Genomic DNA, 227,964 nt, shown 5'->3' with positions numbered 1-227,964 from the left:
AGTTTCAATAGTCACTAGCATAGCTGGCCTGGTTCATAATATGTCTGAACTAACCATTCAGTTTCATTATGTCTGGATATGCCTATACCGTATCTATACCACATAAAACAGCAACATTAATTTTTTAGAAGCAGAAAGTGCCACAGCTTATCATTAAAATTGAACTGGTTTAGCTTGTTAGCTAACCAGGACTTCCTTCCATCCCTCACAAAGAACACTCATGAATGAATGAACTTCATTAGATTCAAAGAATTGAATAAAGACTAATCATCCACCTCCAGCCACTTGGAATTCCTTGTTCTCCTGCTATAAGACTCATAACAATAAATAACAGCAATTTGGCTTGTGCATTGTTCCTTGGAAATGAATTCATGGGGCTTGAATTTTTTTGGTTTTGATTTAACCATGTTTTACACCCACATTATAGTGACATAAATGACTGTGGTAGGAAATATTCACATGTTTTTGCTTTCAGAGCTGCAAACTTTTATAATAAACTTTAAGAATGTAAATATTGTCACTAAAGATTATGCATTGATTGCAATATTTATTTGACCCGGGCCTTTAAAATCACTACACTGTAAAATTGCATTCATACAATATGTCAGTAACTTGTAAGTACTGGGATTTTTACTCACATTCATGAGCACTCAGTACTTTACTAACCAATTTATCTAATTACTCTTGTGGTTACATCATCTTTGTCTGTCCTGTTCAAAGCTTTGAACAAGGCTCCCTGGATCTTCTCTCTTTCTCCAAAATAATAGATCAAACATTCAGTTAAAAACCTGCAAATAAGAAAAATACACATTAATCCTGTTTGCAGTGAAATTAATAGTAATCTCTCAGAATCACAGAATGGCCAGGGTTGGAAGGGACTCAAGGATCATAAATCTCCAACCTCCCCGCCCCAGGCAAGGCCACCATCCTCCCCATTTAATACTAGACCAGGCTGTCCAGGGTCCCATCCAAATCTGGCCTTGAACACCTCCAGGGTCGGGGCAAATCTCAGTGGTAATAGAAATTTTCATGGCCAGCATGTTACTGTTCTTTGTTTCTAGAATCAGCCTTGTCTTCATATGAAAAAAACACATCTGTCCAAGTGATCTTCCACTTCAGGAACTTATGGTTGGCTGTCATCCTTTAAACTCTGGAATTCCGTATACAGCTGAAGAACCTGATCACGTAATCACAGAATGGCTGAGATTGGAAGGGACCTCAGGGAGCCATTTGGTCCAACCCCTGTCACAACAAGAGCAGTTTGACTGCATGCCAGAGCTCCCCTGCCAAGGGCTTTCATTGAACAGACTGGCAAAACACCTCTCTGTCAGAGCCCACCAGGATTTTCATTGGACATTTTCAGCAGTGCCTGTCTGCCAGTGTTCCCCCTTGCTCAGACTTTCACTGCACATATTCATGAACATTTAAAAAGATGATGTATTGAAACAACGAACATCATAAGTTTGGGACTGCTTCTGATAAATGCTGCAATAGTGCTAGCATATGATAATGGTGCCAGTTCAGTACATGCTGTCCCAGGTGCTCTTCACCAAGAGGTGAGGCTCAGTGCTTAGCAAGAAAGAGTCCCTGTCTTGGTGGAAGAAGAGGAATGCAGTTTCCCATCTCTTATCTCCCATATCTCTTCTCTCCTTCAATCTCTTTTCCTTTCCCTTCCCCATTTCCACCCCCACTGAGATAAACTTTACCTTATATCCTAACCCCTTATCTTGGGGTGATGTTTGGCATGATTTGAGGTGAGAGTTGAGCACTATAGTTATGTATGTTCAGCACGTACTCCTGAGAGCTCATTAACATACTGAGGGGTGTTAACTTTAATATTAATGTCATGGTTAATGAAGCAAAAGGTCTCACTTAAGGCATTGTGGGTCTCAGGATTCTGTGCTGAAACATTATCTGCTTATTCCCACAGCCTTAAACCAAAACAGGACCATCCTGCTGCCACAAGACTTCCTCCTTCAGCTGCTCTTTGTGATGACCTTGCAGATCCCTATCCCCAAGGTTTAAACAAGAGATAAGCAGGCAGTGTGATTTTAAAGACTTATGTGAAAATCCCGCACCCCTACCCCAGCAGGGACACCCAGAACAGGGGTGCCCAGCACTGTGCCCAGGTGGCTTCTGAATATTTCCAGTGAGGAGACCCACAGCCTCTGGGCAGCCTGTGCCAGTGCTCAGCCACCCAGTGCAGAAGTGCAGCCTGGTGCTCAGTGGCACCTCTGTTCCACTTTGTGACCATGGCTTCTTGCCCTGTCACTGGGCACCACTGAAAAGAGCTCCTTTGCACCTTATTTTCTGGTATTTGTAAACACTGATGAGATTCCCAAGCCTCCTCTTCTCCAGGCTGAACTGGCTCAGCTCTCTCAGCCTTCCTCACAGGAGAGGTGCTCCAGTCTGTAACCCATCTTGGTGTCTCTGTATGCCCATATCTCTCCTGTGATGGGAGCCCAGAACTGGATGCAGCACTCCAGGGGAGACCTCAGTGGGGCTGGCTGAGGGGGAAGGTTCACCTCCTGGTCCTTCTGGCAACACTCTGCCTCATGCAGCCGAGGATACTGATAGTGTGAAATGTGTGCCTTCATATTACATACAGCCTGGTAAAGATCTGTTCTGCAGCTTGATGGAAAGCTGGACATGATAGAAAAGAGTGACTCAAGACAATACTATGTAACTTACGTTCTCTAACTTTCCAATTGCTGTCTAAATTATTGGAAATTACTTTTTCCTCATTCCAGGTTTCTGTTCTATTGCACTTTAAGGTTCATGTTAGATCTGTGTCCAATACTTATATGCTGCAGACTATCCTGAAATCTTTGTTTTTGATTTTTTTTCCACTTTTGTTAGTTGGTTTGTGTCTTTGCTGAATCAGAGTCCTTTTCACAAAGTACCTGTCTGATTTTTCCCACAGAAAGAATAAAAGAAAAAAAAAAAACAGCATCATCCCTGTTATGCTTTGTATCATACTAAGCCTTAAATTAATATTTTATATGCTTAGAATGCTGTCAGTTCATCTCCCTCTTGTGCTTAGAAACAGTTACCTTGCGTGCTGCCAGTCTACAGAGCTTGTAGTATTTCATGTTAATGTATTCTTATGAAGAAATTGTGATGATAAGGAGGCTCTTGTTGAGGGACTGGGACCTTCAGATAAAAGGGCTGTTTACCAGTCATGGTTTCAAACAGCAGTGCCATGAGAATACATTAATCCGCTGGAGGTCCCAAACTGAAAGAAGGAATAATTTTTCCTGGCATCTGGCGGAAGACTGTTATGATCTGATGACCAATTAGCAAACTGCTAATTGGAGAGAGCTAATAAACTGTAGAACGGACATGGGAAGTTGGCTCTCTCTAGCAATTTAAATGACCACTGTGATTTTCTCGTATTTTATTTGTAAGACTCATCAAGCAGCAACAGGAAAAACATGCAGGTGAACATTAACAGGACATTAAGCTGGGATGCCAAGGTCAGCTAAAAATAAATGTGTTTCTTATCTTTTTGGCCGCAAAGCATACTGTGAACTAAAAGTGACAAGAGACCGCAGCAAGCACAAAATGACTTCTTCACTCAGTACAAGAGGGACACAATGCACACTCTCTGGGATAGTGCTTCAATGCTAGCGTCAGTGTAACACTCACAGAATTCAGTTGTTACAGATAAAAAGATGTGCACTTGGATCTTGCTAAGCTTCTAATCTCAGCTTTGAATAAATCTAATAGGTATCAGTTAAATCCTGACTAGAGTAACTCATTAATTGCATAGGTACATTTTCCCCAGCTGGAAGTTATGTAGATACGTACTAGAACAAAGGGTCTAGAGGGGAGAAGGAGACATGTACGTAATGCCACTTGACTAAAGAAAGGGTCATACTATACCATCTGCTATGCAATACCTCCACTGGCTGCAGCATTTGGTGATGCTGTAACTCTATACAGAAAAAAGAACAAACCTTTACCTGGTGGCCCTGTCATCAGTTCTGTTTCTATTTGAGTCCATTGCTGATAAATCAATGATCACAGTATAGATTACCTGTCCATTTGGTTGTTTTCAGGTCTACTTCATACATAGGCTACCACTTCGCATCTTCTGCTGCTTGTATTTCCTACAGTAACAGCCCTTTTTGCCCTCGTCTAAAATTTGAGACAAATTCTTCTGCCACAAAAGCTGTCCAGTGTGACTGTTCCAGCAGATGTATTTGCAGATTTAAATTTTCTTGTCCTGGCACTGAATTACTCCCTGCTCGATCCTTTCCTCCTCAAACTTATAAAAAGTAACCATCTGTAAGTGTGTGTCATCCAAAATAACCTTCTTTTCTGAGCTTACCCCAGAGGACTACTAGAAGGTTGTGCAAGTCTCCATCTAGTTCACATGTGCTGAAACACAGCTGAGAGTATCTTTTTGCATTGCTTGAAATAGCTATACAGAAATTGAGAAAACCATGTGAATACAGGGATTTAAACTGCTGTACAGTCCCTCGTATTGAGGAGATAAATGGAAAATGAAGAGCTAGACTGATAACTGTGTGGGCTCCAGAGTAATAGCCAGGTGCACATGTCATAATTCATCTACTGTTGTAAAATAGATGGGATGGATAGTAAGTAAGCAAAACTTAACTTAAATTTATCCCCTTGGCTATGCAGATAAGACCAGACTTAGAGGATTTCGAGAACATTTCCTAATATGACTTTTTCAGGACAAGATCACAAGGTATTTAAGTGTGAGACGTGTCCTCTTCTATCCCATTTTCACACATCAATAGCTTTATGTAACTTTTAATCTTTCATATCTCTGCAAAGACATGGTATAGCTTTCCACCATAGCCTAGCAAGCTTACCCTTCATCATCAGGGCCAAACTTGTGTTCCTGAAATTATGTTTAAACATCTACTGCAGACAAAGAAATGGATATCAGTTGCATATGAAGGTTTATGTTAGCTTTGAATGAGCTATCCTGGGTTCAATAGCAGCAGTCTCTGGCTGCTGTGGGCTATATTACTGAATTAAAGAGTAAGTAAGATAGAAAATTAGATGCTACACTGCTGAAGAAACCAAGATAACTAGTTAAAGTTCGCTTAAATTTGTTAACACAGGCTGCAGTTACAGAGGATCAGAAGAGCTGATTTCTCAACTGTACACTGAAATGCAATCAAGCCATGCCCAACCTTCCCCAGCGCCTGGTTTGGATGTGTGGAAGGAGTATCATAAAAACAATCTCTGCTTTCACTGAATTTGTTAGAAAATGCATGAATAGTAATTACTTGTATATCAAATTTTACGGCTTCAGAATAATTTACTAGCAAGTAATCTCATCTGTAGTGATCCATTAGCAACAGGATGAGAGGGAATGGCTTTAAGTTGCACAAGGGGAGGTTCAGGCTGGATATGGGGAAAAATTTCTCCAAAAGAGTGGTCAGGCACTGGAATAGGCTGTGCAGGGAGGTGGTAAAGCTACTGTCCCTGGAGACGTCCAAGAAACATTTAGATATGGTACTAAGGAACATGGTTTAACAGGGAATTTTGTTGGTAGGTGGACAGTTGGACTAGATGATCTTCGATGTCTTTTCCACGCTGAAAAAGTCATTCTGTGATTCTATGATTCTATTCTACGATTCTAAGGAGAACCAAGCAGGTTCCAGAACAAGATGAGGCAGGAAAGCAGCTGTGCCATGCTCTGGTCTGGGCAATCATCCAAAGAACTGCAGGATCAGAGTAGGGACCTCGTGCACAACTGCCCTGCACTTTAGATAGGACTCAAGACATTTTGGATTATAATAGACTAATAATGAGTTTGTTTGATACTGCATGCATAAAAAACAATTTTCTCCTAGTTTAACCACACTGCTTAATCATGCCTCCCCAGCAGACAGTAAATCAGATATTTCAGACGCTTTCCCTGCTTTTCTTCAAGTAGCATATAATTAATTTGCTCAGTTAACTAACTCAGGCACTCAGCAGTTTTTTATTCAAACATTATTTAATTAAGTAGGAAAATCATCCTTTTGTATACCCAAAGATACTGAATGTAAATAGAAATACGTATCAAATTGCATTCTCCTGCATGAACACTGAGCAGCTTGCAATGGAGTCATTTTAAAATGCCAAAAATGCTAGCACCAGAACATTTGCAAATGTCAGAAATTTAATTTAGGTTCTTAAAGTTTTAACTCTGAATAAGTTACACATTTTGTAACTTGCTTTACCTCTCCCTAATTGATGATCTTAAGCTTTTCTTTTTTTTTTTTTTTTTTTTTTTTTTTTTTCCTGAAGGGGAAAATTATGTGTTTGTACTGAGTTCAAGCAATGTAATACTGCAAATTAATTAAAATATCTAAGTGAAGCATGTCAAAAGCTACTCTAATTACTACGTTACTCCTAATCTTTTTCATAGGATTTACTAATTTTTTCTTATTTGATAAGGAAATAAGGTTCATATGAAGGGTTAGTTCCCATCCGATAATTTTTTAATTCATTTTCCAGTTTCACATTGATCTGGCAGAAGGTTAGAAGTCTCAAAGTTACTACAGAGAAACTAAGGATAGACACTAATAATGTTTCTTTTCATGGGAAAGAAAGAACACAGGAGCCTATTTGACAGGAGTTGTTTCATCCTCACCAGTGAGTGAAACCCATTCTGCTGCTATGAACCAGGCAACTAGTTGAAAAAGAGCAACTAGGGGAAAAAGGTTGTGTCTAGAAGGATGTACAAATGAGCTTAGAGTACTGCGAGACGGGGAACTGAAATATAGCTGAGGGTCTTGGAAGGAAGTGCAGGACATGAGGAAGAAGACCTCATGTCTTTGATAGGAGAATGCTTTGATAGTATAATAGTACGAAGATGTAGGGGATATAGGATATCAATTAATCAAAAATCAACTTTCATTAATTTTACTGCTTATAAAACAAGGTAGTGACTTGATAGGTCAGAGTCTTCCTGGCACTTTTTAATAGAATCTGTCTGCACCTGAATTGCCAAATCTTTTGAAACTTCAGACAGGGATTCATAAGTTTTGTCTTAAAAATGTACCTGCTGACTCAGCATTTAGAATTAGACAAGATTGGTATAAATGATTGTGTAATTTGTACACTTGAAATTTCTGTATTTTTTTAAATTTGAGAAAATAGCTTTTTCGCAATTCAGAGTTCTGGCTTTCCAAATTTGATAAGCTGAGTAATCAGAAAGAATTTGGTTCAGTTGTCATCGCATTTATTTTCAGCTTAGGAACATACAATTTATAAATAGCAATAGTTTTAAAATGTGTATTGAGCTTTACACTTTGATTCTGATTCAGGGATGTAAGAGAAATTGTGGTAATGATTGTAAAAAAATACTTTCTCATTTGCACTGTTCTGTTCTTTTCAGTTAATTTTTTGTGCACTAGTTGACCTGCACTCTTCCTAATGCCTAAATTCTCTTCACATTTTTACCAGTGTGTTTGAAATATACCTGAATTAAAATAAAACTGCCTCTCTTGTGAATATTTTTAGTTCTTAAAGTAAAACAGTCTCCAGTCAGTTATGTGATCTGTCTAGTTTCACCGTAGAGATTCTGAATTTGGTATCTTTTTTTTAAAGCAAACCATTGTTCTGTTAGTCTGAGCTGCAACTTGGCTTAAGGCACATTGTTTCAATTGCAATTTGTTGAGTGTGTACTTGGCAAGTCTGGCTGGGACAGACTGTGTATTTTTGCTCATAAGCCATTACTGAGCATGTTGGTAATTTGGAACCCAAATCACATGGCATACCCTTGTCACATCAGTAGTTTTTGGGCCTAAACAAAGGATAGTCTACTCATAGAAGAGTACGTTGTGCATGGGAGTTACTGTAGAAATTAGCCACCTATGGCTGCTGTGTGATATTGCAGCTCAGTGGTGAGCCACAATGTGCTGTGAAGATCGTTTCCTTCGTATGGGTATCACAGCTTTGAAGGAATAGGGCTTTTTTTTTTCACTCTGCTCTGGAGAAACTTTTTCACATTTCTTCAATTTGTAAAGGGCAGGTCCAGATCTGTAAGGAGGAGTGTGAGACAAACAGCTACTGATTAATGCTGATAATGTTTTGTGTCTAATGAATTTTATGGATTACAGTGAATAAAAAGCTAATTTATCTCTTTAAGCATATATTGATATAAACATGATCGTTTTCTGCACGAGGTAACTTGGGTTAATGGAGTGTTGTTTCATTGTGTTCTGTCTGTATCAACAATGTCATTGAATGGCCGGAACTTGCCATTGCTTACAAATGGGTGAGCATCAATAAGCACTTCAACAAACAGATATTTCTTAAGCTGTCAAACTTAAGGCCCGAATAACATAAGGAGGGCAGTCAGACCTGCCAAGTGGAAACAATGAACACTTATTCTAAAAAATGTAGAATGGGTTACAAATCAAACAAAACTTAAAAGTTCAGTTGAACTGCAACTCGGCTGTAGTTTATGAAAATGTTACTAAAGAAAAGACAGAAGGCAGCACCAGTGCCTGATACCAACTGCCTGCTTTTCTGCTTTTCTCTCTATTCCCTTCCTGCTTCTTTCATGTATAGCACAATGCACTACAGGCACACAATGGGAAAGGCCCACAGGGTTCCTTGAACTGATGCAGTTAAAGTTCTTCATGTTCTACTGCCAATTCCAGCACACACAGGAGACTAAAGAGAGACCAGAAGAAATTTTAATGTCTCAGCAAGAAGCTGAAGCAGCAGCAGACTAAGAAGCAGGTGTCCCCGATTCCATACAGAAGCACGAACACGTACAGCCAACATCACCATGATCTAGGCTCTTCCCTTTAGCTTCCACCTATAAGAAAGTCTGTTGAAATTCTTGGGTCTGAACACACTGAACGCCTGAATTTGAAAAGATAATGCTGTTTCCTTACTGAAATTTCTCCCATATTGTACTGTCCATTCTTGCAAACTGCTTTTTCTGTTGTCTCTTCTCCTGCAGTAAATTAGAATTCCCTACTGAACTGATTGTTGTCATGAGTGCTGCACAGTGCCTTTTGGTACTCTGTGGCAGTGTGTATATTGAAGCTAGGAAGCATAATGCCCTGGCCCTCCAACCTGGAGCCTCAGACTACAGTCAGAAGCCAGTCATTTTCTGTGTGTTTGTGGAAGAAATAGACCCCCAGCCTCCCAAACAGTATTTAGACATCAATCACAACTTTACCATGGTAGATTTTTCACTCTGACTCACACACACAGGTGGCAGGCAATCACTGATAAACAAAATCATAAAAACAGAAAGAACAATAAAATATATTTTTCTGTTAATTCATATTTTACTTCTAAGAAAGATGTCTTACCCCAGGAGAAAACAATATGAATGTCAGTGAAACAGCTACCAGAGAAGAGAAAATAAGAGAGCTGAGTTTACTGGTCGAGGCTGTCTGTCTCTCCTGGCATTCCATCAAACATATGCATATTTTGGAAACCCCTGAATGATGAAAACTGTGTCTTTTCAGTGTTGGAACAGGAGTTTCTTTCCAAGAATACAGTGGTGCTTTTTAGAAGACCAGTGACTGAGCAGTATGTGCGTCAATGGAAGTTCTTTTCAGAACAAACCTTACCCTACCAGCGTAGGCCGCTATTGACTAACATTACTGGCTGACTAAAATTCTTGTTGCATGACAAGTACAGACATTACTGGCTGACTAAAATTCTTGTTGCATGACAAGTACAGATAAATTGCTTTAGTAAGCGCTTTCTGAATGGTGTCTGTGAAGCAGTCTCCTCCCTCAGCACGAATTAAGAGGAGGAGGAAAAAGAACTGTCAGGGCTTCAGCACTGAGGCCTTGCTTGGCTGACTTATCCCAGATGAAGCTGGGACTGGCCAACGGGACTTCAGCCAAAAATGCTACTGCTCTCCTTTTCTCCACCATTTTTCCTATTCCACTCCAACACACAGTTTCCACAGAAACAGCGTAGCACAGACGGTACAGTTCAAGTGCCTTTCTGCAGAGGTAAATGTTGTTTAACTGAAGTGTGAATAAAGTATTGGCTAGTTCACATCTTATTCTGGTGAAAAGCTTTATTAGAGTTTAAATTCAGAGATTATCTGGCCAAGAATGAACATATTTGAAATTCCTCTTCCTCTCTCAACATTTTAAACCTTATGTAGTAATGCAGGGACTACATGACTGTCTGGCAGCAGAAATACTTAAAGTAATATTCTAATTCATCACTTAGGGCTTTTTCAGTATTTTTCCCCCATCATCAACACTGGCAAATGTCTGACAGAAGAAGGTGAAGGTGGCTGCACTTAGAATGCACTACACGTTCCCATTGGAACACCAAGCAGGTACCTGAGCAACGTGGTTCACTGAAAGGCTAACTCCAATTTTGCCACTGAGTGTTTCAGACAGCCACCTGACCTTCCAACTGCGTGTAAATAATTTCCCCACCAGAAAAATGTTGTCCTGCCAGTCATTAAGCCCTGTGATTAAAAGTTGGCAAGTATCTCTCATTCCTTACAACAGGCACACTTTGCTGGTTTATTTTCAGGCTTCTGGCCCTCATTCTCAGCTGCATGGGAGAGCTTATTTGCATGCTGACAGTGGTGATGTGCTGGCCCAAACAAACTGCTACGAGACGGCACTGTGGTGCAATACGCTCTTATCACCATACTTGAAATCATGAATGTTTACTGTATTTCTAGGCAGCAGATAGAAGTTCATTGTCCTCTTTTTGTCAAGTAGCCAGGAGGAAATGGAGATTACTTTTGCCAGTGCTAACAAGTTTGGACAAATCTGTAGGAGAAAGAAGGATCAACAGTATCTCCTGAGAGCAGAAAAGAAGGTGCTGATAGACAGGTAAAGGACTACGTGTATTTTGGGTCATATTGTCCTCAAACTACGTGAAGAATTAGGCATGTGAAGAGGGAATGCCAAGATGTCGCCACAGCCTAAAAGAGCAAAACACAGAGCGTTGGACAGTGAGATTTTAATGTAATTCACTGCTATGATTAAAAGCATATTATGGGTATTGCCACAGTCCATTTCAGCTTTGTATCTATCAACGTTTGATATTTATGCTGTGACTTCTAAAGCATTTTTAATGGCTAGATCCAGTTGTGCAAAGGACAGCAGGCATTTTGCTGGTAGCTTATTAGGGTACAACATTTCACACCAATACCAGTGATCAAAAATAATCAAAGAAATTTTATGGAAAACCAGGTATGACAGCAGATACGGTCAGAGCTGGAAGGCACATGCCAAGCAGCAGCACAGCTCGTTTTCTCTCTCCATTTCTGCAGTGTTCTGCTTCCCCCCCTGCCCATGAGCTGTGCTGCAGGAGGTGGTCCCACCCAGCACCATGCATGTACACCTGCTGCTCAGTGGCCTTAGGAGAGCAGAGAGCAGCTGGCCCCACTAGCAGTAATAGTTCAGGCTCTGTATGCAGACTGCCTTGGTTGTTTTATTCTTCCCATCCACAATGTTCTAGCATAAGTATACAGAAAGATCTTCCAAACCCTGGAGGTGAAAGGCTTCCTGAGATAATTATGGGTGCAGGCAGAAATGTGAAATTATTCCCCCAGCTCAGATTCCTTGCAACACTTGCTCTTAACTGTCCTTGCAAAAATCAAGTGCTGCCACATGAAGATAGAGACACTGGACCTGTGGTCAGTAACATCCTGTTTTGTGTGCAGTGTTGCCAAGCTTCAGGCATCTAACAAACTTCTAACAAACTTCTAACAGAGAAACAAGAGGTATAAATGAATTTCAGTTACCCCACAAATTCAGTCATTAAAGTTTTACCTAACATTCTGGACACATATATTCCTAACCTAAAATTACACAGTTCCTGACTGTTTATAGCTGTTTATATGCATATATATATATATATATATATATATATATATATATTTTTTTTTTTTAAGAGAAATTTGGTCAGAACAGTCTTCTCTGCCTAAAATTCTGATAGTATATCTACAAAATATGTTTCTCTACCTTTCTCCTGTTGCAGACTAATTAATCAAAGGAACTGGAGAGATCAATTTGAAAAATCAACACCTTTTCATTTTTAAAATAGAATGGGGGGAGGAAAAAAAATAAGAATCAACTTAAAGGCAATGGCCTTTGAGTTAATGGTCCTTAAAAGATTCCATAAATTTCAATAACTTTTTTGGTCTTTATTTTGGAAGTCTGTATGATTCATTTTTGACTGCTCTCATCATACTTCAAAGAACTTCCTAATTGAAATTGTTTACCTTGAGCATTAAGTTCTCCATCTCCCTCCGTAACAGATATTTTTCATAATGCTTTACTTCTAGATTTTACTTGCTAATGAATCATCACCTCCATTTTTCATTTCACACAAGACTTCAAAAATAGGCATTGGAAATGCAAACAACCTACATATGAAAAAATACATTAGGCTTTTAATAGTTCTTTCATCCTAATTCTCTGAGGTGCTACTAGTGACACAGGTAAAAATCAGACAAGTTAAGTGCAGCTGCTGCAAAGGGTGTAAAATTACAACTTATCGGCCTGATTGTCTGTGCCCCTGGGGGGTTAAAGCTGAAGAGTGAGTACTGATATTGATGCTCTCCTTTATTATTTTTTTCCACAGAGTGGAATACACCTTTGGGTTTTTGAGGATCTTGCTTGGAAGAGACTGATTTGACATGCTCTTGACATGAATTCTCTTCCTACCCAGATTTACACTCCCACCTGCCAACGCATGCTGTCCTGATTTCCCTTCCTGGTGAGCCTGAGCACATGAAGCCATCATAAGCTTAAACTTATTACAGGCCAGAACTGCAGTGACCATGACTGGTCTTTTTTTTCCAACAACAACATAAAACTACTTACTTTAAGTTGCATTAAATAACCAATAGTCACATTTTAACCGAGATTAAAATAAAATTTTAAGAATACCACCTGAATGATATATTAAGGCCATTCATGACAGAGTATTTTTAGTTGTTAAACTAACCTGAGGAGGAAAAAAAAAAAATCAAGTTAGAGTTGCAGTCATATTTTCTTATACCTTTGTATGTAAAAAGGAGCATTTGTCTAAGGGAAAGAGAAAGTGGTGATGAACACACTCTGTTCTTTGCCTGCCTGCACTCAGAAATATCATCACAGAACATGACCAAATATGCCACTTTGAAGACATGATGTTCTCTACTGGTCATAATGCCCTGTTTTATCTCAGAAACAGAACTGGAGATTCCCTCCTTCCTACCCCCAAGCTGTAGAAAGGTCAGTCTCAAGGATTTTGCCTGTACAGTCTTCAACACAGGCAATTAGTTCTTGAAGTTGGAGACTGCCTACTGGTTTTAAGAAAGTTGTAATGAAATTTGCTGAATATACTGGAAAACTTGAGAAATGCATAGAAATGATAGTATTTGCTATTTACCTTGAGGTAGCACCTGCAGGTCCTTCAAAATGCTGGTTCTTCCCTGTGCAAGGCACTTCATACCACTCCAAATTCTATTCATCTTAAGCTAATGGTAGTGGATGGAAGATCAACATATTCAACAGGGAGAGCTAGCAGTAGGGTAATTATCATACCAAGCAGAGGTTGTAACATATGAGCTGCTTAATTACTGACAGGGATTTTGTAGACTAACGTACTTACTGTAGGAATCTGGGGGAGGAAAAAATGTTTTAGGGAACCTCTTGTGCAACATAAAAGAAACAAGAAGTTACAGCAGAAAAAAAAAGTTGGACTGATGTGTGGGAGAAGTCTTGCTGAAGGATTGCCCAGACAGATATTTTCAGGCAGATAATATCATGTCTGCCTCGGATGGGTGAAGGTATGACCTTGCACAGCAGCTATAGCAGTAATTGGTAGGAGGACAGCACTATTAAAATGACACAAAGCTCTTTTTTGCATTTCTTCTACTGCCAAGACAGCCTGGGAATTGGGAAACTGCAGTCACAGCTCTGGAATCCTCAGTGATGCTCCACAGTTGTCAGAAGCACCAAACTCTTCCATGTCTGTCAGTGGGTCCTGTCCACCGCTGAGCCATCTGCAGAGGCTCACAAAACCAATTTCCCTCTCCTGGTTTCTATTAGGTTGATGAAATTCCAAGTGTGAAGTTCCAGTTCATAACAGACTTTGCTAAAAGGTCTGTCGCCCTCTGTTTTACAGCTCCTCTTCAGATACTGAAAGGCCACTCTCAGATCTCCCTATAGTCTTCTCTTCCCCAGACACAACAGCCTCAGCTCTGTGAGCCTGTCCTCATAGCAGAGGTGTTCCACCCCTTGGATCTTTTTTGTGGCCCTGCTCTGGATGCTCTCCAACAGGTCCACGTCTCTCCTGTGCAAAGGATACCACATCTGGATGCAGTGCTCCAGGTGAGATCTCACAGTGCAGAGCAGAGGGGCAGGATAACAGATGACTACAGAATGAGAAGAAGCTAAGAGGTGGCATTAATAGCCTGGCAAAGAATGAGATTGGTCACCGTTATGATGCACAGTGAAGGGTCTGAAAAGGAAAGACAAATTATATGTGTTGAAGTTAACGATGATTTTTCACTATGGCCCGAAACAGAAAGGTGAACGCAGACATTCCGACAAGGTCGGAGAACGCAGCGCAGACACAGCCCGCTTTGATAAAGGCCCCACGCTTTGCACGGCGCAGGCTCCGAAATGGCGCTTCCCGCACCGCCTGTCCCGGGACTGAGCGCGGCCAGCAGCAGAGCTCGGGGGCAGCGCCTCGCTGTGCTGACTCACTGCCTGCAGCGGCCGGGGCAAAATTAATCTGCTTCTGCAGAGCTGTTGTACTTTAGAGGAATTTATAATAAATTCCCGCCTGCTTCCCCTGGATGCTTGAAAGCAGTCTTTTCGCTTCCAAAAGGACCTTCAGCGGGCCGGAGGCGCAGTACAGACTCTCACGGGCACCACCGCTGCCGTCGGCTCGCTGGGAACTGGAATCCACAGCGACCGGGCTGCCCAAAGGCGCCCCGCAGCGCCGCCACGGCAGGAGCGGGTGCTCAACTCACCTCGCAGCGCGGGCGGTGCTGGGGCCGGCCGGCCGCCTCCCTCCTACTCCCGCCCTCGCACACGCGGAGCGGAGCCGGGGCGGGCCCACGCGGCTCGCTCCCCGTGCCTCCTCCCTCTTTCCCCGCTGCGCCCGGCCCGGCCTCCCGCTCCCGCGTGCGGTAAGTAGCGCCGTGTGCCTGGCGGCGGGCGGAGCTCTACCCTTCTTCGGCGCCGCCGCCCCGCTCCAAGGTGCCACGGGCCGCGGCCCTGCTCTCTCGCCCGAGCGGCACCGCCGCTCCGGGCAGCCGCCTGCCGCTTCCGTACCCGGCGCTGCCGCGCGCTCCCAGGCCGTCTCCCCGGCCTCGAGCCCTGTGGGGCTCGGCCCCGCTGTGCCGGGTGTGCCCGCGGGCCGCGCCGAGCCTCCTCGCCGGTGGGGGAATGGCGGCCGTCTGGTACCGGCGGGACGTTGGCCGCCGCCGAAGCGCCCCGCGTGACGGGCTGCGCTGTGAGCGACCGCTCCGGGGAGAGAGGCAGTGCTATGGGTGTAGCGGGAGATCCGTCTCTATCCCTGCTGAAACTGCTGCTCGGCCGCGCCGGGTGCGGAATCTGGCTTTTATGGAAACACCTGCTCACAAGGGAAGGGGCTGAGGCGGCCGCACGGGAAGTCGGGAAGAGGCCAGACCTTTCCTGCCCAGCCCCTGCGGGCATTGCACATCCCTTTCAGTCACGGCCCTCAGAGCGCGGCCTTGGCTGCCGTCGCGGCGGGACTGTGAGACTGTTGTGAGCACGGGCAGTGTCCTGCAGCGCTGCGACGTCCGTGGCCAACGCTGAGTTCTTGTAACCATTTGCTGTCATTTATTAGCTATTTTACAAACATCAGATTTACCATTACCTCCTTGGCAGGCATTTCAGGGGTTTTCAGTCTGCCTGCTTTGATTTTGTTCGCCATGCAGAAGGTCTCAGGAGCCATCTAGAAGCCTTGTCCCCACTGGTGCTTTACAGTCAGGGCTCTGTATATTTAAGAAGATATGGGAAGAATATGGAAATGCTGGTGAATTTCTTCTCTTGGATACAATTACCTTACTTTTAAAGGAGGATTTTATTTGAGGACAAACTGAAATTCAAGCTTCCTGCTTGAAGGTACGTTGCTTTGCGGATAGTTTTACTTTCTTCTGTGTGTTTTGTCACTCTTTGAATCACTTAGTTTATAAGTCTCTGTTTTCTTTTCATCCGTTCTTTTCTTTAGCTTCTTTTTTCAGTCCTTCATTTGAAGCAAAGCATTGTAGGTGTCCATAGGACAAGCATTTTCTATTTACCCTACATTTATGTCAGCTATAGAGTGAGAAGTCCCAACGAGGAGATGAACTGTGGCTAGCAGTAGCAATCAATTAACAACTCAGCACAGGGTGATTAATGACTTAGTCACGAGCCCTCCTTTAAAAACATCATATTCTTCAAAATTAAAAAAAATTTCTTTCCAGTGTTTGGAGAAATAACACAGGACGATGTGCCTTGCTGCCTTGTGGGCCCCTTCACAGGCTGTGGGCCCCTCAAGGTGTCCCTGCTCTGGAATGGTGTGCCTTCTTCCAGGAGTGCATCTTCAGCCGTCCCCAGCAGTGTCTCCTTCACATCCCTCCCCATATCCTCATACACCTCCTCTTGTACTTCTATCTGTGCTCTCTTTCTTCAATATGTATCAGCACTTCTGCAGAGGGGAGTTTTGGTATGTGGTGGGTTTCATCCATTGTGGAAATAGCTGGAAGCAACTATAACAGCCACAGGGCAGTTGATGATATCCTTGCAACATTAATTTTTTTTGTCTGTTTGCTTGTTGGTTTGCTTTGGTAGGTTGTCTTTTGTTTGTTTTTGTTTCTTCCTCCCCACAAACCTTCTCAGAAAATTTTCTTCTGTTTTTCAGGCTTGATGTTTGGGTTCTGCTGACAGAGAGGTGGTGGCTGAAGTTGCCAGTGAAGATTCTGCTCCACCAGTGTGAGTAGTCATACTGTGTTCTCATAGATCGTTTCACTTGCTTGTTTTTTGTTTGTCCCACTCATTCAAGGATTTTGTCATCATTTCCGTGCTACCTTTTGGTCTGAATTATTGCCATCTTGAGCTCTGTATGGAATTGTGTGTGTTACAGCAGATGACTGTAGAAAAGGGGAAGATCAGGTTTTAGGCTTAGAAAAATCAGACCATCCTCTCCCAGTCCTTGCAAGGGGAATCAAGCCATCCTCTTTCAAACCTTGCAAGATGAAGTCTTGGTAGAGTGAGAAGTATTTGAGAGTAGTACTTTAGCAGAAGACTTGGGAACGGAAAGCTTGATAGGCACTAAGTTACCGTTGACAGCAGAGCCTACATGGACAGGGCTGGCTGCAGCTGTGATGGCAAAACTGATGGTGGTAAAGGGATTGTGTAGTGTTCTTCTACAGCCTAATGTGCATGCTGCCTTTGGGTGGATATTAAGTGCCTTTAACAACTCCTTTCTTTCCAAGTCATGTTGTTTCAGCTGTAAAAAACCTTTACTTGGTGTTTTACTTTAAAAAAAAAAAAAAAAAAAAAGGCAGAAAATTTATGGTTTTCTTGAACTGTTGCAGGGTGCACAGTCTTTGGAGTGGTGAAAAGGCCATGTATTGATACTGCTTCTAAGCAAACAAGGAAGTAAGCCATTCTTGCTTCTCAGGGCTTTCTATCCTACACTGTGCCTTAAACATGGAAACTGTAGAAATGAATAACATATCCTTGAAACGTCCTCATTCTGAGGGTGATGCGGCTAATGTGGATGAAATTAAAAGACAGAAGATCTCAGAGAACTCTAAGGCAGGAAGCAACTCTGAGCAAAGTGTTCAGACTGTAATAGAACAACCTGACAAATGTATGCTTGACGACACGAAGAATGAAATAATTCCCAATGAGGAAGGTGAGGAGCAGGAAGATGAAGAACTAGAGGACAGTGATGAAGATGGAGATCCAGAGAGCTTTGCAGACATGATGAAGCATGGACTAACAGAAAGCGACGTTGGCATAACTAAATTTGTTAGCTGTCACAAAGGATTTTCTGGAATCTTAAAGGAGAGGTAATTCTTTGTCTTGTTACGTATGTTAATTCCCCATGTTAACAGCTCTTCTCTGTTTTCCTTTTCTAACGCACAGGATGCAACCAGATTATGTGCTGCCATTTGGGAGCTTCATCACTTTTTTTTGCTGATGCTGAGATTGAAAGAAATGTTTAATTTGGCATTTTTTTTGATTGGTTTTGGTTTATGTTTTTCTTTCCTGTCAAATGAGGGGGAAACTCAGTGTGGATGGAGGTAGATGATTATGCTGATCTTTGCCATTTATCTTACTCTGTGGCAGCAGCATGCAGCATAAAGCTTAATGTGATACAGCTACCTTTCATACCGCTCTTAGTGCTGATATGAGATGCGATACTGATACTGAAGCCATCCCTCTCCAGTTCTCTCCTGCTTTTTCCTGACTTTTGTGCTGCAGTAGTTACACAGGTGTATTGGCAGATTGTTCAGTAGGCTTTAAAATATATTCTGGTCAGTTGTAATGTCATTTACAAAACATAAAAGGAAACTTTATAACATGGGGTATGGATCTTACATTGTATACTTAATAATATGTTTGAATACTAGTAGCTTTTTTCCCTATAAAAAATCTAGTTTTTAAATTAAACACCTTTGAGTAAAACTCTGAGTGCAAACGTAAGAACTCTGAAATGAAAATCATTGTTCTCCTACCTTAGCAAGGCAGTTTTGTTTTTCACCAAGTCCTTGTTTTTAAGTACTAGCTTTGTGGTGTCTTAATTATTAGCAGGTAACTACGGCACCTGCTTGGGTATCTACAAACATCTTTGTTTAATTATCTTAGACTTTTTTGCTTTCTTTTGAACATACAGATCATTTTATATAATAAAATATGTAATATGATATAAAATGAAATGTACTTGTGATGTATTTAATCTTTCCATGCGGCACTCAACAGCTAACATAAGCCTTCTTTGGTGAGCACAGTCTGTGCTGAAATGCCTTTTGGGAAATTTGCCAGTTTTCAGACTGAAGTGGCCAGAGGTGGCTGTGTGGTAGAAATGTTTGTGGACTGACAGTTTCACTTTGAAGTCAGTTTATAACACCTATAATTAACTTAATCCCAGCAATTTTATGGTAACCATCACTAGCATGTCTAGACAGCTGCAGATAATGAGGGAGGGTACAGAACACTCTTAAGCAAGGAATTCTGCCAGTAACACTTATGGCTAATAGCATGGCACATGTAGAAACATAGGCTGGAGGGTGCTGTAGAAACATTCCCATGATGAAGTATTTTATTAATCTTTTAGCGTTTGTGCGTTTATAAACTGAGGATATTTTTTTTTCTTTAGAAGTGGTTGCTACTTAAAAAGAATGTAGCAAGTGCAACATGAACTGTCTCAACTCCCTTAAAGTTAGGATGTTTCATTGTTGGGCACAGTGACTCAATCCAAAACACTGTGCTCAATGTTTTTGTTGCTGTGACAGAGGATGCAGAGCAGCTTATTTTGGAAGGTGTTTTCTGCAGCTGAACGTATGAAACAGAGCTTTATTTGTCCCTCTTTCCTTGAAGAATGGCTAATGTGTTTCGTCCTGCAGTTGTTGGGAGCTACAGTTAACACGTGTGTTGAAGTTGTAGCAAGGTAATGGTGTCTTAATTATTAGCAGGTAACTATGGCACCTGCTTGGGTATCTGCAAACATCTTAGTTTAATTACCTTGCACTTTTTTGCTTTCTTTTCTTAGTATATTTTGAGGGGTGGAAATAGGCACAGTTTTATCATAGCTGAAGTTTCTTTTGTGCTCCCTTGAATGGCTTCTACAGACAAATATTTTCTTAGGAAGCACTCTGTGATGCGGGATTTCTTTTTTTAACTACAATTTTTGTGTGCTTTTTTTCCCATCAGGTACTCGGACTTCGTTGTTCACGAAATAGGCAAAGATGGACGTGTGAGCCATTTGGATGACTTCACTGTCCCAGTGGACGATGAGGTAAATTTTGAGGTAAAGGTTTGGTAGCAGCTGAATGAGCAAAAACATGAAGAAAATGAAAACTGTTTTATGTGGGTTATTGGTTGTTTGTTTTTCCCCCTTAAATATGTGTCAGGATCCATCAGAAGAAACATTCACTGTTTTGTCAGATGAAGACAAGAAGCGTTTAGAGGAGCTCCAGCTTCTTAAGAACAAGGAAACTAGTGTGGCCATAGAGGTAAAATGAATAAATAGTATGAAATTTGTGGGGAGGGAATAAGAGTGAGTGGTAATTATGAGCTTTCTAATGCATGTCAGGTATGAGAGCAACTTGTATGTGACGTTGCAGCAGCTAATGCTGAAATGTTGCTAAGTTAGGATGCAATTGTGTAAGGCATTACAAACACTTAAATTTGTGCACAGGAGTAGTTACTTAGATTTCAATGGGACGCCTGAACTCAAACACATCTTAATTTCTGCGGTGTTAAAATTTTCTTGCAATGTTTTGGTTCTCTGTCTAGTTGTGTTTTATAAGATACTTATTTAAGAAGTATTAAATAAACATCCATCCTGATAAAAAGATCATTTCAAAGGTGAGTATTAAGTAACTTAATAGAAAAGAGGCTAAAAATGGTCTTCTGTAACAAGAAATACAAACAATGTACAAAATAAAACAAAGCTTCATATTTCTGAATAGTCCAGTATTCCATATTTTTGAAGAACAGCTGTTGCATTTGTATTAGATGGTAGAATAGGATTAGGTCTGATAATTTCAAAGAAACATTAATATATTAAATAATCATAGAATGGTTTGGGTTGGAAGGGACCTATAAGATGACCTAGTTCGAGCCTCGATGCTGTAGAGAGGGATGCCTCCCTCTAGACCAGGTTGCTCACAGCCCCATCCAGCCTGGCCTTGGACATCTCCAGGGCAGGAGCATCTGCAGCCTCACTGGGTGGCCTGTTCCAGTGTCTCACACTCTCACCGTGAAGAATTTCTTCCTAATATCTAGTCTAATTTTGCCCTCTTCTAGATTAAAGCCATTTCCTCTTGTCCTGTTGCTACATGCCCTTATGAAAAGTCCCTTCCCAGCTTCCCTGTAGGCCCCCTTCAGGTGCTGGAAGGCCGCTGTAAGGTCTTTTTGGAGCCTTCTTTTCTCCAGGCTAGGGAATCTTAGGCTAGATAATTTCCAAGTTATCTTACCTTTTTTTTTTTTTTTTTTTTTTTTTTTTTTCCCCTTCTTTTTCATATAGAAAACCTTAGTTTTGCCTTAGTTGTTGCTAGAAGAGGAAATTTTATTAAATACAGAATTAGGGAATTTGTCTTGAGAATTTTTGGTTTTCTGGGATTTGTAGCATTTATTATTTTTAAAACTAATGACCAGGCCAGATTTCTTAAAGTATACCCATTCAGTACTTCGGTGTGATTCAGTAATTGTTTGGGTTTTTTTTAAGCATGCAAAACTTTAACTCTTGGGGAGTCCTTTTCCTTTTGTGTTATTTGATTTTGTTTGTGCTCACCTGTGTTTCAACACAGGTCATTGAAGACACTAAAGAAAAAAGAACAGTTATCCACCAAGCTGTTAAGTCCTTGTTTCCTGGGCTGGAGACTAAAACAGAAGATCGTGATGGAAAAAAATACATTATTGCCTATCATGCTGCTGGGAAAAAAGCATTGGCAAGTGAGTTTCAGTATCACAGCAGTTGGGTGAAGTAAATGCTAAAATTAATCTGAAAATTAAAAAAAATTTAAAAATTGTATCATTAGAAGGTAGTTCACATGGAACGTACGTCCTCATGCAGTCTGGCTTGCTGTTTTTTTGCAGCAATACTGTGCATCTAAAATAACTAGAAACACAAAGAGTATCTACCGTTTATTTTTTTTTACTCATTTTTCTTTCCAAATCGTTAATCGAGTATAATTATATTAGAAGCAAGAGGATCTTTTGCTATTACAATGGAAAAAGGCAAAATAGGGGCTTTGTTCTGTGTGTTGTTTGAAGCGGACTTCATGAACCTGCCTGAAATGTACGTGTGCCTTGTGGTTGTAGCTGAAATGCACCGCTGTAATCCTGCCTGTCTTGAAAATTCATGATGAAATTCTTGATGACTTGATTAGAGGTATTTTGTTTTCTCAGAGTTACTGTTCATATAGACATAAATTATGAGTATTTACTGTGGCCTTTAAGTTAATTTCAGTTATAAGGCTACTTCTGCTTTCAAGGCTAATTTTATTTTCAGAGGATTGTCCATACATATTATAGTCACTATTTTGGAGCAATAGAAGTAATGAAAGATTTTCAAAAGGCTGTATTATCCACTTCAGTCTTACCAAATCTTGTTTTATTTATGGGAGATAAATTCATATGTCCTACCTTTATTTGTTTTTTTAATGTTACTACTTCTTTGCTTCTCCTGTAAGTTGAGAGAATTGTCTAAATGCCATTTTTGACACTTCATTATTATTCAGATACTTAACTATTATTAAGATTCGATTTAAACTGCTTGATTACTATTTCATTTCAAACTTTTACAAGTGATACAATCTGTAAACCCAGCCCTTTCATTTTAAAGATGAAGGAGGTGGAGAAAGCAAAAGACAAGGAAATAGGATAATTTAAAATTTGAAATAAGACCATCTCCACATTCAATTTAGTTATTACTTCTAAGGCTTTTATTAAGGAATAAAACAGGAATTTTATTAAGAAATATAACAGGAATGTTGTACATTTATTGGCACAAATTATAACATGTTGCATATCTTGTTGAATCACTTAGAAAACGTGTATTTGCATGCACTGTGCATGGATATGTATACTTACCAACACAGAATTCTCCTCAACCAGTTTTATTCTCTGTCAGTTTGTAATGTTTTTACCTTCACCTTTCCCTTCTGCTTGCATATTTTCTTTAACCATTGTTACAGTTGAGTTTGTTTATTCAGCCAGTCTGATTTGACAAATACTGTATAGAAGAATTCAAGTATTTGGAATACACTGAAGAGAACTTAGCGGTGTATCTGTAGGATTAAAATGTGATCTGGAGCACCATCTTGTGAGGCAGAGGAGCATCATCTATTTAAACTTGGCCTTTTAAGTTGTGATGCTGCAGCCACCTGTGCAAGTTGGTGGAGATGAGTGCAGTTTTGGTGGGCGTGTGTAAGTGCTAATGAATGCGAGTTCCGGCTGCCAGTTGCTTTTAGTCAGGATTGTGTCTTCCATGCTTATGTAGCCACCAACACTTCTCAGTCCTGTGTGGGCTCCCCAGGCAAGAAACTTCAGAAATGTGCAGTAATTAGCTGAGAGGTATCTGATTATTTTTGTTCATAGTGTAAGCAGATAGCAAAAATGGCTTCCTAAAATCTTAGAAGATACTCTGTGTCTATAGTAAGTTCACACCCCAGATACTTTAGGTTGTCAGTAAATTGCTGTTTCATCATTGTCCACAAACAAAGTTTGTTGTGTCTCTGATTGAAGCTTTCCATATGTTCACCGTTTGCCTCTGCACGATTCCATTGCATAACTGTCGAAATTGCTGTCATCCACCACCTAACTGTTGGATGCTCTAAAGCATAAACAATCCCATAACCATAAACCTGCATGTTCACCTTTAAAAACCCTTTGACAGTCTAAAAATTAAATGCTACTCTTTTGTGCTCTTTATGCTATGCATTGGGACAGAGGTCAGAACTGCAACAGGTAAGAGATGTTGACATTTCATGCTAACAAAATGAAATGCCAACCATTATGACCTCCTAAATTGTGATAAGACTGGCCAAACTAGTTACAGTTCTAAAACAAAACTAAGTTAAGCCCCAAACAATCTACACACAAGTAGTGTTTAAAATTACCGAAAGCAGGCAAGAATTGGGCTTGTGCTACAGCTTTTTTTGCTAGTGCAGGATAGTCAGTAACCGTTCAGTGCAGAAAAGGTGTCTGCCAATGAGAAGTGATGTTGAATGATCAGGGTTGATGATGAAATCTATTGTAAATTTCCCTTTGATTTCATTAAGCCTAAATTTTACCCTTCAGCCTTCTATTTCAGAACGCAATTTCCAGATTTATACAACTTCATGTATCATACATTCTGATCTTTACAAACTGCTTCTAGCCTTTAAGTTGCAGAAAAAGATTTGGAAGAAGGCTTAGAAATATTATTTTACCGTGAGATATGTAATGTGACTCTGGAAAATAGCAATCAGGAATGCAGGCTGCCCCCCCAGCCCCATCTACCTGATTGAATACCCTGACATACTGAGTGAGGAATGGTTGAACATTCGGATTATAGCTGCAGCCTTCCAGTGCTCAGCGTGATGGGCAGTGTGGGGACAGGCACACTGTGGCTGTCGTGCCCAGAGCTGGGGAGTCTCTTGGTGCGTTGCGTTGAGAGCTGATAATTTAGTTCTGAGAGGGGTTCCTTTCTTGGAGGGTGTGACAATGACTGTGTGCAAGATGGATTGGTTAAATAAGAACTGTTTTGGATGGAGAAGACTTTCCTTGTGAATTGCTGTTTTCCTCTCTTCTGTTTTATTAATGATTTCTTGATGGAGGTATCTTGCTCTTCAAGCTCAGTGCAAGATTTTGCTGAAGAAGACAAGAAGAGCTGTCCTTTAATGAAAAGTTTAATGAAGCTTAAGCATATTTACTGTCTGCATATAAATAATAATAATAAATAATACTGTAGTCTTCTTACAAACAGTGCTCCAGTGGTCCTCACCTGTTAGTTAGAGCAGACACTAGTTGAAATTCAGAGTGGTTTTTACTTTACTAGCTGAAAGTCAGTGTAATGACAAAGGTTTTGAAGAGCTTAATCAAATCAGATGGCAGTCAAGTGACATGGGGATCTTTTTTAGCCAGCTTTGTGACAACTCACCATTTTGTACACACTGAGTGTATTTTTCAGTGTGCTTTGTGGCTGTCAATATTTAATTTTATATTTTTTTTCTAAAGCAGATGGAAATAATCACAACTGACTATTGTGTATTTGTTTTAAATGAAGCTTCAATGGCAACCATATTCACTGAAACAATTAAAAAGAGACACTTTTAACATTCTAACCTTTTGTTTTTAAAGATCCAAGAAAACACTCTTGGCCAAAATCCAGGGGAAGCTACTGCCATTTTGTACTGTACAAGGAGAACAAGGATACTATGGATGCCATTAATGTCCTATCAAAATTTTTAAGGTAAGGCTGTTGTTTCTGTCAACTTGACTAGTATACAGATTTCCCTCTGCCTGTTTCATGTTAATGTGATGCCTCAGGGTAATGTAAGAGCAACACAAGTGGTTACTGTTGCCTAATCTTTAGCCAAGTTTTTTTTCTTAAAAAAAAAAAAAAAAAAAAAAGTTGTTTTTTAGGATATCAAATATAAAACTTTGAGTCTCAGAAGGAGAGAGCCAAGTGATTTCAAGTAATTTAAAAGACTGTATCCTGTTATTTCATTGGCAGAAGTCTGTAATTCAAGTGGGCTGATTGGAGAAAGGTGAGGCAGCCCATAGCCTCAATGAAAATAACATAAATGAAAAGCTATTTGTTTCAAGTGTGTGCATATGTATGACAGTATGTTGTGATACATACTGTTGTGGTGATATGTTAATTTGTTCCTAAACACTGGCTGATAATCTGTAGTTCTGTGTGTTAATTTCTCCGGGCAAACACAGTCTGAGTTCCTTTCACCCCATCAGGTGCAGCAACAAAAGGATTTGTGAAAGGCGTGATGTGAATTTAATCAATTACAGATAAAAGATTATCTTTAAATTGGGTCAATTCAGTGATCTATTGCCTGCTTTTCCACTTCTCTTCATTGTTTCTGTCCCACAGTAAATATCTGTGCTTCTAACTCTATCGCACGCCATATTAGTGTTTCTGTACGAGAAGAGACTGCTGGGGGTGTAGTTTGATGGAAATAGGTATATAGTGGCAATCTTGATACCATCTGGTGTCCGTTGAAGGAATAACTGGAAACACAGGAAAAGAAATTTTCTTCTTGAGGATAGAAATGGAACAAACTTTAAATTAACTTCCCATATTCTCACATAATATGCAGGCATGTTATTCAAGCAGACACGCTATTTGAAGTTTAAGGGAGAAATGAAGGTCTTGTGAATTGTGGTGGGGTTTGTTTTTTTTTTTTGTTTTTTTAGTGATTACTGCACCTTTGTGAACTGAGTGCATTTGTGTAAGGAAGTATTTGAAGGCTTTTTAGTTTGAAAGCATAGCTGTGCTAGAAGTGAATTGCTCCGGAAGGTTTCCTTGTGTTTTACATGTTTAGAGATAGCTTAGATAATGCTACACACATTCAGGAGTGTCAAATTGCATTTTCTTTCCCAGAACTAGGCTGCATCAACATATGTATATGTGTATGTTCTGCTTTTAATGTAAAATTCATATTTTTCATATAAAATCACTAGGTAATTATGCTGAAAATTATGTCAAATCTGTCTCTGCTTTCGTAGTTTTAATCTATTTCATTATTGTCTTTAAGAGTGAAGCCAAACATATTTTCTTACATGGGAACTAAAGATAAAAGGGCTATAACAGTTCAAGAAATTGCTGTTCTTAGGTAAGTAAAAATACACTGGAGTGTTTGCATTCCTACCACGGATACTTACTACCTTGCTATAATGCTCACTCAGTAGGCATGTTGTGAGTGGCAGATTCATGTCCTGATCTTGCTGAGTACCAGAGCCACACATTAATAAAAATACTGTAATCCCTCTTTTTATTCTATTGTGATTGCTGATATTTTCCATCAGTAGTGTCTTGAGTCAGAGGGTAGGCACATGTGAATGCGTGTATCTGGATGAAGCAGTGGCCCAACTTGCCTCTATGTGCTCCCACACTACATGGCCCTCTGCAGCACAGCAAAGCAGAATGACACGATGGAAATCCTGTTTCATTTCCATCCTGGCCTTTGTTTCCCCTTCCTTTGGTTGGAATCCTGTTTCCTTTCTCACTGAACTTTCTGAACAGCTCCAGAGAAGGCTAACCACTGCCTTTCCCATCTCTGAGTAGCCAGAAGGGTAAGAAAAAGACAAGAAATTTTTCCTGCTTTAATCTGCTCCCATAATAAAATTTATCGTGGCATGATCTAAGATAAATACATGGTTTGTAGGCACTTGAAATTAGTGCTACATCAGTAACTAAGATGCCTCACAGCCATGGATTACAGTATCTGTTTAGCCTCTGTAGTATTCTGCCCCTGTTGCTTTTTTCAGTTCTTTGAAAACCGTTCTCCTCAAGTGGAGCAATTCTGAGGTCTAAAAGCCAGGAACTTGATAAAGTCCTTCTTAAAAGGAAGGCATTCACTGCTTAATTGTTGGTAGTTTTTCTCCCAGTGTTTTGCATGTATAAAGGGAATTATTAATTTGTGAATCAGGTAAGAAGCCCCAGATTTTAATTTCTGATTACAAGTTTATCAATTGATGGGTAATTAACTGAACTTGTGGTTTAGCCATCTTGAGTGTTGTTCAGTTTTTTTTCTAACACTGTATCCAATAGCTCAGCCTGTTGTAAGCATTGACAGCCTACTAGGGAGGAACCTGCTGATTCTGGTAGTGTTCAGTCGCATTCAGTACCAGACTCTCCTGTAGAGCACTGAAGAGAGGTGGAGTAGGGAAGGAGAGCATACTGACCATCAGCCCACTCTGAGCCGAGTACACTGTCCAGACTGTTTGATAAACTTCTCTGTTTTGGTGTAAGTTTTAGTAGAAGTGTCAAAGAGCCAGCTCTGTGATGCAAAAAACAGGACGTATTTCTCAAAATGCTGGTGAGAAAACTCTGTGACAGGTTTGACTTCATGCTCCTTCATTTCCACTAAGCTTACACAGTATCCAATTACTGAAGTGTTTAAGATCATGCTGTCCTGAGTACACTCACAAGTGTGAAGAAGAGTTACACCTGTGGCGTAGGGTATGCTATACTTTAGTGTTACAACTTTGATTTCTTGAGTGCATACACTAACATAAACACGAAGACAGCATGAATGGTTTTGTCGCAGTGAATGTTTTGTTGTGAATAACCAGGTCTTTGGAATTTTCTTAGATGTTACACAAAAATACTTTTAATAGAAGAGCAGAAGAGCAGAAGAGTGGTGAAACACAACTCGCTGCTTTTGTTTCGAAATGATGGCATTTTTATATTTATTTAACTTACCTGCTTTTCTAAACAGAGGATGGTCACTGTTGGTCTGTTTCTTTTTTTTAGAATCACTGCACAAAGACTTGCTCATTTGAATAAATGCTTGATGAACTTTAAATTAGGAAATTTCAGTTATAAGAATCATCCACTGAAATTAGGAGAACTGCAAGGGAACCATTTCACTGTTGTTCTCAGGTAATTTTTTTCCCCTCAAACAGGACAGGGACATCAGTCATCTGGTTTTACAGCAGAGAAGAAAGGTCCCATTGGGATGGAAGTTATTGAATCTGATGAGTGTTGGATAATGTTAATGTTGAGCTTTATTATTTTGGGGACCTTAAAACACTGTAAGCCCTTCGAAAAGGTTAAGAAAAGTTATAGGCAGGTTTTTTTTGTTTGTTTGTTTAATGCTAGAAATATAACAGGAACTGATGACCAGATAGAGCAAGCAATGAACTCTCTCAGGGAAATTGGATTCATTAACTACTATGGAATGCAAAGATTTGGAACCACAGCTGTTCCTACATATCAGATTGGCAGGTATGTGTTGCTTTCATCCTTTTTTTTTTTTTTTTTTTTTTTTTTTTTTCCCCCCTCTTAATCTCTGTAACTTTTAATTTATTTATTTCTTGGAAGGCTTTTCTATCCTATTGCATGTGCTAGTTTTAATTTTAGGTTCATGAAGGAACTTGTTTTGAACTTGCTTCAGCAGGTGTCCTGCATAATGCCAATATTGCATAAACACAGTACTTACTTTGTTTAAATTTACTAAATTTTAAAATGTATTTAGTAAATTCTTATACACTTTCCTGTTTGGATCTTAGAGCTATTCTACAGAACAACTGGAATGAAGTAATGGATTTGATACTAAAACCACGACCAGGAGGTAAGGACTGAGAAACACATGTTCTTCTCCCTCCTCCCCAGAGAATTACTGAGGAGTAACCACTTCTAGATTCTGATTCTTTTCATTTGAAAGGGCACTGGGGAGACAACTTTGCACAGCTTCTGAAATTTAAACGTCAGCCCATTTAGCAAGTGAGATGGAGTTCTCAGCCTGTTTCTTTTGGCTTACTGTGCAGTGCAGTGCATGTGAAAAGGGATCTGAATACTAATACACAATCTGTTTGGACTGCACTTGGAGCACTCCAATCTCCACTCCAATCTCAGACATTCTGCGATTCTGCAGTTACCGTGACTGAAATGCTACTTTTTCAACTCTTTTAATAAAAGAATAGATGGATTTTTGTGTGTGGCTAAATTATTTTTATTTTGCATCCTTGTTCTAGCTGAGAAGGGATACTTAGTAAAATGCAGAGAAGAATGGGCAAAGACAAAAGATCCAGCAGCAGCTCTCAAAAAACTACCTGTAAAAAGGTGCGTGGAAGGACAGCTTCTACGTGGACTGTTAAAGTATGGAATGAAGAACATAATCTCTGCATTTGGCATAGTGAGTGTAAAAGTGCTGTGGGGCATTTACTGGAATAAACGTATTCTTTTTATGGTATCAGTGAATTTGAAATACACTCATCAGGCTTCTGTTAGTCTAAACTCGTGTAAAATTTTTGCTTTTATCCTACCTTTTTTGCTTGAACTACTGCTGCATAGTAATGTGCGACATCAGTAATTAGTGTATGCATAATGAGCTCTCCCATTTATACCACAGTCTCGTTAAGTTGGAAGCCATACAGTTATATTTAGTAGCTGTGTATAGTATGGATCTGAGAATGGTGCAGAAGAGTTTTTCCTGTTGGTTTAAAAGCATAAATCAAACTGACAGTGTGCTAACGAGGCAGCACTGTATAGATGTGGTGGATTCACAGTCACTGTTAAGTACTGTAACTAAGATGAAGTCTTCGGAGAAAATATCTCATAACCAGCAAATTATTGGGCCCAGCATAGGAGCTGAGAATTAATTTTTTGTTTATGATGAGGATAATTAGGCTAACACTGTGCTTTAACATCTGCAAAGTTTACTTAAGCATTTCAGGAGCTTGAATATGAATTCAGTGTTTTATAACAGCTTCGTTTCTTTGAGCTGTTCAATTAAAAAAAAAAAAAAAAAGGTAGTGTCTCATTTTTAATTTTAACAATTTTTGTGTGTGGATTCCCAATGGACAAAAGCATTACTTCTTTACATACCCTTTTTCCAAATCGCAGATAGACTTTTTTAAAAACTTGTATACCAATAAATTATTTTGCTAGGTCTGCTGCTGGAGAAGGTAATGCTTCAGACATAGGCATTTTGGGCTATGATTGAGAGAAAGTCCTAAAAGTACATATTTCTAATTTTTCACTTTTTTTTAATCTCCAGATACCAAGGAATAATCGTTTAATGTATATTCATAGCTACCAAAGTTATGTGTGGAACAATATGGTGAGCAAGAGAATAGAAGAATATGGGCTTAAAGCTGTACCAGGAGATCTCACACTTAAAGGAGGTAAAGGAGGATGTTGTGAATGCTTTAGTCACAGGAAATTACATTGGAATTTACAATGGTAAACGTGTTCAAGCCTGGACTCCTCAGTATAAGAACGATGAGGAACTGTTGGAGCAGGTCCAGAGGAGGGCCACAGAGCTGCTTGAAGGGCTGCAACACTTCTCCAATGAAGAAGGGTTGGGGAAATTGAGCTTGTGTAGCTTGGAGAAGGCTGTGGGAAGACCTCACTGCAGCCTTCCAGTACTTGAAAGGTGCTTAAAAGCAGAAGGGGGGTGTATAATCAATGGATATCAAGATGTTACAATCACATAAACAAGAGAGTTAGGCAAAGTGGACTATGATAACAAAAGAGAATAAATGGAAGGCTTACCCTTATGCTGGGCTCACCACAAAACACCAGAAGGAGGGATCTCCAGACAAGATCCTTCCCCACTGGTAGCCAGCTTTTAAATAGGTCAAGGAGCACAGGTGAATTAAATAGGTCTTCTGGCAGCACAGGTGAATTGCCTTCAGCTGTGCTCCTCTGGCTGACTCATGGCTCACCACAGGTGATCAATCAGAGGCTCAGGCCGTGACTCAGTAATTCCCATACACGGGGACGGACTTTTTACATAGTCTGATAGCAATAGGACAAGGGGGAATGGCTTTAAACCAAAAGATGGTAGATCTAGGTTAGATGTTAGGGAGAAATTTTTTACTCAGAGGGTAGTGAGGTGCTAGAACAGGTTGCCCAGTGAGACTCTGGATGCCCCATCTCAAGGCATTCAGGATCTGGCTGGATGAGATCCTGAGCAGCCTGACCTACTGCTTGGCAACCCTGCTCATGGCAAGGAGGTTAGAACTAGGTGGCCTTTAAGGTCCCCTCCAACCCAAGTCATTCTATGACAGCATCTAGTAAAGCAGAGACTCAGTCAAAGCTTTGTTTACTTGGATTTTTCACTGGCATTTTGATGCAGTGAGAGCATACGTAGTATTTCTCCTTCACGTAAGCCAGATGTCTGGCTAGGAGACATCGCCTAGCAGTCTTTGTTATTCAGCTTTAAATGTCCTTGGAAACTGGGCTGTGATTCTTCTTATAACAGCCTTGAAAACTTTTTTCTTGGAAATGTTGTCTATTAAGTGGAGATTAAAACACAGTGGTTACCCTCCCCAAAGTAGGCTTGTTTCAATCAAATGATTCATCGTAAATTTGGCTAATGTAGCTGTAACTAGAATCTCTTCTCCTTTTCTGTCCTGATTGTAGCCACAGCTGTACACATTGAAGAAGGAGATGTTCATAACTACACTATTCATGATGTAGTGATGCCGTTACCTGGATTTGATGTTATTTATCCAAAGCATAAAAGTAAGTCTGCTAACTTACACAACAAATGTGAAACTATATATATGCTTTAAGATAGCTCTTAAAAGGAAGATGAGATCTATGCAGCCTTCCTGACTGTCAAAAATTGACTGTTTCAGAGCTGTTCTCTAGTAGTAGATATGCTACTGTCAGCCTCTCCCACTTTGGTAATAGCTTACATGGTAATTTGTTTCATTTAATATAAATCTTTTTCATATTTCAGTTTAATAAATAGCTTTTCCTGAAGATTTCTACTGAGGCAAAATGATTTATTGTGGCACAAGGAAAAAAAAAGTAGTGAAAAGCTCATTAAGGAGTATATGCATTTGGTTTTTTAAAATTAGGAAACAAGCCAAACTTACAGAATATGTAACTCAAAAACTCAAAATTGGGAAGAAAAGAAACAGATATTGTTTAATTAAATGTTAACATGTTTTCATCTTTCATATCTTGTATAGAAAGTGTGTTATATCAAAATTGTTTTTAATTGAATAAATTCAGCAATCCATTTGGAAAACTGTGTTGCTGTTACTAAGAGGTAGTCGAAGAATCATTTCTGTGATTGATTTCTATGATCTCAGAGGCCATCTGGCATTCAGGCCAACTTCTTCAGGGCTTTGACCTGTCAGGGCTGAATTTTCCAAGGGCAGATAGTGTCTCAGGTCTCTGAATCTTCTCTAAGCTAAAGAAGACCTGTTCTTTCAGATTCTCCATACAAGATATGTGCTGCAGCTCTTGGCCATTGGAGTATCTCTTAGACTCATTCTAGTTCATTAGAACCTACTTTGTACTCATACCTGCAACTGGACACACTGTTCCAAGTAAAACTTAATAAAAGCCCAGTAAGGGGCACTAACTGTTTTTCTTGCTGTAGCTACAGGCTACATTTCTGTTGACACAGTCTAGCATGCCATTAGATTTTTTTGCTGCTGGTTTCCTTTCCACTGGGACTTCCAAATAACTGTCAATTAAAGTTGCTGTCTAGCCTTTCATCATCACAAGGAGTTAAGTGTTCCTAGATGCTCTCATGGGGTGCACTGAAAAGAGCGTGGCCAACAGGTGGAGGAAGGTGATCCTCCCCCTCTGATCTGCCCTGGTGAGGCCACAGCTGGAGTAGTTTCCTGCTCTGGGCTACACAGTTGAAAAAAGACAGGAATCTCCTAGAAGGAGTTCAGCATACAACCACAAAGATGATTAAGGGCCTGAAGCATCTCCTGTATGAGGAAGGGCTGAGTAACCTGGGTCAGTCTAAGGAGAGGACTGAGGGGAGATCTGGTTAATGTTTATAGATATCTAAAAGGAGGTGAGAGGCAAACGCATGAGGCCAGGCTCTTCTCGGTGGAGTGCTGTGACAGGACAGGAGCAATGGCCTAAAACTTGGAGCACAGGAAGTTCCATAGAAACACGCAGAAGAACATAGAGTGACAGAGCACTGGGACAGGCTGCCCAGAGAGGTGTGAAGACTCCTTCTATGGAGATATTCAAGACCTGTCTGGATGCTGACCCAAGTGAACTACTGGTAGGGTACCTGCTTTAGCAGGAAGGTTGGACTTGGTGATCTTTTGAGGTCTCTTCTAACCCCTACAATTCTATGATTTGTGATACAAGGACATTTCCTTAACAAACTTCATAAGTTCCTCTTGGCTCAATCATCTGGCCTCTGCCTGGGTCCTTCTGAGTGGCAGTCCTGGCCTTGAGTGTGCTGACTGCTCCCTTAGCTTGATCTTGTCCACAGACATGGCGGGGATGAATTCCAGCTCCTTCTTCCTACAAGAAGGCTAACTTATTGATTCAGATTTCTCTGGTTATGCTGGTAATTGTGCTGTAAACAAGAGTATTGCAGCTGCAATGGATTCTTACGTTTCCACTGCCACCCCATCTTTCCCAGGTGTATATACACACACCATTATGAGGGGATATGAGATTATAGTAGTTACTCATTGCTTTGGCAGTGTCAGAGCTACTTAATGGTGCCTTTTGCTAAGTTCTTCCGATGGCTTTCCTAACTCTTTTCAGTCTGTGCTTTTTCAAAGACAGAACAAGCAGTAGTTTGGCCTTTCTTTTTAAAACTTCGTATATCTGAGATCAGTTTTCTGAAGTGTAGATAATTGGAAACTGTGTATGAGATGCTAGTGAAATGTCAGTAAATTATTTTCTGTGTTTTGTTTTCAGCTTCAATTTTTATTTGTTAAGAAAGATTGTTTTTTGGTTATTTGCCTCTGTTAATCAGTTTGTATAAGAAAAGAGTTAATAAAGTTTTTACTAAATAAGTTTACATTTTTGTCTAACTTTTAACCCATATACACTGACAACTATTAAAATGCGCATAAAGGAAGGAGTGCTCTATGAAAATGGCCCATTTCAATCAGCCACTCTACAATCTCTGATTAAATATCTTCTCTTCCAGTTGGAGAAGCCTACAAGGAAATGCTAGTAGCTGACAATCTTGACATCAACAACATGAGGCATAAAATCAGAGACTATTCACTTTCTGGGGCGTACAGAAAGATTATCATTCGACCTCAGAATGTCAGTTGGTAAGTAGGAGGACAAAGGAGCTTGGATGTGAATAGAGTAATATGTGGGCTGACTAAGAACCATTAGATTGACCTACAGCATACACATGCAGAACAAAATATAGGTAGGGAGAAATCTTTGTGCATTTTTTTTTTCCACTTTTTCACACAGTTGAAGTTGAATCATAGTGTTATTTCTTCACTGCTCCTCTGGTTTTGTAATGTCTTAGTGTCAAGACATCTGTCTAGTTGCTACCTTCCTTTGCAAGGGCTTGCCTAAACACTCCATAATTACTCAGGTTGATGGTGAAAGCATGATAGATAATATTCAAAACAGTTATTTTTTGTAATCCTGAGATGAGAAAGTTGGTCTCCAATTAACGGTGTCAATCAGAAAGATTTCTATCATGTAAATGTACAAGATCACTGCTATTAGTGGCACCGCCTGGCTGTCACATAGCAACTGAATAAATACCTTGTAAACAGGTGACTGTACAAATGTACAAAGAAACTTATCACTATTACATTGGAAAAAAAAATAGAAGGTTTGAAAGGGAAACAAAATTCAAATATTTGAATTTTACTTTAATTATTACTGATATTTAAAGCTTACCTTTTTCCTAGTTACTTTTTCAGCCTAGTCAGTGCATATTGAATAGTCTTTATTATATGAATACATTGAAAATGCTTAAGAACCTGTTCCAAAGGTTTAGAGAGGTTTCTTCAAAATGAAAAGAAAAAAAGCCTTCGAGTATTCTCAGAGTTGACAACATTCTTCCCATAATTTCATAAACTACTTCTTGTAGAGCTGGAAATCCTGATATTCCATGGGAGGAAAGAGATGAATTATGCAAATAAATGTATCGCTAGTTCATTATTTTATAATCCATGTGTAAACAGAGGCAAGTTTTGTACCGAAAGCTTTACCAGTTACTGCAAGATAAACAGCATCTTACCTAATTTAATAGACAGTAATTCCATCTCAATTGTATTATTGTAACTGCTGAATTAGAATAATAATAATAAATCCTATGTATGTTACGTAGGGAAGTTGTTGCATATGATGATCCTAGAATCCCATTATTTACTACGGATTTGGATAAGCTGGAAGGAAAACCTTTACCAGTTCTTCCTACAGGTAAATTGGTGTATTTGCTGATCTTTGCAAAACTGAAGGTTGATCTGACTGTTGTTTTAAACTGCTACCTGTTGAAAGCTCTTTAAAAGAGCATCACTGAACAAGACTGCTGAACAGTGGTACTGAAAATATCGAAATGAGGTGTGTAAGTAAGGACCTTTATTTCTCAAGAGTGTGAGCAATTGTTCCAGCAATCTGTATCGGTTGCTGCATGTTCTCACAGACATCTGTACAATCAAATAAACATCCCACAATAAATCTCTACGGAATGTGTAAAGAAAAATTGGAAGTGAGCTTTTTGCTATGTTTGAGTGTTTATCTGTGCTGAGCATAACAGACCACTCAGATACTTAACAGAATTCAATGTAAATCTTCCAAGTAACTTTGGTCACAAAGTCTTTCAACAGTAGTTTCCAGACCAAAAAAGAACAGTGGATAGGAATTCAGTCTGACAAAACTATCCATCTAGTTTTTGATGAACACTTAGAATATCACTTCCTGCTGAAAGAAAATGTTAAGTACAAGATGGTTTACAAAATTCTGCTTTACACTATGGACTGTAGACTGGGGTGTGCTGGTAAAGGCCGTAGTATGGGATCAGGGATGGTGGTGGAAAACTTTAGTCCAGTTTGGATGGCCCTCAGAATAAACATTACTTACGTTCTTTATTTTTGTTTTCTCCCTCCTCTGATAGATGGTAAATTCCGGGCACTGAAGATGGAGTTCTCCCTTCCTCCTTCCACTTATGCTACTATGGCAATTCGAGAAGTTTTGAAAATGGACACAAGCATAAAAAACCAAACGCAGCTGAATACCACCTGGTTCCGCTGAGCGAACTGCTGGCACGGCCTAGATTTTAACATGCACAACGTTTTTTCTTACTTACGTTCTGTACAAATCTTTAAAGGGTGACAGTAAGAGATTTGTATTTTTTTAAGTTTTTATTAGTGCATTTAAATTAAGTAGTTATTAGCAAGATGCTGGTTGTAATGTAATACAAGCCTTAGTGATTGGTGCTTTTTAATGAATGGACCATGAGGTTGCTTGAGCTGTGTTGCCGCATCTCTGAGAAGCAGGCTTATAGCTTCTGGCCTGGACAGATGTTCATCTTGCTCTTCTTCAGTGAGCAGTGGATGTTTTGATCAATTCAGCACACCTTGAAGTCTCTGTATTAAGTTACAGATTTAGGAGAATTAGAGCTGAATGAAGGTACTGATGGCTGTTTGCTTCCACGAAGCTGCTGCAGTCAGCCAGGCTGTGGCTACGTGCTGTCACAAGGCACAGCTGTTTTATTTAGCCAAGGTCTTCTGGGGAAAACGAGTGTAGTTTCAGCTTTGCCACTACCTGGGCCAAGAAAAGGTGCTGGGAATACGTTAACCAACAAGAACGGTGTGTCAGGCCGTAGCGCCTCGCTCTGTCCCGGGCTGAGCCAGGCTGCTGCTGGGAGGCAGAACGAGGCTGTTCTGCAGCGGCAGCTACGCTGCGTTGTCAGCGATTCTAAACCAAATCGGGAATTCGTGCTGCGTGTGTGAATAAAATCTCATGAACGGAAGGTGGTCCCGGCTCCATGCGCTCTGAGGACGGGGGTATGGGTCCGGCCCGACACCGCGGCTGCCGCCTCCTCAACCGGCGGGGCAGCTTCACGGCGGGAGCGCCACCACCTTCCGCACAGCTGCCCGGGACGGAGGCCGCCACAAAAGCCGGTCGCGCCGCCACCTCAGGACGGCGCCTGAGGAACAGCGCGGTGCCGCCCTCCGGAGGTAGCGGGGAGGGGAGAGGAGGGGGCGGGCGCGACCGTGGCCGTGCGGGTGGCCGGGGAGGAGGCAGGTGCGCATGCGCCTCTGGCGCCGCCCGGGCTGTACTGCGCGCGCCTCCGCCGCTGCGGCCTTGGGCCGCGCTGTGCTGACGCGGCGGGGGCGGCGCGGGGGAGCGCGGTGCTGCCGAGCCGGGCCGAGCCGGGCCGAGCCGGGGGGCAGGGCGGGAGGACACGGTGCTGGCGGAACTGCGCGCTGTCCTGTCCTGTCCCGCCCCGCCCCGCCTCACTGAAGCCGGTATTGCTATTAAAGGCCGCGTTTAACGTTCAGGTTGTGTTTCCCGCAGCTCTGTGTCCTCGGTGGGTCAGTAGTTGGTAGTGCTGCCTTAGTGGTGACCAAGTAAAAATTACGTAAATAACGTTGCAGAGAAAGAAGGCATGGCAGCCGTTAACGTGATGAAAAAAGAAGTCTTCAGAGATCCAGATCGCTGCGATATCCCGTATTACGTTTCGGAATTTGTGGAAAGAGAAGTTGGGAATGACTATGATTCTCTGAAGAAGCTGGGCAGCCTCATTGAAAAGCTGTCTGAAAACAAAAAGCAGTTGGAAGAACAGGTGAGTATCTTTACTTCTTCTCCGTGCGGTGTTCCTGTGTGAGCCTTAATGCTTGTCTGTAAACGCAGGTGCTTACAGTTTCATCCGAAGTTCCTAAAAGAATTCAGAATGCCTTAAAGAATGCAGAGGACTCTAAAAAAAGTCTGAATCGGCTTTTAGAGGAAGAAACTCTCCTGTCTGATTCCATCAGCAGCCACTTAGAGAAAGCTGAGCCGTGGATGGAGGATCTCGGTGTGCTGATCAGCCAGGTAGAGGAGATTGAGCGTCACCTGTCCTATCTTAAATGGATTTCCCGAATAGAAGAGCTCAGGTAAAGCTGATACACTTACAGAGAATTCTTACTAGTGATATCACACAGCTTTTTCAAAGATTCAGTGGTAAATAAACAAATTTAAGAAATAATGAGGACAGCAAGTTGTCATCTGATCATGTAAACTGATAACGTGTTCTCCAGTGAGAGCTGGAAATTACTGCTCTGGTTTGAGGAAGAGCGCAGTAACTCGCTATGGTGCTATGTGCATCAAACTTTTTCACCCATTGTAAACTACAGTGAAAGAACTAAAATACACTTGAATATCTTGAGCAGAAGTGTTACACTTCGGGCTTTGTAATTCTGAGTTTTCATTCTGGTACACTGATTCTATCTTAAAGGGAATGAGCAGTGCCATCTTAGTTCATGCGATTTGTAGCTTCTTTTGGTGGAAAGTTTTGTGTAATGCTCATAAAGAATGTCAGAAATTGAAATTTGAAATTTGGATCAAATCTTGTATAGAGAGACTTAAGTTATGAAACAACTTGTTCTAAGCTACAAAAATGTGACAGGTCGGCTGCGGTCTGAAACTTGTTTCCCGTTTTCCTCCTGGGAGGCAAGAGAAAAGACAGTTCTTTGATCAAGTTACTTAAAGAGCAGTGCTTCAAGGAACTTTGGGCCTCGTTTGTTTCCTTCAGCAGTTCTGCCTGCAGGTCTCTGTGACAGACTCTCAGCCACTTAAGGAATTTCACACAAAGAGCTTTGTACAGGAATCCTTGCTGAGTACTACATGTATGTGATGGGGTGGTAACCTAGTTTGTCTCATTAAAATATTTTACATTGAGCAAGTTTTGTGTCAACTTCTCAGTATGCAGTTGATTCTTTTGTGTTGTCTTTAGTGAATTTTTGTTTCAGCTCTTCTTATATTTTATAGTGATAACATTCAGCAGTACCTGATGACCAACAATGTTCCAGAGGCAGCCAGTACTCTAGCATCTATGGCAGAACTGGATATTAAACTTCAGGAGTCATCTTGTTCTCATCTTCTTTCGTTTGTGAGATCCACTGTTAAATTTTGGCATAAAATTCTTAAGGACAAGTTGTCAAGGTACGGGATGCCTCATCACTCCCTCATCTCATGTTGTGCTGTAGCTTTGTGGTAAAGTGTGTGTTTTGTGTTGCAGTGACTTTGAAGAAGTGCTGACCCAGCTTCGTTGGCCATTTGTGGGGCCGCCGCAGTCTCAAGCATTTGGCCTTACTGCACCAGCCAATGCTTCTGATGTTTACAACAATTTAGAGATGTTGTTCTGTCAGCTTCTGAAATTGCAAACATCGTATCCTTTAAAAATTAATGTATTGTCAGGGTAATAAATGTCAAAGGTGCACATTCTCGTGGAAAGCAGTAAAACTGTTCTCGCTAAAGAAAAAAAGACAATTTGAATTTGTTACTTTTGTTAACATTAGAATGTAGTTTTTCATATAGGAGATAATAAGTGAACAGAGCTAGAATTCAAAAAAGTGTTAATCACTTTAATATGTCCCATCCCAGAACGGAGAGAGAGTTGAAAATATATGTGTGTGTCACAAGGGAATTATAAAAAACAGAACAATTTTCATTGAGTAGCAGTAGGATCTCCTTCTGTGATTGAGTGATAGGACAAGGGAATTGCCTCCAGTTGTGCCAGGGGAGATTCGAATTGGATATTAGGAACAACTTCTCTGAAAGAGTGGTCAGGCACTGGAATGGGCTGTCCAGGGAGGTGGTGGAGTCACCATCCCTGGAGATGTTCAAGAAACATTTAGATGTTGTACTAAAAAAAATATTGGTAGGTGGATGGTTGGACTGAATGATCTTGGAAATCTTTTAACCTTCGTGAGTCTCTTCTCTGACTCTGATCTGCCTTTGAGGGGTAAATCAGAAGATGCTGCTCATCCCCTTCCTTTCGTTTGAGGGTAAAATCAAGCAGAAATAAAACTCAAGGTTTTTTTGTTTGGCTGTTTTGTTTTTTTCCCCTCCGAGGTGGTTTGAACAAACAAAACCCCAGCACAGTACTGGAATAGGAATGAATGTGGTCATTTTACGGAGCCTGGTGCTGGGAACAATTCTGGTCAGTTACATTAGGCCACTTAAATCACTTGCTTCAAGGAGGGAAATCACATATTGCATGTATTATTTTCATGAATCTTTGATGCTCCTGTAAAAAACATGAATACACGTGTCTCTTGGATACAGGTTTGGGAATGATGATGGGATTTTGTTTCATGATACTGATTTCCTAAATCATAATGACTTTGGTGACTTGTACTGTCATAGAATAAATAATTCTTAGCAGCCAGAGTTATGTTAAATAGTTTATAAAACTGAAACTTTTGAGTATTGTACAAATTTGAGGAATTTTATAGTTTGTGTAATGCTGCCAATGAGGTACAATACAGTCAATGAGGTAGAGCTAAAACATTGTTTGTTTTTGTGAACAGTTTAAGTCATGCTTTTGGAGCAACTCAATGCTTGTATTTTCCTTAACTGTCAAACTTAGAGATGAACTGTTAACCAAACCTAAACAACTGCCAGAAAAGTACGCCTTACCCCCATCGCCGCCTGTTATCCTTCCAATACAGATCATGCTCAATCCTCTTCAGAAAAGATTCCGGTATCATTTCACTGGAAATAAACCAACCAATGTTTTAAGCAAGGTATGGAAGAAAACAGGTTAATTTTATTGCTACTATTTTTAGCAGCATTAAATTATATAGCTTCAACGCTTTTGTTCTGGAAATTCAGTTTCTTAAAATATGTGGTACTTGCATCTACTGTAGTGTGGATAGGTGAGTGCTGGGAGACCTTTGGGAGGATTAACATCTTTTCTGGGCTAGGCAGTATTTTTCTCTTGCCTAAATCTTTTTGAAATAATTACTGCAACCTTTGATTCACTTGCATTATTTCAGAAGCATGGATTAATTTCATTTTCATCCTTGCAAATCATTTTGCAATGTTGAAAATTGCTTGAACTCAAAGATTGTTTAAGGCTGTGGCTTTGTGTTGTGCTCAGTTACATTCATGTAACTGTAAATACTGGATTCAGCTGCTGGGATATAATGGGTATAATTTTGTTTGACTTATGTCCAGATTGCTTGTTGGAAAATTGACTTGCTTTTTGTATGAGTTATCTACAAAAGCTGAGTCTTTTCATCCAAGAAATGTCATTTAAGCAGATTTCTTACAAGCAAAGCATTAGCACTGCTGTAATGCTTCTGCAGCAGGGTTTCAGAACCATTTTGTAAGAGTTTAGGTGTACAAGTCTGTGTGTTTGTGTTGACAGTCTTGGGCAAATCTAAGCGTGTTTGCACTCTGACAGTTGCTACTACAGAGCATTTTGTATAATGTTGTGTATATTAGTGAGCTTATTCATTTTATTTTATTTTTCAAATAAGCCTGAGTGGTATTTAACACAAGTGCTAATGTGGATTGGAAATCACGCAAAGTTCCTTGATGACAAAATCCAGCCAATACTGGACAAGGCGGGATCGGCAGTGAATGCTGGGGTAAGCGCTTCAGTGGTGCTGTGTGTGTAGAAACTCCTGCACAGTCAGCTCGTGCAGGCACTCGTCTGCTGATTTTACTTAGTGTGCAGCGAGACTTAACACAGTCCAGTAACAGTTTGAAAAGTCAAATACATTTGCACATGTTTATACATACCTCTCTCTGATATTTTATTCACTTCCTTTTTCTTTTAAAAGCTTGAATTCTCTCGTGCTCTTGTAATGCTGATTTTGGAGAAGCTGGCTGCTGATATTCCATTCCTGTTATATGATGACACTCTGTTCTGTCACCTTGTGGATGAGGTACTTCTGTTTGAGAGAGAGCTATACAGTGTTCATGGTTATCTCAGCAGCTTTCCCAGTTGCATGCATATTCTCTCAGAAGAGTCCTGCTTCCAGAGATGGCTAACAGTGGAAAAGAAATGTAAGACTTAAAAGGAATTTTGTTGGTCTGTGTATGTCTTCATTCTGATTGGGCAATATATACTTCTCCAGTAGGATCAGCCACTTGAATGGGGCTACTACAAAAGACACATTCTTGAGGTCAGCAGTGAGTAGAATGCCCAGGGGTCAATACTGGGCTCAGTCCTGTTTAACGTTTTCTGTGTTGATCTGGGTGGTGAGGTAGAGTGTACCCCAGGTAAATTTGCAGGTGACAGAACTAGGGGAAGAGGCTGATACACCAGAGGGCTGCACTGCTATCCAGAGGGCTCTAGACAGGCTGGAGAGGTGGGCTGGCAGGAACCTTGTGAAGACCAACATGATGAAGTGCAAAATCCTGCATATGGTAAGAAACAGCTGCCAGCACAAGGACATAGTGGGGGCCATCCTGCTGGAAAGCTGCTCTGCAGAAAGGGGTGTAGAAGTTGTGATGGACACTAAGTTGAACATGAGCCAATAGTTGTGCTCTTGCTGTCCTGAAGGCTAACATGGACATAGTGGAAAGAGTCCAGCATAGGGCCACCAAGATGCTGAATGGACGAGTGCCTCCATTGTGAGGATAGGCTGAGAGCTGGGGCTGTTCAGCCTGGAGAACGGTGGGCTCCAGGAGATCTCATCTGTGTGCCTTTCCCCTCTACTCTGCCCTTGTGTGCCCCATGCGGAGTACTGCTCCCAGGCCTGGGGCCCCCAGCACAAGAATGGTGTGGAGCTGTTGAAGCAGAACCAGAGGGCCATGAAGATGGCCAGAGGGCTGTGACACCTCTCGTATGAGAAGAGAATGAGGCAGCTGGAATTTGTCAGCCTGGAGAAGAGAAGGCTCTGGGAAGACCTGTTGTGGCCTTCTGGTGGTTAAAGGGAGCTTATTAACAGAAGAGACACAGACTTTGTTAGTTTGCTGATAGTGGTACAACAAAGAGGAACGGTTTTATACTAAAAAACAGGAAATTTAGATTAAATGTTAAAAGAAATTCGTTACTGATGAGGCCCTGGCACAGCTGCTATAGAGCTGTGGGTGCCCCATCCCTGCAGGCGCTCAGGGCTGGGTTGGATGAGGCCCTGGGCAGCCTGAGCTGGTGGGGGGCAGCCAGCCCAGGGCAGGGGTTGGGGCTGGTGGGCTTTAAGATGCGTTCCAACACAAGCCATTCAGTGATTCTATGATTCTGTACCTGAAGGGAAGGTGCTCAGAGGACAGAGCCAGACTCTTAGTGATGTTCAGTGCCAGGACAAGAGGCAGTGGGCACAAACTGGAAGACAGGAGGTTCCATCTGAGCATCAGGAAGAACTTCTGTGATGTGTGGGTGGCTGAGCACTGGCACAGGCTGCGGAGTCTCCTCCTTGGAGATCTTCAGAAGCTGCCTGGACGTGGCCTTGGTCACCCTGTTACATAGGTGCCCCTCCTTAAGCAGGAGTTGGGCCATACAGACCGAGGTCCCTGCCAACCCCAACCATTCTGTGATACTTCAGTATTCTGTGGTGGTTTTGACTAAAAATTGGTTTGGCTGCAGTAGTGCTCCTGAAGTTTATAAGACTAAGCTGTATGGGATCTAGTATGTTTATTTTTAGACAGTATTACATATGTATTTGTGCAAAGACAGCCTTGAAATTGAAATGAAGGGAAGGTATTAATTTTTGAGGAAATGGAGAGGAAGTATACTGGAAAGGAGCCAATCAACTATTTAAAACAAAAACCACAGTTAACCCTGATGTTGTTACATCTGTGTCTGCAATACTGTTATTGGAGCTGCTTCTATATAAAACCAGTCGTCAGGAATTTTTCTGTACATGAAAAGATAGAATTCAACTTACTGGAGATAAACATTTTTATATTGATGATTTTTTGGGTTTTAGATAATTGAGGTTTTTTTTTAAAATTATTAAGTACTAACAACATTTACAATTCTTTTGCATCTCAGTTGCTCTTCAGAAAATGGACTCCATGCTTTCATCAGAGGCTGCGTGGGTATCGCAGTACAAAGATATCAGTGATGTGGATGAAATGAAAGTGCCAGACTGTGCGGAAACTTTTATGACTCTGTTGTTAGTTATAACAGGTAACTGCTAACCTATGGACATTCCTCTTGTTTATAACGAGTAACAGAAAAATGGCAGCTAATAGATTCCTTTATTGAAGGTTAATTGTGTCAACAACAATCACCAAATAAAATTGTTGCAAAGTTGTGATATTTAACTTAGTAAAAAATGTTCCTGTTCATCTTGTGTTTTGGACACAAATTTCAGGGCAAATAATCTTGAGCCATTGAGATATTTAGAAAGTAACGCTTAAAAAATACTGAAACTCGTTAATAGTAGAGATACTAAGATTGATCAGAGGGCTGGAGCACCTCTCCTATGAGGAAAGGTTGAGAGAACTGGGCTTGTTTAGCTTGGAAGACAAAAGGCTCCCAGGAGACCTCATTGCAGCCTTGCAGTACTTGAAGGGAGCACATAAACAGGAGGGGGAAGGACTGTTCATGAGGGTGGATAGTGATAGGACAAGGGGGGTGGTTTTAAACTGAGATGGGAGGTTTAGTGAGATATCAGGAGGAAGTTTTTCATGCACAGAGTGACGGCGCGCTGGCACGGGTTGCCCAGGGAGGTTGTGGTGTGTGCTCCTTGATGCTGTTGTGAGTCAGGTGTTTTGAAGTGCTGTATGATGCCATTACAGTAGTGAGGATAAACTGCCAGTAATGTCTCTTGTTCAAAACTTTTCAGTGTTGGAAAATATAAAACATATGAATTCCCAGACAGGTATAAGAATCTTCCAACGGCTTCCAGAAAACTGCAGTTCCTGGGGCTACAGAAGGAGTTGGTTGATGATTTTAGGATACGATTAACTCAAGTAATGAAGGAAGAGAGTAGAGATTCTTTAGGCTTCCGATACTGTGCGATCCTCAATGCTGTTAACTACATAGCAACTGTGCTGGCAGACTGGGCTGACAATGTAGTAAGTAATTATTTAAAATGTTAAGTAGTTTTGTTTGTGTCATAATAAAACATTTTATTTTCAGCATTATTTAAATGTATTCAGAACAATTAATTATGGAAAAATATAACTAGATATGAATTCAGGTTGAATAGAAAGGATACTGGTAGATTACTGTCTGATGTTTAAGCTTTATTAACAGTAAAGTTGGTAGAGATATGCAGAGAGAACCTGAGGAATGGAATGGTTTGAGCAGCCAAAAAGGTTGTCGCTTTATGTGCTCCACATTGTAAAAGCAAGCAAGTTGATTTTGGAGATCTGAGCCAGTGTGTTGCTGGTTGAAGTGCATGGAGAGCAGTAGCATGCACACGTTTCTTGAGCTCCTGTGCTAAGTTAGCTTAAATGGATTTGGTTTGGGTACCTGCGTTACAGCTCAGACCAGGTGTGCAGAAACACCACTCATTGATAACTGGTTATGGATGTGGGTTATTTTGCTACACAACAGCCTGCTGACGACTCAGCTGTTCTGTGAGTGCTGCGGTACGAGGTCATACAACTGCCACGTGTAGAAGATGTGCAATAGGCACGGTGTGTGGGACGGGCAGCCACCAGGTTCTTTTTACCTTCACAGGGAACTGTGGCTCTAGGAAATCATGATTTGAGGGGGGAGCAGCCTTCGTGTCACATAGCTGCATCTGCACAAACATCTTGATGTTCTTAGAGGCAACGTGGAGATCATTACTGCTGTCATGTTAAACTCAATCCATTCCCTTGCTGTTGTCAGACCAGCAAACTTATGATTTAATGAGACGTTAATTCTGAAACAAGTTCTAAATTCTAGTTTATTGTTGCAGATGGGATGGGGCGAGGGCAAGTGATTTTGACTGTTTTAAAGTGTTCTGCTGTCTCAAAGCAGCTACTTAGTATTTCTTTGAATCTGTTCCTTTGATCTGTCTGCTGTTGTATTTGAAACCCATATCGGTTACGCTCTTAGGATTGAAACACAGTGCTTTGTTTTTACAAACATGGGGACCATGTGGAAATTGTTTTTATAATCTTAAAATTGTAAGATTTTCATAGTGTCAGAAGAGTGTTTTCTGCTAAAGTACAGAAGAGAAGTTCAAATAATAAGATTATTTTTGGTAGTACTTATATCTGATTGCCTTTCTCTAGTTCTTCTTGCAGCTACAGCAGGCTGAACTGGAGGTTTGTGCAGAAAGCGATGCTGTCAGCCAGCTGCAGCTGGGGCAGCTGGCTTCAATGGAGAGTTCTGTCTTTGATGAAATGATCAACCTCCTGGAACGCCTGAAACACGATATGTTGAGTCGCCAAGTGTACCACGTCTTCAGGGAGGTCACAGATGCTGCAAAGCTGTACAAAAAAGAGAGGTGATTCTATCTGCTCATTCTCTTCTCACATCGCAGTAGTTTCTTTCTGGTAAAAACACTGGGGCAAATAAAGGCAAGAAAAGAAAAATAAGAAATTCAGCTTTCTGAATAGGAAGGGCTCAGAGTAGTAAGCATTTGAAGAGTTTTTTTACACTTTCCTCAAGCCTACTTATTGTTATGTTTTCTAAAGCACTTCTGCAGTAAGTGGGCACGTTACCTTAAAAAAACAAGGAAGAATTCTGGGTAAATACAGTTTAGATGAGAATTGTTCTCCTCGAAGTAGTATTAAAAGTGGCATGTAGTGACCAGTTCTGTCTTCACAGAATCACAAGGGTTCTTGGCTGGTTGATGATGAGATCCTAAAATACTTCATTAAACAAATACAACAGCTCAGCGATTACTTTTAGCTTTGAAGTGGAAAGGGAGAAAACTGTGCACCATTGAGAACAGCTAAGATTTGTTTAAGTGATATTTTAACTTCAGCTTTGTAATACGAATAATTTCACTGTGATGACGTCAGTGGTGATTTCTTTCAGGTGGTTATCTTTACCATCTCAGGCAGAGCAGGCAGTAATGTCTTTGTCAAGCACAGCTTGCCCAATGTTGTTGACTCTACGAGACCGCTTGCTACAACTGGAACAGCAGCTCTGTCACTCTCTGTTTAAAATATTCTGGCAAATGCTCGCAGAGAAAGTGGACACTTACATATATCAGGAGGTGGGTGTGCACAAAATACACGTGGCACAGCGTAAGGGTTGGGGGCTGGCCTAAACAGAAGATGCACCCCTTTCTGTTGGCAGATAATTATGGCAAATCATTTCAATGAAGGAGGAGCAGCACAGCTTCAGTTTGACATGACCAGAAACCTTTTTCCTTTGTTTTCACACTACTGTAAGAGGCCGGAAAACTACTTCAAGCAGTAAGTAGGAAGTCTCATCAGTCAGTATTTCAGAAAAGAGTGTCCAGATGCATGTGTTTCACATATCAGGAATCTTTTCTTAGTTTGAGAGGGGAAGAAAGACTTAAAATATGTGGATCACCAGGGACCTCTTGGGGAGGCACAGTCTTGACATTTATAATAGCAAATACTTAGCAAAAATAAATATGCTATTTCATAGAATGAATCATAGAATCATAGAGTGGCCTGAGTTGAAACAGACCACAATGCTCATCCAGTTTCAACCCCCTGCTGTGTGCAGGATCGCCAACCACCAGACCAGGCTGCCCAGAGCCACATCCAGCCTGGCCTTGAATGCCTCCAGCAATGGGGCATCCACAGCCTCCTTGGGCAGCCTGTTCCAGTGCGTCACCACCCTCCATGTGAAAAACCTCCTCCTAATATCTCACCTAAATCTCCTCTGTCTCAGTTTAAAACCATTCCCCCTTGTTCTGTCATAATCCACCCTCATGTTTGTCATGCTATAAGCAGTAGTTTCCAGTTCAGTACTTCTGAGCCTTTTCAGAAGTCAGTGGGAACTTTTTTTTTCTTAGTTGCTGGGCATACAAAGTTGAGTATCCCATGGTTGCTTCTTTTATTAATCCATATGTACCTTTTTTCCCCTCATGTAGCATCAAAGAGGCCTGCATTATCCTGAATCTGAATATTGGTTCTGCCTTGCTTCTGAAGGAAGTACTGCAGTCAGCCTCAGAAAGCGAAGCGCCATTGCAGCCAAACCAGCCATCAGCAACAGCAGCGTTAAATGAACTGGGAGTTTACAAATTAGCACAACAGGATGTTGAGATTCTTCTCAATTTGAGAGCTATTTGGCCAAGTACGGGCAAATAAAGACTTTTTTCAGAAGTGGTTAAAACTTAATCTAGATCACTTGTTTAAAAAAAATAAGCAGAAAGCTGTGTCATTGGTTTGATATAACCTTACTTTTTATTCAGTTTATACAGTTCCAAAAAAACAAAACCTTTAAGATGCTGTGGTGCTGACTTCTAACTGCACAGATCTTTCTTTTTCAGCGCTACTTTGTCTTGACATTTAGAAGCTCACAGGTTCTTCATTACTAATGAATGTGTTACTTGTTTTCGGATGGCCTGCCTTGTTGCTTTGGCATGCTGTCACACTGGTATAATGAATTCAGAGCTGGTGCATGTATGCACGTGCAGCTATGTGCAGTATGGACAGCTGGCATGCTCTCACCTAAGTGCAGATGTTTTCCACTTCTCAATCCCTGGTGTAATGGGTGTTCTGTATTAAAATGTGCACAGCGAATCTCAGCATGGAATGAAGGAATGTATCATTTTTATTTATCAATACTATTTCAAAATTCCATTTTTTTTCTTTTTTTTTCTTTTTTTTTTTTTGCTGTCCCAAAGTGGCCTCTGTTTTCTGAGTAGGACTTCCTTTATTCATGAGCTTACTTAAAAGCTGTGATCGTTGGCAATGCTGTATTTCTCCAAACATGAACATTTTGAAGTTGCTGAAGCTGATGATGTTTTTCGTACCAGCACTGTGAGGCCACAGTTGAAGGAGGAACTGCCAAAACACTTATTTTTGATTTGTAAACAGGGTTTCTACTTATTCAGGCAATCTTATTATCTTAATTAATGCATTTCTAGTGCCTGGTAAGCACAAACATGTTTTTGTCATTTGTTCTCTCAGCCGACAGCTAAAATGGATGGGGGAAAAATAAATGCACTGCTTAAACTTGTCTTGACCCACCAGTAACTGGATGGAGCAAAATACCTATTTCTAATATACAGGGCAGACCACTCTTAAATCACTCCACAGTCCAGCCTTCCAGCAACGTTTTCATCCTAGGACAGAAGAGAACATCCGCTTAGGTAAGTGAGGACAACTGCTTTGTTTTCTTGCAGTGGCTGTAAGTTACCAAACAACGTCCCTCGAAGCACGCCGTGACCATCAGCAATGAACGCAAGCTGGAGCTCGCTTCATTGCTGCGTGGCTGCCCCTGCCGCGTTACAACGGTCAGCTTTGCTTGAGCGCGCTGTTTCTATAGCAGCGATTTGCCCCCTGTGGCGCCGGGCAGCCTGCTCTGGTACCGGAGCTGGAGCCTGTGCCGGGCGGTTGGAACTCAGGAGCCACTCTATGCTGCTACGATCTGCAGGGTTGCCCGGTGCTGCCCGGTTTGTGGGGGGAAATGGGGTAGAGCTGCTTTGCAGGGATCCCGAAAGCTCAGCAGCCCGTCCATGCTACAGATCGACCTTCCTAGGTCTTGCATTGCGAGGGGTAACCTTCAAGGAAATTCCTGCAGGACCCCTGCGGCGGCACTTACTTACATTTCTTCCTTGAACGTGGCCATCCCGATCTCCTCCTCATCCCCGACGCGCAGCTCTGCGGTGCTCAGCCCCAGCGTCGTAAGAGCTGAAGGAAAGGGAAGGGGTTCCCGAGCAAGTCTTCGGCAGACTGATTTAAGGCAGAACGCGACCGGGATATCGTTAAAAAAGCGATCGTGTTAAACGTCGCGAAGCGCCGGCCACGTCGGCACAAACGCCGATGCCGTCACGGTGTAAGCAGGCAGACCTGAAACGTTTTTAGCAAACGCGGGGCCGCGGAACCGACCTGCTCGGCACTGCCTGCCCGTGACGAAGCCGCGCCCCGCGGCGTCCAGCATCCTGAACACGGTCTCCACATCCGCCTCGTCCAGCACGGACGGCATCGCCGCCTCGCCGCGCCGCGCCGCTCGCACCGCTTCCAGCGCCTGGAGCAGGAACTGCCGCGGCCGCTCTGCAACGGAGCGAGGCCTGGGCTGCCGCGGGCCCCCCGCGCCCCTTCTCCTGCCCCTCCCGCGCCCGCCCCGAGGGTCTCCTTCCCAGCCCCGACGGAACCCCTCTCCTTCCGGAGCGCGGCGATAAACCCGCCGACACCCCGTTTCCCCTCAGCCCGGACCCCCGGAGGGCCGCACCGGGCCGGTGGTACAGCAGCAGCGCGGCGAGGCGGTGCAGCAGCGCGGGCAGCCCGTGCCGCTCCAGGTACTCGCGGCTCTGCCGCTCGCCCGCCGCCATGGCGCGTTGCTAGGAGCCCGCGCCGCCACGCCGCCGCGGCGCCGCCCCTCACGGCCGTCGCAGACCTCGGAGGTGGCCGAGGAGGGCGGGCGAAGCGAGGCGGACCTCGGGGCCGGGAGGGGGCGGAGAGTCAGCGCTCGGGGCAGGGAAACGGCGTGTGGTGCGGCACGGCTCCGCTTCAGCGGGCAGCAGCAGAAACCAGCACGAAACACACGTCGAAAAGCTGACACCTGCAGTGTGCGCGCACAGCAACCGCAGGCTTCAGTCAGCGTGCTTCTGAGAGGTACGGTTCCAAGAATCACCAAGCAAAGCAAACCTCCATAGGAACATACATACATACATACATACATATATATATATATATAAAGTCATTTCTTTGTTAAGAAGGCACCATTTATTTCCTTGAAAAACGTTCTGCTAACACATGGTGTAGGGCACTTGTCCTCGGTCCACAGCACAGCACCAGCACGTGCTGCACCAGGTGAGCTCTGAGCTCTGCGATGCTCACCGAGAGGAACTGCGCTTCTGCTGATGAAGAAAAATGGGATTTGACAACGCATCTGAAAGACCTCTGGTTTCATCACAGTAATGCTGCTGCTAATTAAGTTTTAATCACAACCGCAAGGATCATTTCTATTTTTGTGTGGTTGTTTATTTACAATTGAATTTTGCTAAAAGACTTTTACTTACTAGCTGCTGTGGCAGGAGATGAGCCTCTTGTAGAATACAGCTTATAACTTCAGCCTCCTCTTTCTGCCTCATTGCACTGGACTGCATAGACTACCAACAGTCCTGAAGAGTGACAGGAGGAGGAGCAGGGCCTGCAGGCAGCCGTGCTGCCAGCTGTAGTCAGTCTTCTACCCTCTGAGTTGGAAAAATGCCCATCTGCCCCTTCTCCCCTGCCAGTCAAATACTGATGCAGCTGGCAGCACGTTATGTGTTGTTTAGAATTCTTCCTTCTGTGGAGAGCTGCTCACAGATCTTTATGCTCCTGCAGGTCAGCCCTTCCCACTAAAAAAGGCACCCCTCTGCCCACCCAAAAAAAGGAGAATCCAGCTCATGTAATTTGTGATGCGTTACGAAATGAGAACAGGAGAGCATGCATGCCATCTACTGTGCGTTCTGCAGCTGAAAGTGAAACCAGGGCCTGCTACTGAGTTACCAGCTGCAGCTGCCCTCAGCCTAGGAGATTAAGTTTTAAAAGAGGCCTGCACTCGTTTGGAGTCACACCTTTCAGGAGGTTCTCATGGAGAAAAACAGCAGAAAAAATTGCATGAAATAAACACTGTGTTCAAAAGCTTGAATGTGCTGCATGAATCGCCTCCAAACATTTCTGGAGCCAGTAATTGGCGTGGCTTCCAATTGTCAGTCCTGACAGATTTGGATGAGTAAAACAGATACTGGTTGCAGACAGCAATGACTTTCTTCTAAAAAAAGTTATTTCCCTGGTAAAAACAGAAGCCTAAGAACTGGAGTGCAATAAATAAAATAAGTTCTGGTGTGATTTGCTTACCTCTGAAACTGGTGGCATTTAGAGCGTGTTAGATAAAAGGAGAATACTGTTGCAAGCAAAATACTTGTTGCATAACCCAAAAGGGTGTGGGAAACCAAACAGAGAACAGCTTGTAAACCAGGACAGCAAAGCTGCAAGCACTAATAAATGACTCAGTCATATTTGGAAAATAAATGTAGGGCCCTTGACCTCTGCTGGCTGTGACAGATGATGGCAAGCAACCAGTAACTCGTGGCTGCAATCATCTGTTTTCTTGGTTGTAGCCTTGATTCCTAATGCCTGTAAGAAATACCATCTCACAAACACAGTGTCTCTTCAGCTGTCTTCAGGCATACATGGAGATCACTCTGTCAGATGAAACTTCAACACGCACTGTGACCAAATGATGTTTGGTTTCTCTACAGCGTACTGAAAAGGTGAAACTCAACACTAAAAAGAAACATCAAAATATAAGCAGCCCAAACGTACTGTGCGGTAAAGAGGAAGTTCAGGATTAGCTTCTGCCACAGGCATCAAGAACAAGCAAGGCATTACACACAACGCTCTTCAGCTGGAAGGTAAAGTCTTCTTCCTACTTTTGTTTCCTGTAAGCCAGGGCAGCTTGCCATCTCTTCTGCCTGTTCTAAATGTATGCAAACACAACCCCAGCTTGTAGTTCGATTTCTTGCTTTCAAGACCATGCTGCAATGATGTCTCTTTCCTGCAGTATCTGCAAAATTGTTGTTCCTAAGAGGAGAAACATGAAGGGTACGCGTTCCTCAGACCTGCAGAAGAAGTTTGCCAAGAGGAAAACCAGCAATGCTGACAAGGCACCGAACAGCGTAAGTCTCATTTGTAACTGGAGCAGGCTTTCACACAGAACAAGGGTCGTAGCACTTAGAGACAGAAGTTGCGTTTTTAGAATTAACAACAGTAAAAAAGACTGGTTACATATTTGCACTGCTCACTAAGTCAGAATTCCCAAATCCAGCAGCTCTGCTGAGGTTGATTCTTACACCGACAAGAAGAAAACACATTCAGCTAAGCAGAGGAACTGAAACACGACTGATCAGTATAAAACCCTCAGTCGCTGAGGATACATCTGATGTGTAAGCACAGGAATATTTTAGACACGAGTGCCAAAAATAATTCCAGATCAGTTCAGCCCTGCAGAGGGAGCTGGGCAGATCCCCGGCACAACCTCTCAGTGCCGGCCATCCAACTGTGCTCTGTACGTCAGCCCCAGGGAAGAGAAGGGGCAGCCCTGCAACACACACCGCTCCTGCTCTGCAAAGACAAATAATGACAGAACTCACCTGTTTCTTACAAACATATAAATTATTTTATTTACAAAGCCATGTTACAAAAAAAAAAAAAATAATAATAATAATAAAGCAAAAAAACAAAAATACAATCGCTCACTAGAGAATATCTCCAGGCCCGGTGTTGAACCATGGCAGTATCAATCAGATACATGTTTGTTCTGGTTTTCCTTTTTTAAACTGTAAGCCATAGAATTTACTATTTACACCTACTTTAGACATTTATTCCGCTTACAATTATCACAAGCATGGAATGGATTCTATCTGATACTGCTAATACATAAAGGTGCAGGACAAAGAATGAAAATACTTAGTGTTACAAAATATGGATTGTAGAAAAGAAATTGGCTGTACAAGTATGGCATTTCTTTCTTAGAATGATTGGACATGCTTTCTTCAAAAGTCTTCTGGAAAAGGTTCTAAAATCTGTAGTAGGAAAGCACAATATAGCAGGTGCAAATTCATTTCTGTGCAACAACAGTTATTTAATATACCCCATGACTGACCAGCTATGCAAAACCCACAGAGTTTTGTTAAAGTGCCATGGGTCGACAGCATAACAAAATATAAGGTGTAAATAGAAAAATTTCTTTTTTTCTTCTTTTTTTTAAAACAATAGTTCACTGAGAATCAGCAATAATAGAATATGCTGTATAAACTATTCTCTACAAAGGTCGATCAGCACTATTTACAATTGTTACATCGATACAAAAGAAGGCATACAAGTTATCCAAGTCGCTTTTTATGGCTGACGGGCCTATGCATTGCGTATGTCAACAACCAAAGCTTCTGAGCCTCTATTGCTGGAAACAAACCACGAGATTTTCAGGCAAAGGGTAACGAAAAAGAACTACCGAGTGAATGCTACACTAATAATGCATTATAGGCTGGTCCAGTTTATATCCATTTTATTCAAACGTTTGCTTCCATTTCACTTCTCAGGCTGAAATTTTCAATACTCGTAATTAAATAATGATTATTGACGATGAAAGACTGTGGGCTTTTACTTGGTGCTTCACTTCCCCCAGTGTTGCCAGGTGTAAGCCGGATGAAACGGAACAAGTCAGCAGCATTCAAAGGACAGGCTCCACATTGCAGCTTTCCAATCCCAAGAGGCGTGGAAAGAGCTGCAGCTTCCGAGCACCAGCACGGCGCTCCTCCGCCCCTGCTGAGCGCTGCTCCTCAGAAGCCACCTCTGCACCTCACCACCGCTCTCTTCCCTCAACAACCAGAAACAGCCGCTCGTTGATTACAGAGGATGGTTTGTTACTGAGACTGATAAACTCCTGCGGTTTTATAACTCAAAATAAATTAAAAAAAAAAATAATCAACATAGTACTGCTCCTAAAACTGAACGAGACAAAAATTGTGCAAAAATAACAAAGATATGTACACATTTTTCAGTCTGAAGAAATGTACAATAAAAACATAATTCAAAGAACATTTTAAAAATATAAACATTGCTTAAACTTTCCTAAGTTTCATACTGTTTCTGAAACTATACGGTCAGTTAGCTCTGAAGTATAGCAAAACATAAATTATTACAAAATTAACACTATAAAAATTTATTTTAAGAATATTTCTAAACTTTTTTTTTCAAAGGGTCTAGCCTTGCTTATAATTGCTTAAACATTTTTAGTCTTAAAATTTACCTTAAGCCTTCTTTTTTTAAAAAAGAAAGTAGTAATAATCTCCCTATTTGCAGTCTCTCGCCTTTCCCCAAGATGTAAATAAACCAGCATATAAGTGCACTTTTAACACTGTAGAAATAAAAATCAACTCCTCCGTACTATTGTTCCAGTACCTAGCATTGGCTTCCTGATTATAAAATCTGTGTTTTATTAAAAAATTATTCAGTAATCCTATAAGAAACACTGTCAGTGCAATTCTATGAACGCAAGCCAATCTGCTCAACGCCTGTCCTCGCACACTCAAGCTGTTTACTGAGGTTATCAAGTTCTGTTATCTTAAGGGTCTAGAATTCCTCCCAGGGGATTTCGTGTGTCGAACCTTTGATAACATCCATTACAGTTTGGTGCAGAAATCCTCTGCGCTCCGATCGATCCCGGAAGATGCCGAACACTCAGAGTTCCCACTGAAAGCACTAAATGCTGTAGGTAGAGAGCACCAGGCAGGGTTAATCCCTAAGGCTGCAGTGCCCCAGCTGTTTGCGAGTCACGAAGAAATGCACTCAATATTTATCCGCGGGACAAGCTGAAATACAGAATTACTGTAATTTTTACTCTATGAAACAATTTGGAGATCCTTTAAACAAATTCAAATCGCGGTCTTTTTGATTTGCTTTGTTTTTGGAATGTCCACCGTATTCTGGTAAGGAAACAAAGGGAGCATTGCAACGCTAACAGCTTGAAAAGGCATGAAACATAACCAAGCAGAACGCACAGATCAGTGGCAAATACAAAGTGAAAAACTGAACAAATCACCATTACAGTTTTCTGCAAATTTGATTCTCTTTAAAACCACAAATTCATAAAAGGTTAAATCCATCTGCAGGTCATAGAAAAGAAAAACCCTGTGGAGTAGGGCTGCTGAGAGCTAGAGATTATAGGCTGGTTCCTGTTCCGTGTTATGGAAGAGTCCTTATTCTACCAGTCCGGTTTGATGTCTTCTAGAAGAGAAACCAAGTTCAGATTCAGAAAACATCTTTCGGTACATAATGCTTCAACAACATCTGCATCCGAGAGAACTCAGACCAGGAACTTATTTCACGTCCACCCCAATTTACTGACTACATTACAGACTTCTAAGAACTGCTTTGAGTAAACTGGGTATTTGCTTTTGAGACTATCTGATTTTAGAAAGCTTTAGTGAATCTTACGTTCATTAACTCAGTGTATCAGTAGAAATAAGAGCAGCAATCAGACAGTAACTTTGAAGAATCATTCTTTCTGCACAGCACATTTTCATGCCTTAGGAAGCCCCATCCAGCACACACTGGCACCTTCCCTTCATAGAAAGAGGTAGGTACTCAGTACTCATAAACCACTGCATACTGAGATCTATGATCTACTTAAAAGCACTATGAAGAAAAAAACATCGATTAGTTACAGACCTAGAAGGACAAAATCCAGACAAAACAAGTCTTAAACATACATATAGTATCTACAGGCACAAAGAATTTGATTGTAAAACTATAACTCCATTCACATTTACTAAAAATGATGAAGATTTTGTAAGGAAAAGTAGTGCTTTCTATTACAGCAACAACAGCTGGAAAACCAGGCGCACCTTTATGTACACAAGCTCCTGTTCAGTTCTCAACTAGATGCAAGAAAGTTCCAAGTAAACACAAATTGGGAACAACCCGTGTGAGCTGAACTCACTGAGTTTAACACAGTGGAGACAGCAAGCAGGCCCAGGCATGGAGTGCCACCGGTCCCACACAGCAGCACTGAGAACACCACGCCACTTCTGCCTGCTTCCCAGGTCTGCACTCAGGAATACATGCCTGTTTTTTTCCAGCTGTAAAACTCCGTGCAGTAACTGACGTTCTCTCTGCCTACTGACATTGCATCACTTGGACTCTGATTATCGTGGTTACATCAGCACTAGTATTAAAAGCAAAAGAGCTCAGGCTCTCTCTCAGGCCCCAACGGTACACTGACTGCCAAAGAATACATTTGCAGATCCACTTATGTTACCTAATTAATAACACTTTTTATAAAGAAGTAGTACAGCTCAGCTTCAGACTAGAATTTTATTTAGAGGCTATTCCTTCACCAGACTGGAGAACCAAAGCTGTCAGCAAAGCAGCTCTGATGCGGCAGTGGGAAGCAACCATGGCTCCAAGCACTAACATCCTGTGTCAGAGTTAACACAGAAAAAAAACCCCAAACAGGAACAATACGTTTCATAAAGCTTAACAGATCTTCATTTTCCTTTGTGTTTGTATTCTGAACTCCGTGCACAGCTACTAAGCTGCCAGAAATGTATTTTTAACACCAGTCTGCAGAGCTTAGAACAAGCAAACACTTCTATTTTTGATAAAGTCATGGAAACAGGCAGCTGAAAAGCTTACCGGTAGCCTCTGTTTGTATATAGCTGCCACAAAATTAATGTGTTGCCCAGTAAGGTTTTCCTTGCGGGATCCAGGCAACAGATCCCAGCACCGTCACCTGGGCAGTGTGCATTTTGTACTCATGCAGGAGCACAGGGCTAAAACAAAACCAGTTCTACACTTCAGCTGAGCTTTATCCCACGTTTGTCACCGGTAGCTGGATGAAAGTGTCTCACACAGCAGCTTGCCAGTCCCTACGAGTGCTGTGGTACGAAGATATCTTCCACTTAACTTCCCTTCAGTGCAGTGCTGTCACACGTACACTCCTTTGCATTCAGTACCAAGGGTGCAAGGGGTGGAACTGCTTTACCTTTTGACAGTTCATCGTGACTCAGAACATGTTTTAGTGGTGAGACTGCTGTGGGTTGTCACCACCACAATAATTACTTTTCTTGTGCTGCACCTGCAGAGCAGAAACTAAGCAGCATAACCATCTGGAACTACTATGCTGTGGTGTACTCAGAATGCACATGGGATTCTAAAATGCTGACTGGTCAAACAGAGAAATGAGCTGGCATTTCTGTTTACCTGTGGTTACATCTTGCTGAGGTGGAAACCTTTTCCAAAATGAGGATCCTGATAATTCTTGATAGATGACTCAATTTGGAGAGCCAAACACAAAAGAGCTGACCTTCAGAATTTACTACAATTACCTGACCAGCAGTCTGTGCGATAAACAGGCCTGGTGGGAGCACTAAGGATTTCTCAAGTCTGAGAAGAATGCAGGCTACACTTTCAGATTAGTTTCTGTGAACGGTCAAGTCCTCTGCTTTCCCCATCCTGTTTCTGCCTTCCCTTTGCTGATTTTCATTTCTGCCTCTTTTTAAACACTGTCCTTTCTGTGCCAGCCTGGGACTCTGTTGTGCCATCCAACCCAGCAGGGGAAGCGGGATGGAAAACACACGCTAGCTTAGCTGGATCCTGCAGAGACACGTTGCTGCTGCTGCTGCTTTTTTTATCACCAAAGCAACAGCTAGTGGGCATCGGATAAGCCAATGTGAAGCGTATTATAGGTGGTGGAAAACAAGCAAAGAACTTGTTATTCATAAATCTTAGAGGGAAAAATAGCTGGAAAAACACTAAGCGAGAGGAAAAAAACCTAATATTAGTTCACTGAAAGAAAGCTTCTGTAAATAATTGCATTTATAAAGAAAACGTATTTTAAGGCTTTGCAACAGAAAATATTTAATCACCACTTACAAACTATTTAAGTGCACTTTTAAAAAAACAACTTACTTGTCTGTTGTGTACTGGGTTTGATGTACTCGAAGGACTGGATTGTGACAAAGCTACACTGCTATTTTTTCCAATCTGAAAGACATTAATTGAGCAGCATTGAGAGACATGTTTGTCAGTTGAATGCAGACGCTGGTAATGGCTTTCCTTTTCCTGAGCAAAGTGGCACTAATTGATTTGCATTTGGAACACAGGTATTTTGCTATTACAAAAAAACCCAAAACTTCTTCAGAGTCAAAATTATCTCTTAGAGCCATAAACTCTGAAGGCACGTCAGTACTACCAGAGATTACAAAACAACATTAAGAAATGCTTTCTGGTGGAATTCAGGTTGTAAAATCCCACCTCTGTGGCCAGGAGCACTGGTTTGTGTGCTCATCACACTCGCTTTGTCAGCAGGCCAGCAAATGACAGCACAGTGAGCCTCCTCCCACAGCCCCTGCCCTCTCCTTGGGGCACATGGCTTTAGAGCAGCTGGCTGAGCACCACGGCACACCCTGTCTTACTGCATCTTCTTCCACGTGGCCTTTGTTTAGCATTGCTCAAAGAAGCACATATTAACCAGCAGAATCAAACTTCAGAGGTTTGAACATGCAATTGTCCCACATTACTGGATCACAGAATTTGGGAATAAGTGCACATTATTAGTACGTGTACATACATTTTAGAAGTGCTTAAATAAAATACTGCAACATTCCGTCTGTGTACTTAAATCCTTGAAAGATTACAGCACTCTGGAGCAGTTTGTTTTAGAACTTTTTGTAGCAACCTATAAACACATGGTGGATATTTCTGTTGCTGCACAAGAGGGAAGAGAGCTACTGAATCAAAGGGGTTATGAGACCGACCAAAAGTGACCAGGGACACCTGCTCACAATGGGCAAGTGACCAGATATGAGCAGTTATTAACATCAGTGATGGACCTGAACTAATGGCAACTTTAATCACCTGACAATGAGGTAACAAAGATCCATCATCTGAACGCAGTGAGAAATGCAGCTGCAAGTTTCTCACTGAATAGACAGGACTCAGGCAGTGGCCAGCAGAGTTTTCATCAACATCAGTTTTCTCCTTCCCTTCTGCAGCATCATTTGTTATTTCTCATTTCATACATACACTGAAGAGCAGCCTGCAGCTCCCTGTACACACCTTTACCACCTCACAACGACTGCTCAGCAGAGTTTTCTCTGTTCACTTCCTACCCAGAAGAAATGGGCAGTGCTTTTGCATACAGCTGACTCCTATAGCACTTCCAAGCAATGGCACAAAGACTGAAGGGGCAGCCCCTGCCTGCCCACCCAGCTCCCCCTCAGCCAGTTCTGAATGTCACAGCTCTTCTTCTCTAGATAGCAGTGCATTACATTCAGCTTTTCTTCAGTATGCAAATCTTGAACAGATACACAGCCCTGTAAAATCTTTCCTAGCTGTTCCAAACACTATGGCAAACTCCCAGACCTTTCCTCCCTATAACCACCATGACAATATTCATAAAATCCTTGCCCAAAACAGAGCAAATAACATAGAATGGAACCAGAGAATGGCCTGGGTTGAGAAGAAGCACAATGCTCATCCAGTTTCAACCCCCTGCTATGTGCAGGTCGCCAACCACCAGGCCAGGCTGCCCAGAGCCACATCCAGCCTGGCCTCGAATGCCTCCAGGGATGGGGCATCCACAACCCTGGGCAAACCGTTCCTGTGTGAAAAACTTCCTCCTAATATCTCACCTAAATCTCCCCTGTCTCAGTTTAAGACCATCCCCTTGTCCTATCACTGTCCACCCTGGTGAACAGCCACTGCCCCTCCTGTTTATGTGCTCCCTTCAAGTACTGGAAAGCCGCAATGAGGTCTCCTGGGAGCCTTCTGTTTTCCAAACTGAACAGGCCCAGTTCCCTCAACCTTTCCTCACAGGAGAGGTGCTCCATTTTTTCAACGAGAAAAGCACTCACTGAGAAACAGGCTTGCAGAGGTCTTGGAATCACGTGGAGTACACAGCCCACCTCCCCAGAGCTGCCCACTGCGCTGCCCCGATGAAGGGCTGAGTGCTGCCGGCTGCTGCTGGGCTGCGCTGCTCAGCAGAAGGGCTGCGAGAGGGCTGAGCTGCCGCAGGCCGCTGTGAGGAGAGCAAAGACGGCGCCAGCTGTGCCGGGGCTCGGTGCTGCACACACCAGAGGCCACAGCTCTCATCCCTTCTTTCTTTTAAAAATAAACTCTACTACAAAGCTAAGCACTTAGCATTTTCAGTTACTACCCATCAAGGAGACCTGGGTCAAATTAGAAAAAAAGAAGTCCAGGGCTTATCAGCAGTCACTTGAGTTTCTTCCTGCATTCGTATTTCTTTAATTTAATTTTCCTTATTACATCAAGTTTTTTATTATTACTTATTACATAAGTAATGCCATATTTTTTGTGGAATTCTTACTGCAATTGCACTTCTAGCGCACGGCAAGCCAAAACAACACAGCTTAAAGCTGACTACAAGTGCTACATCCTCTAGAGTTTTAGTATTCCCACACACGGGACATAATATTCTAAGACCCACGTACTTAAGGGGGTGCAAATTTCATTTGTTTATGGCACAAACAAACAGCAGGAATTCAGCATCCTTGACACAAAGCTGTGAGCCAGACACCTGAAACTGTCAGCTTCACCTCACTGCTGTACCAGACAGCCAGTGCAGCTCCAAGGACAGCTACGTGAGCAGCAACGGATGACTTCTACATGTACACACATATATGCATACATACACCTATATGTCTACTGTTCATCATCTCACACATCTCACATTTTCCTTAAGGGAAAACTATAGAGTGAATTAGCAACATATTAACAAAGGCCTCTGACTGATCCTTGATGGTTTTTTATTGCCATTACAGTGTGAGTTGCTGAAATATATCCCACACTGGCACAGGAATGTCCTATAGGCACACATCCAATCACTAAGAGACTCAGAATGTGAACATAAGACCTCCTTACACACACATGTATCGCACAAGCCTACATGCATCACACGTATTTGTAAGACTTCTCCAGACTACAACAGCTACAGATACTTTACGCAATGTGAAAAGACGATGCAATCCATTTTCTCCTGCCAGTATTTGCACCAAAGTAACAGCCTGTACTTACTTTTTCTTCCCATTTGAGATATTGTATCTCAGGGTAAGTTCCACGTTTTAGGCACACACGTATTTCAAACATCAGATGTGTGACTGAACAACGAATTTACAGCATTCTCCAACAATTTCAGTGACTTAAAGATTAATTCTGATTGCAAGACACATTTAAAATGATAAAGGGCTTTATAAAAGGATTTAAGCGGAAAGACAATACTGTAGTCTGTTTTTAAATGCCACTTCAATAATCTCAGCTGCACCTCTACTGGAAGCAGGAAGGAGAAAACAGACATCTTAAGCCATCCTGAGGCCTTCGTTCTGCCTGTTACACTGCATTTAGCATTTCTTCATTCCCTCCTTCCTCTCCCACTGCTGCCTGCTGTCACCCATGGACTGCCTTGCCCTGGACACTACCCTCTCCATTTCTTAATTCCACTTCATGCACAACATCCTTGCGAAAGAAGAGTTTCACAATAGCTGAGAAACAAACCAACCTGTCCTAAGCTACTTTCTCTGGGTTTTCTGACATTGTTCTCTGTGCTTCTGACACCCAGAGGCCAGTGCAAGCTTTGTTTTCTGTGCACAGCATTGCACTGGACACAGTGGCAGAATTAACCAGAAGATCATACTAAAGATAGCACTGGCAGCTTTTTCAGCAAAATTTAACATGTACTGTTGTGCATACACAGAATCACTGAAAGAAAAGCCAAAGTTCTACTGCTAGTGATGAGGAAGGAACCTTATCTGCTGCAGCAACTTCGATATTCTGAAGGTGTTCACACTAAAAGATAAGCAAGTGTCAATTAAAGGTGATCTGGTCAAGATCTTAATTTCTTGATTCTCCTGGTTTCAAACGGGAAACAGCATCTGAAGTCACGTGTCCCAGGCCTCCCCCACAGGAAAAGGCACAACGTAAGCACTCTGCATAAATGGAATGAGGTTTAACATTAACATTAAACAACGAATCAGCAACAAATACGGGAAAAAAAGAAATGCTGACTCTTATCTCCCAGCTTTAATGACATACAATTTATTTCAGAGAGATGAGAATTAAGATTGGAAATTGATTTCTAAAAATTACTGATCCGTTCTTGACATTTAGTTTCACTTTCAAATTTACAAATGACTATTTTATTAATTGAATAAAAATTCTCATTAAAATATTTCAGCAGAGTAAAAAACCTCTTTCCTCCCTCCTCTGCCCCCCTCGGCATGTCCCTATGATTTGTACAAAATAAATACAAATACATTTCTGTATGAACACAGAAAATCAGCTGTTTGATGAAAAACAACCCAAAGCAAACACTGCATTTTCTTGTTCATAATGCAAGAACTACTTCGAGTAAGTCAAACATGACCTGCAAAAAAATAACCAGAAGGGTCCCTTACCTGCCGAGAGATGGAGCTGCTTGTTGGATCTGGCACCGCAGAAATAAGGTTGGCAGTGCTCTTTCTATGAACACTATTCATACCAGGCATTTTAGTGATTTTACAGGCTTTGCTACTAGAACTAGAGTTTTTACGTTTTTTTCCTTCTGATTTGTCGAAAGAAAGGGGTAGAGAAGACACTGCATTATGTGCTCCCAGGGAGTGGTCCCCTGAATGGTGCACAAGAGAAGGTACAGACAGATTAGAAGAGTCAATACTGCTTACTACCATGCTCATGTGTTTCACTGAGTCTGTTGAACTACTTGATAATGAAGTCCGTCCTGAGGGCTCCAATTTGGCACTGAGTGGGCTTGTTCCATTGTTTGTATTGTGCACAGACATACTGTTATAGGAAGATGTGGCCTGATAGGAGTTCAAAGTCGAACTGGTGTTCAGGACACAGTTCTTTTTGTGGGACCCTGAAAATGAAGACGAGGAAGATGTCTGCAAAGATAACGAGGATGATGATGACTGCGGCTTTTTCTTTTTGTTACTTGAAGACTCGTCGCTACGAGATGACAAGTCTTTCACTTTTGAGGATTTGCTGGTTTTTGTTTTGGATGGCTTGTGGGATGGGGAAGGGATGACTGCTGGCACTGGTGACACAGCTGATGGCGCCTTGAAGGTCGAGTCCATGATGCTTAGGCTTGCAGCCACATGAGGAAAAGCTGTAGTGTGTGACATAATGGAATTTGTATCCGATGTCGTCACAAAGGCTGCATTTGATAACATGGCTGATGTCATTATGTAAGAAGAAGTGATTCTTGAGCTGATAGGTGTTGACGGAATATATACTGCACTGGGGTTGCTGAAAGGTTGTAAGACGGACGCTGGAAAGGGAGTGGAGACGTGTGCTGCTGGAGAAGGCATTGGGCTGTCTGCCGCAGGAGGGATTTTCCTACACGGGAAAGAATAAAAGAGATTTAGATGCATTAAAAACTTCCATGTGAACAATACGGATAAGAGAAGATTCCTGGAAAAGGCCAACTTATTAAAAAAAGAAAAGAAAAGGCAGATCTGATTCATTGTAGTTTTGCTTCCTATTCTGCCAACCAGACATATTTTAATATGCACAACTTGAAACAAGTTGCACATTCTATAGCAGCTTACTTTCACTCCTGATTTTTTTCTTTATAAACTTCAAAAGCCTGTCACAAAGCTCGTGTGTTTTGATGTTCTAAGAATTATAGAATAAGAAAATGCATGTTCAGATGAGGGACACTCTTTCCATGAAGGCACTGGAGATGTAACAGAAGTTTAGGTGAAGATCTATGCAGTGCAATGTTTTGTGCATGGAACATCACCACTGAACTGTGCAGTTCCACTATTAAACCAGAGCTGAGCTTCTGCACACATGTCCCACGTAGCAATTACATATATGGTGTTACAATTAACCACCTTCTTACAAATTTTATCTCATTTTTTTATTCTACTTTACAAAAAAAAAAAAAAAAAGAAGGGCAGAGCAAGGGCAAGGGGTCTGAAATGTCTGACGGTGGAGTCTACAAACATACTAAACAATATGCTTCATTCACTGCATGAGTTTTGCCTGAAAGTTCAAGCTGTAGAAGAGTTTCAGAATTAGCCTGAGCACAGGTCAGACCTGTGAGGGCAGTAAATGAGTCAGTTTTGGGGACTGTGAATTACTTATCACCAAGCTTAAAGAGGAAAAGGAGGTAACGGGTCAATGGCTCATCCTTGCCTCAACGCAGTACCATTCTCAAGAGCTCATGTGGACAGGATTAACTAGTTAAGTCATTCATTTCATTGATACTGAAAGACTGACAGAACCTGAAACAACACTTGATAAACTGTATGACTAGCTGAATACTGAGAATAAAATTTAATGATATTACCTGTGAAATCAGTAGAATGTACTTAAGTTCCTTTCTATTCCACCACCAACAGTACATCATCTTTATCCAGTCCAATGTTAACAAAAAACAGTCTTCCATAATGTCTCTTGGAAAATTATCATGTGAGTTTTTCCTCATTATTTGGACTATTAATCCTATTCCTCTTTGTTAAGAACCCACAGAGCACCATAATTCTGCCCTTGTTAATCCCCAGTACTGACATCTCTTCAGTTTGTAAAGACTCACGCCTGCCCTCAGCTAAGTACAATAAAACAGCACAGGGTATGGTTTATGACAAAATTAATCCTCTGCTGTTTTACCATAAATCAAATCCTAATTAACCAGCTTCTCTCCTGGTATTCTTCCTGTAGAGACTCTCAAACAGAGCCCTGCTCATGACAGAAATGAGTAAGGGTTTGCACACGGACTGTGCTCTCAGAAATAAGCAAAGTCCTACTGCCTGTGACTTCCTATGGGGCTATGAACAAAGCAATTATCAGGCCCGTTCCTCAGTCTACTATTAAAGGAAAGCCAGTAACTCTTACCCGCCTTTGTAAAATACACTGAGAACTAGTTGTAAAAAGCACTCTGTAGATGTTGTTATTGTTCTCAAAATATGGCCTTGTGCCCCTTTTACCATTTGGCTCAGCTGGATGAGCCACAGCTAGGGCTGGACTAGCTCCACTACAACATAACAGCTTCATGCACAGCTCTGCTTGGGGAAGACAGGAAAGGATCAGTCCAAAGGACGGAGGACAACAGTGGGATACAAAAAGGATTAAGTGGTCAGGTTCCTGTGTTACAAAGACAACTAAGTATGGATGGAATCCATTCAAATATTAGAGGCTGCATTAAGAGCTAGAATTTGGGAAGACATTTACAATTGGATTTAGTGGGAGCAGGACAAGACCTGTTTATTTCTTGTATCACACAACTACTGCAGAAGTTATTTGAGCTTTTCATGAAAGGAATGATACTTGGTGTTACTTCCTCAGATGCCTGAATGTCTTTTCGCCTGACATACAAAGCCAACAGATAACAAGTTCTACTTCTCCTATTTATAGAAACAAAATTAGTTTTATTTGTAGGAGGTGGCAGACAGTGGTTAACAGCCAAAATTGCTAAGTAGAAGAAAGGAACCCATTCTGGACCAAGTGTGATCTGTCTCTAAACAGATGCAAGTGGCCCTTCTATGGCAAATCCACCCATTTCCAAATGATGTCTCCAAGTACAGCAGCACTGTTATCACCCAGTTACCAGGTCAGTTAGACAAGCCGTGGTTCAATACTTCAATAATTTATATAAATAAAAATCAGACCTTGTTTATGTAATGGCTGGCATCCAATGAATATAATACAGTCCTGATAATAAACAGCGACGACATGAAACACTGCACTTCAGAGCAATTGCACGGAAAGAAGAGTGCATATTCCATTGCAGAATTAAAAAAAAATAATAATAATCACATCTGCAGATCCCACGAGCCTTTTCAAAATATATATTAAAAAAAAATCTTTGTGTAGTGCAGTCTGTTTTCATGTTTCCATGTAACCTAAGCATACAGTGATTGCAACCTGCATACATCACACAGAGGTGCTTCAATGCGGAGTCAAAAACAGAAAATTAAGACCTCTAATGCTGGTGAGTCTTGAAGGCACTGTGGACTAAAAATGTCCACATTCCTTTACACATTAGCAAATATGAGGATTGCTCTGAAAGTAACGCCTTCTATTTTATTATGTTGGCCCATGACATCAGAGGCAGATGTTGGTGGTATGGCAGTAGAGGCTGAACCTTCCCACCAATATCCCATTACATTTTGTTGCCATGTGACAGATGGCAGCAGAGAGGCAGTCTGACAGAATGGGGTCTGACATGGAAGTGAGGATGAAGTAAAGGTGTGTCACATGGAAAAAATGGCACCCATTGACATTCACTGACACTTGTTGAATGCTGATGGAGACCAACCAGTGGATATGAGCACAGTGAGGCATTGAGTAGTGCGTTTCAGCAGAGGCAACAGTGATGTGAAAGACAAGCTCCATTTCAGATGGTTGGTGCACAGCTGTCACACCATGAAATGAAGAGTGTCTCAATCAGCTCATCCACGCAACTTGGCAAATGGTGGTGACTATGAAAAACAGTGCTTTATAGCCGAGAATTTGCTCTACCAAATGGTATTCCTGTGCTTTTGGTATGTTGTAGTTTCCATGGAAATAAACAGGAGGCATTACTTTAAGAGCAACCTATGTATATACTGAATTTCTTACCACACAACACAAGCCTCACTGAGAAAAGTCTGAATGGTGATAAGGCTGTGTGACACAAATATAAAAGTCCAGGCCAAATCCAACCTGCGTTATAAAACTGCATGATATCATGACATACCTCCAAGCCCAGAGAACACCAAGCTCTCATGCACTTAAATGTTAGCAGAGCTACTGAATTATTCCCCCATCCCAAGACTGGAGGGACTACAGAAAAGTTCTAAATCTGGCAGAACCACACATCAGAATAGGTGATTGCACTCTTGTGCTGCATATTCCTCAGTGGAAAAGAAATCTTGTATTTGTATTACAGGCATGACTTAACACAAAGGTAATGTCAAAAACAAATCCCATGGAGCGTTTCATTTAGTAGTTATACAGAATTAAAGATGTTGAGCTATGCCCACGTGTAAAACTCCCACTTACTTCCACATCTGTGAATTCAAGTGTTTTTCTACCATGGAGTTGAGTGCGAATCGAAAATGGTCCCATCTTCTGTCAAAGACATAGTACCCTCTTCCCATTAAGCGACTACCATACGAACAGAACTGAAAGAAAAGATCGTTCAATGTTACTAAAAAAGTTTCTATGCTATAAAAGAACGACCATTTATCGATCCTGCAACATCTTTGCAATTTGTATAGCAAAATAGCTTTAAAGGGATATTTCTCTCTATTGCAGCATAAATACTTTTTTCATGATGTATGAAATACACACGTAACATTTCTGCCTAAAGTATACTTTGTATTCTGCTAACAATTCAGTTTACTGTCGGGTACCTACCTATGTGTCACAGGGAAGGAATACAAAAGCCAAGCTACTATTAAAGAAGCAGTTCTGGCTAATAACACTGAGGTCAGACAAAATTTCTCCTTTTCCCTAAGGAATACAGACAATGTCACAGTTATCACACTTTATTCTGCATAAGGAAAACACATAAATGAAGTCTTCACTGATTTTACTCCTTGGCTTGATCTTTGTGAGAAAGAGCTGCTCAGGTGTTGGTGAGTTCTCCCATTGTTTCTTCCCATTGTTTGTACAGCGTAAACAAATTCATACTACAAATTCAGTGACACGAGGTTCTCTGACTTACAATAAAGTTTGCTAGTAGCATGGGAGAAAGACAAAAACAGCTGCCAGAGGAACACATTCTCAAGCCACTGCCAGAGCAGATGGGCTATGCTGTGCTCTACTTTCCATTTTTAGATGAATGAAGCAATAGCTCCTATGTCCACATACACTCACATAAATGATATTTAATTACTGCTTCATAGCATGCTACAAAGATCAACAAGTACCATAATAGCTCTTCACTGCCATATGATTTTTAGAGCTATAACCAATTGCAAGGTAGTTTCATAAGAGCTATGTATGACAACAAATTGTCTGTTCACGTCACATTTAAAACACTGCAACTGTACAGTTCAGCAGAACTACACTTCTCAGACTACTGAGAAGAAAACTAGAAGGAGAACTTTACTTTCTATTCCTTATCCCATCCCACACCCCGGCAATGTTTAACTATCATATGCAATGACCAGTCTTCTCCTACCTGCTCCCATTCAAACCATAGTTTTCTGCCAAATGTAATACAGACTCAGAATAGTTTCCCATTCCTTACATTTTTACCAAAGCACGTTTCTTTCCTCCCCTCTTTAATTTCTTAAGAGTAACAGCAAGGCATGCCAGCGAGAGAGACATACCCCAAGAGGTCTGGGATGGTGTCCAGAAAAATGACAGTCTAATTTCTCAGATTCTTCAGCTCCATCCACTTCTCCTTCATCACTGGACAATCTACTAGTTAAATCTCCTCCCATGGAAGGCAGTGGCAGTTCTGGTACATACCCACTGTGGTTTGAAGAACTGTTGCTGTTTATGCTATTGGCAGATGATGGTCTAGAAAGAGAAGATACATTTAAATTACCAGCATTCAACAGCCCTGCAAAGGTACCTGCCTGAGTCAAGCCTTGAAGTAAATTATGCCATAAACGATCATGGAAAGAAGGACAGTAAAGGATAAAGAACAGCTGACATTTGGTCTTGCAAGAATATAACAGTTATCACCAAGTTGACATTAACAGAAGTATCTTTGTATTGCCTGAAATGTTAAATCCACCAAAAAGTTCAGTTTAAGATCTCAACAGATGCAAAATATATTACATGTGCAAACAAAACTAGATATGTAAAATCTTCCCACAAAGCGCCATTACTCCACTACTTTGTTAATCCCAAGTGTCCAGCTATCACATTTATTTCTTACTGAAACGTGCATACTAAATACAACAAGAGTCTTTAGTTTACTCCCTCCACAGTCAGTTCAGTATGCACAGTCACTGGGAGGACTCTGCAGAACATAGGGATGGCTGGACAAAATACCTGTGCTGAGCAAAACCAGAAAACGAAAAACAAGCTCTCCAAAACCAGCCTTCCTCATCCAGTGAATTTGGGCTATCAGCCACTAAAGCTGTAGATAGTGCCCTCTCCTGAACTGAGCTGGGATTGTTAAAAAACGTCCACCAGCTGAAAATCACTGCTGCAGCTGCTGGCTGGTGCATGGGATAGATTGTGTGAGTGCTCCTCAGCCTTGAGGAAGAGGTGGCCCGGTCAGGAGAAGTCACTTTCAGGGCAACCAGCAAACATTGCTTGGGGGAGCAGGCAGCAGCCACATAACCTCTGCCAGCAGAGCTGTAGGCTGTATGCTGACTCACAGCAGGGAGCAAGGCTTTCCTCTGGCACGGCTGCTTGTAAAAACAGGAAAGATGACAGAACAGAGACACTGCAGGAGAAACAGAAGTATAAATCGTACCACCATGACATATGACTGCTAAAATCCTTCTCCTTGCATACGACTATCTTTTCTTTGTAATTTCTTCTGCTGCCACTGAACCACATTTCAGTTTTGTTTTTTTGACTCTAACACCTACTAAAACTAACGCCTGCCTGTCCCTCTATGCTCCTCTGCACGTAAGCACTGTGTAAGGTCAGCCTTCTAATAGAAATTACACAGAATTCTCATCAACTTTCCTATTCTTTCATTCATCCACAGCCCTGTGAGATTCACCTCTGCCACTGAGTGAATAACATTTCACTGTGACTTGATGAACGCACAACAAAAAATGGAAATAGCTGTCTGTAGAACTGGAGATAAGACTCTGAAAGAGGGACTTCATTTGGATGACCAAACATGAGTACCTAATTCTGACCAAGACTTCTGCAAAGACATGACATATGAAACAATGCCAACAAGAACAAAACCAACCAGCCTAACTCTATCCACTCCAGAAAAAATCAGGAGTACCTAAAAACCCTCTCCAAAAGCAAAAAGCCATACAAAACAAATGGGAAGTTTCCCAGAGGGTAGAATAGAATTCAGTAGCTACAATACTTCATAGTGGCTCTTCTAAAGGTACGTTTTTGGAAGTTTATGTTGTCTTTCTGATTTTGTCCTAAGAAAAATTGCCACAGCGGTGAAAGACACACCATGGGCGGACTCGGATGGGTTTAAGCTGCTTACACTGTCATCTACACAGAAGCACACCTTTCTTCAAGACATTCCACTGATGTAGTTGGTGACATTTCTGCATAAAACATTCCTATACAACTGTACAGAATTTTGCCAGCAGTATATCTCAATTCATATAAGCAACTTTCACTTCCAAATGTGTCAGAATGATTCAGTTATAACCTTCCTCGTTACTACCACCCATCTTAGCCAAAAAATGCTGTTAGTCTGAGCTTCAGAGCAGAAGACAGATACCACTCCTTACCCCAGTCCCAACCAGATCACAGACTACCATGGATGGGTTTACATTAATGTAAGAATATTCTACTTTATACTGCTAAGAGAAATCCTCATATGAAGGTATGTTTTATCATGCAATAGCCCAAACACTAAATGTTTATAAAATAAGCTGTATAAAGAACTAGCACCTTTCTTACAGCAATTCCAGAATGCAACACTTCACGCTGGAGAACTGCTTACCTTGGAAGTACAGAATTTGGTGGTCTAGATTTTGCAGGAGATGTTACTTTAGATTCTTGTCCAGAGTTCACTGAAGATCCTGACAGAGAGTCTTGTGCTGGTGTGGGCTGGCTCTGATAGCTTTCCCTTGCCGATGGTGGATGCTCTTTGTCTTTTGCAACTTCTTTTTCCCTGGATCGAGCTTTGTGTTCAGCTAGAAGGATGTCAAACTGTTTTTTACGGCCTGGAACTGCTCGTCGATGATTAAGTGAATGAGTCTAAAAATAGGGTGGTTAAAAAGCATTTGTGTGTGCATGACATTGTTTATGAGTCCTCTATACTTCCGATACACCACAACTCTAAAAGATAAAAATCTACTTCAAGCAACTTCAGCCACAGTTATGGAAATAAAACTGCTACTCCATATTATATTTGATAATTTATGAAATCATTTCTTAAGAAATTACTTTTGCAAGAATTTTCATAACAGAATCCATTGACTTACCTTTTCCAAGACAGAAAGTGTAATTCCAATAACTTTAAAATATTAAGAAGTAACGCCATTGCGGCTCTTAACTTACAAAGAAAAACTGATTTCAGTGGATTGAAAAATGTGAATACATTTTAAGCAAATGTAACCGATCACCTCTACCTTGAGGCACCAGCTATACATACAAATGGTCATTATAAACATCTTACGTTGGTGCTACTTTTTAACAAGACCCATCATTGTCAGTAGAGCAGCCTCCAAATAATTTCTTACATGAAAATCATGTTAAATTTTTACTCAAGTGACTATACTTCAGCATTTTTGCATATATGAGTTGAAAAGGGAGCACTAAAAATAACTTCTGTGCTTCTACGTGAAACATTAATGCTTTCTGCATAACAAAATGACAAGAAAAAAACATCTCTCCAGAAATATCAGCAGAATAATGCAGATGGCTCTGATTCAAAGAAACAGAATTACTCAAAAGAATTACCTGAAGACAGCGTCTGAATACCATACCCATTGTCTGTAAGACAGGAGCAGGTATGACCTCTCAAACTACTGTGGTAGGATTTAAACTATAACAAAGCATCTGATATTTTATCTTCTAAGAAAAATACCTTGCAGGTGAGCGATCTTGTGCAAGGTTTCTTTGTTTCAGGATCCAGTACTCCACAGTGTTTATTTGGGTCAAATTCTCTTTCTGTTTGATGAAGGTGGAGGAAAAAGGAGAAAAAGTAGATTATTTCAGGAATTTTAGCCAGAGCACCATATTTGCCTAACAATACTTAATGCAGCCAAGCTCAGCCTGAAGCGCTGTTCCCAACCCCAGTGCTCCACAATGGTGCCATGTGCATCACACTCAGCCACTTGTGCATTTTTTTCTGTTCGTATGTGCTTCAAACTATTTAGTCACAGACTTCGTAGGAGTAAGTCTGCTTACTTATGGAGTTGCACTCAACAGAGTGGTCTACACACACACTCAGCCATGTCCCAAGAAGTTCACAGAATCATAGAATCAGAGAATGGTTTGGGTTGGAAAGGACCCAGTAAGTTTGCAGATGACACCAAGCTGGGAGGTGGTGCTGATCTGCCTGAGGGTAGGGCGGCCCTTCAGAGGGATTTAGACAGGATGGATCACTGGGCTGAGGTGAATGGGATGAGGTTCAACAAGGCCAAGTGTCGGGTCCTGCACTTTGGCCACAACAACCCCATGCAGCGTTACAGGCTTGGGGATGAGTGGTTGGATGAGTGTGAAGAAGAGAAGGACCTGGGGGTGTTGGTTGATGCTCAGCTGAACATGAGCCGACAGTGTGCCCAGGTGACCAAGAGGGCCAACAGCATCCTGGCCTGCATTAGAAATAGTGTGGCCAGCAGGAGCAGGGAGGTGATCATCCCCCTCTACTCAGCACTGGTGAGGCCGCACCTCGAGTGCTGTGTTCAGTTTTGGGCTCCTCACTACAGGAAAGACATTGAGGCCCTGGATGTGTCCAGAGAAGGGCAACGAAACTGGTGAGGGGTCTGGAGCACAAGTCTTATGAGGAGCAGCTGAGGGAGCTGGGATTGTTCAGTATGCAGAAAAGGAGGCTCAGGGGAGACCTCATTGCTCTCTACAACCTCCCAAAGGGAGGCTGCGGTGAAGAGAGATTTGGCCTCTTCTCCCAGGCAACGAGCAGGACACGGGGTAATGGCTGCAAGTTGTAGTAGAGGAGGTTTAGATTAGACATAAGAAAGAACTATTTCTCTCAGAGAGTGGTCAGGCACTGGAATGGCTGCCCAGGGAGGTGGTGGACTCGCCGTCCCTGGCAGTGTTCAAGAGGCGCCTGGATGAGGAGCTGCGAGATGTGGTTTAGTGCTTGTGGTGGCAATGGTGATGAGGAGACGATTGGACTGGATGATCTTGTAGGTCGTTTCCAACCTTGTGATTCTATGATTCTATGACCTTTAAGATAATCAAGTTCTAACCCCCTGCTACAGGCAGGGGCACCTCCCATTTCACTCTCTAACACTGACTGTTTCTGAAGCCATGAAACGCATTTGCAAACCCACCCTCTGAATTTGACTACGGAGCACACTTAATACACATACAGACTAAATAGCACAGTGTGTTATACAACCTTACTGTGAACTCCGAAACTCTGAAAAACAAGCAGTCTTGTTTAAAACATAAACACAAGATTACTAGTGACATGCTAAAAACGGAATTTATCTAAATCTGTCTCATCTTCAGGAAGTATAACAAAAAGAGTATGTTAATTCTTGTTTCCTTAAGTCATGGAGGCACAGAATTTAAAGTTTGCAGAGATCATGAAAAAAAAGTCTCATTTGAGTTCTACTTATGATTAACATTAGAAGTGTATTTAATATTTAATGTGCTATATTTGCATATTCCATTGTCGTTAATATTTCAGTATTTGTATATCACAGATAGCATCACCCCCTTTAAGTTGTATTAATATAATTCTAGGTTTTGCACTACAGAGCTGTAACAAAACCACGGACGTAGAGTTATTACTTATGCAAAAAAAATCTACCATCATCTTTACGCATGTAGACATGGTATGTTTAATTGGCAGGCTGGTTTGCATCTGCTTGATCATGGAATATAACCATTTGCCAAGGTGTTCTTTCACCATATAGCTGTGTTACATTTGGATAAAAATAAACATCTTGTACTTAAATACAACAACTGATGTAAGGACCTAAACATTCATTATAAACAAACAAACAACGACAACAAAAAATCAGAGCTAGGATGAAGACAGTAATTCACAGCTACAGTACAATGCTAGGACATCACAGCCAACGCAACAGGAAAAACTGCAGGCCAAGGAGCCTCATACATAAACTGTTGCCTTCTAGATAAGAAAATTATTAGTTGTATGTGATCTGCTACATGGACTTAAACACGATCACGTTCAATTCACAGCGATGTTATTGGCCTACTGGCAGAGACATATATCAAAAAGTGAGCTTGGGAAGAATAGTCGGCACTACTTCTTGGTAGAATCTACCAAGGGTCTGATATCTGTCACACATAGTTATAGTTTCTGTGGCTTTTACACCAGCTCAGCAGAAATAATAGAAAGATCTGTGTATGACCAAACATAAAAAAAACCCACATTTTTTCTTACTTTTAGTGGATGAAAACAGATGTTCATGAGCTAAAAGAGATAATCATTACTGTTTTTTTATTACAACCTCACAAAGGGAAGAAGAGTCAAACTCCTGTTTGAGACATAACAGATAGAGACTCACAGAATGGTTTGGGTTGGAGGAGACCTTAAACCCCACCCATCCCCAACCCCTGCTGTGGGCTGGCTGCCCCCCACATCAGGCTACACAGGGCCTCATCCAACCTGTGCCAGGGCCTCACTGCCCTCTGAATAAAGAATGTCTTCCTAACATTTAACCTCAATTTCACATCTTTTAGTTTAAATCTGTTACCCCTTGGACCTATCACTACATGACCTTGCAGAAAGGTCCCCCTCCAGCATTCTCATAGGCCTCCCCTAGGTAGTGCAAGGATATTTTTAGTTTCAGCTGGGCAGCTGTATTTTTAACTTCATCCCAAAGAGAACAGGAACTGAACATATGTAAAAAAAAACACCAAAAAACCAACATTTTTTTTCCAGTTTGCTACTAAAGAACAGTGATCCACTTATGCCCGGAAGCTACAGACTCTTTTTGGGGGCCAGGGAGCTGCTTTCCTCTCTCTCACCAAAGACAATGCTTCCAAAAAGGAGCAGGGGCATTCCTCACCTAAATAACCAGCAGGTCTCAGCAAAGATTAAAAAAAAAACACCCAAATAACAAACCAACCATCACCAACAAAAAAACCAACAACCAGAAAACCTCTTCAGCCGCAGCCAGGGAAAGGGAAATGGCACGAGAGAAAATGGAGGCTATTGAAAGGAAAGAGAACAGATGTAAGCCAGTCAGACCTTCACAAATTAACAGCTGTACACTTGAACAGTGAAGGACGGAGCAAAACCTAAATCCCCAGCCAGCTCCTCATTCTTTTAATGTAAAATGGATGAAATTTATAGTAAAGCAAAAATAATCATCTCCTTGACCTTCCAAGATCTTTTTCTCAGCCTCTGCACAGTTCGGTATAATAATGGAGCGGAATCCATCATAATGACACGCAATCTACAGGCAATTAATTTACAGTGCTCACAGAACTTCTGTTATTTGCATCATCACTAATTTATTGCCTTGCTGCATGTGAGGCAGCGCAAGCAAGATTTAATGGATTCCAAATCTGTTAATGAGAGAGGAGTTTATAAACAGTATCAATTTAATTTTTTTTTTTTAATCTTATGAAAAGAAACTGAGGCCCATCAGAATGCTCAAGTGGTCCTGTGCAGAGTCCCAGTCTGACTGGAAATTTCCAGCACTGAAACTTTCTCTATCATGCAGAAATCAGAGAGTGATAAGCCCAGAGACAGACTAATGACAGTTACCTCCAAGGAGGCTGAAGGAATCACCTCCAAGCAAGCTGAAGGAGGGCCCTTCAGAACAGAAATGGTTCTCCTTTATGAGCATATTGCAGCAAGCACTTGTAGAACAAAGGTACAGTGTATCCTACAGTGTGCTGCAGTGGCACATGGAGACATGAGGAGCATCAATATCGCTTTCAACTGCCCACGTGAGAAACCCTAATTGATTAGCTAAATTAAGCTTATGGAATATTAAAGGAAATAACGGGTAAAAAGAAATCAATATTTTAAGTTAACTGCAAAATACATTACATGGAGTTTTTATTGGAATAACAAATTGGATCTTCGCAAGTGAAACGTGGTATAAAAGCCTAACCAGTTCCTTTTTCTTCGTATTTTTTAGTTTTAGGAATGCTATCATGAACAACTGCTCTGTTTTCTTATATGCCACCTTTAACTAGTTAAGAAAGCAATCAGTGTTGGATCCCTGAAAGCGATGGCATCCTTCCACACCACACACAGCCCTAGCAAATACTTCTCTCTGCTCTGGATCCGAGCCATGGTAGCAGTACCACGGAGCTCACTGCCAAATTTGAGAAAATGAAGGAAAAAAAAAAAAAAAAAGTAGAAGTGATATTCAGTCAAAAATAGGACACACTTATTAACTGGAAATTAAAGCATTTATCTTGCACACTTATACTTGCTTCATAACCAGTGCACATTTAGAAATCATTTGAACTAACTCTGTCATCGGACGATCTAATGCGGCTCATGCTGCCATTAGCCAAATTAGCCTTTCAGTACACACAGGCAGCTCCTGCCCAAATCACAAAGTATTGCCAGCAGATGAATAGACTCTGTGCAGCTCTTAAAGCAGTAAACTTGGGTCAGATACTTTTGCTTAAAAAACAACAACAACTACAACAAAACAACAAAACCCAAAATCATAGAAGCATCAAAACACTTTTTTTTCCTCTTTTGATTCAAAACAAAAACATGTTTTCAGCTTCTGAGGCCCAAGAATGGCCACAGGTCACCACTGGGGAGCTCCATGGAAAAACACCTTCCTCCAAAGTATGGCAACCTTTCTGATCGCCCCTCAGCCCTCCCACATGGGGCTGTTCTGCATGTGGTGACAATTTGCACAGGGCCCAGTGTCCTCAATGCTGCACTGCTCAAGGCCACCCGAGCAATTTCCACACTAATGCCAGACCCTCAGCCCCACCACCTGTCCCTCCTGAAAAAAAACAGAGGCCCCCACACTCCCACCTTCTTGCTCCTCTCATATGTAAACTGCAGAGGAAGGAGAGGAGGCAAATTATGACTTTCCTAACTCCCCCAAAGGAGTTAGTATCTCCAGTATCTTCCTAGAATTTTCTAGTATTTGTTAAAGAACATTATGACTTGGTGGATAACTCCATGTCCTAAAGTTCAAGCTGCACAACTTGGTCATGACTGTACTGAAGTCACTCAGCCTGTAATATTGTTTTTTGTTGTAAATAAACTGATATTACACAACAGACTGAAGAAGCCTTCTATCTTTCTGCTTTAATGATTTTACTTCCTTAAAATTTTACATGTGACTTTACTTGACCAGCTGGCCAACTGAGAAATGCATGAAGCACTCTACATTCAAACTAAATGGAATGAGTATTTTGAAAACAGCTTTCACATGCTACAAGTTTGAAAGCTTTCCTTTTCTCACGTGTAAACTGGCATCTTCCAGCAGAAAGATCAGAACAAAAACAGGCCACAGCATTTTAGTAGCATATTATTTCTGAGCTATAGGAATATTAGTAAAGAAAAGTGGACTATATCAAAAGGTAAACTATGACATTACTCACCTGAAAGTCTTTTGTAAGGCTTGTTACTGCTTTTAGTGCCATTTTGGTGTTTCTTGTCTATTGATGGAGCTATAATTCCTTTGCCGTTCAGAATCTTTTCTGGTGACGGCGGCACTGACTTGGTTGTCAAACCAGATTTAACCAAGGTTGGAGCAGGTATGGTGGATGACGAGGCTGAGGAGGAGGTGATGGTGGTAGTGGTTGCAGAATTCATTTTAACATTGGCACCATCTGCCTTCACTAGATTAGGAATTTTCTCTAGACTGACTACTGGAACAGGAACACTGAAAAAACAAAGAAAAATGTTCATGTTGCATTTCTTCATTCTTCACAGCACACTTCATTAGCTCCTTTCCATAGATAAAAAGAATTTGATGCAAGTGAAACAGCACTTTCAGACCAAAACGGAATACTTAATATCATTACTCACTACTTTTGTTCACTTAAACCTTTACAGAGCAGCCATTTGTAAAACCTGGCAATGGAAATAATTATGCAAAGTTGTTTGTTGTTCTTTTTTTTTTTTTTAAAGACATTTCCCCACTACTCATAAACAAAGTGCCAATAACACACATTCCTTTAAGGATATACTCTTATGCCATTAACACTAGCAGGTCGAGGATACGTTCACCACGATAATGAAGTAATGTGCTAACAATGTTAACAGTTTAAAATAAAAGCAATTCTTTTGCTCAGAATGGCACACAGAAACAAGGAGAAAAGAGGTTTTGAGCATGGAAATCTTCATAGCAATCCCTTAAAAAGTAACGTAATCCTCAATGAAGTGAACATTACCAAAATGTATTTTTAATAAAATCTGTGAACTTATGAATACCTTTGCCTCACTTAACTACTGCAGCAGCACACTTGTGACACTAACAGAAGTTAAGTTCTCAGTATGGTAGCAAATTTGCAGCTGGAATTACAGAAAACTTCTATACTCGTATCTTAAGTGCAGAAGCAAGCTGGTCAGAACACAGAGCTGACCACAGAAAGATGTAAGGTGCTGGTCAGCATGAAGACAACTGAACTTACTGATAAAATGAGCACTGCAGAAGGACTTTGCTTTGCTTTTAAACAGATGACAAATACATTTGTTCAAAATAGGAGAATTTGTCTTTTCTTCTCTAGATCTAGTAGTTTTACTATATAGAAAGTATACATAAACTGGGGCTAAACATATCTTTGCAACCAGCTTATAATACTTATCTTAATTCAAATGCTGATAACACAGTGAAAAGATCAAGCAGATCCATTATTCAAGTAATGCAAAGGAAGTTTTGTATGTTTTGCAGTGCACAGAACTTAGAGCAGGTCCTACAACACACGTGGGCTGATCAGTAAAAGCGAGCCAAGCCTAAGGGAGCAATGCTTTGCTTTACTTTTGTTACAAACCAGCAAGTCAACCTTGAGAACAAACGCAATTCCTTCTGCATTTCACTGCAACATATGGAAGAAAAAACAATATTTTGATATTTTAAGACAGACATTCTGTATGACTCCATACAGCCTGCAGTAAATTATTTTAGATTTTGGAAGATACAAATGATAATTACTCTCTCTTTCTTAAAGTAAACGGGCAACACAACATTAAAGAACTCCATTTCACGTCAGCACAAGTAAAGTTGAATCAATAACTGAACTGGAAACTGGAAGCTGCTTAGGACACAGCAACTGTGATTGAGTCTACCAGTGACTAAAAAGGTAAATAAATCACAAATGCTCAGATTTACACTTCATGGCTCAAGAGAGTTCCTTTTCCAAATCAGGTTTCTTTGACTGAAAAGTGAGGATATTTCAAAAACTTAATTTGTTACCATATTTAAAAAATATTTTTTGCATACGGAGTTTGTTCAGAGTTAGTAAAGATAACGGCTGCAAGGAACAGTCAGAAAAGGAAAATACAACAAAAAGAGAGGAAGGGCACATGGCAATCCATAAAAATGAGAGAAATGAAGGTATGGAAGACTGCCAAAGATGTGCGAAAAAGATCTATATTAATCTGTATTCAGTTGTGTTTCTTTCCCTTTTGCAAGAGAAATTCTAACAACAGTAGCAGTACTAAAAGTTATCAGCAATGTGAAAAATCACAAAAATGTTCTCTGTTTCTCCTGTTCTAAGAAGGAATTATGATAATGCACTTCACTTGGATAAAGGTGTCTTTTGATACAATAACTGTACAGCGCTGGCTGAAAATATCTGAAAAAAAAAACCTGGACAATGTGGCCATGAGTTCCCAAACTGCAGAGGAGAGATCTTCTGGTGTCTGCACATTTATTTCTAACGCAACACTGGAATATTTGGCAACCTGGAGAAGATAGCAGAGCGCTGCTGTTGCGTTTGCGCTGAAAACCTACGCGAGAATATCTCGGAAATAATCATGGAAGAAGTAATAAAAATAAACTGATAAATGTTCATGTGGTTCTACTGAAAAGCAAATCTTAGCAAAAGGATTCTGCTTGCACTTTTTGATGAGGTTACCAGTGAAGCTGACAAAGATCACCGGGAAATTGTTCCAATTCTCAGAAAATACAAATAAAAACACTTGAAAAGCAAATGTTAAACAACTGAAAATTAACTTTTGGGGACTTCGGTCTGCTTGTGTCTGCTTGTGGGATGTTCAGCCACCATCACCCAATCTGAAAACCTCAATGGCTTTTAGAAATGAACACCAGATTACTGTTGGTAACATTTGCCAATGGCATCAGGATTAAGGGAAATGCGAGTAATGAAGAGACAAAAGGCAGTTATAGAAAGTAGCACTGATTGTTTGGTAACATGCATACAATCAAAGAAATATATGCCATCAACTGTAAAGTTGCACACAAAAAAACAGGGCAAACACTGGACAAAACTATTTAGTGGTCATGGTGAATAACAATATGAGCTTTTATTGGATTTTGTGCTTATATTGAAAGAAATGGATATAGCAAGTAAGATTAAGAAGCAGATTTGCTTTTCACGTACCCTTTGTTACACTGATACTGGAATGTGATTACCAGTTTGGCTGACCAGTAGTCAAAACTGACATCCATGAATTAGAAAGGAACCAGAAAAAGGCTACAGATCTATCTGAGGCCTACAGAAAGCACTTCATCATGGCAGGCTTCAAAAGCTCTTTTTTAGATAACTGATTTCCTTCGGGATTAAATAAAAGCCTCTTCAGCAGAGCCTATGACAAACCCCTCAAACAACGACGTATTTCCTTCCTCAGTAATCTATGATAATTTCTTTCAGTTCAAAGCCATTGCTTGTCATGTCATTCCTAAGCAAGAAAAAGAGCTACAGTATGCCACAGTACCTGCGTCTCCCTGTTACCTACGTTTTCACTTCTTCAGGCTCTATTACATATTTTTTCCTTGTTCTAGCATAATTTCGCTGGAATGGAGGAGTCATTTATTACTATAATCATTCTAAAATCTCATCACCTCTTCAACTCATTTTTAAAAATTCTTAAGAAAATTCATAAGCATTAAAAACTGTAAAACATTGTTCTAGCCTGCAATCTGGAAGTGCTTCTAAGATGTAACAAATCTGTGGCCCAAATTAACTCTTCTGAATTTTGCTGCATTAGGAATATCCTTAAATCTTGACAAGCTTCACTTTCTCAGCTTTTGTATGAATAATGGTATTTCCTAAACAGAAAGAAAGACTAAGAGATGATTTAAAAGATCCTCATAAATGAGGCTACAAATTGTAAATGATTACCCACAGGTATACCTCTATGATCCTATTACAAAAAGACTGAGCTTGATGAAAACCATGAAATTTCCATCTCATTTTCTTCATTTTCTGAATTTCTGGCATGCAGCAGCTAGACCTTCTGGAGGGAGGTCAAGGAGACTTACTTTGGTTTACAATGACAGAATTACTGAGGTTAGAAAAGATCTTCAGGATCATCTAGGCCTTCATTCCAGTTCTACAGTGCTTCGGGACCATGGTGTGAAGAAGTGGATGCCCTGTAGCATCAGGGCACCCAGATCCTGCAGGGAGTGCAGAAAGCAAAGCTGTGCCCTTCAGGCATGCAGGTTGGAGCCAGCTCCAGCCAGAGCAGCCAGAGCCCATGGGCCCCTGGGCAGCAGCCCAGGGAGAAAGGAACAGGCTGCAGAGACAAGCGGCACCAGAATGCCTTTTACAAATGGTACCTGGGCTGTTCTTATTAATGATGAACTCTTATTCAATATCATTACTAACAATTGTCTTATTCTTTACCTTTTCCTATTTTCTACTGTCTTGCTGTATCTCTTACAACCTCAAATGCAAGCTGCAGAAACACTGGTTTACGCCTGCCTTGTGCACACTGCAGTCATGTTCCAGCACTGCTCTAGCCTCTGAGCACAGCTGGATTAACAGTAACAATGCTAGAGAGACACAGGAAGAAACAGCTGAGAGGTATTTCCAGGTAATGTATTCACAATATTCTTCCATACTCCAGCTAGGGAAGGATTAAGACAGCAGAGACAAAACAAAAGCAATTCCAGATCTCGTTTAGCTGAACATTCTGATCACGCTTTTTAAAGCATTAGCTGAGGAGCCATCTGAAGCACTGCAGTACATCTCAGGACAAGAAGGATGCAAAGAAGAGAACAAGCTGCCAGGGCAAGGTTTATGATGATGAGTCAAGCAAATCAATAGTGAATTAAACACCAGAAGAGCTGGGTCTACATGCAGGCAGGTGTGACAACAGATGTACTGGGCCATGGTGTCGCAGAGGCCATTGCTGCTAATCATAATAATTATAGCTGCTATATCACTACTAATCCTGGCACCTAAAATATAAGGCATGCTGAGTAAAATGCTAAAGAATCAGGTAAGTGCAACAAAGGTTACTCTAGTTCTGGAAAGCAATTTTTACAAGCAATACAAGCAAGCAATGTCAGCTCGCTATGAACTGTGACACTTATCAGACTAATTTCATTCTCTAAAAAGCCATGTCAAAAGCCAGGCACTACATTTTGAAGGACAATTTCATCCACCTCCAATTCAGACTGCTAGTGATTTGTTACATTAAGATTACAGTATCTTTAAGCAGTATATACTTCATTTTCCCCACCGGTAAACAGAACCACAGCATTACCTCCTCACAGAGCTGCAAGAATTCTGTAATTTATGACTAGATCTAAAGACAAATTAATTGCCAAATAATTAATAAACCATTACAACAGTTTTAAACAACTCAATCTACATTCTTAATCATCCATAAATGTTTGGGATTTTCCTAATAATGGGAAAATGCCTGGTGAAAACACGTAGTTATTTTGTTCCGTTTTGGCTTTTACTGACTGATAGAATGCCATCTGTTGCCAAAACAGAAGATACTTGCTTGCAGCTTCACTTAGATGCTGAAATAGATATGGAAGTTGTTGTCTGGAGCTGGAAAACAGATTCACAGTCGACAGCATTAATGCTCTGAAGAGCTTCCTGAATTTCTTTTAATTAGTTTAAAAAATATGCTCTTGTATAAATATCCTCTCTTCGACATTCACAATGAAAGGTCATTATTCAAGCAAGAATATTTTTTAATAGTAAGTGAAGCCCTTACATGTTAACTAAAATAGCTCAGCCCTCATCTGTGCGAGTAACCAAAACATCCATAATCTCTATTTTCAGATTAAATGAAATAGCTGTCTGCAATGTGCATCATATGTACAGGAATGGTGGGTTCAGATTTAAAAGAAAATGAGATTTATTCCAGTGCAAGGTAAATTCAGTGGCTAGGCAGACTGTGCTGTCTTTGAAATTATACTGAAGGGTGTATATTTACAGCAGAAAAACACGAGCTATTATTTTAACTTAATATGAGTTTATACTTGGTCTCATTGGTGAATGGTTTGCATGAAATTATTTACTGCTTTCAGGCAGTCTAAAATCATGATCCTTGGATGCTAGACACTGCATATAAAAAGCAAGGATATTTACTCAATTAGATAAAACCTGATGAAAAGAAAAAGGAAGTCTGATTATCTCAAGTTCACAGACACAGAACCGAAGCTGAGGAGATGAAGCTGTTACAGCAGCCTATGCAGAAACGGGAACCAAACCCAAATCTCCTAAGTCACCAATTTAGTGACTGAATCACAAAGCATCTTTTCTGTAGGGAAGTAAAGAATTACTCGTTTATTAAGGAATAAAACAATGACCCAGTTCTGCTCTCCTTTACATTTTTGCAACTCTGCTGCAACCATCACCGTCACAGGAGGACGAGGCAGGCTGTCTCCAAGCCTGTAAGTGGGTATCTATCATTGCAGTACATGACGCAAAACTTCCACAAAATACTGATTTTTGCAGCTGGAATTTTCTTTGTCTTATAAAGCAGCACATGCTATCAGAATACAGAAGGAGCTCCAACAGCAGCTGCTGTTGAAGATAAATGACTAGAAGCAGCAAGTTTTCATGAACACAAGCTAAGTCAATATTAAGAACTCTACAAAAAGTACGTGGCTGATTAAAAGCATCAGTTTTAAGGGCTGACATTGTAAAGATAGGTGGACCTTGAAGATAACAAACTGGCCTGATCCCTTTGCTACATGCATCTCAGACAAGCCAAAATTTGAGGGACCATGAGAAGAGTAAATCAGCTCATTTTTCCTTTTCAAATATACGCATACATACCTATGTCACCCTTATGTATGTGTACACATATATACACACATGTATACAGATATAAATATATACATAAAAAACAAAACAATATTTAAAAAACATCTTATATACCTCCCCTAGGAAATATAGGGGCTTAAATGGTAAGCTTTAGAAGAGACAACAGATTTTTGGTTTTTTGTGATCATGAACTACGCATAGGTACTTATTTCTGAACACCAACAGCTCAGGTAACTGTTCTTCTGGTACTTACCATGGTTTATCCCTCGAAACTTTTGAAGGAAAGACTGTGTGCTGTTTGCTACTGGAGGTAAGTAGATTGTCTTTGGGCGTTTTGAATGGCTTTGAGTTGCTGCTGACAGGGTTATGGCCGCTGATACAGGATTTCGGTTTCATCTGCACTAGGGATGTCCTGGAATTGCAAGCTGGAGAAGCTGGAGAAGGGGAAGGTTTGCACATTGAACCGTGTCTTCGTTCTGTAATGGAAAAATAATGAACTTTAGAGCATTTCATAGGCTAAAAGAAAAACTAAAGGTCAGGGAAGAGGAAATTTTTCCTCTGTTATAGTTGAAAAGGGTGGACGTCACAGGGAGTGGCGTGGTCTAGAGCAGGCATGGGTTGACAGTTGGACCACATGATCCTAGTGGTCTTTCCAACCTTAACAGTTCTGATTCCAAACAGGATGGTAACAGACCAAGAACTTCGCCAACACAGAGCAAACTGTCCAGCTCTAAAGCTTCCTGCACTGAAAGCAGCTGGCTGGGTGCTGATCTCTGGGCCTGCCCAGCATCACCCCGTCAGCCAGGAGCGGCATAAGGCGGCAATGGCAGCCTGCTGCTCCAAGGACAGGTGCTATATCCACATCACAAACTGCATGCTCCCTGATTTGACATTTTAAGGAGAACTACGAAAAATTTTCCCACAGAGAATCAAAACACGGCAATTTGTCTGGCATCTCTGTGGGTAAAAACATGCTGGGAGAATAGGGATTCATCCATGACTGATTTGTAATAGGTGAATACCTAAAGAATGAAGAGAAATGCTTAAAATACATATGAAGAATATTTTCAACTGTTCTTTTTACATCTCTAGTGACTAAATAAAGGTGTTTTCCATTAAAGACTAGGCACTTCCATACCACTGTACCCAAGCTTCAACTACAATTGCAGAAATTCAATCAAGGTTCTCCCATAATTGAAGACCCAAACATTCTTACTCATTTTTAACACAAAAAGCAGCTCCTTTCACCCCCAAAGGCTGGTTCTCACCCTGCCATAGGCCTCAGCACACAGACTCTACCTCCAGAAGTCTTTTGCTGGATGCAATTAATATACACTCATTTTACGACTCATTTGTGTAATGCCCACGGAAGCTATGCATTTGCCTCTGAAATGTGGAGTTTAATTCATTGAATGTTTGTTTAGTTAAGTAATAGCTATTGTTTTAACAATTACTAACCTTCCCAGCAACTATTTAATCAACTGAAACTAGCTTAATAAAAATGTGTGATTTTACCATTAATTACTTGAGGGCTGATGAAAAAGCAACTGCTCCTTAACCAATAAAACCAAGCCACGTTTAAAGTGAAACTTGGAACAAACATGCTTCTCACATACAAATCATGCAAATTCAGGATAAACCACTCAGATCTTTGCCTTTGGTCCTGGTGTTCTCCAGATCGACTCTCCTCTGGTAAACCATATGTTTGATGCTGTCCCCAAGAATATATTTGGAAGTGAAGTGCACTACTGCATTATTAAAATTAATCTTCTGGAAACACAGACGTTCAAGACACAGGCCATCTAAGACTATATTTTAAAGTCATCTAAGTATCACATGCCATAGAAGGGTATTTTTTAAGATTCACCTTACACTGGATTTTTGATCAAGCTAAACCAAGACAACTTTTTCAATTCATTAATTCCTGAGAGCAAAACAACGCATTGACTTTGGTGGCTTTTCTTTTTTCCACATAACATACAAAATGATAGGAGGAGCACAGCAGTAACATGGTATTACAATAACACATACCCCCCTCTTTAAAATAAATGTTTACCCAGAAGATAGGGAAGGAAAGATCACAAGATTATTTATTTTATCTCTATGTGTCAGATCGGAGGTCAGTTTTGCAATCAGAACTGACTGCTGCACTTGGCATTTCCTTTCATCTCCAAACTGCCCAATAAATAGCTACAGAAAGTCCTGCATACTTCTGACACTTATCTGAACACTACCAATGTTACTCAGCTTCTCTTGAAACCTCCTAAGTGTAGAATGGAAATCGCGACCACTACAAAGTTGTACAGAAGGAAGAACGTGAACAGTCAGTGCTGCACGGTCCTGGATGGCATCAGGCCCTGCTGCAGCAGGGAAAATCAACGTGTTTGCTCACGTGAGGTAATGTCACTGCAGCAGGAGCAGGAGCTGATGGCAGCAGCACCTTCGCAGAGCTGCAAGGAGAACTGCTCCTGGGCGGGCACAAAGAGCAGCAGGGCAGGACCTGGAGCAGGAGGCCAGACATCAAAGGTGGGAAATCACACCGACCAAGCCACACTGTGGGGCAGGTGGGGAGGGTGGGCATAAATTGTAACTAACTATTGCTGTATTCCTCTGCACAAGCTATCGTGTTTGCCACTTATTTCTCTTTTTCTTTCTGTGTGTGCAGGGTGGCTGCGTTTCCCTATCAAAATAAACTTCCTGGTCACACAAAATTTCCTTACAAAATTCTGCTAATTTGCCTATTAACATTTTACTTGTTATGTTATTGGTCTGCTGTCATCCACCTTATTTAATAAATGCGAACATAAGACATTTACAGATCAGATGGCCATTACAAAACAAGATATTCCTGTACCGGCACATCCGGCATGTAACTGCCCAGCTACATAAGAACCTGGACACCCCTCTGCAGTTGATGCACAGACAAATGGCACGCAGTGGGGCAGCTGAGCTCATGCACACACAGCTGTGGCCATAGCTGTCCCCGCTTGTATGAGCAAACAGCACAGTCACTGGCTAGACATGAACCCAAAGCAGATTGAAAGTTTCTGCCCCACAAAAAGAGAAGTGTGAGACAAGTGGAAATCCAGTTACCATTCACAAAGTAACAGCCTAAACTTTACTGCTGTTCCCACTGTGTCAGAAGCATGCAATGTTATGAATGTGCACTCATTTAAAACATGAGAGAACTTTCTGAATACATCCGAATAGATGCTCGCTCCACAAAAATAACAACGCGTTTTCTGTTTTTCTTCCCCAAATTGCTGTTGCCGTCAACTCCAAGAACAGAGAGGGCATGATCAAAGTTCCAGTCCTCTGCCCCACGCTAATCCTCCTGCAACCTCTCAGCTGTCTCAGTGCAGCCCCTGTGGCAACTGACGAGCAACATGTGACTGCTGCTGTCAAACAGTTAATGTATTAATGACACGAACCTCGGAGAGAAGTTTAGCATGCTCGCACTGAATTAACTGCGCTTCCTGAAGAATCTATTTCAGATCAGTGTTTTTGTTTCTTTCTCTTTCAGAGTCAAGAAGCTCAACACTACATACTGTTCTAACGCGCATTTCAAGCATTGGTAGCATTGCATACGATCTTAAACTTTTCCAGGAGATTCTCCATGTCCTACGGAAACATGGATACCATCCAACTTTCTCAGCCAAATCAGAATTGTTGTTGCTAGATGTGAAGTCCTTATGTTGTCAGAGACTTAACAGTCCCCCAGCCTCCAGGGCTTCTCTCTCTCGTGTTCCCTTTCTCCTCTTCCCTCCTGTGTCCCACACGATGCAGCCCCCTACCTGTTCCCAACCTCGGCTGCAGCTGCCCAAGTCCTCTACGTCTGGCTCTGAATCTTTAACTCCACGTATCCTCTGTAACTGGCCACAGGGGAATACTAGCAGCTGTTTTGCAGGAAACGCTGCATCTCCTTCTAATCAAACGCAAAAAAGCAAAGCAATAGAAAAGCAACACAATCTCCAGATCCACAGTGTGTGGGAAAAGGGGTAAAAGCACATTCTGAAGTTGAAAGAATCTTCTCTAGTTTTCATTTTGGCTCTCACATCAGATCAAATGCCCGCTTAGCTCATAGCAAGCCCTGTAACACCTCAGCACTAAACACACTGCCAGTACTTCATGCCAACCACGTGTTGATAGGCAGACTGCAGTCATTTTGCACCCAGAAAAGACCTTTACATGATACTGAAACCACAGACCTCTCTCGCCTGAACTACACACCACCACCACATGCAGTACATTCCATCTGCATCCCTTCTTACCCCGCCTGCTCTACTTAAAATTCACCCAATCGAGGGAACAGCTTTTGCTCACAGTTAGCATCCCCTCCGCTGGCAAGACTTAGAAAGCTGCACAGGAAGGAGTCACGGGACAGCTGGGGCGCAGGAAGATGTGCCTTTGGTCTTTCAGTACAGTTTGCGGGTAATTTGAACAAAAAATCCCTCTAACTTTGTTGGAAGAGACGTGCCAGATCTCTGTCAGCAGCAGTCATTGTGAAATACAGCTCTCACTGAACACAGCCCTGCTTCCCACACGCAGCAGGCCCGGAGCAAAGCTGGGCCACGAGGAACTCCGTGAGCGACGTGAGGGACCGCGGCTCGGGCCCACGTTTGGAAAACACAAGCAAGACACAACTGCTGAAACGCAGACATGTAAGAATGTTATTTGCTGTTAATAAACAGAAACGGTGTGACACCATTCCTTTCAAACTTAGGATCACCACAACACTCATGTTTATAGCTTCTTTATTTAAAACAGCATAAACTAAACAGACCTCCTGTATATGATATGAATATCGCTTATGGTTCCCTGCATACAACACTTAAGCAGACGTTAATGCAATTCAGTATCTCATCCACAAGTGACTCTGTTTCACAACAGAGCCCGGCGTTGTTATGAGCCCGTTACTTATGGTAACGCCATCCAACACCTATGTACCAATTACAGGTTTTCTATTTACAGTATATCCCGAGGTGTTTTGTTACACCGTGCGGAGTTGAGCAATGCATACTTACAATTTCAGCAAACAGTAAAGGGAAACCTTCCACCTGGTACTTCTCCCAGTTCAAAGTTTAAAAATGCACTCGGCGTTAATTCTAATCAAACCAAACCAGGAAGAAAACGGCACATGCCTGAGAAGTGAGAGCCAGCGCACAGCACGCCCAGCGAGCCGCCTGCTTGCAGAAATGTGTCATCCTGCAGCAACTGGCAGCTGCTTCGTAACAAGAGTTCATAAACACCTTGTAAGCACTTTCATTTTGCAACCGCGGTCTAAAAAAAAAAACACAAAAAAACACAAAACAAAAACCAACAACCTAACAAAAGGCAGGACGTGCAGCTCGCTAAAAATAAACACAGGCTCAGTGCAAACCAACTGCAGCATAACGTCGTGAGAGCGAAGGACAACTTTACCAGCTTTGTGTGCACAACGCTGCCCGGAGCGCTGCTGAACCAGTGAGGAAACGGTGCCCGCGAGGCGCTCCTCCTCCCCGCAGCGCGGTGCGAAGGAAACGGCACAGCCAGTTTCATTTTGATACTTCTTGTAAACTGACAAAGGAAGCGCACCGCCAGCTCGACCCGGAGCCGACACGCCGCGCAGGACGCAGCTCAGCAATCACAGCTTCAATCCAGGTCAAATGACATAAGTGGGAAATTATCAAGTGCTAAAATAACCACCCTTCTGCCCACGTTTATTTACGACAAACAGGAGCTCCGCTCTCTGACACAAACCCACCGAAACGACTCTCGTTTCACAAAGCCTACGAGCGCGAAGGGTCGGCAAACTTATGCAAAACATCCCGCAGGGAGAAGAAACGTAAACCGAGCCACTTACAGCGAGGAGCGGGCTGCCAACTTAATCTGATTCTACGACGGCTGTAAACACGCACTTTTGGAACGCGCGATGATTCACGCCGCCGCAGATGCCGTCAGAGGAGCGCGGCATTCCGCACGCGCTGCCGGCAGAGGACGACCTGCCCTGCAGCACCGCCGGCCCGCGCGCGCCGCCTGCTTTGACTCCAGGCGCTCGCTGAGCGCCGAGTTTCAGGTCCTACCAGTCGGACACCAGCGCAGGCCCGCGCCAAGAACAATACGCACTGAAAGCAGCTGTGGGTTGGGTTTTTTTTGGGTTTTTTTTTTTTTTTTTTTTTTTGGACTGTTGATACAACTGAAAGTTAAGCGCAGTTAAACCGAAGTGTAAAATGGAAAGCAACAAACCCACCTACTGAGAGGAAGACGCTCGGGTTTTGTTTGGCTTTGTTTTCTTCTTTCTTGACTCAGGAAAGGGGGGGGGGGGGGAGTGTTTGTGTCTGACGGAGCAGGACAAGCCTGCTGCTTCCCTGAAACATCCTTCATTTGTGGGATAACAGAGTAATTACACATGAGACAGCAGGAATCATCTCTGGAATACCACTAAATTACTCTTAAGTGGCCAAATCTCTTAAAAATGGCCAAATTCCATTAAAAACACTCAGTGTTTCCCAGAATACTTACTTCTATTCAGTAGGAAGTGTAAAAAAAAGGAAGGGTCAAGCGGAGCACCACCACAGCACAAAACTGCTTCCAATAGCAGATTCACCGCACCAAATGCGAAGCGGAGCTGCTGGCTGCTGGCTCGCTCCTTCTGCAAGCACTCCGAGACCTGCAGCCCCAAGGCACCCTGGCGTAGCAGAGTTGGGAGGACGATGGCACGGCAAACACCCTGTCCTGCTGCCAACATCACGCCTTGCATCGCGGCAGCAGGAGACCTAGATGTATCTCTGGTGACAAGGCCTACTTCAGCTATAAAATGGGATAGTAACAATGCACAGTATTAACTTCCTTCAAAAAGGAGTTGGATATCTAAGTAGGAAGTCGTCACTTCTTATAAAGACACAATTCTGTATGTGTAATTGGTATTTGCCCCTGGCACACTGCTACCGCAGCAAAACTGCCCAGTTGGCTATTGGAACTCAGCTATTCTCAGCTCAGTAAGACCAGGAATCCCTGGGCAAAAAAGGACACATGCAAAAGCAAATGAATCGTAGGTAAAATGTTTTTGCTTTTTTTTTCCTCTGACATTTTCCCAAAGAACGGTGAGAAGAGCTTTGCGTGGAAATTTCCAGCTGCACTGGAAGCAATGCTCTGATAGTCCAACATAAAACCTGTGAGACATTCTGAACAGCCTGGAGGGTGCGGGGTTAATGCCATCCTACACCCTGTGCTCATCCTGCAAGGACAGCCCTCACCTGCCTTCTGCATGGGTGTTCCATTACCTGCACTAACAGCCCCAACCTGGCAGTCAAGCTATGACACTTCCTTCAAGCAACAGCAGCACCGCAGACAAGCAGGAATTCTACGGGCGATTTCATGGCTGTATGTGAAGAGAAATCTTTAACTGGAATATTTGTTGGGTGTAGCATTATGTTTAGCACTGAAATAAAATGTGAGCAGCAGCGGTCTAGTTTATTAGATACACAAATTTAAAAGCAACTCATCTATTCCCTCCCTGAAGCACAGGACTTAAATCATTTTGCTTCAGACAGACTGCTGGAAATAGTGAAAAATTTGGTATGACCAGCCCCTGGGGCAGATCCTTCCCATCTAGGGTCATCTTATTTATTTACATGAATGTCTCAGGTAAAATATGTCATTGCATCTCAATTTCCATCTTCAATGATATTTACAAAATAAAATAATTTACATATATTAACATTTTAGGAACTCGTTGGGTGTTTCCCGTTATCTACAGTAAGACTACTAGAGAAAAAGAGTATTCAACAATGCTTTACTTAATCTAAACAGAGATAGAACAGCATTTCTTTTCAGAGCTAAGAGAATCTAAGGATGGACAACTGAGGTGGCTGGCAGGACTCCACAGTGAGCTCTGCACTAGATGTCATATTTTCTCCATACTCAGATCAAAACTAATGGGATGAATGGTATTCAGCCCTCCTACAACACTGAATGCAATCACAACGGCCTTTCAGGTAACCGAGCTAACGGTACTAACCACATTACGGATACTAGTAACAGTCAGAGTCAGATTTCAAGCAGTTAAAAACAACTGCTGTACAGATAAAAGAGTAAAGCAAACATTACAGCAAGATGAGCCATGTTTAAGCAGCATACATACATTTCAGGACTTTGGCAAAAATACCCAATGACAACACTACACTATGTAACTCAGAGGAAACACCTATCATCCTTAGGAGACATATGTTCATGATTGGTTTATACACATAGCATCATGCCAGAGTTTACTCAATAACCAGATAACTTATTTCACTGTTCCTCAGAATAATCACGTACAGACGTGGTAGCACTACTGAATTAGCTGAGAATAACAGCCTTGCGGTGCTTGGATGTAATTTACTACTTAAATGTTTTGGCTTTTGGAATCCCAGAACAGCATTTTCATGATACAACGTACATATATATTTTCTCTCTGTACTAACAGCAAGCTGTTCCACTAGCAGAAAAATAGAGAAAAGCGTTTTTCTAAGATTCCATGGCTTTTTTCTCTATTATGTGTCCCACCTCGATCGCCCTGAGCGGTCCTGCCCCTCGGCACTGCTGCCATCTCACCCCATTTCCAGCTCCCTTGTGCTCCCCAGCCCCTGCGAGACAGTCTGAGCAATGCCTGTTCTACAGGCACCCGTGCAACAACTGTCAGAGCACAAGCGCTGCTGCCACACCAAATGCTGTTCTCTGGGGGCATGTTAATGAATGTGTCTCTTTACAGTAGCTGATTTTCAAAGAATCACTGAAACTATGCATCTTTAATGCCATACTGGTAGGCAGTAAAAAATTCTGAGGGAAAAATCAGTGTAATTGGATGAGCTTTGTTGCTATTATATTTATTTTTCAGGAAACTCAAGTTTACATTTTTACATGGTAATTTTACTTGTTCTTCTGTGTTTGTCACTCCTCATGGATATTCCCCAGCCTCAAATGAATTCCCTTCGGATATTCTGACAGCTTTTGAAAATCAAGTTAACCAAATAGATCTGCCCGACTGGGAACTGCAGGTTTGTTTTGAAATTTTAATGAGCTTGCATTTCAGTTTCATTCTGTATTACACTGCCTTTATAGCGGGCTTGATAAGTGTCAGTGCAGAGTATTTTCTCATTCCCAATGTTTTAGATAAATCAGCTCCTTATCTGTCAGGCCTATTATGTGCCACAAATAACAAAACCAATTCTTCAGAACACTGCAGGGATAGCCATGGGTTATAACCCCACATTCACAGCCTCCAAAGGGAAGTCCAAAATAATTCCTGGAGAGGTCACTTATTCGTATTTCTCTCAGTAGATACAATTGCACTTACAAACACCCAAACCCTCAGCCTTCTACAGAAGAAAACTGCAGGCAAACAATACTACAGACATACCCAAACCACAGAGGAGTGTCTGTAAAGGCACTTTGGTAGCTGCTCCTTTTCCTTCAGAACCTCTTTAATTCTACTCTTATTTGCAAGTTAAGATCTAAAAAAATATGTTTTCAAATTCAACTTGTATCATTTGTGGTGTCTAGCAGTGTAAACTAAAGAAACTCATCCCTAAGAGGACATAAAGAGATACATATCAGCTTAAGAGAATCCCAGTTAAATGCACTTTGTGTTCTACTTCTGAACATGTGTCTATACCATTGCTCACTGTAACTAACTTCATGTGCTACAAATGCCATGCTTTGGATAAATGATGTACCAACCTTCCAATTGCTGACCTGAATGGAAGACAATAACATGTGTCTATGATTTTAAATGTCACAGGAGGTCTCACAGAACAAGCACACAATAAACATCTTTCCAAGGTATCGTATGTTTGACATGTACCAGTTGGTTTTTTTTAATTTAAACCACCTCAGTCAACTGGAGCACAGGTAAAACATTCTGGGATTACTTTCCTATAGGGGTTGAGTTGGCTTCATCCATGTCAGATGCAATGTCACATCAGGTGGGAAGAAAGAACAGCACAACCCTTTGACAAGAGGGGAAAGCAGCTTTTGGTCAGTGAAAAAACAATTACAAGGGGAGTAAGCTTGGGAGCCAACAGGAAAAAGAGAATACTTTTTAAAGGGCAGGACTGCAATGTGTACAGATGAGTTATTTATAGAGTCAACACTCAATTACCCGTGGTCAGATTATCTGTACCAGAGATGCAGAAACAAACCAGCTCCAGTTGGGCTCATTAGCCTACATGCAGCTTTGTGCAGACATTCCTACACTTCTGGGTTGGCATGTGTCTGGAAATGTTACAAAAGCTTTTTCTCCAGCAAAAGACTGGAGGTTATTGATTTAAACTGAGGTGTTCTGGCTGTCTGTATAGCACTTCCAAAAGCAAGAACATTGGCAGAAATGGCAGAGACTCCAGATTAAGGCACTACCTTGCACCCAGGTGAAGCCACTACCTTGCAGCATCAGTCCTGTGCTCCCAGTACCAAGAATTTTTACTAGCTCAGGCACAGTGTCAAGGCAGAGTTGGCTGCATGCATTCCTGCCAGACTGCATCAGGGCTGGGGGAAGCTGGGGAGCGCAGTGCAGATGAGCGCAGGACACTTGTGACAACACAGCAACAGGCAGCAGGCAGCACAGCAAATGCTAACACAGCTGTGATGGCCGCTGTGCAGAGGGATCAAGCTGTGAAATCACTTGGGATCGTGATTTACAGCCAGGTCATTTAAACCCAATATTCTCAGTGAGGGAAAAGTTAAAATACAAGTGCTTTCCTAACTGTAGGAAAAACAAAGCAACGGATGGTACCAATCCAGATTGAAGCTGTTTTCCTGGCCACAATGCCAAAAGTGTAATTAACAGTGAAATAAAAAGGTAGTCGTGGAATGAAATGGAAAAAACCCAGCAATGTGACTTCCTACCTGCCAATTGCTTCCTCTGAACCAGACAATCTGTGCTCATGCTACAGGGCCAAATCCTCTCCCACTTGTCAGAAGACAGAAAAGTCCAAAGAGGCCTTACACTCCTACATCCTTTTGGAAGTTGTCCCTCCTCATCAAAGTGATGGTGCTACAGCTGAAATAAACCCTACTATCTAGGGGTAACAAGAAGTACTTAAACTGCAGGAACTGGAAGAGTTTAAAAATCTCTCTTTTTTTTCCCTCAGCTATGGAAGCAACTTGACCAGAGACAGGGGAAGGACAACGCGCAGAACACTGGCATGAAAAATCTCAGCTATAATCAGCTGACTCCAGCCTGATTACAGAGGAGGAACTAAACTTTATTTGGCAAATTGATCACAGAGCAATTATTGCTGTGTCTGCCAAATGGTAGCTAGAAAGTACAGCAGATTTAACCAGTGATGGCTAACACATGAACCAGAAGTATCCATGCCTGAGCAATCAATCTTGTCTCTAAATACTAAGGAAGAGATTTACTTAGGCTTGAAGACGACAGTGTATAGCACAGAGCTTCTTAAGCAGTTTCGTATGGTAGCAAAAGAGTACAGAAAGCAAAAGATAACAAGAGTTACCATGAACATCGCTGTAAGACTTCTGGGAATCTGGAGTCCTACATCTAAAACATTATTACCCCTCCCTTCTTTCTCCCTAGTACCAAATGCCTTGATCTGCCAAATTGTTTAAATCTGAAACAGAAATAATTCAAGAAAAACAACAGTTCAAAACCAAAATTCAGTCTATTGTTACTCATCAGAGAATTCTGGAATATTTAGTTGTTTTATCTCCTTAGAGTTCAACACCTGAAAGCTGACAGCAGTGGAAGTTACAGGCTTACTGTCCTTTACTGTTTTCTTAGGACACAAAATTTATTCTCATGATTAGGAAGTAATAAATGTATTTTGGATGGCATAACATTCAGACAACAATGGAAGATGATTCCTGCTGTATATTATTTGCAGGTCTTATGTAGCGCGTTTTTTTGGGAGTATTTACTAATGATGAGAGCACCACAAACACTAGAAAGGAATGGACTCAACTACTGATAAACAATTGGGAGCAAGACTTTGCTAAATGTTCAGTGACTCATATCAGCAGAAGGTTTATTTACTGTAAGAAGGTGAAGACCAGTGCTCCCCCCTCCCTGCTGCCAAATGCCACGAACTAGGAAAGACCAGAAATGCAAAGCCTACAGCGTTAAACCACTGCACTGAAAAGTCTCAACTGCTGTGAGGTTTAAGAAAATACACCAAAGGTATTTCACCTTCATGTGGGCTCCCACCACAGCAAACTCTAGTTGGTAGCTTCCAGGTAAAGCAGCTGTTTATCTGTCCAGCACACACACACAAACTGTGCTTAAATAAATTTTCTGCTTTGTTACTGCTCCCCCTGCCACAAGATAACAGTTCTAGCCAGGTACACTATTAGCAGCATGTGAAAGGCTCTCAGAGAACCTCCAAGGACACACATGTTGAAGGACAGTGACATGTTATGGCCTGAAGGCCCCAGGGAAATGCATGGAGGCTGGCAATGGGCTTCATGCATACTGCCACAGTCGTACTGCAATCAAGAGAAGCAACTTCCACACCTGCTCTACTCTTTTTAAAAACACTTTGGGTTCACCTTTGTTTTCAACCTTGTATTATATTAATATGGGACTGCATTAGGTGTAGGAATGGAGAACAGGCAAGCCACGTAACTTAACCTCGAGTCCTTCAGTGAGTGCTCCTCAGATGCTACTGCTGGGCCCTGCTGCCCTGTCACCTGGGGGCTGTCCCTTGCCACCTGGGCTCACCCTACTCAGGGACCGCACTCTGCTTCACCATTCCATGCCCATCTGCCGGTCACAAATCTTACAAGCAATTCTTACCCCTCTTTCTGGTAACTTGGTTCCAACAACCCATCAAGTCTTTCTGAGAAGAAATGTTTCCGAATATCCAACCTGACCTCCCTCTGCCACAACCAAAGACCATTCCCCTTATAGCTGTTACCTGTAAGCAGAGGCCAACTCACTCACCACAACAATATCCTTTCAGACAGCTGTAAAAAGCGATAAGGCTTCCCCTGAGCCTCCTCTCCTCCAGACTGAACCACTCCAGCTCCCTCAGCTGCTCTCCGTGAATCCTGTGCTCCACACCCTCCACAGCTTCATTGTCCTACAGTGCAATACTGACCAGAGACCTTAGAACATTTCAGGCTCTACAGGAAAAGCTCATTTGGAAGTCACAGACTTCCACAGCTGTGGACAGATGCCACCTCCATTGGCTGACACTGGTCTCAGGTGAGCCAGGAGGATTCTGTCTTCCACTGGATAACCCACAGAAGTGCCACTTAAGTCTTGATAGTTATCACAAAATCACAGAATGGCCTAGGTTGGAAGGGATCTCAAGGTTCATGAATCTCCAACCCCCCCTGCTACAGGCAAGGCCACCAACCTCCCCATTTAATACCAGACCAGGCTGCCCAGAGCCCTATCCAACCTGGCCTCGAATACCTCCAGGGACGGGGCATCCACAACCTGTCTGGGCAATTATAATAACTTATAAATAATGTAGTGGAGATAGAAAACTTCTTTCTTTCTCCTATTAGAGCACATAGCATGAGATTGCAACCGATACCCAGCGGTAATGCTAACACTAAGACATGCACACAGCCCTGACAGCCTGCAGGTAACCCTTGTTCTTCCAAGAACACCAAACCGAGAGAAACCACAGGTATTTAGAGAATACAAACAAAAATATTTACTTTCTTTTAATTTAACTTACACAATTCAAACCATATCAAAGCTCCAAAAGCAAACGCTTTGTAATTCCCTTGCTCTTTATTTAAAAAGCTCTATGGAATTTACATAAAGGCACCCACTACGAAGCTGACAGCTGCTAGCTCAGGAATCAGCAATTTCCCAACTGTGTTTAAACTGCTTTGGTACCGCTGTCACGTCATCATTCAATTTAAGGTACGAGCGATGTTATTTCTGAGCCACAGCCTATTGCCAGCACAGTCTGCACTGCGTTGTGCCACACGGAGACACGTGAAATAAACGTGACAGTGCAAAACTGAGGCCGTAGGAATACATACTATGAAAAAGGGCGAAATCCCGGTAACCCCTCTGCACGCGGCTCCGGCGGAGGTTTCTCTGTCTCTCAGTACCCCTGTGAGGGGCAGCGACACGGCCTGCGCTGGAACTCGGCATCAGCGCTCAGACTCCGAAGCACCGGAGCAAAAGCGAACATGGCAGAGTACGCGAGATTCCAATTCCGCAGGCAGCACGCGCGATCGTTATTTGCACGGCGCTACGCTGATAAGGGTTGGAAAAAAAAAAATAAAAATCACGGCGCAGATAAGGCCGGGGCCAAAGTCCCGGCGGCGGCACTTCCCGATTTGGGCACGCCGCCTCGCAGCCCCACCCCCGCCCCACCCGCCGCCGCAGCCCCGCTCCGGGAGGCGCCGGGGGACGGAGCGGCCGCCGCCCGGAGGTACCCGCGGCTCGCAGCCCCACGCCGCGGAACGGCCGCACCCCGCGCGGCTCCGCTGCGGGCACGCCCGGCGCCGTGAGCGCCCCCTGGCGGAGCGGCCGCCGGCGGCAGCAGCCCGGGGCAGCGCGCCGTAAACAGGCGGCCCGGCGCATGCTCCCTGCCGACGGCCTGCGCCGCGTTCTTCAGCCTCCGCGCTCCTACTGTCAGCTCGGAAGGTCCCGAACGGATAACGGCCCGGAACTGGCGCAGGAAGTGCCGACATTTCCGTGTTTTTCTGAACAGCTGTCAATAGTACAGAATTACAGAATGTTCCGCGTCGGACGGGACCCCCGTGGCTCACCGAGCCCAGCTCCCAACTACCTGTGGCACAGAAGCTGCACCCAGAAAGCCAGCCCAGAACTTCCATTGCAGCATGGCAGCATGGCACCTCAGCTTAACACAGATCTATTCTCACAGCCGTGGCCAACATGAAATGCACTGACAAACGCAAGCTCAACTCGTAAGGCACTTACAGCCGTCTTATGACTTAGCACGTGTATGTCTGCACACATGCGGAGCTCTGTTCCCTCTTGTTCAGCTCAGAGATGGCGCGGGAGCCCCGTCTACCCCAGATGCTCATCCTTCCACCTCTGCAGTGTCCCCAGCATGTAAATGTGGCGACAGCCCTCATTTACCCACACCTCTCTTACTCACAGAACCCTCTGCTGGAGGCCCTGGTTGATGAGGCAGATGCTGGCAGCGCAAGCAGACAGAAGCAGTGTTCCCAGAGATCTGCTCAATGGGGCACTGCAGCTCTTGGCACAGCTCCAGTTGAGCGGAAGACAGAACTAGAGATGAGAGATCCTGAGCCACTGCACCCAGACAGCGCAAATGGAGCCAGTGCGTCTTTGAAGGTGCATAACCTGTGGTGGTGGGTTTTTTCCTCACCTCATTTAATTTCAGTGTGGGACCTGAAGTAAAAACAAACAAACAAAACCCAAACCCCACAACAAACTGCATTTGGGGCATGAGCCTACCTGAGCACAATAACACTACATGCTTCTGGGATTTCTGAATGAGAAACATTCGCTATGGGTATACATCCCTCACAGAAGAAAGGATTAATGAGACAAAATAAAACAAATAAGATAAACAAACGAGAGAAAGTAGCAATAGGTGCAGAAATAACAAGCGAATATATAAGTAAATAACAGATACTTAAGTAAAAATATTTAACATACATTTGGGTAACATCTGGAAAAAAATCCAAGCGTATGTGCACATATAAAGGCAAGAGAAATTAAAAAGCTTAATTTTCCAGGTCATGTTGCTTACTGCATCATTTACGGCTGAGACGTAGATACGGCTAATACCTACTTGTGTGGCTCCAGCAGATGTGTGCAGGGCAGCTGGCAGAGACGCAGTGACAATCCTGGGGATGCAGCAGCACTGCTGCACGGAGCGGCGCTTGCTGCCTCACGTGATCGTGTGATAACATTCACACCCCAGTTCTTGAACTGCAAGTCACAGCATGGTTCTGAATGTTTAAATTCTAATTGTTGGTAATGTTAAGGAAGAGTTAACTCCCACGTAAAAAATAACTCCAATGCTGATTTTTTGGGGAGCGGGAAGATGCGTAGTAACCATACAGACAAATTTATTTAAAATGTTTTCAATTCCTGAAAATGAAAAGGTACTATCTGGCAAGCAAGGCTGATGTTAGCTTTTGTTTAAGATACATCCAGGAGGTTGTTCCTTTTCCATATCTTAAAATAAAGTGCCTTAAGTGATCCATCAAGAGACTGCCTGAACCAGTGCTCCAGGAAGTGATAACCAACACTATCGTTTTCAGTCTAAAAAGGGGAATCTAGCAACAATATCAGAACTCTTACTTGAATGTAAGAGAACAACTTCAGCTTAGATGAAGACCCCAGACATTTTCCTTATAGATGAACTTCCTGTAAATATTTTTCTTTATAAAATGTTGTACTAGGAGAGACAGGTTCTGCTAATGACAGACGAGATGTGTACTCAGTTATTCACAAAGCACTGCAATGTAACTTTTCTCCAGAATCATGCCAAGAACGAGAAATACAATTCATTGTAGATGATAAGAAGGATTTTTAAAATGTTTTTTGAAGATCACACTGTGCTCATCTCACAATCTCACAAGCTTTAACTGAGTGTCTAAGAAACAAGGAGCAACAGAAAGTGATTCCCTTGCAGCCTATACTTTTGAAACTCTGCGTGTAGCTCAGGAAAGAGTACTGCTCCATAAAAACATGAAGGAGACTGCCCATTTAGCAGTGCCTTGCTGTGGACATGGCTGCTTTTAAGACTGTTTTCAAAAGAAAATCTCACCTCACTGTTGCTAGGTTTGGACCAATGGAGCTGGGTTTGTCCCTGTTCAGAAAGGGCATCACACCAACACCACCTGGAGCAATTTTTTTTTTTTTTTATGCTGCACAACAGAAGAATATTCCCATGCAATTTTCAATAGAAGGATCTGAATTTTAAAAATAAGAACCCTTCTTAGCACCTAGTGCATGGACACTGCCGAGTCTGCAATGTGTTATGGGACTAAATCTTCGAAATGCAGAAATAAGAGTCCAATCTGTTGGGAGTACGTGTGCTTCTTGCTCAAGTTCTGTGGGCCTAAAATAGTGACAGAATTAATTCTATTTCCTCATAGTGCTAGGTAGGTCAACATGCAGGCTTTTTTTTTTCCACCTAGAAACAAGACTACAGCTTCAGCAATCCAGCACTGGCAAAAACAACAGAGCTGACTTCAGGCAAAAAAATAAACCCAACACAGAATTGAAATACCAGCTCATATACTTAAGCAGCAGCTGTATTAACTGTTTCAAGAAGGTTTTCTGTAATGATGTATTAATCTCACTCTGAAGTCCAATTTCAAATGTTTCAGGGCCATGGATATTTCTGCACTGGTGGAGGGAAGAGGAGTTCAGAGCAGCGTAGGTCAGAACATTTGGGAAAGCCAAAATTCTCCTAATTTTATCTGCAGAGATCATCTCAGATGAATCCCTAAAGCTCCAGCTGATCATCTGTGCAGACTCCTGGAAAACACCGTCACCAGGTATCTTACCTAAACTATATTTAGCAGGGAACAGATTTCTATGAATTCCCAGCATCCTGACTCGACAAGTCCACAAAATCAACCATCTCATCCGTTTTCAGAAACGCGCTCTACCAAAGCTGTGTCTGCAGCCTATAAAACACTTCTGATACATCACAGATCCTCATAAACTAATCAAACAACCGTTACCGTACCAAGAAACTGCCCTGTCCCTGGAAGGTGCTCAAGGCCAGACTGGATGGGGCCCTGGGCAGCCTTGTCTGGCACTGAATGTGGAGGTTGGTGGCCCTGCATGTGGTGGGGGGGGGTGGAGATTCATGATCCTTGAGGTCCCTTCCAAACCTGGCCATTTTGTGATTCTGTGTGAAAAAGTACAAATCCTTGACTAGCAAGTGCTGCTTGACAGACATTCAGTTATGTTTATGTTACCTTACAGATCAGGCTGATGCCTCAGCAGTCCCTAATTTTCAGAGCTGCTCCTCCAGAAAGGCCTGGTATTCTGGAGGAATTCAAGGGTATTTTTAAAACAGCTTTGAGTACTTTAGCAGCAAAAGAAAAGACAGACTCCTATCTCTGCTTTCCTAAGAAAGTTCTTTTTTACTGGGTTTTTCCTTCTTGGCCGTAGTCCAAAGGGGGTCTTTAGAGATAAGTTTCTTTTATTAAAAATAAAACACTGTAACAACAAAATTAAGAGCATTTTTTGCTCCATTTTGAGCTGAACAAGGATTTCTTGCTGTAAAACTTCCAACCTAAATTGTCTAAGCAAGCTGAAATAACAAGAGATGATCGCATTGTCTTCCCAAAACATAGCCACACTTAACACTGTACAATCACATAAAAAACAGACCTTGCTCTCAGCTGCTTACAAACGATGATCGCAACACTTGGGCACCTCATGAGTGCCATGGAGCTCAGCAGTACCACTCTGGGTATGGAATAACACTCACATGAATCTAGAGTAACGGATGAAGCTAACCCAAAGAGGAATGAACACTCTTCCTCTTACACTCAAATCTTCAGTTCTTTGTGCAACCTCAGAAGCAACAGACTTTTCAGCACTCCTCTTGTACAACCTTTTCAACTGTGCGACGACTCTGAAAGCTTCTGAATATTTTTTAAAAGACTCATGTTAAATGATACATAAGGAGTGAATGCACAATACACAGAAATAATATTTCTTATGGCAGCAATGCTGCTGGACAACGTAGTGTTTTCCTAAGTTTCCTTGCATGCACATTGCTTCCTTAATGTGTTAAACAGGAAAAGTCTCAAATGTTAACCAACAAGTTAGAGCAAACAAGAGCATCGTGAAAGGCTGAGTAATCTGGATCTGTTCAGTCTGAGGAAAAGACGACTGAGGGGGGATCTGGTTAATGTTTATAGATATCTAAAGGGAGGTGGGAAGCAAATGCATGAGGCCGGGCTTTTCTCAGTGGTGTGTAGCAATAGGAAAAAAAGCAGTGGCCTAAAACTTGAACATAGCAAGTTCCATTCAAATATGCAGAAGAACTTCTTCATGGTAAAGGTGACACAGCACAGAACAGGTTATCCAGAGAAGCTGTGGAGTCTCCTTCCATGTAGGTGCTCAAGAACCATCAGGACACCCACCTGTGCAACCTACTGTAAAGAACTTGCTTTAGCAGGGGATTGGGCTCAATGATCTCCTGAGGTCCCTTCTAACCCCTGTAATCCTGTAATTCAGTGGTCTTTGCTGCTTCACCTGTGCAATGCCATAAAATGTTCATGAGCACTCCAAAGTTGCGTTTCTTTTCTTTTTAGAGATTCCAGAATTCCAAGTAATACTGTGATCTCTTACTGACTTAATTGGAGCTACTAATAAAGGTTCTGCTTCAGCCAGCCTCTTAGCATTGCATTACAACTAGCAATTTAACTTATATTCACACCATTATTTTCATGTTGCGTGGACATGCACATTTTGACAGCATTGCAGCAACGTACTCTAAGTTACAAAGAAGGTGATTCAAACTGTCAAACTGGTATTTAATTGCTTGTCGTGGATATGTGGAAAATAGACCAGAATGTATTTATCTAAACGTACAGAAGCACACTTGTGCTTCTTTTATGTACAAAAGTACAGTCAGAAAATGTGTCTTACAGGTCACCTGCATGCATGGGAAGAATGTAGGTACTATTCCTACATTTATTTACTCCCGAACTACACATCAGGTTTTTCCATTGTTTTTAGTCTGCATGTACTGCTATCAGCCTTCCAGATGTATTTTTCCATTCACAGAATAGAAAATAGAAAATTCTAAGATTAAAAGAATAGTAAAAATGTTTAAAACACAGGAAGTTCCTTACCTATTTTATTCCGATCTCCAGCCTTCCAGAAACTGGAGTCAGTTTCAGTCTCAGTGCAGTCTCACTAAACACAAGTGCACAGATAACATATAGTAAAAGCATCCTTAGGTAAGTTCATGAAGTATTTGCAGAGACTCCTATTCAATCTGCTGTCTCTTCCCTTCTGAATGCAGAAGCCAACAGAAGCCAATGTTGGCAGAAGCCAACATTCTGCATGTGTAGTCTGGCAAACCTCACCACTTTTTGTTTTCTTCTAATTGTCATTTTCTACAATTTACAACTTTCACTTCAATGCTATTCAGTCAAAGGATACAGAATTTTAGTTGTGATGTCATCCCCAGTCAATTTTCTGTGTTTTTTGATTACATTATCAGGCTAACTCCATATATTAAAGCTCTCTCCTTAGCACATCCTTTTGGGGCTCTGAATTCCTATTAGAGGTGAGCATGTCTTTTGGGGGAAAATACCGCACTGCCACTAATACCTGAATATATCATCAATCTGGACATACCAACTCCACAGAAATGCTCAAACCTGAACTGGTATAGCCCAGAAAAATACCACTTCTAGGCTAATGCAAACAGCAAATCTTCCATCTTCAAGGTAAGATGCCCTTTCTAAAAGTTACGCTTTTACAATTGCAGCTTAGGTATGACAGGCCAAGCTGATTTAACAATTGTTGCTGTTGCTCCCACTAAACCATGTACTCTCCCTTTCTCTTTGCCTCTGGTGTTCACCAGCTTTTCTTGCTAAACCAGCTGAAAACTAACAAACGAAAGGAGGAAAGATGTGAGGCCACAAAAAACAAACAAACAAAAAAAAAACAGAACAAACAAAAAACCCCCACATGAACAACCAAATCCAAGTGCACAGTTTTCTCCTATTTCTGATAGTGAGTTGAATAGTCTCACTGAAGGTGAGATAAGCTGCAGAAGCACTGTGGGTAAGGAAGATGGTGGTGTGACAGGGACAGACAGGTGAGATGAGTAGGGCAGATGCTGTCTCTCTGCACAGCACGCCACAGGGCGATTCAGTCCCCATCAGCTGCCCAACAAGCCACAGCCTGGCCCTGTCACAGCCATGCCGATGTCACCAACAAAGCATCCTGGAGGGATGCTGAAGTTTGACAGTCTGGTTTCTACCTCTGATACTCTGCACCACACTGCTGGCTGCAGCTCACCCTGCACTCTTCTGTCACAGCTTCATCCAGCAAAGAGGATGTGATAAATGTAAGGACAGGCATCTCTTCATACAGTATTTTTCAGAAACATTATTGTGAGTCTGTAGAGAACTGGACACAAAAGGAGACAAGCTCTTTGTTTACTACCTATATGCATCAGTAAGAAACAGCCTTCCTCATTTTCAAGAAGAGCGCCCTGGAACAAATGATTGGTGCAGAGCTCTGTACAGCAGACCTGCTTCATGGCAACTCACACAGAATCATAGAATCACAGAATTGTAGGGGTTGGAAGGGACCTCCAGAGATCGAGTCCAACCCCCCTGCCAAAACAGGTTCCCTACAGCAGGTGATACACTCAGCATGCCTGAGGACAGCCACCTAACAGCCATTTGCTACAGCACTTCTGCACTCAACACGCCTTGCCAGACTTGCGACTCAGTGCTGTCATGCTATGAGTACCTTGCTTGTGACACTCAGCTACTTCATGGCAAAAAAATCCAGCCCTGCCACTAACATTCTCCCAAATCTGAACTTAAAACAACAAAGTGTCTTACATTTTTAATTTGCGTCTTCAAATAGAAGATGAATTAGAAATACATCAGTGCACCATTCGTTCTCTTTGCTAACTAAAGGCCATGCCTTTCATTCAATTCAAGGTTCAACACATTGTCACTACCTTAAACTGAAGTTCTACAAAGAACAAAGTTTTACTACATTAAAACTAAGAATCTGGCATTGAAAAAAAAAAAAAAAAAGTATGAAAGACAGGGTAACACTGTTAGGCTTGAAAATTCATTTGTACCATAAGAACATCAGTTATTTTACTTCTTGCAACCCTACGTGAGCATTCTACACATTAAGGAAGGCCAGATCACAAAAGCAACAGAAATCAGGATAACTTTAGTAGCTCTGAAATAAGATGGAATGCACCCAAAGTGACAAAAGTGAACTGCTATAGTACTAGGAGAACTTCTGTGGATGGATAATCCACATAAATTAAATCACTGCTAGGTATTACTGTAGCTAATCTTTTAGTTTAGATTCATACTGAGTAAAACAAAACATATTTTAATGTAATATTTTAATGTGGGTTGCATTTTAAAATTGTTTGGTCATTCTGGTCATCTGTACAATGCAATGTTTCTAGGAATGCAAGATATTTTTATGAGGCAGCCAGCTGCAGACATTGCTGGAAGTTAACAACATTAGGTTCCAAGAAAAATAACCCTAGGAAAATTACAATTCTGCATATGCCTCCAAACATTTCCCCAACACATGCATGGAATATCTGTTTGAATGGCAGAAGTGAAAGAGTTTTGATGCTCAATTAAAGGAAATAGTGATTTAATTGTAAGGTATCTTTTCGTTCTATTCAAAACTGCTTTTGCTGTAGTGCCTGAGGTCTGGTTCCTATTTACAGGATGACTGCAATGACAAAGTACAAAATAATCTTAAAAAAAAAAAAAAAAAAAGAATGCTGAGCAACAGCTCTGAAAGAATCACCTCTCTGCAGAGAACACCACAGAAGTTGGGCTGAGCAGTGGGATGGCTCAGGGCCCGCATGGCTTCACACAGCCCACCACCAGCCCCCATCAGTGAACAAGCGCTCTGGAAATGGAGTGGGCACATTTCTACCTCTGCTGAGCATGAGAGGCAGTAAAAGAGATCAGCAGCTCACTCCTTCCTCTTCTAGGGTAAGCATCAGTGCAATTATATGAAAATTGCCCTCACCTTTGCTCATGTAAAGCAAATACTGAATGACTTCTTCACGTATGGGTGTTGGCACATCCCACCTCAGCACAGGTAAGCCTGCATTTCCACATCCATGCTGTGTGATGGTACATGGAAAGCCTATACGACAAATTCTCTTATTTTTTGCAATAATGCAGATACTTGATATTTCAACATTCTTCCATTCAACAGAGCAATCTACTGAAAAAAAAAGGTATTGTAAGCCATAGCATGATTCTACATACAATAATCATCACTGTAATTCTTCAAATTAAACAAGTTATTAACTACTACAAGTTCATCCGGCAACACTTCTTATGCATATTTCTAAATGATCTAATTTAAACATTGCTCTTTAAATATTGCTAATTTAAATATTGCTCTTTGTGAAAAGTGGAGTTTAGTTTTTGTAAATAGGTGCATTTTATTTTTTAAGCAACCAAAATACACGATGCTTCAAAGTCCCCCGAAGGATTCCACCTTTTGGTGACACAAACCAGAAATGTAACTCATGCTGCAGTCTCAGGGTGTTGTTACAGCACCACCCCGCATGAAGCTGAGCAGGCTCCCGGCCTTGGGCAGTGTAGGAGCAGTGCTGGTTTACTGCTGCGGCCACTCAGCTTTGTCAGTGCTTAGGAAACCTATGTGGAAGCTCTTGGCAGAACACTTTCAAACTCAGATCCCCAAACCATTTCTCCCAGACCAAACCAAACCTCGCTGACTGAAGGCGCCCCCAAGGGAGCCAGTTGTACACAGCATGCCTGCGGTGTACCCACAGTCCTCTTTCAGCCTGGAGGGTGTAAGATCAGGGATGGCCATTATTTAAGGAAAAAACAAACTACCAGGTAATTGGAACACTGTAAAGACCAGCTGGTGACTGATCAGTGCAGTGCAGCTGAAACAGAGCTTTAAAGAAAATTACGTGATAAAAACAAGAACAGCAGAGCTTAACAGGTATAACCAGCACAAGGCAGGGCTGCTCCTGTCTCATCCACTGAAATGCAGTGTGTAAATGCATTATGTGCATTATGTGAAATGCATTACAAATTCTAGCATAACAGAAGAAGGAAAAAACAAAAAAGAAACAGGCCCAGGTGAGGAGAAATCCTGTCTTAAAAACTCAGCATGAACTGCAATACAAATGCCAGGAGCGAGCAGCTTCCTCTGCGAGTGAAGCAAGTCTGCAAGCCCTTCCTCTGTCACAACTCCGTGCTTCCTTCTGCACATGCTGCTGGCAGCAGCACCAGCACCGACACCACCAGCAGCACAGGCACAAATGCATTAAACACACTGTACTGGATTTACGTACATCCAGCTTTAGAGAAGATACATCTGAACGAGACATTCAGCTTTTTGCTGTCTGGACTGCCCACTAAGATTATTTGTGATGAAATACCCTATAGCTTATACTGTATGACTTAACTGAATGAGAGCTTTTTTTTTTTTTTTTTTGAGCAGGAGTTGAACAGCATTTTGCAGAATGCAAAATTATTGCTCTAAAATCTACCATAAAAAAAGAAAAAGCTACCTTTGCATCTCACATAACTCCATAAATATGCTAAATATGGAGTTAAGCAAAGCTTTGCTATGAAGCAATTCCCTTTACAGACACAAACACCTAAGTCAGACCTTCAGTTAGCTGAGTGTTAATACAGACACATAAGAAAGTTTCAGATGATTACGCTAATTAATCTAAAAGGAGGCTACAGTGCATTTTCCAGCAGATTTTCTCATAAGCTGGAAAACAAAATGAATTAAGATATGTAGTGGTGGACTCCTCGAAATCACATTGGGGAAGACTGGAGTGAAGTATATTTGGTATTTGCTGAAGCTGTGAAGGGAAATTGGCAAAAGAAAGGTGTGATATGACAAAGCAGCAAAGATGACAGTTTTGTTCTGTCATCAACAGGCAAAAGTGTCACCTGTCTTATTCACTTTTCAACTGATATTGTGCAATTCACAATGTAGCTGGTGTACATATATCCACTTGTCATTAAACATGACTTTCCAATAGATATTCTAACTTTCCCTTAAGATTAAATAAAAACTTGCCTTGTGTTTTTTCTTTTGTGATGTATATGTCTAAAAAAAAAAAAAGAAATAAAATTGATCTAATCCTACATTAAATGTCAAATTTTAAGAAACAAAAACAAGATGCAAAGAAATTCTACTAAATTGACATTAAACTAAGATTCAGTTTAAAAACTGGAAAGATTTGTTTTATAAAATGGAACTGTGGAACCAAATCCCAGGAACTGAACTGAAACGAGAATGAAGAAGCATACATTACTCAGTGAATAGCTGATGGTTGTAGCTTGCATTCAGCAAACCGAATGTGTTAAGTGTGGAGTGGAATATGTTTGTTTCTATAGCTCTCATGAAACCATTATGCTTTATTCTCAAGTTACCTGTTATTTGAACTTCATTTTATCTGATTGATGCTATCTAGCTAAAATTGCCACTTCCAGACTGTGAGTTCAAAACGCAAAAACAAAACAAGCTGTCTGCTTAAACATTGCTTCTGGTGTAAATGCTGGTAACAACTTTATCATTTCTTCACATAACTGCATCATGTGATAAGCAACTGGAAATAAAAGAATCCTACTGAGTAACTTGAATCCATGTTTCTGGATGAAAGAGCAGAAGAGACAGATAACAACCTTGCCAGGTTTTTGTGGCACAGGACTCAGAAAAGCATGGAAGGAAGGCATTTCACCTCTGCCTGCACTTCCAAAATCTGACTTCTCCTTTTGACTTTTCGTCATTGGAAGAATGAAATGTCACTCACGGGATCACAGCAACCAGGCATCCTTAAAAGAGGGCACAAGTAACAACTCAGCTCTGTCCGCTCCTGCCTGCCCTCAGCGCTTTGTGTGAGGGTTGCAACAATCCCGACCCACACTGTTGAGAGGAGGAATGGCTGCAGATCGTGCACAGGCAGATCAGTGCTTGGCCCATGCCAACGGCGAGATGAAAGCTTTCTGAAGCTTTCGGGTGTTCCCAAGAACTCCCTAATTGGGGAATGATACTTAGATACTGTAGTGATCTCAAAACTATAAATGTGTGTGCTAGCATTTCTGAATTTCTTTCTTAATGTTGTGAAAATGATGTTGGATACAAGTGAAGAAGTCAACACAACATGGGCTGGATACAAAAACATCCCAAGGGACCTCTCTGCCTAGTTTCCTTAAGAAACAAAACAAAACAGAGCAAAAAGCTCTGCTAAGTATATTCCCCACTTCAGTGTTTTTGCTGACCTCTCATTCTCACCCTTTTCCAATTACAGACAGACTGGTTTTGACCTGATTCCAGCAGGCCAGGTAAGACTGATTGAAGCAGCAGGGACATGGGCCAACGAAAAGAAGAGAGCCTAAAATATTCCAGATCTTCCCAGGGCTGACAAGCAGACCCTAGATGAAGTTCTCACTTTACCGCAGTGGTAACCAAAGTGGCCACCACTTTCCAAGTGAGGAAATGCGACTGTGCCGCTGGGGTTGTGTGTTACATTCTTGTGTATGTCCGTCCTCTGCTTTTAGCTTTATTAAAAAAAAAAAAAAAAAAAGATTTCTTTTTAAATTATTATTCTTTTTCTTTACCATGATAGGACAAATAATACTGGGGTATTATCATGTCACGTGCAAGAGAATATTTAACTCAGTGCATGGATCTCCACCCGACAGGCTGTGCAGTGATGGTGCAGGCTGTGCTGCAGTGACGCAGAATGAACTGTAAGGGAACGCCGAGTCTTTGTCAACAAACCCAACACAGATAACTGCTGTCTGAGCATCCTGACTGTCCTCAAAGTTATTTCATATTCAGGACATGGCAGTATTTACTACTGATCCAATAATACAGAGTTGATATTACTATAGATCTTTTTTCCAAGTATCAATTTATAATCTCTGAGGATTCTGTAACAGGCTTTATTTTTCTTTTCTGTAGCTGGCTTTATTTTTCTTTAAGATCCCCTCAGATTTGGGACCAAAAGGGTAAATTGGATGTCCCACATCACACATAACTGTTCTGATCTCCAAACTAGTGGGTAAAGGAACAGAAATCATTTTGTAAACCTATTCCCTTCATTTCCTCCGTTTTTACTTCAGTCTTGTAAGAGAGATTTCAACTCAGGCCAAATGGAACACTTTGCCTCTACCAGCATGAAATTCTCTTTGAAAGGAGAGGAAAATTAGTTATATTCAAGCCACTTCCTTAACATGAAAGACCTGCGTTTTCTTCTTCAGCAAGCTCCATTTTTTCCATCTCATTTATGCAGGCAGCAACAATAAATTGCTCTCTAGTAGTTATCCCAGAATTAAGGCTACTGTTGCAGTCAGGGTGCAACAGCTTGATCAATTAATATATAAATACGCACACAGAAATTTATGCATACACAAAGACATACAAAAACAAAATTTGCTTGTTTTCTAGCCCTGACAAAAGATTTCAGTGGCTCAGAAGGTTCGGGGTTGTTTTATGGAATACAACAGTAATGCTAAGATTCCATCTTTAAATAAATGACTGATGGAGTGGCTGCAAAGCAGGCTGGCAAGCACAAACCAATCCCACTGGTCCAGGAGTTCCCAGAAATCTCAAACACAGTTACTGAGTTCCCAACATGCAAGCAAAGCCTCTCACTAAAGAGCCCCTTGTATCAAAGTTCAGAAGATAACATCACCTTAGAGACAGTACAGATGAATGAACAGTAGCAAGACAGAAAAGAACCCAGGTCAGAGTGGTAGAAACCATATGAAGAAACCAAATCAGTAAACATATGGATATGTATGATATACTGGGAAAACATTATGAGTCACAAATGTTCTGGAAGGCATAAATGAACATGCAGACACGAGGAATCCAACAGATGCCGTCTACTTAAATTTCCAAGTGAAATTAAACTGCATTTATGTTTCTTAGAGCAAAGGTAGCTGCCAGGGAATTGGAAGGAAGACTCCAGCCCCATCCCACGAAGGCTAGCTAACTACCTACCAGGCAAGAAGAGGGTGAAGATGATCAGTTTTCTTGAAGAGTTTCACCAGTGGCATGCAGCAGGGGTCAGCATTAGGGCCAGAACTATTCAACATACTCAGAAGCAGTTCAAAAAAGAAGGTGGTTAGCCAGAGAACAAGATCTTCAGTATATAATTACTCAGAGAACTATGGACAAAAATCAGCAGATTGCACAAAGACCTAATGCTGCTGAACGGTGTAATAAAATAGTAAAAGAAATCCAATGCACAGAAATGTGAAGTGTCATGGCAGAAAAGATGGAAGACATAGAAGAAAAAATTCTTAATTTTATATGCAAAATTATGGCCTCTTAATCATTATTACAGAGTAATGAGATACTGATTTGTAATTATCATCTCAGTGTTCTGTAGTGGTCAAATGTTAGTTAAAAAATATGGCATGAGATACCACTGCTTCTCCTTTCAAAAATGGTTTAGGAAGGCTGAGTCAGATACAAATACATGGGGCAAGGACACAGACAGTCTCTACTAGAGTGACAATTAAACAGATGTGGACTTGTCAAACTAGAAAAGCGATGACAGAGCAATGTTATGATACACATGTATAATGAAGGTGGACAGGAAGTGACTGTTCGCTGCTGGGCAGCAAGTTCAAAACAAAAGGAGAGGTATTTCTTCACACAGTCTACAGCTACATTTTGAGAATCCTCTCTGCAAGACTATATCTTGGTCTTAATTTTAAATTTCCATTAAGTTCAAAAAGCAATGGGTCAACAAAATTGTTCAGCAGTCCAATGACAGACATCAGACCTCTCTTTTCAAAGTTAATTTTTTTTTTGCTACAGAACTTCTGCTGCATTTTCACCTAATGGAAAGGTATGCCTACAAAAGGCTGTCCTGTAATGCAGTGATTTAGACCCAAGCGATCTACACTGCTGTAGAACTGCAGGTTTTGAACTCACGCAGAATTATTTTCATTTGAGTACAATCTTCTCTTGTATTACAGCTAATTCCTGCATCGAGGCTGTAATGGCTTCACACCAGTTTTTAGTTAATGGAGAACACAAAAACCCTAGAACTGAAAACACACAGTCCCGCACTGTGCTGCTCTCTGCAGATTTAAGTGTCTCATCACATCTTTCCTGCCCATGCAAAAATGCTGAAAAGCTGTACTGCTCATTTCAGCTTTCCTACTGAATGCATCTGGCATTACACAGCAACAAAAAGGTTTAAACAGCAAACTAATTCTTTGTTGTCCTCATCAACTTCAAAAGCACCATTTTCACAATTATCTTACAGCTTTTAGTGACCCGAAGTCAGAGCATGAGTCTTCATACTCATCTGAGCACACACCGTGGTACTGCCAGGGTGACAAAGCGTAAAGAACACGCAAGGATATACCAGACTGCATCTTTCATACAGTCTAATCACCAAGCACAAATCAAATCAGTCTGAACAAGTATAACCTACACAGACCTTTTCAGTATTACTGGCCAGTTACTGGCCCACATTTCAGCTTGCACAGATCTATTCCTGCTTCAGTATTTTCAGGTAAAAGGAAAAATGAGACTCTTCCCAGCTAATCCCTCTCCAAAAAACTGAATTAAAAAATTAAGCAGTTTTCAGTAATCTCAAGCCTCTAAAACAATATTAAAATAAAATTTTCTAGTTGCATAATTAGTAATCCACAACATTGACAATGAACTCATGAAAAGAATAACTCTGCACAACACATTATTTATTCCCTGGGAATAAAATAGAAGCAGTAGTACAAAATAATGATAGACTAACACTAGCCTTAAACATACTTTTCACATGCAGTGGTTGGTATTTTATGTAAGTATGGTATTAGTTATACTTCACTAGATACAGAGCAGACACTAAGCATGATAAAAAAATTATTTTCTTAGAAATTGGAAGTCTGTCAAAGAAAAAAAAAAAGGAGAAAAACAATCTATTATTTCCCATAACGCTATTCAAAGAAAACGTTTGCCATTAGCAACATCAGTAGTCTAAAAAACATAAATAGTGAGGCAGATTTCCTAGATTTTATTTCTGCGTCTTAACAATTGGTAGATTTTGGAGCAGGAAGCTAAATCAGGCATTTGACAATAAATTGTAATCAAAATACGCATCTTGTGAGGTGAATAAGTTGCCCTTCATCTATTAGTTCTTATTATGTCCTGTAAAATCTGATTAATTACTCTATCCAGATAAATACAATATTTTTATTTTAGAAATTGAATCCTACAGCACCTTTAACCTATCAGTAATGATAAAATACATTTTAGAATGTCTAATTCAATATTTTTAGATTTTAATATGACAATTATTACATTAATACCACAAGTTAAGTAGAATAACATTAAACTGTTAAGATAATTATATGCATCACTGCAGGACTGGGAAATGGAAAATACTCAGAAGAGCTTCAGTTATAGCTGAAATGATGAGAATTTTAAGTACAGTGTTTTATGCATGCAAACAGAATGTTTTAAATAGATGTGGCACCAGTCAGGTAGCACAGTTTTACAGTATAACGAGCTGGTTACAATGGCACAAACTGAGGCAACCCAACCTGGGCAGCCATGAGGGCCTGCACTGTGACTGGGATGCCCTGACCTCCTGCCAGGCCCAGAGCCTGCTTTGCAAGAAATTGCTGATGTTAGCATATGAGAACTTGCATGTAACAGCTGGAAAACTAACTAGACCGAAAATGGTCAGAGAACTGCTAGAAGTCACTGTCATCAGGCAGGCTTATATGCAGACAAGACTTCTACAGAACTGAAATGGAACACCACTGGGCTGTGACTAATCCAGGTGCTAATTACCTTCTGTAACAAAAACACATCTGAATGCGTCAACTTTCAGAAAACAACTCCACCCAAGTAAACCCACCACATCTTCCTTGTCAGATCATAGGCTGGATCAACAGAGAGCAACAGAGAGGAGCCTTGCTTTCCAGACTTTGGAATACGCTGAAGAAGCAACAACTTTCTGTCTGGGCCTTTGGCAAACCCAGATTCCACATCAAATGTACCTTCTGAACAGTGCAACATAATGTGATATAAAATAGACTTATTCTTGCTTATGTTTAGCTCACCAGAACACTTCTGAACAGTGAATTCAAATGGCTCTTAATTTGAACTTTACCTAGGAATGGGACTGTGGAGTCTGGTTGATTTTTTTGCTTTAAGAGAAACAAACACCACCAACACATTCCTTCTCTAAGATGGAAGACATTCACTTTCTTCAGCCCAGGAAAAACATACTATGGGAAACTTCAGCCCAAATAGCTCTGTTTTTAATTCTGGCAGCTTTTTACAGTCTATGACTGCACATTTTCACCGTACCTTTCCCATCTCCCTCACTATCACACCCCCACCCCCCCACAGGTGCAGCAGCTGGGAGTACAAGGCACTAAACTCAGCCCTGTGAATTATAGTATGTAGGAGATTAAACTTAAGCCTAATGCTACAGTCAACCTTCAACAGCTGAATTCTATAAATGGACGCTCCTTAAAAGAAATCTTTATTGGTTACTATTTAAAACTACATCTCTATTAAAATCACAACTGAAAGAAATTACAAGCGAAATGCATCTCCATCAATGCCATGACAACACCATCCAGTTTAAGTATGTACTATATCATTTAACACAATTTACCTGCAGTTTAAAAAAAAATACATAATGGTTCACTAATGAAGTATTATCAATGATTACATTATGAAAAAGAGAATTTCTATCATTATAAATTATCTTAGATGTAATCATGAACAATAAACTTTCAGTGCATTTAGAAGCCCAGTGCCATTACTACTCTGCCAACCTACTTCCTCTGTGGAATTAATTTATTTATACAGCGCAATCAAGCGACTGTAAAACCAAAACTTCATTGAGTAAATTATGGAAAACACATCAGTGTTTTAGTTTCAGATTTTTTAATTTCACATGTAGATCCAGAAATAGGTGAGGGATAGAGGGGAAGGTCACTATGCTCAACAGCAACTGCACACATGCATAGCATTCTGTTCACTGTTGAATGTCATCTTCTTTCATGTACACTCTCCAATGTACAATCCCTTGAGAGTTCGACACTGCCTAAATGTTCCTGCTTTTGCATTAGAAGTATCTTTCAAATGCAGAAATTTTCAGTTATTAGCATGCAGAATCAAACCAAGGTTGGAAAAAACCTCCAAGATCTTCTACTCCAACTCTCCATATACCACCAGTATTTTCCCATTAACCCATGTCTCTTAGTACAACATTTAAATGATTCTTGAACACCTCCAGGGACAGTCACTCCACCACCTCCATGGGCAGCCTGCTCCAGCCCCTGACCACTCAAAGAAATGTTTCCTAATGGCCAACCTCAACCTCCCCTAATGCAACTTGAGGTCATTCCCTCCTGTCCTGTTGCTACTTATGTGGGTGAAGGGCCCAAACCCTACCCATGTAGGTTGCAAGGGTGAATTTTTGAAAAGTAGTTTTCTATTGGCAGTTGTGAGCTTTCCACTTACACGACTCATTGACCTTCTGTCTCTCTCTATATTTATATATCTGACCTTTGTTTTAAGCTCTGTGAACATTAACTAATAAAAAACAAGAAAGCAGTATAAGCAGTGGGATGATAGTAGAAAAGAAACCAAAAAAAAAAAAACAAACAACCCTATAAAATACTGCACTGCTTGTTTCTAAGCAAGCAGGTCAGCAAGTCTGAACACAGCTCCGACTTAAATTCACTTGCTAGACAGAGAGAAGCAAACAAACTCCTTCCAGCTTTAAGCTGACCTCAGTGACCTACAAGGTGAAGACACACCACGTTGCTGCTGCTCTGAGCATTGGCTGCACATTTTTCAGTCTCTGCCACAGACCATCCCTCAGATCTGGATGCTAATCTTTACGTTCAGATTCATGTTGCTTGATACACCTCCAATGCAAAAAGCATTGCTTTATTGTGGTTTATAGTGTGTCTGGTGGTTACAGCATTCTCCTCTCCTAGGAGGTGGAAGATGGGAGAATAGCAACTAGGAGGTAAGTCTACTAAATCCACGTACCTTGCTTCCCGGCCAAGTTATCACAGAGAAGGTAGGATTTTGTTTTGTTTTTCTTGAATGAACATAGCCTTGCCAGTGTATCTTTCATCAAGCTCTCTCTAGGGCATATCCAAAAGAAACTAAACCCCAAGCTGTTCCAAATGAGTACAGTAGCCAATATTAAGGTGACCGACAATCTCATGCATACAAGCAGGTAAGAATTCAAATGAACTAATGAATAAAAATCCTTAAGTCTTGAAATTTCAATTTACCTTTTACATATCTAAACACTTTTCTGAATCTGGACAGAGCCTATCAGCACTAAGGATACAGAGCTCCTCTCTCCGAGACAGAATTGGCATTCAGAATCCCAAGAGTTGCTCTGACAGTCTAAAAATAAAGCACAATAAGAATACCTAGGGAAGAAGATGAATTCAGAATAGTTCTTTCAGTTCTGCTTTTGCAAAACTGAATTCAAACTAAACTAAAACTAAATTCACCCTACCTGGATTGTCCATACAACACTGCACTACTATTTAAGTTCTTCGGGAATGGTACAGAAGATGGCTTGTGGCCTCAGTTTCACAGAGATCACTGCCACATTGGACCCACAGAACTCTCAAGGACAAAGAACTGACCCTACATCATTGGCATGCACCGCTGCAGGAACTATGGCTAAAATTTCCACCACAGACAGGAAACAGTTATGCCATTGACTGCAATTTGGTCTGGAGAACAAGATTTCTGATGGACTATAAAGCTAGAGAGAATTTTTGTATGCTTTCAGCTACAAGGAGTTTCCAATTTCAAATAACAGCAATGAAAGTTGCAGAAAAAAAAATCAGTGTATCCTAGCCAATGGCACAAGTCAAATGTACAAATACAGTACGTACAAAATACTCAGTTCCTTCTCTACCTCCTAAAAAGAAAAAAGAATACTTGGATTCTTGCCAGTCCAGCTGCTAACATTAAACAACTGGTGCTACATTTAACAAAAAGCAGGGCGGAACAAGAGTAATTTTCATTATTTTAGTTCTCTTCTGTAGTGAAACCTAACCACAGGAGAGCCAGAAATTCATTTGATAAACAGATACTGCAGAACAAGTTTTGTGAAAAAAATCACAGCAACAGAATGAAAATCATTCAGAATATCATTGTCATTAAAGGGCACAGGAACACTTCCTCTGATAAAAGATCAAGTGCAATGGATAAAATACTACCATTAAAAAAACCAAATGTGTACTTAAAAAAAAAAAAAAAAAGACAAGGAGTAATTGAAAATCATATCAAAACTGAGAATAATCCAGCGAATGTGACAGTGATACCCCTAACAAAACTCTTAAAAACACGCAAAAATACTTGCTGCTAATGTTCTTATTTGTGTTAGAAAAGCCAAGCATTACTATTCATACTGCAATATGCAGTATGCAATACATACTCAGCCTTCTGTTCTTTATCTGTGGTTCATTAAATTGTAACAAACAAATATTATAATGTAGAATAACTAGTCTGAGTAATTCAAAATATATAACTTCTCCTAGGAAAATTATTTATATTCTTCTGCACTTCATTACTTTCCAGCTTGTTTTTTTTTCAGTGATGCTTATACGACCAAACTGAAAGATCAAAAGGAAATAACAGTTTTCCTACTTTCATAAGGACATGAGTATGTCAACCCAGGGATTTTTAACACAAATAAGACACATCAAGGATATTTTTTTCTTTTTTAAGGAATAAGAATTTCTACTTCTTAATCAGAAGACTGTATTTGAACAAACTTAGAAACAGGAAGGACAGACAGCAATGAACCTCCACTAAAGAAACGAACAGAGATCTCTGTAGCCACTTTTCCTTGATGAAGCAGAATTGTTCTCCTCTACATGCTACTACATCAAATGGGGATCTTAACCATTCCATTCATTAAGATACCCTCCATATTTCTTGAAACTGTTCCAGAGTATGTTTGGAAACTTTCTTTCATGGTTATAGTGCAGTTATTGTTTAACCAAGCTTCATTATTTAGCTTGGTAATTCAACGCCTCCTCTCCCCCTTTACTTTTAACACTTTGTTCTCATTATCTTATTTCCTCACTTTAAAAGAAGAAGCTAAGATGTTTTGACAAGCTCTCTGCTATTGCAGAGCTACCTTTTGTAAGAGATTTTCTTTTCAACAGGAAAAGACCAAAGTTAACAAGTCTACAAGAGTAAGGAACATTTCTGAAAAAAATAACCAGATGCGTATGTGATGCTTTTTATTCTGATAGAGGATAATGCAGGATAAGAATATGAAGCTTTGCTCTGACTGGGGCTAAAATAAGAGAAACATCTCCTGGGAAACGGTACAGGCCTGTCTTAACAAGCAACAGACAGAGTACCACAGATAAGAGAAGTTGTACGTCAGACATCTCAGCACAGGCTGCTGCTCTAAAAATCTTCTAGAAAACAGATATATTGGAGAAAACAAACAAAAAGCAAATGCTAGGAACATTATGCACTTCAGGGATAGTAAAGCACTACACTTTTAGTGTCCCAAAAATGTTCTACATTTTCATTGAGGTCAGCATTTGAGAACAAACAGTCTCAAAACTAAAATTCTCCACATACCAATACACTTAGATATGCTACAAGCCATCTAACTAGGCTGATGTCTCATTTCAATGCCCTTAATGAAGAAATAAATACATGTTCACATATTAAAAAAAAGATATTGTTCCACTCTAAGAAGCTATTCTGTGTCATATGTATATGAATGGTTTAATCCTTACAAATGCATGCAAACGTTTATTTGATAGGTGTAAGGACCTGAAATTGCTCTTAATAATTCAGCATTTCTCTTAGAGGTTTGGACAGATCTGATATTTCAACAACACTACGCTTTATGCTATGTTCATTACAGGCTCCCAGGTTCAGCAATTCAGTCCTCCAATTAGCCAGATCTCTTACTTTATTTTTCTGACTTCTGTCACTCCAAGGTTGTTTGACATATTGGCCCCCATTGAAGAAGCCTGAACCACAACCAGATTTCTCTCTTCTTCTGCTAGTCCAGGAAGCAAACCCTTAAAAGTTAAACAACAACATCTGCTACTTCAATCTTCGCAACTTCCCAGCACCATTGAGGATGGCTGCCACATGTCTGACATTAGAGACAAATGCAGCACTGGGTCTTCTAATGCTCTGGAGAAAGTCACACGCCATCATGGGCACAAGAGGAGCCCAAATGTTCACTAAACTAAGCATTGCAAATCAAGCTCCAAAGCCAGGACCTTTACGCTGCAATGCAGGGAACTCAGAGACAAAAAGCACATGTATGGCATGGATCTAAATCCTTACTGAGAGAATATGCATTGTTTCTTACCAGGAATATTAGTAACAAACCACACATTGCAGGAGATTCTGGGATAAATCTCTACCAGTTCCTGTCAGTAGCAATAAAGACTCCCCATGATGCAGCCTTCATGAGCCAAAAGAACAGTGGTGGCTTCTAATGCTTTCTCCTTTCCTTGCCTTTGTTTCAACATTAAAGCTGCATTTCAAGATGTGAAATAATGTGTTTTACAGTGAATAGCACAGTCTTAAATAACCTCAAAGTCTACTGACAGATCTTCAGTATCACTGAATTTACAGTTATACTGCTGCACAACCAAATTAATTAAAATCTGATTAACAAGATGCATTCTTTATATCTTAGCCATTTCTTATCAAAATGATTGTATGTTAGCCAATGCATGTCAGTTACACAACATGCAGTATTTGCAGTAGATTAACATACTTAAAAAAATATCACTGTTGTTATACAAGAATTACAAAGTCCTCCAAGAACATTTCTTTCTTCTAAAACTTCTTCTCTGTATAGTTAGTATATCACATTTTTTGTTTCATCTTTAAGACAAAACATAGACATACATTTAGAGCTCTTGTACAGGCTCTTTGAACATACTCTTGTATACATTTCCTGAAATAAGTCTGACTACATTAAGTAGTTAAGTACATTAAATATAATCTTCAAGGGGTAAAGCCTTTGGTCAATTATTTTCAATATTCTCAACCTCTTTTAATGCAGACTCTTGATTTAAAAGTCTTTATTAACCTTGGGGTCTTAAATCAAGCAATCCAGAATTTGTTCAGTGAATTTGTTCAATTGTTCAGTGTAACAGGACTGTGAGAATGAAGTGAAAGAACTGCATAAATATAATGGAGAAAAGGAAAAAGGAACAGACACAGTTATCTTAGCAGTTCACAGACAACACACTAACACAAAAGTTATGGTCAATTCCAGTAAGCTCAGAAAGTTCCTTCCAACATGGATTACTTCACTCTCATCTATAAGAAATATTTTGCCCAGCTACTTAGCTTTCTGCTATCCTTACCACAATTCCTTTCAGTATCCTCAATATTGTTTAAAGGACGTATTACTAAAAAATTCCACCACCTCTGCTCTTATATATAACAAGTATTCAGAGAATGGTTGTTTGAACTATGTCATCCTGTAGCAAATTTAGACAGATAAAAAATTCTAAACTCTAATTCAGCACATCACTTTACACTTCTTGTAAGAGTTCTGCATGGCTCCTGTGTGAAAACAGTCCCAACTTCATACTGCTTCCCAAGCCAGAAGGTCACATCCAGTACAGCTACAGAAGGCTACATCAATGCATTTTTGATAGAAATTAGTCAGGAATTCATCAGCACTTATTTTTTGGTTTATGACATACCTCTGTTTAATACATTAATTCCATTTTTATTTTCAACATGCATGCAATTACTCCTGCTTGGCTGCTAGGAGTCCATCCATAAGAGCCCAAGGTAATATTTTGGTAATCTCTCCTTCAAAGCAAATACATTTTTCACATTTTTCACTTACTGTGTTGCCTTGTTATTGAGAAGACTGAAGGGGACAGGATTCATGAGGTCTATTTGTCGCACATAGGCAAGGAAAATCTTAGTGTTTGTTTTTTGTTTGTTCTTAATGTATGTCACTGATACCACCACTAGCTACCATTCATTATTTTGCAATCACCTTCAAATTTACTTGGTTAAACTGAATTTTAAGAAGAAAAATTTTTAAAATCTCATGCAAAGTGAGCCATTCCAGTCATGCTTTGCAATCCTTCAAAACAACAAACCAGAAACAAACTACTGGACAAATAATGAAGGAACCACCATATAAATAATAAATAAAGCAGACCTTGGGATGAAGCTTTTAGAGAATATTTGACAGCAGTTTGTTAATCAATAACAAAAATTTCTAACCAAAGCTATTTTACTTACAAATAAAAATTATCACCTTATCATATTAATCGAGAAATAAGTATCTCCACATTGCTGCAGTTTCTCAAGTGAACAGTTTTCAAGCAAATCTTAACAAATGTGACGCAACATGCCAATTATTTAAATGTTAAGCCCTATGAGAAATAAAATAAACCCTATAAGCACCTATATATAAATCCCATCAGAAAACAACTCATCACAACATCCAAGTTCTAGCTAACATCAACCAGTATCACCATGCTGCTTCAGTAAAAGATAATCCAACATTACATCATAATAGTTTTAGGTTAGCTAGCATCTAACCAACAGGGATGGTTAAAATAGCTTAATTTAGTATAACAAGTTCAACTCAAAAAGCCCAGCTTCTAGGATAACTGAGTTAATTTTGTTCTTTACATGAAACATGCTTATCTGAAGGCATTCCTCATATTTTCTGTGGAAACAACACAAGATAATTGGAAAAGTATCTGCAATGCCTCTGTCATGACCATATGTAACAATTCTTAAGAGAACCATAGGCTGATTTGGCACTGTAATTCAGGAAAGAAAACATTCACTTACCGCAGTGCGACTGGAAAACCTGTGGCTTGACTACCTGATTGCAGATATTGCACACTACAAGATAGAAATCATCATGAGCTGGATAATGGCCAAATAAGTGCATATCTGTGGGAAAGTTAAAAATATATACAAGAATTAGAAATTATGCTTTAAGTAAATGTTAAGAAAAAAAAAATTAAATACCGTAGGGCCCTATTGTTATATTAACTTATAGAAAGCAAATTTATACACTGATCCATAACAGTTTATTACTGTGTTGAAGAGATTTTTTCCCTCTTCAGGGTTTCAAGGCCCTATACTACAGCTGTGGTCACATTCCCTGAGTCTGAGTCAGAAGGCAGGCAGCAGTGCTCACTGCCAAGAAGAGCACTAAACGTTTCTGTGCTGGTCAGCTGTAGAAACAGCAGAAGAGTACGCCTTTTCAGATCTCTTCAAAAAGATTCTTTCAGAAAACACAGTGCATGAATTATATGCTCCGTGTTACAATATTCCAAGCTCAATTACAGATTGCTGCAGAAAGTCCCCTGCTTAAAAGCTTGTTATAGCAGCCAAGGACAGGGATGCTACAAGAGCTTCACACAGTCAGGAATGCCATCCTTGTTCTGAACCAGATGTAATGACATGAAATTCCTTGTTCTCTGAAAATCTCCCTCCTTGTTCAATGCTCTCCTGTTTGAAAAAACTGGGAAGAGACAACGATGGTTAATGAGGTATTTCCCATTGATAGCACAAGGAATTGCATGGAATCTGATGATGGGACAGTCACACAATGATGGGCACTTGTCCTTCTCAGCTGAAACACAGAAGGCAACACACACATTCTTAAGCCATTACAAGCAGAGAGAAAATGGGCTTAAATTACTACTAAAGGCCTCAGAGCTCTAACAGCAGTGAGTTAACACACTTCGCTCTGCATTGCTATAACTTGAGAACAAGCACGTGTGCTCAGCCACTAAATTTCAGTTTTAAGGGAAGTAACTTCAGCTATATTTGGTCCCACGACTGCGCCATCGGAGCCAACGCTGCCAAGAAAGGCATTACTGCCTTAGGAACTGTGTCTCATTTGAGCCACACAGGCCAGTAACACCTTTACTAGCTGTCATTTAGTTAAATACGTCACATCTTTAAGTAAAGACATCACAAAATGGCATTCCAGTGTTATTCAGCAGCATCCCAAATCCATTACAGAATCTGCAAAAATGCCTTCTGACTCAGACTGAAGCAACAGCCTGGCACCTCTCAGGCAGGCACTTCTTCAACTGGAAGAGAAACACAAAGATCCTCAGTGACAATAAGCATGCACAACAGCAGCAGTGATTGATAACCATTACTTCTCCAAGAGGGTTTTGATGTGTCACTTTTATTTAATGATAGCTATTTCTTTCAAAAAGTGACTAAGCAAGTGCATTATTTCATTAGTTCTTACCAAAAGCAAACATTCTGTCCCTAGCAATACGTTTTAAGTGATCTGGGCTGGCCTGCACTGCTGTGCAAGTTGCTTATGATGTTAGCAGAAACTTCAGGCTGTGAGAGCTCCCCAGAAGCAGGGCAGCCCCTCCTGCTACCCAGGCAGCCCCACAGGCAGCTCCAAGCAGGCTTCCTTAGGCACACACCAGTACTACCAACTCACGGATATTGCCCTTTACCCCTGAAAATCAAGCCCTGTTTCTGTTACTGCTCTTACCAGGCTGACACCTGGCTGAATGACTCACTGTCACCTTGCAGCACGAGGCCTGGACCACCTGAAGCTTTCAATGCACCACAAGCAGGTGACTACAAATAACACATTTGAGGTAAATTTGAAGGAGTGCAGTAATTAAGTATAACTACTTTGATCTGTTTGCTTTATTCAAATCTTTACATGTGATAAGTTAGTGATCTTAAAGATCACTTTACATAGGCGGTTCTTACATAGTCAAAACCTCATTTCCAATCAGAACATACAGATAACAACTAACAGATTTAAAAACACCAATGAAAACAGTATTTCTTCAAGGCATAATTTGATACAGACTCCCAGCTCAAACCCAACCATTTCATTATGTTTATAGAATATTTCTTTTTTCTTCTTGCTTGAATAGTGCAATGACAGTCTTGCTATGAAAAGACACAGAACTTGCCTTTTGCAAATACAAAAGATACTTAAAAGTTGCAACCTTTTCAATGTTATATTCTTCAAGTTGCACTTAGCTTGCACCTTTCTGTATACAAGGTTTCATTATACCTAGCTCCAAAGCATAGAGACTGACTGCAGGGAATAACTTACAGAGACACGTACAGTATTAATATAGCGGAAATCTATCCAAGGACACAGAATAAGAAATCAGGTTAGTTCAAAGGATCACTAAATTGTCTGCTTTTTCTCACCAGACATGGTCAAGTACACAGAAGGGCAAGTTCTAGTACCTGCAAGCTCTCTGCAAACAGCAAACACTCAGGTTCTTGTGATACTGAGGTGGCAGAAGCTGAGGTGCAAAGATACTACACAGACATGCAAGAGGGTGTACCAAAACAGCTGTTAGGGATACAGCATCAGAGTACTGCACAGATGCAGTGTAAGTGACATCCTGAAAGCAGCACCTTGGAAGGTTTTTTGAGTTTGCGGATTCACAGCAATAGTCTGGTGGAAGTGCAAACTTCCACTGTAAATATCAGCCTTCTGTTACCAAGTTGATTATTAGTTACCTGTCAAAAGCCACTTAAACTAATCGAAGGACTGAAGAACTACAAGTTGAAAATCAAAAGCAGGAATCAGACTACACAAATAAATTGCTGTTCTTTAATCATGGTACCTGAAAACTTTTATAAACAATGTCATTCAGATTGGATTCCTTAAAAACTCATTATGCAGGAATTTATAAGAGCAAAAATTCATCGAGTCTAATCTGGTTCAACTAACCTTAGTAGTTCCATTGATGTTAACACCGGCAGAAATCAATCTTCCTGATTAGACTCATGATTTGTAAGCACACACGCATTATATAAAAATTATTTTTTAATTAAAAGCTGTACCAAGCATTAGTATTGTCTCGCCAGAAATTCAAATCAGAGATTTACTTTATTAGGCATGACAGTATTACAAATGCAATCTGTATCGCAGAGAATTTAGAATCAAGAAACAAGGACAGTACAAACTGAAAAAGGAAGCAGGCAATGTAAGTGTATATGTGTATATATACATACATATATATATACGTACACATACACACACACACATTCTTATACGCTTTCTTGTTTTTAATAAGAACAGTTAGTTGTTGATATGTCCTACCCAAAGCAACTAGAACAAAAGCGTTTGTTTGGACATTACGGTTCCTAGATCTGATTACAGCCATTTGACAATCTAGATCTTTTTATCTGCAGCAAAAACAACAGTGTCTCCAAACAAAGACTTATCTTCTAGAGGCAACCACTGCACTTGTCTGGCTGTTAGCTGGAAGCACTGGCAATAAGCTCCTCAGGAAAGGTTAGCTTCAGAAAAGAAAACAGCTCTTTCCAAAGTTAGCTCAGGACGGACCTCTTCAAGAAAAAAGGAAAGAATATAGAAGAAGATAACAGAAAACTTGTAAATAAGGTATGCAACTATCAAGTAATCACAGAATGGCTTTGGTTTGAAGGGAACTTAAAGATCATCTCATTCTCAAGTAATAATAAACTCTTAAAGATCAGGGAGGGACCAAAGAGAGAAGGACTGTGATCAGCATTTATCTTCTACCACTACCGGGGTCCTCTAAAGGGCAAAGAGAGACTGAAGCTGGCATCACTCAACCCACGTTGGCACAGTGATCTCTATCATAGCCTGTGACCCTCTTGTTTGCTAACTGCTAATACAGATGACTACAAGTTCAAGGCAGAAGAGCTGCACGCCACTTCCATAAAGTAAAAGCTGCTCATGGGCCCTATCGTATTCTTTCATTTATCTGAAGATGTTTTCAGCAGACTGAAAGCAGATTTTGATGGCAAGAAAGGACAGGCAACTAATTTTATAGCCCTGCCAGACTTTGTGGAAGTGCACTCTTAAGTGCCCTTCTCCTTGCTGCATCAAATCGTTGGACCCCCAGCTTAGAGCAATCATGAGGATGTCAGCAATCCTAAAGGACACTGGGCATTTTCCGTTAATTACATTAATGCAGGACATACCACTCACAATGACAGTGTAGGATTTTGCACTACACAGTATTACCCAGACAGTTTGAGACTCTACTGAAGTTGAAAGTGGTGACTTCTATTCCCAAAGACTCCTAACAAATGAGAGAAAATGTTCAAAATTGTTTCAGAACAACAATCTGTTGAAAAGACTGTAAAGTAAGCTTTGCTGACGTTACTATTTTGCATGACACAGTATGCAACAACAACAACAACAACAACAACAACAACAACAACAAAATACATGGGGGGGAGGGAAGGAAGGAAAAAAGGAGGCTTTTCTTCTAGAATTCTGAGTTCTATAAAATTTATGCAGGCTATTCACAATTTCAGCCTACAATAAGTTGGCAGCACAGGATCAGATCTGCCAGAGCTATCACAAAAATAATGCATCACAAGAATACTGGACAATATAAAACTCACATGTTAAAAAACGTGCTGCACACCTGCAGCACCACGACATCTCAGCTTTCCACATCTTAAGATAACGCAGATGATGAGACAGCAGCTAATAAAAGTTCTTTCTCCTTGAAAACCCCACTTCTGAAAACTTGTTCCTATGGAAGTTCTTACCTCCTGGAGCAGGCAGAAAACAGCTCTTCTGCTCCCAGAGTCTTTATTTCACTCTCTACAATGCAGATAAAGTGCAGCTCCTGACACAGGACAAACCAGTAAAGCACCGAGCTACTCCTTTGTGTTTGAAAAGGCATTTGATTTCTTCTCTAACAATCTTCTTTCTGTAACACTGTACGACACTTAGAATAAATGTTATTTTGCAATTTTCTGTTTCAATTGTAAATCAGGCAGCAGTGACGCTGATCAAAGTTAGGCACTGGTATGGTCTTTTTCCCCTCCATCCTTCATCCTCCTGCCCCTGCCTTCTGCCACCAGCATTCAGTAGCACATCATCTGCTTTACATAGTTCTTCATACACTTCTAACACTAAAATGATCTTTCAAACCAAGTTTCCACTTCACTACTTCACTCTTCAGTGATGTAGCATCAGGTAACCAAACAGGTTAACTTTTACCTTCTCTGTTCCTGAACACCCTGGCCTTCCTGCCTGTCCTTCAATGACAAATGGTGTTGGCAATGATACTAAGAAACCAGAGCATGTTGAGAGAGGGCCCCATGTCACTAATGTTCACTTGGTTGGTCACATGAATTCCTGTTAAAGCTTTACTGTTAATTTTTTAGATGAGATTTTATACCATAGGGTAAACACAAACATTCAAGCTGCTAAAATACAGTTAAAGTCTACAGATAAAGTCATATATACAGTGTATATATGCATTTAGCCACTGCAGCTCAGGCCTGGAGTGGATTGATGTCCCAGGAGGGTGCAGTAAGAGCTGAGATAGAAGTTGCCCTGCACTGCCTGTTCTCTTCTAAATCTGCAGGGAAAAACTGGGAGAGCAAGACATGGGTAGAATGCAATGGCAAAAGAGTTCAGCAGGGTGACAGGCAATTAAACCTCTGCTAAGGAATCAGGAATACTGCTGAGAGATGAACCGAACAGTTAAAGCTTATGAATTTTATCAATTTCAATTACACAACGCTTAGTTTTAACTAATACTTAGCTTTAACTATATCTTTAAGTAAGAACATGTAGCAACCTTAGCAACTCTCATAACATCAAAATATTGCCCACAAAACTGTAACTGCTATTAAAATTTTTTACTTAATGCAGGGAAATTATCTCATGAACCATATATCTCGATTGTGAGATGTCTTCCATCTAACATATAACAACACATTTCAGTAACTAGAACAGGTACTTAAAGATCTACTACTATAAAACTGCATTAAGTGAAAACTCAGAAGTGAACGAGTTAAGAAAACCTGTTGCTGTGCAGTAAGGTAGATGCCAGTTCAGCATATTAACGTCCAAAGACAAAAACAAAAAACAAACAAACAAAAAAAACAACCAACAAAACAAACAAGCACCAAAACTTTCGCCCATCAGTTAGAAAACTAACCTCAAAAATTAAGGTAAGCAAAACATAGGGAAGAAAAAGACTTTTGTATGCTTAAAAGAAAGCTAGAAGAGTCTTGTAAACATAGACAGTACTTCAATTACACAGGTGAACAGTCAGATTTGGCTTCTGGGCTATATGGAGATGAGGTATGTCCAAAAATGTTTCTGTTTTCCCTACTAGATACAATTAGTCTTTTTAAAGATATCACCTCCAGCTACAAACTTTGTCTTACTTATGTCTGGAAATCACCAAGATAGTAACTTTATTATGAAATGAGAGTCAAAAGTAAATCATTGATGGTAAGAAACATTGAAAGATACCTTACTTGTAAAGACCCCGACTACACAATCCATATCTAGAAGCGGAGATGACATCCCAATGTAGAACATACGTGTAGAACACCCAGAAACCTGCACATGGAGAATAAGGCATGGAAGCCCTGCTCTGACCTTGCAGAAGGAGTGAATTTCTTTTACAAGCTTAAGTATATTACTATTAAAAATACTAGAGTCTGAGTGTGTTCATACTTAGCTGTGCACACACAGGGGAGAAAAAATGCAGTCACTGCATTAGACCAGGTTTATTCAGTTCTGAAAACCGTAAGGAGAGAAATAGCTTGGAATCATCTTCATTTCCCTCATAACTCCAGGTCAATGTCATACAACCTAACTGGAGATTCTCCATGAATCATTATGTGGCAACAGAACAATTCTTTCTTCTTGAACACCTATCAACAGAGGGCTTGCTGCAAATGAGACCTGTCAGCACCAACGGTATCCTTCATGGATGATGGGACTACATTTCATTTAAGATTGATGTATGGCTCTCCACAGTTAGATGCCTGACCTTTAGCAACAGCTGCAGGGTTTCACCACATACATGCTTACTCAGACATCTGCAGCAGGTGGACTCTGCCAGCTTCTCTGCTGGGACAGCACACCTTGGCATCCAGAGGACAGGAAGAGATCTCAGGACGCCTGTTGGCTACAGTAATTGACAAAAATACAAGGTTTTGATGCATTGCCAGAAGCTTTCTGATGAACCAGTAACTCTGAAAAGGAACCAACCTAAACACAATGGTACTGCAGAATTAGCAGAGTGAAAAGCAGAGATATTTAAGAGCCCATTGAAATGTCTGATGTCTTTTCAACGCTTTCCTTGGTACTCCAAATATTCCTCAGCTACAGAAGTACTGAAGCTATGAAGAAGGTGCCCAAGACTTCCCAGCTTTCCTTTTTACAACAGCTGATGACTGCCACAGGGCAACAGCCTGGTCTCACTGCCCTTCACTGAGCAGCCCTTGCTCGGTGGGCCGGAGACATTAACAGATTTCAGAAAAGTGTATCAGACTTCTGCAAGTCAGGAGAGTCTTCATATGCTACATATGTTAGTCTGTCCATAGGCAAAGGTGAAAACAGTATCAGTGACAATTGGGGATTTTATTTATTTATTTTCTAGGAAAGATGAGCCACTCAAATACTCCTATCGTAGAGCTAACTCCTTCTGGTAGTTTGGCACTAGAAGTTTGGCTAAGAATGCTACTGGAGAAGGAGACTTCTTCCCTTGCATCACTGATGCAGACTGTTTTCTTTGTTTCTCTATAGCCATATCAGCATATCACCATCAGCATCCATCAAAACATAGGTGATTTCCATGAGTGCCAAGATGGGCACCAAGCCAGCCAGCAAGGCAAATGGTGTTTAAGCAGTAGAATAAAGGCTCTCCAGTTCCTAGCAAGTGAAACCTCAAGAATTTGAAATATATTCTTACAGAACTTTCCTGTCCCTTTCTTTACAAGGTTGACTTCCTTACTGAGCTTCTTGGTGAGCACTTGGTATGATCCCTTTTGGAGATAGACTAATATGATAACAGCAGTTGAAACAAGAGATAAAGAAGAAAGGTTTGAGGTTGTTCATGCTTTCCTTGAGTTAAGCTGTAACAGATAGGAAATTCACAAACGACAGTCTTGATGCTATGACATGAAAATGGAAGGAAGAGCTGCAACTGTTACCCTCCTGACTTTGTACAATTAAAAATACTCATCTCCCATATGACTGGTATACACTGCTGCAGCAGAACCAACAGCAACACCAATTCTATGAATGTTCCATCTGTAAAAGTAATTTCCTCCCCACAGAACACCAGTTAAGACTTAAAAGAAAACAAATTCATACACTTCTAATTCTGGAAAAAATCAGGTCCTTCTCTACTCCAAAGCAAATCTCACAGATAACTTCTGATGTTCAAATTTAGGCAATAATTGCTAACCAATCACCACAAGAGCATAACAAGCTATTATGGGGTTATTAGAACAGCTGAGAAACAGCCAGAGCAACCAGAGAACTGTATTCTTAGTTCAGTGTGAATGTCGTTTCTGATTATGGCTAGCCAAAAAGGTGAGAAGTCAGCATCAACTACTGTCAGTTTGTGTTCTTTTTTACAGCACAATAATCCTAAGAGTTCACTATAATCAATAAATATTTACTAATTGTGTAGGTAAGCTATTACTTTAATTAGAATCAGCAGGATTTCTACACATACCTAGTGCAAAGATCCAAAGTTTCCTGTTGTGCGAGTCAAAGTACTTGAAATGAAAATAAAATAATAACCTCTCCTCTCTCCAAATTACACGAGCAGTGTACCACACATCATCTTTATGGTAGGTCATGGTGAGTCACTGAGAGTTTTTTTCATTATTTTTCTCATTTGTTAAAACAATGGCTTTAATGATTTTACATTAAATGATGAATTAGGTGGCCTGGAAAAAAAAAAGTGGCAAGAATGTAACTTCTCTGACACTGTGCTTAAAACTTAACTTGTGCTTTTTTTCATTTTTAAGGAAATGCTGAATACATTCGCTAGTCCTTAACATAGATGAGGAGAAAAAATAAAGAAGTTTTAAATGCAATTAATTTGTCATAACTTGTTTTAGTAGAGCCATCATTTGGACAGACTATAGTGAAATCCTACAAAGAGTGCAGATTTTCTTCTTCCACTTCCTTGAGAATACACACCAACAACATTCACTGCAGTCAATCGTTCTTCAAGAGAAAATCCCCTGACTCAAAATACTTCCCTCCTATTTCTTCTGTGCAGACTGCCATGAAACAGACCTTAATCCTCCAACTGGCATTTTCTTCATAAACACTCAGCAAGACAGAACTGATACCGTGTCTCTCGTCTGGGAAGCTGCATTTTCTTCTGCAGAAGATCAACTCTGGTTGAAGGCAGTACAACTGGCTGAAAGAGAGCTTAGTTCCTGGCTCCAGAACAACATTCTTGTATGACCTTGATTAGATTTTTCTGTGCCTCAGTATCCCATCTCTAAAATCAGGATAATATGCTCTTTGTCTGCCACTCCTGTTTAGATTGCAGCCTGTGTTCTCTTACTATTCGTCCACACACTGCAGCCACAGCAGAGCCCTTCATTTTGGCTTGGACTTCTCTATTCCTACAGAACAGGCGATGAATAAGACAACTCTCACTACGTTTTAGAAATAGTGTGTGACAATTGCAATGCTATCATAAAGCCTTAAAGAAGTCTTAATGATCTTTATAGGAGCATTTGTAGGTCCAGTTGGCATGTACAATTACAGCAAATATTCTTCTATGTTGACATTACCAAAGAAAACTATTCATTCTTCACAAAAATCCCACTTTTTTGAGTAAGAGCCTACAGTAAAGGTTAAAAAGAAAGTTCTATAAATAGGTATTTTTCATGACTTTCACTCTAAACAAACTTCAATAATAGTAATAATAGACTGTACCATCAGGACTACTGACTATACACTCCTAATTTTTCTAGCATGGAAAACAATGAGTAAAAACAAAAAATTTAGAAAAACAGAATCCCTAATCTCACTTATGTCATTTAGAAAATGTGAAGCACCTCACTATTTGTCCTTATATGGGACGAGTGAATCCATATGCTGTTCCCATCAATTCATCAATTGTTGTTATAGAAGTCTTGTTGTTGTTGTTCTTTTTTTTTTTTCTTTGTTACTGCTGTTGAAGTATCATTTATCACTGAGGAAAATCTGTGTTTCTTTATACTTCACATCTAGTTCCTCAGCTCTCAGAGCATTCTACATATTTTTCCAATCAAGTTATCATTTCCTAACGACAAACAAGGAAACATCCTGTTGTTTCAGTACACCTGAGAAAAAGATGTGATGTCCAGCAAAAGGGCAAGTCTGGCATATACCATCTCTCACTACTAGGTTGCTACTTTAAAGTAAATGACTAGTAATTACTATGACCACCAAATATTTCGTGTCTACTGTGTAAATTAAATTTCTTACAAACAAGTTTTACCAACAAACATAAGGAATGAATTTAAAAAAAAAAAAAGGTACTTCCTATGTAGCCACGTATACCAATGTAAAATTCTTCCAATAATTGCCTCTTGACAAGTTCACCACCAAAGGTACTTCTGCTTTGTCACTCTAATTTTTCTTTCAATAACAACAACAAAGGGCAAAGAGCATCTTTCAAAATAAGAACTCTCCTCTTACCGAAGATGCAAGGTGCCTGCTCATTCCTAAATGACAGCTGGATATTATATGAAAATGTATTGTTCTGCTATTTCCAAAGTACACTAATTCTTATGCCAATTCTTTTTGTTGCCCTTCTGCCACTAACTGCCCTGTGTTTTTTGTCTTGCCTCCTACATCTTTAACAGTGCTTCAGGAACATTGTCTCATACATACCAACCCTCTCCTAGAAGTTACTTTCAGGTAGACTTCCAACAAGATCCCATTATGTATATCTCCTCTCTTTCCTACAATGATGTATTTTACATTATATTTCCAGAAGACCCTGAAAATGTAAGTGGACTGAAAACATCCAGCCACCTAATTTTGTTCATATGTTATTCAACAATTTGCAATAAGCAGTGAAAGTAAAGGTCCTCTTCTTACAATACTCTGTACACGTACAAATTCCTATGCCCAGAGAAAGGTACTACTAAACATCAACCTCAGTATTTGCTTTCAGAATGCTATCTGAATGGTTCCAAATGTTTCCATAGACTACCGTACAAAATACAGCATGTGTGCATTAATTCTGCAATCATTCCTGCAGAACTCCTAGCAGCCGGAGTTGGAGCCATCCCTCCTCTTCTTTATCCTTCATACAGCTATAAATGACATAGAACTTAGCTCTCTTTCTTGCTGATGTGCAGACTGAGTTACCACAGCATTCAGGTGGGCTTTTACTGCAGTGAGAGGATTTTATGCCAAAGAATATGTGAGAGAAAGGTCATAAATGGATAACAGGATGTGGAAATATGAAAGAGAATGTTTTCAACTGAAGTTTGCACTCACAAAAACTCTACTCCAAGGCCACTTTGACAAAATAGTTGATAGTATTTCTAGCGGAGTAAAGAGCAGCCTTTAGTTCCACTAACATGCAACTCCAGAAAATAGCTCTTGTCTTAAGAGTTCTGCTCTCAAGAGAATAATTATCCTTGCAAGTACGATCAGTCAAATGTTTTAGTCTGAAAAAAGCACACACACATCATTAGCTCTTACAGTTATATGCACACAACAAATATCTCCAGAAAAAGAATATACTACTGCTGGTACAAGATGCTAAATACAGACAAACTAGTCTGGCAATGCAACATACTGTGCTGGTACAGTGATCTCTTCCCCATTCTCAAAGAAAGATGAGGAGATACACGCTCTTTTACTAGATTAACTGGGTCCATGCTCAAAGCCTATTCTTACCTCTGAGATACCCAGCCCTTGCAGAGAGTATGCCCATGCACAGCACAAGGGTCAGTACATCTCCACACAGTATTACAACACCCATCAGATCTTTAGTACGAACATCCTAAAACAGACATACGCATTAATTTCAGAGGTGTTCCCTCCTTCCTTCAGGGGCATTTCCAACAAAGATACAGTTTGTTACAGGTACAGTATCAACCAAAGCCTCAAAATAAAACTGTAGTTAAAGCAAGCATCCTATAAAAGATCAAACCAAGTGCTGAGACGCTCAAAAGAATAACTGTCTAGATGAGAGAAAAATGAATCTTTTCTGTTGCTGCTTCATCAGGAAGAAAAGACCTTAAGATTGTTTAAGAGCTTTCACCATCTAAAGAATGAATAGAAGAAACTAAAAGTGTTACCCCCTCTGAAATTTTAAGATAGTTCAGTTCTGAAGGCCTTAAAAAAATTCAAAAAGCAAACCTGAAGAAACCTGCACATTTAATAGTACTGAAACAGCAAAATAAAGAAATGAAACAACTGTGAAATGTGTTATTTATATATATCAAAAAGATCCTCACCACTTATTACATTGCTCAGTAATACCCATAATATAAATCATTAGTTTAATATTGCCTTTCAAATGCTTGCCCATCCATATGACAAAAACTATTAATGGGTCTCTTTCCTTTCAATGAAGGAAAGCAGCTTATTAGTTCAATTTCATTGTAGTTCTGTTTCAAATTCTGCCACCTATTGAATATTGCAAAAATCATATTCTGATGTGCATATATGTAACTCTCAGAATACCATTTAACACACAAAATTATGCAATAATTTTATTTTCACATTCTCAAACAGAGGCTTAAACTTAAATCTTTGGAGAGCTTACTTCCTGAACAGGAAGAAAAAAAGGGGGGCTGTTAGGGAATTAACACCTCAAAATAAGGCAGGATAACTGCTTTTCTTACTTTTACCTTAAATATTTAATGTACTACAAGGAACTTGTACCACAAGGAACTTTGAAGCTCACTTTTTTTCAAAGCATTGCTTAATTTTCCACTATTTGGCAGCAGCAATAATTCCTAGTACTTCAAGCTGTAATACAAAGACATGAGGCAGCATTTCTGCAGGTTGAGAAGCTTTTCTGTTTAAAAGACCACTGCACGTGATCAAGAATCAGCATGCCAGTTCAGATTTTGAGCTGTGCCACACCGACCTAAAAAAAAAAAGGCTGTTCTGCAGCCATTTCACCGCTGAGGCACTGAGTGTGCCTCTCAAGGCAGCTTCATCATGAATTTCCTCACAGTGGGTACATGACAGCAGCTGCACCGCTATTGACATCTGAACAAGGTCACCATATAAGGATGTGGGGTTCTGATGGATGGTGGAGTTGGACATGAGCCAGCAATGTGCCCTTATAGACAAAAGCCAACTGTATCCTGGGCTGCATCAAAAGCAGCATGGCCAGCAGGGTGAGGGAGGTGATCCTGCCCCTCTGCTCCGCGCTGGTGAGCCCTCACCTGGAGCACTGCGCCCAGATGGGGAATCTTCAGTACAGGAGAGACACAGACCTGATGGAGCGCATCCAGAAAAGGGTCACAAAAATGATCCAAGGCATGGAACACCTCCCCTGCAAGTACAGGCTGAGAGCTGGGGCTGTTCAGCCTGGAGAAGGGAATATAAGGAAAGAGTTTTTTCTTTTTTACAGTAAAGGTAGAATACCAGAACACTAGAACACTGTTCTAGAAGCACTAAACAGGCTGCCCAGAGAAGTGGTGGATGTCCGCTCCTGGAGACACTCAAGGTCAGGCCAGAGGGGGCTCTGAGCACCTGGTCAAGCTGTAGATGTCTCTGTTTGTTACACAGGGGTTAGGCCAGATGACCTTTATACAGGTCCCTTTCAACTCTAACAGCTCCATGATTCCTAAAGGGCTCAGCCATTTTTACCAGGGTGCTAAGACCATTCCAGGAGAACGCACAAGAAACCAGTACAGAGGTTAGAATTAAGCTGCTGAAAACAGGTCTGCTCAGTGATCGTCTCAGGTTCTCAGTGCGAACTTGTGAAAGATCAGCAACAATATTTGCTGACATGGCCTGGTCCCAGCAGCCCTACTTTCACCAGCACCAGTTTTCCATCATCCTCCTACCAGCTACCTGGAACGAATGGATCACTTAGCACTACTTATGCTGTGGTGTGTGGCCTGCCAGTTTCACCCAAAAACAATCTTCCCACCAGCACTACAGGACTGGGTGTAGCAAAGAGGTTATTTGTTTGCTTAATCCTGTATTATAGTGTCGTGCTAGCTCTGCAACAATATTAAAAAAAATATATTGTCATTTAAAATTGTCAATTTAAAGATCAATTCTTCATATGTCTAGGATCCACTTACCCAGTGTTTCTGCAAGTGTACTGTGCCTCCTGGTACTCCCCAATTTACTTAGTTTTAGTAATACTGGAACAAGATGTCTCCCAGATCCAGCCCATGACACAGCTTTTCACAGCCACTCTCAGATCTCTGGCTCTCACCTGATTTCAGCAGTGACAGCACCTTAGCTAAATGAGAGAAAAGAGGTAGCAAAGAAAGGTACGCCACCTTCTCTCGTGGAATTCAGATATATTCTACCATTGTAAAGCAAGAAATATCACCAAGGTCTACATGCAGAGATTACATGAGACCTTTTCACCAACTCCGTTAAATAAAAACATCCTCCAAACTATTACAAGGAACAAACCTACCCCCTGTTTACTGTATGATCCTTGCAGGACTGTTACAAATTCAATCCAGCAGGCAGGACAGCAGACAGGGTCAGAGCCAAACCCTGCATTCTTTTACTGGCCTACTGGGAAAACTGTTAGCCAAATTTCTCAAATTCTTAGTGTTGCTTTCTCCATACATCAGGAGGAATTATGAACATGGTAACTTCTAATTAAACACTTTCAAATTTATTGATGAAAAGCACCATGCACAAAAACAAGTATTATGTACACCTTAATATATGTGAACACCTCATCTACAAGTTTATGTGATAATTACAAAGGCATAAGTGACAGCTAATTCCTACCATCACATTCTATCTACGGAAAAAAAACAAACAACACAACAACAAACACTGCTATCAGTACTTTTCCAAAAGAAAATTCAACAAAATTCAGCTTCTGAAACAAACAGCAAATAGCCTACCCATGGTGTCACAGTGGACACCTACCTGCAGAGCGTGCACAACCTCCAAGTGGAACTACGTGGAAGCTCAGAAACAAACTCCACAGCTGCTTGTGTGGGTTGAGGCTGTTTCAGTGTGAAGGGGGCACACCCAGCACCAGACCCGCAGAGCCACTTGTCTCAGGGATGTTGGCAGCAGCTGGATGAGATTGATCTGGTCCATGGATTTAATGAAGAGTAAACGAATGTAACCACAAATAGAATCACTACCCTAAGCAAAAGAGGCTGTGAAATTCTTTCTGTTAAGGAGGGTAAACGCCCAACCATAGAAATCACATTATACACTAACATCAGCACAGTACCAGGAAGACCATGTACACCTGTGGTGCTTATTTGGGTATCACACACCGTTTCCAAGCTACCAGCGCACACCTTCATTCTCGATCTCCCATCTGACAGACGTGAGTGTGCTGCTGAACTCTGCATCCGAACAGCTTGAGACATCGCTTTTACCATGGGAAAATACTTCTGTCACAGGCTGAAGAATCCTGAACCAGCTTCATACCTCAAAGTATAGTTGTTAAGTTCCCAAGTTCAAGTGGAGTACATCATTTGGTACATAAACTGAGGCCAATGGCCACATGTTAAGTCCCGTTTCAATTGTAAGCATTAAAGAATCAAGAATTTGTACAGTTTATAAAACTGAACTCTTTATTTTGATTAAAACAACATGCTTCTGCAATGAAAAAAGCCACAAAGAGCTGTAAAATCCACTGTGGAAGCAAATACTCTTCATAAGTTACCAGGATGCATAATTATTGTATGACTGTACAAGAGAGTCAAGGCAGTCTGGATGCTGCAACTATCAATTTATTTGCTGATTGAATGTATTTATTTAGTGTTTTGACTAATAGCCTTATCTCTCACTTCCTACATTTGCAGTACTCGTTAGAAGAATACTTGGAATATCACTTCAACCATTAAAAAGTATTGCAATGCTACTTGCATGTTCTCAACATAGTTTTTACCTTACCTCAGTTTTTCATTAGTGAATAACAAGATTCATTTCTCCTGACTACATCACTCTAAGCTCTTAATGAACACAAATAACAATTTGCTTCCACTTAAATGACAGAGGAACTGAATTGTGATTAGCAGTTTCCATTTCATGTACCACCTGAATTTTATGGTCAGCACTATCAAAGGCATCAGCAATTAAATTCAACTACAATACACTCACAATTTCAAAGGAAAACATGGGGATAACTAAGATCTACGCTCATATTCAAAATCTTAGTCTGTAATGAGATGATCTAGCTCCAACTAAGAGCTATATTTTACAGTGAGGAGAATGCTGCAGCTATACACCACCTCCAGCTCAGCAGCTGAACACTTGGCCCATATTACAGACAAAATTAATTTACTGTGATTCAGTATCACTGGCACAGCTGGCAGAAAGTAACTGATGACATCTCCTCTTGTCAAAGAAAAAAAAAAAGAAAAAATATATATATGAAAATAAATAATAGCTTAAAAAAAAAATCCCTCAATCATGCCCAGTTAATTATCAAACATGTCCCAATTATTACTGAAATAACATAATCATAGCTAGCTTAGAATCACTGTTTACATTCCAAGGTAATTCATAAGCACTTTACAACTGCATGTTTCAATAACCTTACAAGGACTTTTATTCCTCTGTGGAAACACACTATTACAAAATGTCAAACTTGTTGCAAAACCATTGATGAAACTGCAAATAAAAATGATCTCTGCTAAAATTCCACCGAAAAGATGTTTCACAAAAAAATAATAAAAGCATTCCTCCCAAATAACACTTCTTTGCAAAAAGTATTTTTAATATACATAGTATTTTTAAATATCTATATTTATATATAATTTTATATATATATATATATATATATAAGTATTATATAGTATGCTTATAAACTTATATAGTATATAAAATATATGACTATTCATTCCAGTCCAATCATCAGCTGTTATTTCTCTCACTGGAATCACACTTCACTTTATTAAAGTTACAGAACAAAATGCACAAAGACCTAAACTTCTATTTTAATGACTGGTTTACTGTATCATCATCATCATGATATCCCTCCATGAGGACAATGATATCTCCTTAGTGACACGCATCCATCTGTCTGCACGCCTCTCAAATACAACCAGAAGACTTACAGACTTTAAAACTTCCAAACATAAATGAGAAAGAAACTTTATCATTTCCAAAGCAATCAGAATTTTCAACTTCTCTTAAAAGTTTCTGGATGTGTGAGATGACCAATGTCATTTGCTGTGGAAGCTATCCAGCTGTTAATGAAACTTTGCCCTCTACTCTGTCCCGCAGAGCGCTGAGCACACATTCCAAGGGAACTGGAAGCCATCAGTAGCTCAGACACCATCCCAACTCAGGACACTGAGTAAACAGATGCTTAATCATTTACCACACTTCTTGATTCAGTCAAGCATATTCTGGCAATTCGCAGGCTCCTGTAGTATTGCCATTAGGTTGTAGCTGAAGCACTTACATGTAAACCAAATTAGGCAAGAGGGCAAACAACTGGCCAGGACACATTCCCAGCAACTTCAGAAGATCTGCTCCCAGAACTCCACCACAGTGCCAAATCACCTCATCTCCTGTTCCCTACCCTTCTTCTCCAGGTAATTCTCTCTCACCTCCAGCCACCGTCCCCTTACATCTGCCCAAAATCTCTGACAGAAGCAGTGCTGTGTCAAAACTCAAAACCAAACAAAAGTAGGTATCATCTCCATCAGCACAGTCCTTGTTGCAGCAAGCCTCCCTGAATTAACCAACCCCACAGCAGTGCTCCAAGTAAGGTTGTTCTCATAAAAAGAAAATACCGAGCTGGTACAACCATGAAATGAAGGAAATCTACCTTCAAGCTACTGAGCATCATCAATGACAACAAACTGCTGCTCTGCCTGCTGCTTGGAGGAAATTGAGGAAAAAAGCCACAAATTTAAACCATTTCGGACTTCAACACAGAGGTTAAACATCAACGATACAACACAGTCCGTATATGTTCTTGTATAAATAACACAATATAAAGGAAGGTTTGCCAGTGTTTGCCTGGGTTATGCCACATATCCTCTGTTTGACTGCATGTACACTCTTCCATAACGTATCTTTGTAAAAGATACAGAAATTTCTGTCTTTGTAAACAAAGGAAGAATTAAAACACAACCTGCCAGCAGCAGACTGTGTCACACTGTGCCAGGTCTCAGCCTCTAAGTTCCTAAATTCAAACCTGACCCTCCGTTACCTTGCTCTCTGTGACTGTACCAGCAGCTGTGCAAAGTGAGGCAAAGTGGGATGTAGCCTCCATTCAGACACAACTAGCTACACTGCATCAACTGCAAAATGCAACTCCTTTAGGAACTCTGTTGAAATGTGCTACATGCTGCAATTAGGAGCAATCTTTTTGCTCACTCCAATGTCATGCATTCTCCAAGTGGAAGCACATTCAAAGCACTCCAGCAACAGCACTGGAGATTTCTCTTACATGTTTGGAGCAAGTCATTTGGCCTCTCTGTTTCTGTTTCTCCATCTGTGAAGTGTCACAGAAAGCTTGAGAGGCTTAATTTATTAACAGCCTGCCAAATGCTTTAGACAAGTGTGCCTTAAAGTTGTGTTCCTTGGTTCTAAAAGGGTAAAACGCTAGCCAAACCAAAAAGAAAACAATATCCTTACAGGAATGCTACGCAATCTGAATGCACAAGCATCACATTTATCTAATTTGCCTTTACAGAAGGCCTCCAGACTCTAGGTGTTTTATTAGAATGAGATCTGATGTCCCGGACCCCTTTTTCTCTATTTACTACTACAGTCATGGAGGAAGTGATAAGCAGAGAAAAGCAAAGCAGTAATGCCAAATGAAAGTGACACATGCCCAGCCAGACACCCCCAAGCCGCAGGGGAAAGACCTCGACACATGGAGGCCCATCAGCAATCTCTAATTGACAGCAGATGTCAATCACAGATCAGCTGATCAGGGCAGAAAATAGTCTGACAAGGGCAAGCTGCTCCCCACACCTGCAAAAGACCACGTATTGGATATTGGTAGTGAGCACTGCTTAAGCATAGGCTTCCTTGAAAGCAGTATTCACGTGTGAATTTTATATCTAAACAAACCCAATGTTTGATCATGTGCTTTTTTATGAACACTGCATTGCTGCAGGACAACTGAGAGAATTCTCACAAAGTGACCTAAAACACTGATGATGGGCAAGGGTCACCTAAAAATACCACTAGACCATACAGATACATAATGACCAGCCCACTTAACACCAGGTACACCTAAAAGTAGGTCGTATATACTTAAAGCTACCTGCTATTAAAAATACAGCTGAAAGAAAATAAGAAACCTGATAGAGAGACTTCTACATAACAGTAAATTAATGTTTTGTAGTTTTTCAAATTATTAATACATGAATAGCATAAAAAAAATACATGTATCAGAAATCAGAATTAAATGCTAGAAATACTACAGCGAGCAGGGAGGTGACACCTCGAGTGCTGCGTTCAGTTTTGTGTCCCTCACTACAAGAAAGACATGGAGGCCCCACAGTGTGTCCAGAGAAGGGCAATGGAGCTGTGAGGAGTGTGGAGCACAGGTGTGATGGGGAGCAGAAGGGAGCTGGGATGGGTCAGCCTGGAGAAGAGGAGGCTCAGGGGAGGCCTTATTGCTCTCTGCAACTGCCTGACAGGACGTTGTGGTGAGGTGGGGGTCATAGTCTGCTCCCAGGTAACAGTGATAGGACAAGAGGTATAATGGCCTATAACCTTACGCCAAGTGAGGTTCAGGTTGGATGTTAGGAATAATTTCTTCTCATAAAGAGTGGTGAGGCACTGGTACAGGCTGCCCAGGGGGGTGGTACAGTCACTGCCCCTGGAGGTGTCCAAGAAACATGGAAATGTGGCACTGAGGGACATGGGTAAGTGGGCATGGTGGGGATGGGTTAGCAGTTAGTCCAGGTGGTCTTAGTGGTCTTTTCCAACCTTAATGATTCTATAAATATTTTCCAATATAGCACAAATGAAAAGCAGCTTTTATTTTGGCAAAAGACCCCTAGAACACACTCTAGAAGTGTGCACAAGGAAATATGACTGATGCTTGAAAAGAGTGGCACTTTGAGTCAACAGATAATTTAAGGAAAAATCTCAAAATCCAAATCCGGATCACAGAGAATTTTCTAAACATATGTATGTATACACAAGCACTTTTAGGATATCTGTTGTAATTCACCTGCAGAATTTCAGCATATAAAGATGCTAATGCTGCAGTGCCATCCTTCTCCTTGCTCTTGCTAACATTTTTGACCACTTCATATCTCTTTCAGACTGCAGTGTGTATGTGCATCACATTGGCAGCTGCAGTGGTTAACATTGGTGGTAGCCAAGCACCACACAGCTGCTCTCAGTCCTCCTCCTCCTCAGCAGGGTGGGAGGAAGCAGATGAAAGAGCTCACAGGGTGAGCAAGGACAGGCTCATTTAGCCAACACACAATTTAGAAGATGGCCTGATTCTACTGTCAGATTTGCGCTCTAGCTCTTTGCATCCCTAAGCTCCTGCATTAGCATGGAGTGTTTCGGTTTCATGGTTCCACACTGCAGACCCTACCCTGTCTATAGTATCCTAAAGCATAACTGGATCCTAAAAGTCATGTTTTTCCTCCTCAGAGGTGCAGCTCTCTGTGTGTGGGTGCTACACTGAGTGCTCACTGTTAACAGGAGTTAATGAGCTCCTTCACACTGCTGCCTTTTGGGATGGAGCCCCACTGTCCGCAGTCAGCTGTCTCCTGCAGAAGCATATCTCAACATTTTGGTAAGGGGAATAGGAAAGAGAGGAAGGCCTTCTTCAGAAGCAATAGCCATCAGATGGAAATGCATGGTTCAAGATGCCCTGGCTTTTGTCAGGAAGGACAAAAACACAAAATGCTGAGCAAGCTCCCAGAATAGTTTGGTGTCACTGTGGGCTATACATTGCTCTGAAGTTCTCCAACTTGTCTCTCCTGAACCAATACCAAGATGACAGTCCTAATCAACTCAGACTTTGAGATTGCATCATGACATCCAGAGAGTGATTTCTTTTTATTTATTTTTTAAACATTAACCTTTTTTCTGTGGAAGTCAAATGAGAAATAAGAACTTTGGAGCTGTTACCTTCCAGTTTGATCAACAGCTACAAAAAGCACCACCTGAAAGAAAGCTTTACAATAGGGCTTGTACACTATTGCAGACCTGTATCTGCCAGCAGCAGCAAGTGAGACCTGCCTAACACACCGATCATCTACCAGCCTTGGCTGGTCACACTGTGCAGATGAAATAAATTTATCTGACTGCTTCCTCCCATTTCCACAAGTCTGTCTCCACTGTGCAATATCTGTCCCCTTCCTGTACTCCTGCTTTCACATTAGAAATTAACTTTTTTAGTGCTTTATGTCAAAGTATCATCTTTCAGCTTTGTATTTGCCATAGTCTCACATGCAGCTCACCTGAATGCAGGTATGGACTAAATGATGCTGGGAACATTAAGCACACCAAACATCTGCTTGATCTTGGCATGATTGCTGGCATTCTGCAGAGCAGATCCTGGCTTAAAAATCAAAGAATGGATTGGAAGGGACCTTAAAATCCACCCAGTTCCAACCCCCTGCAGAGGGAGTTTGCCACCCACCAGATCAGGCCGCCCAGAGCTCGAGTGCCTCCAGTGACAGCGCATCCACAGCTTCTCCGCGCAATCTGTGACAGGGCTCCACCACCCTCTGAGTAAAGAATTTCCTCCTAACAACCAATCTGAATCTCCCTACTTTTAGTTTAGAACTGTTCCCCCTTGTCCTATCACTATGTGCCCATGTAGCTTGTTTTTTTCACCCTCCATCTTTTTTATAAATGCACTTTAAGTACTGAAAGGCTGAAATCTCCTCAACAAGGTTGTCATATTTGGTTCAGATATTTCAGATACGAAAAGCAGCACAAGAGAAATACATGCAAGTATCATAAAAACTACCTTCACACATTGTTTTGAGTTCACCTCTAAGAAAACAAGTACCTCATCATTAAAATCTCAGTAAGACTAAGGACTCCACCTGCATGGGGCGGGGGGACAGACGGACGGACATAACATTACAAAAGCTCTGGAAAAAGACAAGCTCCAACTTATTAGCCTCCAAACTATCTTTACAGTAATACTGAAATTTTGTGTTTGTTAGAATTAGTTAATGCAAGCATTGGACAAATACCTGTCGCTACTCAGTGAAGCACCCCTCAAATGAGTTTGTTGACTGTTACAGACATTTTCAGTGCCTAATCCAACATCTGGTAAAATACGGATAGAGGGACATATCTGGTGAGGAAATCACGACAGTGATATTCAGTCTAAACATTCAGTTTGCCCCTCTACATGTGTAACACTGTACATGCCAACAGAGTATAAACTAAATGTTGCACAGTTACTCAGCTAAGAGCTGACAGATCAGAGATCTGCCAAGTTATGTCACCCTGTCACAGGCAGCAGCAAGGAACTGAGGAAAACCACCGTACTGCTGTAAGATAGCACAGGAAAGGTACAGCCCTGTATATTCCCCACTAGAAATAGTTTGTGCTCAATCACAGAGAATTCATGTGACCCTAAAACAGACTGCACACTGATACAGTTTGGAGCAAATCTCATTTCTCAATTCACAATTTGTTTTACCATTTCCAACTGCAGGAAATAGAAAGTCTAAATCCATTCATAGACCTTTAGTTTTTTGTTGAGTGTGCAGGCCCAGAAACCTTCCATTTCATAAAAACAAATGCAATATTAACTACTTCCTTTTCTAGAGCCTCAATTCACGTGGTCTTATTTTACACATTTGTGGAGGCAGCAATACAAGTGAGGGGGTAAGGGAGGAGCTCTCGCACATTTGCTTGCCACCTATTTTTGTGTACTCTGCTTACAAGAGATTCAGAACACCCTGAGTGTCTGCACCCAAAGCAGGCTAGGTGCTGCTACTCAGCTCATCTAAGTTGCTGAGTGCCTCAGATCAGCAATGATTGTTCTTATTGTGGACACAACCAAGAGAAAAGGTGATGTTTTCACTCAGACTGGCTAGTCCCTGACTTTATTGTGAAGACGGAAATGATTTAAGCGATGAAGTCCTTCCAAGGATTCCTAATACTTCTTCTGCAAAAACCAGGACACAAAGAACTCTCACACAGACCACTAGAAATTACAGAGCCTCTTACTCTAATCACTATAAAGATTGACCTGCCATCCCCATATAAATCTGTGGACAAGAAAACAACACCAGAAAAAGCATGTTAACAAAGGTCATTTTCCAAACAAAACAAAGCTAAAGACCTTCAGGCCCAGCTGTCAGTTGTGTGAACTATAGCGAGAAGGAACAACAGCTATCTGCAATGCTTCTAGAAAGACTAACAGTCATTTTGTTAAAAATTAAATTTTTCTTAGAACTAACAGATGGAGGCACATTTGTGTTTTTGATTATCAGGAAAGTAAAAAAGGGAGAATGGAAAGTGTTACTTATTCCTTTGCCTGTTGTTAAGGGACAGTCCTCTCTTACCCATTCCTCTAGAAAACTTTTTGCTTGGATCACCTTATCTTTTACATGAACTTTACCAAAAGAAGCATTTAACACATATGAAGTTTTAAAGAAGGGAAGAACAAAAAGCTTCCATATAACTTGGACTAAATCTCTACATTAAGACTGGTTACAGAAAGTCACCATATTATTCTAGTTTTAAATCCAAGCTTCTTGGCTGGCTAAAGCAGGTGCTTCCCAGGAAAGCACTGGGGCCTGATGCACGGATTTTGTGCAACGGAGAGTCTGCTACATCGCTTGATAAGCTGCTCCTTTTTAATTGTATCATTAGAAAACTGCACCTTGCCTCTAGTCTGCACTGATCTAGCTTCAGCTTTCAGCCTTGAGAATCCCCTTAATCTCGCTGACAAAGAACCATCTAACTGACAGATACCTTCGCCCTAAGTACTTATGGACTTACCAGGTAGCCTCTACCGTCTGTTGATAAACTAAATAGATTGAGCTTCTTAAATCTTCCATTCTAAAGCTGATTATCCAGACCTCAAATTAATGTAGATTTTTCTGAACTCCTTCCAATTTTTCCCAACATCTTTTTACAGTACATACATCAGAACTGATACATAGTATTTCAGTAAAGCTGTACAGAAAGCAGCAGTATTCACCTCCCTACTGCTTGATTTCCCTGTCCTGCACTTCCAGATCTCCACACACGCCACACACTTCAATTAATCAACCTTCTTGAGTAATGCTTCCTTCCCTCCTTGTATTCTAGACTAAAGTTCCTTCTAACACAACAAATTCAGAATGAACTATGACCAAATTTGCTTCCATACGTTGTACAGAAACACGTTGTGGGTTTAGGTTTTTTTTTTAAATCTTAATTGTATAAACTCCACATGTGATAGAGTGTAAGAATTCAGTACCTACATCTTACAAGGGAAAAACCGCGGAGAAAAACATTATGTCGCAACCACGCAGTAGTTACCTAATGTAAAGGCACCTCCTTAAATAGCCATTTCCTTTAATAATCTCACCACCTCCCGTCTGTTTTGCACAATAGCATTTTTACATTCCGTTGTATATTCACCTCTTGCGGTACCAGGTGGCCATCGTAGAATTTTTTCTAAGCAAAATCAAGTGGGCATAACAAAAGATTGCTTCAGGCTTGAGGCAATGTTCTACCAGACAAAGGGCAGAGCTGCACGTTGGCCATGGAGGATTTGCTAATGTTGTAAGTCAACGCATGTAGTAAAAACTAATTGCCATCTAGTTTCTCCCTTTATCTTGGATAAAAAAGGAATAAAAAAAAATAATCCAACACAGACACAAAGTAGCTAGGATGGCCACATTGTTCTTCATGGTGCGTTGCTAACACACAGTAAAGTACCCTGTTTCCTCACACCCTACCAGTAACTGACCTGCTCTCTCAAGAGTCATCCAGGTAACCACTCTTTGGAATAAAGATTAGCCCTACCACTGCATTTCAAAACATGGCTCTGCTTCAGTACTGCTTAATTTTAATAAGCAAAATTTGGTGCCAATAGGAGCACCATCTTTTGGAACTTGGTAATCACAATGCTTGCCAGCAAAGTATGCCACAACCTCTGACAAGGAAAGTAACACGATTAGGTCTGAAAGTGTTTTGCCTTTGTATTTGCTAAAAAACAAACAAATAAAACTATGTACCTGCATTCACATAGTAATCTAGAAATAAGACGCTGTTTCTTTCCTTTCCGAATCATCATGCAACAAAATATTTCAGTGGGGACTGGATTAAACCCTGTCAGTATACAGAAGGTTTTCAGCATTCTTTCATTTAATTCTAGTGCAGGTAGGATTAGGCTGTCAACAGCAGCCATATTTGCATTCGTATTCCCCCATTTCAGTGACACACGGATTAATTTCTGCACATAGCCACCAGAACACTTTGGTTCTTTTTCCAATGAAAGGTGATACATAAACACATTTCATATCCTTCCTCTATGCATACACTGTCTTGATTACTACTAAAAGCAGCTTTAACACATGATTTTGAACATAAAGAAAGTCTCTCTCACAAACTCACAGTATTAAAACGAAGAACATCAGCACACTGTTCTTGCTGCTCTCAACGCTTCCACAAAGTGTTTCCAAAATTTGCCACGAAAAGCTCATATTTAAGGGGGTCTCTTGAAATAAACTTCAGAGGAATGCGGTTGCAACAGAATCAGCTCTAAGGATGAAAGTCCATACCAAGAATCAAAGCTACTTAGAATTTCCTATCTCATTTAGTCTCTTCTCCCATAACGCGCAAATAAATGGACATAAAAGAACTAGTCCAGAAGAGAGCAGAGTATGAAAGACTAAGGAATACTATTGCATGTTGTGGTAGTTTCTCTTCAGTTTTGGGCTAATATCAAAATTTGGGCAGGATTCAAGAGAACAGATGAGGCTGATGACTAATAAAAAAAAGGAATGTATAAGTACTTAGAGAATAGGGGACATGTTTAGGGAATGGATTTAAGGAAGATCTGTCTTTGAGTATTTATGTCCTTTTTGCAGTTTGACAATTACAATCAGTTTCACTTTCAAGCTCCACTACACTAAAACAGTATTTAGAGAAAAGGAGAGATTATTTTTACAAGTAAAGTGCTTTCATTATATATCTGTTCTATATATGTCTTTCCTGAGTGCTATGCTATGAACTTTGATGCCTCATTCTTTCACATCAACAAATTAATTCTCTACCTCCTTCAAATTCCTCCTTAAAATAGCTGCAAACATGCAACTCTTCAACATTCACAGATATTTATCTTTACAACATAAACTGCTCATAGCTTTACAACATAAACTGCTCATAGCTGAACCTGAAGTACAGTTTAAGGTTTGAAGTAAAGACCACCTCTTACCACTTTTTAAAGCTACTACTTTTATGTATTTTACACCACCTGAACATAAAAGTTGCACCCTTCTTTAGAGCTCCTACAAATAAATGTTCACTAAAAAGGAATTAAATATCCAAGAACCTCACATTCAGAACAAACACTTACCTACCAGGAAGGCAATAGTTTACAATAGCTTTGTTCTATCAAAAAAACTTGGAAAACAGCCAAGCTAGTGACAGGTACCTTGAAAGCTGGAAACAATAATAAAAGCCACAAAAAAAAAAAAAAAAAAAAAAAAGCCACCTTGTAGCACCATTCTCTGTTAAGTTCTTTACAGAGAGAGTGGTGAGGTGTCACCCAGAGAACAGGCTGCCCAGAGATGTTGTGAATGCCCCGTCCCTGGAGGTGTTCAAGGCCAGATTGGATGGAGCCCTGGGAGCCTGGTCTAGTATTAAATGGGGAGGTTGGTGGCAGGGGGGTTGGAGATTCATGATCCTTGAGGTCCCTTCCAACCCTGGCCATTCTGTGATTCTATGATTCCCTCATTCAGAGATGCAGCCATGAAGAATTTTTTTCTGATGAACAAAGTAACACCAGAATATGTAAAGCTGCATTACTTCTGTCAGAGTCTAAATACCTACAAAGCTTGGTTACACACACATCCAGCGTGCTTTGTGTTATGAGATTAGCTGAAGGAAACTTAAACCAAGCACAGAATGTGCTGAGTCTACCAAAAAACAAAACAAAATAAAAAACCAAACAACTACATGAAGCTCACCATAATTTCAAGTTCTTTCCTCCATTTTTTCCTCATATTTTTGAATTGTCATGATTTCAGTTTCTTAGTATACTCGCCCAAAATTCTCTCCATCTTCTATAAAGCCAAAAAACAAAACAAAAACATGAACCACAGCACACAAAAAACGCTAGACTTAAGAGATCTTGAATAAGGAATCTGAAGACTTTTTACAAACATTAATTCAATCTCAGTGACCCAGCAAGGGGATGTTTATGAACCACCGGGATGACTGAACACTGACAACATGCAGGGACAGGCCAAAAACTGCTTGGGAAAGAGGCAAGCTAAGGAGCGAAACCTTCCCAAGCCAAAAGATCAGCTCAGACCTACCTCCATGTGGGAGCAGGCAACTCTTCCTCTAGCACCCTCTTCCTGTTCCTGTCCTTACACAGGTATTTAGACCTACTGAAGAGGTGTGAAAACCCATGATTAACTTCTTAAACACTGACTAGCCTGTATCAGGAATGACAGCCATTCCCATGTTAACACCGCAGAACTCATTAAGTCTTGCTTCCTCAGAAAAAAAAATAATAATAAAAAGTGCTGTATCATAAAGCATGCCCGTTCATAGTACATAGACAGCAACAAGCTCATTCTGCCCTACAAGATAAGCAAGAGCCCATGTTTACCAGAGCTCTGAAGATACACCCAGCATAATACATTGTTAGCCTGGGCCCAGTCCCTGAAAACGTAATCATACAGCCTTGCAGTGCTCCGAAAGCAGGAAGCACAAGCTAATGTCATCAAGAAATGGCTCAGGTAGATGTGTAACTACTTACGATGCACTATGAAAAAGAAAACTGCTCAAACAGAAGTACTTTGCTACTTGGTTTCTACCTCCATCTAACACGTTGCATGATAAAACTACTCAGCGATGCACAGAAGCCTTCTACTGCCAAAGTCATGGTTGTCACAATCATCTCTTTCCAGAGAAAGGTGACAGCCTCTTGATTGCTCCAGAACCTTCCTCTTCTTAAGGGCTTTGATCTTTCTCAAAGGCAAGTGATGGATTCAAGCATGAGGTAGTCGCTGAAGAGAAACTCCTGATAGTCCTCCCAGCCATCTCCAAAAAATCTCTCAGCTGATGTGAAGGCTGACCTGGCATATTCTGAGTGGCAGCAATTTACTCTCCCAGCTTGTTATTCCCATCCCATTATTCTCACTAGCTTGGACTCCACCCTCTTTCACACTACTAACGTTTTTTTTGTTCTTTCTGCTTCTACCTTTGATGTGTTTTGCTTTCTTCTTCCCAGGATGAGGTTCAGCTCCACCAATCCTGAACCCATGCTCATTTTAAATACCATTCCCTTTGTCCTAGAATTTGCAGTGGAAAGGGAAACCAGTCTGGAAATGAGGTTACTGCACATTTTTTCTCTTTTCCCTTGCTGCTTACTAAGCTGTACCATTCCTCCAGTTGAGCTGAACCCACACCTGCAATTTCAGCCTTTTCTCCTCCTACTTTTGACTCATTCCTCAAATCTTTTCTCTTGTATTCACTTCTTTCTCTACAATAGAATGCAAATATTTATTCTACAAGAAAGCCAGAAAAAAATAATAATCATTTCACATTCCCCCTTCCCACTCCCTTTCCCTTCCCTTCCCTACAGCTCTCCCTTCTTCCTCATACCACACATATGAAACACATATGTCAAAATTCTCACTCGCATCACCTTATTCTTCACTCTTCCTTTGCTGCTTTTCTGCTCAACTTTCTCCCGTACAGCCAACCAGTATTTCCTCTGTTTCGAAATCTACCTCTGATCCCTTTCTTTAACTACACTGATTCTTCTTCTATCCTTCTTTCACCTCTGAGCTCATTATGAACTGTTCAATGACAAATTACACTTGCAACATCTCTCTGACTCCAGCCCCAAGTCCCCTCAGTTATACCTTGTAACACGATGCAAATATTTCCATCTAGAAACCTCTTACTACTGCAACTTCACCACTTCTATCCTCCATAACCCATTCCTGTCTTTCACTAAAATTAAATGCATTTCTCTTTTCAAAGAATTCTCCTTTCCTCATTTCCACAACTCTGCTCTCTCCTGCTTCCTTCCCTTCCTCCCCATATCAACTCCTTTCAAGGTCACTGAAAAGCTCCTTATTCCTACTTCATCTTCTCTTAGGGCTCCTGAATGACAACATTTGCACCTTCCTTCTGTTTGGGAATTTCATCCCTACACTCAGCTCCTTATGAGACAGGTCTCAAACAGAGCAGATTAATGCCTAAACAAAAAATCTCAGCCTATTTTTCTGACACTTCTTGTCACTGAAAAGCTGTCACCTTCAGCTCTATACAAATAGATCAGAGCTTAGGCCTCACCTCTTCCACCCTCTTTTTTTCCCCCATCACTTCCCTTCTTGATCATTGTGGACAAGATCATCATCTTGTCCATCATTCAGATGTGAAATACTATGTCATCTTTGACAATGACTTCTCTCTCAATCCACTCATTCATGCTTTGTCTGTAACTGATTCCTCCTGTCTTAGCCTTTAGAAAAAAATTCTTCTCTCAACACCTCCAAAGGTTTGTCCTTTGCTACATTATACTTAAGATTTTCTCCTTTTTTGTCTCAACGAACATTATCTTACATACTCCCACTGGTTCAAAAGTTATTTTTTCTATTTTGTGATACTGATTGTTATTCCCTCTACGTTCATCTATGCACAATCCCCCAACTTCAAACACTGGGAACAATTCATCTTTGCTTTTTAGGTTCCTACCTTACCTAAGCTATACTGCCCCCATCCTACCTGCCAAGACATCATTTGCTTACGTATCTAGTTAGCTCGTGATGTCAGTATCCATTTACCAAATTTTCAACAACCACTCTTTTGATTCAGGTTCCTACCTGCTGTAGGGAGCCTGCTTTGGCAAGGGGGTTGGACTCAATGATGTCTCGAGGTCCCTTCCAACCCCTACAATTCTGTGACTCAGCTTCCACACCCGAGTAAAGACACCTTCCGAGTACTTGCAAAACTACTTCACTGTCCTTTAAACACCACCTGAAAGCTTTCCTTGCACTGCTCTAAGAAAATTATGCTTACTAGGCTAGTAGTGTACAAAGTCTACCACCTTCCATGCTGAACAACTAAGTGTCTTTGTCAATACTAAAACTCCTGTTTTATCATACATTAAAAATTAGTTCTCCATAGCACAAGGATTTCACAACAAATACACATGCAGGTGCACGCACACCTTGTCCCTGTGCTGCTACCATGCTCAACAGTGTCAAGTCCCTGAAGGGGCTGCTAGCATTACGATCTTGCAAATAATAATTCTCCCTTCCTAATCATGGCAGTAAGAGATTAATTACTTACATTCATCCAGATCACTGTCCTCCAGCTGACTCCATTATCAGTCCCAAACAAATAAGGTTTTAGATTGTCAGTGCTTGTTGCAGTGACATGGCTCCAACAAACTTTTCTGATCTAAATCATCAACACCATCCCAACTCGATGAGGTGTGACTAAAAGCAGCCTAAAAAATAAAATGCTAACTCTCACCTGACCATCGATCTGATCTGCACAATCACCGCCAGCCAAAAGGTGACTTGAGGAAAGAACATCTATCAGAGATTCAAGGATGACACGTGACAATTTACATTTCTTATATTAGCACTGTCCAGTGCAAATACAATTTCCAATTCCCAGAGTCCCTGCCCCTCTCATGTCTAGCTCCCTGCAGTAGAAGGAAGAGGAAGAGTGACTGGTCAGAAACATCAAATGCTGCGTATCAGAAAAAAATATAAACAAAACAAAGAGCACAGCAAAGATCCCCACACAGAATCAAACGCCATGAACCCTTACCCTTTGACAGTCAACCTTACTTCTCAATGCCTCTTCCTCAGCCCTTCTTTCTCTCTTCTGCTGAACACCTGCTCCAAGTAAACAGAAGGGGAAGCCAGCCTAACCCCCCTGTGTGCTGTACACAGCTCTGTCACAATACAACTGCTTCCGTTTTACACATGATTCAGAGGAGGCCTGGGGATTAAGTGAAACTGCACTAGGCACAAACTGGTTCCAGAAGACAGAATCTACGACTTCTGTCTTCAAGAACTTCTGGCTGACACTCTTTTGGATCTGGGAAAAGACAAATCTTTGTTCCTCAGACACTACACATTTTGTACATACTTGAACATTAACAGCAGAATTCAGTAAGACTCAACAATTCTAAAGTCTTATTGCTGTCAACAGTACAAGGAGGAAGATAAGCTGGGCTTCAGGTCTGTATTATTAATGTAACAGACTGAAACATGAAAATAAATTGCTGAATAATAATTATGGCATCTCAGAAGAAAGGAAGACATCTCTAATTCTGTTGAGTGCAAGACTGAGAGCAATCACAAAGTCCACTTCACCAACAATATAAGCGGCTTGCAAGCATAATTTTTAATAAGCCATGCAAAACAAATTTTAACATAGCACTCCCTTAAAATCATCAACAATCATCTATGGAAAGTAGACCAGAAAGAAAAAAAAAAAAGAGAAATCATGCAAATCATGCATAAAGTAGTTGGTTTCCTTTTGTCCCATTTCTGTCCTAAGTAACAGTGCTGGATTCCATCTTCAATTCGAGTTAGCTCAGATAGCTGCAAAGTACTATGATAAAAATTGGATTACTATATCCATGTGGGGTTCATCTTCCTCACCCAGAACAAGAACCAAAAACTTATTCCTACAGATGTGCTGAGAGATCTCTATCAACAACCCTTACTGTTTCACTACAGCAATATCCACAGGTCTTCTGACATTTAAGTTACTAGCTTCACCTGGCACCCCACATCAACTCCTGAATCTGCTTTTTCAAGTACAAGCCAAAGAGCATCTCTGCCAAGCTGAAGCTAAAAGATAGAGGGATCGAGTAACTTGACATTAATCCATACCCATGTAAACTGAACATCTTTTTTTGCTAGTTATTCAAAAATCATTTTTAGTAACAAGTTGTCATGGCATTTAATATTACAGAAGAATTAATTCCTTAAGAAACACTACATATTCCTTTTCATATCTATATATTACTTTCACTGCAAGTGATCTTACTTAGTAGTGCACATAGCATCATAAATCTAAACTTTCACTGGGACTACCAGAAATTCAGGCCTTCTGCCCACAGGACTCCAGTGATCTGTAACTTAAAATGCAGTCTAAACACATTCCCTCTTGCACTGCTCCCATCTCACATACCTCAGCTTTCATTAAGTGGCCAGCATCTTTTGCCTCAGAGGTAAAATAGAACCTGATAGTGCCTCCATTTTTAAGTACTGAGGAACAAAAGGCCCACTTCAAGGAAGTTACTCCAACTGAGAGGCAATGGTTCAACACTTGCGTAGACCCTATTTAAAGCAGAAATCCAAATTCCATCTATGAACCATTAACCCTATAAAGAGAGGGATCAATAAGGAAACAGTGCTTCTGTATCTTAGACAAAATTAGATACACGTGACTTCACTTTCTGTGATGACAACAGGGCTTGGGGTCATCTCCCTTGCTCTCAAGTCCTGTGATAAGTTACAACGAGTAGAAGGAATGTCACAGTGAGACTTCTAGTAGCAGTGCTGTCAGCGGACAGAAAACCACATGTGCTTTCCCCCTTGATATGCAAAAGACATACCTCAAACCAGAGGGGGACCAAGCTCTTCAGAGTAACTCTTGGACAAATACTGGGAAAGCTATCTCCTGAACACATGCCACCTAACCAAATCAGAATTTCTGAAGACGTCATTTAGAGAACAAGAGTTTTAGATATATATTTTAATATATTAAAATCCTGATTCAAAACACTGAGTATCTGATCACAGAACATTCTCATTGCTCTGCTCTTTTCACCCAGGGTGCAGGATGATGAGGTAAAGAACATGCTCTAGCTTCACAGTTACGTACTTGTCTTCTGAAAGCTGAACTATACTTATCACTGCATTTCTGGGCATTATCGTACATAAGATTCCATTCTTCCTCCATAGCCAGTCCTCAAGACATATTAAATGAGGCTATAGCCACAGCGTGGAGCCACTGCACTCTACACGCAGAAGCTACTGACAAAAGGGGAAAAGAATTGAGTCAGATATCATATACTGATCAGGAATTTAAACACCAGAACACATACAATTCAAACCCACTGTCATTTCTCATCCTGAAGAAAAATCCCGTTGGGACCTTTGCTCATTATTCTTATCCTCTGCATAAAAGTTAGAACAGTAAGAAAAAGTTTCCCTTGCCAGAAGCAAGTTTTGCATCCTGCCAGTTCTCAGGTTGTTCACTCATCAAGCTCCACCTGAATACTGCATCTGTTTAAGAACTAGTATCTCTGGAAGACCTTACTAGCTAACGGGGAAGAGATTTAAAATTAGACAGCATTAATTCCTCTCTTTTGCCCACGGTAAAAACAAAAACAAACAAAAAACCCAAATCACCAGCTATGGTAAGGTGATCTAAATCCAATAATCTCTTCACCTCACTCTTCTGGGGCACATCGTTACCATTTCCTTCCCTCTCAGCCCTCACCAACATTCCTCACCACCACAAAAAAAGGGAAAAGATGAGGAAATAAAAACGAAAGTTTTATTCTACAGTTTTTGTTTGAAATGTTTCTAAAGGAGACGGCTCCATTTGCAAGCCACTAGTAAACAAACTAAAATTAAAATAATTAAAAAAAAAATAAAAAAAATCAACTCCAAACTCCATGCTTACATCAACCAGCTGGTTTTGTCTTCCCTTCTTTCACAATATCCTCATAAATAATTTTAGTCTTCTTCCTCATTTCTCATGTAAAACAATGCTATATGCTACATCCTTCTTCTGTACTGAAGTGTTCCCTACCATCTCCCAACCTCCTTAACTTCTTATTTTTTTCCCCATGAAGAATAATAAATGTATCAAGAAGTTTTACTGAAGAATAAAATCCTGAAAGCAAAATTAATCGGAACCCTCTTAGATTAGTTCTGATGGTACCAGAGCATTTACCAAGTAACTCTCCATCAGATATTCATATGGAAAGTCAAAAAAAAAAAAAAAAAAAAAAAAAAAAAAGTATTGGAAAACCAGTAGATTTTAAGCTCTAGTTTACATATATAAGCTTCAAGTAAAATTGTCATGGTTGGAGCTACACAAATATCATATTGAAAATCTCAAATTTTAAACACAGAAATCAGAGAAACAGAATAGAGCCATTTTTATATAACATTCTTAATGCTAAACGAGTCAGAATGATCACTGAAAAGATTATCTAAGACAAAACATGCACATCATCAGATTGAAACCTCAATCATACAAACCCAATGAACTGAGAAACTGAAGCTGGCTATGACACCAAGTACCCAGATATAGATCTAAATCCCACAGGTCACATCTAACTCTGCTGTAGTTACGGAAGATTCACAGGGTATCTTTTGCTCCTTTACAGGCAGTGTCTGCCTGGAAATAGTCCCAGCACTTAACCCTTGCACATTTGCTAAACTGATTATATATACATATTAATTAAGAGTTCTGTATATAAGAAAAAAAAAAAACAAAAAAAAAAAACCACCAGTAGAAGAATGTGATTAATGTATAAGGTAGAACATACACCTCCAAAATTAACCTAAAATCAGGTACAGAATATCACCAGTAATAAAGTGCCACAGTATCTGTCTTAAGCTTGCAGTTACGGTAATGTTTACAGGACACAAATTGCCAAATAAATACAGACTCTTTACTATTCATGCTATCCATAAGAAAATCTTCAATTCTTCAAATACGCCATTCAAGCTTTTAAAAATTCAACATAAATTCCAAATGCTCCTCCAATTCTGATAACCCCTCTTCTAGCTAAGCTAGTTGGCTGGTAGTGATTTGTCAGATAAGTTACACAATACTGTTTCAGCTTCCTGATTAGATAAGCAGATAAAGTTGTTGCTTTTTTTTTTTTTTTTTTTTGTGGCACATACATTTATGCATCAAATTTTGCATTTTCTGTGAGCGCTTGCAACTTCGTAATCCTCTCTCCGCAGATCTACACGGCAGTAGAAGTCAACCGTGGACAAACCGCATTTGCTGAAGGAAAACCCAAAAGTATTAGCATGCAAAAAGCAATTCCATCTACAAAACTGAACAACAAACGTTCAGGAAATTTCTCTCCCGGTGTTGCTTCTACATTCACTGCAGAATAAATAAAAGCAACGAGTGATCTTTCTGCATCAGTATTTCTTTCCTAAAGATGGCCATGGTGCACACAGCCTCAGTGCACCTCTTGTGTCACAGAAACGAATAGAACAGCCGGACTGTGACCCCACTGCCCAGGGATGAGCCAGAAGTACACATCATCAGGTGGAAATGCAGCAGCCCACTTCCACACTGTCACCGGGTTCCCAGCAAGGCCGCAGAAGGAGGAAGAGCAGCCCACCACCCTAACCACAGTAGTATACAACCAGAGAGGAGGCAGTAATGCAGGGATGAAGCTGGTTGGAAGTATTTGACATCAGGTTCTACCATAACAACACATGTCACCTTGCCGTGGTCTGGAGATGATCACTGTCGTCCCCTTCCTATGTCATCCTGCCTACAGTTTCAGCAATTTATAAAGGAAAGGCCACATAAATGAAAGTTGACAAAACTAAGATAAACGTTAAAAGAAGCACACATGACGAGACGAGATTTTACACTGCCTTTATTGGACAGGACTGGTATTATTAATTCTTAACGTCCCGTCCATCTGTTACCTTACAAGCAAAGTCTGATTTTTGCACACCACCACTCACAATCTCCTGGCACCATAAACAGCATAGACTGCCTACTCAAACATGTAAGACTGCAAAGCAGAAATGAGTTGAGTTTGACACTAAGACCTACCATGACCACAGCCCGTGTCTACTAACAAACCCAACAAAAAAAGTCAACATCACACAGAACATTGTGTGCAAGACCCCAGGAAGTGCACGAATGATTCCACAAGTATGCCAGCAATGCTTTCTGTGAAACAATCTAACTCTTCACATTTTTCCACACCTTTATTGCTAAGGACAGCAGGGCTCAAGCAGGATCTACACTGGGTGTTCAGACACATGGGTGGGTGTGGTGGAAGCACCTGTGTTAACAGACTGCTCAGGTGAACATGGGAGAAATATTTCAACACATACTCATTTATTGGAACTTTGTGAAAGTTCTAAGTGATCCAAAGCAAGTTGCTACAAGGAAACAAAAGAATTCCTACAGCTTTTTATTTTCTAAATGCAACAGTATTTTGTCAGCTTTTTTGTTTGTTTTAAACAGTTCTGCAATGCAAGCTCTATAAAAGCAGCAAGTAGTTCACACCTGTCACCATCAGTGATGACACTGCATGTTTGGAAATAATTTTTCTGGAGAGCAAGTTCAACTAGATCTCCCTTAATGGAGTCTGTGAACTCCCCAAAAACCAATAAAGGACTACAGCTCACCCCATACACCGAACCGTTCTAGGAAATGATTTGCATGTGGGTATGACTAAGGAGCAGTGATGCTGTTCGATCTTTACATCTCAAATAACATCACAACAAGAATTTGTGCTCTAGGATTTCTAGGCACAAAATATTTAATCTCACCAAACCAAGCTCCCTATGGAGGTCAAGCTCTTCTACCAAAACTTGTGTTCAATTGCTTCTGAATAAGTGCATGCACAACATTACTGATAGCTGTACAGACTGAGCCTCAAACCTTGCACCTAATGATGAACTACATTAAAATCCCAGTTCTGTCTCTAGCTTGTTTTGGAGACGGCAAAATAGAGGAGTTCCAGCACGTAAAACAATCAAGACAGGAACACAATCAAGCCTGGCATCTCTATCAAGGTCTGTCAAAGTGGGGCTCTATATTGTTCTTAATTTGTTTTTATTTAATCCGTATTCTATGCAATTTTATCACACAAATTGACTTCACTAGTTAATTCATTCTTTTTCAGGAGTTGTTTATAGAAAATAAAATTCATTTAAGCTGCTGAGGTGCTCAAACTTAAATAATGTAAAGGCAATGATACAGTAACAAGAACCTTTGCACCATTTCAGAATATCTATTCTGGCATTACAGGTGACGGTGGGATTTCTCTCAGCATCAGGAAGTCACACAGAAGTTAATCTATGCCAGACCACTTGTTAGGAACCAATTTCACAAGAAGTATTTATTGTGATGGAAAGACAGCAAGCACGTAGCACTTCCTTAACGAAACAAAGTGAACAGAACACTACACGAGAGCACGTCCCAAACCATCCCACCAGTTGCACTAGATGTTCCTCCAGCACAATTTCAACTATACACATCACCAACAAGATGTGTCAGAGTGATTTGCCTGTGCAGCAGCTGACAGGACTAAGCCAAGCATGGCCTATGGGCAGGCATCATCAGCCTGGAATCTGCCAGTCCATACTTATGGTACCAGCAAACCCTCTGACCCAAGCGACCTACTGTATTGGGTTTTGCACAATACGCATGACTTAGCCTACTGTAAGGCAACGTCAGACGTTGGGTATTCAGTTGACTGTAAGTCACATCCAGCAGCAAGAATGAAAGAATAAAACGGAACTTGGCCTAAAGAGAATACAATGATCCTGAGGGACTGCTTCAACAAGCCGAATGCTTTAAGAATATAAGCATATATAAAAATACAACATAGAGGTTATCTGCCCTGACGCACGGCTCGATCTGCTCATCTTCTCATAGAAGAGTGCGAAGCATTACACTGAGAAGGGACAGAGTCCCCAACAAAAATCCAATATGGCCCCAACAGGGCCATCCATTGCCTTAGGATGACCCCATCCCCTCCGCTGCCTTAGGATCACCCTGTCCCCTTACACACCTGCCACTTGCACACAGCTGTGCTCCCGCACCAACCAACACCGCCACAGCCACCTGCCCGACTTTGGGCACAGCGGGGCCGCCAGCCGCGGCCAACCACCACCGACAGGTAGGGAGATGCGCCGGCCCCGCGCTCACCTTCTTTATTGAGCCTCATCACCTCCCTGCTTTTCGCACCCTCCTTTCCAGTCTCTTCCAGATCTGCACCTGCAGAGGAGGAGAGGCACAGTCAGGAGCCGAGGCCCGAGGTGTGCACGCATTGTTCGGAAGAGAGGTGAGGAGGTGCGCTGCTCCGGCACCGCCACAGCGCTCGCGGGGCCCCCCCTTCTCTCCCCTTCCTTCCCCTCCCCGCGACCGCTCCGCTCGGCGCCGCGCATCCTCCCCCTCGCCCCCTTCCCCCACCGCGGCTCCGGCCCAGCGGCATAGCCCGCGCGGCGGGGCCCGGCCCGCGCCACCCGCACGCATGGCACCGGGGCCCGGCGCGTCAGCTGAGCGCCCGGGGGGGCGGCACCTCCCGCGGCGCGGCCCGACCCGGGGGGCGCGGGGTGGAGGGCAGCCGTGCCCCGGCCGTGCGTGCGCTGCGGGAAGGGGAACGGCGCGCCGAGCCGCGGGCCGGTCCCTGCCCTTACTGTGCGGGGGGGCGGCGCCGTGCGCGTGCGGGGGGGCGGCCTCCCGCACCCAGGCGGCCCAGGGCTGGCCCAGGAACGCCTCGGGACTGGGCACGGGCCGCTCCAGGGCCGCCATGGCGCCGCGCCTGCTCCTGCCTCCTTGTTGCTTTTCCCGTTTCCTTCGGCGGCGGCGGCGGCGAGCGAGCGAGCGAGACACGGGATTCGAGAACGCCGCACGTCATCCTCGGGACGTTCCGCCGCCCACACGGGGGTAGTGTCAGCCCCTGCTCCCTATCAGATCGGGCTCCCCGCCGCCCAACGCGCATGCCCGCGCCCCCCGCGCCTGCGCGCCGCGCCCCGCGACGCCGCCGGCCCCCGGCCCGCCACCCGCCCGCCCCGACGGCCCAGCCGCCCCGCGACCCCCCGCCCGCGGGCCCGGCCCGGAGCCGTCGCGCGGGGCCGCGGCGGAGGAGAGCCCCGGGAGGCGGCCGCCGGTCCGGCGCCCCGCAGTAAGTCCCCGGGACGCCTCTCGGGATCGCGGCCCCGCGGCGGCCCGGAGCGGGGCGCGGGGCCGCCCTCCCCCGGCCGCCTCCGGCTGCGCGCCCGGGGAGCGCCTCCGGCGCGGCCACAGCCATTTTGTTGTCCGAGCGCTGCCCGGGCCGTGGTCGTGTGTTGGCAAATGGTTTTCGTGGGGCTGGGGTGTGGGGCTGCGGTGCGGCACTCGGGAGAGCTGTCGGTCCCGGCCCTCTCAGGTATTGCTGAGGTCTCGCTGCCTGCGAGCCGCGGGACCCACGCATGCACCTTATTCTAGGCCTGTGTCATTGCTGGCTCATTGCTTCGCTGAGGTAAGAATAGAAAATGCGCATCTGTGAAAAACACGCCTGTGGAAAATATTTGACTCGATACATCTAATTCACATAAAGGAGTTACAGCGTTAACCTACTGCTCACACCTATAAAGCCACACGCAAACACTGCTGAAGGTTTGGTTGCATTTAGGCAGCCCTGCCGAGGACACACGTAGCATCCTTCCTGCTTCTGGTCAGGGCTGTGGGCAGTGGAGAGCCCAGCCCTTCATCTGGGGGTGCTGAGGGCCTCCCGCCATCCCTTCCCCATTACCTCTCTCTCCCCAGCTCAGTTAAGACCCTTTGTTACCGTTTCTATTCCAACCCATTGTGGGTTATGGGACTGTGCTGAAGCAGAGCATACAATTACTTTAGACTAAAACATAAAATAGCACGTAGCGCTGGCTTAAGGGTTGCAGCAATGGACAGAGGGGCAGAACAAGAGCTGCTGAAGGCAGCAAAGCAGGCTGGAGAAGAGTATGCAGTACTGCAGCCTGAAACAGGTTTAAGTACTTTTTTTACTATTTTATGCAGACTGGGCTCTTGCAGCACTGAAATGGATAAACATTTTGGGCAAAGGACAATCAGCTTTGCCCCATATATGCTGTTAACAGGCAGTATTAGATACAGACAGCATTTACACTCCACCTTTCCCAAAAAGTGGCTGGAATACACAAGCCCCATCACTAATATCTGGAGGCAAGCCTAAAATCTTTCATACCATATGGCCTGGCCAGAGTGCCTCCAGTCATGTAACGCTAGCTGCAAGAAATGACAGGAACACAATTAAAACAATCAAAGAAGCAGAGAGCTCGCCAACGTATGCCTCAAAAGAAAACCAGTCAATCGCAGCAGGCTTGTTAGCAACCAGCATGGAGCAGGCATGAGGTGTATGACCTTAGATACATTACACATAGAACTTTCAACCTATCATGGTTGTGCCATGATAGGAAGCCTTGATGAGATCTATCCTGGAATATTAGGTACGATTCTAGTCAACAGTTTAAATTAACCTTCTAAGAAAAAAAGTATGGAAGCATTATTGGAATGATCAGAGGAATTAAAAGTCTATCATATGAAAATAACCTGATTTAGTCTAGCAAAATTCATCTGGAAATGGTTAGATTTATATTTTTAATTATGAGAACACATTATCAGCAGCAGTGAAGAAAAATAAAAAGAACAAATAGGCATAAACTGCTTATGCTGAGGTTGAAAATTGGAAGGTTTCCATTAATGAATGAGCTATAGAACAGTTACTTGGGAAAATAAGAGACTGGACTTGACAACTCTGAATAAAAATATTCCTATTTTTCAATTTTCACTGAACAATCGTTATAATGCTCGAATATTTCCTGATTTCTTTCTTAATACTAGCAAAGCACCCAGCTGTTTTTGTTCCTGGCAATGAAAATAAGCAACTGTTTGAAAGTAAAATACCTCACAGTCCTGATTTCAGTAGCATATTACAATTTAAAAAAAAAAAAAACAAAAACCCAAAACCCACAATCCATGTTTATAACAAATACAACTTCAGTTAGGAATAGCAAGATGAAATTCCTTGAGAGTAGCAATAAATGCCATGAAGTTAATGGTCAGCCATGTTTGGCATTTGTGCTTGAACTGACAGCAAGGTATTTGAACAAAAGTCTTTGACAACAGCCAGATAGATATGTAATTAAAGAAATTGCACAGCACAGCTTTACACAGTGATGTCCTGTGAACACAAAATGTATATATCAGAGAGAAGATTCAAAAGGAAGATGTGAGCACCCAGGAAATTCCCACCAATGAAAACCAACAGAGATCTCAGGGAGGTACATAATGCCAAACATCCAACTGATATTAAACACTGCCACAGGATGCGCAAGCAATAAAGCAGCTCCTAACCACGCAGTTGAGAAAAAGGGGAGGGTATAGGGGGAAGCTATTTAATACAAGCTGCCACAAACCAAGCAAAAGAAGTGAAGAAACTTTCCAACTTTAACACATGGCACTAATCTACATGCTGCTCACCATGACATACCGCAGATCTACAATCTAGGCTCTAACCGAAACAGACCATATGAAAAGAAATTAGCATAAAATCAAAGATGCAAGATGCACCAATTTTTCTTAAAAAGAAACAATCCAATGATTTACAGTTTGAGAGAAACATTTTGAAAGCCCTCCCCAAGGAATTCTTCCTCCTCTCTACCATATGTATTCAAGAACAACATTATCGTTAAACAAATGATTCCTCAATCATTAGAACAGTTAGGTCCGACCTTCCAATGATCACTATTTTTTGTTTGGAAAGTGCAAGTTCTGCTTTGATTGAGTCTACACTTCCCTTATGTTCTGCACCAAGGAATGACCCCCATTCCCAGGTAAACTGCAGATGGATCTGTCTCCATCAGCTTGTAGGGTGCCAGCACTGCAGAAAAGCAGCTTCTGGTCTATGCTAGGCTTGCTCCCCAGGAGTGCTACTTCACTGTGAGACTGAAGGACAGTGTGTGCAGCATGGATGGTAGTGCAGTGAAATAGGAAGATGGGCGACCTGACATTAGAGAAGCTTCTCGTGGTGAATTTGAACGTGGGCTGCAGCTTTACACTGAAAAGTGTGCTCAAATGCTTTCTTCTTTCCTCATCCTGGCATCTGCTTTCAAAGCATTTGTAGAAAGACAATTGTATTTAAGACTTTCAGTCCTGTTCCAGTTTAGCATCAATAATGAATCCAGAAGTTATGGATGGAGAAGAAAGAAGAGAGGGAAAGGCACAAACATTTTGTCACTGAAGCCTTATTTCCTTAGGAAACGAATGAAGAAAACATGCATGAAAGCGCAGATGAAACACCCTCCATGTTTCTTTTCCACCTGCACACCAGTAGTTAAAAGTTAAATTCTTTTATGAACAAATCACTCTGCCAAAAAGAAGTATTTCAGTCAGTCAGGAGACATGTTTCTGTCCCTCTCCAGTCCCTGTGGAACTGTATGTTTGTTTCAGCTTCAAAGAAGGGGCTTCTCTTACTATGTGTTTTTCAAAGTTTAATGTAATGCAGCCTTGATCTTGGCAGCTGCCTCTAAATATTGCAGCAATCTAATCATTACACAGAGTTACAAAGAAAACTGTAAGCAAATTAAGGCCTTTAAGTAACAAGCATCAAAATACAGATGAAACTTTAACACAAATCTTTTTAATCCATGTATCACTGATCTATAATATGACAAACTCCAAATGCAAGCTTTCTTCTGAGCAAGCAGGAGATAAAAGTTGTATGTTTCTATATATACTTAATAGAATTGAAAAAAACTTTGTAAAATAAGAGGAAAAGTTATGGCATCGAGAAGAAAGTTGCGACCCAATCTTTGGTTTATATGGAGATCAATTCAACATTTCTCTAATTTTCATTATCTAAATTGTAAGAGAAAGCAAAACAGAACAGCAGTTCTCACATATGGCTGTCAGAAACATCACATGTAATCACTGTACAAATAATGACATGATTGCATTTCAGCTCTGCTATCATATACTGAGAAAATACCATGAGGTTGCTGAAGCTGCATGTGCAGTCACAACAACGACAACAATTTGTGAACCTCTGCTTTAAATCTTGTGTACCTGACAATAAGTGCAGCAGATGGCTTTAAACTGGCTACAAAAGTATTACAAAAAACAGCTGGATAAGGCTTCGCTATCATAACAAGATTATAAACATATGATGTTCTTGTGACAAAATCATTATGATTTAAGCAGCTTGGCAAGAGATTCATTAGTACTTCTCAGAATCCTATTTTACAATGGATTTTCCACAATGGTGGTTTTATCTTACATAGCAGAAATTATTACATAGCAGACAGCTTTATGAACCCAGGTATCCACTTCGGTGGGAAGGGAACAGCAAATGAATCTCAAGGATTTCTTAAAGACTGTCAGTGACAGTTTGCATAGGAAAAGCCCCATCAAACCAACTGGCTGTCAGTTACAAAAGTGCAGAAACTTTGGTTCTCTTCCCGGATCTCAAGAAATGTTAAGCTAATTCATTTGTTGAGGTTTACAAATGATTTTTAAAGTTTATTTTTACACTCTTGCTAATTGTAGTCTATAGATTATCAATTTATAGTTAGGCTTACTTTCCTCTGCGGATAATGAAATTTCTCATTACAAAATCTCCATCTCAGGGGAAGTGATACCAGAGAAGTTTGGACTGAGAAAGTGCAAAACCCACGAATAACCCTGTCTTTCCGTCCTGAAACCAATTCTGAAACTTTTCTGCAGTGCAGCATCCTGGTCTATGCTATAATTACAGTAGCTAAATTAATTAAGCAAAACGGATATCTAAAAAATCCTACATTGAGTTTTCTGCAAACAGATGCGTGTAGGATTGTCATTAAAACATCTCAGCACATAGCAAAACAAATGTGAGAGCCACTTTGACCCACTCCCTACAGCCACACTGTTGCCAGAAGTTCACTCTGTGTGTGGTTTGGGATCACCTCATGGTCTCAGAAGGTGTCTCAAACAGTATGTGACTGCCATCACAAAAGCCTTTAGCTAGAAAACTGGATTAAACAGACACATATAGCAGAGAAATCTATTTTAATATCCCCTGAAATAACACAAGAAAAAAAATTCTAAATTAAGCTTTTGGTTCCATCTTAGCCAAAGAAGCCAGCACCTTCAGAAAAAGAAACAGTAAAAAGAAATGGAGAACTGAGAAAGAATTTCTAAGTGAGAGTATAATTTATCTTACATACCACCACTCGTATCCCAACGAAAGGTATTTCTCAAACAAGTGCTGCAAATTGCTGCACCCCAAATGAAAAACAATGCTTGGAGCACTGTAGCAGCAATGATCAGATGAAAGGGGAAATATAAAGAAAGGTATATTACACAGAACTATGCACAGAAAATGCATAGTACATTGCCTTATTACAGTGAACTCTGGAGAATTTAAAGAAAAATATGACCAAAAAATGGCTGTGAAGTAGAAGTGGAAATCAACAGTTACTGCACATTTCTAACCCAAGAGAGTTATACAAGCAGTGTGAAAAATAAATTGTACATCCTTCTGTTCCAGTGTCTAAAAGCCTGCTCTAAACAATTTTGCTCACATATTGGTTGTAGTTTAAGTGCATTAGCACGGCACTGTACTGCAGCTAATTTATCCCACTCTTCGAGAGAACAATTTATCTTACCTACCATATTACCATAGCTGGATTTTCTCTAACATCAAGGCTAGCAACACTGCCATTGTATCTCTACGTGGGACTTGTTGTGTCCCATGTTGTACAGGCATGCATCTTCCCTGGATACAGGAACTTACCAATTGCTTCTAAGAAGCAAAGCAGTATGTTTCGTATTTTTCTGTTAGGGTTTCAGTTTCAACCAGGAGTCTCTGACAGTTCAGTTCAGACCCATCTTTCTTACTAACATTTTAACTCCCACAAGAATATTCCCCATGTCCTGGCTTCCACCAAACACCTGAATGTCTCAGCAACATGGTACAACCCATATCGAAAGTGATCTCAAAGTCACTTCTTAAAACATGCTAGGTCCATGTTCTAACATTCCATTAAATGGATTTATAGTGAGAAAAGTAGGGTCATAGCAGGTCAGGGAAGGACATTGGTTGCAGAATATTGGGAGCTAGATTTTTAACAATGTGGCTATTTGGGAAGATGAGATATATGAATGACAGGTCAAAAAACTATGGGGTGGTTTGGAATTGAAGGGATCTTAAGGATCACCTAGTTCCAACCCCCCTAGCATACACCAGATCAGGCTGCCCAAAGCCCCATCCAGCCTGACTTGGAACATCTCCATGGATGGAGCATCCACAGCTCTGAACAACCTGTTCCAGCACCTCACCATCCCAGTAGTGAGTAACTTCTTTCTCTTGTCTATTCTAAGTCTACCCTCTCAGTTTAAAGCCCTTACCCTTACGTCTTGTCCTATCACTATCTGCCCTTGTAAAATGTCCCTCTCCAGTTTTCCTGTAGACCCTCTTTAGATAATGGAAGTCTGCTAAAGTCCATCTCCCCAGAGCCTTTCCCAGGCTGAATAAACCCAACTCTCTCAATCTGTCTGCATAGGAGAGGTGCGCCAGTCCTCTGATGGCTCTCCTCTGGAATTGCTCCAACAGTTTGTTGTCCTTCTTAGGTTGGGGGACCGAGAGCTGAACACATTAGTCCAGGTGGGGTCCCATAAGTGTGGAGTAGAGGTACAATAACTTTCCTTGACCTGTTGGGCACTCTTCCTTTTGGTGCAGCCCAGGATGTGGTTGGCTTTCTGGGCACACATTGTCAGCTCGTGTTGAGCTTCTCATCAACCAGCATGCCCATGTCCTCCACAGGGCTACTCCCAATCCATTTTCCATCCAGCCTTTATTTTTGCTAGGGATCACCCCAACCCATGTTCAGGACCTTGCGCTTGGCATTGCTGAACTTCATGAAGTTCCTATGAGCCCATCTCTCAGGCCCATTTTAAAAATGGGGGCTGTTTTTCCTTTTGCATCTCATCAGGTCCCATGGGCTTCTGCACCTTTAGATTTCTCAGTCTTGAACCTGATCTTCACTATAGTGGGTGGGTCTTCATGCTCCTAATCCCTGCCTTCAGATTCTGTTACTTGGGCAGAGACTTGACAGACTAAAATTGCATTTCTCTATATTGACAGGTACCCAGAAAAGACCGCAGTGGAATGGTTTCAAAACAGTGGCAGTGCATGAGTCACAGTGCTTCTTGAAATTATTATGTATATTTATCATTAGTGCAGCAAAAATCACTTGTATTTTACTTATTAAATATTTATCTGTTTGAGTTTTTTTTAAATAGTTTCTTGGTAAATAAGATCAATTCTAATATTTTTGAGGGCCTTATGCAAAGTAACCTCTTAACCATGCAGTCAGGACAGAAAAGATGAAACTCGTACGAGTTCTCTGTGTTTTTGAAAGGCTTGACAAAGTTGTTGAGATTTTGCAAGATGAAAATACTCGGGGGTGGAGACCATTACCTTGTCTCAACATTAAGTCTGCATTCAAGCAGCTTGCTCCTTTCCTAAGCCTTGCTCTCTCAAAATACTTCTGTAAATAACAAAAACCACAAAACACAGGTCCCCAAAGATTTTCACGCTTTTCTCATGAGGTAGGCAGAGAAATATATTAGAAACAAAGCTTTCCTGTTGAATAATGCATATGATCACTCCTCATTCATTCACACACTTGTGCTTGCTATCCCAGCGCTGTGTTGGCAGCACATGGCACAACAGCAACTTTACTGTGCCTCACTCGATGGATCATAATTGATTTTATTCCACTCCTTTTCAGCGTAGATGTCATATTTATCCTTATTGTATCCTTCTTTCTCCCAGACCTATGCCTTCTGAATTGTTCCCTCTTCTCTGTCACTTTTACCCTGAATACTACAGATTAGGTTTTCTTCTCCCATTAGATCACTCTCATGAAATGCTATCTTCGGGTCTCTAACTGCCTTCCCACTTGGGCCCAGCTATCTTGACAAACACTGACATGTCTTTTAATATTCCCTGACTTGTTTTTTATCCCCTGCTTTGCAGGTTGAAGCCTTTCCTCCTGTCTCCCTCAGCAGAGGACAGGTCTCTCCTGTATATATCTCTCCCAGCCCTGAGGAGTATCTCTACCTCGTGCCAGCAAGCTGCCTCTCTCCTCAGAAATTTGTTTGGAGTTGCCCTCTTCACCTGTGGAGAAACTTCGTTCTTCCTCTCCTCCTCTCCTTTCAGCAGCTCTACTCTGCCTCTCTCTGGGTAGCCAGCAGGATTCCTCAGCTTGCCCAGGCTCTGCTGGAGGCCCCTTGTATTGGCTTCTCTGAGCCCTTGCTGTTTCCAGGAGCCATCTCAAACCAAACCTTACTCAAGGTGCTGAAACATTTTGACAATTGTTATGGTATGTCCTATTTCCAGCTTATACAGGAAGCAGACTTTGAAATCAAAGAAGAAAGCGATCCTGTTCTTCTTGTATTTCTGGCTGAGGCTGGAAGTGGAGTGCCAGAAGTCCGCTGTGGCTGATTTGTCTCTTGTAAGTTCCTTGCACTGAGAGTCCAGCAATGCTTTGTCCTTAGGAGATTCCCATCTCAACCTGGAAGAGTTAAAGGTAACATCTTCACAGAAACACTGGAAATTCTGTGTGCAGCCCAAATGGATCTCAAAAGCTATAGCAGGAATTTGGATACAACAAGTGATACGCCTGGTAACTAAAGGCAACTGAAGTTAAAAACACGTTTAATGTTCAGGCAATGGCTTGCATGCAATGAGAGGCTGTTTCACAGAAGTTTTGATAACATCATCCTTCAAAACATCTTGCAGGTGATCCTACACTTCTGTCGTCAAATTCTTCAGCAAGCATTTTACAGAAACAATATGAATGCAGATGTCAGATTTGAATGGACTCAAGTTACAGTCTCACAGATCTAATGAATTTTGTAATTAAAATTAAAATTAATCCTCCTCTTAAAGATATAAATAGGTCATCCATTGATGATCTTTTTATTGGAAAATTGTAGTTTGGTGAGTAGGTACGATTTCCTTTGAGCAGTTGAATGTAAGTACACAGTACTAATAATGCTTGGTGTTAAATGCCAAAAAAAAAAAAAAAGAAGAAAAAGCAAAAGGAAAAAAAAAATCTAGTCAAGAAGCCAAAAGTTGAAACATTAATAAAAATATCAAGTGATGCCTTTGAGGGATTCACACTTCTAAAATGCATAGGAGCTGATTGCTAGCCAAATTTCCAGGCTCAGATTAAGAAAATATTTGTAGATCTTTGGCTATCAAACATTTAACTAGCTAATAATCTCCAGTGAAACAACTCTGGGCATTGAATAAGTCTTGCTTTCTAGGTACAGAGCATGTGCCATCTTGTACATGTAAAGGTTACAAGACTAATGAAAAGTGAGCAATACTGTTTTAGCAAAAAAACCCAGCAACCTCAAGAGAGATTATAAATGCAGTGTTTTAATATGTTGTATTTCATATACACATTTATTTGATGCAAGATTATAGCTAGAATTGGCTTTTATTTTCTAAATCTTTTCATTGACAGATATAAACAAAATGCTTTTCCTTAAAGAGACAGTAGGCATGTGTAGATGCCCTTTTTGTTTAATTCTGCTGAATTGTAAGATGCTATGTAAGATCATAGATCTGCTATGTAAGATCAATTAGAAATGTTCAAATTCAAAACAGTTCCTAAACACAGACTTATCTCCTCCTTATGTAGAATTAAAGTCTTATTCTGAATATCCAAAATCTGAACTCTTCTGTTTCTACTTGCATTCATATTTACCTTCAAGGACCCCATCACACCCCCTCACAATCTGATAATGCAATGGCAGTTTTTCTTGCTTCATTATGAACACTTTTTTTCTCATGGCATTGCAGCAGCTAACGACTTAAAAGGCAATTGCAATTGTAGTCTGTGATATGGGAAAGACTACCAAAATCAGAAGGCTTTATGTTACTGGGCTGAAAAATCTCATAAAATTTTATCTGTCTAAACATATTTGAGCTACCAGTCATCTGTGGCAAGAGGTGCCTGCTCTTCTGGTTAAAAGAACAATACAGCCTTTTTTATGTACACTCTCATACCTCATCAAAATTAGTACAATTGATACAGGAACTCTCACAGATCTATTAATAGCATAAGCAGTGGAATTTTATTGAATTCTTTGTTCTGGTGACAGTAGAGTTGGGCACTGTTAAATGTTTCCAAAGCTATTCATAACCAGTGGAGCAAAACTTTTGTCATGCTGTTATAAAGAAATACAGATAGGAAGTTTTGTATTTGTATATACAAATCAGAGGCTGTATGTAAGAAATGAATTATGGTGGTGAGCAGACCCAAAAACAGTCCCTTGATATACACAACATTTAATAGGATTACGATACAAATTGCTAGAAATGGATAACTGAGTCTGTGTTGGAGGGTTAGAAGTGGTCTTGTTTGAAGGGCAGATGTACTGTGCCATGAATGTGTCTCCTGCATTTGTAGAGGGAAAACTTGAAGGATGTTTCTAGGTTTTGAAGGGGCTCATATATGGATGAAATCCTACATTTCTTCAGCATTTAATGTTTTTGTCTACAGAAATTTTTACATCAGTTGACAAAGCCCCTTCAGACCACTCTTGTCAGTCTGAATCCTAGTGTAGCCCCCTGTCCTGTTCAGTTCTCACGTCACATTTTTGTGTAAGAGTCTAAGAACATGCTGTGTTGGCCATGGGATTATTGGTGCTAGGTTTTGCAGAATTTCCCATGCATACTTTTAAAACAACAGCAGGAGATTATGAGAGCTGGCAGATACTGCAGACGTAACTTTCCATCAGCTGCAGCAGATTTTTAAAAACATTTCCTTATTCAAATCTTCAATCAGTTCAGGGCTGGTGAAATGCAGTCCTTCGCGTTGTTTCCTGTCCTCAGTGTATTCTCTGGGTACAGTGACCTCAGTCCTCTTGTTCTTTACCTGCCTGCATCACCTGCCACTCCAGGAGATTTGCAGGGCTGCCGCTTGAGTCTGCTGCTCCTACATCCACCCAGCCTTTGGGAAGGCTTCGCAGAATCACAGAATCACAGAATGGCCAGGGTTGGAAGGGACCTCAAGGATCATGAATCTCCAACCACCCAGAAGAATTTATGTTCATTATTCCACTAAAATGGAACCTATTCTTGAAAGATATTTTAACTTGCCAGCATTTTATTTCAAAAGAGCACATGGTTAAGAAGCTCTATCAGTATCAAAACATCATGTGTTATTATTTGAGGAACAGCGATGATGCCACTGTCGTTTTACTTTCCTTTTCTCTGTCCTTTACCTTCCTCTTAAACTTGACCTGACCTGGGATTAAACAATCAGAAATGTTGTCCTTGTAACTTATTTCTCTTACTAAAAGAGCACTAAAAGAGCTGGCCTCAGCAAACAAAAGAAATGGTTGGAGGGGCAAAAGGTGAACAGTGGTATACATGTGATCTCTACTGATTCATTTATACACATACTCTGCTTGCAGCACAATTGGCCACACATCAACGAGACAGAAGTTTTCTTTTCTCTCCACTCACTTCCCTACTCTGTTTACCTAAGCAGCAGGAGTCGTCTTAGCAGTTGGTAGTGAGATAAGATACAGAATCTAATTCGTCTTCTTGTCCCTCAGGAAAGACTACTGGCAGTTTTTGAACAAATGTCTTACTCTAGCCAAGATACTCTGAATGTAAATTTGGGAAGAAGAATTTCTCCAAATAATTGCAATTTAAATGCTGAATACCAAGTATATTTATTTTCTTAGCTTTTTTTGCTGATGTGAGTTGAATACATGCTTAAAGAAATTTCTTTTTCTGTGGTTGCTATGGTAAAAAGCAGGCCCCAGTCCTTTTACTTAAAACCCATGAACTGCAATTAACTGTTTAATGTTGTAACGTACAACAGCTCTAGTAACACCTTAACAGCTTTAAGCATGATACTCCATCATCTCAGCAGATGGTGATTTTTGGCATTCTGTGTTTTCAGCTTGTTCTTCTCCCTTATTATCCTTGCCATTATATCTTTTGAAAAATGCTCCTGGACTAACTTAATTGCAGTTTATATTAGACTGAGGCACACCTTGGATCTTTCTGTATTTTCATTAAAGATGACCAATAAATGAACAAAAAAAAAAAAAAAAAAAAGAAGTTGTATGTGAATCCTTGGCAGTAGTTATAAAAGCCAATTTTAAAGTACATTAAGAGTCTGTTTCTTCTCATCTGCAACCATAAAAGTACAGTCTTGAAATACCCTCTGTATTCTGTAGGAGCCCTACACATCAACAGCTGAGGAAACATAATTGATTCTTTTGTGAAGAAAGAGCCACCCTGAATGTTTCTCAAGAGCCTGAATTAAATGAGAGTTACCAAATACAACTGTTTTAATAAGGGGAGTTGCCCTTTATTATTATTTCTGTGGAGCTGGAGATGAAATTCCCCATGAATTTTGCTCATTGTTTTGAAGATTTATGGCTTGCATAAATCTGTTTTAATATGGAGATTTAACCATATTTAGAAAAAAATTGACAACGTCCAGACATTATTAAAATTGCTTTTAAATTGCACTCTTTTTCCCATATTTGTATTCAATTTCTACCATATATTCTTTGTTGTTTTTTTCTTTTTTCTTTTTTTCCAGATAGAAATGTATTCTTTGGTTTTAAAATCAGAAATGTTCTTCATTTTGCTCCTTGAAGGGATTTTGCATATTAAGCAGTCAAGGTACTCCAGGTGTAGATATTGTCTTACATTCTGCAATACAGGACCAAATAAAGGCTTTGTGTTTTTTGGTACCTTCAGCAACAGCAGCATTTCATCCTATTGAGGGAAAGAAAACAATGCAGAAAAAGGAAAAAGAACAGTTTTCCCAGAGTCATGGTGTGATAATTTTGCAGCTTCAGGTTTTAAAATATGAATGTCTCCTTCACAGCTCTTTCCTGGCTGACTCCAGGTTTCTATGATTGTTATTTATTCAGTGCTGATAGTATGTCTGACATTGTGCAAATATAGAAAGAGATATTCATGTGGACTCTCTGCCAGGATTTCCTAGTTGTCAGTGGCAGTGTTAGCCTCTTTAAGCAAAAGCTTGAGGCTGTTTTTAAGATGGAGATGTGTAACCATCCCTCCAACATGCAGCTATGGGAAACACTGCTCAGCTGCACCAGCAAAGCCTTTGGAGAATGGACCCAGTGGTGTTTAATTAAGGTAGGACAACAGCAGCATGTGATAGCTCTGACTGATGAAATCTCTAACAAGAGACAGTCTTGATAGTTTCAAAAGCTGGAATTGTTTCATGGAAAGGTAACTGGGAGAATCAATCCTCCTGAATTAACACCTAAAGAATCAAACAAAGACTGCTTGCCTGAGTGCTTCATGCCTCCTTTTTAAAGCTGGTGTATTCTGTGAAGTCCATAAACTTCCTTATAACTTATCTGTATGTTCTACTAACAGCCCATGTCCTTAGTTCACCCTCGCAGTGATGCTGGTGTTCCTCAGATTGTTACTGCTACTGGCTTTGTCAGAATCAGTATCTTCCCAATGATAGCAGTGGAAGACTTTGTCAGGAACCTCATGTTGACCAAAAAAAACCTCAGAAAATCCAAATCCACAACCCAAAAAGCACACGCATTCATTGGGGCAATGCATTCATTAGGGCAACACAAGTCACATATAGGAGTCAGCATCAAAAAACTCTTCCGGAAACAAATATTTTACAGAAGCAGCCAAAAAGGTTCATTAAAAATACACAAACCTTTGAGGTTCTGAAAGCTGAAGTCAAACGTACTGAGCTCAATCCAAAGCTATGAAGAAAATTAAAGAGAGATATCAAATCTAATGAATAAATTGCAGATCCTGAGTTAGTCAGACTTCTTTTGTTTTCTCTCTTTTTTTTTTTTTTCCCTCAAGGAAAAGAGAGCCCTCACATTTCTTTGCACTCCAAAAAGGCTTCCCTCTGCTTATAAGCAATTTGCACATGGAACAAGATGTCTGGTTTACACTCAGAAGAAAAGTTTAATTAATTCTCATTTTACAAATCCTCCACAATATTTATTCAGAAGATTGGCAAATTCCAGAAAGTTCACCCATCCCTGAAGGAGAAGTTTTGTAAACAAATCTGGCAACAAATTTGTATTAACAGCAGCAGCCCTGCTAATCTGTCAAGACGTAGTTTGTTTCTGACACTGGATTAAATTCTTTTTTGCTTAAGAATAGAAAGAAATTTGCTACAAAGAAGCCGTTTAGCCAGGACACGGTGAGTGCCCCTCTGAAACTTCACAGGGCATTTTATTCATTTCAGCAGAAAGCTAGTAATAATATACTTAGCACAATTCTTTTTTTCCCTTTTTCCAAAACAGAAGCAAGGCTGAATTCCTGTATTCACAAAAGAGCAACAATGTTAGAGATTCAAGGTCTGTAAACCCCATTTACGGAATATCCCGCGACCTAGACCAGCATTAATCCACATCCTCTGCACACAAATGAAGGAAGTCTTTCAGGCTGTGGTTCCACAGGCACTTTCTTGCTCGGACCCTCCATGTCCTGGCCACTCCTTCCTGGACACGTCATCCTCAGTTCTTATCCAGAATCAATTCACAGATCCAGTTTCCCGGGTCTCAGCTAGAGATGGTTAGAAAAATCTGCCATTAGTGTCAGCTGAGACAAAAGATACATGTATGGACATTACTGCTCTTTACCACTTTGAACCAGCTGGACCACCTGGTGTGTGAACATTTTGGGCATTAGTTTCTTCATTCTAAAAAAGATGTGGTATTTCATCTCACTGCTTCCTCTTAGGATGGGAAAATAATTTGTGAATTTATTTTATGTCATAGCTTTCATAAAGCTGTGTGTAGCCTGGGGGAGAGGCTCAGCTGGTGCAAATGTCAGCAGAGCCACAACAGCTCACACCAGTGAGGAAGCTGTCCAACCTTCCTGCCACATCCCCAGCTTCTTCAAACCTAAAAGATCCAGATCCCAATGAAATCAGTGAGAGCTTTCTGTGCTGGATCCAGCTCTGCTGCACAGCCACTTAAGTACAGCACTTAAGATACTGGACTAATGTTAGTAATCTTTTTCTGCCTACTACGACACCCAGACTGCCTGAGTTAGCCTTTGTCTCAGGCAAAAACCTAAGGAAATTGGCTGGTTTTGTGTTGTATCTAAAAGGTCACTCCATGTCCCCGTGGACCAGGAGGTATGGGGGAACTAGGAATTTGCAGCCAGCTTCTTATTTATTTCTGGAAGTTTTCAGCTTAGGTATTTTAGCTAATCTTAGTCATGGAGGAGTGAGATGATAAAAGTGAGGGTTTTAGAGCATCTCATTTTTAGGTGCTTTAAAACATATTTATAAACATCTGCCATTCTTGCTTTTCAAGTTCTTCTTTAGATGGAATCTTGAAGTATATTTGTGGACACTCAGGGCAGTGCTGTTATTTGCTTCTTCTCTAATACCATATGTAAGAACTTTGCAAGTGACCCTCCCTGTGAAGCAAAGAAAATGCACCTAAAATCCCAGCAAAGTTTGGCTTCACACAGGAAATTCATTCGCTACTATTATAGTGAAGCTCTTTAGTACTTAAATAATTCCTCATTTGGGACGATCTATGACATTTCTTTTTCCAATCAGCATTGGAGAGAGAAAATCCGCTGTAAGGATTTATACTTGGCAGTGTGGAATAATTTATGAAATATAAGCAAATTAAATTTGCAGCCTCTTGCTTAATTGGGATTCATGCTATTTGAAAGAAGATGGAGTTGTAGCTATCTCAAATGTGCTACATTTTCTCAGGTTGAAAAATATTACTCTTTCACACTATTGACTTTGATTCCCTCTGTGATTTAATCCTTTTCTTTACATGCTTAGTGGGCAGTGTCACAGCTACAAGCAATAACATACCAATTAACTCAGAGATACTGATGGGACATCTAAGTAGTTTTAAGTCAACGTATGTAACATTATGTTACTGGCTTGAAAATGTGGACATTGTTTGCAGCCGGAAGATTTGATTGCTTAATTGATTCTGAATTTCAAATTGCTTTTGCACATCAACCACTGGTTTGAATCTGCTCCAGATGGGCAATGACTGGAAGTTGTTATAATCTGGCATGTATTTGGTAGCATAGATAAGTGAGTTGACGGCCTCATTAAAAGTATCTCAGACATATGCACTGATTAAAAAACCCCTCATCACTGGCTCAGCAGGGGCTTGGCGGAGGGGAGCTGAAATGCTCTCTCACCCCTCAGGGCTCTTTCTGGCATGACAATGGACGGAAGTTTCCTTTACTGCTGCCCACAGAGGTGATAGTAAAATATGTTACAGTCCAGTGTGTCTGCCTATCAGGGAATGCAATATTGGGATGGGACAGTGTCTGTTTTCACTGCAGTCAATGGAAAAATACAGCACATCACATCCTGAAGAACAGGGTTAAATATGGTCACATCGATTGTGTCCTGGTAATGCTTCTTTGTTTCCCAAAGAAGCCTGGTGACTACATAGCACGTCTGTGTTTCGTTCAGCCCAAGGCAGGTGAGGTAAATCTGATCCTGAATGACTTCTCGTCCATCTGACTGTGAGTTGCTATAGTATTAGGCAAGGACATTTGCACTTCTTTTCACAACCTTTGAACTAATGTGCACATGGTCTCTCCTCCAAAGCATGACTCAATTCACACAACCTACTTTTTTTTTTTTTTTAATGAGAGAATGTACCATTTTGAACGACAAGTTTGGCAAAAACACTGACCAAGTTGACATCCCTGGCACATCTTTAATATACATTGTAACCCTGCCTACAGGAACTCAGTGGCTTTCTGTGCAGACAGCTGGATTTCTGTGTGGCACTAGATGGCAATATTCCCTCAGCTCCAGCGGCGGTCAGGGGAGTGATGCACAGCAAAGGGACACATTCTGACTTTGTTGCCTTGTTATCACTCACATAGCTTGTAGGAGCTAGGTTTTGTGTCACTCACGGAAGTCTGAGCTGCAGAAATTTTTCCTCTCTCTGTATATTCCCTCACCTATCTTTACAGCTTCACAGTTCTCTGTCAAAGCATCTGTTGGACAGGTATGTTTATGGCATGGGCTCTTCCATTTCATTAAGAAAGCTTTTGTGTTCTCAGGCAATTTCATGATGTTGTGCTCAGATCCACAGGGAAGAAGTATCTGCGTGTGGAGTACTGCACTGCTTTCTGCTCACTTCTGCCTATTGATGTGGTGATAGACTCAGTCAGGTCATTACTCAGCTGCAGTATTGCTTCACACCACTCATCGGTGGCTCATTTTTTTCACTTGTGTTTGTTCTCAGATAAAATAAGCATCGTGTGAACTCAGCGACCATAAAAAAGTGCTCCTGTATCTGCACCCAGATGAATTTGGCCCTATCCTTGTTTGATATCACTAAGGGGTTTTTTTTCTGATCTCAAAGCCCACAGGCGGCAAGGATCAGAGCCAGCTATGAATACTGCATTACCTTCTTTGTGTGGCTGACACTGTGTTTGTCTTCAGGACACTCTTTTTCAGACCCAGGTCTATTGAAACAGCACTTCACATTTCCCCCACCACACAATCCTTTTCCCAGATGACAAACTTACTACCATGCTGCCACAGCTCTGCCCAGGGAGGTGGTTGAGTCACCATCCCTGGACGTGATCAAGAAACATTTAGATGTTGTACTAAGGGACACAGTTTAGTGGGGAAATATTGGTGGTAGGTGGACAGTTGGACTGAATGGTCTTGCAAGTCTTTTCCAGCCTTGGTGATTCTATGATTCTAAGATCCCAAAGCCATATCCACTGCTTCCCTTATTCTCTTATTGCACTTCTCCATGTCCTCAGATCACCACTCAGCTTCCCATGCCTTGTCTTCTTCTTTCTTCCACTCCTCAACTTTCCCTGAGCTTCCTCCACTATTTCCCTTTACCATCAAACATGCTATAGCCCCTGCTTCAATCCTCTATATCATAAGTCTTTGTCCTCATGTTCTCATGTCACATAGCTGAAAATATCATGGTGCTACTGTGGTGGTATTGCTGAGCACAAGAAGGGTGATGGTAGCACTGAGGCTATGCACACTGCAGCTGATGTGCAGTAATGTGATGGAGAGAGAAGCTGACAGGATCACTAGAAACTTAGAGCCTTGAATAAGTCACTATGAACTTACTTCAGACCCCTCATAAAAGAGCGTTGTCCCCTGCAGTGAAGTAGTGAATTGTCTTCAGCCCTCCTGTTCCAAAGATGGAGGAACTTAACTTTAAGAAACAACCCGCCTTGCGTGATACTCCACCACGTGAGCCCCCTTCCTGTGCCCAGCTGTACACTTTTCTGTTCATTCCATATGCTTTTTGAAAATAGTGAATATAGAAATATTTTATTTGTGCAAAAAAGTCATTTTTGCTGAGTGTAATCAATCCCTTCTGCTGAATAAAATAGACAGAATGCAGTGTGGTTTGTGATGCAAAGGCCTGTTTAAATAATTCTTGGTGGTATATTGAAGTATATGCCAAAGTGAAGTGCATCACGTTGTGTACATAGAAACCTCAGAGTTTCTGCACCCATATTTGCCCAGAGCATTCTTTCCTGTTGCATTTGTATAATTTGCTACTTCAAGTCCTTGTTTATATATTTACCAATCATCCCAGGTGGCCTGGCAATCATAGTAACAGACAAATTTGTAATCTGCAGTAAATACTGTATCCCAAGGTACAAGGTTTCACCACATGAGCTCAGACCCCAATCCAATTTCCAGCACTCAGGAGACTTCATTGACCTCAGTGCTTTTTTCACTGCATTTAATGTATATAGGAATTTAAAGACAGCTCACATGATTAAAATCCAAATTACATACGTGGTTGACATGGACAAGAGGTAGCATTTATTGCAGGTTATGGATGTTCTAAACTACCATGTCTTTTTGATCTTGAACCACAGAACACAAAGTAGTTTCTGGTAGCATCTACTTTTGCTCAACTGAGTGAATAACAAAGCTTGTGCTTCACAACTTTAATGTTTTGTTGAAACAAACAAACAGCACAGGGAAAAACATTTTGCAACAAAATGCTGTTTGAAGTCATGATATCTTACAATTAGCACTACTGAACTTAGCACTCCTTTTCTGCGGGGGCCTGGAGAAGTCACTTGACTTCTCTGTAGGGAGAACTCAGTTATACGGGCACAGATGGGGTCCTGGGCAATGTGATCCAGTGCTTCATCTGGCAGTTTACAACCCTGGCCACAGCAGTGGCGTTGGAACTCAATGATTTCCGAGATCCCTTCCAACCCAAGCCATTCAAGGATTCTAGGATATGTTCCTGTGTCTAGAGCTTTACTGAACTAATTTCAGTGTCTTATCAGTGCTTATAAATATCTCAAGAGCAGGTATCAAATAGATGAGGCCAGGTTCATTTTAGCCTAGCAACAGAACAAGGGGTGATGGGCACAAATGGGAGCTGCCCAGAGAGGTCATGGAGTCTCCTTCTCTGGACATACTGAAAACTGACCTGGATGTTTTTCTGTGCAACCTACAGCAGTGAACCTGCTTTAGAAGGGGGTCGGACTAGATGATCTTCAGAGGTCCCATCCAACCCCTATGATTATGAGATTCTGCAATCCACTGCCTACCTCCATCCTGTTGTTTTCAGTTCTGACAACAACTATGTTTTCAGGCTTCTGTGCGTCCTTACTCAGATTTAAGACTGTCCTTTACTTAAAGCTGAATGCCATAAAAGCCCTTGATGTGATGGTAGTGCTTCTTATTAACAGACATTTAAGTTAATTATCAAGACGACTTGATAACATTTACGTGTCTACAAGTCAATGTTAGAAAACAGATGGCCCAGATATCCGTCTGGGACATTTTTACATAATTGCATGGGATCGGTTACTAAACTTGCTAAGCTGGGATCATGAGATTAAGATAGCCTGGATACTCATGGCTTTTAGCTTGCTCTTGTTACTCACAAATAGTACAGAGGAAGCTTTTAGCTGAGAAGTCAAATGAAATGGTGCGTAAGTTTTTGGTGTAGGATGCTGAGGTACTCTTTTAATATTTTAGGAAAGGTTACCAAGGTAGCGGATGAAGAAGCTGTACTGTTTAAAGAGAGAGGATAGGAAAATAAAAGCTGACAATCTGAGTAATTTGACTGGTGAAATACCAATAAATACCCTTGACCTTAAGTTGGATCAGGGGTGGGAAAATTCTCATTAAGCTGCTCAATTCTTAGTGGGTATTTATCGCAGTAAGAGCAAAATGCCTCTTTTCCTGTGGGTTGGCTACACAAAAGAGAGCCGCTACTCCGGCTGAAATAGCCATTAATGAGAAAATTATGTCTCGAACCTCTGATGTATTTGAAAAGCGAGAGAACATTTTTTCCTGTTAATGGACTAGAAGGCTGTTGAAAATTAAGTGCACAGAAAAAGAGTCCTGAAGCTGCACATGTTGTTATGCAAGGAGACTGCTTCTCTGACACTGGCCTATGTTAAAATCCCTCATTTTCTTGAGGACAGGCAATTGGAAGTTTGCATGTTAGATTTTGCTCTTTTCTACCTGATATCTTCAATTTTGATGTGCTTTATCTCTGCATCCCAGCCTAAAATGGGAGCAGCCTCTCTCATGCTGATCTGTTGGTCTTTTCCCTGAACAAAGACCCTTAATTTCTTGAAAGGTGTAGCACCTTCCTCTCACTCTCTCCATTTTATCTGATAATCCAGAAGACATTTTTTTCAGAAATGTGTTTTTTTCAGCAGTGCTCTAAAATGCTCAGGTTTCAGATCATCTTGAAAAACAAAGAATGATTAAAACCTCAGCTCCTTCCTTGACCTTTTCATGTGCTCCAATTAATTTTTCCCTCCCTCTGCTTCGCCTGCAAACTCCCTGGCTGCACTCTTGCCTGCACTGCCCTGACCTCTTTTCATCTGGCTGCTTTATACCCCACAGATTTCATCCCTGTCCTTCCTGCAGCAGCAGAGCTCATTGCCAGCAAGCTGTTCCTGCCTTGCTCACCTTTACTAACTCATCTCTTCCTCAGCACCTCTATATTTGCCAATATGGATTTACTTATTGATATTATTTGATTTTCTCCCAATTTGAGGCTCTCTTAACTCTGGCATCTTTCTCGCATTCCTCACAACCTGGCAGGACAGATCAGGGAACCACACAAACCATCTCAGCAGGGGAATACAAAAAAGAGAGGCCAAAGGAGGTACTGAGAGGTACTGACAGTACATTAAGGAGGAAGAAAGAGCCAGAGCCCTTTCTGCTCACAGGCACTCCTTCTACAGCTGCTCTTTGTCCCCTCCTCCCTTGCTCTGTTCTCCCCCCCCCCCCCCCCCGCCCCAGCCCTCCCTCCCTGGTCACCTCTGTGGGATCTTCTCACAGCATGCTTGAACCAGGTGGCTTATCAGGGAATACCTGTAAGCCATGAAGACAGATTTCAAGAAAAAACATATTAACTGTTCCACTGGGAATTCACACAGCACCTGAAAGTTGTTGCACTTCCAGGAGAAGCTGGAGAGAGGCTGGCATTTTAAGCATGTATGTCTTCCAAATGCTTGTACCGTCCATGTCTCCAGGGTCCCTCTACGGTGTCTTTGGCACAAGATGTGCAGGGAGAAGTCTGATTGGTATCTTGGGATACTGAGTTCCTGTTGAAAGTAGATCCATGTGAATTCTCACACAAAGGAAAGACAAAACAAAGATGTCGAAGTATGTATTTGTAGGCAAAAAAAGAACATCAAACAACAAAGCAAACTACCACCACTACCAGCAAACTCCCCAAAGCAGCCAAAGAATGAAGAGAAAGAAAATAAAAGCTAAAAAACTGTGATCTCTGAGTTCTCGCATGGTTTGGCTATTTGGAGCTTAGGATGGGAACTATCTATCAAAGTCAATGCTAACCAAATGTAAACATGTATTTTTCAGGCTTTAAAATTTAGCCTTTGATTTTTTTAGCTCTTCTAAGAGTAAGATAAATAGCAATATAATGGGATATATTAGACATCACAACTAGAAGGAGGGAAAAAATCTAGCAGCAGTTTCATGTTGTTCTGGTAATTTGTAAATCATTATGTACTTATTGCCCAGGCCTTGTTTATGTCTGTGCACACAGACCTCATCTTTGTGACACGTCTGTTCAGGTCAAAAGCATCTTTGCAGACCCAAGAAATGCATGTGAAGGGCTGGGCAATGACCTGGTATGTAAAGGAACAGGTCAGATTTTTTTTTTTTCTGCTATGAATACATATGCGTTCATATCTTATCAGCATAATTAGGTCATTTGAGGGTGAGGTTTTCCATATATATACATATATATTTCTAATATAGTATCTAGGCCCACATTTCCCAGGGCAGTGGAAGATTAGCTTCCTCAGTAACAGCGTGGTGCTGCATGTGCTTCCAGGTGACATAGTGTGACCACATTTGCTTGTAGGCCAAGGCCATATCTGGACTCAGCAGGCACTAGAAGCACCAAATGGATGTTTCTTACAAATTCCCTGAAGCAGTATCACCAGGACAGCCACAGCATCATGCAGAACCCTCCAGAGGTATATCTAGAAGCTCACAGATCGGTGTGGTTTCTCCAGAGCTGTGTAAAACCTGAATCACTAGCTCCAACTTCTTTGCAGAGCTGAAAAGTTTGTGTGGAGGTACCTGAGAACCACCTGACAAATTCCTGAGCAACTAGATCTAACTGGGCCTGTTCTGGGCAGGGTGTTTGACTAGGTGACATCCAGAAGTCGCTTCCAACCTGAATCATTCTGTGAATTGATAATGATGCACCTATATCGCATCCAGTTCCACCAGTTCCAGTGTTAGTACCACCTCGATAATACGCTTCACCAAAAATGCTAGGACTGCCCTTAGGTCAAACAAGTAAAAGTTGCACAAGTGTATTGTGGGCTAGTGTCTAAATGCTCAACCCAAGGAATCAGTGGTCCATGCTGTTCCTGAGACAGCTATGGCAAAGTTGATTTTGTCACGTGCATGTGCTGCAGTCTCACCTCCAGGTATACAGTGCATGTTCCGAGTAGTTCTCTGGTACCTGGTGAAATGAGAAAACGTCAGGTTTCTGGTGTAAGAAAGAAAGCATGAGTATTTGATCCTGGTCTCTGAAGAGAGCACCTCATTTGCCAGAGCTATGAAAACAGTGCAGCATTTCCCCATTTAGAACTTCCTAGGTTCTTTTCATAATGCTTCAATAAAAAAGATCACTGCAGTGAAAGGATTATTCATGACTGGTTTCTCAAGTGTGGCCCAGGTCTGTGGCTGGAGTGTGAGCAAGGAGCAGTTCCCTGACAAGCAAACAAGCTGACGGTGTTTAGAAACTCCCTTAGAGACACAGTCCTGTGTTTCATTTCTCATGCCACATGACAAAGAGGAAGAATTTAGGTGGAGCTGATTGTAAAGGAGGGAAAACATGCCATGGTCTTCCTTTAGTTGGCATCCTGAGGACACGAAGGACAGGGTTGTAAAGACGATGAAGAGCACGTTCCTTCTCTTCATTTTGCTGGGAGTAGTAGTATCTGGTAAGAACATGATTTCATTACACTGCTAAAATTAGAACACTGTTGGCTGTTGTACTTTCTCTTGGGAACTTTATAATACATATTTAGGGATCAGACACAGATGGAAAAAATCAAGTAACAATTATTTTCCTACTGAAATAGATTACAGCAGTGGTTGCAGCAGTATAATGAAGAGAATATGACCTCTCACAAGACTTTTTTTGTGGAAGAGGCACTTCAGTGTGCAATAGCTGCTGCTCAGTGTGACAGTTTTGGAGTGGGAAAGGAGGTCAGTTCTGCCAGAAATGCTATCTACTCTTAATATGGTAGCATTGTCCCTTCAAATATTGTTAGCATTTCTATTTGATGAAGTAAAGCTGAACAGAAAAACACTTATGGAGAATATTAGGAGGATATCAGTATTTTTGCTCAGTGTAAAAACACAAAAAGTTTGCCAATACGTACATGTTAGCAACTTAAAATGGATCTACAAACTGCAATCTGTGTCACTGATGGAGTTGCTTGTAGCAAGCTGTCTTCTCAGGTAGCATCACTTGCTCTCAAGAAACTGAAAGAATTTTTCCAATCCTCAGAAACCTGACAGTATTTGGTGTTTTCTTTGATGCCCCCCTGCATTTTGTCAGGGCATTGCCACTGCATGTGAATCTAAACTGGTCCTGAAGAACAGTTTGTCTAACCTATGTGGTTACGGGAAGAGAATAGCTTGAAGATATGACTCAAGCCCTCTGTAAATGTTAATGAATCACAGGTAATTAGGGCTTGAATATATATATACTTCCAAAAGCCGTTCTCATAACTGCTTTATATTGGGCTCAGAATTTGTTAATGATTGGGACTGGTAATTCTGATAAATAGCGTATTAAATTTATTCAAGCACGGTTCATGCAGTGAAGTGAGGAGGTAACCAAGGACTTGTGGAAAAAGAGGGAGGGCTTTTGTAAAATCAGCTGAAAGAAGAAACCATTTAGATACAGTATAGAAAATTTCAGTTAAAAAAAAAGAGCAAAAAGCAAGCACTTATGGTTTAGAAAGACGAATCCTGAGTAAACAGCCAAGGAACCATTCAGAGATAATATGAAAATATAAACTTTTTTCCCCCTACATTTCTAAATGTTATGAATGATTTAATAGACTTTGTAAATGCTTTCTGTCAATGAACTGACTTGTTTTAAGTTCTAGATACTGAACACTGCCCACAGGTTACATTCAGAGCTCAGCTCCATTTGTGATGTATTCCCAGAAAGCACTCTCAGCACAATCTCATTTACAAAGGCAATGTTTATTGACAGTGGTTTCTGGAATCTTTAAGAACACTGAGACAAGCTTAGTCCTTCACTGGGTTTAGGGAAGAGGGACCGTACTCCATGCTTTGCCTCATGGACTCACCTATCACTATTGCGTTTGCTTATTGGGAAGCAAAGACACTAGGACCCAGGGTCTTTGGTCCTATGGGGAATGATTATTTGAGAGTTCAGTAACAGAAGCAGTGTCTGTCACACAAACACAAATCATTTGTAATCTGCTCCAAAATGTCACTAGTGAGTCAGAGAAACAAGATTTTTGATAGTTTAGGGCAAAAATCACCAAGGCTTCTTCTAATGCCATTTGAAACTCTTGGAGCTGATTTCTTCCCTGCAGATTAAAGGCCCTGCCACCATTGAGGAATGGCAATTGTAGGGCTTCTCCGGGGGCTGATGTGGGCCATCCTTCCTCAGCCACATGCGGAGGGGCAGAAGGACGTGGCTCCTTCCCACCATTCAGAGGTGTTGCAACACAGCATATTTCCCTTTGGCATTCCTAAGACTCAGGCTGAGCACCCAGGTGCAAACATGCTGCAGACCTGATGACCTCAGAACAGTCCCCCTAGAAGCTTTTTACCTTGCAGCTGCCCAGCAAAAGAAAGACTTCATGGTACTTTTGCTGCAGTAGTTGCTGGGATATGAGCAGCCTGGCCTTTCGGTGAGCAGGGTCCACTGCTGTCCTGGCATGCAGTGCACGGAAAATTTTACCAACAGCAGCCAGCTTTCTTGGCAAGTGTTTTGGATAAGCCATCAGCATTCTGTCCTTCTCAGTCTCATTGAGGTACGCTGCCAGTTTGGGGATATGAAGGCAATACTCCTTAAACATCAGCTATCTGAGGTGAAAATAGCACAGTACTGAATCAAAGAAAAGATCGATTCTGCTGCCATTAGTAATGGGCTTACTGCAGTGCAAACCACATTTCATCAGCAAAAGGAGAATAAGGGCATTTTGTGCTCAGTGACACCTCCTGGCAGCAGTTGTGTGTTCTTGCCAGTCTGGGTCTCCTGGAAGTAATTTTTCAATCATTTTCATCTTACAGGAAGAAGAACCCCACTGCTTAGGGGCTTACCTGCAACAAGTACTGTTGAAGAAAATGCACCAGCTGGTGTTTCCGTTTATACCTTCAATGTGACTGGTTCTCCATTGTCTTCTGGAGTTGTTGCAATACATCCTACCATAGTAAATTCGAATCCACTTACGGAAGCATTTGCTATTGTATCCACAGGAGATCTTGTATATAGGGTGAGTTTTCTGTTCAGTTTGAGCAATGCTCCGTCCTGTTGGTTCATGGCTCCTGGATTGCTGAGAATTGGCAGTGCACAGTGACTCATCTGTTAATCAGAAAGGTGTTGTAAATGCAGACTGTGGTGCTATTTGGACGTACTGCAGTAGATAGGACAAACGAGTAACAACAGTGATTGCAATTAATTGCATCTAGGCAGAAACCACTCATCACAATAATCACAAGGGTATATAGGACAGAGTTCTGTTTTGTGGGTTTATCTGCAGTTATCTGTAAGTTTTTCAACCTACTTAATATGAAGTTGCCTGTGAATTTAAAGTGGATTGTTTAAATCACATGGAGCTCCTGCTTGGACACTCCCACCTAGAACTGAGATGAGTTTGACTCACTTCCAAAACAGTGTAAGCTGAGTCAGATCAAAGCTGTGTTTAACACTGAATGAGAGCTGTGACCCATGAGGAAGTCACTTGGAGGTACAAAGTTATCACACTTCCACACATCCCTGATCTATTTCTATCGATCGGGTGCTCTTGTTCTGTGTCAAATGCAAGACAGTTTCTATTGGCTCCAGCTAGCTTTCATTGCTGGATAAATTAGCAAGCATTGCCTCACATTTGCCACTGGCAAAGAGTGTTCAGAGGCATGATGCTTGTCACCCCATTGCAGCCCACTTGTGTGCCTGAATCTCAACAGTGATGCTCTTGAGCACCTTTAAAAGATACAGATACATACTGAGTAGAGTCTTAAAAAACAATTTATTATGCTTTTCTGGGTATTTACGAGGAGGTTTCTTGAAAGTTTCTCACTTCCTATGCTGTATTGTATCATTTTGAATTGAAGCTGTCCCTTCTGCTGCAAAATATAGTCCTTTCCTATGCCTGCTCATTCCTGTCCTGTGCCATCTACAAGCTGTGCAGCACTGTGCTTCTTGAGGAGTGGGACTGGAAGACTAATCTGAAGGAAGAATGACCTTGCAAATAGCTAAAAGTCTCTGTCGCTCCAAAGTTCCAGCTTGTCATCATCATTCTTACCACAGTCCCATTACTTAAATTGCCTCTGAGGACTTTGTATAACTTGACTGAACAGTAATTGGCATTGGGGTTTCCTAACCCACTTGAGGAACTGGAATGAGGTGTTTGAGCCAGTGAATATCAGTCATGAGAAATTCATAAAGAAAGCTACATACCAGTTGTGCAAGTTAGCAGTTGACTGGCAACCCACAAGGCAAGGATAAATGCTCATGAGTGTCCTTAGTTAATTTATTTGATGAATTTTGATACTTTTATTTATTTACACTATTTTTAGCGGATTTGTACAACATTTTTCAAGAGTAATGTGGTCCAAAATGAGATTCCTCAGCTCTTCTTACTGCCACTAAATCTTTGCTAAGATACAAGCAATATTTGTACATAAGGTATGGGGCCTACAGCTTAGGTAAGTATCTGTTAGCACAGGCTCTCCTGTATTTGTGAACCAAGCCCTTTTGCAGCAAGCCTGGGCAGTATCACACTTCTTGATATGCTTTGGGGTTTCTGAGAATGTCCTCATTACTGAGATGTAAACACTGTGCTGAGGGAATGAAAATATATTGTGCTCAAAGCTATCTTGATGTGATGCTCCCTCTGCTCCCCAGGACTGAAGGGGAAAGCAAGGAGCAGTGAGACTTCCATGTGGAGTGAGGGGTGGGCAGTTATGGAGTGACTCAAGATGTTGCTCACTGTATCTGCAGCTGCTTCAGGTGTGTGGATGCTGCCTTTGTCAGATAGCACTGCTCCTGCCTGGAACCGGAGTAAACCACTCAAGCCTACACCAGTCCAAAGCCATTCTTCACAAGTGCAACTTCAAAAGAGATCATCTAGATTCACAAAGTTAGCAGCTGCATTTTTTTTTCTTGTAGCAAGAAAGGAAAGTTCTTGCTTCTTTATTAGCTTTCACAGTGATGATTGTAGCATACAACTTTCAGCATACTGCTCTTGCTCTGATCAAGGCCTACGTCCAGGCCTGGGGCCCCCAGCACAAGAAAGGGACTGGTAGACTCGAGGCTCCCTTCCAAGCCAAGCCATTTGATTATCACCTTCTATTTTAAGGGGTGATGTGCAGAGCTGGAAGCCTTTCAAAAAAATCTCAACAAATCAAATATTTGCATTATCAGGCTTACAAAACATAAGGACTGTGTTAATTTTTAATTAGTTCAATTTCCCCAAGCAGCTCTGGTCTCACTTTCATGCGGTGTGCTCTTGCAGCTCATTCCTTCCTGTGGTTTCCTGCAAGTCTTCTCCTAGACCCACTTACAAAGGGAAGGGCCTTGTTCCTGCTGGGCTCTACAGACTCCTGCTGCATGATCCTTTCTGCAAAGGAGATGTGCTTGTGGTCATGAAGGCAACACTCTGCCTTCAGGGCAGGACAGTTCCTGCCGGGCTTTCTGCTCCAAAGACTGTCCCTCACACAATAAGTCCTTGCATTGCTCCACAAAGCCACAACTTTTTGGTCTGCCTGTCCTTTTTTCCTCACATTTCTTGCACTGGCAAGAGCTGTGTCAGTAAGTGGAAGATTATCTAAAATGCTCACTGCTTGTTGATGTTCCTTAGATTCACTCCTATAGACTGTAACTTACATCTCTTGCATGATGTGCTAACAACATTGATTTTTATTTTCAGGTTGTTACCACAGGAAACCCTATCCTAGATTATGAAACTATGCCAAAGCGCTTTGATTTACAGATTTTTGTTGAAGATACTGCTGGGAGGACTGACCTCAACACACTAACTGTCCAAGTAGCAGATAAGAATGAACGTCCTGTGTTTTGGGGAAATATGGCAATTCAAAGTAAGATAATGGTGGCATCTGAAAAGAGCAGCACTCAAAAAGATGGCATCAGATACATAATTTCACAGCACTCAATGCCTGTAGTTAAAGTGGTCCAAACATTTTCCCATAGGAAAACAAAGGTGGAACAGGATGATGTTTCTATCAAAACTTTATTTCACACAAATATTTGGCATGCTTCATCTCCAGAAATGCTCGTTTATTTTTCTTGAAGATTTGACTAAAATTGATTAAGACATTTAAATACATTTGAAGAATGAAAAAAAAAAAGAAAAAGATAAAAGCAGTATTATTTTTTATATGTTCCTTTATTTATATTTGCATGCTTTATCTTTTTGTTTGTTTGTTTTTTGGTGTTTTTTTTTCTTTTTAATGAGATGAAGTGTCCTAGAGATATGAATTGTGAACCCGAAGTTTGATAGGGATGCAGCCTACACAGTATGGATCCATGCTGCAGTAGTTTGTTGAAACTGGACAGATTTGGAGAGGGAAGATAAATTTAAAGAAGTGTACGCTGTGGCTGTGCAAAAATTCGCACACACAGGAAACCAGGTTTGCTTTCAGGTCACAAAAATGCAAAAAGGAAAAGTCTGCAACAGCATCAACAACGAGGCTGGGTGTCTGGATCCACAATAGCACAAGGACATTTGATTGTACAATCATTGAATCATTTGAGTTGGAAGAGACCCATAAAGGCCATCTAGTCCAACTCCCCTGCAGTGCACATGGACACCTACAGCTAGATCAGGTGCTCAGAGCCCTGTCCAGTTTGACCCTGAACGGGGCATCCACCACCTTTCTAAGCAACCTGTTCCAGTGCCTCACTGCCCTTATTGTAAAAAACTTCTTCTTTATATTGTTTTTTTTTTTCTTAGTATGAGAATATCACACTCATCTGCTCACGGTAGGTGTTTGGGAGGGCTGACCAACCCCCAGACCCAGAATGGCAGTGCTACACGGGCTGCAGCTGACTGTGTGGGTTCTGCTGGGCTGTCCCCAGGTTGAGCTCAGCACAGCACGGCCACAGCACAGCCACTTCTCCAATGCCAATGAGCATGTGGGTGCTCCGTTCCATACAACATTTAGTTTCTAAGGCAAATTAGCTTCCCCGAGGGAAGAGGCTGTGTCATCTTCTCAGTGTTGAGGCTGTCTTGTATATCATGGGTGCTGATGGAATCTAATAATAATTAAATGTGACACTTAAGGGGATTGGCACAGCATGAAACATACTACGTGAGAGCTTGTTACAAATAAGTGCATCAGCTTAACTCTCAGCTAGAGCTGCCATAAATTGGTGAGCACAGATGTCTGATCTGTCTAACTGCATGGCTGTAGTTAACAGTACCAGCCACAATTAGACACTAATTGCGCATTCGCTGGTTATTAAAAAGCATCTCCCTCTCATTAAACCTTATATTTGTATTGTTGTCCTCTGGGAACAACTCATTACGCTGCTCTGGGGTTCCCACTGCCGTGATGAGAAGCAGCAGTCAGCAGGGGTCACAGCAGCAATTAATAGTCCAGAAATGCCAGGTTCAGCAGACACAAAGGGCAGAAAGCAAATAATGGGATCTAAGGAGCTGTTGTTCCACTCATCACTGTGCCTGAGCCAGCTGCGGGTGGCTGAGTGTGGGGCAGCAAAGTTGTGGAGGAATACCCCTTACTCTAAGTAAGGCAGGAGATTAAGCACAGGCCGTCTACCATGTATTCACTCCACAGATGCAAAGGAAAAGTATAAATGAAGAGGAAAGGCTTTGAAGTCTCCTGGCAGGGGGCAGGGGAGGGTGTGAAGGGGATGGGGATGGAGAACAGATCACGTTCTCTCCATCTGCATGGTTGAGACAGACATGTATCTACAAAATGTGGTTGTGCTCCATACCCATTGAGCAGCTCAGGGAAGACCTTCTTTACAGATCAGTCTGTCTCAACTATCAGTGAGGGATGTCTACACATTTTTCCTTTTAATCTTTTGAGTGTTTGTGTTCATTCCTGTGAGAATTTTGATAGGGGCTGGTGAAGTGAGAGCACACATCAGACAGTAATGCACCCAGACAGCTTCAGAATGTCAGTCTTCTTGCTAGTGTGCCCTTCATTATTGTGCAATTAACACTGTGTGCACTTCTATCCATGCAGCTGTGAGGATCTATGTCTTGGAAGGAATGCCTCCTGGACTCATCTACAGAGTCAATGCAACAGATCCTGAAAACAGTGAACTCAAAGTAAGCTGAGGAAAAAAAAACCAGAAATTATATCAACCGCTGCATCTGAAGTGCTAATTGCCTCTTCCAACAACACACTTCATCATCAGGAACACTGGAAAAGGTTGAAGCGTTGTCAATAATAAACTGAGGAAATCTAGCCTCAATGTTTGAACACAAATTGTATTTTGAATTCTCAGCATTCCAAAACTAAGGGGCACTAAAGGCAGAATTTGATGCAGTTAATCAGAGATACAGCAGGAATCATGTATTTAAAAACAAAAAATGGCTTCAGAACATTTTTAGTAGATTATAGTGACTGAAAGCATGTATAGTTTTTAATCTTCTATGTCACAATGTAAATTCTTTCATATGAGACAGTAAGGAAACTGGTCACAAGGCAATGGAATCTTATTTTTGTGACAATCCTGGGGCACACTGTGACCCTCAGTTAAGCAAATGGATTAACATATTGGAAAATACTCTGGATATCAGCAAAAATCCCTGGGAAATGATAACTTTGTTTGCAGAAAGGAGAAAAGTAGCAGCAATTAGCTAAGAATTGTTTTGCAGCTCTGTCCTGTTGGGTGTTGTTACATAAAAGAGCACATTCAGGAGCTGGACTCAAAGAGGGAAATGCATCTATGTGTTTCCATGCTTCATCATGCAGTTCCGGGTCAGACACTGTGCTGTGCCTCGGCCCTTATACAAAGCAGTCACGACCAGAGGGATGCTCAAACAAAATGATGGAGAAAATAATTCATTCTCTTCTTCATTTCAGTATTCACCACTCCCTGAATCAGTGCCATTCCAGGTCTTGGAAAATGGAGACATTTTTTCAAGAAAAAAAATAGATTACGAGAAGGATCCACACTGGTGAGAATTTCTCTTATTCACGTGCTTGCAGTAGGCAATGCTTTTCTATGTAGCCAAAGAGTGATTCTTGCTTTGTTTTCTTATTTAACAGCTATTTTTTAAATATAACAGCGACAGATCCAGAAGGACTAAACTCTACTAGAACAGTGAATATAAATATAATTAACATCGATGATGAAAGCCCTTACTTTACCACGTGAGTGAAAAACTTCCATTGCACTGAGAATGTAGATTTACATAGCTTTACTGCCTTGGCACCACCGGGAGGCTGTCACAGAGGGCAAACTAATACAGCAACACAGTACTACCAAGAACAGTGTTTTCATTTTGTTATGTCTCCTATTCTTTTACTGAAAAGATTTGCTTTCATTTCCCTTTTTTATTATTTGTATTTTTATTAGTTTTAAGTTTTCTAGGTTCTGCTCTGGCGCTAAGGGCAGCCAAACAGGCTTGTTGTACTTGTTAGCAAGTAGAGGTCAAAGCTATGCAAAGACCTTTGGACAAGTTTAGACAAAGGCCTGTTCTAGCCCATGTGAGTACAATCATACAGAACTCTTCATGCAGATGTGTGTTTCTCTGTAATAATGTTTATTCATGCAGAAATGTCTAGACATAAGAAGGTCTCACTTTTGATCTGTCTTTTCCTCTTCTCCTCAGCCACACACACTTGTAACGACCTTAGTCCTCTTTGAAACATTGCCATTCCTGTCTCTGTCATAAGCAGGAAATTGTGGTATCATAACACAGAAGTCAGAAATAGCTTTTGAAAATAAATGGAGCTTTAGTTGAAATAAAGAACGTTGTTGAAAATTTGAGAAATAGAAAAGAATAGCTATGTGCTACCAGGGGGCTATTTTTTGTGGTGGGAAGCACAGTGAACAAATGGTTTCTGAATCAGGAAGTTGACAAGCACAGTTCTTACAGAATTAGTCTGATTCTGCAGTTGATTTATCTCTGTCGTTCTGTGTGAGACACTAATTAGATTCTAGATGTTCTCTTTATGTCTTCTGATCCTGAGGCTGTAGAAGGTCCCCAGGGGGAGTATTTATGGTGAGATCTCACCTGCCACCTATGCAAAGAGCTGGCAGCCCGAGGCTTGGACAGCTACACTCTTTGCTGGGCAAAGAGCTGGCTGCAGGCTGGGCCCAGGGAGTAAAATGGAGTCAAATCCAGTTGGTGACTGGTCGCGAGTGATGTTCCCCAGGGGTTGGTACTGGGGCCTGTTCAGTATTTTACTGATTATTTGGATGAGGGAATTGAGAGCACCATCAGTAAGTTTGCAGATGACACTAAGCTGGGAGGAAGCGTCAATCTATGTGTGGTAGGAAGGCCCTACGGAGGGATCTGGGCAGGCTGAATCACTGGGCTGAGGCCGATTGTATGAGCTACAACAAGACCAAGTGCCAAGTTCTGCATTTTGATCACAACAACTGCATGCACTGCTACAGGCTTGGCTGGGGCAGAGTGACTGAAAATCTGCATGGAGGAGAAGGATCTGGGTGTGTTGACTGACGCTTGACTGAACATGAGCCAGCAGTGTGTTCAGGTGACCAAGAAGGCTAGTGCCTGTAGTCAGCTGGACAGGGAGGTGGGTGTACTCAGCTCTGGTGAGGCCGCACCTCAAGTGTTGTGTTCAGTTTTGGGCCCCTCACTACAAGAAAGACATTGAGGCTCTGAAGCATGTCCAGAGAAGGGCAATAGGGATGTGAAGTGTCTGGTATACAAGTCTGATGGGGAGTGGCTGAAGGATCTGGGATGGTTTGGTCTAGAGAAGAGGAGGCTCAGGGGAGGCCTTATTGTTCTCTACAACTGCCTGAAAGGAGGCTGTGACAAGGGAGGTCGGCCTCTTCTTTCAGGTAACAGTGATAGGGCAAGAGGGAACGGCCTCAAGTTGAGCTAAAGGATGTCCAAGTTGGCCATTAGAAAACATTTCTTCTCAGAAAGAGTGGTGAGGAGTTGGAACAGGCATGGAGGCGATGGAATCACCATCCCTGAAGGTGTTCAAGAAATGTGTAGATGTGGTACTCAAGGACATGCTTTGGTGAGTAATGTTGGTGGTAGTTGGACAGTTGGACTGGATGATCTTAGAGGTCTTTTCCAGTGTTTATGGTTCTAAGTCCATGTAGCACCTGGACCACGCCAAGAAGTCACTGGGCATTGGTTTGGAGCAGTTCTCTGGGTGCTGTGTAGGTTGAGGTCAAGGATCCAGACCTTGGTGGCAGAGCGATAAAGAACCTGGAGAAATGGAAGAATGAAATATTAGAGAAAGATATGGGTATTTTTGTTGTTGCTTGAACTTCAGGTATGAAAAAGGTTAACAGCTCTATCCAGAGTGCTTTATAAGCAGCAGGAATCCACTTGCCAGTGCCAACAATTGCACATTGTGTTCTAGACTGATTATTTCATCCAAATGTTGCCATTTCTGTTTATTTATCTTTATGTCTGGAATGCCGAAGGAGCTCTTTTAAATATTTATCTAGTTGTTCAAGACGGTGAGTGGAGTATCCATAACACCTAATGTCTAAGACTCAGTTGCTGTATGACACAAATAAGGCATGGTATTTGTTTGAATCTTTTCCCTCTTAGAGGGACCGAAAATAGAAGCCGAGTTTGTAAAGAGCTTGAAATTAAATTACTCTGTGAGCTGTCCTCACTACGCACATGCATGCCCTCACCCTGCTAAAATGTGAGCTGCATGCTGGGACTATGTGTTTTCTGACACTATAATAATTAGTGCTGAGATGGGAGTTGGGAAACTTGACAAGTTAGCAAACCTTCTTTATTTTCTCCTGATCAAAGCTGTCAAGAGCAGAGTTTCAAAGGGTCTTTCTAATTGTTCCCGTGGTATATGCAGGCACATCTGTTTTTGGTGTTCACAACACTGCATCAGCATTCACCCTTTTGAAATTCTGGCTGCTAAAATCAGTGGAAAACTTGTGGAGTCAAAAAAACAGAGGGCAAGAAAACAAATCCGTGCTTTCTTCGCAATTATATTACAGTGTCTAAAAGGTCTGCTTGAACTGTGTTGTAAAATACGACTGGCAAGTGGTGGGTCTTCTGACAACAGGACACAGTCCAGACATGGCTGTGTAGGAGATGGCTCCAGCTCCTGCCCAGCTGTATGAGCCTTCAGTGTAATAGGCATTTCTTGAGAATGGCCCACTCCTTCCTGAGAGATCTGTCTGGTGGCGACAAGGCAATGGTACATGTAAGGCTGGCGGGGCTGTGAAGATAGAGCTGCAGAGAGAGGTCAGAGTTGTGATTCCTCTCTGGGGCATAGGGCTCATGTCTTCCTGAACTAGGAACTATGCACTAGTCTGTTTGTGGTGGCACAGTTTGAAATGCACAAAAAGGCTTCTGTCTTGAAAGGTGTTCCTAATGCTTCTTTGAACCATTCAGCGTCTTCAACTCCCTTTGACTTTTAGAAGTAGATGTTTTGTGTTTGTGCACTTCAGGAGAATAAACCACCTTTCACATAGTCTGCACAGTTTTCGTATACTTGTCCATACCTGTTTTAGCACATGGGTCAAGTACCATAAGTGCATACTTTAGTGCCTATGTGCACATTCAGTTGCAACCATTATAAACAATCCTACACAATTGTCTGCCAGACCATATCTGAGCCATAAAACTCACTACATGGGAAATCTGGGAGCACTGGCATGACAAACAGCATCTGTATTTAAAATGAATCAGACAGACGTTGGGAAATTGGAGCAACATCACGGGGACATCAGCAGGGCACCCACAGGAATGTTCTTTATTGCCTCTACCTGAGGAGTAGCTCATGCTTTTTAGTAATGCTGTTGCACCTCATATGCCTCCAGCATTCACTCCAAAATATAACTGTTACTGCTTCTATTTTTGTTTTTCTCCTGGAAAATAACAGAATTTACAGGAAATGACAGGTTGGTGGTTCTGCAAGGAGACAGACTGCTTGACTGAACAGCCCTGTCCATCTTCAGTTTCCACAATTCCGTGAAAGTCAAATTGCAGTCACTATGAAAAAGTTGCAGAGAAGGGGAAGGACAGTTATTTTTGCAGCTCTGTCATGCTTAATGCACACATTGCAGCTCAGCTGCTGCTGCAGTCCAGCTGGCAGAACCACTGACTGGGATATTGACTGTGACAACTCCAAGCTCAGCATGGCCAAATGCTTTACCTCTACAATTGGTTGCTCAGCTAAGTCTGTGCTCAGCTGCTCTTGCAAACACAGGCAGGCCTTTTGCTGAATGAATGTTGCTTTCTTTTGTAGAAAACAAAGAATCTACAGGATTCCTGAGGAACAAAGCCCAGGAACTGTTGTTGCCAATATAACAGCTAAAGATCCTGATGATGAAGACTCTCCTAGCAGACTTTTCTACAGCATCCAGTCTTCTGACACATATTTCTCCATAAATCCATGTAAGACAAACAAAAACATACTTTCTGACTCTCTCGAAAAAGAGAGTGGCCACACAGAAGATGTTTTTGCCTGATTGTTTCTGACTTTCTTTAGTGTCTCTCCCTATAAAAAAGAAATTCTCAGCATGTTTTTAGAGCCAAGTTCTTCCATCAGCTGAATAAAATTAAGTAAAATATATTGAAGAAAGTAAACCAAAGGTGATTTATTGACAAATGTTTTTTTATGGCTGGAGATTGATGATTCCTTAAGTGGAAGTTGAATCAGCTGCCTTTTTCTCTAACAGTTGTAGTACTTTTCTGGGGCTCTTGCAATGGCTGCAAGTACTTGGACCACAGCTTGCTCTCTCCTACATGAAATCTGCTCTAGCACTGTGATGCACAAAATCTGCTGCTCAGCTTCATGGCTTTATCCATGCCCCTATTCAGGTGAGGCCATTCTAAAGAGTCATCTCCTGTGTGCTGGTCCCAAGTCCCTATGCTCTCTGGGATGCACCCATGTCTGTCCTGAGGATTTTGCTCCTAGAGCTGTAATTCAGCTCTGTCCCTCATCTGCAATTGTTTTAAAGATGTTTATCACAGTGGTAGAATATGCCACCCAGCTGTGGGATATCAAGATTATCCTCACATGCTTTAGATTCCCTGTGCCCTTTGGCTGTGCATTGCTACTATCCCTCTCAATTACACTCCAAAAGGTAGAGGATATACAAACTGTTCCTTTATCTCCTCAGGACTCTGGCAACAGTATTGTGTTCTGCCAGAACAATCTTCTCTTTTTTGGATAGAAGCTAACAGAATTGAAAAAGTAATTAATTGAATGGCTGATCAGAGCACTTGACACAAGCCGAGAGCAGATCTTTTGATATATGAGTAGATTTAGATATGGTGAAGTGTGCTTGAAATACAACAGCAGAAAGTTAAGCCATCTCACTAGTTAGAGAACAAGGACAGCATGGCCTGCTCATTGTGCTTGCTGCTTGGTGAGTGCACTCAGCTCTGACTTGCACCATTTCCTTGAGAGTGTAATGAAATCTAAGTGCTTTTCAAGCCCTCTGCTGAGGTTGCCACTGGTGTATTTTTGAGCAGTGGGTATTTATCTATGACAGGCTTACGCAGAGCTATCGAAGCCATTTTGTATCATTTTAAAAAGTAGTTAAACCAGTCATAATTTCTGGAGAACAAAAGACTTCAGCTTGCTACCTGTCTGCTGAGCTACCCCGTCCTCCCACAAGTACGCCACGAGTGTTTACTGCCTCCCCTGAGGGTGAGCATCTAACTGCTGGCTGCTTTTCCCCAGCAACTGGAGTGCTGCAGGTATCCGGGAGAATCGACCGCGATGTCCTTCCCCTGCAGCTCCATCCCAATGTCTCCATGATAATCCGGGTGGAGGACAGCCCTCGTGTGGGGCACTCCAGTGAAATGGAGATCACAGTCATCATTGGAGACATCAATGACAACCCACCAGAATGCAATCCCTCCACCTTCAGGTACTGATGCTCTGATTGCCTTAGTACTGCCTTGTTGCCACAGCCCAGTGCCCAGTGTAGGGCACATCGCTTAGGGTCCTCAGATCTCAGAGCCTCTTGTCATATATGTCTGTGCAAAGTAAACTAGTCATGGACTTTGCCGTGGCTCTGAACTCTCTGAGGCCTTTGTGAGGTTTTCAAGAACCATGGAGATGTGGCACTGAGGGGTGCAGTTAGTGGACGTGGTGGGGATGGGTTGGTGGCTGGACTAGATGATTTTAAAGGTGTTTTCCAACATTAAAGAATCTATGATTCTATGATGATCAGCTGGCTTATGTTTGTAGATGAGGATATGACATTATCTCAATTTCACAGAAAGACTGAGGTCAAAATTGTCCATCTGAAGTGCTGGATGTCCCATGCTGTAGGGGGCACAGCACTGCATAGGGTAGTTCCCAAAGTACTGGACTGTACAGTCCAAAGATGGACTGTTCTGCAAATAAAGATCCAGCATCTCATGCCAAGGCCTCTGCAGTGAGATATTCCTGGTTAGTGGGTGTCTGTTTAAATTGTTTGCTCACTAGCTAAGATAAATGTCTTGTGTTTAAATCATGTAGTTTTATGAACTAGCAGGAAAAGAATCCAATTCTTCAGAGCACTGCTTGGTTCCAATGTCCATGATGACAGCACAACAGTCTCTGCGGTCCATTGAGCTCAAACTTTCATCTGAATGAGGCAAAAGTCTTCAGGGGAGAAATGAGAGACTGTATATAGGGATTGTACAAGGGAACATCAGGGCATAATGGCATTTCAGTTAGTTCTTTATTCTTTTATGTCTTACTTTCTTGATTAAGATAAAATCGGCACCCTCTATTACCAGTTCCATCACATGCGTCACTGAGACCATCACTGTCAACAGCAGGGCCAGAAACACTAGCTTTACAAGGCAGCAGAATGATCCAGGTATTAGTTAAGTAGAAAAGAATGAACTTCTCATCAGGAAAACATTATAATGTAATGAAAAAATGAGTGTTGTAAAGATGTTTTGAAATACAAATCAGGAACTGAAATAATCTTGAGCATTAAAATCTCATGGTGCCTTCTGTAGTTCAGTGGATTTTCAAGGTCTTGGTTTTGGGTCTGTGTGCTGCTCATTACATGGGGCTGTTATCCACCACAGCATATGGTTCAGATTCTAGATTGCTTCATCAGCTGTTGTCTATTTAGATCTGGGATTTCATTTAGAAAATAAATGGAAGTACGTCGATGTTTTGGCATGGACTATAGGAAGAATTCAAGAGGAGAAATATAAGGAGCTCTGATGGGAAACATGTTTCTTTTAAACAGGAAAGAAATAAATGAAAATACTACTGCTGGGATAGTTCTTCTTGATCTCAGAAACAGCTGTAAAGATATTGATGTTGATCCACCAAACAATCTATTTAGTTTCACTGGATTATCTGGTTTTGGAAGCAACAACTTTGCTCTGGAGTCTGCTGAGTCCGGAAGACTTGTGGTCAGTCATTTGTAGCTTTATGTCAAGTGGACTCGCTGTAGAAAGCATCTTATGAGTTTTCACAAAGGACATTTCTTACTTTGGAGTTTTTGCCTATACAAGAAAAAGGAATTACTGTAATTCATGTTGCAACAGAGTGAGTTGGTGAGAATGATTTGATTAGATGTAAGCTACAGACCCTTTAATAGGATGGTTTCTATGGATCCTACAGAGTTTGGAAGACAGAGGGCTGTTTTAAATCAAAGTGCTAGATAGGAGTGAAAAAAAAAGTTTTTTAGGGCATGTGAAGCACCAACTTTGAAATGGTTAAGCAAAGCAATCTGATACCATCTCATACCTATTTATTCACGATAGATCATGGAAGATCTTTCTCTCCAATGTGAAGGACTGCAATATGGTAAATGTGGTAAATATTCACAAAAGTGTGGTGGGATTTGTACTTTGTGTGATTTGACGTGTCAAAATATGACTTCCTTATGCTAATAGCTACTGTAAAATTTGCATTTGCCAGAATCCCCACCAGCTGCTGGACATGTGCAGTGACGGTTGCTTTGCTGCTTTAAAAAGAACCACAGACAAATACAGAAAAAAGAAACCCCATGAACTGTAGAGAGAGCACAGGCATTCTGCCTAAAAGACAAACGTGATAGGTGCAGTAAAATGATTTTGTATGACTAACGCTAGTTTTTTCTTAGAAGCATGTATGTGAATGACCACCATCCTTAGCTGCTTCATCTGCCAGCACACAAGACATTTTCAGTGCTGCACAGGATACGATTGTTGTCATCTCTTTGATCACTGTGCTTGTGTAATGTAATAGGCTATCTGAAGCGTCCCATCTCTCCAGGAGTTTTCCGATAGACAAAAAGCAGTGGATGCCTGTGCTTTAATCTCACTGCCCCAGAATTTATGAGGCTCCTGCAGAGAGAGAGTTCAGGAGATTAGGATTTGAAGCTCTATATGAGCCACTGTTTAGTAGCTATTTGGTTCCTGGATAAACAGTTGTGGCTGAACCTGATACCTTTAATATAGGTCTGCACACCTGAGCTCAAGGAGTAACTATTGCTATTTAGCAATCACAGGCCCGTGTTGAGCCAACAAAGGGCATGGTAAATAGCCAGCTCATTACATGCACTTGGAATTAAGCAGGTAAAAGGCAAAGACCCTGTGCTCAAATGATACAAGTTCCTGCACTAAAGGGGAAGACAGGCAGAAGGAAAGTGTTTTGAATTGCCAAGGGACCCCAAACCATGAACATGAAGGATAAGCCTGAAATTCAATCCTGTAATTGATTTATAGCCTGTATTACTCCTACGGGACTATTCTGGGTATTCAAGAGGGAGACCACATCTACAGCATGCTGAGAAAACTGATCACCATCATGAGTGCTGTGACTTCATGTAAGAGAGTATAAATACAATTGTGTTTCTTTTTAATTTAGATGACTGAAAGTATTGATTTAGAAAATCCATCTAATCCAGGAGTTGAGGTTTATTCTTTGACTGTCAGGGTGCAAGATATCGCCTCTCCTAACTACTCAAGCAAGTATCCTCTTTACACATTTTTAAAAATATTTTTCTGTGCTGCAACAGCATGGAGAGAGGAGTACCATATGTATTTTGAATATATGCATGAGAAAATTTCACAGCCATACTTAACTATGATTTCATCTTGTGTTATATTTCCAGATACCATTTACATTTATATCAGGATAAAGCCAGTGAATGAATTTTTTCCAGTCTTCAGTAGTCCATCATATGAATTTTATGTTCCAGAAATTACGAAAGGTACAGTAAGTAGCACTTACATGATAGGAGCAGCATTGTCATGCTGACAAATACACTTTTCTCCAAACATGTTTTCATTTATTTGAATGAGGAGAATTGCTCAAAGCTCCTGTTCAGCTGGGGTCCTGTACAATTGCCTAGTACCCCTAAATAGACAAAACTGGCAAGAACTCCAGTTGTACAGATAGAAATCGAGACAGACAAATTCAGCAATTATAGAAAAAATCTGGGACAGAGCCGAGAACTGAACTCAGATTTCTTGTTTGAGATTGTCTTTCTGCTCTTGCTAAATTAGCATTTTGAAAGGACTGCGGTAGCGCAAAGAAACCATTGTACACTGTACATGTAGACCATGGTACAGATGAGAGAGGACTCCCTTGGCCCAGGCATGGTGTTCAACTGTCACCCCACCATCCCTTTAGACCTAGCTCACCAAGGAGGCACAGTGGGATAGGGGTGCTTGGATGGGAAGTGTGTGCTCCAACAGGCAGTGTAGCTCCTCAGGCTGGAGCCAAACTTTTTCCCGTTTCTGTCACAGTCCAGGGACAATTGCTGCAAATGTGGCCTTAAACCCTAATCCAGAAGCAAGATTTGCATTTGTCTGTGCTGAGCTCCATAACTGCTGTTTCAAACTCTCCAGAGAGAAGAGCAACAATTTTTTCTCAAGTTATTCCTCCAACTCAAGCCAGTGCTTGGACACTGGAAATAATTAGTGCGTGTTGGTGCCAGGCTATGGGGTAGCCCTTGCCACCAGAGAATTTCTGCTGTCGTTCTCTACAGATTCCTTGCATTGTGGTATTCATTGTTAGCAGACACATACATGGGAGCCAGACCCAATATGGTAAACTAGTGTTTCTCATGCCTTTGTTTTACTTCTTTGGGGTGAAAAATTCTAGAGCAGATATGTAGTTACACTTTTATCAAGCTTTGGCAGGAAAGAGTATTCTGTAATTCCTTCTCCTCTAAGTTTAAAATGTTAATGAAATATGGATTATCTTCTTCTTAGTTGGATCCACTATTGGAAAAGTGACTGCCAGCGATGCAGACTGGCCGCCCAGTGTCATCACTTATTCCATTATAGCTGGAGGAGGGACCAAGGATTACACAAATGCATTCTGGATCAGCCCAATTAATGGAGATGTGAAGATTTTAGAAAGATTAGACTATGAAACAACCCAGAAACACTTTTTCACAGTGCAAGCCTCAGACCAAGAGAAGACTGCAACAGCATCTGTGAGTAAACCCACTCTACTTCTCCTCCTTGTCTCTCTTCTTGACAAGAATACTTTGAGCATCCTCTGTCATGACCTTATATTTTATTTTTTCACATCTGGTGGGAGGTGGATGGGTTCTAGGCCTGCTTCCTATTCCAGCCAAGTACTGCCCATGGAGACACTAGGAAGGAGGTACTTAATCTCTTTATTACCTGTTATATTTCAAGGCAATCATTAAGGAAAACTTAGCATCAGGAACTTGTAATCGTGACAGGTTTATCTGTTATATATTAAAATCCAACAAACACAAAAGGACAGAGCTTAGAGAGTAGTAAGCTTTTTCTCTCAACCAGATAACACCAGCTGACATTAAAAAGATCTGGTGTAACAAGGGTGCTTCCAGACATGCAGAAGGCCATTACCAGCATTTCTCTTTCAATCTGGTCGGTCTATAAGGAATCTTCATCGCTTCCATGGATCCTGCCCTGAATTATTACCAAATTGTACTGAGAAGCCTAAGCAATAATTGTGAAGCAATTTGAGACACTGGAAAGAAAGTTTAATGAATACCTGGAAATATTTATCATTTCTACTATAACACACCTCAGGTAATTCAACTAGACAGACAGATCAGAGTGAAATCCCTGTGGTTTTGGAATATGATTCAAGTTAAGGAACCTGTTCCCAAAAGAGTACTGGTCACAAAAAGAAGTAAAGGTGTAAGGAACATTTATGTTTTCTGGTTGAATCTAGTTTGGAAGAGAGGTTCATTTCTCTTCAACTGCTGCTGATTTAAAGAGCAAAACTGGCAAAGCCAAATAGTTTTTGAAGTTAATAAAATTCTGGCCCAATACAGATGAAGACCTTCAGCTTTTATTATTCTTTCCTTTCAGGTAACTGTCAATGTTTTGGAAGTAAATGATGAAGAACCCATTTGTTCACCAAATTTCTATTCATTTCAAATCCCAGTCAGTTTAGCAGTTGGGACCAATGTCAATGGCTTCAGGATTCAATGTCAAGATCGTGATTCTGATCCCAGGTCTTTCCGTTACTTCATTGAAGGTATTGTGTCACAGTGTGTGATCTGTGAACTGAAAACAGTGCAAAAGTGCTTGAATATTGATGGTTCAATTTGATTTGTAAATAAAAATCTAGCACAGTTTGTATGCTGCTTCTTATGGAGAGCTAATTGTGATCCTCAAGCTTCACGCATCATTATTTTGCTGCTTTTGTAAAGAGATGACTCTATAAGTTTGCTGCCATCTAGAATGATGCCATTGCACATTTGGATTGCCTACCACATTAATTAACCACAATTAACTGCATTATTGACAAGGACTTCAGTAGAATGAGGGATATATCTTAATGGTTAAATTTCACTTGCAATTAAAGTTGAGTAAATCTTGAGAAATGAAGGTGATTTCTGTTACTCTGTGTAGCTTTCACTTAGATAATGGCACGTGGTTCAAAATAATTGATCAAACCTGCATGGTCTAGTTCCATGCTGCATGTACTAAAACCCTGTTATTAGAAAGAATGATTGAACCTATTAATCAATTGCATCCATTTGAAGAAGAGTATGGATTGGTATTCAGCTTCACAGTAAAAGGGAATACACTCTCTTGGGTGAATTTATTTTGCTGTTGCTGATTTTGTAGCTGAGGTTATTGACTTACACTGCTGAAAATTTAATTGTAGTTGCTGGCATGATTTTGGTCTGTGCCAAGAAGTACAGCCTCAGAGAAATCCTGGGCATTGCTGCAGAGCCCAGGACCTTGCTGGGTGCAGTGTGTAGGGGCCCTCTAGAGTGCAGGCCTTGAGGTTTGGTTATAGAGACGTGATCTGTGCTGTGCAGTTGGTCTTTGAGCCAGAGAGCTGTTCATGGCGTCATTATTTGCTGCACAGTAGATGTGTCCTTCAAAATCACCTCAACTCTGGAGCTCTGCAAGGCAAAATAAGCAGACCCAAGGTACTTCTGCTACCTTTCTATGGCTTTGATTTCTTTTGGGTCTGGTCAGTCCAAAGACTGCACAGGTCACCAGCAGATCTCCAGTAACCTGAACAGAGAATTAAGAGATGAAAGGCCAGACACATCAATCTCCCTTCTCTGCCTCCTGCAGCAACTCACAGAGGGAGTGAAGCCTCGGTGGAAATTAGCCGCTCTGAGTCATAAGCTGTCATCACAGGGAGCCAATCAATGGCCGTGCGGTGTGCTCTGCGCAGAGAAACAAGTGGTGGGAAGGGAGTGGAGGGACCTATGAGATGCAGGTGGTGCCCATGTGGCCAAGGGGCCATTGCAGAGCCACCTCAGCAGTGGGTCTGCGACATACAAGGGTTCTCACCCTGTCGCTGATCTCACGGCCACTTAGGTTACGGTCCGCCCGGCCTGCAGTGACCTGACAGCCCTCAGACCAGCGCCCGAGCGAATCGGTCCCCCGCTCCGCCTGCTCCATTCTCTCGCTATTCAATACCCCAATATGATGAGCGGCAGATTGGCGTACATCACCCAGACTGGGCTCTGCTGCTTCAGGGTGCACTCCAGGCTACAAGAAAAAATCATTCAGATGAGCTGAGAGTCTCCTCTCATATCCTTGATGGCACTGAGGAGTTTTTACAGCCTTGCCTCAGCTGAGTCTTCATAGACAGTCTTACTTCATGATGTTATGATGATTTACTTAAATGATTTTATATGTTATCAAGAAGATCAAGGAGCCATATGACTGCACGGGCATTAAGTGATCCATCGAAGGTTGTCAATAGAAACCAATCTTTTAATTTGCTCCATGTGTTTATTTTAATGTGGGATTTTTCTTCACTTTTCTTCTTTTTTTGTTGATTTGTTTGTTTTTCTTTCATTACTGTGACTTGCAGGCAATGTGAACAATCATTTCACCTTTTCACCAGTGGCTGGCTCCAACACGTCTCAGCTGATTCTTGCATCTCCCTTTGACTATGAGAGTGGGCTTGATACAAAATGGATTTACAGACTGCGTGTCTACATAACAGATGACAATTTGCTATCTGTCAAGAACAAGGCTACACACCTAGTTAAAACTGGAACAGTGACTTTAAGCATCAGAGTTATCCCAAACCCAACAACTGTCACTACCACGACGGTAAGTTCACTGAAAATTATGACTACCCTGCAGTTCTTTCATGGGCTAATCTGCATAAGACTCAAGAAAAGAAGGTAGATGTATGCAAAAGGAAAGCAAAAGCCTACCGTGGGTCCAGGTTTAGGAAGCACTGAGCTTTGTGTTCTTGCACTGAAGCCAATGTTCATTGATTTGCCTGGTGTCATGGGGGATTGGCTTCAGTTACACATTTGTAATGTGTTTTGTATTGTAGTCTCTAAAAAGAAAAAGAATTACAAAAAAAAAAGACCAGGCACTCTGCCATTATCACATAACTGGAAAGTTACAGATTTTGACAGCTTTGTTAATAAGGATAGGGTAGGGGTCAACCTTAAAATTACCTCATGCACTACTTTTTTTTAAAGCTGTTTTCTACTCCAGCACCGTTTACTTCTGTGTGCTTCTTTAGCAGTGGTATGCATTACTCTGTAATGTGCCTACCAAAGCCAAAATAGGCAAAGACTATAATAACAAGAAATCCTTATCATTTACAAGGGATACTTTTCCACCCAGAGGTCACCTTCAGGTAAAAGTTCAAGCTGCCTGTCAGGAACTGAAGCAGTTGTGCAGATCCTCAGCATGTTCTGAGTCCTCAGCATGTTTCAGACAGGGAGAACCAGGCAGGTAGGCTGGATGTCTCCCGAGCTCCTGGGCCCCATAATGATCCATGGCTGGCATTCTGGCCTTACACCCAGACCAGCATGCCCATGATACAACCTGCTCCTTATCACATCCATCCCAGGGAAGCTCTGGCTCACTGGTTTTGCTTCTTGGATGATTTCCACCAGGCTGGTGCAGGATATGAGCAGCTCTTGCTTTCCTCCTGCCTGCCGCAAAAGCGCAGTTGGAGGGACACAGACCAGTCTGTCCTCATCTTTGTGCTGATTACTGCTTTCATCCCTTGCCATGCCATCTTGCCATCATCCAGTGTTCATCCATTTTGTGCCTGCCTGCAGACATCATTAGTCTTTTCTCCACTGCATGCAGGAATGAGAATATGAGGATACTGAAAGTGTAAAAGAACTATTCATTGTGAAACTGTCCAAATCTGACAGAATCAGAGGGTGCTCCAAGCAGCATGTACAAATCTGGAAGCTTTGCTATGGAAATGCTTAAATTCAAATTTGTAGACTGATTAATTATTATCTACTGCTCTGCTGGGAAGGAATAAATGGTTTCCTCACAGCCTTCTCCTCCCCATTACTTGACATGGAAACAGGTTAAGCTGAATAACAAAACTTCTGTGTTTCTTCTCCCATGCCTTACCACAACTGCAGTCTAGCCCACATACCACAACATTAAATCTGCCTCCCCAGAGATACCAGCCTTCCACTTACAGACTGTTTTCCAGAAGAGCACTTCCATTACAGCACCTTCTCCCATCACCACTTGTTACCTGCGTTCAGGCAACAGCCAAATGAGTCTGGTGATGGAAGGCTGGTAGCACAGTGGTAGGAAACCCTATCACAAAGTCACTTGGTACTTCTATCCCAGTGAGGCTGCAGTGGTGGTGGTTTGAGATTATTTGTTAGTTTCTTTAAAAATTTGGTGTGCTCAGCCCTGTTGGCTGACAGCAGACACTGACACCTCTTCATTTTAAACACTTCCTTGTAATAGTTACAGATATTACCCAGTTCAGCCATGTGCCATTTTTTGAAAGGTGTCCTTAGATGGAAAGCAAATAGATATCCCACTAAATTTCATACACAATGTGATTACAAATGTCTTACAGAAGATTTAATAAAAACTTCAGTAGATGATCAGAATGAATAGAACCACACCATGTATTAACCCCTTAGAACAAACAAGCAATTTCTGATCTGTTTAGGGATAGTATCATGGCAGGACCGCAGTGAATGAGCTGTTAGCACCAAGAGGTGCCAGCTCAGAGCTGTGTGCATGGAGGATGTGGCAGATTGCAGGTGCTCAGGAAACGTGATTTTCCCTTCTGGAGCAAGGAAAAGAAGAAGTTTCACTTATTTTTATACAACAACACAACTCCTCAGGGTTCAGCTCTTTTTACAAAGGGGGCTGAATGATCACTGCAGTGAAGATGACCTAATTCCAGTTTCGCCTTAGGTAATGAGAAACCATTATCTTGATAATGGCAGTATTCCCTGAACTTCCAAACCCTCCAACAGCATGCTTACATCTTCTCAGGCAATCTGAGGCTTTCTAGCCCCATCATGGCATGCCTATTTTAATATAAGACATTGAAACACAATCTGGAAGCAGCGAGGTGGGTGGGCTCTGTTTCAGTGCCTGTGGTTACCCCTTGAGCTTATGGCCCATCTCGGTCTTCACAGAGAGGTACGTGGGATAATCACCATCTCCAACAGATGCTATCTGCCTCTGCAGATCATGAGCAGAGCCCTGGGGCACCTTGGGCCAGGTGTCTGGGTGCAGAAGTTCAGCCAGAGGAACATTGCTGTACAGGAATGCAGCACTGAGAAACATTTCCTATCTTGTTTTAATAGCCTGGCTTTACAGTGGTGACGAAGAAGGAGAACCTCTACTTGGACTCAGCATGGTACGTGCCATTTGTCACCACACTGGGCAGCCTGCTGCTCCTGGGACTGCTGGGCCATCTCCTGGCCAGGTGGCTCTGTGCCCGCTGCCTGTCTGCACCCCAAGCTGACGGCACACCTCTGTGAGTGAGAATCCTGGTTGAATGTTTTGTAGCCATATGCCCTCTGCTGCAGTAAGTGCAATTGCTGGCTGCAATATACGACAATAAGATGACAGGATAAGAGGTAATGGCCTCAAGTTGTACACAGAGAGGTTCAGGTTGGAGATAAGGAAACATTCTCAGAAAGAGTGGTGAGGCACTGGCACAGGCTACGTAGGGAGGTGGGGGAGTCACCATCCCTGGAGATGTTCAAGAACCATGTGGATGTGACAGTGAGGGATGTGGTCAGTGAGCAATATTGGTGGTAGGTGGACAGATGGACTAGGTGATCTTAGAGGTTTTTTCCAAATGCGATCATAGAATGATAGAATCATGGAATCACAAGGTTGGAAACAACCTATAAGATCATCTAGTCCAACCTCATCACCATTGCCACCACAAGCACTAAACCATATCACGCAGCACGTCATCCAGATGCCTCTTGAACACTGCCAGGGACGGCTACTCCTCCACCTCCCTGGGCAGCCATTCCAGTGCCTGACCACTCTCTGAGAGAAAAAGTTCTTTCTTATGTCTAATCTAAACCTCCTCTGATACAACTTGCGGCCATTACCCCGTGTCCTGCTTGTTGCCTGGGAGAAGAGGCCAAACCCCTCTTCACCACAACCTCCCTTCAGGAGGTTGTAGAGAGCAATGAGGTCTCCCCTGAGCCTCCTCTTCTGCATACTGAACAATCCCAGCTCCCTCAGCCGCTCCTCATAAGACTTGTGCTCCAGACCCCTCACCAGTTTCGTTGCCCTTCTCTGGACACATCCAGGGCCTCAATGTCTTTCCTGTAGTGAGGAGCCCAAAACTGAACACAGTACTCGAGGTGCAGCCTCACCAGTGCTGAGTAGAGGGGGATGATCACCTCCCTGCTCCTGCTGGCCACACTATTTCTAATGCAGGCCAGGATGCTGTTGGCCCTCTTGGTCACCTGGGCACACTGTCGGCTCATGTTCAGCTGAGCATCAACCAACACCCCCAGGTCCTTCTCTTCTTCACAATCATCCAGCCACTCATCCCCAAGCCTGTAACGCTACACGGGGTTGTTGTGCCCAAAGTGCAGGACCTGGCACTTGGCCTTGTTGAACCTCATCCCATTCACCTCAGCCCAGCGGTCCAGCCTGTCTAAATCCCTCTGAAGGGCCGCCCTACCCTCAGGCAGATCAGCACCACCTCCCAGCTTGGTGTCATCTGCAAACTGTCATAGAAGGAGATGAGGATGGTCAGACATGACCTGCCTTTCATGAACCTGTGCTGGCTGGGCCTGATCCCCTGGACACTGCGCACATGGGGTGCAATCTCATCCAAGATGATTTACTCCATAACCTGCTTTGGTACCGAGGTCAGGCTGACAGGCCTATAGTTCCCCAGATCCTCCTTACAGCCCTTCTTGAAGATGGGAGTTACATCAGCAAGCCTCCAATCCTCTGGGACCTCACCAGTTAACCAGGAGCGCTGATAGATGGCCGAGAGCAGCTCGGCAATCACCCCCGCCAGCTCCCTCAGCACCCGAGGGTGCAGCCCATCCAGTCCCATGGACTTGTGACAGTCCAGACGGAGGAGGAGCTCTCTGACTGCCTCCATTGGAATTGCTGGGGGCGTATTCTGAGCAGCGTCCTGGACTTCCAGATCGGGGCATAAAAAGCCCAGAGGATAACTGATCTGGCTGTTAAAGGCAGAAACCTCTTGGACTGCTTCCTCTGTGCTATATTATATTTCCAACATATATCAGGGAAGTTGAAGTCTCCTATCAGAACAAGTGCTGGCAATCGCGTGACTTCTGCGAGCTGCTCATAGAATGCCTCATCCAACTCTTCGTCCTGATTACGCGGTCTATAACAGACCCCCACCAAGATGCCGCCCCTACAGGCCTTCCCCCTGGTCCTTGCCCATAGACACTCCTCTCTATCATTCCCAACCCCAAGCTCTTCTACCTTGAAACAGTCTTTAATATAAAGGGCCACACCACCACCCTTCTTTCCTTGTCTATCCCTTCTGAAGAGCTTGCAGCCATCTATCACAGCTCTCCAGTCATGGGAGTGGTCCCACCATGTTTCAGAAATAGCAACAAGGTCATAATTAGCCTGACTCACAATCATTTCCAACTTCTCCTGCTTGTTGCTCATGCTGCGTGCATTGGTATAGACACATTTCAGACAAGTCATCTGCCTCACCCCCTGCTCAAGCATCATTCCCCTAGGCTCGTCTCTTGAGAAGCTTGTTTTGATGATTCTATGACTTTATGATTCTAATGTTTGGTTTTAATCAACCAGAAATGTCCATGGATTGTTTTTCGTGGATTTGCTAATAGTGCAGCAAATGCATTAGCGGAAGGTGATAGTGGATTTAGCATTATGACCTCTAATGACAGCTAAGCTCATAAGGCACAACTGGAGTCTGTACCTGTCTGTGCTGAGCAAAAATACAGCCATAGTCTATGCCCATCACAAGGGTGGTACCATGTTACTCGGAGGCTGTTTCAAACACTGGCGCTAATGCCAAATTCTCTGTTCTGGAACAGCTTTTGCAGACTTCTTGCAGCGCTCCCCTGGCCTGTTGCAAGGCTCTGACCCATGGAGCTTCACAGTACCTCCGGGTGCTCTCTCTTGGCAAAAGCCACTGGGAACAGTTCTGGTTCTGAGTGGCAAGAGATGGCTGCTGGGAGCCAAGGTGCCTGCAAACTGGCATTGTCACAAACACAGAGATAAGAGCTCTTTCATGGGATTTGGAAAGGATTTATGTAAGTGTTCTCAGGACGCGAGGTACATTTGGAAATGATAGAAAATGTAGAGGTAATATATGATGGTGATTATAATTCAACTGATGTGTGCAAGGAGTTTAGCAACTTGTGATAAAAATGACAAATGAATCCAGGAGCATATAGCCTGGCCATTGTTATTATTTATTAATAGAGCTAGTGATTCACTGGGAGGCAGGCTTTCCCATTAAAAAGCAATTTTTATATTTTCAAATACGTTTACAGTCTTTCATATATTTAAACAGTATTATCTGAGCACAGCAGATTAAAAAAAAAATGACCTTCCTCAAAGGATGGAACAAGATGAGAATTTCTGAACATGCATTTTTTCCAGATTACATAAATCCATAATGCTATAATCAATAAGAGTATATCTTTTCATTATCATTCCCTCTTGGAGAGGTGTCAGAACAACACTCAGGGTTGTTTTCCTGTTTGGGAACAGTGTTAAATGGAGCAGGCATTCAGTGAAAACAAAAACATAAACAAAACCAACCAAGCATATCTCAGAAGTCAAGGAAACACAACCTTCTTGCCAAGTGGAGGAGAATGAATCATGATACTTTTATACAGGGAAATTAAGACATTTGTTAACAATATCTCTCACTCTTCTTCATTGCAGGATAAATGCTCCAGGTGTGTACTTCTTTAATACCTCTCAACAGCACCAAGTTTACTATTCTGTGTAAAATTTGTAAACCCATTTCTAGACAAATACATTTGCTCCAGTATAGAAGTACTCAGATCAAACACCCTGGCTGATGATGGGATGCCAGCCTAAGTGATATCATTGTCCTTGCAATATTCATGTCTATTAATTATTAGGCAAAAACCAAATTCAGAGTAGTCTAGTTGTCTAGCATAGATGGTAAAGAATGACTGTATTTTTTATATGTTAATTCTTAAAAAAATGTTTCCATCCCTCATCAGCAACTGCCTTCCCTGTTCTCCAACACCTTTCATTTCACCCTGGCACCATTACATATACCTGAAGATTTATTGTCAAGTATTGGTGCCTTTGCAGGGGTCTGTGTCACTTAGCCTGGCTACAGATTGCACATACAAAAAGAAGCACTTTTTAAATAGGTGCTTTTAAGCGCATTTTTTTTAATCTTATTAGACCCACTAGCTTTCCCCTAACAAGCGTGGTTTGTATCATCTCATTAAGAATCCACTTTTATAACTCCCTCTACTCAATAGTTTTGCCCAGCTCAAAAAAAAGCATGACTAACACAGCTCAACAAAGCTAGCTGTTCTCTTGGTTGCCCAATTAGAGGCATTTCAGCATTGGCCAGATTCCAAAAAAGTGATGCTTCATGTTTTCTGAAAATACTGGTTCCCAAGGGCTGGCAGAAAGGCCTGAAGGCTGGACAGAATAGATTTCCTATCAACACAACGCCTCAGCACTGCACACCCAGATGCAAAAGGCCGTGTTGCCAGCAAGCAGTTCTCCAAAGGATGGACATTAAACAAAATGGTGAGACAAAATCACAGCAACTAGTTGGGTATCATCCACAATGCTGTGCTGCTGAGACACCACTACATTTGTTTGCACATGGGATGAATTAATAGCATGGTGAATTCACATATAACCAAACTGTTCTTCAGTCCCAATTTGACTTGACTAGATCTGCAGCACTTCCCTGGTTTGTCTCCAAATGTTTGAATGCACAAGCTTTGCAGGTACAAACACTCACAGAAAAAAAAACCCACCAAACACAATAATCTGCATTTGTGGTTCAAATATCCCCCAGAGGATGATTTGCTTGCTGGTAGACAGCTAGTCCAAGCTCCTACAACACCTGAGCCCTCAAAATATGCCTTGAAGGGGCAGTATGTGGCGCACAGACCCATGATGGCTGGGCCAGGTGGAGTGAACTCACCCCAAAGAAATCCCCAGTTGTGGTGGTGTGGAGTGGCATAGAAGAAAGGAATTATTCATGGAACAAAGACATGAATAAGCTTTAATAATAAACATATTTGAATTTCTGTATCTATTCATATTATTTAGGAAGGGAATTTTATTTAAGAAACCATTGTTATTTATTCATTATTGAAGGAATAAGACTTTTCAATGTATGCACTTTGGTTAGTTATTGGCAGTGGCTGAGCCTCACTCCAAAACACTCTGAAGGTGTTCGCTTTCCAAATAGCATTAGGGATCATCCTGTGAAAAGCAGTAAGGTCTTTTTGAGAAGGCTGAGAAGTTAGGAACTAAAAATCTCTGTTTAGTGGGAGATAAAAATGTAATATCTGGTTACATCTGATTCTTTGCTATGTGCATTTACTTTTCTGTAGAAAAGAAAAAACCTAAGAAAGAAGTGGCTTTGGTGAGTACTGCTATCCTCAGAACAACACAGAACAAAAGTTTTACTCTGAGCCCCATCATGCAATATGGTCATCTTTTTATGGGGGATGACTCTTTTCAAAGAGAATGTTGAGATGGTAAGGGAGGAAAAAGGACTGTCCCTAAATGCAAAACAGGGTAGTGTTGCAGGTGACCTCCTCATCTGGAAGCAACCCCACGTATGGTGGTGCTCACCCACATCATGGTTCCTTTGCTTCCAACTGCCAGATTCTGCAGCCTCTCTGGTACTATTTTGTGACAAAAATAATGCAGTGACTTTCTTTGCTCCCAGATAGCTGTAATGGTATAAAGATTGCAATGTCCTCCCACTACTGCACTCTGCCTTCCCAGGTTCTTTGCAGAGGGTATTCCCAACCTTCCCCTGGGTGGAGGTTACCCTCCTGTGGCTGCACATGTGGAGGTATGGTGCGTGTCAGACCTTTATAATTCTCCCTCGAACATCTAGTAGCAACACCCTTCACCACAAATGGCTTTTGTTGCCAGTTTTGATTAAACTCGGCCTACAGGAATGTGACACACAGGTCATAGAAATCCACCTCCATCCATGTAGGTCAACATTTCCAAGTCACTGCTTTCCTTGCTTACCTAATTCACAGGATTCATTTAACAATTTGTCTCTCTTCACAGGAAATGATAAAACTCAACACTGTCTTTGACGGAGAAGCCAGAGACCCAGGTAATAAAAAGCAATTAACAGTGAATATGAACATTTGGCCAGAAAGAAACTGGATGAATTGATTTAAATACAGTTCGACATTTGCTTCTCATACTTCAAGTTTGCTGTTTCCAAGGAGAGCAGGAGCTCTATCTCACAGAGTGAAAAGCAGGAGAGTGCCCTACTAACAATTCTAATGGAGGAATGAACCCACTTCCAATGGCCATTTTATTCACTGCTCACCCACATGTACAGATCTGGTGCAGGAGGTAGAAGGAGAGGAGGAATCAGCTCCTGTCCCCTGCCCTGGTTGCTGTCACAGTTCCATGGTTTTGAACTCCCCTTGTCTGAGAAACAGCCACAGGTTGATGGAACTGCAGGTGTACGGGTTCTGCATCCCAAACTGCTCCTTTTTTGCATGGGTGAGCTGATTGCTCCTGCACAAACCTCCTCCAGACAGCAACAGGCATTGCTGCCATTTCTCTGAGTCTTGAGCATCGCTGGTTGGGGAGAACAAGGAAGAGCGTTTGCTTTTAGATGAACTGTGGCAGCTGAGGACCTCAGCACAGAGAAGGGTGGCTGATGAAATGGGGCACGCTCAGCCAAAATATGCCTTCAACAAACATATCTGAAAATAGGCTCAAAACAATAGGTCTCAAATTATTCAGAAAAAGGCAGGCTTGTTCTGAGCCTTGGATTAATCTGGCCAAATTTCCACACAAGTGTCTGTACTTGTGTTTCTTATTAGCTGGCTCCAGGCTCTCTGAGGCTGTGAGCTAATAGGAAACACTAGGCACAGGGACTTGGGTGAACAAACGGGGCCCTACTGTGCAATTAAGGCCATCCAGAGAGCTGCTCAAGGCTGGTTTGGCTGGCTTCAAGCCCACCTGCTATTTATACAGAGGAGCAGAAGGGATGAGCTCTGAAGTTCTCTTTGTAACTGGATTTGTTCAACGCTAAACATTGATGTTCTCCAGCCTGCTGCTTGCCAGTGTTGTGACAGGGCAGCTGGTGGCTCCCTTCCTCACAAAGCTGATCACACCACATTTTTGGTTATCTGAGCCCCCCTGAGCAATAGCACTTGGGTCATGCCTCACACAAGCACTACAATATAACATGGCTTTGTGGTTCCAGCAGAGAAATGAGGCCTGCTTTCTCCTCCCCTCTCCTCTCCGTGGCTCATTCCAGACCTTAGAGGATCAAGTGTTGGCAGTTTGGAGATGAGATTTGATAATTCCCAGCATATCAGCTGCTGAATTTGGTTACGACAGCCAGTCAGGAGCTGCTGTCTGATCTGGGCTGCTGTAACATGTCTGTCCTGTAAGCACTCAGGAAACACCTTGTGAAGAGATCCAGTTCATCTTTAATTGCTTGAGTTGTGTTAATGTGTCAGAAACCATTAATTCTGATACAAACTGTAACATGCAGTAACACATAGCCACTATTTCCTTGCAGGCCTTAATAGTCCTTTGTTTCATATTAATAATGTTGAATTAAAAGCCGTACCACTAAAGCTTCTGATTCTCTACCTGTTTAGCAAGAGACAGTAAATTAGACTAGGGTGATGTGATCACACAGGACAGATAGCTGTTTTTGCACCTATCTCTGAACAGTAAGTGAACTGAAAGAGCAGAGAGTTACGTTTGGTGTCCAAGTAGAAATTGTTCACAAAATCTGAAAAGGGCAAAAAATGTTTGTAGCCGGTTTTTATACAGATGCAGAAGCATCTCGTTTGGGCAGTGACCACAACTGGTAGTTGCCCAGGAAGGTGGGCATATTTGCTTCAAGAAGTGAAGTTTTCCCTCTTGGCTCTGTTCCCAAACTCATCTGGTTTCCAGGTGTTTCACATCTTCTTTTTTAGCCCCATCATGAGATCTGTCTCATCTTAACCTGCTAAAGTAGGCATGGTTTAATTCCTTGTCTTCTCTTCTTTGCAAGTCACTGGCAAAATGTACGAATTCAATACCCAGTCAGGGGCCCGGAGGTGGAAGAAGAGCAATGAGCCCCTCCAGCCCACTGCAGACTTGCAGGTAAGGTCAAGTGCCACAGGGGATGGTGACCAAGAGACAGACAGAGCAGAGGTGCCAAGCAAAAAAGAGACTTCAGAGAAGAGGAAAGAGCCAAGAGAAGCTGCCAGGCCCTCGGCTGGGCCATCCCTATCACCAGGCCAGGACGGGCTGGAGGTACCGAAGCAAAAAGGGGAGCCTGAGGACAGGGAGTTACCCTCATCAGCTCAGCAGCACAGACACTGACTCTTCTCCCTGAATGAATGCTGCCTTTGGTTACACCAGGCCTAAAGCTTTCTGCCTCTCTCAGCTGCAGAACTGGGTAAGACTGGGAAAGAAGGGATGGAAAGTAACAGGACAGTGACTGTGATCCGGGAGAATGCAGCCCCTGCTTTTCCATGTGCAGAGACAGTCCCTGCAGGCAGCAGAGGCTGTTTACTGAGAAAGGGACGATGTGAAAGAGTGAGAAAAAGAACCTAAAGCACCATAATGGACAGAAGCATCTGCTGCCCTCTGGGCTGTAGCTCCTGGCGGCTTCCTTTGGGAGAGCTCCTTGCCCCCAGACCAACATGGCCGTGTCCCCAGATCACTTTCAGGGAGGGCAACGTGCGCATGGACACAGTGAATGGGGCCAGGAGTGCAGCTGCATGGAGAGCCAAGCGTGAGGTTGGCTTGCTTCTCCTGTCTCTGCTAAGTCTGAAAAGCCGAATGGGTGAAAAACAGATTAAAGCTGAAAAGTTTGCTAGTGACAGCTAGAAATATTTTCATTCAGTGTTTTATTTCATCCTTCCTTCTCATCCAGACTTGCCATAGAAAAGAACATAGCTTGAAAGCAGTTTTGGAGGGGGGACAACCCACATCTTGTCATGGCAACTAAGGGTCTTATGTCAATATTTTCAGCTTATTTCTCTTTTGTACCACAAGCAGCATTCAATATCTTCACCTTTGGTATCTCCTTTGGCACATTCAGTGTTTTACAGAATCAAATGGAGCACACTTAAAAGAATAATTACAGTAAACACATGTGGTGAAATAATCTTTTCCAAGTGTGAGCGTGTATAATGTAAGTGCTGTCTAGGAACCCGATATAAAACAAGCAAACCCTGCAAGATTTCCAAAAATTATTTTAATCGGAATAAAATTAATTATAAATGACTACTTAATTCTCAGTGGGTTATATTCTTTTCTTTCCTGGAGAGAAAAAGGTGGTGCTTTTGTTGTTTTGTTTTGTTTTGTTTTCATCAAGGGACAAATCTCAGCTTGGTGGCAACAGAAAATCCTTGGTCTAGGTTCAGGGGGGACAGTAAGATCCTGCCACACGCATTGGTTTCGTTGTATGAGGGGAGATGTGGCCAGGGAAGTAACGCCCCTGAGGATCCCACACATTACACAGCCACTCCTCACCAGTGCTGTAGCCTTTTGCTGCACTCCAAAGGAGTGATTTGGCTCAGGAACAGCTTTCCTTACAAATATGTCTGGAGTCAAATGACATTTCATTGAGCAATCAGAAACTCAGCGTGTCATGGACACAATGATAGAGATAGGAAAGAGTGATTTATGGTTTCTGAATGTGTTATCAGTTCCTGTGGCTGTGGTGGTTGTTATAGTGTTGTTTGCCCCTCCAGCACCAACAGGGCTGGTTGGAGCTCCAGTGCCATTGTTCCCATTCGTTGCTGTAAATACGCTACGTGCAATCTCTGTGTAGGTGGTTTTCCAGTCACTAAGAGAACTCCTATGGTAACTGGTAGTGGTTGTAACTCCAATTGCTTTGTCATTGTGACACAAAGAGAAACCCAAAGGCACACCCAGCACCTCCAAATATTGTATCTTCATTACCCATGGAAGTTAAACGCACTGTTTTCACCATTTTCTTAAACCTATTTTCCCAGGCATTTCTCCAGGGCACCATTCTGCTTCCTCCATTCTTCTCATTCTACTTTTGCGATTAAGAGATAATTACCCCCTATTGAAGAGGAGGCAGAAAGAGACTGCAGTTTCAGCCAGAAAACCTGGAAAGAGATGGATAAAAACTCATCTTTGGCTACTGCTGTTTCTGCTGCTGAGCTACACAAACTTCCTTCCTTCCTTCTCGGGAAAAAAAACCAACAATGGCAAAACGTTATCACAGCACACTGTAAACATCCATATCAGCAAACTCATTGTCACAGCCAATGCTGTCGGTGCTCCAGCCCCCCACAGCTGGCCAACAGCTGGAGGAAAGCCACTACCGCAGCACTGGAAACCTCAGAACAGCTGATGGCTCTATAAAGAGGTACTGCTGATGCCCAAGCTCTGCCCGACCTCAGAGCTAATACTGCTCAAGGTGGGTGAACTTCCTGGTGCAGCCAGCCCTTCTGGGGGCAGTCCCCCAAAATAAGCCACTGTACAATTCCATGCCACTTGCTGTATGGGGAAACCAGTGTGCTGAACCTAAGGCACAGCTACATGCTTCCTGACCCACACTGGTGATGTGATGCTCATCTCCAGCTCCATCTAATTCTTCATCCTACTCTTTATTTTCACTATGCACAAACTTATGTTCAGAATCTACAAAATCAAGGAACAGCACAGCTTTATCTGAGCCTCAGCTTTATGTAAAAGCAGCACCATTTTCATGGTATCACAGAACCACTGAGGTTGGAAAGACCACTAAGATCCTCTAGTCCAAACATCAGCACATGCCTGTGATTGCTCCAGACCATGTCCCTCAGTGCCACACCAACCCTTTTCTTGAACACCTCCAGGGATGGTGACTCTACTGCCTCCCTGTGCAGCCCGTGCCAGTGCCTCACCACTTTCTGAAAAGAAATGTTTCCTAATATCCAATCTGAACGTATCCTGGAGCAACTTAAAGCCATTCCCTCTCCTCCTATTACTGTTACCTGGGAAAAGAGGCCCCCCATCAGCTACAGCCTCCTCATCAGCTACCCCCAGTGCTATTGACTTCTTCTCCTGTGAAGGAATCAAGAATAGCCTCATATCTCACCAGGAATGCAGTTATTGGTTCTTTTTTTGGTTGAGCAAAAGGAGAGAAGACAAAAATGACAGACCTAGACACACACCTATTACATGTGTGAATATATGAAAAGATGCTGTGCAGTGCAGCTTTAAATGTTAGAAACCTCATCTAGCTGTTCAACCAGCTTTGAGCTTTTTCCACGCAGAAGTGTTTCTGAGAGCACACGTTTAGCATTGGAAACAACCACTAGATGGACTGTGAGCAAGGACAATGTGCAGGCCCGAGCATTTAATTACTAGAATGGTTAGCTGACACTGTGAGGCTTTTCCACCATTGGAAGAGTTCAGAAGGCAAGAATGTTGCTGTGTGCAGGAGAGGACAGACTGGGTGATAAGAACAGGTGAATTTTGGTGCCATTTATTTTAGAGTGATGGCACTGATAAACTGAGACTAGAAGAGAAAGGCTTCTGATGGTTCAAGTAGGGTGGCTGAGGGCAACAGTTTCTGCCCTCTAGTTGCTTGTTACACATTGCATATTAGTTTTACCCAAAGTCTTCCAAAATCAATGTGATTGCTGTAGTGTTTGACTGCTGCGTCTCCACTTAGGACCTTTGGAATAAAGCTGCTGTGGAAGTTTCAAGAGAGGTTATAGAAGAGCACGGCTCACTCTCCCACACTGGTCTCGTATGCCCATAGCTCGTGGGAACGTAATGCTGTGGTTTTAGAGCTTTTCTCCAAAGCAAATACTCTTCTAATACATAAAAGCTCTGCTTTCACATCAGTATTAACACCAAATAGAACTTCCAGTAAATGTCTCAGCTTCTGGCCACACAACTTCATTTTTATCAGGGAATGTTAAAGTGCTGACACTGTATTTATTCATGGTCTCCAAGAGACCCACACAGGGGAACAGCTTTTGGCTGCAGAGATGAGAACATCTGCCCACAAAACTGCTACTTCACACCACTCAAACACAGCAGGGTCAGACGAGTGGGACAATCTCCTCCCGAGCAAAACGCCTGGCTGCTAGGTTATCGAAATCCTGGTCCGGGAGCAGCAGTGCCGTGGCTGCGCAGCCCGCCCAGCTCGGCCCTGCCCCATTCGCAGGCTCGCTCCGCGGCGGCACGGCGGTACTGAGGGAGCCGCGGCCGTGCCCCGACCCCGGGCGGGAGCGGCGCTGCGCGGGGCAACACTGACCCCCAGCGGCCCGGCAGCTGCACCGCGCGGGAAGGAAGCGCCACGGCCCTTTTCCTTTGTACGAGCACATACATACACGTAAATAGACGAGGTGAGGAGCTGTCGGGGGTGGCCCGGGGCTGCAGCTGAGCAGCAGCACAGAGGTGCACCCCAGGCCTGCCCGTCTCGGGTACCGACGCTGATGCATGGCAGATACAAACGGCCACTCCACCCTGAAGGCCTGCTGCACTTGCTGCAGAGGTGTGTGTAACTGCACTGCAGACAGGAGGACAGGTTTGTAGTCTCTTGAAGAAGAAAGCAGAAATATTGCAGCTTTCCAGCAGCACTCCTCTGTTTCCAGCAAAGTTGAAAGCTACAAAATGGGCACATAGGCCATACGTACATAAAAAAAGCCAGTCAAAAATGATCATAATGAAATGATTATTTCCCTAAGAGCTTCCAAGGCCCCAGGACAAGATGGGATACACACCCGTTGGCTTCTTTGATTCAGCAGTGCATTTCTCAGATTTACATCCTGGCACAGTTACAACCTAGAAATACTCTTCATGGAGCTGAGTGCAACCCCACAGGCTCCTGTGCCAACCAGTCCTTTCTCATTACTTACGCTGCACAGTCTCTGTGGAAACTAAAGCTAAAAATAATCCCCTCATCTCCTCTCCTGTCACATGCTGTGTTCTGCTCTAACCATAACTGCCTGATCTACCTGCATTCATCATCTTCAGGGATGAAATCCCACCAGCCCCGTGCCTGTTTGTGCAGCCTCCATGTCTTTTCCAGCTCTACCTCCTCCCCTGCTACCAATGCTGGCCTTGGTCATTGCTTGTACACTGGCTTCAAGCTGCTTTGTGTGTCACAGCCACTGCTGGGAACCTCCGGTAGCCCAGGGCTCAGACCTGAGAAATATAGTGCTATAGTCACACTGCAAAAGCTCCTTTAGACCTATTACCAGCACATCACCTTCTTTTCTCTCCTCTTCTCCTTCTGGCATGGGATATCTTCTTTGCTGGCTGGTTGACCAAGCACCATCATGGTGGCAATGGTGATGAGGAGATGGTTGGACTAGATGATCTTATAGGTTGCTTCCAACCTTGTGATTCTATGATTATATGGTTCTATGAAACACTCAGTTCAATCCCATCATGGTTGTTTCCATGGTGTAAACATTGCTCCAGCCGTGGGAGTGCTGTAAGTATACTGTGTCAGCAAGAAGTTCACAGGCAATGCTTGACTCTCTGGATGGGAAGCTGGGGGGGAAAGGTTCCCAAGGTACAATATTCCACAAAGACCTTTCGATAAAGAATAATAGTTTTACTCTGATGGCATCATAGCTACCTTTTGATTCATTCAGAATAGAGCACAGCAGAAAAATTAAAAAAAATAAAAAAATAAAATCCCGTGATCTTTATACAGCCAGTGTGTGTTCAGCCTTTGGTTTCTTTGTTGGATACCAAACTTCAGGTCCTCCCCTGCAGGCAGTCAAAATTTCCTGCCCAAATGGTACCAAATGATCTGGCTAAAGAACCGAGAGATACAAGAGAATCAATCAAAAAAAACAACAACAAAAACAAACAAACAAAAAAACCACATAAGACCTTCCAGGCCATAGCCACTTCCTTCCCTATATATGTGATAACTTAGCCTGCAGGATAAGGGACAATACTGAACATATGTTCTCCAGTCATTGTAGAGCTTATGAAGTGAAACTTGAGAACACAATTCCCACATTACTGCAACAGTTGTGGGATGCAACTAAAACATCTTGTGGTAAGAGAGCCAGCACAAAAGCATAGAACAACAAATAATCACAGCAGTTATTAAAAATGCACTTTAAAATAAAACCCCAACAAACTTGAAAAGGAGTGTGGTCTAAAGGCTCAGAAAAGTAATACAACGTTCACAGTTCATAAAAAGGGAAAGTGACAGAAGCAGAAAAATGGCAGAATCCAGCAGAAGGATTAAGATGCAGAGTGCAGCAATTTGCCTGAGAGCAAAAGAGAACTCCAAGGGAACCTGATTGTATTAAATGCAAAGCTAAAATTAGATGCTTGCAAAGGCAGATCAAGATGCAAAAATTAAAAATAGCTCCTGCATCTGCAGAATGTGGTGGAGAATTAGATTTGAAGTCACCAGAAGAAAATGATTTAGGAAATGATGTGTATATATGGGAAAATAAAAATGAGCTGGGAGCAGCAGTATGTGTAACAACTGACAGGTTACCACTCCAAAGTGGAGAGGTGCAGCAAGCAGAACTCCGGCTGCTTTACAATGCAAGAAGCAGCCCATGGAATTTAGGACAGATAGCTACAGAACCTGGGCCACAGGGTGGAAGCACAGCTGTGGTCCAGAGTGTGGTACTTGTAGAAAAATACTTGAATAAAACTGAAATTGAGTAAACTTGGAGTATCTGCTACACCAGCTTTTACTCAGATTGAGAATCAGGCTCTAAGGGACCTGTACAGAGCCTCCTTCATGGCTGTGTGAGGCAAACTGCCCGGCAGACTGGTGAGAAGAAAATGCAGCTGACAGCAGTAACATCTCCTTCAGCCAACAAGTGCATTTTATGAATAAATGAGGAATTGCTCAGACATTGGCTGGATGCAGTGCCAAGTACAAGCCATTCCTCACTGGCAGGGCATAGGTAGCTGACAGCAATAACAGAAAGCCAGGTTCCTTCACCACGCCCACTAAATCACATCACTCAGTGCTGTATCTCTGTGTGTCTTGAACATCTCCAGGGACAATACAGATCCCAGAGTGACTCCACTCATATGACCTACAGGAGATGTGATGTGGCCAGATCTTTCTCATTCTTCAATTCCTATGACTTTTCTTGCAGGGTTGTGGCAGTATCTTCACCCACTGCCAACAGAATGCCAACTGCCATAACAGCGGCTCTTCTTGGTCTTGATGCACTCAGCAAGCTCATTTCTCAGCACAGCTGCACAGATCTAGCCCTCACATCACAGGTCACAGCCCCCTAAGCCACAAGTTAGCCAGTTCCTTTGACATCTCTTAATGATGACAGGATTTTGTTCTCAGCCTGAAAGTTCCCTAGTGATATCCCATTCCAACCCCTTTGCTCCATTTTCTTCCACTGCCACAGTCCAGCCTTCCCTCCTACCCTGGTCTTCTGATCACAGCTCCTCACAACCACACCACAAATCACCCCTCAGTGCAAATGCTAGGGCTGCATAGTTACAGCTTGCTACCAGGAGGATCCACATACTCTCTAAAGATTTTTGAGCTTGCACAACTGAAGGCTGCCAGGATTGCTGCCAGCTGATGATAGCTCAGTGGAGAGACCTGGCAGATCTCCAGGCCCTTTGTTTCCTCAGCACAGAGAGATAAGCAAACTGCATCTCCTGTTAGCCACAGAGATACTCATGCAATCAAGATAAAGCTGGTAAACCAGGCAGGTTTCCTCCACCCCCATTACCCCCCCCCCCCCCCCTTTTGTCAGTAAATAAGGCACTAAGCATCTCAGTGCTGCCAGCATGGATGTGATATCAATTCAAAGCAAAGGCTCCTCAGCCCTTTGTGGGTGTCCAGTGTAAATGAGAGCAGCTGCTTGCTTCTGCTGCACCAAGTCCCATCTCATCTCAGCAGCAAGACTCCAACAGACATCAAAGGCAGCAGTATCCTACAGCAATCCCCTCTTTTTGAAGCAAAACAAGCCTTATCCTAATGAACAAGGGACACATGGTTATTCTTTTTGAAATCTTGCTTGCTGTGGACTGTGCATCACATTCACCTCAGTCTGCAGAGCCAGTACACCATTAACATTTACCTGGCTGATGACTGCAAACGTGGCATGCTCAATTTGAATTTTTTCTGAAATTACATCAATTTATGTATATTTCACCAATTTTAGTCTCATTTGCCATGCTTTGTCTGTCTTCTAAGGGAGGTACTCCAGGGATGGAACACATTTCATCTACAAGTGTAAGAGAGCTTCAGACTATGGGGAACAGGAATACCTCTTCATATAGACCTTACAGAAGGAGAGCATGCTAAACTCCAGCTTCGTTTCAGCTTCACTTGCAGGCTAGACCTTGGCCAATGAAGAATACACTGATCTAATCCCTTCTTCTCTCATGTGCAAAAATACACACAATTACCATTTATAACAAAAAAAATACAACACTGACTCCAACAGCATTTTCTGTGACAGTCAGCTCATTGTAGAACTGGAGCTTCAGGTGGTAAATAGACAGGAACAAGATTGTTAACTTTCTTTTAAAAAAAAAAAAAAAAAAAAAACCACTACTGAAGGGGAAAATAGTAATACACATTGTATATAACCTTAAGTCCTAAAGAATTATGAGATTGAAGAGCCTAATTAGTCTATAGTTAGCTATTTATCTCCTTAAGCAATAAGCAAACTCAGAAGTTTTAGACCTTAGGATTCAATATGTGCTTGAATTAAGCATGACGCAAGCAGGGAGCCTCTGGCTAAAAGAGAAAAACAAGGTACAAAGGGAAACAGTCATCCACCAGGTGACAAAAGAAAACAATATAGAACTTGGAGAAAAAAAAGCTTGGTTCAACCTTGCTCAAAGCAGTGCAAACTTTGATCAAGTCACAAATACCAGTTTGCTCCAAAATTAAAGATATAGCAATGGAATTACTCTAACACCTAAATATTGTCTTTATGGTAAGCTCGTAGTAGTGATCCTACAGCTTTTTTTTTTTTTTTTAATCTTAGTCTCAAGTGTCCATAATTCTACCAGGACCACTGAGAAGGGCCAATAGTTTTGGTATTTCCCCCCTCCCCCAAAGTGAAAAAAGCTTATAAGTAGCAAAGTTATTTGTGTTTTCCCCCCCCGTTTTCTAACCAACACTTTTTTTCTCTTCCCATCTGCACACATGATATAAGCATACTGTTACAAAGGCAGCCATTGGTGATAACTGTCACAACAGCCCTTAATTAAAGAAATCTCTTCAAGGAGAAATGAGAATTTCAGGTTTGAGGTTAGTACTTAGGGCATGGAATCGATACAAGAGAAGAGGTTAGAAAGGATGCCACAGAGGTTGTTTTTGGCATGTGATCTTGGAAGACAGGAGAACAGTTAGTGCAAGACCACTTAAAAATAATGCCTCTGTGTATTCATAATCAGCTATCTGGCTCCACACTTTAAATCTTGATAAAAGCTTCATGCCCTGCATTAGCTAACGCCTGAGCATCGTAATTGCAGCCTTTCAACAAGATTCACACTATTTATAGCCCAATGCAATTCTGCTGGGCACGACCCAGCTGGTAGCAGAGATGAAAGGCAAGATGAGGCTCAGCACTTGACATCAGTAATGCCAGTGAAGCTTCAAGACCCAATTAAGACTACTGAAATGACAGAAACCCAACCCAGCCAGGAATAATTTTGTGAAGCTTGATGCAAAGAAAGTGCCAGGAGCGTAACATTACTAACAGCATACACATCCTGGCAGTTCACACAGAAGAGATACCCAAGCAAGGCTGTGGAGACAGCTCAGTCAAGCACTACATTAACACCAACCACTGACTGCCTGAGGATTTTTGAATATTAAGACCAACAGCACTGCCAAAAGTGAAACACTTTGACAGTTTTATCAGTCCTTCAGAAGGAAGCATCTGCAGAGCAATTTATACTGGGTGGTGCTAAAGAACACCTCCAAAGCTGGCATTGAGCCAGGTGTTCAGTTAACACCAGTTAAACAAACAGATCAGACTAACATACAACAAATCACTGTTGCTACCAAAAAAAAAAAAACCCACAAAGTCACAAAAAATAACACACCAAACACTGAACAAACCTGTAACAGGTGTA

The 227,964-nt window shown here is 41.5% G+C and overlaps 5 protein-coding genes and 1 long non-coding RNA gene across 14 annotated transcripts; 4 read left to right on the top strand and 2 right to left on the bottom strand.

The window, feature by feature from the left end:
- The first annotated feature begins 4,648 nt into the window (after nt 1-4,648).
- LOC128079590 (uncharacterized) lies at nt 4,649-14,208 on the top strand. Of its 2 annotated transcripts, none has more exons than XR_008206226.1 (3): nt 4,649-4,717; nt 10,698-10,811; nt 12,571-12,861. It is a non-coding gene; the product is annotated as an uncharacterized LOC128079590 (long non-coding RNA). The 2 variants fall into 2 exon arrangements; XR_008206225.1 differs by lacking the exon at nt 4,649-4,717 and adding an exon at nt 14,101-14,208 and having other exon boundaries at nt 10,709-10,811; nt 12,571-12,705.
- Nucleotides 14,209-14,995: 787 nt separating this feature from the next.
- Nucleotides 14,996-36,487, top strand: PUS7 (pseudouridine synthase 7). 2 transcript variants are annotated; one of them, XM_052680891.1, is made up of 18 exons: nt 14,996-15,112; nt 15,837-16,073; nt 16,852-16,922; nt 17,528-18,007; nt 19,872-19,956; nt 20,072-20,173; nt 21,473-21,617; nt 25,008-25,119; nt 26,420-26,497; nt 28,141-28,269; nt 28,489-28,614; nt 28,899-28,960; nt 29,364-29,524; nt 30,389-30,515; nt 31,759-31,860; nt 34,265-34,394; nt 35,420-35,511; nt 36,206-36,487. In XM_052680891.1, the coding sequence occupies exons 4-18, from the start codon at nt 17,643-17,645 to the stop codon at nt 36,340-36,342; spliced, it is 1,953 nt and encodes a 650-aa protein (XP_052536851.1). In that variant the 5' UTR covers nt 14,996-15,112; nt 15,837-16,073; nt 16,852-16,922; nt 17,528-17,642; the 3' UTR covers nt 36,343-36,487. The 2 variants fall into 2 exon arrangements, with proteins under 2 accessions (XP_052536851.1, XP_052536850.1); XM_052680890.1 differs by having other exon boundaries at nt 19,872-19,968.
- Nucleotides 36,488-37,511: 1,024 nt separating this feature from the next.
- Nucleotides 37,512-48,271, top strand: RINT1 (RAD50 interactor 1). Its single transcript, XM_052680868.1, has 13 exons — nt 37,512-37,879; nt 37,948-38,189; nt 39,064-39,237; nt 39,314-39,463; nt 40,667-40,823; nt 41,562-41,672; nt 41,868-42,093; nt 44,024-44,161; nt 44,855-45,054; nt 46,207-46,421; nt 46,958-47,138; nt 47,222-47,340; nt 47,991-48,271. The coding sequence occupies exons 1-13, from the start codon at nt 37,703-37,705 to the stop codon at nt 48,205-48,207; spliced, it is 2,307 nt and encodes a 768-aa protein (XP_052536828.1). The 5' UTR covers nt 37,512-37,702; the 3' UTR covers nt 48,208-48,271.
- Nucleotides 48,272-48,311: 40 nt separating this feature from the next.
- On the bottom strand, nt 48,312-50,490 carry EFCAB10 (EF-hand calcium binding domain 10). 2 transcript variants are annotated; one of them, XM_052680924.1, is made up of 4 exons: nt 50,297-50,490; nt 49,954-50,118; nt 49,671-49,797; nt 48,312-49,187 (listed from the first exon to the last, which is right to left on the bottom strand). In XM_052680924.1, exons 1-4 carry the CDS (start codon nt 50,394-50,396, stop codon nt 49,151-49,153), a joined length of 429 nt encoding a protein of 142 aa, XP_052536884.1. In that variant the 5' UTR covers nt 50,397-50,490; the 3' UTR covers nt 48,312-49,150. The 2 variants fall into 2 exon arrangements, with proteins under 2 accessions (XP_052536884.1, XP_052536885.1); XM_052680925.1 differs by having other exon boundaries at nt 49,671-49,755.
- A 2,717-nt stretch (nt 50,491-53,207) lies between these two features.
- ATXN7L1 (ataxin 7 like 1) lies at nt 53,208-161,978 on the bottom strand. 6 transcript variants are annotated; one of them, XM_052680858.1, is made up of 12 exons: nt 161,726-161,977; nt 161,235-161,303; nt 123,041-123,145; nt 84,779-85,001; nt 77,926-78,209; nt 72,260-72,342; nt 71,171-71,427; nt 68,892-69,084; nt 67,615-67,736; nt 63,027-63,963; nt 58,525-58,599; nt 53,208-55,321 (listed from the first exon to the last, which is right to left on the bottom strand). In XM_052680858.1, the coding sequence occupies exons 1-12, from the start codon at nt 161,838-161,840 to the stop codon at nt 55,178-55,180; spliced, it is 2,607 nt and encodes an 868-aa protein (XP_052536818.1). In that variant the 5' UTR covers nt 161,841-161,977; the 3' UTR covers nt 53,208-55,177. The 6 variants fall into 6 exon arrangements, with proteins under 6 accessions (XP_052536818.1, XP_052536819.1, XP_052536820.1 ...); XM_052680859.1 differs by having other exon boundaries at nt 53,208-55,839; nt 161,726-161,976; XM_052680860.1 differs by lacking the exon at nt 123,041-123,145 and having other exon boundaries at nt 161,726-161,978.
- A 23,436-nt stretch (nt 161,979-185,414) lies between these two features.
- On the top strand, nt 185,415-219,162 carry CDHR3 (cadherin related family member 3). Its single transcript, XM_052680932.1, has 19 exons — nt 185,415-185,583; nt 187,925-188,127; nt 190,786-190,954; nt 193,088-193,173; nt 193,934-194,028; nt 194,120-194,224; nt 198,284-198,432; nt 199,727-199,916; nt 201,243-201,411; nt 202,853-202,952; nt 203,100-203,198; nt 204,205-204,431; nt 205,306-205,474; nt 207,284-207,528; nt 210,024-210,196; nt 213,601-213,614; nt 215,277-215,308; nt 215,974-216,022; nt 217,940-219,162. The coding sequence occupies exons 1-19, from the start codon at nt 185,475-185,477 to the stop codon at nt 218,251-218,253; spliced, it is 2,697 nt and encodes an 898-aa protein (XP_052536892.1). The 5' UTR covers nt 185,415-185,474; the 3' UTR covers nt 218,254-219,162.
- The last annotated feature ends 8,802 nt before the right edge of the window (nt 219,163-227,964 follow it).

This window comes from Tympanuchus pallidicinctus, unplaced genomic scaffold (genome assembly GCF_026119805.1).
Source record: "Tympanuchus pallidicinctus isolate F22 unplaced genomic scaffold, pur_lepc_1.0 scaffold19, whole genome shotgun sequence".
Taxonomy (NCBI): domain Eukaryota; kingdom Metazoa; phylum Chordata; class Aves; order Galliformes; family Phasianidae; genus Tympanuchus; species Tympanuchus pallidicinctus.
The sequence above is the reverse complement of the archived record's forward strand: the minus strand, read 5'-3'. Positions and strand labels throughout refer to the sequence as shown.

Bases quoted from the DNA above. Each gene is read 5' to 3' on its own strand.
- EFCAB10 (XM_052680924.1), bottom strand. From the start codon at position 50,396: ATGGCGGCGGGCGAGCGGCAGAGCCGCGAGTACCTGGAGCGGCACGGG. The intron at 50,119-50,296 runs GTGCGGCCCTCC...GCTCCGTTGCAG, and splicing joins GCTGCTGTACCACCGGCCCG to AGCGGCCGCGGCAGTTCCTG. The intron at 49,188-49,670 runs GTAAGTAAGTGC...CTTCTGTCCTAG, and splicing joins GCCACGTTCAAGGAAGAAAT to GATGAAAACGTTGCTGGAAG.
- PUS7 (XM_052680890.1), top strand. From the start codon at position 17,643: ATGGAAACTGTAGAAATGAATAACATATCCTTGAAACGTCCTCATTCT. The intron at 20,174-21,472 runs GTAAAATGAATA...GTTTCAACACAG, and splicing joins AAACTAGTGTGGCCATAGAG to GTCATTGAAGACACTAAAGA. The intron at 29,525-30,388 runs GTGAGTGTAAAA...TTTAATCTCCAG, and splicing joins TAATCTCTGCATTTGGCATA to ATACCAAGGAATAATCGTTT.
- CDHR3 (XM_052680932.1), top strand. From the start codon at position 185,475: ATGCCATGGTCTTCCTTTAGTTGGCATCCTGAGGACACGAAGGACAGG. The intron at 199,917-201,242 runs GTACTGATGCTC...TCTTTTAAACAG, and splicing joins TGCAATCCCTCCACCTTCAG to GAAAGAAATAAATGAAAATA. The intron at 202,953-203,099 runs GCAAGTATCCTC...TTATATTTCCAG, and splicing joins CGCCTCTCCTAACTACTCAA to ATACCATTTACATTTATATC.
- ATXN7L1 (XM_052680858.1), bottom strand. From the start codon at position 161,840: ATGGCGGCCCTGGAGCGGCCCGTGCCCAGTCCCGAGGCGTTCCTGGGC. The intron at 69,085-71,170 runs GTAAGCAGTTCT...TTCTCTTTCTAG, and splicing joins CCAAATTCTGTACTTCCAAG to ACCATCATCTGCCAATAGCA. The intron at 55,322-58,524 runs GTAAGTTGTTTT...CTCTACCTACAG, and splicing joins ACCCAGTACACAACAGACAA to CATTTAGTGCTTTCAGTGGG.
- RINT1 (XM_052680868.1), top strand. From the start codon at position 37,703: ATGGCAGCCGTTAACGTGATGAAAAAAGAAGTCTTCAGAGATCCAGAT. The intron at 41,673-41,867 runs GTAAGCGCTTCA...TTCTTTTAAAAG, and splicing joins GATCGGCAGTGAATGCTGGG to CTTGAATTCTCTCGTGCTCT. The intron at 45,055-46,206 runs GTAAGTAATTAT...GCCTTTCTCTAG, and splicing joins CAGACTGGGCTGACAATGTA to TTCTTCTTGCAGCTACAGCA.